Source organism: Plodia interpunctella, chromosome 25 (assembly GCF_027563975.2).
Source record: "Plodia interpunctella isolate USDA-ARS_2022_Savannah chromosome 25, ilPloInte3.2, whole genome shotgun sequence".
NCBI classification, from domain to species: Eukaryota; Metazoa; Arthropoda; class Insecta; order Lepidoptera; family Pyralidae; genus Plodia; species Plodia interpunctella.
The window spans coordinates 1,289,238-1,542,319 of record NC_071318.1 but is presented as its reverse complement, the minus strand read 5'-3'; the positions used below and the strand labels follow the sequence as shown (position 1 = coordinate 1,542,319).

Sequence of the window (253,082 nt, the reverse complement as noted above, 5' to 3'; positions counted from 1 at the left end):
AGGATAGAGTGGAAAATTCTATTAGGTGTCGAAGGTTAAAATCCTCTTCAGGTCACTGAGCGTAATTAAATAAAAAATGAAATTATATATAGGCTTAAAATCATTATCATCCTTTTCAGCCTATATCACAGACCTCCTTTCATATACGTCAATTCCTACTAAAAACTGAAATTCTTGTTCTACGCCCAGAAAATAGTTATTTAACTATTTAAGCCGAAGTAAACAAAAGAACCTGAATCTGAACCGAAGTAACATAACAACCTAACATTATGTGTAATCTACATAATATTTTTATTTTATAACAGTGAAAGGAAAATCGTGTGTGTATGTGTAAAATGTAATGTGTATGTCTGTCCGTGGCATTGTAGCAGCCATACGGCTGAACCGATTTCGGTCTAGTTTTTTTTTTTTTATTCGAAAGGTACTTAATTTAGTCAAGAGTGTTCTTAGCTACCATTAGAAAATGTGCGTTCAGCAGAATGCCAGCAACTTTTGAGTTGGCGGTTTCTTAAATTTTTAATTTAGTTTTAATAAATTAACTGATGATAGATTATCTACTGTAACACTATATCAATAGATCTCTTACTAATTTTATCTACCAGTTAACCGTAAGACAAACAGAGATAGTAGTATTGTAATGCGATAAAGCGCATCTAATATTTAATATAAAACATACCTACCTAATATAAATTTATACCAACTCATATATTCCAATCCCTATACCTATATTATAAATGCGAAAGTAAGTTTGTTTGTTACCTATTCACGCGTTATCTGCTTTAAATTTTGCATACGTGTATACGGAGTAGGACAGAGGTACCTTACATACCGGAAAAATAAATGTGCACATGCGAAACTCACGCGGGCGAAGCCGTCGGCAAGAGTTAGTATTTTAATAAATTTTCTTTCATTACAATTTCCCGCTGTGAATTTCCAATGCCCTAATTAATTAGGCCGCCATCTTGGCGAGACATTGTTGTGATGTTTCCGTCAATTTGCACTAATATTCATTGACCCTATCGCCCTAAGGTCGCCATGCTTTGTTCCAAAACTTAGCTAAATTCCTCTTCCATTATATATAAATTACTAGCTGAAGCCCGCCACTTCGCACGCGGAAATAAAATATCATGTGTCAATCTCCAACCTTACAACTAAACGATAAATAATTCATTCTCGTGAGAATCTTTCAATAAAACATCATCCCTACAATTGTCTACTATAAAACACCTCTACGATAAAATATACATACAGTATAAAAAACCTTAGATCGCTCAAATGAGACACTTTATCAGAAAACTGAAGACAATCAAATATACTTTTAACCGGTTATTAAATACACCTTACGGCGCTATAAATAAGAGTCAATACTGAATAATAGACCGTTCGTTCCTCTTGAATTGATTCTAAAAGGAAATATTTGATGAAGAAATGTAAGCCTTCATAAAAAGGAATATTCATAGGAACAAAGACCTCCCACGCGTTCGATTGTCGTTCGAATTTGAAAATTCAAATTTTTGAATTTGGAATGACTACCGGAAGCGGCGCGGGCGCACGGTAGCCACGGGCTGATACGTCAATTAGCGGGTAAATGTCAAAATTCGATGTGAACCACACTATCGTATACATGCTGGTTACATCACTTACATATTCTCAAAAATAAAGAGACATTTGAACAAAAATAGTTTTCTTTTATTTCTGGCACCAGGCGTTTAATTCAATGAGTCTACTACAAAAAAGTGGTTCTCCATTTCTCTAAAAGTAAAAAAGAGTCCTCAGATTTCATAAAAAATAAATGTTATGCATTTTTGTTACAGTCGTTAAGTGAAAAAAAAATCCACATCAATATGATATGTAACTGTTAATCGCTTACCGTCATCTCGGACACAAAATATTCGGACACATTCTCCGAAATGTCATATTTTAAATTCAATCCGACAATTCGGACGCCGTGAAAACGAAACTGTTTTGTACAGTCAGCAACTAAATATTAATAACTAGCAAAAATGTCGTCCAAAATTAATTTGATCTGAAAAAATCCCAGAAAGTAGATAAATACGAGTACAGCTAAACTGTATTGTATTAATAAGCACTCAAATACATGTGAAAAGTATACTGTTATACAAAATACAAATAAACACGCGAGACTTGAATATATACCAATGTAACTCATATTTCTTTTAAAAAGCTACAAACTACTAGCTAATAAATAAGAACACCCTGTAGAGATGTAAATGAAGCGCGCACGCTCGCCGTATGTTTTCACACGTCGCGGGAAGTTCCTTCTCCCCCCACCTTCCCACTAAAACAACAATGTCTATTATAAAAATATATCGATTTATCCGCTTACGAGGCCTTGAATACTTGGCCAAGTCATTGGTGTCTCCCTCTTATCTGTTTCTTCCTCAGCCTCGGCCAAAACGGTCAAATTTTCTGCTTTATCTTCTCAGTTTAATGTCTTCCTTGGCCAGTAATCGATAGTGTTTTTGCATTCATTATTAATGACTTATTTTTTCATTTGACGACAACCACGGCCCAGTTCGCCAAACTTGACAGATTCGCCATTCCATTACTGGTTTTTCATTACGGTAAATAAAATCACTCATACAAACTACGCAATATTCATAATATTCATACATTCGCTTCGGCATCTGTCATAAATGGGCGATAGCGTGGCATAAAATCTTCAAGTGATTCAGACGAACTTACAGAATAAATTCGAAGATACTAGAGTAATGAAAAAAAAAAACATCATTCATTTTATTTGGAGGTACTGAATGTTTTTTTTTCATGATGATGATAGTCTGGAGAACATTCAGTCCAATCCAGTTATTTCCGGTAATATCCCCAATCTCGCTGGCTGCTGATGAAATTAAACAAATAATGGAAATACGTTTATTGGCTTAACACAAACTGCGATTTAATAGGTATAATGTAGATGAGGTGGATTAACCATTTTACCTATAAATAACAAATGTATTCTATACATATATGAATGTCGCAGCGGTTGCCAATAGGGCAGGGCCTTGCTCAGAAGAAAGCCAGCGTTTCCCAATTAAATTTCCACTCTCATCATTAACATGTGTCCCGAATATGGTGCAAACCTATGACCTTTCGATTATAGACGTCTTAAATACAGGACTATCAATTCCAATTTTCATCGTTGTTGTTCCAATTTTCATTATTTCGTTATCAAATCATACAATTTGATAGTAACAGGCTAATTCAAATTTTGCACAGTAATATTTATAAAAGTACGTAGCATACAATACATAATTCACCGGTTAAGCTCAGTTTAGCTCAACACTCGCACCCCCCGTATAAATCAAAGACGTGATTTAATATTAATGACGTTTTAACCTTAGTGATTTATTTCGTATGGTGCAAGTTGAGAGCGCCGAGCGTCGAGTGATCTAATTTCTTTTTGTGTCGTTAGGTGATTTGATACGGTGCCCAAGTAACTATTAACTAAAGGACTATGTATATAATATTTGGAATTGGTCAATTTGATATTTTAGGTATTTTTTTATGGTTATGATATGAATCTGAAATTGTATTCTTTCACTGATTTTCCAATTATTTTCTAAATTTTTCCTTCTCTTATATATAGAAACGCATTCCTAGAGTATTGTTTGAGTATTCAGATCAACTTAAAATTAATTTCAATGATGTAGGTATGATTAGATATAAGAACTATTATAGTTAGATAGTATTAGATATAGAAACCAATGAAATTAGATATAAGAACTAATTTTGTACCATATTCAAGGAATAAATGATTCTGAATAAATAATGGTCGTCCGAAGCATACAAGAATAATTTTCCCTAAAATAAGATATGAAGAAAAATGTTTGTCAAATTTAAATTCACAGAAAAGTTATCAAGTTCGGTGTCATAGCCTGTGATTTTATTCTCTGCTTTCTTTTCTGCAAAATCTGTTAGTATCCTCTGCTCGTTGCCGCTTATGATTCCACTCCTCGCTGTGTCATGTCGACCTGTTTTTATTTCTTTATAATCTTTTCTTACCCGCTACTCGCTCCTGCTTTGTTCCGCCGCATGCAAGACCGCTCCGTGTCGCCCTGTTTTTGTTTATTGCTAATAGGCTGTCGCACTCCCGCCGAAGGTCTGCGGGGAGATATCTTCCCGCTTCACACCTTTTGCTCTTTTGACATTTTTTTGCCGCTCAGTTATATTATATACTTTAAAAAAATTATCTGAAGTACACACAAATGAATAAATTATATTTCACACTAGATTTTGCCCGCGGCTTCGCCCGCGTGGATTTCATAGCAAAATCTCAGTAATTTTTTATCGCGTATTTACCGGGATGAAATGTATCTAATTTTCCTACAGGACTCCGGGATGAAAGGTCTATAAGATGTTAACCCGGGATTCTGAGGCATTTTTTATTCAATTCATTTTTAATTAGTTTTTCAATTATCCTACGGGAACCTAACCATTTACCGGGATGAAATGTATCTAAGATGTTACATACCAAATTTCAAGTAAAACGGTCCAGTAGATTTCGAGTGATGCGCGTTCAGACAGACAGACACACAAAAATTTCCAAAACTATATTTTCGTCATCTATATCAGTAACTAAGTATATTCCATGAAGAATTTAAAAAAATATCCAATGTACAAATTTGACCTTTCTTCAATTTTATTATATGTATTGAATTTGAGGTTTCAAATTGAGCCGTTGTTACTTATCATTAAAAATTTATACATTCTTTATAATATAATACCTAATTACTTACCTTTGTATTTGAGAATTGATAAGGTTTTTTCATAAAACCTTCCTTTTTTTTTATTATGTTAACTGCATTCATGTTATTTTAAATAAATAAACAAATAGTATTTTCTGGCACAAACTTTTATAGCCGACAGAAAGATATTCTTGCTTGCATTCAACCATCAAAAAAATTATGTTCCTGCACTAAACCGTTGAGAAGTTCCCTCGTCAAGATCCCATCCTAGGTACACCATCAGATCATGCACATCATAATAATGCATTATCATCTAAAAGCGTATACAATACGAAATATTGTATGTGTGTAATCGGTTAAAGATATATTTTTATAAATTGAGGATTTCGAAAACTCATTCTCAGGGACAAGAAAATTTATGGCAGCTTCTGACGCAGTCGTTTGTGGTGGCTCAGTTCTGACAAGAAAGTATGTATACAGAATGTAGTATCTTCGGGTTTGCCATCGCCACGCAAAATTAAAGACGAACAATTAAATAAGAAAAAATGCTCGTGGACTCCCGCGCTCTATCTCTTAGGAAGCCACAATAACTTATCATATCCCACTTCTTCATCGGGGGTTAAAAACGGGATCTACGAATAGAATCAAAGATGGCGTCGGGTCGTGGTTGCATCGTTTCGCGGCTTTTAGCGGCCGAGGTGCGAACCCAGCGGGCAAACAGACACTTCTGTTTGCTCGTCTGGCCGTACTCTGATTTCCAATTTCGAAATCGAGTGCAACGGTTATGGTTAAAATTTTTTTTTTCGAATTTGAATGATTTTTTCGGTTTCTTCAGGGTATATACACATAGTGTACATGTTATTTACTTATTTATAACTAGCCTAACCCGCGGCTTCACCCGCGTTTATTATGTGCGTCCGTTCATAAATTATTTTTATCAATATCTCGGGTTCCTATACCAAATTTTAAATTAGACTATCTTCTATACATCTGCGAGAATCGCATCAAATTCCATCTAGTGCTTTTTGCGTGATGCCCAAACAACCATACATTCAAACAGACAAAATAAATTGTTTTGGCTTCTATTAGTCCCATAAAAACCCTCCAAATTTTTTTTCTTTGTTATCTCTTAAATACAGACATAGCCCATTTACAGTTTTATTATACATATGTAAACATTGCAAATTTGTAACTTACCTCTATAAATAAATTTGGGAGATTCAACAACGACACGCCTTTTATAAATAAAATACTACATTAATTGTCTGTTAAATCATTTTAAAAATTAAGTAAGTATATAATCCATGGATCAACAAAAAAACACCCGAATACAATCAGTTTCAAAAGCTTATAAACTCAAATTATTAATTCGCATAAAATGTAAGTAGGTATGTGAGACAAGATTAACATTTTACTTTAGAAGATTTTCTTTTAAAGCTTCAAAAATCCGGAAATGGTAAAACCAGATAGGTGTCCCACATAAACCACACTTACGCCGAACTTAGATACATGTAACATTACGTAGTTAGTATGAGTGCTATTATTTACCGCAATAAAAAACCAGCAATGTATAAACCGAATCCGCCAAAGTTTGTGCGAACTGTTCGACGACATTGTGGAGCCGGCATAAGGGGTAACTACAATTATTTGTACGACACGAACACCAACAAAATTTGCTTAAACAATTACCATTTTTAATGCCTAACCTTTTGTAGTAGATATCTATGTCTCACCTTAAAGGCATGGTCAACATTCCGTCGAGTCCAAATTGTCACAGAACAAATAAAGTAAAAAGCGTCAAGAGTGAGTAACAATAGTTCGATAATTGATATATTTCGTCGCTGTTTGTCGTCAGAATTCCGAAGGAATCTTGTCCTCGGCCGTTTCTGATAGTAGGAAACCACTTTGTACACTGCACGCTAGCGCCACTATCACAGATTTTATGAATTTATTATTCTTATTTGCGAAAACTAAAAATAATTTATCTATAAAAGTTTTGCTACACCAGATACATTTTATTTGGAATCTAAACCTATGATAACATTATAACCCGCTCCTTAGCGTCTCCGGTGCAAAGGTGCCTAAAACACTAGCCGCGTTACCGCGCTGTATTGCTTTGGCTATTCTTTGCACCAGAAATGAGCCAGAGCGGGCGTCACCGGATTTCTCCACATGGTCCGATCTCCCTAATAAGGCGTTTGGCGTCAGAGCCCCAGCTGCCCATTGTCTCCACGGCAATGGGCACAAAACAATATTGTTGCTCCATTGTGGCGTACTTCAGCCGCTTCTTCTCCGCCGCTTCCTCAGCAGCCGCCCCTGCTGTACAGGCAGTCCGACTCAAGTGGCTGGGTGCAACTGTACTGACGCAGATAGCATCCCAGAGCACGCATTTGCCTCGTTTCCATGGCACCAGCCGCGGGAACCTACACGAGCAACGAATTGATTAAAAGTATAGTTTACCATTTAAAATGAATTACAAAAATTCGTTTAGTAAATTGTGACTACCTAAGTCACAATTTACTAAGCGGATTTTGGTAGTCATTGCAATGCTTAGCCTCTGATCAAAAAGCTTGCAGCCGTTTGGTTACAAAATACGTCGACCAGTCTTTTTGAAATATAATTAAAAAGCTGAATTTAAGCTTCAATGTAAACCAATCTGCTAGAATTTTTGCATATCAATAAGAATATGAAGAAATACGTAGGCTAAGATTAAGCCATGGGCAAAAGATAGTAAACAAACACAAGAGCATATATATCTGTCTGTATAACGCCCTCCTCCCCTGAGACGGGCCATTTCATTTGTCTGAGCTCACCGTCTGGACTACACGGAAAATTCATTATCTGACCCCGGCGCGGTGCAGCGAGCTTTATGCAATCTGTCATGTAGACTGCACACTATCGCCGACCTCGGACACATGCCGCCGACGCGAATGCATGTACACTGCGTAGTTTATACGAGTGCTTTTTTTTACCGCAATAAAAAACCAGCAATGTAAACCGAAAAAAGGTAAAAAAAAAACATTCTTGTAATATTAATAAGTAATTATTTTTCTAAATTTCACATCTCAATGTTTTTCAATGTCCTCGGGATTTTCCTCGATGTCTACTCGTATCGTCGACTATATCTGTTGGTATAGTTCAATGAGTTCATCAGTAGCTCATGCATCCGGCAACTTAACCGCGAAACTTGTTTGGTTGTTTGTTTTAACAACCCAATACACAAAAACAACCTTACCTCTTTTAGGTAAATTGTTAGATCCTTTAACTGCCTTCTAAGGACATTGAGATGAGAACTTACAATATTCACATATTATTCCATTATGAGCCATGCCCCTTATCAGTAAGGTAAGTAACCTAACCTAACCAGTAAACTTTGACGTCAACTTTAACCTGTGCAGAAAAACTCAAAGGACTTACATTTTATCTAAACTACGGAGCGCGGTTTCGGTGCAACCCAACGTACTCGTAAGTATTTACTATTTCAATACAAGTCCCATATATACTAGCGGCCCGTGCCGGATTCGCTCGAGTAACACCATAATAAATTATACACATAAACGATCGACAAGAACCACACTATCCATTGAAACCTGTACAAATATCGTTCGGTAGTTTTTGAGTTTATCGCGTACAGACCATCAACAAAAAGAAAATAAAATGGCACAGACAGACAGACGCGACCGGCGGGACTAAATTTTATAATATAAAAGGATTATACATATTTGACTTTCGAATAGTATTGGTGTCATGGAACATGAACTTCTGGAAGTATTATATAATCTGTGGCAATACTAGGTATACCACGTGGCTCAGTGATATTTCCCGCCAAATTTTGTCATAGCACAGATTATACAATACTTCCAGTAGTCACAGAAACGTCATGTGTCATAGCGTCTCCATCAAAATCGGTGACGTGTTAATGGTGGAATCATGTAGCCCCTGGAGATCTCCCGAGAGGGCTCCTGCCCACAGCTCCTGCCCATACAGGGAGAGAAGTGTTCATACATTTATTGAAAAGTTTCAAAAATAGTAGTTAATGTAGATAGTTTGTTTATAATAAAAACATTGACTTGAAATTAAGTTTCAATAGTATCTACAACTACGTATCAAGTATATTCGAAATTTGTTCCTTTATTTCCATAGATCAACGAGAAAGAAAAACAAATCAGACCGCATTTATTTTATTGTTTTTACTTTATGTATAACACTTAAGTATATCTATTATTTACTTTATTTATATATTTGATTTCAGAATAAATATATTTTATTTACTCTGGAATAAATACATTAATACTATTTTAATTTATTTAATAAATAAAATGTGTATATGGAAATATGGTGGTTCCATCTCTTGTCGTTATTTCACAACAAGTTTATGTAGTAGTTCGCTAGGTGGCAGGAGAACTCATAGGAAATAGTACAAAAAACATCCAATAGATGGCAATGCGGCCTTTACTATATAGTTGAAATATCAATACATAGATGTCTTTATTTACCTACAACATGAGATGTCAACTATGTTTCTCCAACATACCAGTAGAGGGCTCTACTGGAAAATAATAAATTTAACCAAATAAAAAAAAAATTGAAGATTCGTCTGAGATTTTACAATCTGCCGCCTGCCTGCCGCCGGCTTAGATCTTTTAAACTGCGCAACGTATTTTGCGAGTTTTTTTTTATTAGACAGCGTAATTCCAGATAAAGGCTTAATGAATATGCGTACCTAATATTGAACCCGTGCGAAGCCGGCTCGGGTCGCTAGTGTAATACAAAAAAATACTGTCATCAACAACAAAATATTCTGTAACACATACGGAAGAAACGCGGTATGCATATCACTCGTGTAACAAGTATCAATTTCACGTTACTGCGTGAATATCACGTTTTATCACTCTTGGTTACGTCGCCTGGTCATTCATGTACCTTAGTAGGCATTTCCTACTGTACTGTATGCAGAGGCATTATAGATTGGCAGTATTTTGTCTACACGCTCAGTCCATGATTCTAAACAACTTTTAGTATAGGGGTAACTCCGAAATCGCGAAATCAGCTTATCCATACATTTTCTACAAGTTAGGTATTTAATTTTGTAAAGAACAGCTGACTTTTTTTCGTCGACGGACCGACGGACGAGGGAGCGCAACGAAGCAACGAGGCCGGGCTCTCACAGGGGTTATTTCGAAATTTTTATCTCTCTAATTACCTAACCGTAGTCACGCCTATGTTTCACACAATTTGAAGGTTTATAGTGAAGAACGAGTTGCATGTAAACCACCCATGTTGTCATAAAAGTTTAATACATATAACGTATTCAGTCCACGCTCACGCTTGACCAAGTAAGTGTGAGGCAACTAGGTAAGTACTTGTACGTGATTTTCACACAGAATTGTAAGAATAATAATTATCTAACGTTAGCATGGATTTTAATCTAATTAATCTGGAATCTAGCTCGAAACTTGAAAATCTAATTTAGTAATGCGAAAGTAAGTTTGTTCGTTTGTTTGTTACCTTTTTCTTGATGCCCAATCTTCTTGATGTTGTATGACATGTAATTTGAAGTATGGAAAGGGACATAGGGTACCTTTCATGCCCAAAAATAACTGTTGACGAGGAAAATTTACGCGAACGAAGCCACGGTCAAGAGCTAGTTTTTATTATAAATGCGCATAATACGTCACATGCGACTGTCCTCTCAGTGTCCAAGAAATTTTGTAGCCGACTATAACTTTTTAATATCTGATGGAGTAAAATGAATTGTTTATCCAAGCCGCGCCAGCATTGCAAAATGCATAGTCGTTGCAACATTTTGCAGCATGATAACTGCAGTCAAGGTCCGGCCAAAAATGATATCTAGGTCCGTCCGTTCATTAGTACATGAGATATTTCGACACTAACAAACACAACTAACACTAACATGTGCAAGTTTTGTTTAGCTCTATGCCGTCTATACTATCGACAAACAGTTCGCCAATCTGTGGCGGATTCGGCATACATTGCTGGCAATTGCGGCATCTGTCTGATCTCGGCGATAGTGTGTAGCCAGCATTAGACATGGCTATGTCCCAGTAATATTCGATTTTGTTCTATAAATTATCATCAGTCCCCACTAATATTATACATACATGCGAAATTAAGTTTGTTAACTCTTCACGCTCTATCTACTGTCTACGCGCATGCGCTGTGACGTCGAGCTCGCGCCTGCGCGATGTTTCTTTTCTTTAAAAAACAAATGCTGTCATGGACGATTCTTGGCTGTTGGTATTTTAAATATATTGCTCGTAATTTACCAGCCCTAAATAAATAATCTTTGTCAAATACCGAGTATAATTCTTTATAAATATATACTCAGACAAGATCCTACATCTACTCAACCAATCTTCTTGAAAATTTGCATACATGGAGTTTTGTAGTATAAACCTTTCATCCCAGAAAAATAACTGTTCCCTTGGGAAATTAACGCAGGCGAAGCCGCGGGCAAAAGCTAGTAATAATTTATATGCGAAAGTTAGTGAAGATGTATGTGTGTATGTTTTTGACTCTTTCACGCAAAATCTACTGGACTGCGACATTAAATTTAGTATACGGGTAGAACATCACTTGGAATAAAACATAGGGTATTTTTATCCCAAAATTCTCACTCTGCGAAGCCCCGGGGCGCAGTAATAATAAATTGTAAAATTATTATACCTAACTGTCAACTCCCAAGTGCAAATTACAACTACCTACTTAATGAATACTCAATAGAAATTAATCACAGTCACATTTAATAATTGCTTTATTCTATCTCAATTAATCATATAAAATATGCTAATGCAGTTATTATCACATACTTTTCATGCCTTAGATTAGTCATTAGTCCAATTACGCCGCGTAACTAACGGATTACGAGTGTTATATAACTAATTGAAATGTACTGATAATAGTAATACTGGTACATCGGATACAACCTCATTCATGCGTATTGGAGGTACAGTCAGACTCAATTTACGAAATCTTTTCAAAATAAATAAAAAATATATAGTCATAACAAACCGCGTAAAACATATTGAAGCGGTGTAATGGTTATGACGCCCGCCTTTGAATCGAAAGGTCCGAGGTTCGAATCCTACTCGTACCACACCACATGAGTTTGTATACCAATATGACTCATGTATAGTAGTTTTTATAGGCCACCGCTTGCTTCCGGTGAAGGAAAACATCGTGAGGAAACTTGCACACTGGTTGATTATTAACTTGTGTGTGAAATGGAGATGGTAATGGCAAACCACTTCATTAATAATGCCAAAAAAGTTGTTGTGTGTGTTTCATTCCACATGACCACAACCCTCAACCATGAAGAATACGTCTATGAAGAAGACAGCCAGAGATTATGTAATAAATGGAAGGTTTTCAAGTTCCCAATGTTTAGTCGGGACATATTTCCAAATTTAAATCTGAATGAAAAATGAATGAATGAATGAATGAAAAATGGAAAAATAGATGTTCGCGTGTAATTAAAAAAGATATATATTATAGTTATAGTGAAAACCCCATGAAAAACCTAAACATGCAGATTAGATCTTATATACTTTATGATCCACACTAGATGGAGACCTAGGTGTCAGAAGAATCTGTCTTACAAGAGTTCCTACTAGCAAAAAAAACGGAACCGACTGTACAGCGAACAGGTGTTGAGTGTTGAGCTTTCGCAGCCCGCGGCTGTTTTCGAAAGTAAAACTTTTGAAACGTCCGTTCGCGTAATTAGGGTGGGTAGATGTGACGTCATTGTGTCTGCCAAGTTTTCCTGATGTATTTTATAATAAAACTAGGGGTCCGTTCCGGCTTCGCTCGGGTAAAAACATAATAAATGATACATCTAAACCTTCTTCAAGAACCACACCGCGTATTGGTGAATACTGCATGAAAATCCGTGCAGTAGTTTTAGTAGAGTTTATCGCGAACAGACAGAGAACTTTGTTTTATAATGTAAGGATAAATATTTTGTGAAAAACAAAGGAATAATTTGAGAGAGACAACGAAAAAAAACTTAATGGCAGACATAGAAAGCTATAGTTAGATCCCGTCATATCTTGCATTTCGTTCATAGATACTAGAAAGAGATGTGCGTATTAGAAATACATGAGAAGAAACAAGACAGAGCGTTGACATCTTTGCCATTTTTTATGAGATTCTCTGTATGAAAGATTAGATTAGAAGACTAGCCTGACTGGGGCAGGATGTTTATATTTTTAATATATATTTTTTATTCAATAATTTCTCTGGTTACACTCGTAAATATAGTTTTATTTGTATTTGAATCTAATGTGTGTAATGTTCTACTACATAAGAAGTGATGAGATAAATCGATGGTAAAATCGATTTTCTGTTTAACACTTCCTATTCTCTTCATATTCGCGAACTCCCGGTTTACGGCTATAACGTCAAAAGCACGGAAACATAAAAATAAACGTTCGAAATTTTCGCTCTGATTTTATGATCGCCTGTATGGCGACAGCCCTCTTATAATGAATCTGTTGATGTCTATGAGCTGTTATGATATCAGTCGTACGATTAATTATTGTAATTTGTCAGTATACCTAATTTGTATTGTAACCGCTTTCATTGACAGGGTTCTGGCTCAGATGTCTTACGACATTAGTGCCGTCTAAACCCGCAGCTCTTTCACATAACCATAATATTATACATATTCGAATAAATATTTTCAGTATACCTTTCGACCATGTACTTTATTGTGTACTTACATTGTTATATTACTGATAAACCATTATACATAAATTTTATATTAAAAAAATGGTAAGCCCTTCTGGCATAATAGGGGCCAACACTGTTTGAATGAGTTTCTTTCGGCATTTCTTCTCAGCAGTGGTCGTTCCGAAATGCTAGTAGTTTGTAGCTTTGGTAAACATCATTTAATTTAGAATATGACGTGAAAAAGTGCCTGTGAAGGCCAAATTTCTGAATAAATGATTTGATTTTGATTTTGAATATAGATAATATTATGGTTCTGGTTTCATATCTGAATGAATATTTATATAGTCAAAACATGGTTTTCAATTAAGATTTCTACTCATTAGGCAACAGATCTTCTCACATCTGGCTCGTGGCCCACACTGAATTCTAAATAGGTAGGTTTCACTCATCAGTTTATCAGTCGCAAATATTTATAGATGCTCGTATATTGTAAAGACACATCTTCTTCATAGTCGTATTCCTCATGGCTGAGAGTCCTGGTCATTACGTGGAATGAAACACACACAACAACTTTCTTTTCATTATTAATGGAGTGGTTTGGCATTGCCTTCTCCATTTCACACACAAGTTAATAATAAACAACCAGTGTGCAGGTTTCCTCACAATGTTTTCCTTCATCGGAAGCGAGTGGTGGTCGCTGAAAACTACTTTACATGAGTCTGATTGGTATACAAACTTATGTGGCACGAGTAGGATTCGAACCTGGGACCTTTTGATCCACAGTCTTAACCATTACACCACTACGCTTCTTAAAGATACATACTTCTTAAAACATTATTGTATGATGCAATACTCACAACCAGTGCTTAGTTCGAGTGTATGTGCGAATTTTAACCCATCGATCCTGTAGATAAATAATAACAAATAAACATCAATAGGATAGCGTCATATCTACTTTCAGGATGTGTATACTTAACTTGCACTTAACACTCGCACTTAACAATATTCAAAAGGCGAACCGGGCTTCATGTTTTAAGGATTGCATCAACGTATTTTTTTAATTTTACACTCAAATAAATAATACCTTCTATTATTGGAAGAAATTGCATTCGCGATAAGTCCGCCTTTGGGCTCAATTGTGTTTCAATGGAACCTTGTTATAAATTACGACTCCTTTGTAGATGGTACAATAAAGAGTTCATCTTTCTACCTATTTATTAGTTACTTTAAAAATATTTTTTCTGGGGACATGTTTTGACGACCTCAGTGGCGCAGAGATAAAGTGCTTGCCTCTGAACCTGGTCTCGGGTTCGATACCCGGTCGGGTCATGATAGAAAATTATCTTTTTCTGATTGGCCCGGGTCTTGGATGTTTATCTATATTATGTATATGTTATAAAATATAGTATCGTTGAGTTAGTATCCCATAACACAAGTCTAGAACTTACTTTGGGGCTGTGTGATTGATCCTAATTGTCTTCTAGTATCCACTTTCTTATCATAATGTGTCTGCATTTTAAGTAGCACCCAAGTTACATAGTATTCCGTACGCCATTCCGCCTACTTAATTGAAAATGACCATTAGGGAAAAGCAGCCATTGTTGGTCAGCTCGACCCAAGTTACGCAATGTGCAGGCGTGGAAGAAAGTGCCTATTTACTTATGTGGCCCTGGTACAGCCGCGCACAAAACACAACTCATAAATGTACTTAATTTTATATAGATATGCTGTGGATGAAAACTCATTATATTATAAATACAAACCCCAGGTTTACTTATATAATATTTGTAAAAAAAAGTAATATTGTTGTACTTTTGTTAACTGCAGACATTTAATCATCTTTTACGGACCGATTCAAATGCAGTTTATAACACGACACCATTTAATTCAACTCATCCAGAGTTGAATTAAATGGCGAAGTATGAATAAAAATGTTTAATTTTATATATTGACACAGAACATCAACACGTTAGTACAAAGGAAATACTAGATTTTCACAAATTTAGACGGACCGCGAAGAGAGCGTGTCGCTGGCCGTTGTCAACTGAACTCTATTCCACGCGGGGTGCGCACGGCGAGAGGGGAAGCGCGGTCACGCCTCAGTGATTGTATCTACCTACTTATAGCGTTATTAAAATTTTGAGTGCGCGTTACAAGTTGAATTTAGGAACTGAAATAAAACACCATTTATTAAAATTTACTTGATGATACTTTACTTGGTGGTTTAATTTGCAGATGCAGATCAGTTTAGTTTCTAATCTTGACGTTTACATATTTTTTTCACGATTTTATATCCAAAGTACACTACAGAAATGTTACACAACACACATAATGTAATTAGATATTATATTATAAGCACTATCATTTTGCGACCATACAACCGTCAAACTCTAGAGCACTAATTGGCAGTTCCTATTTGTGTTTGTATGTCACTTGCATCATCATGTAATATAATAAAGGTGATTTGTGAATATTGTAAAAAATAGGTTTGAATTTGTTTCATTTTATTTTTGTGTAAAAAGTACTTCCTTTTTCAACGTTTCTCAAATAAAATATGTTAATAATTAATATAAGTTGGAGAAAATGCATTTGATGTATCAATAAATGCAAAATAAAGTATGTATTAGTTCATACTATCATAATCTAAAGTTTTATTTTTTTTTTAATTTCAATAAATGTTTTATTTCGAAAATTTGTGTTAGGTATAATCTGAAAATCAACTGACAATAACGCCTTACATAATTTTTTTTTTAAATATCATATTCAAAAAAGTGGGAAACTTCCGCACGCGCCAGTCCCCTCGAGAAACTTGTGTCAACATTTCACTGAGACGAAAACGGCCATAATTGACGCGCCGCATTCCTCCACTCGAGACGATGTAATAGTTATACCCATATGAGAAAAAAGGCGTGTTACGATTCACGATACTTTACAAAAAAGTGCGGAAATATTTCATGCGAAAAAATGCGATAATTTTTTTTTATTATGACAAAAATGAAGCTAATTAGACAAATAAACAGTATCAGGGTTTTTATTTTCGAAGAATATTTATTTGAGTGCTAACATACATTTTTCATCTTTTCTTCTTCTTCTTTTCGACTCGGTGAATGTGATTCCTGTATTCCCTCTTTTACTTCAAATAATTTCATGTAATCAAGTTACTCAAACTAATTTTAAAAATATTGTGTCATTAGCCACCTGTAATTTTAAAGCAATATCATTTATCCAATTTCTGTACAATCATAACATAGCATACCTACGTACAATTTAAAAATATTTTGCATATAGCCGTATGCTCAATATTCCACACAGGCGGAAGCCGCTCAATGAAATCAAAATATTTTTACAAATCATTTCTATTCATTCTGAATAATAACTATTCAGTAATAAATTGTCTATAACAATTGTTTAATTATATATTTCTATTATATATGTAATGACTAATACAAAGCGGGTCAACCTGGATATGATTGTTATCATCAATGTATATAATATATAAAATTCTCTTCCGTGGCTGACTGACAACGTACAGCCGAAAACACTGAATTAATTAAAGACGGAGATTAAAGATTTCTCATTGCCACGATCCCAACAAATCTCACTGCGTTTCCTAAAGAAAAAAAATACTTTTATTTAGTACAAAAGACGTACAGTCAACAACACATCAACCTACCCAAATTCATTGCAAACAAAAATTCAAATTCAAAATTCTTTATTCAATTTAGGATGATATACATCACTTATTGGCGTCTACTCGCCGCTATTACCGCGCCATATAGGTTAATGCAGGGTAACTTGATGTCCCCCCGACGGGTTCCCATCTTGTCGCGATGGTGGGGCTTAGTAACCGGGGGGGCTGGTCTGACACAACCAGCCACCCCGGTGAACCAAGAGGAACCCAAGGCCCAGAGACTTTGGTGGGTGCTCTGGGCCTGGTGGACGGTCCCCTCAGTAGTACTGCCATTGGCTGGTGACCCGCCACCAGCCTTTGGATGTGGAAACTAGAGGGGACCAGAGGTGGGGTCGCGGGGGTTTGTCCTCCGCAACCACAGCGCGGCCGTGGCGCTGAACACGGTGCGGTGGGGCCGCAGGGGAAGAGGAGAGTCGGTATGTCTCTCGACGATCCCCCTGTCCTCTGCGGCCGAAGGGTGGCTGCCTCTGTATCGGGTGCAATGTGTGGGTGTCACTTGCCTATCACCTCTTGCGCCCGTACAGAGGCAGACTTGGGTGCCCTGTGGCACCCAAGATTTTGTGTGTGTGTTGTGATCGCTGGTCCCTTCAGGACCAGCGGTCGGTGATGCCCGCTCCCCCCGTCAGCTTTCTGACTGGTGTGCGGAGTGGGCTTGATGGTCCGCGCCACGCTCACGTGGCGTAAGGGGCGGGTGGTTAGCACTTGTGCTTGCTGCCCGCCCAGGTCGGGGCCGAAAGGCCGGCCGGGGCGTCGCGGTCGAATGCCTAGCGACCCCGTGACGTCCCCCATAACGGCAGCGTGAAAACGCCCCAGGGGTTTAGTGGGTAGGCTGGGCCGACTAGCGGCCCAGGAGTCCCACACTACAAACAAAAACACACAACAAAAAAAAAAAAAAAGGGTAACTTGATGTGCTGTTGAACTGAACTTGATGTGTTGCATACTGTACATCTCTCTTCATGCACGCTCTGCAGAAATGATTTTCCCTATATGAAGAATCCTAATTTTAGGCGCTTTTTCCGTGGAACTCGTAAGCAAAACTAAAGAAATAAAATGATATATATTTTTCGTATATGTATGTATATATATATGGGTCGTGGATATTTCCCAGGTCGAATTGTATATTATGAAATATAGTATTATTGAGCTTACTATATTGTAAACAAGGAATATTTCTTCATGGCTAGCGCTCAACCCGTGTGAATTTACAGATAATTCTCAGAATTCAAACGGGTAATAGGTATAAATATAAACCATTTCTGAATTGTTATTGTAGTAGCCAACTAAAAATAAACAGAATTTTTTCTTGCGAAATCTTCATCAAATAGAACTTGTTTTGTTAGTATGTGGTAGAACATATCTATTACTCTGTTGACAGCTCGTAATGTTAAAATATCACACTCATAAAAGATCAAATCGCCACATAAAAGTGTTGAAATACACGCTTTATTACTGCGGTTATTTTCCAAATTTTGGTCAGTTATTTCAACGTCTACACTACAGCTTATATAGCAATAGGATGTATTGGCCATGCGTTTGAATGACTACAAATACAGCCGCCACTTACGGAGTTCCAAAGCAGCAATCCAGTATTTTCATAATAGTTACCCTAGTTACCTTTGTCTATTTCCACATATTACTTCTGATATTTCCTATAATTTGAGAGATTGTTCTTTAAATATCCTTATAAAACCTACTCGTATCACACGAGTTCCAATCTCGTGACTCTCCTGAAACCTACCTGGCTGACCAGTTATTTTAACAGGCTGCCAGTAGCTTCCGGTGAAGAGAAAAATCATGAAGCACTGCCAGGTTGAAATTTTAGTGTGTTAGTCACTAGATGGCGGTAGGAAGTCGTAAAAGTTATGTCAGAATCAGAAGCCTTTAGGAATCTTGAAAAAAATCCGATCCCAACTCCAAACTGTTGCCGAACTCGGACACACGCCGACGCGAATGCGTGAACATTGCGTAGTTAGTATGAGTGTTTTTATTTACCGCAATGAAAAACCAGCAATGTATACCGAATCCGCCAATGTTTGGCAAACTGTTCGACGTCAGTGTGGAGCCGGCATGACACTTCTATAAGCAATTCACATTCGATAAGAAAGAATACAATACTCATTTCATAGCGCACATCTACATACTAACTGTAAATTCGTCCTCCTAATTTTTAATATATGTATAAGACCTATATTTGTTAATTGACGTCCTTGGAGAAAAGGCTGCGGTGAAGTTTGTTGCGCCGCTTCTTCTTCACCTGCGCTTTGGAAGCCGGCAGTAGACTTAGTTAAAGTAATTTTTGACGTCAATAAGTGATGTATATCATCCTAAATTGAATAAAGAATTTTGAATTTGAATTACATTAACATTTACTTTTGTGTTTCCTAATGCAGTAACCAATGTACATTTTGTTAATCAAATTTTTTTCATCATAGTAATAAAATGTACATTACCATAGCTCCCCACAGCCCTAAAGGTAATCTAATCTACATCAATCTGTCAGGCGGTTGGTCTCAAAAGGAAACGGAAAAAAGGTTAATTTTGTGGGATATATGTATAAATATGGTTAAAAAAAACTATCGGATCGACGCTCGATGCAGAGACGGACTCCGAAACACAAAAAATATATGGACGTTTTTTTTATTTATGTTGAGCACAACATTATAATATGGTTCTTTACTTCAATTTTTTTGCACAAACTGTTGGACCAATCAGAAAATTACATACATAAATTACTACGAAAAGGTGTCGTTAGGACACGATACCTCGAAAAAAGTTTGTGTCTACTGGTATTCAGGATAAAACTAAAAAAGGCTACATTCGCATCGGCAAAAATACAAAGCTCAATCTTTGACGTGAAAGAAAGACAAACATACATTTATATAATTGTTAGCATAATACGAATAGTCATACACTGTCATTAGATAGTTATTGCTATTAGCATCGCAATTTCCCGAATTAAAACATCAACACCTGTTAATTCCATCAACAATTACCGCTGAATGTTACAAAGTATATGATTATCGCAACTCCACCTAATAGCATTCCAGTATAATAATTAGTTCAGTGAAACATCCTCTTAACGTCCGATGTATTTTGCAATGCATCCTATTTTCAACACATCTCGTTACACATTCATAGCTAACTATTAATAATCCCTTGCCCTGTTTTAATTCGATGTTTGATAGTGTAACTTAGATATAATCCTATAATAAACGTTTGAAATGAAATAAATAAGTAAAAAATGAGTGGAGATATACATATATAGCTATAAATGCATTCGAATAAAAGTTAATATTTTAATAAATTTTTAAAATATAATAAAATTCAATTAATATTGTCAAATGTAGCAAAGCTGATACGCTAAGAATATTTTTAGCATGTAAGTATTTGAAGCCGAAATCGAATTGCATACGCAAATATTATTCAATAAATAGGTCAATAGCCACAAGAACTTTGAAAAAACCTGAACTTAATCGATTCCCGATTAATTATGATTCATAATTTAATTACCATATTAGCCTTAGTGCGGCCCTGTCGCGGCTTCGCTGTCTTGAGTTTCTTTCTCCGGAGCCAAGTCAGTCGAAACACGAAAGTCGCCGGGTTAGCACGCACTTGGCCTCCTGTTCACCTGTCTGTTTGTGATGATGAACCATTTTTGTTCGATGGAAAATGTGATTCAGTCAGTTTTTGGTTATTAATTTTTTGTTTGGTTTTAATATTTGGATTTTTGGTGATTGAACGATCTGGTGGTACATTTTATTGGAATTTACTGCGGCTTTTTAAAGGTATTTTTTTTTATTAATTATTTTTTTTGTTGAACTCTGTGGTTTATCACGTTAAGTATATGATATTTTGTACGTTTTTACTTTATTTAGCATTTCAACATATGGCTCAATAATTTCAAAATACCTATTCATTACGAAGATAATGCCTTGTAAATATTAACTTATATTATAATCAAAACTTGATTTCATATCACATATCTCGTAAACCCTGGCTAATCAGAAATAGCTGATGCATATCCAATTAAAGCTCCATTCTTCTTGTTTATTGCATTTATAACGTATATTTTAGCTATCTATACCAATAGAGAAATAATTATATAGATAGCTAATATATAGAATATCTATATATTAACTATCTATATCTGATATAGAATATCTATGTCAAATAGCTATTAAATCTTACACTCATGATAGATGATGTCGATACAGCGAAAGTAGGCAGCCATGTCTAGCTCGCTTTCGGGTTTCTCATAGGAGGGAAACACATAGGACAAAGGATAAAAGTACAGCCAACTTCAGCATAAAGGTTATTACTTTAAAATAAGAGAATTAATTAATCAAAAATTTTCGCTAACACATTTTAAATGTACAGAATATTTAGAGCGGCGAATTAAATAAATAGTTGCATACATTTTTAATTTTTCATCGGAAACAACAACATTTCTTCGGAAATAATAGCTATTTCGAAAGTTTGATTTCCAAAATCCCTTGATAAAAAAGTTATTATTGATGTCTTTACATATCGACACATACACTTTATTTTTATCAATTACGGCTTCCTGCATGAAAGATATTTTTTTAACTACGTTTAAATCCACCAACAAGAACTTTGGTGAAGATTCCGCTACGGTATCAACGGTTTTTAAATGTAATGGTAGCTCTCAGCTGCGTGTAAATAAGAACTACAATTGAAAAACCATAGAAAAACGATTCTGACTTAACGATAGCAGAATCGACCAGTAATGTACAGTTTCACAAGCTGCAACTAACATAAAAAGCGGTCGGTCTTGACCAAATGTGCAAATTTGCGTGTTAGAGAAGTTATATATTACATTCTTACTTAAATATCGATGTTACAATTAAGTTGAAATCGAGACGAAACACATGAACATAACCTGACCGGTTCCACATAATCAGATGAAAGAAGAAATGAAGTAAGAGCTCGGCCGCTCCTTATCAGGTCATCTGTGTGTCGCCTCGCTTTTTCTCGGAAACCTGCCCTTGAATCGGTGAAAGTGAACGCTGTAGTGGCAATGATACGGTTTCAGGAAATACTTGGAATTTTCACTTTTTATTTTTTGGCAATATCAACACGATTTTTTTACATCCTACTAATATTACAAATGCGAATATTTATAACGATGTATGTTTGTTACTCTTTCATACAAAATCTACTGGACGGATTGTTATAAAATTTGGTACACGGGTAGAGTATATTCTGGAATAACACATAGGGTACCTTTTATTCCGAAATTCCCACGGGAGCAAAGCTCGGGGCGAAGTTAGTTATTATATAAATCTACTGCCGACATCTAAAATTACAACACCAACCACAGGCTGTATTGAAGGAAAATATCGTGAACAAGGCAATGGCAAATCACTTCATTAATAATGCCAAGCAAGTTGTTGTGTTTCATTCCACGTAATGACCACGATCCTCAGCCAAAAGGAAATTATACGACTGTGAAGAAGAAGAAGTTAAATAATTAACAGACGCTTTTATATTATAATAATGATCTCCAAGATACCAAAACGATAGTATATAACCACCTTTTGCCAAAAGCGTAACTTTCTACGGCACAATAACTATTATCACTCATGTATAACGCCATTTATATTATACAAAGCTATAATAAAAGTCGTAAAGTTTCCATCGAACTTTCTAAAAGCACCATATTAAGCTCTCAATACTAATAACTAATGAAAATCACCTTATAGGAGCCGACATTGATGTGATTCTTGTTCTGTTGTTGTATAACTTTTCCAGTTATCCCAATGTTAACATAGTGTTTAACTTACTAAAAGACAGTGCGGGACATCAACTACTACCCAAAATCATTGCAAATTTACCTCTATTACCATTGCATAGAAACCCTCACATTGTAACTTGACATGCGGCCGATTGTACAAGGTTTTGATGCAAAAGCGTCCTTAGACGTAGTTGAATTGTATCAATATCGAATGCAATAAATATTTGTTCACGTCAAAATTATTCACTTTAAGTCTACTGCTGTCTTCCCAAGAGCAGTGAAGATGAAGCGGCACAGTGCTGCACCAACCTTTATTTTCTGTAAATCATGGAAGTTCTATTTATACATAGAGTGTTTTTTACAATTGCCAAAAAATATATTGAAATAAGAAAATAAAATTTCGTCTCTCCTACGTTGAGCTGATTGTTTTTTGTGACCAAAAAATGTAGGTACATATTTTGCTATATTTTTTTTTGATCCCTACCGTTTATTCAAACCTTAGTTACGTGTCTAAAAATGACATATGTAAAAACACCGCCACAAAGACCAGGTGACTCTTCATGTCACCGACACACCTTTCGCTAGAAAGCTGCTAATGTGATTATAGAATATTCAGATATCAGTGAAAAGGTAGTCGAGTCCAAAATGGAAATTCAGACATGTGACTTTACATTTATCAGTTGCTATACGCCGCCGCTTATAGATACTTGAAAAAAACCTTGATTTAGCGTCAATAAGTAATTTTTTTAAACAAACAAATAATTTCATAAAAACCGGCATAAGTTATCTCATGAAAGCCTAACAAAAGGACAGGACTACAAATAACAATATCAAAACATTTTGAATTTTCTGAAAATGTTCTTATAGGACAAAAATTAATAGGACGAATCGCCTAACGGGTCGTTTATAAAACAGAGATACAATATCACGTTTATATCGCCTACGGGGTAGACAGAGCCAAATGTTGCAAAACTCGATGGTGGCTTTCGAGTTTCGCAACTTTTGGTTATATTGTGCTGCTATATTTCTAATATTGGTAATAAAGTATTGACCCTTCAATACCCGCGCGCCCCGATCGGACTGCGATTCTATTGTTGTTCAATTGTCTTTATTTTCTATTAATAAAAAAGTTATAGCATACTCTAAGCTAAAAATGTTTCGTCACTATCTCACTTTACAATAGACATTGACAAAACATAAAGACCGTAACTTTTTAATTAATAAGAGGGGTTCCAATTTCAAACTTTAGGCGTGCAAAAGTCACATTACAACTGACAACAGCGTTATACAAGTATTTCCCAACCGAATTCCATAACAGGTCCGTCTACAAGTTATAAACAATATGTTAATATCGCGTGCGATACACTCGCTAGCGATTTAGATCACTGGGGTAACAGTGTCCACTGACATACGTCACGTTCTTGCTGGTCGATACGTAATGCCGGCTCCGCGCTATCGTCGAACGTCGACGCGAATGCGTGAACATTGCTCAGTTTCTATGAATGTTTTTATTTACCGCAATGTAATGCAAAAATCAGCAATATATGCCGAGTCCGTCAAAGTTTGGCGAACTATTCCGCGATAGTTTGTAGCCGGCATAATATTTGCAAGTAATTTGTAACACTCTCCGCTCGCGGTTTTCTTAGTAGGTAGGTTTCTTATATGAAAATAGAAGAAAAACGCTAATTTAAAATATAGACCCTCCGTTCCAAACAACACATTATCAGAATTACACAAGTCAATTTTGATGTAAACTTTAACCTGCGCACAATAACGCAAAGTTCACTGGTGCAACGGAGGCTCAGTTTTAATATGATTTATTGACACATGTATTTACATTATTCGTATTCAGTCACAAATCATTATTTCATTATCTCAGCATATAAATGCCTCATTTTTCTTTATCTTCATTTGTCATCATCTCACCTATTCCAACTAATTAATGTAAATTTACGTTACGACAATAAATTGTACTTTTTATGAAGATTAGAACTAAAATAGATTTTTTCCTGGCTTTTCGTGTCTCAAATTAAATAAATTACGATGTCTAAATACTCTTAATACGCTTATAAATCATCAAGAAATTGAAAATAATACACGCGACTATTTCCTCTCAATAACAGTGACGACTGACGCTTCAATCACAAATCTTTCTTTTCTGAGATTGTTGTTTACCATAACAGTGGTATTTCATTAAAATAGCCTAAAGACATCTGATATGACTTTTATGTCTACTGCAATTGAGCAGCTAGTGTGCAGGTTTCCCTGTAATTTTTTCCTCCGCTCGAAATATTTAGTGGCAGATGGCAAAGTAATGATCACAAACGACGTGTGCGAATGGAAACGCGCGCATTCCTCTTGAGTACATCGACCAGCGGCTTTCCGCGGGACGCCGCATCTAGAGCATAGCCGTTTTCACTGCGCCCGCGCCGCCATGCAATTCGGTGCAACAACGGATCATTTTCGATCAATTTATATTAATTTCTTCGAATGTAAGACTACATCTTTAGCTGACTATAACACTATGTTGACTGTTAGATAATGCTTCCAGAATTAATTCCTCTGCATTTTTACCAATTATATTTTATCATCCTAAATTAAATAAACAATTTTCAAATTTGAATTTGAACGCGTGGATTAAAGAGGGGTCTGATAATTAAGATGTAATGAGACATTACAACCAGAAAGGCACTTCATACTGATTGAGATTTTACGATTAATATTATCGTGAAACGTGCATTCTCACACATAAAATAATTCTTTACGTCTGAGAATATATGCAAATTGTTATATAATTATCGATCAATTGAATTGTTTGTACGCTATCACTGTGAAATTCACTCATTATAAAGAAATATTTTTTATTTTATTTTATATACTGTTCACGAATGTAATTTTGATTCTACATAAATCCGAAATTTATGCGTGTTCCAAATTTTACGGCAATACCGAAAATTATTGTCATACATGTCAAACATATATTAAATATATGAAAAATTAATGAAAAAAAACGTCTACCTGACGTCAACCCTCCTTGCAATTTCTACCTCTCAGCTGTCAAGACTGTACAACAACAACGGAAAGATGTGGAGTGATCCGTTCCAGGTCAGGAACCAACTATGCCATGTTAATTGATACGAATTTATAGTGAGTTTGTCTTATGTGTCGTCAACTGTATCAATTAAAGTATGACGACCTCGGTGGCGCAGTGGTAAAGTGCTTGCCTCTGAACCGAGAGATACCGGGTTCGATTCCCGGTCGGGTCATGATTGAAAATGATCTTTTTCTGATTAGCCCGGGTCTTGAATGTTTATCTATATATGTATTTGTTATAAAATATGGTATCGTTGAGTTAGTATCCCGTAACACAAGTCTCGCACTTACTTTGGGGCTAGCTCAATCTGTGTGATTTGTGATATATTTATTTATTATTTATATTTATGTGATTAGTTTCTCCAATATGTATTTTCTTCGAATGTATGTTTGTGTCAATAAATTTACGTAGTCGGTATTTCTCATAAATGAGGGTCGTGCTCATTATGTGGAATGAAACATTAACTTTCTTTGCAATTAGTTTAGTAATTTAAAGTTACATATGCTGTCCAAAGAGAGAATTGATTTAGATAGTGGAAAGTTGTAGGGGTAGATCATTAACCAGAAGATGGATAACCTTGCTTAAAATATTGGTTAGGGTTGTGGTGACCACTTCACGTCCCATCAGGTGGGTCGCATACCTATTTGCTTGTTCAGTAATAACTTTATACCTAAGTGTTCCTGAGAAAAAGGATCCTAATAGACGGACAACGGAGTGGGTTAAAGTTTCTACCTTTTTAGGTGAGGAACCCTAAAAATGTATGTTTCGAATTCATATAGACCAACAAAGCAAAACATTTTCATGTCCCAAATAAAGATAGGAATGTGCGGAAGAACTCGGAGAAGGGTTTTGCCCAGCAGTGGGATTTCAACAGCTAGAAAAACAAGGTTTAATATCACCAAAAACTCATTCGCGGTAGGTCCTATGAAAATCAGCATTGAAGTTACTCATGTGACAGGGTCAGCGTAAAAGATCCTTAAAATTTTGAAGATCCGATTAGAATTTTTCAACCGTCCGCCTGGCGTCAACCCTTAACGGGAACACTATTATTGCCTGTCAGCTGCCTAGACTGTGTCCCTCAGTCTTAGACATCCACGGGAAGATGTACTGGTCCTATTCTAGGGCGGAACCACACGCCGCACCAAAACAATCTCATCTATTCATACGTAATTTGTCACATTTCATAACAGTACATTAAACTTTGCGTTGTATCACTTTCAAAGCCAACAATTTTAATTAAATCAACTTAATTAACTTAATTATCAACTTTATTAACGAATAACTATCGCAAAATGTTGCGTTACAAAATGCCGGTTGTATACAATAGGTACTTCGTGTTTTGACCACATAATACTTGTGTTATTGCACTAATTCCCATTGAGTTATATATATTGCAGTCAATGGTGAGAAAAAACTATTAGATAAAATGCTCGAATTTTCGGATTGCGTCATTGACTGAATAAAAGTAGGGTACGGATGAACAACTCGGAAGCAGAGTGTCTGGTTCTATACGACCTCTGTCAAGATGGAAAGTGAACTTTTCAGATTGACTTGAATCTTGGAAGGTTGTGGTCATTACGTGGAATGAAACACACACATCAACTTTCTTGGCACTATTAATGGAGTGGTTTGCCATTGCCATTCTGACTATGTTTGAAATACCATTCGTAATTAATTTTCCTTCGATAAAAACATGCATATTTTCGCGTTTTTCCATTACGATTCTACTAACACAATAGTTTACGCGTTTGCGTAATCCAATAAACAATATGACTATCAAAAACAAAAGATAACGTAAACCGGCGCGTCAACACGTAACGAGGAAAGTGGTCCGACTGGTCTTCGGCGAAAGTCAAACAAAAAAAAAACAAAAAAAGAAAAATTATAACCTGTAACGGTGTCGTAACGTCGGTTTTGGTTAAGCTTACTCAACTGTTACCACTATAGTTATTAAGGAGGTGTGAAGAACTTTCCAGTATTTTTAGTTCCGTTTAAATAATGATGCCTCGTATCGTGACTATGCTTCACACTACCGTAGATCAATTTGGTGGTTCAGTGCACATTGCAAAATCAAAATCAAATCATTTATTCAGAAATTAGGCCTTCACAGGCACTTTTTCATGTCATATTCTAAATTAAATTATATTTACCAAAGCTACAAACTACTAGCATTTCGGAACGACTACTGCTGAGAAGAAATGCCGAAAGAAACTCATCCAAACAGTATTGGTTCCTATTATGCCAGAAGGGCTTACCATTTTTCAAATATAAATTTATGTATAATTTTTAATGAGTAATATAACAATGTAAGTACACAATAAAAGTACATGGTCAAAAGGTATACTGACACATATTATGATTGTAATCAAGTGCTGAACTCATGAACGGGTGCTGCCGGAGGGAACAGGTCAGCTGGAGATATATATATATATATATATAGGCGAGCTAATCTGTTCCCTCCGGCAGCACCCGTTCACGAGTTGACACGTGAATCAGCCATCACGAAGCTCAACCAACCACAATAGAGGGAACCTCCTGACCCGATCCACGACGCTGCCACCGGTTTTTCATCGCTGTTTATTTTAATTTATTTATTAAAGACACCAATAGTGTTTACAAAAGGATACAATACAAATTATTATTCAATAATAAGGTCAATAGAAGGTTTCTCTCAAATTCAAATTCAAATTCAAATTCAAATCATTTATTCAGAAATTAGACCTTCACAGGCACTTTTTCTCGTCAATCTTTATATTTATAGTTATTTCTCACAAGCTACAAACTACTGGCTATTACAATAATGTATCTCACTATTACAATAATGTAGTCGATTGATACATGTGAAGAAATGAGTGTGACTATGTAATGACATGAGTAAATAAAGTAGTGATTTATTTACCGCACCTGTTTACCTATTATATAGCTGTCCTCATATACCAACGTACTACTAATCTAGTTGTTAATCTCTCAAACCGATTCGATTTCAAAAGACATACAATTTAGACCATCTTTACAACTGTAGTATTCACAAACGAAACCACGATCCTAGTTAGGAAATGTAATGGTAACTCCGTAAATAGGGACAGACGGACAGACATCCGTGGTGCAATCTAATTGGATACCGAGATGTTGAGAAACAGATTTAAGAGCTGCTAAATTCCTTTATGTCCTTGTTATATACATGAAGAAAATTATTTCCGAAAACGCCTCACGAAATTGTTATGAAATTTGGTACACGAGTAGAATATATCCTGGAATAACATCATCATTTGCCTTACCTTTTCCCATCATCTGGGGTCGGCGCAAAATGTCTGTTCCCTCCACAATTCTCTATCTTTTGCTAAATCTGGATCCACCCCCAGCAACCTCACATCCTCCCTGACACAATCCATCCATCTCTTCCTAGGCCTTCCTCGTCCGCTATATCCATGTACCTTCCTACTTAAAGCTTTCCTCAGTAAATGATTATCTTCTCTCCTCATCACGTGTCCAAACCAACCGAGTCTTTTACCTCTAATTTTATCATTTATAGGCGCAACGTTCAAACTTGCTCAGATATAAATATTCCTTACCCTGTCCATTCTTGTAGCCCGCACATCCAGCATAACATCCGTATTTCGGTAAAGTGAAAGTCTCTTTTCGTCCTGCACTTTGGTAGCCCAACAATATCCTGGAATAACATATAGGGTACTTTTTATCCCGAAATTCCCACGGGAGCGAAACCCCGGGGCGCGGCTAGTATACTTATATATAAGGCCAAATAGACTTAATGTCTACATTAATTCAATCAGTATTAAACTGGATCCTTTAACTTTTTTAAAACCATAATAGTGTTTATTATGTAATAGAATATATATCAGGTTTACAGCCTATCAACCCACCTAAATTTTTGAAAATTTTCCACTCAGCACGGTGGTCCTTTTAAGGCAACTTGTCAGACCAAAAACATTGTACTTAATTGGTACAATGTTTTGGCTACGATCATCATTGTTGCCAAAATAATACTCTTGAATAGGAGTAGAGTATGTACAGATCGCAAAACAAGTAATCCTACACTGACTTTTATGTAACGGTGATAAAGACGAAATTGCCATGTATTTGTTGAGCGCCATGTGGTGTGCATGGTACATATTGCAACGCAAGCTATCCTTCAAGCGTTTTGATCTACATACAATGATACAATGACGACCTCGGTGGCGCAGTGGTAAAGTTCTTGCCACTGAACCAAGAGGTCCCGGGTTCGATCCCCGGTCGGGTCATGATGGAAAATGATCATTTTCTGATTGATACGGGTCTTGGATGTTTATCTATATATGTATTTATTATAAAATATAGTATCGTTGAGTTAGTATCCCATAACACAAGTCTCGAACTTACTTTGGGGCTAGCTCAATCTGTGTGATTTGTCCTAATATATTTATTTATTTATTTATACAATGGAAGCTTTTTGATGGGGTGTACAACCTTGATGTTTATCTGCACTAGCATTATGTCAAACGTGTTTGTATGTTTGTCTTTACAAAATTGAATTAAAATTGTGTTGTGCTCAATCAATCGTGGATGTCGTACGAGGCGACTAAGGGACACACAAACTATTATGTACTTAATGTTATATTACTGATAAAAAATTATACATACATTTATATATAAAAAATGGTAAGCCCTTCTGGCATAATAGGGACCAACACTGTTTGAATGAGTTTCTTTCGGCATTTCTTCTCAGCAGTGGTCGTTCCGAAATGCTAGTAGTTTGTAGCTTTGGTAAATATCATTTAATTTAGATTATGACGTGAAAAAGTGCCTGTGAAGGCCTAATTTCTGAATAAATGATTTGATTTGATTTGATTTGATTTGGCCGCTGAAAGGCAACAATAGCATTCCCAATTTTACGTCAGGCGGGCGGCGGTTGTAAAATCACAGCCGAATCGTCAAAATTATAACGTTTTTTACGCTGGCCCCTTATCTATTTATCTATCAAAATATGGAATACCGGTGCATTCAATCTAATAATCGTGATGCAACCTGAACTTGTTGAATAATAAATTAATAGAACAATAATTATATAATCATTATCTCAGGTCACGCTTCCGCACTTTCCGTAGTTTAAGTGGACCATATATAATTGCGGAAATTATTATAATAATTAATTTATATAATTATATTATAATCGTTATATTTCCTGTAAATAATGCATTGATTACTTGGAAATGCCAATCCGTTTCCAATTTGAAGTTGAAAATTACATCGATAGTTGGTATTTATTTTTATGAACACATAAACAAAATATTTTATTATTTTTTGCATTGCATTATTACATTAAAATTATTATTATTATAAATCTGATTTGTTGATGTGTACAGAAATTTAAAATATAGATAAGTATTAGGTCCAGAAAATGGCAATGTTATACAATTAATTTTAATACAGATTTCTAAATAACTCACAAATATTTTTCTTTTACGAAAAAAAAAATTAACCGTCTTCCACGAATCTCAAAATCATGAAAAGAAAAAGTAAAGCATGTACTACCTGTCACTGTCGAGGACGATTACGATTTGATTAGTTGGGCATAAAGATTTGACTTGGCACCCGGGCCATAATCGTCATCAATCATTCAGTCGTAATCATTATCAAAGAGTAATCATGAAAGAAGTTGGTTAAAAATTCTTTACGAAAAAAAATTCTTTACATTCTTTTCAAACTGTGCTATAGAGTCTCGTATAGAAGCGGTGGTGGTGTAATTAATGGTTGAGACGCCCGCCTGTGGATTGAAAGGTCCCAGGTTCGAATCCTACTCGTGCCACATGAGTTTGTATACCAATCTGTCTCGTGTATAGTTTTCAACGTCCACTACTTGCTTCCGGTGAAGGAAAACATCGTGAGGAAACCTGCACACTGGCTGATTATTAACTTGTGTGTGAAATGGAGATGGCAATGGCAAACGACTCCATTAATAATGCCAAGAAAGTTGTTGTGTGTGTTTCATTCCACGTAATGACCACGCCCCTCAGCCATGAGGTATACGACTATGAATAATGAAGTCTCGTTGATGTCTTTTACAAGAAACACATACATTTTGTTTTCTCATACAGCTGCGACGATACAGTATGTGACGGGTATGAACGTGTTCTTTTATAATAAATACATTGTTTTAATTTTTGATTGTATCGTTTTCGAGTAGCAGATTACAGATATATGCGTTACTCTAAATCTACCATAAAGTACTTTTACTATACTATAGAAGTACGTGCGTGTGGTCTGAGGGCCCTCTTGTTGAAATTCTATGAAATTATACTTGGGATTTAGTGAACATTCCAAAAGAATTGTGAATGTTGGAATAGATAAATATTCGTCAAGTTAGACGACCAACACACTATGGTAGAATTTATTAATGTAATTAGTTGTATTTATTTCTCAGAACGGTTCAAAAGATGGTGCATCAAAATATACAAACATTCAGTTTACAAGCAGACGTGCAAAATTACAGCTCTCTCTTTCTCATCTGAGCATTTTTCGCGGTTTCTCCCGCCATAGAGTGTTGGAGCCCAGGGCCGTCTTTCCTACTTCGCATGGATTTCGCATTTGAACAAAAAATATTGTAATCAATTTTAGATATATTATCTAGATGGGTCGACGATGTAAAGGAAATTGCTGGCAACTGGATAAGGATGGCCCAGGCGGAGACGGAAGGAGGCCTATACCCAGCAGTGGGTCACGGAGGGCTGCAGATGATGATGATAATTTTAAATATATTTTAAAATTGATTACAATTATTTTTTGTTCTGATTTTTGTCTACGAAACAAATATTAAAAGGAAACAAATAAAATAAAATCATAAGTTGAACTTAAAACTTCACGAGTTAGCTGTAAGGTTTTGCCCGCGACTTCACCCACGTGATTAAATCATTAGTCTTATGCAACACTGCCGTTTGCCTCTGCGAAATTCCACTCTATAGTTTTCGAGTTCAATCAGACAAACAAAAGATAGTAGATAATATACAAATAATTACAATCCCACGTACCGCCCACTATTTATATCAACAAGGCTGTTCTAAAGCGCCCACGTGCAAGCTTTGAAAGCACCTGCAAGAGCTTAATTAAAAATAATTTAATTCACAATGATGAGTTGCTAATTATGCTGATAAATTTTGAACAAGATTATTTGTTAGACAAATTATATAGAGAACTTGTGAATTTTCCACGGAGGACATTTTTTTTCCGAGATGAAAGGTACCCTATGACCTTCTTCATACATCAAACTAAATGTATGCTGTAAAGTGCTTGCCTCTGAACCGAGAGGTCCCGGGTTCGATCCCCGGTCGGTTCATGATGGAAAATGATCTTTTTCTGATTGGCCCGGGTCTTGGATGTTTATCTATATATGTATTTGTTATAAAATATCCCATAACACAATTCTCGAACTTACTTTGGGGCTATATATATATATTTATTTATCTTGGACTGAGACAAAAGGTAGACAAACCTTGAACAAAAAAAAAAAGTTTATTTCATTGTTAATTTTGTTCTTATTTTCGATTAAAGTTACATTTTCGAGATCGATTTATTTGCTTGCACACTGAGTGACTTCACACGAGTAAGCTTGTATATAATATGTTACAGGACGTAATATTTAAGCTGCACTGTCACAATAGTTTGTAACTGTAATGGTAGTAGAAAGATGATGAAATAAATAAATAAATAAATTTTTAGATTTTGTTTTATAGAGTAATGTCGCTTAGTTAATTCTTTTGGCTTATTTCTCGTCTTTTTTTTTGTTTTGTTTACTTTTTGTATCAATCCATGTTTAATAGAGTATAGGTACTTAAATTTATAATATTAGTTGAGATGTAAACACATAAATTACATTACGAAACATTACATTGTGCTTATGATGTAAATCTTGCCATTGAAAGCCAGCTTGAATTAGAATAATAACATTTGCTATTCTACACACAGACAAACGAACACTATGCAATCTGTGGCTTTGAATATGTTACAAGGACACGTTTTCACCCACATTCGTTATCATTGATTCGTTATTTTGTCACTAGCTGTGCCCCAGGGCTTCGCTCCAGTGGGAATTTCGGGATAAAAAGGTTCCAGATTACTAACAGGTAATTTCATAACAATCGGTCTAGTAAATAATGCGTTAAGATATAACAAACAAACTTACTTTCGTATTTGCAATATTAGTTGGGATTTGAATATTTGGGATAGCATTCTTATGTCTTATCGAATATGTCACGGCTAAAGTCGCCTAAAGCCATCTGACATGACTTTTACTACTTCCGACATCATAGTGGTAACTAGTTATGGTATTGTTTTATTTCACATTATAGTTCAATCAAATTTAATTAAAATAAACTTCAAATTAAATAAAAATTAATCAAAAATCCCACCTCGAATACCAAAACTAAACTAACTATAAGTCACTTATAAGTTCAATATACTAGCTTTTAAAAAATGCTTTCAGTCAACTACATTATATAAGGCAATAAATGATAATTTTCTTTTCACAGGTATGTGAGGTTTCTCCATAGCGATATCTATCGTAAGTACTCGTACATCCCATCCTACAAATATTATAAATGCGACAGTTTGTGAGAGTGTATTTGTGTATGTTTGTTACTCTTTCACGCAAAATCTACTGGACGGATTGTTATCAAATTTGGTACACAGATAGAATATAACCTGAAATAACACATAGGGTAATTTCTATCCCAAAATTTCCACGGGGGCGAAGCAACAGAGCGCAGCTAGTCATCTTGATATTTTGCACACGTTTTTCACACGTGTTTGAAATATGGAGAACGATGGAAAAATAAAGGTTCCCGTGGAAAATTCACTCAGACGAAGCCGCGGATAAAAGCTAGTCATAACTAGCTTTGATATATAAGCTGGCTTAATGGTAAATACTGTAGCTCCAGTTGATTTTCACGCAGTGGGCGCAAGGCAAACTGCTTGGAATATTAAACTAGCTTATACATTATTTACCTGCACCATATTTACTCGGTATGTACTGAAGCGGTGGTGGTGTAATGGTTAAGACGCCTGTCTGTGGATCAAAGGGTCCCAGGTTCGAATCCTACTCGTGCCACATGAGTTTGTATACCAATCTGACTCATGTATAGTAGATTTCGTCGACCACCACTTGCTTCCGGTGAAGGAAAACATAGTAAGGAAACCTGCACACTGGTTATTTAGGAATGGTAACGACAATAGTGCCAAGAAAGTTGTTCTGTGTTTCATTCCACGTAATGACCAGGAACCTCAGCCATGAGGAAATACGACTATGAAGAGATATTTACTCTCGTAGTCGATGTTTTTACATTTTAAGATATTTACAAAAAGATAAAAGAATAGAATATAATGGCGATTCTAAAAATCTTTATAAGAAGAAAGCTTGGCAACACACGCACAGGAAGACTTTTTTTTATACTAAACTAGATATTGCCCGGGGCTTCACTCCCCTGGGAATTTTGAGATAAAATATAGCCCATAGCAATCCTGGTTAATGTACCTTTCTAATGGTGAAATAATTTTTGAAATCGGTTTTGTATTTTCGGAGATTACCCGCCGCAAACATATAAACTCACAAACGCTTACCTTTTTGTAATAATAGTATAGAGTATAGATAACCTTACCTGCAATAAAATTATTTAATTTGAAACAACGTCAAAATTAATAGTGACTAAAATTCGATTTTTTAAAATAAGCCCGTAACAGTATTTCTCATCATAGCGCTTGCTAATTAACTTGCACAGTGGCTGCAGCTTTCGACCAATCAGCAAGAATAATAAGGAAGCTCGCCGAAGCTCTCTGCAATAAATCACACTTTCAAACATTCAGTTGGATTCTCGAATGCAATTTCTCGGCTCTAGGAAATAAGAAATTAGTACTTTCTATTTTTAATAGTAATCTCTGATATTAAAACAAATAGTTATGTCTGTGTCCGAGTTACGATATCGTGATCATAAAATAGGATTCTTTCACATGGATATAAAGTGGATATACCTTACCTTACCTCAATTATTATTGTCCATATCTCGGGTTCTAAGTAACATATCGCGAAGTAACCTATACCAGATTTTAAACTAGATTATCTGCTATACAAATGTGAAAACCGCATCCAATTCCATCCAGTAGAATTTGCATGATACGTAAAAAAACAAACATACGGACAAAAATTCTAATAAAATATTGTTTTGGCTTCTATTAGTCTAAAAATCCCCGATAATTATTTTTCATTAATATCTCCTATGTACAGACAAACTATTATACTTTTCATACTTGTAGTTTTATTATATGTATATATAGATATATAATATGCACGAAATAAACCTAGTATAGAATAAGTTTCAGAACAGACCTCGAAATAATTTCCCCGTTTAGAAATCTAGGATAATCGACACTTACAGTCTCGTTCAAGTCGAATCGCCACACATGGACCGTATGTAGCGGTAGTAAAGCCGGGTTTGCAATAAACTTGACGTACTCCGTGTACATTTTCACTACACAGACTGACCATTATGTTACATGGTCGTTCGAGACCTAGATCCGTGATTTTCTTGCGCCAAAAGCGATATCTTTAGTGTGCCATGATTAATGTTCAAAGAAAGTGGGAAAAATGTTTGAACAATATGTTTAGCTTTGAGTAGACGCAAGCTGGACCACTAAGATAAATGTAAAAATGTTTTGTATAATGACATGTAATAACAGTATGTAAGTACTTTTAGTGGGTGAAAATTTTGGATAATTTTCTATTCTTTCATTAGAAACCTGGGTTTATACTGTCTTCAAAATAATCTAAATAACAGGATATATAGTTTAAGTTGAAATATTCACACTTTGAATATTATTTTGGTATAACATATGTTATACCGGCGCCTTAGAGACGGACTCAACCGAGGCTGTGTTGTACGAAGCGAATTTTCAGGTTCAAGCAACCAATAGAAATTCGCCTTTTGTTTCTATGTTTACCACTTGCAATTTGTGATATTAACTACTGCAATTTGTGACAAACTAATTACTTTTGAAAATAATAATGAGATGAAAATTTTCTGGAATCACGCGGAAGTTTCCCACGCTCCTTTCTATTCGGGCCAGTGTAAAAAATACTGTGATAATGATAATTGTTTCAAAGATATGACAAAAATAAAATTAAACATTTTTGGACTCGTCCAAACGCTCCATACTAAATGACCCGTGCGACGACACAACGTGCGAAAATGTTCGCGAAGAAAGATATGTTTGTTCGACAGCTACATTAAATATTACGTTTATGGTGATCATTTCTTAATAAAAGTTGTTACAATTTTTTTGTTATTTATGATGGTTAAATTTGTTTTTATAATTTCATACTTTTTGAAAATGGATTTTCCAACCAACTTTAAATCTTCGTATTTAGATCCAGCTGCATTGTTAAAGTCTATGAATTATCATAATGATTCTAAATATATCTATTTTATCTAGATTATACATATTTTTTACAATTCTCTGGCCTTGGCAATAGCCTATTATTAGACGTTCGTACCTTAGCATCAGTTAGCATAGCATAGCGCAGCATTGGTCAAGTTCCAGGCTGAAAGGTCAGATCAGCGAGTGTTTCCCAACAGCTAAATGACCATTATCAGTGTCACGATCACGGCCGGTGAAAGTGGCCGCACCAGTTTAAATTGATTATGCTTGGAAGGTCATGGGAAACCGCGTTGTGTCATTGTCTGAGCTAATGTTTCGGCTAATTAAGTTGGACACTCGTTGTGATCATCATATTTAATTATAATGGAATGGTGATTTTCCAAACTAGGTTTTTATTTGGTCTATCTATAATTTTATGTCGCTTTCAGGTATGTGTGTGTGTGTGTATGCTTGATACTTAAAGTGTAATCATTAATAAAGTTGGCATGATATTTTCGACATTTCTTCACCGCGCTACATAGTAATTATATCATGGTAATATTTCTAAGAGCTACAAACTACTAGAATTTTGTGTACCTGGACTTATCGTTATTGCCTTGTATATGTATATTTTCAAAAAACAAACAAGGTACATGGTCTAAAATGATGGTGATCGAATGCTAACATGAACAAGTATTTTACAAAGATATAATTTTTACCACAAGCTATCATTATCTATATCTAAGGCTTATTGTCATCTGAGAGGTATTGGGACATTTAACGCGTGACAAAAAACCCATGTCCGTGCTGTAAATCGTCGAGGAGTTCCCTCGATGGGAGCTGATCATGAGTGCATTATCAGTTCACGCTTGTCATGTCATTATAATGCATTGTCACAGAAATTGAAGCGACGTGGGAAATTTTAACTCTGTAGGACAATTGGAAGTAAGAGAAATCCAACTTGCAAGATTTGATTACAGACAGACAACGCGACAGGTGAAACTAAATAAAAGCTTGTAAACGTTATTAAATATGATTGACCGAATAAACTATTTATATAATAAGCGAGTTGACCAATTCCCACCAGTAGCACATAGCAGAATGAACCTCACGATAGAATTGAATAAGTGTAATACCGACCTTAGACACGTTCGTTGCCCACCACTGACCATGGGCTAAATCCACAACAAGCTAACAAACTAATCGCATACAAAACACCATCGATTTCACCAACTAAATCATTATTCACCCAACACTCCGCCCACAATGGGTGTTAATGTACATCGTGATGCAAGTGTTACGAAACCATTGTTTCTCTGGAAACCAACAGTCAAGGTTAAATGGGTTCAATAACCGGGATTACGTAAGTAGTAATCATGAGGTAACTGTACGTAACCAGTAGATTAGTACTGAGTGACCAGTGAACTAATAAGCACGTTGGAGCAATGAACCATAATCTATACTTCGTTCTAGATTCACAATCCAATCAATACGTACATTCAAAACTCACTACTTTATTTGCTCATTAAAATACTTGCAGACTCTTTCTATCTCATCTCCGCATGTTATCGATTGCATTCCAGGCTATGACGCCTGAAAAACAGAATCCGCAATGATTTTTAAACTGGCCCGTCTGACGTCAACCCTCTTTAGGAATGCTGTTGTACAATCCCAGATTATAAAGACTATTAGATGTACATTGATACCTTTTTTCAAGAATCATAACCAGAGTAAACTACAATGAAGATAAAAGAACGATTTTGAATAATTCTTGGTTGGCAGCAAATTGCCAACGATATGGTTAGCGTGGTGCTGCAAAATCGCCATGCCATCATATGGAAAAGTGTAGTAACGTAGGAAAGTGACCACCAATAAGGCACTTAAACAGACAATGTATAAAAAATATTCATCACACACGCGGGGAAAATCATCTGTCAATGTCAAAAAATATTTGAACATCGAACACCCATCTCTAACTTACTTCTTCTAATTTATACTAATACATTGTTGATGGCCAGTACAATAAATTTAGTCGAAAATAATAACAAAACCAATAGAAAGTTAAAGGAAAAATAGTAGAAAGTTGACGTTGACATGCCGATTATTTGGGCTCATAAAGGTACTATTTAACCCACACAGTGTTAAACACCATAGAAAGTAACCAACCGTAGTGGTGTTATTGGGTCGAAACCGTACGAAACTGACATAGTTTCGAAAGCCAACGAGCGTAAAGTAAATGAGTTCCATACTATATATTTCATCAAAAGATTTCAATCTTGCATATATTTTTTTTTACATGTAATTTTTGTTCTATACAAAGGTATAATGTTATATGCACTCGCTTTCACGTAATGTTGAAGATTTTATCTTTTTTGGCTTATTTTTGGATGATTCTTCATCATATTTATTTAAAGATTATGTAATAGGTGTTGTGATGTATGTATGTAGCATTTCTTTTTGTGACCTGCCAAATGATATAAAATTTATTTGCATGTGTTTGCATATTTTCCTCACGATGTCTAGGTAATATCACCCTACTTTACACTTCTTATAAGAACTTACTTTAAACTTCTTACAGAGTGAAAAATATACATAATTGTATCAGATTTATACAATTCTTATAAATTTGAAAGGATATACAACTTTTCGGTTGTCTGTTGCCTGTCAGTCATATAAGGGAGAATCCAAACTGTCCATACTAATATTAAAAATGCCAAAGTTTATTCCGCTTTCACGGCTAGACCGCTGGACCAATTTTGATGAAATTTCGTACGCATGTAGTTAAAGAACGTAGAAAAGAAGAATTTTCAAAAATCGACCCCCAAATGATTATAATGGGGGGGGTGAAAGTTTGTATGAAAATCGTGTCTGTCCCGCTTCTGCAGAGAAATTCACGCGGGCGAAGCCGCGGGCAAAATATAGTTTTATATATATATAAGTATTTATGATCTCTTTCCCTCATCTGAACGTTCTCCCGGCTTTTTCCGCACCCGTTGAGCATCGGAGCCCAGAGTCAGCTTTTGTCAGATCATTTCCATGTCAGATTCGAGTTTTTGTCAATCGAAATGTATCGAAAATCGAAAGTGTAAACGAAAAATCAAGAATAGCGATGTCGCTCAACCTCATGAATATTCGACTAGAGGTCAAAGAATGCGCGCACGCGCAGGTGTGGAGGCTGCGTCGTTGGAACCATCGAAGTCGAAAGTGATGAAAGTGGTCAATGACCCCGCATTCCGATCTGCGATTGGTTGGCCATTGTTATCTATTATTAATTGAGAGCTTATATTAACTGTGGGATAATTTTGACTAAGTATCGACATTGTGTAATGGAAAACTATTTACTTTCTACAAAACTTTAATTTAATTTTATTTATATGTTGTTATGTATATACCTATGGGTTATTGACCTGAAATAAATACCTTATTATTATTATTAAAACATATTTACCAATACCATATTTAACATAACATATTTACCATGTAGCATGATCTGTTATTTTTCGCTAAGAAATGCAAGAAATTGATAAAAATATGAGGTTACGCTAGTGTGCGGGTATAAAGCGCCTTAACAATCTATATATATATATATGTATATAAAACTCGTGCGTTACTGTCTGACTGACTGACAGACAACGTACAGCCGAAACTACTGGGCGTAGAAAGCTGAAATTTGATGTGTAGGTTCCCCGGGGAGTTTAAGGGATTTCCTGAAATTTTACGCACATACGAAGTTGTGGGTAAAAGCTTGTAAGTATCAAATTAACAAGTTACATTATAACATACTCACGTCAGTTTATTAAAATGAAAACTATGAAAAACGAATACTTTGCAGTGATTTCATATCAAATATTTTGATTCTATATTATCACTAGTAAAGAATTCAATTGTATAGTACTGACTCATGTATAGTAGCTTTCATAGACACCACTTGCTTCCGGTGAAGGAAAATATCGTTAGGAAACCTGCACACACTAGAGAATTTATCATCTAGTGTGTGAAATGGAGTGGGCAATGGCAACACTACTCTATTAATTTAATATTGCAAAGAAAGTCTTTGTGTGTTTCATTCCAATTAATGACCACGATCCTCAATCATGAGGAATACGACTGTAAAAAGAAAATTGTTTTAATTTAATTTGCACTCTAGCTTTTTCGGTGTTTTAATGTTCTACAAAAGTGGATAACATATAATAATATAGTGAGATAATATATAATCGGATTGTGGATAATACATTACCCAGGTCCCAAAAATTAGAACTCCCTAGGTAGGTGCTGGTGTCTAGGGTGTTCTAGTTTTTGGGACTTGGGACTCTAGGTGGATGATACAGTCTCGAATAAACCCAGAATGAAACTGCGTAAAGGCGAGGAATTGATTTTACAGTCCATTAATAGTGAAAACGACTTCATAGCGCGATTCAGGAAATCGTAAAATGTACACCGCCGTCTATGTTATAAAAACTTAAACCAAATTATACTAAAATGCTATCTCAAAAATTGTGTTAAAATTATTTAACGCAGACCATGATAGGCACCGTTCACCATAAAACAGATCATTTTCTCGAAGGCCGCCGTAAAGGTCAGACATTGGCGATTATCCACACCCTTCCATTTTGTCCATGATTCTAAATCACGACATTGTATTTATAGTTCTTTATGTAAACTACTATAATGGTCCTTCGGAACCGGATGGTAATCAGGATGTTACATTTTTTCTGTTCCAATCTTCCAGTCTTTTTGTTCCAATTATATATCAGACTAGATTCGGACTTCGCTCCCGTGGGATTTTTGACATAATATATAGACTATAGCAATCTTGGATAATGCACCTTTCCAATGGTGAAAGAATTTTCGAAATCGGTTCGGTAGTTTCGGAGATTACCCGCCTCAAACATACAAACTCACAAACTCACAAACACTACCTCTTTATAATAATAGTAGGTATAGATTAAATATTACAGTACTCAATGACCCATACTAAACACGGGTTCGTTTAACCCAAACACAGAACGGGCACACTGCACCAAGAACAGCAGAGAAATATTTTTGATCACAAGAACAAATATTTGCCCCCACTGGGACACGAACCCAGGACCTTCAGTCGACAGACGCAATGGCTACTACGTCACTGAGGTCGTAATCTTCGTCGTATTCCGAAGGTTTGACAGACAGAAGTTGCCCTGATTGTGGGCTGTGTATCTACAAAAATTTAAGCCATAATGTAACATAGCACACTGTATTATGGCATAATGATTTTAAGATAACATTACATGTTAACTAACCTAGCCTACATGTTCTTTATGGCACATTTACACGTATGCCAAAAATCAATTATGCCTTAGACCTATTATGCCAAAACCGGTATCATCATCATCATCTGCAGGGTATAGTCCTCCCTCCGTCTCCGCCAACAATCTCTCTCCAGAGCCATCCCTATCCAGTTGTTGCCAGCAATTTCCTTTACATCGTCGACCCATCTAGCTGCCGGATGTCCTACGCTCCGTTTTCCAGTTCTGGGGTAAAACCGGTATGTCAAAGAACAATAGGACAAAATAAATAATGCGAAAAAAAAGGACCACGGCTTTGAGTCCATATAGTCTCTTTGGTTTTTTTTTTATTTATAAGGCAACACAACAGACACTAAGTAATAGTATTACAAGTATTTGGTTACAGTAAAGTATAAATAAACAAAACATTTACCACGTGAAAACAACCATGTTTTCGCGTAATAATCCCATCATTTTGTAACACCTACCGACCACCTAGCACGCCCTTACGTCATCCCAGCATTTACAAAACGTCCAATAAAAAACTGGTTGCCATCCCATCCATCATGGGAGAAAGCAGACATTGTAACACATTATTTCACCATACCTACTTTGCGAGATGTTTCCTTTCAATAAACTCCCTCGATTTCCTTGCTTGCTGATGAAAATATAAGACCAATATTTTGTTAATTGACGTCTTTGAAGAAAAGGCTGTGAAGTTTGTTGCTTCTTCTTCGCCTACGTGGGATAAATCAGTCAACTATGACGTTGAATTTAACGCGAAACGCAAACTATACCATTTTATCTAAACATTCTTTGGCCTGCCGTCTCATTAGCACGTTGATATATACACTCAATTCGAATGAGAAAACAGAATTCTCAAAGTTCGCGAAATTTTTTCGCATATAACAGTTTTTCACCTGAGGAATGGTCATACGCACTGCGGTCTTCTGTTTGACCCTTATTGATCACATATGAAATACTACTCAGACGGTTCCTAACCGTATTACAGCCATGCCCCATTGCTTCGTTGCGCTCCGTCACGTTGTCGTCCGTCGACAGATCAACAAAAAAATTCAGTTTTGACATACCTACGTCAACTCACGTCAGTATCAAAACGTAAAGATATCAACGGAGCACAATGACGCTGAGCACAATGGACTCTTCACGAAATCCCTCGGGCTGTGTGAACAGGAAAGTCACATCAATCAAATAAATTTTCCCGCGCTTCCTTTACTCATCGTTTACACCTGTGTCCGATATATCATGATGTAGACACAGCTGGCTGTTTTCACTTTCGCCGAACTTGTTCTCGACTTGTTATTACATTTATATCTGTCTGTCCACATCATGTTAACAGACATACATATTAGAGCGATCACAGTAGGTGGTAATGCGTATTTCTCTTATTATCTTGCGGACAAGCAAGGTATTTTGGGAGCTTTAAGAAAAAAAAATGTTCATATTTTCTTTATTGCCACTACCATTAACAGTTCCATAATTGAACTACAAGACAAAGAAAAAATCAAATATTAAAAAAATGCTGTAGAATGTTTTTAAATCTAGATTTTAATTTAAATTTAATTAATTATTATTAAATATTTTCTCGTAAATAAGGTTTGGGACCGAACACGGAAGGACACGACAAGTTCGAAATGGGAGACGTGGCGAAACACTAGACGCTACACTAGATATGAGAAGAGAAACACATACATTATACACAAGCTAATTGCTTAGTGTGAAGTGTTGAACATTAATTTTTTTTCAATAATTATTTTTAAGCCAATTTTATACATACTTTTTACTACTAATTTCCTAGGCAAAATTCACATGGGAAAAACACGGGGGATAAGCTATATATTTTTTGATAATTTACACCTGTCCGCTCCGATATTAAACGACAGAGTAAACGCACTAAGAAAAAACTATTGAACGTCCTTACCAGAATATCCTGAGCGTTTACACCATCCGGGAGATTTAATTTGATCATATAAATAATGGGCGCAGATTACCATAAAGGCACGAGTCGGATGTAAAAGTGGTTTGTCTATGTCCATGCAGGTCCAGCAGAGCATGCCATCCTGCGCTTTCTAAGGAAGTCGTGCTTGTACTAGTAGGTAGGTATATATTGTGTAAATGCCGATGTTTATTTTATTATATTTATTTAAACGAGCGAGCATTATTATATAAGCGGCAAGTGCCTCTAATATCATGATAATAACCAACGTGAACAAAAGTAGTTTAGAATAACAGAGGTACAAAATTATGAATATGCCCATGATTAAGGATGAAGTACAGACTCATGGTGCCAGCTGTATCAAAAGACTACAGAAACACCCGAACCAGCTGGCGCCAAATCTCTACATATATCGGAAACCTTGCGCCGGATTAAAAAAACGCTGGGATATCTGGATCCAAAAAGTATTTACATTAAATGAGAAAGGGTCACTGGTCCACTGGGAGCAGCACCTCGCATGCCTGGATACTCACAACCCATTTGCTTATAGTCAGGAAATACTGATTTCATATATTCCTGAAAAACAAACAAAAAAAAATATTTATTTAAATACTCGTACCAATTAAACATACATACAAAAAACGATAGCATTCCCAAGGAGAATTGACGTCAGGCAGACGGCCGACTTGTAAAATAATAGCCGAATCTTTAAAAAAAAAAGCGGAGTCATCGAACATACCACTGCAATTATTCCTGTCAAAGTCTGTCTGTACAAGGATTAAAGATCCATTAAAGATGGAAGTAAAGGGAGAAATAAAGGAAGACCTAAGAAGAAATGGATGGAGTGTGTCAAGGATAGTATGAATAGGAAAGGAGTATCAATGGGTATGGCAAAGGACAGAACGAAATGGAAGGAACTTACATACTGTGCCGACCCCATATGAGTGGGGTAAGGTCAAGAAGAAGAAGAAATAATTCTGTTACAAAAACTGTATGACGATTGAACTGTTATGAAGACTGCAGATAATGAAATAAAAATGTTAATAGTTTTAAAAAGGGTCACAGATAAAACAGAAGTGTTTTCGAATTTGATGATCGTGAATCAACCGCTTTCCAAATCTGCATATTAATTTACGAGTTTCGCAACCATATCGCACGGGTGCGATTTCTTGTTTAGATTCTGTATAAATATTTATAAATGATATAATTAGTTTTCGATAAAAGAAAGTGGAATACACGTATAAAAAAAGATCTTTTTTTTATACGTCCATGGTGTAATGAATATTTGGATTTTACTATGATTTTACTAACATAATTGGCCAATGACGTCATTTAAATATGGCAAACCAGTAGGTTCTTTTATAAAGATTGACAATTATATTAGTCATAATATTTATTACCAGCAGATTAGTTAGCGTTGTCTAACCGGTAACAACAATATTTGACCAACAAAGTATTATCGAGTAAGAACCGCTTAATACTAGTTCACCGGTCGGTCCAATTCGAACCGGTTCGATCCAGTTGCATCTGGACTGGTCACTCTTCCTGTCATTTCACTTGTTTTTTATCAAAACGAGACTAGAACGCGCGTAACCATGTAAGTTTATGTGAATTTGAAGTCCTTATTATAAATGCAATAGAGTTTAAAATTAATTAGTGTGTATTCGATTGCTTCCTATAATATTAAACATACTCTCGAGTTACTTTTCTCTGACATGATATATTTTAAAGGTTTTACGTGCTTAATTAACAGTATATGTACAGATTATATGTGCGTATTAATTGACATGATTTATAATGACCCAAATGATAAATATCATTATTGTCTGAATTATGTGGAGACAAAACGGCAAATTCTCTTCAATATTTTTTGACAATTTAGACATGGCAATTAATATATGATTTTATTTTTAATAAAACACGAAACGGATTATCTAGACAACTTATCTAGTTACACGGAACACAGTACAAACGTGACATTTTACAGAGAGAAAAAAAATATTTTGGAAATATTTGGAGCGGCGATGCAAGTTTCGTGATTATAAAAAATTACTAGCTTCGCCCCGGGGTTTCGCTCCCTTAGGAATTTCGCGATAAAAAGTGCCCTATGTGTAATTCCTGGTTATATTCTACCCGTGTACCGTATACCAAAGCAGTTAGATGTAATAATCATCATTAATTTGATTGAAAACTCAATTATAACAGATGTTCAAATGCTATACCCATAACTCTGTTTCATAACAAGAGTGTCTACTCTCATTATGATCAACTTAAAATTACATTTCTACGTCAAATAGAACAAAGTTAATAATCAATCACTCTTCCAAATCCTTTCAAAGAAATATAATAGAAAACTTTGAAACAATTGTCAATTTTAAACCATTCACATAGAGTATGATTTAGTTTGCACAGATTGCACTTAAGTACATAAAGTTGCATCGTTAACTCTCAAGATATTTTCAATCTTAAGCCATTCGCGTAGGGTTGGTTTTAATTTGCGTCAATTTGTTCCGTGTTGCAAGATTGCTGTAAATCTATGTATGTGATTATGTTCGATACGCATCGTAAGTTTGAAATCTTTCGAATACGCAACGTATTTCGAACTGGCCGATTTCAAAAATTGTTTGAATTTGGAATAGGTGAAATGGAATGTTTCGAATTATTTTTTAAATATTTTACCTACTCTTGCGTTTCTGAATGAACAATGAATTAGGTTACCATTGAGATAAGTCTGTGGTTACCATCTATCCAGTTTATGATTTACGAAATTAACTAGAGTTAGTACACCGCAATAACTGTAAGATTTATCTGTAAATGTCTGCCTGCCTTACGTCCTGTTTAGGAACGTTGTCGTTACCTATTAGCTGTCTACCAAGGCTCCTTATCCCTTAATCGCCTCATGCGACAATCACGGAACGATGGAGTAGTCCTAAGGCGGGAACCACACGCCTCAACCCATCCTATCATCGACCGCAATCTGCGTTGCTTGACGTGACGGCATCATTACCACACTAATTGAATAATTATTACCGATCCGGTTCAGTGGTTAAATTGCTTGTTTGCCTTAGCGAGTTCGATGCTCGACCTATGGTACTAATTGTTTTTTTTTCTGGTGTTTTCAGGTACTACACAAGTTTTTGCTGTATTAAGAACATCGGTCATAAGAATAGCAGGTATTTATGTAATAGAATTTATTGGTCATACATTGTATGTAGGTACTAGCTGCGCCCCGGGGCTTCGCTCTCGTGGGAACTTCGGAATAAAAAGTACCCTATGTATTATTCCATGTTATAATCTACCCGTGTACCAAATTTCATAACAATCGATCCAGTAGATTTTGCGTGAAACATACATACACACATTCATCCTCATAAACTTTCGCATTATAATATAATGTTAGTAGAATTTACGGAGTATGGGTACATTGTATGTAGGTATTATAGGGTTCAGGGATTAATAAAATAAGTTTTATTACCACGTAATATGTAGGTACACACCATGCAACAGACGCACACTCGGATCCAGTCAATGGCCGAATGACGTGCCTGACGCATGCGCGCGTACACTACAGGTATATGAACTGAATCTATTCTTTTAATAATGATTTGAGTGGGTTTGACCTCAACCTAGCCTCATGAGAAGATGAGCATACGATACACGCAAGCCCAAACAATCCATATTCACTCTTATAAGGATTCCTTAATTGTAGGATTCGGGAATTATCTAGTTAGTTGTATGGTTATCTATCACTAAAGGATCTTTTTCTGATTGGCCCGGGTCTTGGATGTTTATCTATATATGTATTTGTTATAAAATATTGTATCGTTGAGTTAGTATCCCATAACACATGTCTCGAACTTACTTTGGGGCTAGCTCAATCTGTGTGATTTGTCCTAATATATTTAATTATTTATTCTTGAATGGTTTGCATAGGATTTGTCTACGTACAGGATTTAGTCTACGAAAAAATGCTACGAAAAACAAATTGTATTTAAAGAGCTGTGCAAAATTTGAAAACAAGTGAAGTAAACGTATTTGTTGCGGCCAAAGCGGCAACACGGGCGACGACGGACGTCAAGGGAAGGGACGCGCTGCGACGGAAATTTGTTGCTCGCCATCTTATATACCTACTTACTTACATCTTGTACGCACCTTTGACAGAATAATAAATTCTAATCTACAAATTCAGCGCCATATAAATACAGTCAATTTATAACCTATATTCAGCCCTCAGCGCCAACATTATTATAATGCCAATGTCGATGGAAGTTAGATAAGTTATCTCAAAATACTTTATGTAGTAGGAAAATATTGCAAACGTGAGCTAAAATGGAATAAGGAGGTCTATTTAAACCAAACCGGCTGAGTTTCACTTGAACGTTTAGTTTCTGCCTCGTAACTTGCAGATGACCTAGATCCTATGCGTGTACAGTGAACATGCATATCAAGCTATCCAAAATTCGCTCGTATTACCGCGGCATAGAGATCAATGTAACTTGACATGTGGTCGACTGTACTCGTTTGAAAAACTTATAGGTAATAAGCTATTACGTTTGAATGGGTTGTATACTAACAATTTAATTATGCGGTGATGGTTCAGTGGTTAATACGCACGCCTGCGATCGAAAAGTCCCAGGTTCTAATCTACAAATCCAATCTCACTCATGTCATTTTTTCATACTTGCTTCCAGTTAAATAAAACATCGTGAAGAAACCCTCACTAGTAGACTGTTTAGTAGTATTTAGTTGACTAATGTGTGGTGTTATATGCCTTTAGGCGACATGACTAAAACACTAGTGTTACTAACACTCAGACTTCACTTGAAAAGAAAAAATAAATATTAACTTATCACTGTAGCCAGATTTTATTACAAGCTTTTATAACTTGCTATGTATGTCGCTTTGTCCCTGTCCTGAATCTTGCAACTCACTTTTAAAGCATATATCTTCAACCGATTGAGCTGAAATTTATTACACACGTTAAGTTTGGATGACAATGCATTATTTGATAAGCATGACCTGATGGTGTACCCAGGAACGGCTCCAAACATGGGAACTCCTCAATGGATTTCAGCACGGACATTCTTATTTTCGTCACACATTGAATATATACATAAGATCACTCCGACACCAATAAAAGCTTGAGTCAAAAATTATTTTTGTGTAAAAAAACTGTAACTGTAACTGTAAAAAAAATTTTTTTTGTAAAGCGGGATTCTACATACCTACCTACACATTCTTAGCTTTTCTTCATAGTAATAAGACTTAGTGTTATTTATAATCATTCGCTAAGAAAAGTCATTCCAATCTTTCTTCTTCTTCTCGAGTCGGAATGGCAATCCATTATGGGATTACGATGGCAAGTCATGCATGCAATCAATTTCTCTACAATTTCACAACAATGTTATCTATCACTCAAATGTCAACAACTGGTATAATTAATGACAAACAAACACACAAAATGTCAGTTGTTTTGTTACAAGGATAGTAAGTAGTCTATGTGATAATTAGCTGATTGTGTTACAAGATTATGGTGTCATTTTCTGTCTGGTCGTTGTTGTTTTAATTTCATATAATACACTAGCGACCCGTCCTGGCGTCGCTCGGATAAAGACATAGAACTAATCCTTAGGAATCACACTATCTATACTATTATTATAAAGAGGTAAGCGTTTGTGAGTATGTATGTTTGAGGCGGGTAATCTCCGAAACTACCGAAGCGATTTCAAAAATTCTTTCACCTACAGTGAGATACATTATCCAAGATTGTTATAGGCTATATTTTATCTCAAAATTCCGACGGGAGCGAAGCCCTGGGCCACATCTAGTTGGTTATAATCGTACAAATATCCAATCGGTAGTTTTTGAGTTCATCGCGTTCATACAGACAGACCCGACCCGGTAGAACTTTGTTTCATAATATACTAGAGGCCCGCCTCGGCTTCGGAAGGGTGCACTATTATGCATGTTATATACATATAAACCTTCCTCTTGAGTCACTCTATTTATTAATAAAACATGAATCAAAATCCGTTGCATAGTTTTAAAGATCCAAGCAGACATAGGAACAGACAGCGGGAAGGGACTTTGTTTTACACTATGTAATTTATAAGGATAACAGGTATTTAATCGATATCTTCCTTACCATTTTCCACCATTGTGCGTCGGCGCTATATGTCTTCTCTCTCTATAAGACACTATTTGTTATACTCAAGTCCACTCCGTGGTCCAACTGCTTTTTAAACCCCTCTCACACAGTCCATCCATCTCTTTCTTGTTCTCCCTCTTCTTCTGTTAACCATCAAAACACATACAAAACATATATTCAAGCCGTGAATCTACGAGCGTGAATTTTTCAACATATAGTAAATGTCATGTTATTTGGTTTAAAACAGTAAGAAACTAGGTTTCTATTGTAAAATTTTCACCCCAGAATTTCAAAATTTCCATGGTGAAATTTTTTCAATGTGGTTTCATTTCTTCATACAAAGCCCCTTTAAGTTCTAACACTGTTACTGCTACTAAGCTTTGTGCGTTTTTGTCTCATTCTGTCAATATCCAATTTTATAAAGTGCGATAATGACAAAACATACTTTTAACTTTTTTTTGAATAACAGAATAATATTTGTTACTGATCCCTATATGTAAAACCTACAAAAAAGCATTAGTTATAAACATTGGAACCGATCTTTTGCCACAAGCATCATCTTACTTTTCTCAGTACTGCTGGCGACCTGACCGCTTCCTGCACAAACATACATACAATGGACAGCATTGTTTGTATTTTTATCTGTATACACACTCTCTGTACTACAAGCATAGAATTTTAAATATTAAGGCTTAATAGAAGTGCCATCTTTGCACTGGTTACCACACAGATCTCTGTGTGGACTTATACGTCCAGTATTTCACAATTTTGTTCCCAAATCAGTCAGTTAGAAGATAATTACGTATCTATGACCGTTGCTCCAAATTTGTACTAAATAGTATTACAACATTACATGATATTCGTCAATAAAATCTACGGGTTACATAAAACGGAACGCACGCACATACGGAGTCCCGTTTCGTTCCACGCAGCCGCTTGCCCGAGAAATCCATCAGCGCATGCCAGTCATGGTAGTTTTTCGCGGCTTTAATTGGTTGCTTAACAATTTTTATGAGCTAACGCGACCCAAAGACCCAATCAGAAGGCACATGATTACAGAAGAAAGTTTTCTTCATGGTGTTTGAAATTGGAACGAACACGTTTAAATTGCCGTTATTACTCAGTTGCTTAGATTTTTTTGTAAAAAATAAAAAACACAGATAAAGCTACATATTCGCAAATTTTGCTATTTACAGAGGAACAGGGAAGTTCCCATTGACCTAGAATGTTGAATGAGAACTTTCATACTATCAGAAAAAAATATGTATGAAACATAGATATAAGAACATTACATTAATGTTCCTATATCTGTGGTAAGAAACAATAATGGCAAGGCCTTCTGGCATGATAGGGACCAGCACTGTTTTAATGAGTTTCTTTCGGTATTTCTTCTTAGTAATCGTCGTTCTGAAATGTCAGTAGTTGTTACGTACGTAGGTCTAATTTCTGAATTGATTGATTTGATTGGATTTGAAATACGACAAATAATAAAAGATAATAAAATCGTCAGGTAGGTAAGTATCGTATTTCCACCATTTACTTATTTTTGGTAAAGCATATGTTTTAAAAGTAGATGATGGTCTTTAAATCCGCACACGAACTTACCGCACTCAAAACGTTTCATCCGTTATGAACTTGAAGATGCACAATACTTTTAGGCATTAAGATACTTAGGTATAAAATGCAAAGTTTGGAGGCAAAGTTATAACTCTATCTACTAGGAACTCATGACTCATAAGTTTGTTACTAAATACAAGAATAGGCCGGCTTCATTGACAACTGAATGGTCATACTTACATACTTACACACAACATCCACTCTTGCGCCACTCCTGCGCCATTCAATACGAACAATACCCAATTAGCTTCAGACCAGTGTACAGACAGACGGACATGAGCCCTGTTTCTGTAATTGCATACAGTGAAAGTTTGCACACATTTACTTAGAGAGTTAAAATTTGTATAATTATTTGTATATACGTTTTACTTAGGATAGAACTATAAACGCATATATCTTAAGCTTTTTCTTACGTACACGTATTTATTGATATACGTCAACGACATTCAAATAATAATTTAAATAATTGGTTAAGATATATAAAAACTCACGCAGCGTAGTCCTTACAGACTTCGTGGCATCACAACTCCGAATGTACTAGAGAACACGCAAGAATGAGTGAGATGTTTAAAAACACAAATCCACAACCCTCAAACAGACTAAGGGAACCATTTGCAGCGTGTGACTTCCGTCCTAGAATAAGACAACTCCACATCTTCCATGGACAACGGATGATGATAGAGATAAGCCAGCTAATAATAGGCTACAATAACATTCCGAAAGCGGATTGACGTCAAGCAAGTACCCGCTCCTAAAATCTCGGATAAATCTCTAAAATTGATAGATTTATCTTTAAAGCGGTTTTAGAGTTCGGGGCATCACAGCCGCAGTGAGAGAGAAACAGAGGCCAGCCCAGCAGACCTTTATTAGGGATTGGGGTACCTTTTGATCAGTTTTCTAATGTCAAGTTCAAAAGAAATGCACAGTTTACACTCGCTTATTGCGAAAATAGCCGCAAATTAAACTTAATTATGGCTAATTATATTCTTAACTATACGTTAAAATGTAATTAAGAGCCATTATTTAAGTCTCACATCACTTTTTCCCACAGATTAACTAAATGCCAGAATGACATTTTAACCTATGCGTCATGTGAATTAGTTAATGCGCATCGCATTTCTAAGATTAGCAATAATAAAAAGTACATTATCAAGAAAAGTACATTATCCAAGATTGCTAAAGGGTGTATTTTATCTCAAAATTCTCACGGTAGCGAAGCCCCGGGCAATATCTAGTATATAGATAAACATCCAAAACCTGGGCCAATCAGAAAAAGATCATTTTCCATCATGACCCGATCGGGGATCGAACCCGGGACCTCTCGGTTCAGAGGCAAGCACCACCACCACCACTGCGCACCGATGTCGAATTAAATGTGTAACATAAAATGTGCCGCTCACTTCCCTGAAATCTGTGCGAGAATATTCTATATTATAAGATATTTACAAAAATGTAATTTTTGACACTCGCTTTATTGTTGTCAGAGATAATAAGATCTGTCATTCAATGTTTGACAAAACCTACACATATATAAACATACTTCCATATCCTAAACTAATCCATACAAATATTATAAAGAGATACTATTTGTATTTTTGTTTGTAATCAGTAAACACAAAAATAATTGGACCAATTTTCATGGACAAAACGTTCAGGAGTAACATAGGCTAATTTTTTATGGTTTTACCCAAGCAAAGCCAGGTAGAGCTGCTAGATTTGTGTTAAATCAACTATTGTTAACTTCAAAACTACCTGGAGACAACTATGACAACAGTCTTCATATTGATTTATCCGAGTGAAAGTAGCCATTACCGCAGCTCACCGCAGAAGGAAAAGTTACTTTGCGGAACTTATTAATGTAGAAATTATTTATCTTATACTTGCATCATTCAACTTCTAAAATTTACAGTATGACGTCTTATCCTTCACGGGGCAGACAGGAGCTTATTGGTGAATGGGATTCTGCCGAAATTACTGTAGTTATTTGTAACTAGCTTTAGCCCGCGGCTTCGCCCGCCTAATTTTCCACCGGAACAGTTATTTTGCGGGATAAATGTACTTACCCTATGTCCTTCCCCATAATTCAAAACTATGTGTATGCAAAATTTCAATTACAAACAAACTTACTTTCGCATTTATAATATTAGTTAGGATTAGGGTACTAAGACAATATATAACAGTGGCGCCTCACCTATGAGAGGAATCTCCAGTTCATAGCCCATTCCCTTGATTGACTTTTGCTCCCAGACCAGCATGGAATCAAATTTTTATTTTTATTTTATTTTGGCGACATCTTACGAATGCGTTTTTAATTCTTTCCGTTGTTATAATCCAAGACATATATACAAACGTTATGAATCTAGGTATTTTAAATCAATAGGTAATGTGACTGTTGATTATATTCAACTTTAATGTTTGGTATTGACATTTTACGGTTTCTGAACATGAACGTTGATTTTAAATTTCTATACCTATTGTAAATAAAAGCTTGTAAAATACACACGAATCACGACAATAATTCAGTTTTCACCATCTTTCAAGGCGTAAAAGTCATGTCAGATACCTTTAGGCGACTTGAATACAATCTGACACCAGTGTTAGCAATAACACACTCGATATGATGATGATGATCTTTAAATGCTTGCCAAATAAGGCTCGAGTAAGTACTTAAATGCTGTGTTTTCACTCGATGTATCAAAGAACATTACGTAACACTTTCACATCATACAATACATATCCAATTAGTTTATGAGATATGAAAGCATGGCCCAGTACGTTCAATTAAGTACATAAGAAATGGGTAATGGTTCAAAAAAAGGGATTAAGTGGGTTTTTTCTTTGAATTTCGTCCACCTATCAACACTATAGTAACAGATTTTATTCAAGTAACCTCAATTTTATTTTGGTGGTTAATAAAGAAAACAGCTTAAAAATTTACTTTTCGGATGGAAAATTGTCGTTGTATCTTAATTTAAATCTTACTTAGTGTTACCCAAAGAAAAGCTAAAATTTATCTTTTACTATCTTCTTGTTCTTCTTCTTAGCGTTTCTTCTTCTTTTCTATCTTAGAAAATAAGTTTGAATAAATAAATAAACAACGGACAAGAATTGGAGGAGTTACGCAAGGGACTGGGATTGCCAATTGTCTTTGCCAACCAGCTATTTTAATTTATATTACGAATTATGCTCGTATAAATAAATTTAAATAGATATGTGCCATTTGATCGCTCCCGTTTATAACTTGGTACGTGTTCTAACATTTCGTCTACTCATTGCGAAGATAAAAGTCATTAAAAGTAATCTATTTTTTTTATTATACTGTATTGTTTATGATTAAGAAACCGAAAAATTGGTTTTATTAACCAATCTTTCGTTTCGATGTATAACTGCGCGCGGGTTTACGTTCGCATGGGAATTTCGAGATAAAAAGTATCCATGTGCTATTCTAGGTTGCTTTCTACCCGTATACCAAATTTCATCGAAATTCGTCCAGTAGAATTATCTCGTGATTGAGTGACTAACATCCTGACACCCATCCAAAGCTTCGGCTTTATCGTTATTTATTAAAATCCCATGCGTAGGTATACAAAAACAATAACAACGGAACAAATTTATATCTATGCCTCTTGCAAAATTTACCTATTTGGGTTTTTTATAATCCCTCCATTTTTTACTTAGTTCGATTATTTTAACATCTTCAATTATTTTAATTCTGTATTTAGTCAGAGCGAATCCATTTACATTTTGCAAAAAATTAAGAAACTACAAACACATCGAGCCTACGCTAATTGTTTGACTATATGCATTGCGTTCTGACGATCTTGACACACAAACATCCTTACCACATCCAATCTGACTGATGTGTTGTCAGTTTTTATAAATCACCGAGTTTCATCACAGACAGTTTCATGATGGAATTCTTCATCAACATGTTCGTCGTCCTTTGATCATCAACATCGTACCATTGATAGTCCATGATGGAACAACTGATGATTTTTTTCATGTCAAATGCTCCCTAATCACAAGAAACATTTATTATTCTTTGCATTATAACTCCACATATAAATCGCCTGAATACGTAGTCTGCTGAACATCTTCCAGGTAACCTAAAGCAGGTCATACCAGGTGGCAGCTCCTCTCACACTATTATCATAGTAATCAGCGACAGCCCCTATTATAATTACAACATTGGCGATAGAATTTGTAATGCACGTAATGTATGTGAATCTTCACACGTGCACCATTGTGTCAACGGACCTGATGACCCTAGGACATGGGATTTTGAACACGTGAAGAGGTTATACTCGTATTTGTGCGTCTAATGATCATAACGAGCCTAGCACAGATTGTAAAATAAGTTTTATATTCTTTGAAACTTCAATATTATAAACGATAAGGGAGTATGGCGTCGAGTTTCCACATGAGTTTGAACCTGCACACTGACAGTTTCACCACACCACTATGTAATAGCTCCACTTATTACATAAAATTCCTTATACTTACACACTTGAAAGCGTTAGGATAACATGCTCATTTGTAATACCCATAAACCATGGACAAGTTATGTAAATTCTGATTACACCCCGCAATACAATAATGGCATAACATGATGCAAGTTTTTTCTCATGTGTAAAATTCATAATAAGTAGATACTTATATCTTTTGTTTTAGATTCACGAGGAAAAGTTTTGAAATACACATGAATGAAGTTATTATGAGATCAAATGTGAGTCAAATCTTTTCTGGACAACAAATCGTGTAAATATGAATTGTCTTCTAGAATATGTTTTTATGTTTCATCTTGTCACAAGATCACAGGTAAATAATGAAAAAAAGAGAAACATATTTCTTATTTACACAATACAACTCACTATTGATGGTCGTACCCTCTTTTCCTGTGAGACAATCAGAATCGAGGATAAATAAAGAAGTAGGAATCTATTATAACATTATGTTGTTCATTACAGATGGCCCGCCGCACGCATACACTGGTCTGCCTGGTGGTGCTCCTCGCTGTGACGTCATCAGAGAAACTACAGTCAAGATGGTCCCGACAGATCAGCTCCTACACCGCAGACATCAGCGACTGGGTGCCCCTGCCAGGCCCTGTGCAAAGAGAACCACCAAAGCCCAAAATCAACACACCAATCAAGAGACAAGCCATAGCGGAGCCCAGAATACTCACGGAACCCTTCCCAGGCTTTGCCAGACCGACTGGCTTCGGTCAAGACACGTTCCCATCAAGAACTTACTTCAACTCCCCAGCTAACAAACAGTTGTATTTACAATCTGTTCCATCAGCCCCACAAAACTTCCTAAATGATCAAGGCTTCGGACAAAGCATCAGGTTTGGCCTGAGTCAGCCGAACTATCCACTGAATCAAGGTTTTGCTGCTCCACAATACACTTTCGAGAGTCCAGGAGTGAAAGCGAGGCCTATACAACCATCGAATCCTATCAAATTCGATACCTACCCGAAACAAAGTATTGCCCCTATTTCTCAAACAAAACCTTTTGTCAATCCAGTCGGAAAAATAAGGCCTGAGGAACCAAAATTCATAGACGATAGTAATTCTAAAAAGAAAGCGCAATCACTTCAGAAACTCAAATTTGAAGAAAAATATCCAAAAGCAGAACCGATTCCACCAAAACCTAAAGCCCAAAAAGAAGAAGTCCAATTACTGTATGTACCATTAGAGTCACTAAACAGAGGTCAGTTTAACTTCCGAGGCCCAATTGCAGCCCCTCAAATCGTCGGTACAGATCTATATTCTCAAGGACTTCCTAAAATAGAACCGTTAAAACAGCCGTTTACCTCTGACTTCCAAAGACCTCTGCCAAAACCAGTCGAGAACTTTGGATCTGGACAGGACTACTTCGGTTCCTTCATGGACTCCCTAAAGGACTACGACCAAGTTCCAAAATTCTCTACGGTAACTTCGCCATTCGCTACAGCACCCCCAACGACACCAAGACCAAAAAAATTGAAACCGCATCAACCACCGCTAGCCATCTTCCAAGAAGCGAAGAATAATGGCCAAGCCAAAGTAGGAGATGTCTTATTTACTTTGAAAAATGCTAATACTATCGCTGTTCTAGATACAGTAAATCCTTTGAATTCACCTAAAGTATTTATTGGACCGTCTTCTCTAACACCACCTGAGGGTTTTGTTAAGTTTGAATTACCATATTTGTCAAACATCGAGAACAGTGACAAAAAGCTGAGACAGTTACCTTTCTTTGTTGCACCACTAAGTTACAATACGCCTAATGGTTTTGCGAAGATCCCATTCCCGTCTCCACATGTTGGCTCTGTAGTTATAAACGGTTTAATAAGAGAAAATCCAAGTCAACCGTCATATCCAACCCCACCAGCATTTATGCCACCATCAGCAAATATCGCATACAAAGAGACAACACAAACCCAGAAACCTGTGACACCGAAACCTGTGACACCAAAACCAAGTTTCAACTATTATAGCACCTCATCACCAAAAACAAATGCTCCATTAAATCAACAATCTACTTATTATTCCTTTGAACCTCAAACGGTTACATCATTGAGCCCGCAAACTGGACGAGCACCCCTGAGTCCAAGTCCACAAAAAGGAAACTACTTCATATCTAACGTTAATGGTGATGTCTATAATCCTTCGCAATACGCTAACTTCAATCCACAGGAAGACTATAAAGACAAAGAACAGGTCAACCCATACACTGTTCCCAAACCAGAAACAACGACAACTTTAAGGACTACGACCACAACTACCACCCCTAAACCTTCTACATACTCAAGTCAACTGTTAGAAACTCATAACCCATATTCTATAAACCAAGCATTCCACTTCAGTACTCCATTGGATTATCATAATTACTTCGACGAATTCAAAGAAACCTATGCTCCACCGGGAGTGAACCTTGAAGTACCAAAGCCAACCTCAACAGTTCCTAAACCTACTCCTACACCTACGAAACAACAAGAAATAGAAACAGAGAGACCAAGACAACAAACATCGCCTAACTACGCACAAAATTACTCACCGGAAATCCAGTATCACACTGAAGTCACAGGAGCGCAATATCCTGTGTATAACACTAATGATTACCCAAGCAAAACTGAAACAAACTCGGTACCGAGCCAGTACCAACAGACAACTAAATCATTAAGTACAGAAAATTATAATGATAACATTCAACCACAAGCAAACTATGACAATCTTACAGAAACGATTATTAATAAAATAACAGGACCTTCTTCCGATATAGACAACTCAAACCTTTACGAACAATATGACACGAACTACTCTTCTAATGAACGCACTAGTTCTACAACAGCGACTAGTACTACCACCACAACCACGACCAGGAGAAGTCCGATTAGAAGTCGAGGTAGACCTAGATATACAACAGCTAAGCCTGACTCCAACGAATCGACAACCAAAACTACATATACTCGCAAGCCATTGAGAGACCGTCGTCCACTACCTTCAAGATCTAGATACGAACCGAATAAAATATCTACTGATAAAACAACTAAAAAATCCGTTGATTCCAATGAAAGTACCACTAAGACTTCTAGAACTAGGACGAGAGGACGAGTCCAGTACAAGCCTTCGGATAATGATGAATATTACGATAAAAGAAACAAAGGCAATAGCAAGGAAGAGGATCTAGCTTATCAACGTGATATTCTACACCAGAATTATCCAGTAACTCTAATGGAAAGGACAAGTACGGTTGATATAGAAGCAATTACTGAACCTTCGCCAAGAATATCTTCCACAAAAACTTTGGAAACTGCAATTTCTTATGACACCTTTGATACTGAAAACGCATATGCTCATGAATCTGCAGCAATAAGCCATTTAGGTAATTCAAATCTTAAAGACGATATACCTACTTACACATCAAGGGTAGAAACACAATATGAAGACATAGCTATTCCAAAATATTCTACTAGAAATGAAGAATATTATTCATCAAAAAATAGTGCTGTACCAACACAATCTTTAGCGACTCATGAAGAATCAATGGAGAAACAGGAAGATTTCCCAAGGCACACAACACCTGTTCAGAGAATTGAAAAACCTAGTGTTTCTTCATATGCAACTGAATCATTTAGTATCAATACTGAACAGCCTAACTATTCAATAAACAATGAACAAAATTCTAAGAAAGATGTTACTACTAGTCAAGACACAGATGTCCCTAAAGTAGAAAGTCATGAAAGTACCATTGATGAACAGCCCGAAGAAAATGTTGTTCAAACTACACCATCTTATAATCGTGTTCGGGTTCGGCCTGGCGTCATCAGACAATACCATCAAGCTTCATCTACAGACAGTTCAAGAACCAAAACTGATAGAAGGCGACCAGTTCAAGCTATAACTTACAGGCCAGCATTTGACAAGCGCCGAACTACTATGAGGATCGATGAAATAGAGGCAGACTTAAAGACTAAACAAGTGCATTCTCGACCTGAAGTTCAGGATTACAGGCATCCAGTATACAAACCAGAACCTAGCATTGAAGGTTCTACTGCATCGACACTAATAGAAACAACAAAACGTGGTCAATTTAGACGCCGTAGACCTACATATACAACCACATCAACAGAAGCTGTAAGCACTAAGAAAATTTATGAAGTTAAAAATCGATTCAGAGGACGCCGTCCTACCACTGAGAAGCCTAGTAACGAAAAATTAGATGTCCAGGGTGAATCAACATCAACGACCGTAAGAAATACACCTTACAGCAGATATAACCACAGACCTAGACTATCAGAAAGATATAATAAAAAACCTGAGCCAGAGGGTCAAGATTCAGAAGACCAAGAATCAAACTATTCTATAAATAGGCCAAAGTATGTAGCTCCAGAAAGTGATCAATGGTCCCCGAAAATTACTTCTGAATCTTTCAAACCTTTTAATCCCAACGATATTTTAGATGATAGTAAATCAGCAACAACCGAGCGAAGATCTGATAAAATAGAAGACAGAGGAGAATTAGATATCATCACAGCAAGAAATGATTACGATGATATTCTTATTTCAGTTACACCAGCAACAAACAATAGGGGCGTGAAAAAGATGCCCGATATCCCTCCTACTTTAGAAGCTTTAGTAGAACAAAGCAAAACCACAAACAGCGATTCCACTGACAATATGTCTACTTTTGAAACCATGTTAGAAGAAGTAATGAAGAGTTTAGAGGAACAAGATAAAGACGAATACACGTCCAATGTCATGAAACACAAAGGAGGAGAAATCGGTGAAATACCTCCTGAGAAAATAATTACATCTGGTGACGACTATGCAGCGAAATCCACGACACCATTGCAACTAGAGGCGACTACAATTGAACCTACCGCAGAAGTTGCAGATGACTCTAAAATAATTGAGGTAATAAAGAATTTCTTACCATAAACTTAGTGCCTATTGACATATACTTGTAAATTATAATCCATATATTTATTTCAACTTCACTTTAAGTAGTTTTGATTTCAACTTAATCAGTAATCGGAGATCGATAAAATATGAATAAAAACGTAACTGTTTTTTATTTCATTTTCAGGAACAACAACAGCAGAAAGGTCACACAAACCGTCGCCGCGGCTTTTGGAAGAAAGTCAAAGTTCGCCCGGTGAACACGGAGTCAATAGAAGTTGCTGAATCTCAGTATTACTCAAATACTGTCAATCGACTCGGAGAATCTGTTAAAAACGTAATACATGACAAATCTGAAAAACAGGACAAACCTAGGGTAACCACATATAAACCAAACTTCCAATTTATCCAAAATAACTATGATTCTGAGGATTTAACTTCACCAGATACTGACGAAATTCTTGACATGGATATTACTAAATTGCCAAAGAACCCGCATTCAGAAACGACTCCAAATGAAGAACAACAAAAGAAAACCACACCGATAATTGACGAAGTTACAACAGTAAAACTAGCGAGCTTAGGCGAGGAAGATCTCGGAACTGGCTCACCTGATCCTACTTCGATTGACAACATGTACTACAGCTCACCGACTGAACCAACAGCAAGTGAAGGAGTGTTCGGAATGTTACAAAAAGCAGATAGTTTCAGTTTAATGGACTATCTCTTTGGTACGACATCGAGTGAAGGTATCAGTCAAACAGATAGTAAAAATAAAACGGTCAGCAATGAATCGAAAAAGACAACAGTTATTGACAATATTGACGTTACAACAGAACAGCCAAAACCCAAGATTGTCACTACTGAATCTTCATATATTCCAGAAGAAATTACTACCGTACCTTTAGAAGAGAACAACACTGATGGTGCTATTGAATTTGAAGATATTAAAAAAATATTTGAAGAAAAACCTAAAGAAATAGTAACAGAAACACCAGCTGCCAAAGTCACTTCAGAATCAAGTTTTATGAACCCATCTAATGTTGTCAGCACGTCTATGTCTACAGAAGTATCACACGAAACCGAAATATGCTTTAGAGGAAAGTGCATCAAAACTAGCAAAGATATTTTATAAAATAAAAATGGTGCTATTTAAAGACTTGTGTTCAAAGTGAAAGACATTAGAATAATGTGGAAAATACGACTTTCAAATATTGTAAAACTTCAATATTTGAGTCATTGTAATGTGTAGGTTGTTTATTTTAATTATTGGTGAAATTTTGTAAATAGCAAAATATTACGCTCTTTACTTGATTCCACCTATCATTACTAACTTTAATTAATAATTAATCTCTTCAATACCAGCTTTTAGTAATGTGGCCACAACTAGAAGTTACACAATGTATTATAAAATAATGTAGGCTTAAGAATCACGTTAGTTTTTTGTACTTTTTGTAATATAGATATTTCGACTGAACAAATATTTTTTGATATCCTAGTTAGATTTCTACTTAACTTCTTATTTATTTATTTCTGTTTACTTAATTATTTTACAATTTATATTTTTATACAAATATGCACCTTAGGGCATTTTCTTGAGTAGCTAACGATTATGATCTTATTAAACTTTAAATTAATACACTGTTATACTCGTATGTATCGTTCAATGATATACACTATTCCCCACCCAAAGTAAATGTAATTTATGTTGAAAAAAATACACAAATAACTGCCTTTTATGGAAATTACTTTATGGTTGTACATTAGTTTAGCATCCGAGTGTATTTTTTATCATACAGAATAAAAATATTAAAATTAAGCCCTTATTTTCTTTACCCGACTTTATATACTCCTTATTCACTAATAAAGAGTATTTATTCTTTATTATACAATACCGGGCACACGGTGAGGGACAAAATATATAACTACTCTGTCCTGTTTTTCTCGTATATTTCTAATACACATTTCTCTTTCATATATTAGCGAAATGAAAGATATAACGAAGCCCTTGTCCTTCTTTAATGTAATGTTTTTATAATTCAGTGTTGTCCTTAATGATGGAACTCGGAGCTCCTATATATTCACTACAATGCCATGGTCTTTTGCTTGTATGTGTCATGAAATGTCAATGTCAACAACATACGTGATGAAATCACGTATGTCTGTCAACGTCGCCGGGTGGCACCGTTTTGCCGTGAGAAAAAAAGAAACTAAAGAGGTTATATTTAGAGCTCCTCCGGTCAGCGTTTTTTTATAATCAATAAATATTCTAATAAAGCCTACATTACTTAAAATGGATGTGGAAATCAAGATAAAGGAAGATATGAAATCGCTTGGCTGCGAATCTGACATGAAGATTTCGCTCGCTTACCAACTTTACATCCATCTGGTTGACGAAAAATTAATGTACGACACTGAATATTGTTATAACAAGGATGTGGACACATTATACGTCGTTGCGAGACCGAGGAAGAATGAAAAACTCAACATTTACGTACCTATTCGTACTTACGATGATATAAGTTTGGATTTCATCAATACAATGCAAGAAAATTTGTGTACAGTTGAGTCAGGACCGTCAATCAATTTGGCTTTTATTGAAGGTGATTCCACCATAGTAATCTATTCTTTTACTAAAGGACTTGTTGAAAGGCCATCAGCAGAGAAGATTAGTGAGAATCGTAAAAAGGAAGAACGGAGAAGTTTTATCAACAGTGAGTTGGTGAGGCATAGGAGTGAGATATTGCATGATGCATTGAATGGAGGAGTAATAGATGATGACGACTGCCTTGTCCTGGATTGAAGGGGTTTCAGAAAATTCGTGTGATTTTTTAATGCATCAGCCATAAATTAAGATGGTTATATTATGTGTCTTATGGAAACTAAAGATGGCAACATTAAAAGTATATAAATAAAGTATTGATAACTGGCACATAAAACCACAATGTAAAAGTAAAAGAAATATGTAAGTTTGGATCGTAATACAATAAGGCATAGAAGATAAATAAGATGTTATGGGAAATGGCTTATAAAAAAAAATCTTTAAAAAATATTTTTAAAAGTGCTTAGCAGTCCCATGTGTGCCAAAGAATATGGCTTCAAAATATGACTAGAGCAGGTGAACTGATTGAATCCAACATGATAATAAACCTAGATATAGAAATGACATATTCTTTTAATAATAAACAGTAGATTAATTATTAACAGTAATAGCACAGGGCAGTAGTGTCCTCAAATTTACAAAATGATTAAAAGACAGAATGCAGACTTGAATATTTGATATCCACAATGTAATATAAATAAATGTATAAATGGTACCATACCTGTGATGGGGAAGAAATCATATTGACAAAGTCTTTTCTACTTGGTGGCGTTAGAGGCAAGCCTACATAGCACTGGCTTGATGTTGTCAAGGATGTTATGGATACCTACCATAAGTTTGATAACTAAAACTGCCCAAGACTATGAAATGTGGAGAAGTACTTCAACTCTATGGCTAATGAGAGGTGGAGATGTTAGAAAGCCAAACAAAGAAGACTGTGCAAAGTGTAGTACAGCGGAGAAGAAACAGTATACAAGCACATCCTGAGCTTTGTAGCTGAGAAACTCAGAAAGTGTTTACGAATGGAGGAATGATATTAAAAAGTGAATAGTGATGACTGTATGTTCTTAAGTTTAATTAGAACAAGCAGTGAATTGTTTCACTTTGTACTACTCCCTCATCTTATCAGTTTGATTAATCACCACTGTTTGACAAAAATGTACTAATTTTCTTTCACTTGTGTAATTAAAGACATATTTTCTTATGAGATAGTAATGTTAAATAGTCACTCACTTGGCTTGCTCTAATATACCTAAAAATGTATGTTCTTATTATTTGCCAATGTTAAAAACTAAAGGGCTGGAAATTTTGTAAAATATTTGGAATAAACATTTAATTAATATACCTTACTGCTTTTTAGTTTTACAGACTCCTCATAATTCTACTATATGTACATATAAAACTAAACAATTGAATCCAATTGAATCGTACAAAGCAACAACTGCAAGTGATATCAGTTAGTATTTTAATTATTAGTGGTGATTATGATGATGTACAGACAGGCTTAGTTTTTTGGGTTAGTGATCTAAACTAAGTAGGTAGGTACTTCCTTTCCTAATGTCTAGGCTAAATGGTCTGTGGTCTAGTTAGTTTATTAGATTTCAACTCTTAAGGAATTCACACTACGTTATTTTCGAGAGAAAACTTTATATCTACATAAGAGTTTGAATAAATAGATAGAAATACATATGTAAATAATAAATAACTTCTTTTTTCTATCGTTCTTTTTTTTATACCTACAATCGTACAGACCTAAACATACATCCACAGAATTTATAACATTACCAAATTTCACTAAGAAATAGTTTCACAAAGATATACCTACCTAGATCACTACGTTCGTCCGGGCGGGACTGGATTTGATTTCATTAGAAATAGATTTGTAAAAATACAAAAAACTAGTGTAGTGACAAAGATAAACCCATACATTCATAAAAAAGTTAAAACCGTGGAATTAGTAGTTACCTACTCCGTACTTACTAAATCCAAGGTTTAAACATACTCAACAAAGCTAATATGTTTTGTCTATTTCTGTTAATTTCTAATATTATGAATTTCGATAGTGACAAAACATATGTTAGCATAGAGTATGTATTTTAGCAATTAGTATACTGTAATATGTTTTAACTTTTTTTAAGGAAAGTTAATGATTTGAAGTGGACAATCGTTAAATGTGTAAAATGAGTTAAATGATTTGGTTGCTTATTATTCTCTTACCAAAAATTTTATTTCCATTCCATAACATAAATTCATTCATACATATAATGCACTAAGGTACAAGCATATTTTTTTCTTTTATCTATTGTTAGGTATCAGATTTTAATTTCGCATGCACAGTAGCTTACCGAGCTTAAAATCGTAGGTACGTATTTTTAATAGGTACCTATTATTTAACAATTAATGCCGCGGGGTGCAACTAGTAAAATATAAAATACGAAACCAAAGTTTTTCCGTAAATGGTAAAGGTCCTAAAATTTTAAATTTTATAATACTTCGTATCGATCAAGAATCGATATCCTCACAAAGGTGAAGCCTCAGGTACTACCTATTAGCTAGTACCTATTAGTTTTAATTATTATGTACCTACAAAGAAAAAGATCGTAAGTATACAAGTTTTTGCTAATCAATTTTTCATAATAATTCGTGTCGATTACTATGATCGATTTTAATAATCTACATGGACAACACTAACGTATTGAAAGAACTTTTGGAAGTTTCGTTCGTTGAGTGAGTGAGACGAAACAAAATTACGAAAAAAACGAACTGCAAGTACATAGAGCTTTGATTTGAAACAAATGTTTGTTTTCTTTACATTTTATTATATTTGTTTTAAAAAGTGTTTATTTATTGTTTGTGAAAAAGTTTTCTAATGACTTTTGGTTTTGTTGGTGAAAATCTCATTTTGTGCTACCAAGGTGCTAAGTACCTATTTGTTGCAAAAACCTAAAAAGCTTTACGTCATGATTTTGTTGATTTTTAAAATCGTACTTATTGTAGGTATAAAAGGGTAAGTGGTGACTATTTGCATTAATGATTCTTATTTATTATTTTATACTGACTTGTTGTTTTGTGGCCGAAAGAATGATATAATTGAAAAATAATGTTGTTATGTAGGTTGATAAGTACCTATTCACCAAGTAAAGAATGAAAGAAAGAAATCATTTATTCGGCAAACACATAAAATTCAAACATTAACATTTAAAGTACAAAAGAGCATCTAATATAGATCGAATACAATATGTCAACCGAAATGGCGACCAGCTCAGCATGGTGCCATGGTATCGAGCCAAGGCGATTATTTTCAGCTGGAACCAAGTACAAAAGTAGGTAGGTAAGGTGGCAAAATAAACAAGTTAATATGTACGGAAACAGAAACAAACAACAGCAAACATTAGGACTAGATAGGAGACTAACGTACAAGTGTATTGAAATAATGTTAATATGATGGGAGGTACATAAATAGGATAATATTTGAGGAATTAAACATATATTTACTGAGGAAAATATGTAATAAAAGGATAATAAATATAAATTACTTGGAAGCTATGGAAAAAAAAAAAATTCAATGTATTGCCCTTAACTTGCCGCAATAATGTAAACTCTTTGATGCGTTTACGGAATATTGTAACAGATGATACGTAGTAGTAGTAACTGTATATTACACCAAATTTCTGCTTTAATTATTACATATTTGAACGATAGTCATGCATAGGTAGGTACCTACCTGAATATATTGTAGAAATCTTCGTACGAGCCCTATGCCTGCCATCTATTGAAATTTTTATGAAACTTGGAACTACGTGAAAAACTTACGAAATGTTTTAGTATTTTCATTATTTCAATTTGTAGAGAACTTGAAAATTTCAATATCAATAAATATATGTATGGCAAACCAATATAATTAATATCTATATCCATAACCAATATAATTAATATATATATAATAGTCACTAATCTTATAACACTCGAAAGAGCTCAAAGAGCAGTCCTCAAAGTAAGTGCATTTAAACCTTTTCGATACCCAACATCTGACCTATATAATGAATGGCAGGTACTTACCGTGAGACAACTTTTTATTTTAGGCACTGTTTTGAAGTTTCACTCAACATTAACTTATCATCCTGATATTTTGGGCCGTAACAACAGACTTAAACTCTCTTTTCCAAAATATAATACTATGTTTTCCAATCGATTCTTTGGCTTTATAGGGCATTTTCTATACAAAAATCTCAATGCTAAACTTTCTATTGTCGCACTGACCAAATTTTCATGCAAAAAAATTGTTACGAACTGGCTTCTACATTGTTCTTATGAAGAAACAGAGAATATGCTTCACCCTTTAGTTTGACTACTCCTTACTTTCGACGATTTCTCTTGGAATCTAAGTGTTAAAGAATTTTTATTATTCAAATATAGTTATAAGTATGTACATAGCATAGCCTTGTGTATAATGTCTGGCTTCTGCATTCAGTAGTAATACCGATCTTACTGATGCCAAGACCTAACGTCGTAGGGCTGAATGCAGGGGTTATCACGCAAAACTTGTTTTTAATTATTGTACCATTTCGTAGATTTAATACCTATGTGCCATATTCCGTGGGGGGGACCTGGTGACCTGCTATACAGGTGTTTTTGACGCCTAGTGTTGGCACCAGATCTCCACATCTAAATTGATTATTTTATATGGTATTATTACTCGTATTATCTTAAAACCCTAGAACTTATCTCCTTCAATGTTTACTTAAACTTAACTAGTATTAAGATTTTGATTTCTATTTGTATCCACGTCAATTTTGATGTGGAGTGAATAAAGATATTTTTATTTTTATTTTTTTTTTTATATTGTGGTCATAATCATAATTACGAGATGTATCGCATAGATGGTGCTCTGGAGAATCGCTTTAAAAACTTATTAAATGTTTATTTTATTAAATGTTAGATTGAAAATCCTACGTAATTATATTTTACTACTAACTATATTAAGTTTTTTATTTATTTGCATCTAAAAATAAACCAATATTAAATCATTTTTAACAATACTTGTAGGACTGTAGCATGAAACTTGTAATTTCGCCATATCTAGCAGATGTCAGGATGGCCGAGCGGTCTAAGGCGCCAGACTCAAGGTTACCTTGCCTGCTAAACGCGGGTATGAGTGGTTCTGGTCCTCTCTGAGGGCGTGGGTTCGAATCCCACTTCTGACAAATATTTTTATTTTTTTTCTTCAACATTAGCATATCTACTCAATATTATGTGTATTTGTTATTCGTTATTTTGTGGTTTCTGTCAGCTATTTGAAAATAGTCATCTCCGTGAAAGGAGGAGGCTTTTATTGTTTTTCTGTTCTAGTCGAGGAATTTTTTTATCACATCATTTACATATATAATATCAAAATTTAAAAAAAAGTGCAAAAATGTTTTCCCGTACCGGGAATCGAACCCGAGCCTCCTGGGTGAAAGCCAGGTATCCTAGCCACTAGACCATACGGGAGTTGCAAGACTTATTGAAATACGTGTATAAAACTGCTTGATTCGTTAGTTACGAAAAATGACAATAGATGTCACTGTACTGTTTACATCTTTTCTGAAACAGGCTATAGAGATTTTTTCGCGGAGAATGACCCTCCGAACCAAAGGCAGTCAAAGCATACTTACCTGGCGTAGGGGATACCGTGATCAAGAAGGCGGTTCCCCCAGGGCGAGGCCTTCCCATTGCACTGCGGTTGGGTTGACCCCTGCGATTATCCCTAATGTGGATAACTCGGACGCGTAATTTTTGGTAGTGGGGACTGCGTACGCGCTGTCCCCCTCGTATATAAAAAAATCATATAATTTACATACTTATCTTACCGGTGCACCATTTGCCATAAAATAGGATAAATGTAGGCAACATTTAGCCTATTTTATGTGGGATCAATACAATACAGACAGATGTGCATTAAGTACATTATTGAATTGAATTTATACAATTTCTACGTTGCCTACCGACGGACGTCAGAACAACGGTACACGAGTGAGCAATGTGGCAAACACGCCAAAGCGTATTTAATCTACATAATTTAGATTTTTATCATTTAGTTCACCTTATGCAATGCACACATAAAAGTGATTATGTAGGTACTCTTTGACATAAAATTAGTAAATGACATTAGGAATCAGAAAATTTCAACACAGACGTACAATTCTTTGATCAAAATACATCTAGAGTAGCATTAACTAATGATCTCCGAAATATTATATTAAAAACGCACGATTGAGAGCAAAAAAATCAAATAAATAACATCAACAAAGAAATAAAACAAAAAAATTGATGGACAACGAGATACGAGTACATTCTAAATATAGACTATTTTTAATTCTAGAATCTAAGTTATGATTTATGTGATTTAATTTAATCTAATATAAAATCCTAATGGTATTCTCAAAAATATGCCGAGGCTTGCTCCCCTGGGAATTTTGGAATAAAAAGTACCCTATGTGTTATTCCACGTTATATTCTGTGTACCAAATTTCTTAACTATAACAATCTGTCACAATGTTTAGTGACAAACATAACAAATTAGTACAATACTCACCCAGATTTTAAAATTCATCTCGTCCTTATTATTGATTGAGAAACAATCATCAGGAAGTAAACCTTTCATGCCAAGTTATCGCTAGCGACTGATTTGTGAACGTCACACGTTTTTAAAAAGCTACCCTGCAAACAGCGCAAAAAGTTATGAAATTACCTATGTTGAATTATTAGTACCTGTAATGAGTAATGACTTCTAGTAAATTTATTTTTTTATATGTTGATAAAGATCTTACATCTTAAAAGATATGCTCTTTTTATATTGGAGTGGTCTCCAATATAAAAAAGAGCATAACTTTTACATTTAAAAAAAATTACCGATAATTATGAAGGGGATGCAAAAAGCCAACATCACGTGGTGTTCCCAGGCGGTCACCCATCCAAGTACTGACCACGCCCGACGTTGCTTAACTTCGGTGATCGGACGAGAACCGGTGTTTTCAACGTGGTATGGACGTTGGCAACAGACAATTTAAAACAGTCAATCACAATATTCTTTCCACCGTTACTACAGTTAAGGTCCTACCACAAAAAATTGAATAAAAATAAATCAAACAGGAATAGTATTTAAAAACGTGTCTTGTCGAATTAAAATCTTACCGTAATTCTCGTGAGTGAACTATGTAAAGAAGGATTAAAGGCCATCTGTATTTTAATGTCTAACTACTTGATTGCGCTATTCGACAATAGGTGGCAGGAATAACTGTAGTTAGTACTTTTTATCCACCGACAGGTGGACAACACATGTTAAAGTTCGGAATACATTGATTTTTCATTGCTGTATCGTCATCTATTCAAGTCCTATAAAAATGTACTTCGTGCTGTGATCCAAGTTTAGCCATATTTTTTTTTAATTCATTACATTTTAAAAAATATCAAAAAGGAGGAATATAATATTATTAGTATTATTTTGCTGACTATATTGTATACATGAGTCATTAATATATATTTTCAAGATTTCTGATACAGGCTACTACCTATTTACGATACCTTTAATTATTATATATGTCAACATAATAATATTATAAGCAGGTTACACCAGGTGAAGCCACCTGAGACCACAACCGAGACACCTAACCGAACCGCAAATTGGCAAAAATGTAATCTCGTCTCAGGCAAATGGCTCATCATCCGGATGTAGTGTAGGCTTTTAATCCTATTGCTAGATGGCGCTGTTAAGAAATATGCATTTCATAATCACGCTATAGAGATTTTTTCGCTGAGAACGACCTCACTTCAGACGGCCGTCACAGTTATCGCTTCTCGGCCTTTTGGCTAAGATCAAAGTGTAGTATCTGTTCTTTTCAGCTTAATATCTGAAAGTTCCCCCACCGGGGGACCAGTATATTAAACTGATTTTTGTGATCCGACGGGATGTTCGGGGCTCGCTCCACTTCCGTCACGGGTCGGCCCGGCATTGCAGTGCCGCCGGGATCGGCCTACTTAAAACCTTAAAAATACATAGATAGCTTATAAAGAGATAAGTTAGTACACTAATCTCTGATCGTTAAAAAATATCTTGTAGGTAGGAGTCATTAGGACAATGACTGTTTCGTAAAATTACTACTCAACACAAACTACTCTACCCTTAGAATGCCATGGTTGTTAAATACCTTGGTCGCAAAATGACTACATTGCAAAAATACTTTTTACTTGCAGGTAGTTAAAAAGTCTTGGTCGCATAATGACTACATTGCAAAAATACTTTTTACTTACAGGTAGTTAAAAAGTCTTGGTCGCATGATGACTACATCGAGAAAATTCCCACTTTTCTAAATAATTGCTTTTTCATGGCTATATAGTTCTTTCTCCTTGATGGCTGTCCTGAGCACTTATAATATGAATTGATGATTAGATAAAATTATGACGATGACGTGCTGTCTTCTTGTTTTTTCTGTCATTTCCATTAAAACTTCAAATGAACTGGAAAAAAGCTAAATTGGGCTTGGTCAGTACGACGAAAGGAAAAAAGATTGTGAGGCTAGTTTGTATATTACCACTACTACCATCATCCCATATTATTCATGGGTCGATTATGCGGGAACTTGTGCCGGTGTAACTGCTTTTATACATTATTTCGAGAAACAGTGGATGAAGAATATCTCACTCATATCGTGTTGTTATGAGAGGCACCGAACTTATGTCTTAGAAGCCTGGCGTCGTCGAATTAGGGTGCGTATAAACCGACACCAATTTTCTGTACAGGCTCAAAAAAGAGTCTAGATTCCAGGACATGAAACTAAGTGGTTTGTTATTTAAAGAGGAAAACCGAAAAAAGAAAGACACACTTTTTGACAGAAAATACCGCAGAGAATTGAAAAATCTGCAGAACAAAACCATAACAACGCTTGACTTTATCATTAGTATTGATCAGTTGAAACTAAGATTGAATTTTAAGTAGATGCCTAACACCTACCTACTACTTATTTTTTATTTTCAAGGTATTAGATTATTTACTTCTTTTGCTATTGACAACTAAGAAGATTACCTGAAAAACCTAGAAGACAAGGACGAGTTTTTTTTTTAATAAGGGAAAATATTATTTAAATTTAGAAATACATTACTTATAAATTACCCAGGTATTTTAATATACCTACCTCTGTATCAGTCTTTAAGTTCAATGAGTACTTGGCGCACGTAAGCGACCAAGAGTAAGAGGAAATCCCAGCTTAGTCAATAGTAGTCATTTTGCGATAAGGTGTTGAGTTGCAGGCAATGAGCGATCAAGGAGTTATACAACTTTAGTCATTTTGCTGGTGTAGACGTTTTGCGATTTAGGCCATATGCGGTCAAGACTACAAGCGATATGAAAATTTTGCGATGACGTCGTTCCGAATGAACGAGCGTAGTGCGTTGAAATCGTAATCCTAGTGACTCATAGGTAGTATATTTATTTATTAGGTATTACACAAAAATCCACTATTTCTACTCATTCCAGCGATAAGGTGAATTTATGGACTTAAGTTATGATGATACTAACCCTACTTACCATCCACCCATATATCCATCTACTTTCATAGTAAATGCCTTCTTCAATAAATTTTCTTCTTCTCATTATGTGTCCTTTGGTCTGTGGTTCAAACCAACTCAGAATATTATGAATAAACTGTGACAAAACATCACATGTTATTTTGGTTGTTTCAGAATATGTCAATTCTGAATCGTAATAACTTATCACGTGTATCAATTATGATTATTTTACTAGGATTTAAAAATTGAATATATTTTTTTAGTTTATATTAAAAAAAAACTCGCAGCCGGTAGGATTCGAACCTACGCTCCCAGAGGGAATCTGATTTCGAGTCAGACGCCTTAACCACTCGGCCACGACTGCTTGACGGTTAGAGGCTGAATTATCACGTCGGTTGGCATAATGGAATCGAAAGAATAAAAAAAATTACGTCATTCCTTTTTTAGCCAGAGAAGAAATGGATGAAGTACTTTTAACAGTAAAGTAACATGTCAGTTAGGTTTAGTTGGACATTCTGTACAAAGGCGATGAGTTATGGGTAGGTGGATAATGAGTAACTGGTATTCAAGTTAACTACGTCTCATCTGTTTTCTTCACTCATCCGAAATCTGTATTCCGTCCGTACTGATAAGACTGTATTAAATTAATATATTCTTCTGAAATGGATTCCTTATTCGTCAGAAGCAAATAATAAAAAAAACAGAATCCTAATCCTTATATACAACACCTCCAAAATGCAGTTTTTTTTTCAAGATAAAATAAAAAAAATATTTTACTTAAAAAAAGAAAAAAAGTCTCTCAGGGGACACCCGGGTTTGAACCGGGGACCTCTCGATCTGCAGTCGAATGCTCTACCACTGAGCTATATCCCCGATGGCGATGTGGCTAAAAGTATCGTATATGTGCTATTGACACAAGTCATAACAATTCACACTTGTTTTCACAGCTGGCTCTTCTACTTGATGTTTAAAAAATAAACAAACATGGTCTTTTTGCGACAATATTATCATGCAATGCTTGTTTTCTTTTCATTTAATATTTTTTGCCAAAAGATAACATAACCGACGGAACCATAATTTTGTCAAGTTTTATTTTGAGAAATTACTCTCGTACAGACAACGTGGCCCTAAGTTTGTAGGACAGAAAATAAATAAAATTATTTTCATGTGTGATCAAGCAATTAAAATTTTAAGCAAATTAAAGTTTTAAATTGCTTAAAATTGTATTAAATTAAAATTTTAAGTAATTTATTAAGCAAGAAATTAAAATCAAAACGGTGCGGTTAGTTCATTGAAGAAATGTGTTTTCGTTATTACATGGATTTTGTTTGGTTTATTCATCTTCATCCACTCTGTGTAATGAGTGACTGCTCATAAACTGGTCACGGGCAAAATATAAGCATTCAATATAAACTAGGTATATGCTTTATTTCTTTCTTATCGAGTGTGTTAGTGCTAACACTAATATCCAATTCTATTCATATGTATAGTCATATGTATAGTCTTAAATAACTTAGATAGGGCGCTGTGCGTACGATGAGTTGAGGAATGGAGTGTGAACTAAGGTCAAAATAAAGATAAATGGTATGCGTTCGGTAGGATAAGACTGAAAAAAAGTCACAGGGAAACGTGAAGGATACTAACAGTGGGTCGTGGAACTAAATGAGAACAAAGAAAAGGAATTTAGAAAGCATAGGGAAAAAAACAAAAAATATATCTGTACAAAAAATACTACACAAAAAATGCCCGCCCCCGGGTGGGCTCGAACCACCAACCTTTCGGTTAACAGCCGAACGCGCTAGCCGATTGCGCCACGGAGGCGATGTTGAAACTGGCGAAATTTCCGCTCAGATTACGCATACTAAAATGCGCCATACTTGTAAACTTGTGACTAGTCAATTTTCCTACACAATTGGAAGTTTTTACACTGGATTTTCAAATACATTTCCAATCCTCCCATTTCTTCCCAAAAATCGATTTAATCGTTTTATAGCTATAATAACCACTGCAGCACAGATTACCAGATACATAATAACTGCAGGTATGAATCAATACCTATGTCGGACAATACTTTTTATATAGCTTTAGTACCTACTGGAAGCATACTGGAAGTATTATAATCTGTGGCTGTAGTAGGTATACTTTATAAATTAAGATGTTTTATTTCCTACAGAGACAGAGGAAGGATTTAATATCAAACCATACCAAATCCTAAACGTGTACCTAAATCCAAAATAGGTATTTCCTAGTGCTCTTCTCCTGGGATTGAATTTTTTTTCTAGGTATAAGAAAAGTGGTTTATTGGTTACTAATATAAGAAAACATGAAGAATATTTTTCAAAATTTACCTCCAGGGATAAGTTCGGAAAACCTTAGAAATTGTTTTTTGGTAAAAATCTATTTATTTGACGTTGCTATCGCCGACGTCCATACCACGTTGAAAACACCGGTTCTCGTCCGATCACCGAAGTTAAGCAAGCAACGTCGAGCGTGGTCAGAATACTTGGATGGGTGACCGCCTGGGAACACCACTTTTTGCTTACACCAGTCGTCTAGAATATTTTCTTGCCCTTTTGGTGATAGTTAAGAATCAGAACCATTTTATCATTGTTATTTTTTGTAAAGAGGGAGGGAAAAAAGTCAAATAGAAAATTTAAAGAAAAGAAATTTGAGTAACTAGCAAATAACATCAGATTTGTATATCTGTAAATTTGACTGGGTAAAGAATAAAATGCTTAAATATATCTAATTAATTAATTAAACACCACTTTAATTCATTACCTACTTGTATTCATTATTATGTTTACTAGTCTAGTATTTACTGTTTATTTTATTCCAAAATTATAATACCAACGACGCGCGACATCGATATATTATATGGTTTGACAAGTAAAAAGCTTATTAATTATAGGACTAACTAAAGCTACAACAGATATCCTAAGTGCGTTTGACCACCGCCGCCGTCACCGGGAACGAGATGACGGCGCCGAAGTAGCGGTACATACATTTACTTAGCCGCGTGTCCACCGTATATCCGTCACTCGAGCGCCGTCATCCCGGCCGCCCAAATTGTGAGTAGATCGTCGTGACCGCTAGAACATGGCCCGAGATTTTGCCGGGCCGATGTGCCGGCAATACATAACACGTATGAACTTGTCCACACACTGCCGTCGCCGTCGCGACTACCACGCACAAACTAAACCAGCGAAATCAATCGCGGTGGACAAACGATCGCCGTTACGTCGTATTAAAGTCTGCCCGAAATAATCTCGTTCTCGGTAACGGCGGCGGTGAAACAAACTCCCTAAGTTTTGTCTGTAATAATACGGATGCTTTACCTTTGATTTTTAATATTTTATTGCTTATGGGGGGACGGCGCGTACGCAGTCCCCACTACCAAAAATTACGCGTCCGAGTTATCCACATTAGGGATAATCGCAGGGGTCAACCCAACCGCAGTGCAATGGGAAGGCCTCGCCCTGGGGGAACCGCCTTCTTGATCACGGTATCCCCTACGCCAGGTAAGTATGCTTTGACTGCCTTTGGTCCGGAGGGTCATTCCCGGCGAAATAATCTCTATAGCCTGTTTCAGAAAACATATAAACAAAACATTGACATCTATCGGTTTTCTGCAGCAACACATTAACAGCTTCGTAAATTTCTAGGATAAATGGGAGCGTTCCACCCAAATAATACACTGACTTTCTACTAGATGGCAGAAAATTTATTTTCACATTCAAAATGGTGTCGTTACATAAATATAGAATCTACTCCATTCATTGATGTAGAATATAAGATCACTTCTTCAAACTTAGAGAATTATAACGTACATACCTACTTAACAAAATGGACGGGTGTGGAATGTAGTCGCATGTTTTTAATTTATATTCGCCAACGTCCATACCACGTTGAAAACACCGGTTCTCGTCCGATCACCGAAGTTAAGCAACGTCGGGCGTGGTCAGTACTTGGATGGGTGACCGCCTGGGAACACCACGTGATGTTGGCTTTTTGTGAAAACTAAAGAATACAACCCTGTTTTTTATAATAAGATGGTATATTATGTAGAATGCATAATCTATCATCCACCACTGAAAAAAGCATTCCATCTACTGCTGATTCCTCTTCTGTCCATATAGTATATACTAAATAGCATTTTAATAAATCCATATCCATACTAATATTGTAGCGTAAGATAAACTTAGATATGTCCTTATTAAAAACAATATATCTTAACATTTTCTTAGTTTTTACAGATTAAGTGAAGAAAAGCTTCTGCTATGCGGTACGACGTACTGACACGTAGATGATAAATTATTTTTCTATACAATACAAACCCAAGAATCATTACTTAATCCCGATTTGGAAGTACTTTGAAGAAAACATCCTTGCTATTTATATACAATGACCTCATATCAATAATAATAATTATTTCTGATAACGTTACTAAAAAATCTTTGCTTGCTTTTAGCTTCATTTATGTTTAGATGTTTTGTTATGTTTCGCTGCTTGCTTCTGCTTCATGTAATAGGATGCATAAGAATGAAAAGTAGTAGGTACGGACATCCTCATCTATTATATCTATTTGTGCAATCACTATAATAATATTGGAACATTTTAGCTTGTAGCTGCATGAGGCCTACACTTTTAGATTAGAGGAAAATTACACTACAGATTAATGGTGTGAGGATGAAGTACTTAAAAAGCTGTAACCGAGTGGTCGATCCCAGTAATGAAAAACGCAGCATAAGACAGTGGTGTGCATAGGAACACTGGATACTGGATATAGATCCAGCGCAGTCACGTAAACTCGTTGCCGAAGGACTTTTTTCATGGATTTATGTGGGCCGATCCCGGCGGCACTGCAATGCCGGGCCGACCCGTGACGGAAGTGGAGCGAGCCCCGAACATCCCGTCGGATCACAAAAATCAGTTTAATATACTGGTCCCCCGGTGGGGGAACTTTCAGATATTAAGCTGAAAAGAACAGATACTACACTTTGATCTTAGCCAAAAGGCCGAGAAGCGATAACTGTGACGGCCGTCTGAAGTGAGGTCGTTCTCAGCGAAAAAATCTCCATAGCGCGTTGCAGGAATATTTTATATGTGGTAGCGCCATCTAGCGATCGGTATGATAAAGGCTATAAAAACTTTTGGTACGTAGATCGTGAGTTGTACAACTAGAATAGCCTGTCTACTGGTGTTCCAGAGTGGTATGGTATCCTTTCGTCCCATTCTGTTTTCTTCTTTTATGAATATTCTGCTTTGTTTCATTGTTTGCTCTTGCCATTTCTTTTCTACATTCATGACCTAAAAATCTACTCACAGCTCCCATTTACTGGAAATATTGTCTAATTTGTATCCCAGTCTTCAATAGGACCCACATTTCATAAAAATATTTGAACACATAGGTAGTTATTACGTATTTCGGTAGTTAGTGTTATTTCGTATATCGTCCAGTTACAGGCATCGGATAATCTCCAACCACTGCTCCCACAATTTTTACATTTGAAAATTATGAACATTGTTTTATGCTCTATCCAACCTTATCGACTTAAATAAATTTAGTAACTACCTATTTCCAATTATTTCCAATTTTGTGTACCAAACTAGCAGCAGTTTTGAAAATAATCTCTAGCAACTGGTTACAATGTACGAACAGAAAGAAAGTTAGACATAGGTCTTTATCTAAATCTAATTCAGAACTTCTCTCGCCAACGTCCATACCACGTTGAAAACACCGGTTCTCGTCCGATCACCGAAGTTAAGCAACGTCGGGCGTGGTCAGTACTTGGATGGGTGACCGCCTGGGAACACCACGTGATGTTGGCTTTTTGTGAAAAAGATGAGCCATTTGCCTGAGACGAGAGGACATTTTTGCCATTTTGCGGTTCAGTTAGGTGTCTCGGTTGTGGTCTCAGGTGGCTTCACCTGGTGTAACCTGCTTATAATATTATTATGTTTACAATAATAATTAAAGGTATCGTAATTAGGTAGTAGCCTGTGTCAGAAATCTTGAAAATATATACTAATGACTCATGTATACAATATAGTCAGCAAAATAATACTAATAATATTATATTCCTCTTTTTAGATTTTTTAATGTAATGAATAAAAAAAAATATGGCTAAACTTGGATCACAGCACGAAGTACATTTTTATAGGACTTGAATAGATGACGATACAGCAATGAAAAACCATTGTATTCCGAACTTTAACTGATGCATGTGTTGTCCACCTGTCGGTGGATAAAAAGTACTAACTACATTTATTCCTGCCACCTATTGTCGAATAGCGCAATCAAGTGGGCCATCTGTATTTTAATGTTGTTAGACATTAAAATACAGATGGCCTTTAATCCTTCTTTACATACTTCACTCACGAGAATTACGGTAAGATTTTTATTCGACAAGACACGTTTTTAAATACTATTCCTGTTTGATTATGTATGTATCCTGTAGTGGAAAGAATATTGTGATTGACTGTTTTAAATTGTCTGTTGCCAACGTCCATACCACGTTGAAAACACCGGTTCTCGTCCGATCACCGAAGTTAAGCGACGTCGGGCGTGGTCAGTACTTGGATGGGTGACCGCCTGGGAACACCACGTGATGTTGGCTTTTTGCATCCCCTTCATAATTATCGGTAATTTTTTTTATGTAAAAGTTAAGCTCTTTTTTATATTGGAGACCACTCCAATATAAAAAGAGCATATCTTTTAAGATGTAAAATCTTTATCAATATATAAAAAAAAAAAAACTGGAAGTCATTAGTTATTACAGGTACTAATAATTCAACATAGGTAATTTCCTAACTTTGTGCGCTGTTTGCAGGGTAGCTTTTTAAAAACGTGTGACGTTCACAAATCAGGCGCTAGCGATGACTTGGCATTATTGGAATTTTTTATTCAGGTTTATTAATTTTTACCTTTTTCCGAACTTCCTCTACTACTGCTTACATACTAGAATAAAATAACTGCTTTGTGCTTAGTGTCCAATTTTTTTATTGTATTTATTTATCTATATACAAATATATGTATAACAACTAATATTTTCGCTGTTATGTTGTGTACCTGCATAAATTAATAAATGCATAGCATTAAATAAAAGTGCAGCAACAATAAGTATAGTACCTATGTACTGTACTCAGATTGACATGTGTCCATGGTATCAATCCCAAGTTTTTTAGGGTATCTTATAGGGTAAATGAATTGATACAAATATTTACAATAAAAAATATTTATTATAATAAATTTTACTATTTCTCTATCTTTACATTTTAAAAACGGTAAAAAATCTTAGTCAAATCTCCCGCGCTTCTCCATAATTATACAAATCAATCGATCAAGAGGTTTTTACAAGTCTTACAGAGGTTAAAACGTCTACTGAGCAAAATCTATACATTATCTACACCTTGAAATTTAAGTTTGAACGAGGACTGTTTTACAAATTGTATATAATTTGTATCTACTTCGAAATTACAGATCAGAATCGTAAAAACAGCTTCTCATTTTGGCCGTCTGACAAAGTAGATTTATAGACTAAGTACAAGTATCAACAATTTATCAAAATTCGTTAAGAATACCGTTGTATTTCACAACAAACAACTTTCATAGTAACATTATAAAAACCTCTACATAAAAACACAATTTCACAACATGTCCATAATAGCCCTCGAGGGCTTAATATAATGAACACTAGATGGCGTTGTACGCCAAAGCCGTTCCGAAAATCGGTGCTTCTAGCACTGCGAAATGCAATGGCAAAATTTAAACGCTCAATAATTATTGTTCATATAATTTTTCACTTTTCTGGCAACTTGACGACTGGTGGTTGAGGGTAATGCCAGTTTAGTTCGCAGTGTTCAATCAAATCTCTTTCAGCTTCTGATAGAATTGATAAGTCGATTTCTTGGCTATCCAAAAATGGGTCAGTATATGGATAATGTACCAGGACACAACTGTAATCGGACGATGAGCAACGATCTCCGATCAAACTCTTCATTTTGTTTTGCGAGTCGACCTGTGGGCAAAAGAAAGTAAACATTAGTTAAGATTTGTCTTTGTGCCTACGATTTGAAAGATTTAATAGAATATAATCTCATTGTAATTAATCTGAAACAGATAACTGAGTAAAAGAAAATTTATTTGGAGTTAAAAAATGTTGTTAAGTAAAAAAAAACTTGTATGTCTTGATGTGATATTGTTATAAGATTATTTTTCTTCCTTTTATAAATACTGCAATAGGATACACATGTATCGTTGTATCTAAATTACAAATAAATAAATTCAAAAATAATTGTGGAACAAAATACACAACCAACATCCAAGTTATTTATGGAAGAGCATATAAAAAAATACATACCTTAATGACATAAATGTTGTTTTCAGTGCAGAATGCCTGCAAGAGGACTTCTTGCATGTGTGTTGCACTGTCGCCAGGTGGCGCCTCTGCTGTCACACAAAAAAGGGCTCCATCACTATTCTTCGATAGATACTGGATGGCTGGAAGAAGGCCGATAGTCAGCCTCTTTTCAACGCATGCTCGACGCAGCACAGTTTTTAGGCAATGGCCTACGGGGCTGTAAAGAAAAAAAAATGGAATTATAAAATTTGAAAAAGAAAAAATCTCCCCGGCGGGGAATCGAACCCCGGTCTCCCGCGTGACAGGCGGGGATACTGACCACTATACTACCGAGGACGACGGCAAGGGTGGCGAATTATGATGTCAAAAAAGACATTGACCTTAAAGTTTATCAATCTGAAGTGAAGTTAGCTCAATTCGGTGAGTGCCTCCAGGAAATTAGCACGTGTCTGCATCATATTAGTAATTATTTTGTTGCGAATTAAAAAACTTAAAAAATGTAAGTACAATTTAAATGTCTATTTTAGTAAGAATATTTGCGAATAAATCCTTCACAGGGGGAATTACATAAAATATTTACCATTTAGCCACCACTCCACTGAACGTCTCCATTTTCACAGGCACTACAGAATCCTTGTACATCTTGTTTGATATGTTGATGCTCTTCAGGTTATAATTGTCACTATTTTTTTTAGACACTTTCCACGATTTGTGTGTAATTGTCACTTTTTCATCCAACACTTCACAATATATTATGCAATCCAAGTCGCGTGCCGGCGGGATCAACAGTCGTAACTATGTCACAATAATTTCACAACTTCGCGAGCTCAAGTAACGTGGTATCACTTCGAAAGTCCAGCGAGAAGTGTTTGAAGTGTGACGCATGTGCGCGTTTTATGCTATTGCACACATAGAAAATATTTTTTTAATGTGTGCGTGGCGCCTAGACTACCGACAGGTGGATTCTTCGAAAATTCGCGTACACATTGACAGAAAGATAAAGTTTTATATGTGTGCGTTGGGCATTTTTATGTTCGTACAGGTTTCAACGTGCTTGCGTGACCGCCATTTTTGTGAGATCTACCCAATCCCCCGCGCTGAGTGGAATAAAGGCGAATGAGGGTGATTTCACTAGCAAATTGATAGTTCGGCTTTAAGTTGTTTACAGTCCATGTTACGGTTTTCCCGCTACTTGGGGTTTTTAGTATGTAGAGGAAACGGTTGCAGGAATTTTCGAATTGGGTCGAATTTTGCGGATGTTCCTAAATAAAATGATTTTAGAGTTTCAGCGGATTTGTATTTAAAGTCTAATTTCCATTCTTATCAAAATTACTCTAACCTTCAAAAAATCTGTTTAATTTTTGTGAATAAACTATTTAGACTGGACTATATAATGTTTTCTGAATCATATAGATTCCCTGGCTAATAGCGCTATCAGATATTGTAATAGGCTAATCAGTAAGTAGGTACCTATGTTGTACAGATACAACGAACGATAACAGTTCCAATAAACTAGTACATACCTATCTATCGATTATAATATTAATAGTTATACTTATTTAAAATACTAACCAACTTTCTTTCTCGGTTTCTTCCGCAGCCACAAAGCGTCGGAGCCCAGTTTACGCATTTCTACATTTTCCTCCCCACTTGGCACAGCCTTTACCAACCTTAATCGTCAGACGATTGGCACGTATTCCTATATATCTATATAACCATTGTAGCTATCAGTGAAATATTTATTTACAAAGATAAACACAAAAACGTGCTAGAATCACGCATGGAGGCATGGCATCTATGGAAGTCACATTTACGATTGATTATCATTGTACAATCACCGCATTAATGAGTGAATATCTAATAATCTGATAGCGACTTGACTTGGAATGTTGACCCTACTCGTAGATAGAGCAATGACTTTTGGAGACTTGCTTATTCATAAGTTGGATATTTTTATTTTTTAAGACCAGGCTAAACAGATAAAATAAGAAAAATCTAATAAACATTTTAAAACAAAAATCCTTGAATAATCTTTTAAGAAAAATTACTCGCCTAAATCAAAATTTAAAAAAAAAATGGAAATTTTGTTTTTTTTAATTTTTTTTTAAATTTTGAATTTTAAAAATTTGGAAAATTTGAAAATTTGAAAAATTCCGTCATGAGTAGACCTTCATACACTCTCTATCTTGTAGTCTTGTTCCAATGTTACTAACTAATTTCGAACAAACTAATTTCATACATAAAATAATTTAAGCTGCGATTCTCAAATGAAAAAGTACTTATAAATCCATTTATTTTGTTGTTAAAATTTTTGAAAGATTGTCTTCTCGTCTAATATCTTCACAATAATGTATTATTGGTCTTAAAAAATATTTTTCCATTGACCTTTCCTGCTTCAATGGAAATCATTAAAATAACCCTTTGTTTAAACTTAGGTATTTAGTATGCTTTGTTGCAATTAGAATTTATTACTATATCTTCATACAAATCAATCTATAGTACGTATTTATATCAACTTGCGTTGATAAGTTGCGCATTAAGAAAATCTTTGAATTCTTCCACGATTAAAACGTCATTAAACTATATTACAATGAAAATTCTTACAGAAATATCGCTTATACAATAACTATTTCTTCCTTAGTCTCCGTATATAGAAAAATATCGTCATTCATTGCCTTTTCTTATCATGTAGGTAAGTGTTGGTAACAACAAGATTCTTGATTTATTCGTTCATTCATTCATTCATTCATTCATTCATTCATAGTTGTATGTAAAATAATTTGTTAATGATAAAATATTGCTTAGATAACAAATTTTTGTGCAATTCGAAAGTTATATTCTTGTCCAATATTCAACTTTATAACATATACGATCTAAGCAAGAAATCAGAATACTTTTATCATTTATAGTAGCGGCCCTTCTTCCCCATCGTCGTTTGGATAAATCATAATAAATGCACCTAAACCTTCCTCACACTATATATTAAGAAAACCTGCATCAAAATCGATTGTGTAGATTGTAAGACGACCTCGGTGGCGCAGTGGTAAAATTCTTGCCTCTGAACCGAAAGGTCCCGGGTTCGATACCCGGTCGGGTCATGATGGAAAATCATATTTTTCTGATTGACCCGGGTCTTGGATGTTTATCTATATATGTTTTTGTTATAAAATATAGTGTCGTTGAGTTAGTATCCCATAACACAAGTCTCGAACACTTTTGGGCTAGCACAATCTGTGTGATTTGTTCTAATATTACTTAACTATTTATTAAAGATACAGACAGTGGGAAGCGACATTGTTTTATAGTATGTAGTGATATGACAACTTTACATTGTTTACCGACTATTATTTCAGTTTGTAAAATGTTTTTGTATTGAAATTCAAAAACATTTTACAAACAATAAAACATAGGTACTTTAGTAGATATGTTAAAAAAAACAACAGATAATATTATGGGGAAAACCGATCTTATTTTCATTAACTTAGATGAATAGAGGTTAGACGGCGTTAACATAAAAAGAAACAAGAATGAAGTAGCTATTTTATTATTTGCTACCAAGAAAAAAAAACAATGCCGTTGATGCTTAGTTAACGTTAATGTCAAAGTTGACAGGTGCAACCCATTCATAAAATAATTGACAAAAGAAAATAAAATGTAACGTAGACATGATCCTAGCTAGGAGAGTCAGTGATAGTTGTTACGGAAATCAACCTATCAACCAACCAACCAATCAATCAATCAATCACTCTAAATGAAGAGGGAGAAGATATTTAGAACTCAAAATAAAGTCTTAAGTATTCAAAATAAGTTAATTTAGTACTAACTAGCTTTTTCCCGCAGCTTCGCCCGCGTTTATTTCGTGCGTCCGCTCATAACTCATTATTATCGATGTCTCGGGTTCTAAGCAATGAGTTGGTATCACGATGAAACCTATACCAGATTTTTATCGCTGTACATCTGTGAAAACCTCATCAAATTCCAAAGTTTTCGTGTGATGCACAAACAAACACATAGAGACAGAAAAAAATTGTTTTGGCTTCCCATAAAGGTCCGCACTAATTTATATCCTATGTACAGACATAGCCTACTGACAGTTTTATTACGTGTATAGATTCTTCGTAAAGAGAGAAATTTAACTTTGCGACCTCATGAGTCACATGCATTCGTCATATTTGAACTACTATTATGTGAGTAAAATAATTATAAATTTATTGATTGATAACATATAGTCAGTGTCAAGGTTAGTGACATAATTTTCATCGGTATTTCTTTAACATTTGTGTTTTCTTCTGTTTACATTTAGAAAGAATGTACACAGAAGATAACAAGCTGACGAATTGACGTATATGTCAGCCATCGCGAAGCTCAACCATGATAGATGGAAACCTCACGACGCGACCCACGACGGCACCACCAGTTTGACCATTTGAGTGACAATGGCATACACGATTCCCATGACTTGATAATACCAGATCTTGTTCATATAACATTTTCAGAGCGAGAGGGTCTGTTATAATATTGTGTGTGATCAAAAAATATAAAATTAGTAGTTATTTAAAAGCGTATTTTTCCGAGAGGACATGTGATTTACATAAACAATTTTTGACGTAAAATCCCATTTGGACATTTCCCGTAACAGATAATATACGGTAAACGAGCAAAACAAGAATAAATTATAATTAATCAGTTCCATACATTAATGGTTTAGGTCTGGTCAAATACGTTTATTAGTGTCAATTTCTCTGAGATAATAAACACAGCTTTGCAGCTAGGGTTGCCAGATGGCTGAGAAATCCGGGATTGTTGCGAAATATGACTGTCCCGTGTCTGAGCGCATGCGCTGTGATGACAAGCACGCGCCATTTTTTCTAAAAAATAAATTCTGTCACCACCATTTTTGCTGTCATTACCTTAAAAATATTAATATATTATCGTAATTTACCAGCCCTAAATAAACAATCTTTGTCGAATACCTAGTATTTATAACGGGTGTAATATTTTGTCTATGTATATATACTTAAGAATAGATATTACACCCGAATTTACAGTACTAGCTTTTGTGAAACTATATATATATACTATATTTAACATTTAGCCAATGAAAGTCAAATATGCTTGGCGCTAATAAGTTAATTACATATGCGTTGAACTGTTTAAGAAACTAAAAAATACTTAATAATAATTTACATATTAGCCAACGGTTTTGTTCGTGACACATGACCAATGTCCAGGAAATTATAAGCTTGGATCTGTCAACTCTATTCGCAGCAGTCCCTTAGTCGCCTCGTACGACATTCATGGAGAACGTGGCGACGTCCTATTCGTTGCTACCGCCAGTCCAGTAGTGGACATTTTCTTCTTGACTTTCTTTCTTCTTTTTTCTCTTTGATATCTCCGACTTCACTTGGGAATAAGAGTTCCCAAGTGAAGTCGGCACTGTATTTAGTCATACAATCTGTTGACAAGTATTTTATAACAAAAATACCTCTGTTTACCTGAAGAAGTTTGCCTTTCACAATGTCACAGGACAGCTTAAAATTGGAATTCTCTCTCGCATGTACTTATTCCATTACTACGGTGTGTTTCGTTGTGCTCCAAATAAATCTGCTTATATCGAACTCCAGTTCTTTCTTTTTATGCCCAAAATCCCACAAGCTCCTTCTATTTCGTTCTGTCATTTGTTATTTTTTCATTTACATATTATCCTTGACGATATTTGTCTTTTGTCTCATCTCTTCTTTGATACGTTCCGTTCCATTTAAGTACATTTCATTTGTATTACATCAAAATTATACGCTTTATAATAGAATAAAAACCGCTCATGCGCATTAAAATATGATACAAACTGTGTCAAAAATATAATATTTATAAAAGTACCACATAATATGTATAATATAATCTCAGGACATTAATGTAATTTTGGAGCTAGGTCAATCTGTATTATCGCTACGTGTATACGTGATGTGAAGTGAGTGGTCCGCACACAATTTGTCATATCTTGATGACATATTGATTGAGTCGCACATAAAAATCGGAGCACATTGACCGTATAGCCTTTGTGCCTTCAAGGCTTTGTATTAGAAATATGATGCATCTCATAATAAGCATGTTTTGTTTTCGATTTAAGTACATTAATCTTTCTTTTCAAGCGGGCGAAGTCGCAGTCCCAAACTAGTTCATTAAATAAATAAAGAATGAGGGCGATTTTTTAATTGATCGTGAGCTGCCACCAGCCAAGGTCGTATGATCCCAATCGAATTCATAAAACTAAATCGCTTCACGGCAATCATTCAATTCCGTGGAAATTTACACATTCAATTAATTATTACTTTGCGTTTGTTTTTAACGTGATTCTAGATATTTCAAAATCGATATATTTGAATGTGTATTTGTCTGTGCTTCTTTCACGTCAAAACAGAGCATTGGGTTGGGGGTGATTTTTGATGTGTAGATATTTTAAAAACAGGCTATTTTTCTGCGGGCGGAGCCTCGGTAGCAGTAAGTTAGTGCTCTGTTGATCGAATCCGTGTCATATTTCTTTTTGTAATCCAATGAAAAAACATCTTTCAGACTATTCTCTGAAGGAGTAACTCCAGATACCAACGTGATACCAACATAATGCTAACCAAATATAATAACGTGCAATGCAATATATTAGTTTAGGTAAAAATATACACATAGTTCACTCTCACATTTGAAAAAAAGAAGGAAAGCAGACTTGGTCTCCGGCGCTTTATAGAAGTACAGGAAAAATGATGAGTGAGAAAGTTAAAGTTCACAATCATATATACGTATTGAAGGTCTAAAGTCAACAAAACATAACATACTTTGGCTCCAAATATCACAGTTTTTTTGCCAAATTATTTCATGAAAAGAAATTTATTATTATATTACTTCCATAGGCCTACCATCAACTTTTACAGAACGATTCCAATGCAACTCAGTTGAATTTAAGAACCTAAATTTTTTTATATATTTTAAAAAAAAGACAATGAAGTAACATTGTATATCTAGTTAAATATTACTATGGACTCAACACAGATGGTCACAATTTAAGTAAATAGTTATTACAAGTTGTGGAGGACAAGAATCCAGGCACACGTATAAGACGAAAGTTAAGATAAGTTAAGTTAAGAAATTATAAATCAAATAATTATAAATAATTTATGAACAAATCACACAGATTGAGCTAATTTGAGCCCCAAAGTAAGTACGAGACTTGTGTTATGGGATACTGACTCAACGATACTATATTTTATAACAAATACATATATAGATAAACATCCAAGACCCGGGCCAATAAGAAAAAGATCATTTTCCATCATGACCCGACCGGGGATCGAACCCGGGACCTCTCGGTTCAGAGGCAAGCACTTTACCACTGCGCCATCGCATTGATACAAAAAATTAAGTCGATGGTACGAATTTGCGATGCAGTTCAGTTTAGATCGTAAAGTGGATCGCGTTAAGAGATGATGATAAGCCCCCTCTCTCAAGATCTTCATGAAAGGTTTGACCTATGTATTGAATTAGTCACATCTTAGAAGGTTATCGAATTTTCTTCGGGCATTTTCAGACTACGTTTTTAGACAATTTTTCTTAGAAATCCATCGAGTTTAGATAAATCGTTTCTCAGATACTGCCAGTGGAAAAGGTCGTGACCTTAACTCACTGTATGACTACTAGTTCATGGAATAGATTAATAACGCCCTTTAGAGAAAGTTTCATTATATTGGCTGGCACTTCAGGCTTTCATTCTCTCACTCTCTCTCGTCTGATCGTTTTCCCTGTTTCTTCCGCAGCCGTTGAGCGTCCAAGTCCAGCGTCCGCTTTCCTACTTTTTTACATGGCTATATTATTTTCAACTAATCGAAGTACATTGATTTTTTACAACAGGCATCAATACATAACACACATCAAAACTACGCAATGTATTTGTAAATAAACATGTAACAAATGCGATTAAACATTGACTCTCTGAAGCTATGTGGGCTGAGGCCGAAGGTCGCAGGTCAGACCTTGACATTACTCATACCGAGAATCAGATCGATATCCGAGGTTAAGCACCCTTCTGCTTTGTTTACTTTTCCCCTTTTCCCCATCTTTGTACCAAAAAGGAGCGTTATTTATTTGGCGATGTACAGGATCTACATTCGATATAATCTATCAACACACAAAAACTAGATAATTATTTTTGGAAAATTAATAAACCATAGGTACTAGTAATATTATAAATTGTACATACAGTGTATTTATTTGTATTTCTTTCACGTCAAGACGTCAAAATTGAGATGGATTTGTGTTGTGGAGCGAGCTGGCTGCCCTGTCGTCGAACAGTTTGCCAAACTTTCGCTAATTCGATACATACATTGCTGGTTTTTCATTACTGTAAATAAAAGCTCTCAAACAAATTACGGTGTGTTCACACATTCGTGTAGGCATGTGTCTGAGTTTGGCGAGAGTCTGGATAAAGGACAAACTCGTCATACTAATTTGCACTAGACAGATCGCAAATATGACGAGACGACCCATTTATCTATGTCGCAAAAAAATCTCGTGTTCTTATCTTATTAGTATAGTTTTTATCTCTATTTAATCTATACGTGCCTACCAGTGATATACCCGGTTATCAGCTTGATAGTGTATTTGGGGGCTCTTTTAACTGTAATAGGGTCTGATATGGTGCAATTTCAGACGCCCAGGGTTTAATAGATTATTAGTTTTAGCTCGTTTGAAATAATCGTGTTTTTCATACAAACTTGCACCCCCTTTGGATTGGCACTTTAGGGGTTGATTTTTGATGTTCTTCTCTGATTTTACTGTTTATCAAAAATTATCTATGTTTGACCTCGGATATTTATCAAATGATATCTATACTAAACTAGCAGTCCCTCCTGGCTTTAAACTATAATAAATTATATACATAACCGTCCTCATGAACCACACTATCTATTGGCGAAAACCGTACAAAAATGCGTGCGGTATTTTTTGAGTTTATCTTATTTATACAAAAGGACGCGATTAGGGAGGGACTTCCTTCTTCTTTGCATAATAAACAAGGAAACATGAGGAATAATCTATACCAAATTTCATCGCTATCCGTTCAGCTTTTGCGTTTAAATGTCTACAAAAGAATATTGTCTGTACAAATTGTTTATTATCTAGGAATTGTTTACTTCCATAGTGTTGGACAATGAAACATTTAGAAGCAAGATTCAGATGTATGTTTACGGATATCCCTCCCAATGACGTCCTTATAAGCAAGATGGAACGAATTATTTACACAAAACAAGGTACTTGGAGATGTTAATATTATGTTAAGTACATTATCGTGTCCCTCCATTAGGACAGCACGTGGCGAGCCACGAAACTGAACAGTTCTAGATTGTTAATGATTTATTTGTCAGTTCAAAATTTTATACAATTCATCGTTTTTCTATTAATACTAAATGTTAATATTTTGTCTGTAAGTGTATATTATTGTAATTTTATTATTGGAAGCTTTGATTTCTTTTCTTCTTTGATTCACATATAGTGTTACACACATTTTGTGGGAATATGTCAAACAGTTAATTGTAAACTGAACTGTTTTTCATATGTACTACCTACAGTGTAGCAACTAGAGCGGCCCCCATTTTACTGTGCCTTGCAAGGCATCACTTGCACCGTCAACAGCAAGTCACCATGAAGCTCTATGGCGCGCTAATAACGACGAGTTTGCAACGAATTTGGGTAGGTTTATGTCTGTCGACTGTACCTTTATTTCACAATGTAACAACATCAAACTTGTGACTTGCAAGAAATAAATCTGAATTTGAATGTATCACATTTTGCGGCCATGAAGATTCCCGCATCGTTTGCCAACATGTGGACTTTGACGCCATCATTATTGACGCACATAATAGTTTGTTTGTCATAAAAAAATTAATATCACTCAATGTTCATTAATGACTTTTGCGTTTTAGTCGTAAAATTTCATGTGCTACGTACATACGAATATTTTTTATTATCGATAAATACTATTAAAAATTTGTTACTTAATCTTTGTTCATGGGCTTTTTTCCGATAAATAAGTTTTCGTAAAATACCTATACTAACTACTTAAACGATAAAAATATATATATTTTTAGTATTTGATTAACTAAATTGTATCGATGACACAATGAGTTTGCTACTAGGGACGAACTAATTTTGAAAAAGTAATAAAACAAATTATGTTATTTTATATTAAACATTGGAGTTGCGGGAGACCTTTGCCCAGCAATGGGACAGAATAGGTTAAAATTATATTTATAGTTTTATTTATATATTATAAATATATTTTTAACCTAATCTGGTATAGGTTAATAATAAATCATGTTTATACTAATTAAGCGGTGAATAAACTAAAGTAACAAATTGAAAGTCCTACTTTTCATTTTTGAGTACATGATAATAGAAGTATTATATAATCTGTGCCCATAGCAACAAATTTCGCCCCGTTCACCCCAACAACTATTACTTCATCCTGGCACGGTCAAGGTCCAAACGCGCTTATCTGATGAACCTTTAAGGTCAACCTATGGGGTTAAGTTACTCATTCTGCGGCGTTATGTGCACCTTGGCAGACTCTATGTAGGGCACAAGATATTGTGTTGGCTGTGGCAAAATTAAACTAAGTTTGGATTATAAATAAATAAAAAATTATATCCTCAAAAAAAAAATTAAATTCACAATATGTTGCAATTATAACGGTTGACTCGAAGGAAAAACATTTCAAATAAGTAGTACTGTTAGAATCCTGAAGCTCTTCTTCTTAGCATATCGACGTGGTTAATTTTATGAGGACCAACACGACATCATAGGTACAGCATTACCTGTGGGGTCATACAGGTCTTTCAGTGTGCAGGTGGTAGTTTTATTTTCATTATATTATTTATTATATTTATTAGAAACTGATTCACACAATCTTTTATCATACCAATGTATCAACAAAAAGTCCCTGTTGACCGACACATTTCGAGTTCGAATCCTATGTTGCTATCTTTTGGGTTTCCCAGTCCATGGTACCAGTTGGTACACAAGCAAATCCTGTTTGATCTGGCCAAATGCGCTTCATTTGTTGAACATTGAATCCTTGAATTGAAATTATCATTTTGATATTGTTACATGTAGATGATGCAACATTAGAACTTAATTTTAAGATTTTTCTTTATTGTTTTGTGCTTTTCGGGTATGTCTGTCATTTATAATTAGTACCACACGAAGTCTTGCGCAGACGGGAAAATTACTTAGGGAACAAATGTCAGTCTATGCAGTTCCAGTCTATGCAGAAGAAGTGGCTGGCTGGCTTGATGTCGTCAAGGATGACATGCGTGCGAATGGTTTGACAACTAGTGATGTCGACGACCGTGCGAAGTGGAGACGAAAATGTGAGAAAGCGGATCCTGGGCTCCGACGTTCAACAACTAAGGAGCAACTGCGTATGTAGGAAAATTAAGTAAATAATTGTGTTTAACAATTTATTGATAATTAAAATACCTGTAGTTGCCCCTACATTCATTTTATTTTACCTTTTGACATTAAATCCATAAATTAAATAAATACAACGGAAAATGCTAACATATTAATAGATTTATACAATTTCTAAGCAGTCAACAACGTAATGGATTAACAAAAACTACGTCAATCACTTACTTTAACTTGGAACCATTGTCCGCTGTCTCAATCAAGCAAGCTGGAGACAAGACAATTCGCGGATAACCCAAGTTTTTGTCGCTAGATGACAAGATAAATCTTTCGAAATCAGTTTGGCGACAGGATATTTTAAAGGTGGTGGAAATACCATTTCTCGCTTTGTTTACAATTAACATTTAACGGCATACGTCATGTTCATGTCATTTTCTATCAATCTTAGTGTAGTAAAATTATGATAATTTCGTAACACAACTTTCTTTTGCTTTCAGTTTAATCTTTGACTGAAATAAATCTCTTACTGTGATAAGTCCTCCTCTATATATCACTATTTTGAAAATTGATTTTCTTGTATGTTATTTCCTTTGCGCAACAAACAACTACATCTAAAGGGCATAATTTAAACTTAAGATATAGCTCATTGAACGTATCGTGATCATCAGATTAATCATGATCAAGATTGTTAATTTGCTTCGTTGTCAATATAAGTTAGTCAAGTAAGTAGCTGTAGGAAAAGGCGCTTGCGAAGCTGTATTGTGCCTGGTGACTTGATACAGTTTAAGTACAGGAGTGAATACACGATACCTAATTGGTAAATATCCATTCATAGCAGCCTCTTCCATATCCACTCCTAATGGTCATCGAACAGCAATCTACATCCAAAACACGTCCTGCATGAATTCGGACAATGTTGGTTTTCCGTCATATATAGGTCTTAGTACTAGGGCATCTTATGGTGCGACACGCGGTTTAAAATAAAGTCTTAAATAAATAAATATATTAGGACAAATCACACAGATTGAGCCTAGCCCCAAAGTAAGTTCGAGACTTGTGTTATGGGATACTAACTCAACGATACTATATTTTATAATAAATACATATATAGATAAACATCCAAGACCCGGGCCAATCAGAAAAAGATCATTTTCCATCATGACCCGACCGGGGATCGAACCCGGGACCTCTCGGTTCAGTGGCAAGAATCTTACCACTGCGCCACCGAGGTCGTCAAAAATATAAAGTTATTTAGAAGGTTTAGTTTTCTGAAGAACATAAACAGCGAATTTTCCAGTTTTACTTACTTAAACTTGGTTTACTTACTTAAACGTCTGTCTGTTTCCTCATCATATCAAAAAATCTGTCAATCTGAAGATAGATGGCAAAGATAGTAGCATGTATTTTACCTTTTCCTGCAAGCAAGCTGCAGGCTTGATAATTGATTAATGACAATAATGTATCGATATAATATATCGATATAAAACAGAAAATATAAAACATACAAACAAAAGTAATAAATCAAAGTGTTACTTTTATTTATTAGTTTTGTTTTTGGTTGTTATTAGTTTTGTATTTAAATTAACTAACGATTCCAATGCAACTCAGTTCAATTACCTAAGGCACCTAAAATGAATCGCATTCATACTAAAAATTAAGTCGATGGTACGAATTTGTGGATGCAGTTCGATTTCGGTCGTAATGAGATGATGGTAAGCCCCCTAGGAACCATTGAATCGCATTAGTAATATAAATTACCAAACTAGGTAGATGGTACGCATTTCCGATGCAAATCAATGTAGGTCCTAAAACAAATCACAATAAGAGTCCTTAACTTCGCATAACTTGAAAACTTCGCCCTTATTTCGACTCCCCCCCCCCCTTTTTACAAGCTTAGATAATAATATTGTATCATTCCCTCCCAATGAGTCTTCTCGTGTTGTTTTTCTAATAGCATTTTCTAGTCGGATTTGTTACTTTCTAGTAGACTACAAAATAATATTCAACTGTTACCTACATTTCAAGTCTAATTTGGGGATGTGCCATAAATAAAAAAAACTAAAATTTGACAATGTAACAATGCGATTGGACACGAACTAAGTTGACAATCAAGCATTCAATGCAAAATGAGACGTGTCTGTTGCAAATTTGAACTTTGAACAGGAATGTGTGTGAGCTCAAAGTCCAATGGCATTTGACATTAAATACTCAGAATTGCAAGAAACTGCTATATCATCGTAACATTTTACAAAATACCTGGTTCATAACGCAGTTTCTCTTTATCCTTTGTTTGCAAAATTAATTATAAATGTTCTGTTAACTATAAATTTTAATTATTGCTAATGATTTTAATGTGTATTTTATGTATTTTTAGTTATATTTCATCAAATTCCTTTCTCTAATACTATTCCCAAGGACTCATTACTGACCTTTTGTTCTATACCACCATGCTTACTGCTTTTGTTATTACTGTTAATATTATACATATTACTTCTAATCAAAATTATTTTAACCGAAGAAAGTCCACTGCTATTCTTTACATTTCCTATTTTTTAGTCCAAGACACTTATAGTGGTTTGAAGATACTTAACAGTGTCTTTCTTCTTCATAGTCGTATTCCTCATGGCTGTGGGTCGTGGTCATTACGTGGAATGAAACATACACAACAACTTTTTTGGCATTGTTAATGGAGTGGTTTGCCATTACCTTCTCCATTTCACACACAAGTTAATAAGAATCAATCAGTGTGCAGGTTTCCTCACGATGTTTTTCTTCACCGGAAGCAAGTGGTGGACGATGAAAACTACTATACATGAGTCGGATTGGTATACAAACTCATGTGACACGAGTAGGATTCGAACCTGGGACTTTTCGATCCACAGGCGGGCGTCTTAACCATTACACCATCACCGCTTCAGTGTCTTTAGTCCACCTTACATTGCTCATTTATCTTCATCCATTCAATAAAATATAAAAGTTCTACGACCGTTATCAAACAAATGCTAGGTACTCGTTTCCTCAAACGCCATCTTATCTCGCTAATCCTTCTCACACTTGGCACAGAAATAACTTGTGATTCACATTGTTTGTGGTCGGCGCGTGCGCAATGATTCACAATGTTGCGAAATCGTTTTCATTATTATCACTATGTAAATTCAGTACGGCGAATCTTGTCGATGTTACCGTAATTATTACAGTGTAAACATGTGATGATTTGCCGTATGAACAAATTGACATAGGAGATTTTTATGTATTCGACTGGCGAGGAAACTTCACTCTGTTGGAAAAACCTTCAAGTTTTTTGGTTTCCTAAGCGAATTATACGAGTATCATCAGATAGTTTCAGAAAATATATTTTCCTCGCGTAAATTATGCAGCGTACATGTTTCCTTTTCAATGTTTATTATTTTTTAATTATTTATGTCTGCCCAGTAGGTCCCACTATTGAACAAAGCCCTTCCCCTTTTTCTGCCACCAGTCTACCTGTCTTTGTCTAACTCTATCCACTCTGATAAGAATTTGTGCTACTGTATCAGTTAGCTGTCTCATAATTTACATCATAATATTCTTACCTTTCTTCTTTCTTGTCGAGTATTATTACAAACACACTAATGTCATTTCAATCCCTTTCTTCTTCATAGTCGTATTCCTCATGGCTGAGGGTCGTGGTCATTACGTGGAATTAAATACACATAACAACTTTCTTGGCATTAGTAACGGACTGGTTTGCCATTGCCTTCTCCATTTCACATACAAATTAATAATCAACCAGTGTGCAGGTTTCCTCACAATGTTTTCCTTCACCGGAAGCGAGTGGTGGTCGCTGAAAACTACTATACATGAGTCTGATTGGTATACAAACTTATGTGGCACGAGTAGGATTCGAACCTGGGACCTTTCGATCTACAGGCGGGCGTCTTAACCATTACACCACCACTTCTGATTTTAATCCCTTATATTAAGTAAACTCATGGCCATTGTAATATAGCATAGTGTATGATACAGTCACAACCTTGCTTCATTGTCTCGTCTCCTGTCTATTCACGAGGCAATGACCAGCCACGCAGATTCTGTACACGTGGCCAAATTGCCATGTGTGTGTGTGTGTGTACTAAGCATCTGCTGTCTGATGAAAGATGTAGGTAATAAAGATATATACAATTTATATTATGTTTACAAACACCGATAGTTGAAAATACTCATCTAATAATTTTTCGACAATATTTTTTTTACATATTTGAAATCAGCAAAGAAAGGCAATACCTAATATGTGTTTTATACAATTTCGAGGGAAAATGTCCCATGTGTCTTTTCACCTATTGAGGGTAGGTAGAAAATAAATATTTTATTACTAATAAGCAGACGTAGTTTTGTATATATATATTTTTTAATCTTCTATTATTTTTCGTGTGCATATTATTTTTTTTTTGTCTGCTTTTAAAATTCGTAAACGTTTGTCGTTTTATTTAATCATTTTATACTAACTTCCTTCACCTTCAAGTGTTATGTTACTGTTCAAGCTCAATTAAATGCTTTTAATTTGCAACAAAATTTTCCACGTCTCTTGCAATTGCAATAAAAATAGAACTACCGTATACAATTCTATGATAATTGTCTATGTACATTTTGTAGGTATGTCCATAGTAAATTTGAGATATACCTATCAGCCACATCATGTCAGCCAACGCGATAATGTAGACGTGGCTGATAAAGTTGGTAAAGAGTAAGATTAAATTGGCATGTGGCAGGAAACTGAACTAATGTCGAAACTGTAAAAAAATATATTTTTCAACATAAGCGGCGCCCTCACTGCTCGACTTGAAAACGTATTGTCACGTCACGACTTGTTACTAAATGATGCAAACACCTTATTTGTGAATGAAAGATTTCATTTCGACGACATTGTGTTGTATGAGACAGACTGAGGAAGACCCAGGGCGGCTACAGTGGAACATAAAATATTAATATAATAACATAGCACATAAGCTATTTTTTAATAATGGCTTTTCTAGTATGATAGGGATCAATAATGATACGAGTTTCTTTCACAGCCCTAGCAGCAGTCGTTTTGAAGTCAAATTCATACTTACTTCAATTTAGGATGATATACATCACTTATTGACGTCAAAAATTACTTAAACTAAGTCTACTGCCGGCTTCCAAAGCGCAGGTGAAGAAGAAGCGGCGCAACAAACTTCACCGCAGCCTTTTCTCCAAGGACGTCAATTAACAAATATAGGTCTTTAGCTACCACATACACTACTTTGCTATTTCATTTACCTATTTAAATAATAATAAATAAATATATTAGGACAAATCACACAGATTGAGCCAGCCCCAAAGTAAGTTCTAGACTTGTGTTATGGGATACTAACTCAACGATACTATATTTTATAACAAATACATATATATTGATAAACATCTAAGACCCGGGCCAATCAGAAAAAGATCATTTTCGATCATGACCCGACCGGGGTTCGAATCCGGGACCCCTCGGTCAGTGTTAAGAACTTTACCACTGCGCCACGGAGGTTTTCATTTCTTTTTTATTTAATAATTTAAAAAAATACATAAATAAATGCAATTTTCATCATTATGCGTGTAACGGAATTATGTTTTTGGTAAAAATAAATTATTGAATAAACGCTACGACTGTGTCCACGTGATCACGGATATATCTAAAAAGCAAGACCTGTGATGTCGTGTCGTTTTTAAAAAGATTATCATGTTGTGAATGAAATGTTGTGATTTAACACGGTTTTGGGAGCCTAAAAAACAATCTGCCGTTTCGTGATTTCAATATGTAAATAAATACTTGTTTGGTATTATTTTCAAACACACATACATTTTTGAACGTCTCTTGATATTTAAAAAATATATATATTTATAAATAATGTATTTAATATAATATTATATGTTTGCGGTTCTGGGTGTGTTGTGCCCGTTGTGTCCGTCCATCGGACCCGGATACAAGTTCAGTGCTTGGTGTCGTATATTTTTATTAAAATTTTAATAATATTAGTAGCATTCGGCTCAAGATAGCAATCTCAACTATCACTTAAGTTAATTACTTATATAATAATTGGATACACCGTCTAATAAACTTAAATATTGACAAACAAAATTAATGAGTTTATTTTCCAAATTACAATGATAATAAATCCCACATCTGTCAAAGCAGATGGAAACAAAAACAAACAGTTCCTAGTAGAAATGATAAGTTTTATCATGTTGTGCCTAGTACGGACATCTCTTGCACTACTCACTATGGCCGAACTCGGACAAATACCGACGCGGATGCGTGAACATTGCGTAGTTAGTATGAGTGCTTTTATTTACCGCAATTAAAAACCAGCGTATATGCCAAATCCGGCAGGTTCGGCGAACTGGTCCGCGATAGTATGGAGCCGGCATTACGCCCCTCGCTGATCATTTATGAAATTTTCAGAAAATAAATAGGTATAAAAATCGCATCAAAAAGTGTTACTGTCACGGATTAATTAAAATTATACACTTGCCGATTTCTAATTAAATTATGTAAAATGTTTGTATTTTACTTAAAAGTATTTTTTATGCAGTGTAAATATTTCGTTACGTTGGATAGAGTCAGAGAATTGTAAAAAATATGTATAATTTAAATAAAATAGACATATTTAGGATCATTATGATAATTTATATACTTTAACAATGCAGCTGGTTACAAGACGAATATTTGAAGAAAACAAATTCAACCATCAGAAAAAACTAAAATTTTGTAACAACTTTTATTAAGAAATTATTACCATAAACGTAATATTTAATGTAGCTGTCGAATAAACATATCTTTTGGTGCGAACATTATACCACGTTGTGGCATCACTTCCACGTGTCTTTTAGTACCTATGGAGCGTTTGGACGAATAAAAAAATGTGTGATAGTCATATCATTGAAAGCATTGTCATTACCACAGTATTTTTTTCACTGAAGTTTCTATTAATAATAATATTGATTAATCATAACGAAAAATTGTCAACTAGCCTATTCTGATACTCTTAGCACCAACATTTATATTTATACCTCCGTTCCCCAATGTTTTTGGTGCAATCAAATGCAATCAAATGTTTTTACTCACTTACTGTCAACAGTACATCATACTATAGAAATTAATTGGTAATTATTTATTAAACAATGCAATCCAATCCAAAGTGCGCCGGCGCTGACAGATCCTAGCACCGATGTCGCCAGCATGTGGCCGGCTATCGAACATATGCAATAATCTATCCAATGCGCATACTACTAGTAAGTCCGTTCACCCATCCATATTAAGTTATGTACAATTGTACACTAGCTTTCGACCGCGGCTTCGCCCGCGTGATTCTTCTGATTTTTATATTAACTTTCACCTTTAAATTTATAGTGATTTGGGAGTAGATTTTTGAAAAAAAGAGGCCTTTGAACCGGTGTGTTTAACTACACGCATATGAAATTTAATCAAAATCGCTCCAGCGGTTTAGCCGTGAAGGCTGAACAGACAGACAAACTAACGCATTTATAATATTAGTATGGAAATCAATCAAAAAACACTTAGCCGTGTAGTTTTTGTGTGTTGCCAGTATGAAATATGAAATATTTTCAATTCTCTCTCGACCTCGACCGTGGTATTACGTCTTAAATCTGGTATCGCAGGCCTCTGCTCACGGGGCCAAAGACTATCATTGGGTCAAAAAACAGGGCCAATGGCACGCGCCACACACGTTCTTTCTGTATTTTCCATGATATAAGTATAACCACATTTCTGAGGAAAATAATCTGCATAAATCAATGCGACAGATTCTTGTTAATATGTGGTTTTTCCTTGTTTTGCTTGGTTTACACTTCGTTATTATTTTACATTTTCGTGGACATGCATCTTCCATTTTAAGTCTTGTTCCGTTGTTTTCAGTATTTTTTTGATATTGACGTACGTTGATGTGAGTCCAGTAGACAGCACACAAAGTGACCCTGCTTGAACCTCTATGGCGCGGTAATAGCGGCGTGTTTGCAATGAATATTTGCAAACTCGCCGCTATTATGGTCGGTGTGCTGTTGACTGTACCATTGAAACTCCAAACAATTTCTACGTTTTGTTATTCCGTCAACGGACGTCAACGTGACGTAGGACGGCCGAGCGCAACGTGGCATTAAGGCATGGCTCTCTAATTTAATGTTTATGTTAAAATTTTGACACACAACAAACGTTAATGAGTATGTAATACTAATTATAATTAGATAATAGGACGTAATATTATAACCAGGCTAATTTAATCCAATGGTTTTCGTGAAATAACTGTTGCTTTATAGAGTTACTTCAAAACCCTGAAGACAATGGATTCAGACCACAGCGTTACACAAATATGCAAAAAAGACGATTTGTCATAAAAATCAATTCTAACCCAGTTTTTACGGTTATTGCTTTATTGCTTGTTCATAAAACGTAAGCAATAACGTAGATACTAAACCGATTATTGTGACTAGAAAAACCTAGACCTGCGCGTGTGCGTCATACGGTTAGGCGGTTAGGAAACCTAGAGTCACTAACCTTGCTTTTGTTACATTGTGGTGTATCTAGATTCACCTTATGTCTCTCTCATCTGAGCGTCAACTCGTGAACGGGTGCTGCCAGAGGGAACTGGTCATCTCGTTTCTCATATATTTTCATGTAAGTTAATTGTGTTTCACATCTATATATATATATATATATTATAATCAGCACTCGGATCACAATCATAACCTGTTTTGATATACCTTTTGACTATGTACATTATGTACTTTTATATATTATTAGAAAAGAAAACATTGTAAGAAACAATAATGTTAAGCCGATGTGGCATGATAAGGACCAACACTGTTCAAATGAGTTTCTTTCGGCATTTCTTCTCAGCAGTGGTCGGTCCGAAATGCCAGTAGTTTGTAGCTTGTGAGAAATAACTATAAATATAAAAATTGACGAGAAAAAGTGCCTGTGAAGGTCTAATTTCTGAATAAATTATTTGAATTTGAATTTGAGCGTTCTCCCGGCTAGAAAAAGGGAAAGATTCTTTCATCAAAGAAAGAAAGAGGGAAAAAAAGTCTTTGTTCGAAACCAGTTGCAACCACTTTAGACCAAAAAAATATTCTATACTATTATATATATAAAGAGGTAAGCGTTTGCGAGTTTGTATGTTTGAGGCGGGTAATCTCCGAAACTACTCAATCGATCAGCTACCTCAATGCCAAATTTCATTAAAAAATCGCCCAGTTTGAACGTGTAGAAGTAACAAACATACTCACAAACTTACGCCTTTATCATATTAGTGGAATTGGGAGAGATCACAAGTTCAGATAGTGTGACAAGTGACATCTTTTAAAGGACTCTGCATACCGCACTCCTGCGCAGCACTTTTGCTTCACGATTATACAATGAAATTTTAACGCATGCGTGTATACTCGCGTTTTTACGACATTTTTAATAATGATGTAAATTCGTCCTCCAAATTTTTAATATATATATAAGACCTATATTTGTTAATTGACGTCCTTGGAGAAAAGGCTGCGGTGAAGTTTGTTGCGCCGCTTCTTCTTCACTTGCGCTTTGGAAGCCGGCAGTAGACTTAGTTTAAGTAATTTTTTTGACGTCAATAAGTGATGTATATCATCCTAAATGGAATAAAGAATTTTGAATATGAATTTGTACAATTTCGTTGTGTACGTGCTGGATATGCGTCAGACGTAATTTCTCTTTTTGCTTGTCCAGTTCTAAAACAATTAAGGAAGAACATAAACTTCGACGAAGTCCCATCAACTAATCAGCCCATTTGTATGGGTGAATAAAGAAAATGTTGTCATTTTTTTTTTACATCTCATCATCATCTCCAAGTCTATTCATAAATTGATTGAAGTAAAAAAAAACCTAGTATGTTACGTATCACTTACCTACTTCCATAATCGGTTACTCCATATAATATCGATCTTCATACACATACATCACGCTCTCGTACAACTTCATACAAGCGTTCATTATATAACATTAGGGGCTTGCCGTTACGTTGTCAGTATATTTGAGAGGCTATATTTAGCACATTGGTTCATGTGATTGAATATACGTCATTACTCCCCTACCATGCATCTTTCAGTTTCGCAACTCTTGGCTCTGTCTACCCCGTGAGAAATAAAGACGTGATACGTCTGCACTTTCACTAGACAGTTATATGTTGAGGAAAATACAAATGTAGCAAATTTATTTATATCGCAAGAAACCTGATTATGTATAAAATACACATTCTGTGAATGGTCAACGTTTATTCTGCCCACACACACGCACACAAACGAACATATCTCCCACTCTTTCACTTCTTATAGAAAAGAGCAGGACGAATTTAACTTGCATATGTGTAACATTGACGTCAGAACCAACACAGCAAGTTGTAGGGAAATCTTAAACGTCACTAATCTTTGTTTTAGACGTTTTAACAGGAAAATATTTTATAGTCCCACTTCTGTGTTTATTGTTGAATTGTAAACAGTTATCCTCAAAGTGTCATATGCGCAGGAGTCTATTTGGTTTGCGGGCAATAGAAGCCATATTGCCGGACAACACAAATATGTCATATTTTTATGTGTCTTCTTCTTGTTACTTACTAAATTAAATTTTAAATGAGGTCGACGCAGGACGTCTTTTCCTTTCGCAACTGACTGTATTTTTGTATCTGTATTACGTAAAAATTTGTACAAATGTGATCAAAGATCACGAAGGATAGAGATTTTTTCATGAGATGTGTCGTTTTCAATTTTTGTATGACCTATATTTGTCTTTGGAGAAAAGGCTGCGGTGAAGTTTGTTGCGCCGCTTCATCTTCGTCTGCGCTTTGGAAGTCCACAGTAAACTTAAGTGATTTTGACTTCAGTAAGTGATTTATATCATCCTAAGTCGAATAAAGAGTTTAGAATTTGAATTCTTGCTCTCCATTTTCTTCTCCACTTCGCACGATCAAAGTCACAGCAGTCATTCAAATATTAGGCACTTTTTCTCGTCATATATCTTCTCACCTTCGTCATTGTCGGTCTTCGACATCCTTCGTACTTCTGAAAACATTCGTTCCATTTGAATTCGTTCCATCCAAGGATAATATGCGTGCCAACGTTCCATTTCAGGATCAATTTTTCATTTAAATTAATTTAATCGGTAAGTATTTATAATTTTTTAATCGGTAAGTATTTATAATTTAGTTTTCGTTCCAATTAGTTTTTATATTTTTTCAAAAAAGGAAATTAATTATTACCTATTATTTTATATTTCTTCTATAAATAATTATAAAGATCCTTGACGACATCAAAGTCAAATTTAAATCATTTATTCAGAAATTAGACCTTCACAGGCACTTTTTCTCGTCAATCTTTATATTTATAGTTATTTCTCACAAGCTACAAACTACTGGCATTTCGGAACGACCACTGCTGAAAAGAAATGCCGAAAGAAACTCATTTGAACAGTGTTGGTCCCTATCAATCCCTATCAAGCCAGCAGCTACCTATTTCCAGTTGGCACCTTCTGCCAGGACGAATTTTCAACGTTTGACGAAATAAAAAGAAAAATACGCAATACCAACAGAATTTTAAAATAACAAAAGACTTCAAAGACGCATTATATTTATGAAGAATAACAACAAAATTCAAACAGACAGACGCAAAATTCACAACATCTTGGAATGCAGACAAAACACATATTTTTGGAGACATTGCACTCATGAAGCACTGAATTAATAATGAGGTTAAGATAGACCGTTTTTTCAAGATTCTGAACATGTAAACAATCTACACAGTTCTTATTGTTGAATTTTGTTGAAAATTAAACATGTAGGTATATTATAAAGTAAAACATTTATTAACCACGAAAGTATTACAAAACTTTATTTTAATTTAAATCGTTGTAAAATCATAAAAAGATATGGTAAGATTGTTTACATAATAACAGTTCTAATGAAAACAATAAATCTCTTTGTTTTCATACTTATTATACTTAATACTTATGTATATATTACATATACATACAATTTGTACTACTACTAATAATATTGCAATGGAATATCTCAGCTTCCCAATAATGTTTTTTTGAAGATTCTGCTTTTCAGACATCTACCACCCTATATACCTAACTCACGGAGATTTTGTGCGAGAGTTAATATGAAACGAAGGTCAAGAAACACTAACAAAACCATAATAAGGATTTAAGAAAAACGTAAAGTTAAGTAAGTACTTAGAGTTATACCAAAAACACAAGTGATTTTGATAATAAAATTCAATAGAATATAATTATCTATCAGCGTGCATTTTAGGATTGTGCCATGGATTTAGTAAGTACATCGTCGGAGTACCTACTAATTCCATGGATCGTGCTAATCTTAAAACCAATTGTCATGAGTTGACAAGATAACTGTCACCAACCATGCGAACGCACTTATTCACATTGATGTAGTGAACAAATTGAAAAATATAACAGGCTGTTGTGTAATTCTTGGTACATTTCATCATATGACGACCTCGGTGGCGCAGTGGTAAAGTGTTTGCCTCTGAACCGAGAGGTCCCGTGTTCGATCCCCGGTCGGGTCATGATGGAAAATGATCATTTTCTGATTGGCCCGGGTCTTGGATATTTATCTATATATGTATTTGTTATAAAATATAATATCGTTGAGTTAGTATCCCATAACACAAGTCTCGAACTCACTTTGGGGCTAGCTCAATCTATGTGATTTGTCCTAATATATTTATTTATATGTATCATTAGATGATAATAACCTGAAAAAAATGTCTTATTCTTTATCCAATGGAACTAGTGATTAAAAAATCTTCAGTAGTTCCAAACTATTGTTGGTACTAGTGAAAATGAAAGGTCCTAGTTTTTTTTTTGTCTACTCGGATATCTCACTCCATAGGTGTTCTCCGAATTGTCTGCAGTATAATAATGTCTTTCTAAACTTCGTTTTAAAAATGTTCAACCTTTTTTTCTATAAAGTAGGTAATAACGATTTTTTGTAATGAACTAATTGTTTTACCTTTTTCTGAAATAGATAACGACGTATATTCAGTTGAACGAACTTACGTAGTTACTGAAAATAGCAGACTTCAGGCGAAATCACGCGTGTGCTAAAATAATTATCGTCTCAACAAACATGAATGGCACCTGTGTCTGGAACTATAGTCTCGCGAACTTTTCATGGAAGTAAATGAGGTAACAGGGTTATTTGATAGGTTTTAGCCGGAGATCAATGATTTCAAAGACGAGATTTTTTTTTGACCTTTCGAATTATCGTCTTCATAATTTTACAGGATTTGTCTATGAATTATCACCATCCAAATAAATAGTTTAATACTTTGAAATAGGTATAATTAAAACAGTCAAGAAAGTTCACCATCCAGATAAAAAGTTCAATAGTTTGAAATATAATTGAAACAGTCAAGAATGTATTAAACTGTTTTTGTGAGAATAGAAGATGGCGGAACAGTCGTTGAATTCAAATCAACTTTAAAAAAAAGTTCTTTGGACCGTGATACAGATTAATAAAATTAATAATACTTCTTTACTTCGGTGTATAAGTACAGTAAACAGCACATCACGTTACCCTGCATGCACTTTTATGACGCGGTAATAGAGGGCAGTTTGCAATGAATTTGGGTAGGTCGGTGTGCTATTGACTGTACATGGCTGGCCACTAACACCCAAATATGAATGGAAAACAAAATACATTCGAATTTGTCTGTCGATGTTGGACACTTGATTATATAATACGAAAGATCGTTGAATTTGTAATCTGTAAATTTACTTCAACTGGCCACTTACAAAGTAGAAACATGAATCTGGCAATGATTGCCGCGCTGTAAAAAATTGTGTCGGCCATTTTTAATCCGGAAAATAACGTTTATCCTCGTTGCAACAATGATATTAAATTGTTTGTGAAGCGATTCACGTCTGGGCTGTAAACCCACTGTCCTGAGGATTTCCCCTGAGCACCAATTTAGTTATCAACTTTGTCCAAAACAATTTGAGGTGTTTAAAATTTGGAGTCTAAATCAAATTGTTTACATGAAGAAACTGTATTTTTTTTAAGTCTAAAGAGGCAAAATGCATTTTTTCTCGTGTTCTCCATTAATTCCAGTAAAATATATGTGTTCACCTAAGACCTGGGATATCAGTTAAGAACGAATTATTTTAATTTAATTTAAAAATTAAACATTTATTTCATGAAAAAAACTGAAACCGATGCAATTTAAAACAGCCTTAGATTATGAATCGTTCGAGGAAAGGTCTTTTTCAAAAAAAGCCATACTTAAAAGAATCTTAAACATGGCCTTAGCAATTATATAATGAAACCAGTGACGTCTAAATTAAAAAATAAATTGGTGTTGACGCAAGCAGCGATGACAATGATGAGTGGAGATTGAGGTACAAAATGTGAAAGAATGTAAACAATTTCGTATCGCAATAACTGACTGCAAATATTTGTTTTTTTTTTTTTATTACCAAAGGAAAATTCCGAAGTAGTATTCATATTCAAATTATTCGCCAACCGAGTTTACAATGATCTTGAAGTAATTACAATTGTGTTTATAACTTAGTCACGTTTTAAAGGTATTGCAAATTTGCGATGCCTACTGTATTATGACAATAATATACATTTATATTTTTATAATATATTTATACTCTATATTATGATATGTCAACAAACAAACTCATATTTTGTTAGCGATTTTTAATAGACGAAACCTAACGCATTTATTCGGAAATTCAACCCTCACATGCACTTTTCACGTTAAATTTTAAATTTTGCATCACTCAAAAAGCTTTTCGGAGCGACTACAGCTGGGAGAAGAAATTACGAGAGAAACTCGTCAAACAGTCTTGTCTCTATCATGCCAGACGAGCACTGTGAAAAGAAAGATTGCTTGACAACAACGAGGCATTTGTTGGGATTGTCCCTTCAGCCTGGACTAGGGGGAAACGGCATAGATTTATACGCAATTGATGGGTATCTTTCATTATATTTAATATAGTCAATAATCGTTGTTTTTTGCCTTGTAAACACGGTGACACCAATTACACCGTTAGGTCGTCCTCCATTTCACCGAAGCGTAGGTAAACTGCGCAATTCCGCCTCGTTCCGTCTGTTATCACTTATCAATCATGGTAGGATCATATTGTTTGTATTGTGATGTGGCGCAGTGGCCTCGCGATTCGGTGGGCGTGTCTGGTAACGTTTATTTAACCTTTACATAATTTGGCGTTACAGTGGGGGCGCCACTTGCTTTTAAAAAAATAAAATTAGCTTTAAGATATTTGTTAGTTCGGGCGAGCGCTGTGTTGCACACGAAATTTGCAGGTTCATGTAGATTACATTTATTAACTTTCAAGCAAAACTACGTTTTGCAGAAAGTTGAGGCTCTTCGGACCCTGCGCACCGACGCTTTACGACTGCTCAAAAATCCGGAAAAATTGATGTTAGGTAGAGACTTTTTACGATATAATTTATTTATTCACCTCTACAATGGTACACAATATGTATCGTATTAAATTATAAAACTGATCTTAATTTTCTTAATTGAGCACTCATTATTTTTGTCAACAACAAGCTATCCCGTTAGGCAGCGAGAAATCACCAAAAAGAAAATATATATCTAATAAATTATATATTTTTTTAGCTAGTTAAAATATCCTTACGCCTAGAATCCTTCACCACGTCATTAACATAAATAACGAATATTATTATTTAATATTTATTGAACATAATATTTAACACAATAATATGTTTTGTTGAGTTTTCCCAAAAAAAATAATTTTACGGAATTTTGCCTTATATATATGACTTGCAAGGTCAATTGGGACTACAAATTCTTAATTTCGGTTGGAATTAATCTGATTTAATAAATTCGGAAAATCACGCCTTGGATTTGTCATAATAATAGATTTAAATTAATTAAAAGATTGTGAGAATTGATACGATGTTTGTAGTCACTTTCATATTGATGTAGATTTTCGCGAAGCACTATAAAACTTTCTCATTATTATATGTTTATTTTTTGTTTTTGACTTTTTTCCGTTTGGTGAAACTTTGGTGGTCTTTTTGAGAGGAAAAGAGGTGTCGTAAGCGGTCACAGTCATAGACAATATTGTGGGGGGTGACCAACCATTTTACGAAGATCAAGAAATTTACATGTCACTTAAAATTAGTTGACTACTTTTGTCCGCGGCTTCGCCAGCGTGAATTTCTCTGCCAAAAAGGAACAGACACGATTTTCATATAAGCTTTCACCCCCAATTATAGTAATTTGGGGATTGATTTTTGAAAAAAAAAATAGCCGATCTTTGAACGAGGGTGTTTAACTACATGTATACCAAATTTAAACAAAATCGTTTCAGCGGTTTGGCCGTGAAAGCGGAACAGATAGACAGACTTTCGCATAATATAAAGGGAGTATGGATTACACGCATAAATTCTTCTTCTTATTGTCGCTTTCAGACGATGTTAAAGGACGTCGCCTCCCTCATCATGAGACACACGGTCCCCAGCCGTCGCCACCTGACGCCAGAACTGGTCCTGCGTCTTATAACGGCGGACACTCCTCTGTGGAGGGCTGCAGAGGACCAGGTGCCTTTTAAGGATCCCTTCTGGGCTTTCTACTGGCCGGGAGGTCAAGCCACCGCCCGGTGAGTCAGTCATCATCATTGAGCTCTATGATCAATTTGTATTTTCGGCAGCACACATATATATTGCATGATATGTGATTATTTTTTTGCAATAGTGTGTCTGTCTGTTCTAATATTATGTATAATGTTCTTAATATCACCAGCTGCGCTTAGGGGCTTCGCTCTCGTGGGAATTTCAGGATAAAAAGTAGGTACCCTATGTGTTATACCAGGTTACTTTTCTACGCGTGTACCAAATTTCAGTACAATCGGTCCCGGGGCGCAGCTAGTAATTCATATTTTTTCCTTTTTTTAGTTTTAATATCGTTTCTATAAAAACGTTAACTCTATGTTCGATTCCGCTATAACGCTATCTCGTATTGCTTGGCAATTACATAGAGTTAAGATGTGTAGAATCGCAAATTAGATTGTATTTTTTTATATGAAAAAAAAACTTCGAATCACGAAAAGTCGTAGAATAAAAGTTGCTTATTTTGATACCCAGGTAGTCTTTAGGAAGTCTATTGCAGAATGCACAATTATAGTGGTTTTGTTTACCCATAAATATTTCTACCTACAATTTACCTTGCCAGTTGCCACCCGGTGTGCACGTGCTCATTGTTATTATTAAATTTTATTTTATTTTTTTTTTATTTTATTAAAATAACATGACAAGTAATGTATCCTACTAATCACTGTTTTCCTACAATTAAAATACGACAACCAATACATTGAACAGACAGGAAAATCTTCTGAAATAAAAAATATGTTCATATATAGAGAATATCAGGATTTATTTTTAAATATTTTAGCTTTAACAATAAGTAGTTGTAAGATACTGGCCATTAATTTCAAGGTACGGCCTCATTTAAAAATGGAACTCTTTCCAGGCATCGTGTATTTCTATTATTTTTTGCGGTGATTTCTTCCAATCGATTCGGCCTTGCGCGGTCGCGCCGAACAAGGCCGAATCGCAAGAATGTTATTTAGCGCATCATTGACGCATCTCGTGTACCGCTACGCAACTTGCCAACAAGGAGGGTATTGTTTTGCATTTTACGGTAAGCTGGGCGCCTACCTTGCCGCTTTTATTGCCATTTGTTGTTAGTAAATGTTTATTTCCTTACAAAAATTTCACATATTTTTTCCCATGGTCAGAGAAAACATATTGTGGAAAGTTTTTAGCAGATTGTCCTCAGTTTTTTATGTTTATTAGGTACCTATTTCTTTGTAAATTGTGTGTGACTCGGGAATAAAAGATGTGAAAGTGAGTGCGTTTATAGTGGGTCCCACAGAATTGAAAATAATAAATCTAAAAATATAATTTGGGATCAACAAACTTAAACAACCGCATTTTTACATAGGTTAGTTCTTATTTCTATAGGTATAAGGCGATCTTTGATGTGGTGTTATTTGGAGAGCTGGAAGAATGACATAGGTGTATAAAACTATGAGTACGTCTCGAAAGATAGTGTAGATAACACAAAATCGATTCTCAATTTGACACACTTTTTACGCAAACACACTGCCGAAAAACGTGTGCATTTGAAAATTTTTTTCAATGATCGAACGAAACAAACTCGTTGCAAATTGTTATTAATCCTTACGCAATTATTATCTACTAGACTACTTAGATGTTGCCCGCGGCTTCGCTCCCGTGGCAGTTTTGAGATAAAATATAGCATATAGCAATCAGGGATAATGTAAATGGTTTTTGAATACGTTTCTGTAGTATCAGAGATTACCCGCCTCAAACATACAAACTCACAAACGCTTACCTCTTTATAATAATAGTATAGATTTTGAGTAATTAGGTTCCCAGTGAAAGTACATCCTGTAGCAGACCGGACCTAAATGCAATGTAACGTTTTTCCCCAACAAACCTAAAAACCCAACTTGCATCGCTTCAGTGATTTACCTTCAATGTAACAAGTCCGGTTTTATCAATGAAAGTACGAGACGGGCTTGCGTAAAAATCAATCACACAAATATCTACTTTATGTCTTTGGGTTTAGAATCATATTTAATTTTATGATAATATTGCACTTGCTACATTTTTACGCTGCTATGTATTCTATTCTCGACCTTCTGATTGAAGTGATAAGGTTGAAAGATATTATGTTTGTGTGTGTACGAAATTTAAACGGGGGTTTTCTCGGAATTATTCATAGTCCGATAACGCGCGTGCCGAACACATTTAATTTAAAGTAATACGTTCCGTTCTGACAAAGTTATCTGAATAAACATTACGTACACACTTAATTGTATTTGTTTTAAACACGAATAAAACTATAACATGTGTTAGATAGAAAAAAATATGCAGTTTGAGATACTTTTAATTTTGTTGTTTAAATTAATTACTTTTCACGCTTCGTGTTTCCAAAATTCGTTTTCGGTAAATTGTGTTTGTCATTTCTCCGAAAATTTTTTTTTTGCAAACAGGTCTATGAATACGACTTTTGCACACAAGGAACAAGGAATGTGATCTTCAATACTTCAGAGCAGGACAGAGCACTACGGCAAGCGAAAGACAGAGATAACAATAGAATTTCTTCGAGTAGAAAGAGACGGGAGAACGTGAATCATCCTGAAGGCATTTCAGGATTTTTTTACGATGAGTCATACTGAAACAAGGCTACATTATTAATTTGAAAACACTGTCAAACTGGTAGGAACTTTTTTGTCAAAAAATAGGTACCTCAGTCTTTTTCTCACACGACGTAGTCTACTACGGGGTTGACAGAAACAATTGATTTGAAAATAATACTGAGTTAAATATTATTCCCTTGATCGAGTGTTACAATTTGTAAGGGAGGAGATGCAGACTGTTAAACAATCAATAGATACATAAAAGAAATCAAACTGATTGACTCATGTTTTATGTAAATTATCGACTTATATTAGTCGCTATTCGCATTGCAAATTCCAATTTTGTAAATGCAGTTTTTAATTTCAAAAATAGAATAGGTATGTATATTTTATCGACTTCTTTTCAGCCAGGTTTCTTCATTTTAATTTTTTAAGAATAATTTTAGAGGCTTTTTGAATATTCAATCAAAATATTTTTTTAAACTTCAATTAAAAGTCAACAACCTTTGGTATCATTTTGTATACAAACATCAGTTATTGCGTGTTGCATTGCAATTTATGTTACACATAACTTCACTATCAACTCCAATGACTATCACATCATTGACGACACACGTATGTTACGCAAGAGAATAATCACCCATACAAAGGTTTATGAACTCTGTGGGTAAACGTGACGTGACGTCATGTATATGAAAGTTTCTCTCTCTCTCTCTCTTTCAATCAGGAACGCCTAGGTCTCAAAAAAAATTACTATAATTTTACAACACTCCTTGGGAATGCACTTGTAAGAAATTACGAAATTAAGAAATAGTATAATGTGCCACCAACACACTAAGTAATTTATTTTATTTCTTAGTGACGTCTTAATTTTAACAATCTTAATTAAATTAATTAGTCCTAATTAATGCGACTAGATATCGTGCCACAATCGCCTTTGCGACTAAGCAATCACGGGAAGTTATGGAGTGGTTCTATTCTAGGGCGGGAACCACACGCCACGCAAAACAAACGAGTATTTCCACGAATCTCGCTTGAATGAGGATGAGTCACCAATATCCTGTAAATGAAAAGTGAATTACTGAAATACTGCCTCTTGTGAGTCATACGGGGTAAAGCCTACTTGCTGAAGATAGGGTACTGAACTGATATGCGAAACATTACCAATGTCTGAAATAGAAGGTTGGTTTGCCGTTAACTTAATTATAAATTTAATTAATACAATTTTTTTATTATTCCACTTTTTATTTTCTTATATATTCTGTTTCGTGTATATAAATACATAAATAAACATAATAAAAAAATGTTTTAAAAATTAAATTTAATTGTGCTCCAGACGGAACCACAATCGCCGAAAACACCACCGTGGACACCGTCGACAAACCATAGCGCGTTTCAATTTTGAACAGTGCCATCTATCGAGCGAAAAGTTATTCTTAATCTAATTTATTTTATCTATGGTTTGTACGTAGATCTTTAATTTTTTTTCAACATAAATGCACTGTTGATGTTTAGGTACGTTAATTCATCGATTGTTCGGTTGAGTTTCCCTATAATATTTACAAATAAGCAACCTTTGACCGATATGAGTCACTGCTTTGCCGCGAATCGGGATAACTTACTAAATCTTCACGCGTATGCGTAGAACCGTAGACAGTATGACTCACCCACGGGCCCTGACCCTCACCCCCCTCCACTTTCCCTGGCAGAAAGTTCCTGTTGTTTTTGTATTCAGGATAACGTCTATACAGACTCAAGGTCGATGTGGAATGCGTAACATTCCATTTATCACGACTTTCGGTAATTAAAATAATAATGAAAATTCGTGCAGTAGTTTTTGAGATTATACGAACAGATAGACACAGCAGAGTTTAGTTTTCGAATATAATGTCATGCTACCTTAGAATGATACACATTATCACTGATATGATGCTTAATGAGTACCTATACCTACTCATTAAGCTATGATGGCAGGTATATAATTTTAATGACTTTTTTTTTAATTTAATTGGTTTAATTCATTTTAAATAATAATTTATACCTAAGTACCAATATCATGGAGCTCAAACAGCTGTAATAAATGATTTTTGTTTTATTTATTACAAGGTAGGATTATCATCATTCCTATATTTATATTGATTTTTTTTTGTTGAGAAATATTTTAAGATTTCACTAGATGAAAACGGTATAAAATCAAAAACCTGTGATTACCAAGTCTTGCTGCAAAAATCACCAACTCCAGATGTAGGGAATAGTCCATTAATTATTACCAGTTGGTAATAAATTAATGGAGTATACTCTGAATTTCCCCCCAGCCTCCACGACGCGGCATATCTCTTTTCCAAGAAATCTTGCCGCTTCACCCCATCCCTCGCCCCGTCTCAGTATTTCCAGGAACACGCCCGCTTCTCTGAAACTATTCGCCATTTGTTAATTTGTTTAGCTCAATGTTGAGACCCGTTTTATGTTTATCGGTGAGTTTATCCCCGAAAGTTAATGTAAGCATTAACTTTCGGGGAATTAATAGCTGGACAGACCAGCAAGTTTGACTGGACATTTGAATAAAAGGACCATTTTCTTCCTCTTTCTTTTTTTTAACCCCGGACGACAGATGGTTATAAATATTTATTAACTTTTTATTAGAACAAATAATATCTATGCATGAAATAAATTTGTGTGCAAAAATATTGTTTATGCCACAATGCTTCCATCTAGTGCTACACAAATAAATTAGTCATAAGCTTTTTGTAGGAGAAAAGATTTAAAAATGTCGAATATATTGTCTAGATGGCGTCACATGAATATTTTTTAAATAGTTTTGTACAGGCATGGACTGGATATGGTCAATAAATGTATGTGTACATTTCTTCTGAAATTTAATGTCACACTCTTCTACTTTACAGGTACATATTAGATAATGGAGACATCATTAAGAATAAAACAGTTCTGGATGTTGGCTGTGGATGTGGCGCGGGTTCCATTGCGGCTGCAAAGATGCAAGCTAAGCGTGTTGTTGGAAATGATATCGATCCTTGTAAGTAAAATATACTTGTTGAAAGCCAAAAATCAAAATAATAAAAGCAACAATATGTATGAAAAATTTGGAGATGCCGGGGATCGAACCCGGGGCCTTTCACATGCAAAGCGAACGCTCTACCACTGAGCTACATCCCCTGTTGACTATACTGTCAAAAATAGTTTTTCCTTTCAGATGCAGTTGTGGCTACGAAAATTAATTCAGAAATCAACAATGTTTCAATTGAAACGAGTACGGATAATTTTATTGGCGCGAAATGCGCTGAATTTGATACAATATTGATCGGAGACATGTTTTACGACGAAGAATTTGCAAACATGTTGTTTAAATGGTTAAAAATTTTAGTATCGAATGGCAAAACTGTAAGTATATTTAGATCGCAATAACAACTATTGTAAAGTTACATTTACTTTTTTATCTCATAGCAACATCATCTTTGTTATTGAAGTACTTAGCTGCAAATCGATACTAAAACTCTACTTCTACTAGGTACTAGACACAAATGAAGTTCTAAATAAATTACTTTTTTCTGTTAATGGTGCGTTCATGAAATATTTCCTCGTACCTTGAAATGTTTGAAAAGATACAGGAACTTTGATAGTATTGGACAAATGGACAACACCAAGGAACTTTTACTCAACAACACTCAATTAAAAAGCCATAAAAGTGAACATTGTACTGTTTTCACCAATTAGCGCCTATTATATTTACGTAGCAATATGACAAATTATTTCTTACATTTTGATTTTAAATTCCCTGTAAATTTGCGGCATCCGAATAGAGTTTTATGAACGTTGTTTTTCATGTCTGTTTTTAAAGACATATAGAAATAAACAGTAACATTTTCAATCTGTTTTCAAATAGGAAAATATGTTTATAAATGTACTTATGTGTAGTACGCTTATTATAGTGATTTTGAGTCCCTGGTTTTACCTGACTATTAGCCAGATTAACCAATGAACGCTGAATGAAGGTACTTTATTATACAACTGTACTGTGAGAAAGTGATGCATTCACTGGTTAACGCCTAGTTTATTTAATTAGCAATAACGTTCAAGCGGCACAATGGTTTTCCTAAATAAACAATACGTCTCTTACACTTTGATACGTCATTGATAACTTTCAGGTGCTAATAGGCGACCCAGGTCGCCACGGACTGACAGATAAGAGACGTGAACATATCAGTCTACTAGCGAGGTATGATCTGCCTGAATACTGCTGCATGGAGAACCATGGATTTAGAGAGACTACTTTGTGGAAACTTAATAAATAGTTCTTAAGATTTGTCTGTATTTTGGCTCTAATGATGCCGTCACATTTATCACGAAATTGAACGCTATAACTACACGTTGCTTACTGTCGCATATGGCTTTCGTTTTCATAGAAGGCGAGAGAATCAATACTTCTTCATGACGTGAAGCTACAGTTATTTAAAAGCACAGATGCACATAACTCCAACTGCCTATTATATATTATAAATATATCTTTTGTTTACTTAACTATCCGGCTGGTTGTGGTCTGATTTTTTCATGCCAAAACTGGGCCAGTTCAGTGGCTTCAGCAGAAGCTGCTAACAAGTCAAACGTTACGGCTACATGAATTCGAATGAATTTTTCATATATCCATGTTACTAGCTGTGCGGTACATTGTGCCTAGTAGGATATAATTACGATTTTTAAGGCCTTAGCAATGGACTTAGAAGTGATGTTTAAAAATATATTTGCCTTCCTAAAGTTGGTAGGGGCAAGGCGGACGAGTGGGTGAAGAGTAAAGAAAACGAAAAATTAAAATTATATAATTTTAATAATTATTACAATACAAACAACAGTACGAAATAATTTTTCATTTTAGTTCGTTGTACTAAATCGTAGTTTCCTTACAAAACATTATCTTACATTATCTTTATTTTCGAGACATTACATTCTAAACAAATTCTATAAAAATACAAATATTTACATAACTGTAGAGTTACTGTAACATCTTATATCAAATTAATTCAGGTAAAATTAACTTAGAATGGAATAAGTATCAAATTTCATGAGTTCTCATAAAAAATGCCATACAGCTCCATCTATCAGCAAGTAGCGGAACGATTAAAAACACAGCAGAAATGACGTGTGCTTTCTAATTCTTTGAATTATGTTTTTTTCTTCAATTAAAGCTGATAATTGTGCATAGTGTTGGCATAAATACCGTGTTTTGACCGTGCAGTCCTTCCTGAGTAATGAGAGTAGGTATCCATGTCCATGGGAGCATGCGGATGCATGATGAGTACGGGCTGCAGCGCCAGTGATTTGCGGGAACCGGACACAGATGTCGCGTCAGTCACGTATGCGTTGTTTACCTCACCTGGAAAAATAGCCGTTTTTTTGCAATAAAACCACTGGAATAAAAATTATAACATAAATCTTCGTCATTAAATGTACTATACAACCGTGAGAACCGTATTAAATCCGTAACGCCGTTATAGCTAAAGAGATATCTTTAGCTAAATATATAGAGAATCATTGTGAGGCAGAGTTTCTAATTTTGTAGTGGTAAAATACAACTGATGAATTTGCAAAAAATACCTATACAATCTACCTATGTTCTTGTTCTGTGTAAACAACACCTAATCACCCGGCAAGTCTGTAAGTATGTCAGCCGTTAGCATATTCATGATTCTACTAAACTCGCAGAAACGAAACACAGCACGTAGGGATGTCACTATCCGGTTATTATAGTTTGTTGTGCCGGCTAATGAATGATATGCTTAGTTTATATGAGAAATTTTATTTATTGCAAGGAAAAACTAGCAATGTATGTCTTGAAAACAAAGAATAAGAATATACACAAGGATACTAGACCCGGTGAGCGAAGTTAGAAAAAATTTCAAAAGCCATATTGTCAATCTGGGCGCCATAGACTAAACAATCTAATATAATCATCGTCAATTGTATAACTAAAATAATTTATAAACAAAACCCCAAAAGACTAAAAAAACTATGTTATAGTACGATCTTTCGCTATTTATTTTAATCGATGAAAACAATTTCAACATTGAGATACTGATCTCCCTGACATCTCTTTCAACCAAACAATTATATACAATTAACTTTCCATGTTTAAAGCAGTCATTCGCTTTCAGTCTGTCTGTATGTAGGTCGTTCCGTCGAAACCCAGCGCGCTGGAACCGTGGCACACATTTTGTTAAGTAATGTTACGTATTGTTGTGTTAGCATAATTAATATGATTAGACAAGATTAAAATTGATAACACTCATGTGACTTTTTTGAACCTAGCTATATCGAAGCTTAAAAGTATACATATAACGCCCAGCAGATGATTAAATGTATAATGTCTTTACCTAAACTTTAACTAAACGTTTTTTGTGTTAGTTACACAAGCATTGTGTAATGGTCTACTCGGTAGACCATAAGACTATCACGTAGACCATGTTTACCTATGGTCAGCTATGTCATTGCTAGAAGCCTGCATAACTATGGTCTACTCAGTAGACCGTTGGTCTTTTGAGTAGACCGTTGGTCTTTTGAGTAGACCGTTGGTCTTTTAAATAGACCATGTCATAGCTACCTTTGTAAAGCGAAGGCGGCGGGTATCCGCTGTCTGGCTGCAGCCGCACGTGTCTGGTCGCGAGGATGAAGGCTAGAGCAGCTAGCACGATGCCGTCCAGGCACCCGATCACGGCCAGAAGGTAAGCCCAGCGGATATGACAGCGTCCTGGAATTTACAATTGTCATATTTTAGAATATTGTTTAAAAGTGAGAGAAAATGGTTTACGAAAACTTTAGTTTCTAATAATTAAATTTCCCGCTTGAAGTTTTATATTTTTTTTACTAGCCAAGCAGGGTAATCTCTGGTACAGTCAACAGCACATCAAGTTACCCTGTATGAAAGTCAATGGCGCGAAAATAGCAGCGAGTTTGCAATGAATTTGGGTATATTCATATGATGCTGTTGACTGTACATACACGGCACAAGATCGCTATTTGTGACCCCCCTTCAGGAAAATAATCATTATATCTTTCCTTCTTTCAAGAAAACTCGGCGACCATAATAAAATTGTCCCATTTGAACCTTATAAAACAGAACGTCTTTTCCTTACTAGGTACAGTATGCCACAGAGAAATCTGACCCGCTAAGAGACGGCGTTCAAATCGCGGGGGGGTCAGACTTCTCTGTGGCAGACTGTACACACACACGGTACACATTTTTTCCAATTTACTTTCGCCGATCAACTGGTACTGGAAGAAATTTCTATAGAAAAAAGCGCTTGTATGTAGTTTCATTGGATCGATTCCTATTTGTAAGTATTTACACTGTTATGTTGTGTAACTCAACATAATATAAAAAGGTAGTTCTGTCGCGTCTGTCCGTCTGTATGAACGCGATAAACTCAAAAACTACCGGACGGATTTTTTTTTTTAGGTTTTCACCAATAGATGTGTTTTTCCTGCGGTAGGTTTAGGTACATAATTTACTATGGTTTTACCCGAACGAAGTTATATATAAAACATAAACATTACCAATATTGTACTGGTCGGCAGTGGGACCGCATGTCTCCTGCACGGATGTTTCATTCCACGCAGCTGGGTACACCGCCACGCCCGCCACCATGCACACGGCTGAAACAACAAGAGATTTTATATATTAGTCATAATATACTAATACTTTTTTGCTTATACAGATTCTGATTTTCTATTATTCTTTATTTGCATGAGGTCTTATTGCATTCAATGTGTGACCAAAATATCAAGTCCGTGCAATAAACCGTTTGGGAGTTCACACGTCTGGAGACGATCCTGGGTGTACCTACAGGTCAAGCTTAACATAATAACTAATGAAGAAGTTGTTTAAATCCACATCCATTGTCAAACACGTAGCTCGTTGCGGTGTCTTGTGTCCACACGTGCTCTGTTGATGTCTCTTTTTAACATATCGTGTTATATTAACATAACGTAACGAACTACGTATTTATTATGTTTCGTGGTAGACCTTCTGCTAATGTAGCTAGTAAACAAAATAAAAGCATCGAACCAGATATGAATAGACACCGGAACACAAAATTGATCTTAATTTCATATTTGAAATCTTGGTCCATTACATAAATGCGATTCGTCACGTCACGCTCGACTTCTGTTATAAGAAAGCCTCCATAATTCTAATTTCACCGCCTCAATCAATGGAAACCTCGGTGAAATCTGTAGTTTTATTGATAATTAGTTTGTTATAATGACGATAATGTATGCTGAACCAGAGCGTAATCTGTAGAGAAACGCTGAGCCATGGTGGAACCGCTCACCCCACTCGTCTGCGGATTGGCGGGTTTTACCGACTGCAAATACAACCGAGACGTGCCTTCCGACGCACGGAAGAGCTCAAGATAATAGATTTTTGGTCACACATCCAATGACAAACCATTGTGAGTGTTTTAACCGCCACTGCCATAGACCGCAAAAAAACACTGCGCCATTGACCTCCTCCTACCTATTTTTAACCCTCGGCGCAAAAGAGGGGTGTTATAAGTTTTACGTGTCTGTCTGTGTCATCGTAGCACCCAAACGGATGAACCGATTTTCGTTTAGTTTTTTGTTACGTCATACTTAGACAATTTTATCCCGAGTGTTCTTAGCCATGTTTAATGAAAATCGGTTCAGCCGTTAAATAGTTGTGGCGAAATGAATATTGAAAGTCGGGGGGTTTTTAAAATTGTCTTAACAAATAAACTTGTTTAGTTCATTAGTCAATTTCATTTGTTGATGTGACGTAAAGCGCAGGAAATGTCCGTCAACCAGTGAAATGCACAAATCGACCGGCAAATGTTGCGAGTCTTGTAACAATCGACATACTGTTCTTTTATTAAGGTACCTTTGGATGCATCGCGACTGGGTATTTCAATCGCAGATATCTGAATTTTGCGACCATGTTGTATAATAACATCCACTCGAAGTAACACAACAAATGTTGAGTATTTTTAATTATTATAATAAGATTGTATAATAAGATTGAGTTTTTATTATTATAATAAGATTGATTTTGTGTATTTAATTTTGTGAAATGAATGTTGAGTAAAAATGCCAACATTCTTAATATCAATATTATAATAGCCTTTATTCAGACTTAAATTACAGTTTGGTTATTTACCATTATTATTTTCACAGCACTAACTCCCTCTGTATGTCACTTAATACTGTCAATATAATTTTTAAGTTCGTGGGGGCAACAAAATTGGTTAAGTCGTTTTTGAAATATTCGCTATTTTGTAAAAACTCATCAAAAATTTATTGTGTTCGCGAGGTCTACTAAGTTCACGGCGAACAACTAGTATTGTTAACCCATCGTCTGACTGGTTTACCGCGTAAGAATTTTAACAAAATTATAGGTTAAGAGTAATGATACTTAACCTATAATTTTGTTGAAATTCTTTACTTTTCAAAATCTAAAAATCTATAGCCGCGCCGCCGTTCATCGACTTTAGTCAATCTGCGCTGGAGGATAAGCCCCTGTCACTTTTTATTTTTTTTTCTATTCTTAGAGCATCTTCTGCTACAAATTTTTGTAAAATATTTTTCTTTTGTTTTTATATTTTGTTACTCGCATCAGTAACCACAAAGCACTTCCAAGAACACTCTCAAGATCCTTGGTTCTCATACAATGCACCTGTTTGCAGTGCAATATCATTGTAAACCCTGACACTATCTGATATAAGGATTATTTTTGCATAACACCATGTAATTACCTGTCTAACATAACAATAATGTATTCCCACGTATTGTTTTTAAGTTTCAGACTAACTGTTCCCGTTTTTGTAGGTACCATCAGTCGTAATTTTTAATACAATACAAAATATAGTTTGTAATTATATAATTTGCTCGTATATAGTAAGCGTAATATGGAACGCGCATTTCTACGTCTGAATGCGATCAGACATCAAAATTATATAGGTATAGGTTCAGTAAATTTTGCGTGATATATATATATATATATATATATATCACGCAAAATTTACTGAACGGATTGTTATCAAATTTTGTACACGAGTAAAACGAGTTAACCTACTAAGTATAGCAAGTTTGGTACCCGGAGACAAAGCTTCATACAACCCTTCTATTTCCCACGCGAGCAGAGTACAGGGGCGTAGTTAGTAATTTATAAATCCAAACCCCACACAAACTATTTTTTTGGTTGAGTCAAAAATGGCGGGAAGATATAAAAATCTGATGCCGGCTCCACACAGTCGTCGAACAGTTTGCCAAACTTTGGCGGATTCGGTATACATTGCTGGTTTTCATTGCGGTAAATAAAAGTACTCATAGTAACTACGAAATGTTCATGCATTCGCGTCGGCGTGTGTCAGAGTTCGGTGACAGTATGGAGCATAACACATAATGTAACCAAGAGCTAAGTAAAAGTCTCCCATCGACAATGATATCACGAGAGTACTAATGTGATGATAATTACTTGTTGGGAAATAGTTGTAATTACGCATAATTACGCAGTTGCGTCACGGTCCGTCGCAAATGTGGGAAGTAGCACGGTGGGCCGGATATACTCGCCCACAGGCGAGACAAGACGTCCTGAGATCTAAAAGTCCCAGGTTCAGTCCTACTCGCGCGTACGAATTTGTATACCAGGCTGAGTCGAGTGTGTTAATTTTTATTACATCACTACTTGCTTCTTGTGAAGGTACCTTTGTTGGAAATATCCCTATTTTTACAAGCTTTTATTTAACTGGCAAAGTATCTTGGCTTATTCAAACATTGCAAAATACTGCCAGTGCATTCTCAAATGACATGTAACTTTCTAAAAGATCAATTTTTTAATAACACAGTTTGTCACAAAGTAAATCACCCTATATATACTCGAGCTGTTGCCAGAGAGAAACTGTGCACGTCTATAGCCAACAATACGTACGGGCAGAGGACAGCGCGATATCTCCTTCCGAGATTAGTTAACGCACTACCCACCTCTGTAAAAAATGACTTAACTCCTAAAAATATGAAAAATAAACTTAAGTCCTACTTTATCGAACAATTGTGTTAGATTGCAAATTACTACTAGGTACTTGTTTTGTTTAAAATGGTCTACGTACGTGGTTCCTATATTACTGTTAAGTGATTAATTGAAACAAAATATTTTATACTACTGCTGACGTTGATGCTCACTGTGGACAAACCTCTGTGGTTTTTGTCAGTGTTCTTATATTATGTACTATATATATTTGTTCTTTATATGTGAAATAAATATAAAAAAAAATCTATATGTATTAATATTGTATAAAATGATGTTTGTTCCAGTGGAATGTAGCAACTCAATTTTGCATGACCAGATGGTGTATACAGGATCGGCTCACGACGAGGATAACTCTGCAACGGTTTACGAGACGAACTTGATTTTTTTTTGCCGCTCGACGACAATAAAAGCTTGTGTCAAAAAGTAAAAAAAAATTGTTAAAAACTATCTAACTATCATTATCATACTAATTTATGTAGAATTAATCACGCGTTAGATGATACAATTAATATAATAGATGCAGGCAAGCGTCGCACGTACAAAACGTACCGGACAGCGTGTAGTCAAATAGTAGTGTACATTGCACAGCATAGTACAATTACGTGATACTATGTCGGATGCAGTCACGTTTTCAATATATAGTTCTCGTATCAGATAACACTGATGTCAGATTTGTTTTAATTTCAAATTTTACATGGCATTAATTTTTACTGCGAAATGCAACCACTGTGCAAGATTCCTTTTTATGAATGTGCATTTTTACAATGAGTTTGTGAATGTACGTGTGGATCCGCCCTAGAATAAGACAACTCTATATCTTCCCGTGGATGTCGTACGAGGCGACTAAGGGACAACAATAGCATTTCCAAGGAACGTTTCGTTATACCTAACGAAACGTTCCTTGGAAATGCAACCGGTACAACCTACCGGTTGTACCGGTTGTTTACCGGTTGTAAAAACACAGTCAAATAGTTTTAAAAAAATATGTTAAGATGAATAACGAAGATGAGAGAGAGAGACGATCGATGAAAATAAAAAGTTTCCAAAAATTCAATGGGAGCGGTGACATATCAAAAGATCGCTCTAATCACTACCATAGTATAAAACAAAGTCGCTTTCCGCTGTCTGTCCCTATGTATGCTTAGATCTTTAAAACTACAGAACGGATTTTGATGCGGGTTTTTTAAATAAATAGTGTGATTCCTGAGGAAGGTTTAGGTGTATAATTTACTAGCTGCGCCCCGAGGCTTCGCTCCCTTGGGAATTTCGGGATAAAAAGTACCCTATGTGTTATTCCAGGTTATTTTCTACGCGTGTACCAAATTTCATAACAATCCGTCCAGTAGATAATGCGGGAAGAGATAACAAACTTATTTTCGCATTTATAATATTAGTTGGGATTAAGATTTTACCCGAGCGAAGTCGGCAAGAGCCGCTAGATATAGACCAAACTACAGCGATTTTACACAAGTAAAGCCATCAACGCTAAGAAAGAACTAAAAGTTTTTAGTACGATAGGAATTACATAATACAAAAGTAGGTCAAGAATTCGACATGGTATGGAATTATCTTAATACGTACAAACAATAGAGAACTAGATAAACCCAGAAGCTATGATGTGAAAAGTGACAGCTTGAAACCCAAGATGAATGATTTGCGTAACATGAAATATCTGGAGGGCTACCATGAAACATAAAACACGTAGCACGTGAGTACGTCCACACATTCTTGCTTTACACGATAAGTACACGATATGGAAAAAGAGGCAGAATGTGGACATTAGTAACTATGCTATCTGTTATATAATATTTTATGGTAGGCCAACCATTTTTTCTTTCTAGTATTTACAATTAAAAATGCAAAAAATAATTATCTCTTTATTTATATCATCTGAATCGTAAATATCACAATCAAAATGGATATAAAACAGAACATAGTAAAGGTCAACCATAATTTAGGCAGCAGCGAATTCTTCGGGGGTCGGCATGTGAGCCCGAACTCTAGCCAGTCGATCCTGATCAATGTTCAGACTCTTCCTCTTGCAAGCTATCTCCTTCTCCAACTCCCCTCTATACTTCATCAACTCTGATCTGATAGCCTCAGATTCTCTCACTTTATCGTTATAAGCGTCAATAGATTCTTTCAACAACTTCGCTTCTGACATTAGTGCATATTGCGCTTCATCTCTGCAATTTTCAGCATTAGGTCTGTCGAAGTTCCGACTGTGAAGACGGGTCATATTCAACTTTGTCCTCTCACCTAATTTCCTCAGCTCATCTTTGAGATGTTCAAGCAATTTTTCTACATTTGCAATAGTCTGGAGATTATCTTTCAAAGTCTCTTCCAGTTTTTCACATAACTCTTCTGTAGCGGCGACGGTTTCTGCCAGTGCCATGTTCGTTCTATCAGCTTGTATTTTCATATCTTGACTACCTTTGACTATTGCAGTCATCAAATCTCCGCGTAAATTCTCAGATTTTTGCCTAACTTCGTCACAATTTTTTATACTTTCGCTGCACCAATGTAACCAATATTCCAAGTTACTTGCATTCTCTGGCCACCGTGCAACGCCCGGGTGATACAAAAGCAAAGGAGATTCAGGAGTCATACTCAAATTTTGTTTATCTATTTTCAAACATAACATTTTATCATTCCAGTCTTGTTCAATTGCAGCTTTTGCTGCCCTATTATTAGCCATCTGCTCTTCGACTTTGGCTAAAGTATTATTAAACACCCTTCTAATCTCGCCAACAATCGCGACTTCTTTAATTAATTCTTGCTCAGCGTCATCTCTAACTAAATCTGGTTCATATCTGTTAGTGCGTAACTCCAAACATTCTTTAGATATGGCTTCAGGTAAATTTAAAATCCTACAAGCGCTTTTCAGCTTTCTTCTATTCTCATCTAAGGCCTCTATCTCATCATCCATGGCCTGTAAGGTCTTTTCTACTTGTTTTTTCCAATAACTTAAATCTTTGACTCTTTTTCCTAAATTTTTATTGGTTTCATCCTGTTTCCTATCTAAATTTTCATTAGTTGCTTTAATTTCTCTCCTAAAAGATATTTCAGCATTTTTAGCTTTATCTGTGGCTCTGGGAGTTAACATGAATTGATTGTGTTGTCTCCATTCTCCGGTGGAATATCTGGTAATGGAATACTTATCTACTACTGGTCGTACTCCAGTTGTTCCGGCATGTGGAGTCCAATCGAGATGGCCTGCAGCCCACGGACCAATAGGGCCCATTCCAAGGATATCGCCACTGGTGCTGTCAGTCGGTTGTGGAAGGTACCTGGGCGGGGCATCTGGTGGATATACCTTCGGTTCTGGCGGCTTGATCATGCCTGGAACGTACGGGGAAGCATGAGGGTTCTCTGGGCCCCGAGATTGACCCGCTTTTAGATATTCTTTTGGCTGTTGAGGCACGGCATTAGCTGGGCATATTTCTGGACATGTTTTGGGCTCCATTTTGACCGAAATTTAGCTTATAACTATTAAAATAAAAATAATATAAAAACCATGACCCCAAGACGAGGTTCAAAATGACATTGTCATGTTGTGTCGCTTTTGTATATTTCTAAATGGCCATTCATTTTGAGATAAAAACAAAATAGTTTCGAAACATATTATATTTTGCGCATAGATATAGAAAAAAATACCATTACCATTTCCTGTCTCTAGAATTTAAAAAGTTCGACGTTATCTTTATTTCGACAACACCGTTTAGCCTTCGGCTATTCAAAAGTGCCTAGTGCATAAACCTAACAATTACTTCACACAAAAGGTCACAGTATTCTCTCACCGTGAGAGCAGTTATTGAAGTCAAATAACTGGTGTTACAGATTTGTGGGAGATTCGACTCCTATTGTTTATTGCGACCGTTAGTGCATGACTGCGTGATAATAGTATGTTATGTTACTAGTGAAGTGATAGGTGTTTATTTTCTGTGGTATTGTGGGCCATAGCTGATTATATTTTCATTAGCTCCAACTCGAAGATTTACCCGGGTATCGCGTACCTATATTAAAAAATACTTACCAAATACAGTAACTATCAAAAACTATTTTGATATTATATGTACACAAATGTATGTTACGGTTAAACCTTGGAAGTGCGGCAGCACCTAGGTTTGGCCGGCTAGACATATTTATAGCCTTTTTATGTACACCTAGATGTAGTCAACTGAGCCCGGATACATGTAGATCTAGCCGGGACTTAACCCTGGTACTTTTTATCCCAAAATTCCAAATATTCCAAAATATTCATTGCATAACAAGGAAGATGAGACAAAGCAAGTGAAAGGCAGAACAAATGAACTATTTTATCGAGGTTTCTTGCTCACAATGTAATTCTCTGGTAATCATTAGCAGAGCTACTAGTGCGATGGTATCTTTGTTAAGTGTTTGTTTTTTTTCTGGCATATCTTTACTGTATTTTCTGCTTCATTAGTAGTTTTTTTTTAACAATTTTAATAACAATCAAGCTAATTTGGCTCCGCTTCAAGAATTTCGGTAAAATTACTAAATGTGCTACTTCAGTTTGTTTTGTAAATGTAATCTTGATAAGTTTTTGGTGAAGGAATGACAAATATAATAATAGTACTTTACTTATTAGTATAGTTCCAGTCGCTTCAAGTTTTAAATTTCAGACAGAACTTTAATTAAGTAGTGCATTCATACAGCACTGGTGTTTGTGTTAGAAATATGACAATAAGGAATAATATTACGTCTATAAATGTTAATGTAGGCGATATGCATCTTGCAAGTTAGAAGACAAGCAAGATAAAGCCATACATGCTATATATAATACATACAGAGATATTTTTGAGTAGGACTTCGAGTAGATTAATAAAAAAGCCAGTTTAGTTACCGTTACAGAGTTCAAAATGATTTTAATCAAGATTCTTAGTAAATTTCACAATTTATTACAATGAAATTTGTAAACACAAGTAACAAATCATCCAAATGAAATCAATACATTCAGTGACCAGCCAATTCCGAAGCAGAGGGGTAATGGGATCTGATCATACCGCATCTGTCCCGATCAGTGTTCAAAGTCTTTCTCTTTGATGCTATGTCCCTTTCCAAAACTATTCTCTTCTTCAGCAAATCGTTCCTCACTCTTTCCGCATTGTGCAACTGCCCAAGAAGTGAGGTCACCGTCTCATGAATCTTCTTCACCTCTTCTATAAGCCCCAAATGAGGTTGATCTCTCACACTTTCTCCATGAGGCCTCCAATTATTCCTATTATCAAGCCTCGTCTGCGCCAATTTCATTGCAGCATCCATCTTTCTTATGGAATGGTGTAAATTATCAATCAACTCTTCCATATCTGCAATTTTTTGTAATGTGCTTCGTAGGGTCTCTTCTAATTTGGTGCATAATTCTTGAGTGATCGCAACAGTCTCTGCTAAAGCCATGTCGGTCTTATCAGCTTGGTTCCTCAGTTTTCTACCGCCTTGGACTAAAATAGCATTGAGACTGCCACGAAGATCTTGTGAATTTTGTCGCGCAGCCTCACAACTCTGGACGTTTTCTCTACAAAAGAACTCCCAATATTCTAACGGAGCTGAATATTCGCCGAATCTTGTTGATCCAGGACGGAACATTATGGTATTCGATTTGGTATTGAGACCAATGTTTGTGACTTCGGTGTTATAGGCTAGCGTTTTATCGCACCAGTCGTATTCGATCTTGTGTTTTGCAGCTTTATTGATAGCCATCTGTTCTTCGATTTTCTGTAAAGTACTTTTCAATGTAGCTCTCACCTCGTTCACTAATTTCATTTCTTTGATAAGTTCTTGTTCTGCTAGATCAGCAACCAGGTCGGGTTCAAAGCGGTTTGAGCGAAGATCAAGACATTCTTTGGAAATAGATTCAGGCAACATAAGTGTTCTGGAAGCTCCTTTTAAGCGCATTCTTTCAATTTCAAGCAGTTCTACTTCTTCAGTTATTTCTTTACAAGCCTTTTCGACTTCAGTTTTCCATCTGAAAATATCTTTCGCTTTCTGTTTCAACCTTTTATTGTTTTCGCTTTGTTGTTTGTCAATATTGCCGAAAGCTTGCATGATTGCTGTCTTAGCATTATAATCTATGATATTAGACTCGGTTATTGATTCAGGGTCTAAGATTTCTTCGTTGTGCCGTCTCCATTCGCTCAGAGAGTATCTGCTTATGGAGTATTTGTTGACTGCTGGTCGTGTGCCTGTCATGTCTCCTAAAGGAGTCCAGTCTACTTTACCATCTGGTCCGGGACGAAGATTAGGTAGATATTCTTCTCCAGATGGTGGAGGTCTTAAGGATTCTTCAGGTTCCTCGGCTGGGACAGCTGGAGGGGAATCACTTACGGGAGGGGCAGCAAGAGCAGTCCTCGCTTCTTCAGCTTCCTTAATTTCCTCCTTAGCCTGTTCAGGACTTTTGTCAGCCTTTTTAAACGCCCCAATGTCATTGCAAACTTTAGGACACTTGTCATCTTCAGGGAATGAGGTCAAAACTGTAGCCATTTTTGTAATTTATTGATTATAAAAAATATTCTAAGTAAATATTCTAAGTAAATAATAAGCAATCAAGACATTTGATTTGTCTGTTGTCAATTTAAAGTTGGAAAATGTCATAATTCTTTTTAATATTTTGAGGTTCTTACGAAGTATTTAATGTACTAACGAAAGATTAATAATGCACAGACATATAAACATAAAATATGTCTGTGGACCATGAAATTACCTACAAAGTACACAATAAATCCATGCTGTGGATACATTAGTAAATTATTAAAAGAAGTAATTTATTTTATGATAAAGAGGACAACAGCATAAAAATGAATGTCTATTCATTTAGTTATGTATCTTATACAACAATTATAAATATACATATAAAATGAATTTTTGAACACAAATCAAATCATGAATTCAGAAATTCATGATTTGAGACCTTCACAGACACTTTTTGACGTCATATTCTAAATTAAATAATATTTGCCAAAGCTGCAAATTACTAATATTATAAACGCAAAAGTCTGTCTGTTCCGCTTTCACGGCTAAACCGCGGGATCCGCGATTTTTATGAAATGTGATATGCAATCGCATACTTTTTAAATCAACACCCATATAATGCGGGCTAAGCCGCGGGAAAAAATCTAGTTTCCAATAAATTGATCAAGTCTAGCGACAATCTAGTGGTCACACAGTTTACTTTCTAATCAAGTAGTAGCCTTAACATGTCTGATCTCATTTCACGTCTCACAGTTGCCAGTTTTCTTGTCGTTTTCTGAGTTTTATCAATACTAATCAAATTACTTAAATGATAGAGAACTTCTAATCTAATGCCGGCAGTACACAACAATCTGTATACTTTAATTAGCCATACGCTATAGATTATCGCCGAATATAATAAACAATGACACACTCGATAAAAACAAGAAATAATTGTCTTTTTTGAAGCACACTAACGCCACCATCAAATTTATTTCAATTTCTCTTATATTTTAGCGAAAAATTAAAAATGTATTATAACAAATGTAATTACTTTGGTGGCGCTAGTGTGCTACTATATTGCCTCAAAAAGTGATTGCAATGATTATTATAAGTTATAAATATGCGAAGCTGTTATGTGATGTCATAAAAATTACGTTGTTCTCAATGACTATTGTATTCTTGTTTTCAACAGCCTCTAAAATCGTTACAATCGAGTACAACAAAAAATCTCCGAATGAATAGTGTCGTAATATAATCGTTTTTCCAGAACTCAAATGGCCCTTTTGAGTGGATTAGAAACCGGAAAAAACTAGTTTGAAGTGGTTACGGCTTCGCGAAATTAAAATTAATTGTTTCCGCCGCGTCATTCTTATTTTATTGCATCAATTATATTCAAAGCAAAGCAAAATAGAAGAATATTATTATTATTAAATCAAATTACCAATGTAGGTACCTGTTGCCATTAAAAGTAAAAATTAAAAACTACTTTTTTCTTTTAATTTTAGGGAATACAATGTCATTTTAGTCGATGGTGGGTGATACGAAACGAAATATGATAGCTGCGCCCCGGGGCTTCGCTCTTATGGGAATTTCGGGATAAAAATTATCCTATGTGTCATTCCAGGTTATTTTCTACCCGTGTACCAAATTTCATAACAATCTGTCCAGTAGATAATGCGTGAAGTGGTAACAAACTTACTTTCGCTTTTTTAATATTAGTTGGGATTCGTGTACCAAATTAGATGAAAAATATTTAATCATTATAATTTATCATAGTTTTAGTCCCGAAAATTCCGGAATTGGAAAATAGTAATCACGGGATTCCGAGACTAAAAAAAGGACAGCACCATGGTTTTTGGGATTGATAGTGTTCCCTAGTCATGTACTATCTATTGCCATAAGTTGTCACGATATAAAACTAAAAAATGACGGACCAAAAAACGATCTTTTGTTGTTTTGATTATATTATGAAACCATATCAAATTACTTTCTAAGGCTCGTAATTATTTGAAAGTTTAACTTGGTCATCATGTCTCAAACAATAAACATGAAGGTTTGCGGTAATTAAAATATTAGTATCGTGTGAATAAGTGTAATATAATAGACCAAATGACACGTTACGTTATAACGTTGAAGGGTGATATCTCTCATTATGTCACAACGCTTTTACTTTTTAATTTTATTGCGTTTTTCTGCGAATTATTAATTTAATGTTACTTGCGATTTATTTATAGAGATACGAGAAACGGTATCGACGATTTTGATTAGTGATAAGTGCGAGTGCTAAGTTACTACTAATGGCACAGTCTGGACAAGCATTGATTAGTGATAAGTATGCACAAAACTAATATTTGGCCGCCATTTGTTTAATATGGCATTTAAATATTGTATTGTGTGTACATGCTATAACCTAAACATATTTTTTTCATAATTTTACTGACTACTTCATAACTACTTGCCCTGCTCTCTCTAATTAACACAGACAACATAAAATCAACACACGCAAACATAACACAGTCTTTATTAGTGTTTTTCCGGTCACATAGCGGTTCGTGAACTCTGATGAGGTCACAACTTGTAAACAGCCTTCCGTAGTAATTCAGCTGTGGACTATGTACCTAGTAAGGGTTAGGTATAACTAATCCACTATCTAACAACTTAAATATTTTGACACGTGGTTCTAGCAACCACATGTCACAATCCCGACAAATCCCGAACTAGAAGTTCGTGACATTGTCTCCAGTAGTCAGTCCAGACCACATTAACAATATAATTATAATTATAATAATAATAATAATAATAATGTTTATTTTCTCTTCACAAAAGTTAGTTACAATGAAGTGCTTATTGCTAAAGATATAACACTATATAACACTATACTTGTAAACGTTGTGAAGAGACTAGTTCCTGAAATAGGACTCCTAAGAGTCCTGTGCTACAGGTAACTAGGCCCCTCCCTTGGAATACTTATTTTGTGTTTCCATAGATAGCGTAGGCAACAGTTTAGGTAAGGATATTCTTATTCTATACAAAATTGTTTAGTTTATAGCAATTAACTTAACTAACCTAGCTTATTAGTCTAAAATTAGGCTGGAGATTTGGAAAGTTTGTGTGGGTGTGTGTGTGTATGTGTGGTATGTGTGCGTGTGTTTTTGTGAATGTGTGTAAGTTGTGTATGAGCGTGTGGTGGGTAAACAAGTCTGACGATGGGGGTGATTGAGAGATGTTAAAATGGTGATTGGGATTAGATGATAGATTCAAGTATTTCTTCCGTGGCCGTGTAATCTAATGTTTTTAAATATTTTGTGATAGTTTTTTTACAACTATATTTGGGAAGGGGGTAAAAGTTTAGATGCTTATTTAGCTTATTGTACAGGTATGGTCCGAGGTAGAAGAAAAAGCAAGTAGCGGTAGCTGTGTTGTGTGGAGGAATTAGACAAACCGTTCTTTTCCGTCGCCTATCTTTAAACTTGTCTGGGTCATACGGTGTAAGAGAGTGCTGGGTTAGAGTAGCATGTAATATAAATGTTTGTCTTACTGTAAGAACATTCCAGATCTTATATAGCTCATCAGTAGGGTGGCGAAATGGGAGTCCGGCAGCTACCTTTAGGATGGATCTTTGGGCTTTTTCCACTTCGAGGAGGTTTGTTTTGGCAATCCCACCCCAAGTGGTGATACAATAATTTATTAGGGACTGGCAAAGGGCATTGTAAACCATGAGGACGACTTTACGGTCTGATATGTATCTGATTGTTTTGAAAATGTATATCAACTTTCGTAGTCTTGTAGTAAGAGACTCAACATGGGGTTTAAAGGAGAGGGTTTGGTCTATAATTACACCCAGGTATTTTAGGTTCTCAACTCTTTCGATTTGGGGACAAACACAATTATGTTTAGTAGGGTTACAGACATGGGCGGTTAGGGTTAAAGTAGATGATGGTTGAAAGTTTGTTTTTAGAGAAAAAGTTATCAATTTAGTTTTGGTAATGTTGAGGGTTAGTCCGTTGCTACTAAGCCAGTTATTTGCTAATTGCAGTCCTTTTTGGGCATTAAGGAAAGTGTCCTCCCAGTTGTCACCTTTAAAGAATAGTGCAGTGTCGTCTGCGAAAGTGAAAATTCTACCACCTTCCAGTCGGATACGGCATAAACTGTCAATATAAACTAAGAAGAGAGAAGGAGAGACAGAGCTGCCCTGCGGGAGACCACATGACAGCTCAGTCTCTTCACTGGTCCAGTTTCCTATCCTAGTACACTGTTTCCTATTACTTAAAAAGTCTCGGAACAGTGAAAGGGCTAATCCTCGGACTCCTATTCTCTCCAGTTTGTCCAATAGACGAGGATTATGGACTGTATCGAAAGCTTTCTTTATGTCGAGGGATATGAGCAGACATTTTTCCTGTTTATCTAAAGAAGAGATTATGGCTGAAGTCAATTCCTGGACAGCATTTGTAGTTGACTTGCCAGCACGAAATCCATACTGACATGTAGATAACAGTTTGTGAGTTTCTAAAAATTGGATAAGGCGGGTGTTCATTATCTTTTCCAGGATTTTAGACAATGATGAAAGTATGGAGATGGGTCTGTAATTGTCTACTCTGTTTTTTTCGTTGCTTTTGTGAATAGGTTTAATGAGAGCCGTTTTAAAAGCTGAGGGGAAGACGCCGTGCATAATGGATTGATTGCAAATGTGTGTTATCGGAATAGCCAGACAAGCAGCGTAACGCTTAATTATCCAACCTGGAATGTGGTCTAGACCAACGGCGCTTTTTTCTTTTAGTCCTTTAATTATTTGAAGGACTTCTTCCACCAATACAGGAGCCATCATTAAACTATGGGCTGAGAATGGAGCAGGACGTCTTGTTTCGTGGGAATGGTCTTGTTGAGGATTGGATATAGAGTTGTGATCCAATAGTTGTTTCCCGATTGTCGCAAAATATGAGTTTACATAATTGACGCTCTCCCTAGGGCAGCTTTCATCCAGTAGGTTTTGTGAGTGATCTTGAGTACGGTTGATCCCGTTAATTTCTTTTATTGCTTGCCAGAGTTTTCTAGGATTTTTTCTTGCACTTTCTATTTGGGATTTGTCGTACATTCTTTTGACTTTTTTAAGAATCAGCGTACAGAAGTTTCTGTAGCGTTTATAGGTTTGTGCTAGTATGTCGTTTCCGGGATCTTTTTTATGTTTTTTGTGCAGGTTATCCCTGTTCCTAATACAACGGAGTAGACCTTTGGTTATCCAAGGTTTTTTTATTGTCTTCCTTTTGTTGGTCTTAATAATTTTGGTGCTGTTTTTAATAGCAGATGATATTGACTCTACGAATAAATTGGTGGCTATATTTGGGTCGGGACAGTTCATAACAGTGTCAAAATTGAGTTGTTCAATTGTTGTGTCCAGGATATTTAGGTCAATGGTTTCTTTAATTTGGTTGCTAGCCGGGAGGTATTGTTTTAGTTTTAAGCTGAGTGCGACAGTGAAATGATCAGTTAATGTGGAATCAGCAATTATACATGTGGCATCTTGTTTTGTTTTAATGATCATGTGGTCGTAGCATGTGAGTCCATGAGTAGGCAAAGAATGGCAAGAGAGCATTTCATGGGTGGACAACATATTAAGGTATTCATTTTGCCATTTTTTGGGGTTATTAGGTACTAGATCGATGTTTATGTCCCCGCACAGTACAATATTTTTAAAACTTTTTAATTTTGAAAGGGTTTGGTCTAATGAAGTTAAGAATGGAGTTATATCTTTTTGGGCTGGGGGTCTATATATACCTAGGACACAAGTGGAGTGACTGAGCTTCAGTATTAGGCAGTTGGCATCTACTATATTAGGTTCCTCTACTGTAGCATTAAGATTTTTGCTGTAGTATATCACCACACCTTCGTTCTGTGTGTAATTGCGTGTAGTCGAAGCATAAGCATAATAATTACCTTCAGTATGCACGGTATCTCAAATAAGTGCCTAGATTTTAAGACTAGCTATTAACAATTCATTATGTTTATGGGATACACCTATGTAGGTGTCACCAGTAAGGGGCAATCACTTGGTTGATATTGGTAAATGATACCAGAGAGCTCCTGTAGAATAATCTATATTTTATTTGTGAAGTGACATCTTATATAGCGAAGCAATCTGTGGCGTTATTTTGGAACAGCACGAACGTGATTGCGCTGAGCGAACAAAATAGTTTTCAGATTATAATTTATATTTCCATATCCAATCACGTTCGAATGTTCGTCATAAGGTCTCCACATGTTTTTGGAAGAATATTTTCTGTCATTACAAAATCTTTTATTGAAAATTCGTAATCTTCAATCATGAATCAAATAGGGATCAGTCAGATAGAGAAACAAATGATTGCACATTGTATGAGCACCGTTTCATGTTCAGGTTTACCTGGAATCCTAAAATCTAGTTTCTCCGCGCCGAGCTGGTAATTATAATTATACGGTACGTACGACAAGAATGGCGTCAGCCAGTAAGAATGCAACGTAAGTGATTTTAAATGGAGTGCTAAACGCTGAATCAGCAGTCTTGATGGAATATTTCATTTTCTCTGAAGTCACAGCGTTGCACAAATATAATGCAGTGTACTTCATTGCGTGTTTTTAATCGAATTGTGTCGACATCAATCATATATTCATCCAGTATATGATATATACCAACTGCGGCCCGGAACTTATCCACCGTGGGAATTTTGGAATAAAGAGTACTCATTATTCCAGCTATATCGTATTTATCACAAACTTACGCATTTATAATATTTGTAGGATTTCAACCATCCTACGTAAATCAACAAAAACAACTAAGCAATTCAAGCGTAAACCAATTATAACAACTTTCGCTTCAGTTTTTATTTATTGCGTAAATATTGTAAATTGTAAACTAATAATAAAATACGATCGCTTCTTTGATTGGGTAACTATACAAATATATAAGGTTATTACATATAAGGTTAGTATAAATTCGATTTGTTTTACATTTTATGCCATCATCGTGTAATCCTAGTGACTGGATAACGAATACGTAAGGTGTTCTTTTTACGAAGTGCAATAATGTAGCATCGTATTTTGTAAAAAGGAAGTAGGTATGTGTGCGTTACTCCAGCTAGAAAGAAAGTACCTATGTCCTACAGAAATATGACGGGCTATGTGCTCGGCATAAAACATTTGTACCTGTCGTTGTTTTTTTTTTAATAAAAAAAAATAATTCTGCTGGAGTAACGTTGTTCTAGCAAGAAACTAAACTTTGAGATTTTAAACTAATAATCGGAGAGAGAAATATTGTTCATGGTCCGGTAGCTCATGTGTGTGGAAGTATGTGCCGCGAAAATATAATTTGTGCGTGTTTAGGTATGAATTGTTTCCGTATGCTGACCTCCAAACTTCAATTCGAAGATGGCACCCCATGATGATGATGATGATTCCAGAGGAAGATTTAGGTGTATATTTATTACGGTTTAACCCGAGCGAAGCCAAGACGGACGGATAGTAAGAAAATAAAATTGTTACGGTATTGTAATGAAAGTTCTATTTATTATCCATCGAGTTTCTTCAAAGCAATCGACATCCCAGCTTGTAACTTTCGTTAGAAAATCGACGTTGACTGGTTGATTTTCACTGGACTCAGATTATAGTGTTCAGTACATTCAGGTCGATAACCTATCTTACAGGATAAACTCATGTTTACGATAGAATTACGTATACATTTATAAATTTTCCGTAATAGGATAAATGCCTACTTATGAATCTGATTAAGACGTCGCTGCTGTTGAATTGTCGCAAAAAAAATATTTGAATTTATCTTTAGATATTTATAATTTACAAGTATTTTTAAGATACATATTTTTTAGTTCAAATTAATATAATATTGTGTGCATTTAAAGTAATTCGTATTTTAAATTGTAATACACTAAATAAAAAATATATCGTATTAAGAAAAAAATTGAATTTGGAAAAGAGTGGCATAAAGAACATAGTAAAAAAAAAAGAATTTTATAATGTGCCAGTAATAAACAGTAACTATAGAATATTTTTATACTAAAGATAGGTATCAAGTTTGACGAAAAAACATAAGATTTATGGATACAAATAGGGTTGGTGCTTTTGCGTACTGTTATACGGTGTTGAGGAAATAGGTTTTTAAAAAAAAGAATTAATTGATTTGAGGCAACCGTCTAGCATGGAAAGGAGCTCGATTTCGACTGGCTGAAAGGAATGGACTAGCGACTAACGTCGCAACCGAATCTGCTGATGCAGCAGTCTGTGAGTGATGTAAGCACTAAAGGGTGCATATGTATAGTATAACACCTCCTTGGGGTAGACTAAACATAGGGTTGAAACTATGTTTAGGAAGAATTGTAAAGAGGAAAACCACTTAGGGTTAAACATTAATTCTTATACTGGGAGATGGTATATTTTCCTTAACGGAACAAGGTTTACTGAATTTAGCGGGAGTAATATTCTCTGCAATTGGAATCTGATCAGTTGGAGAAACTGCAGGGATTGGAGGAATAGTATCGGGAAGGCGACGGGATAGACAGTTGCGCGATTTAATATACATAATAAGTTTGGTTATACAAAAGATTAAGATTACACAAATTATAACTATAGTAATAATTGAGTAATGAGTCTCGTATTTAATAATTTGATGTTCATTTAGAATTTTATCTGTTTCTTTAGCAATGGAATTTAGTTTAGATTTTGTTTCTAATGTGAATGAATCTAGATTTATATTATGCAACTTAAGGGGAGGCTCATTACTTATTATTTTATTAAACTTATCTAAAGTGCAACAAGAATCATAAATTAAGTTGAAGTTAGAGTGAACAATATCAACATTTATTTTTACATTATCAAATTTAGGTATCAATTTTGTACTTTTACAGTGGGCCATACAGTTATTAGGGATAGTTAAAATTCCTGTTCCGATAATGTTAATATCAACAAGTTTTTCTTTAGGACATTCAATGTAAAGTTTACTGCTTTTAGATTGTACATATAGCCAATTATTATTATCGAGTGGTTGCCATAAATCTACGTATCCATAAAAGAAGTCTGTTTTACATTGCACGGGGAGAACACTTATTGTATTGGACAATAACTCACTTTCACAACAGGGGTTAACACTGGACGGGAACACTGTCATAACGTCACAGATGTACTCGCGCGGGCTTATCGTTATGCATTCCTTTAACGAATCAAGGTTACAATATTCGGATTTGTCTATGGTCATTGCTATATATTTACTACTAGGTCTTATGAAACTAAAAGTATTAGGTTTATCTTTAATATGAGGAGTTGGCAATGCTATGTTATGATACAAACTATAATCTTTAGGGGACACTAGAGGTATTTTCAGAACAAAAATAATCTTGTTGCCTATACTATAACACACTACACTGGATACATTTGTAATAATATGTATGTTACTTAATGTTAAGCTTACAGGTAACTTAAGGTCTACAGGTAAGTATCTGTAATTATTGACAATTTCTTGGTATAAGTGCGTGGGCGGTAATACGGCCGGGTGCAGGATGTTTTGACTACTAAAAATAATAGCGTTTGTTATGTCTTCGAGGTGGAATGATAAGGTGAGTATAGATGCTTCTAAACTATTGAGTATAAAATCTATATTCGTCTTTACAACTAATTCGTTTGAAATTAAAGTAATATTTTTTAATGTTGAAGAGAAATTATCGATAACTAGATTAAGGCTGACCTCATTAAGTTGTATACTTTGTAATGTTTTATTAAAATTTGTCAAAACTTCAGATGTTATTAGGATATTATCTTTTATTAATGAGCTCAGTCTTTTTTCGTTATCTTGAACATTTCGAATGGCATTGTCATATTTTATGGCGTCATTTTCATCAAGGGTCCCAAACACGATTTTGGAGAGAGAACCAACGGCACCTATCCAGGCTCCTCTTCTAGATCTTTTATTTACTAAGTGCGAAATAGTGGAATATTCAGAGACAATGTCATGATATCTTATTGTTAAGGGTTCTAACAGGTTATTACATTGTAAATTATATGATTTTTCTAATCTAATTTGGTTACATATGTAGCGTGTTGTACCTAATACTGAGTTTATATTTTGCAAGTGGGGTTCAATGTGCGAGATATCGAGTGGGGTGACCACGTCTAAATGACTCATACGGATTTTAAGTTCACCGATAGGGTCAAAGTAAATTCCGGAGCTCACGTTGATTTGATGAATAAATTCCGGATGACCTTGGGCCAGTATGCTGTAAGGAAAGAGACTTTACTTAGTTTTACCTGTATGACCTAGTGCCTATCTATATTAGTAACTAAAATATAAACGTATACCTAAACCTAATTTAAACTTCGTGAGTTTCCACAGGTTTCACCTCATCAAAGTGATGTTTTACATGCCTTTTATTTATTAACAATGATAAAGTGTGGTTACCATGGACTTTGACGATTTTATATGGGCCTTTCCAGAGAGGTGATAAGGCTTTACGTAATCTAAGATGATTTTTAAGTAATACATAGTCGCCAACCTTGTATTCTATTGGGCGAGTACGATTGTCATAATAAGTCTTAGAACTAATTTTAGATTTTTGTATGAGCGCTAAGGCTTTATTTCGAGAATGCCTTAGGCGATGTTGCAACATTTTTACGTATTCGGGGTAAGTAACACTAGAGGCGTCACCATAAACGGAGTCTGGAATGCGAGGTTTGTGCCCGAATAATAGTTCGTAAGGTGAATAGTGTGTGGTAGAGTGTACGGCGGTATTATATGCTAACATGGCTGTGTAGACATAACGGGGCCAGTTGTCTTGATTTTCATTGGCATATGACTTTAAATACTCTTTGAGAGTAGAATGTGACCTTTCCAAGGCGCCTTGTGTTTGGGGATGATAAGGGCTGGACCACAACTGTTTTATTTTTAGAAATTCGCAGGTTTTCTTGAATAAGTCTGCGGTGAAGTTGGTGCCTTGGTCAGTGAGTATATGTTTAGGAATTCCGAATAATGAAATAAAATGGAGCAGGCATTCGCAGGATTCTTCTGCAGTAGTACTACGAAGAGGATATGCTAGCGAGAATTTCGTAAGATCGTCTTGCATAGTTAGAATGAATTTAAGTTTGGCTGTTCCGGATTCAGGTAAAGGACCTACAATATCAATGGACAATCTTTCGAATGGTGACGTAGAAGTGGAAGTTATTATCATGGGAGCTCTGTTTGTTTTGCGTAAGGCTTTGTTTATTTGACAGGATGTACAGTTTTTTACGTAGTTCTCTATGTCACTTCGCATGTTTTTCCAATAATATCTATCATTTATACGGTTTAGCATTCTAGAAGATCCTAAGTGTCCGGCGATAGGGATGTCATGGTTCTCTTTTAAAATTTTAGGAATTTCATTTAAAGAAGGATATATGATATCATTATGATATATATGGATTTTAATATTGGTTCCGTCAAAAAGATAGCTGAGAATATTATAGATTTTTACGAAGGAGTGTCTATCGAAGGGATTCCTAAAATCTGCTATGCTAACTTCGTTTATAGTAGGGTATGTCATTATAATCTCGTCCCGCACATATTTTATGGATTTAAATATATCCGGGTAGGACAAGTCGTCAAAATGGTGAACTTTTGTGAATGAGAAAAGGTAAGTCTTATTTCTAATAGTGAGAGGTAGAGAGGTAAATAATGACCTTTCATGTTTTAAGAAATTACTCCGATCGGGTTCTGAACAACTATTAATGATTTCCTGAATGTAAGGCATAGACTCATCCAAGTCTATGGAGGTAGGTATAATAATAAGGTTTTGTGTGGTTTTAAGTAGATTTTCATTATGTTCTATAATAAGAGTGTCGTGTACATTTTTGGATGCTTTTAGGAAAGTATTATAGGTTTCATCTGATCCGAACTGTATAGATGAAGTTTCAGGTGTAGTCTGGTTAGAAGAAGGTGAATCTTCGGGTATTAAAGGTGGAGTTTCAGGTGCAGTTCGATCAGAAAGTAAGTTTTCAGGTACTAGAGGAGGACTTTCAGGTGCAGACTGGACAGAAGAAGGTAAGATTTCGGGGTTTTCTTGATTTGATGAAAGTTGTGGTTCTGGTTGTTTTCCAGGAGATTCATTGTCTAATATATCATTCAAATAATCTAGTAATTCGTTATTTATTTCAGGATCAGCTAGATCGGCTTCTAGGCTGGAAGGAGATATTAGAAGGTTTTGTAGGTCATCGTCAGGAATTTCATCATTATTAGGGTTCAGGTTGGTATGATTTTTTGGATAGATAGGATTGACAGGATATCGAGAGAGGGCATCAGCAGCTGAATTTAGTTTACCTTTGCGATATATTATGTCGTAGTCATATTCCTCTAATTTTAATCTCCATCTTTGGAGTTTACTACTTGGATCTTTATGATTAAATAGCCATTTCAAGGGTCTGTGGTCTGTGACGATGATAAATTTATACCCATATATATAAGGGCGGAATGTCTTACATCCATATATTATGGCTAACAGCTCTTTTTCGGTTGTGCTGTAGTTGGATTCACTCTTATTGAGTGTGCGTGAGGCAAAAGCTATAGGTTGGTCCTTTCCCACAGGTCCTTGAGAGAGTACAGCGCCGACGGCATGATTAGATGCGTCACAGGTAAGAATAAAAGGTTTGGTAAAATCTGGGTATATCAGGAGAGGTGCAGAGGTAAGTTCTTCCTTGAGTGTGTCAAAAGCAAGTTGTTGCTGATTTTCCCACTTAAAGGGTACATCCTTCTTTAAAAGATTAGTAAGAGCTTTTGCCTTTTTAGAGAAATCGGGGATGAAACGACGATAGTAGGAAACTAGGCCAAGAAAAGATTTCACGTCCTTGGGATTATTTGGAATTGGAAAAGAAGTTACGGCTTTGACCTTTTCAGGGTTAGGTTTTACACCTTGCTCTGTGATTACGTGTCCTAAATAACAAACTTCTCGTCTGAGGAATTCGCACTTGTCCGGCTGAAGTTTGAGGTTAAAGTTACGGATTCTTTGGAAGATTTCTGTCAGATTTTGGATGCTGGATTTAAGGTCATACCCATAGCAGACTATATCATCAAGGTAGACAAAACAGCGGGTACCTTGGAGGCCCGACAGTACAGAATTCATGAGTCTTTGGAATGTTGAAGGGGCATTTTTGAGCCCAAATGGCATTCTTGTGAATTGGAAGTGTCCTTCAGGAATTGTGAAGGCAGTTTTTGATTTATCTGCTTCATTTAATTGGATTTGGTGAAAACCGGATGACAGATCTAAAGTAGAGAAGTATTTACTATTGCCAAGTTGATCTAAAATTTCAGTGATTTGAGGTATAGGGTAAGTATCACCTATAGTGATATCATTAAGTTTACGGTAGTCGATTACAACTCTCCATTTTTGTACATTAGAGGCATCTAGTTTCTTTGGAACAACCCATATGGGTGATGACCAGGGGGAATCAGAGGGTTCTATGATATTTTGTTCTAACATTTTATTTATCTGATTGTGGACTTCGGCTTTATGGACTTCGGGGAATCTGTAGGATTTTGTGTGTATGGGATTGTCGGTAGTTGTTTTGATTTCATGCTTGAGAGCGTTGGTATGAGTTAGGATCTCTCCTGGGAGATGAAATATATCAGAAAAGTCGGAACATAATTGTAGAAGATTGTCCTTTTCTTCTTTATTAAGATGAAAAGTGCGGACTTGTTTTAACACTTCTTGTGTTCTTTTGAAACTATTAGTAGTAAGATTTATATGATTTATGCATTCATTTGAATGTTCTGACAGGACTTTGGGATTAAAGGGATCGAGTTTTAAGTTTAGGTTGGATTTGACAGTTACGGGTTCTTCGGATGTATTAGCAATGGATATATTTATTCTATTATTTTCTTTTACATGGACTATACAATTAGCTACTAGTAAAGTTTCAGAAAGTTTCTGATCGAGGACTAATCCTTCTTTTACCTCAGGATTTGATACAGAGCATTCGATAATAGTTTCCGTTCTAGGAGGTATTATATAGGCAGGCTCATGAAAGTGTAGTCTAATGGATGTGTTTCTAATGTAAAGGATATTGTTATTATAATTTATGTTACAATTGTGTGCATTAAGGAAATCTGAGCCCATTATTCCATCGTAGGGTAAGTCAGGTATATCAGTTACATGGAATTTATGGGATATGTCGAATTTAGGAAGTTGCAGTTTTAGCAAAAAGTGACCTTGAGTGCAGACAGGGTTATCAGTTGGGTCTATACCCTTTAACTGAATTATGTCTTTTGTGAGTTTGGGATGTTTCATAATGCAAGAATGTTTCAATAGACTTACAGATGATCCTGAGTCTACTAGCAGAGATAATGGGATATCAGAGACAGAGGACTTTATTAGAACATGAGGTAATAAGGTTTTAGATGGAATATTTGAAATATTATAAACTTTGGGTTTTGAAGGATCTAGAGAACTAGTAGTTTTAAGTTGTACGGATGCAGCGGATTCAGAGGATTTAGTAGATTTGGATAAGTCAACTTTGGATTGTTGCATGGATGCGGTGGATACAGAGGATCTAGTAGGCTTGGGTAAATTAACCTTGGGTTGTTGCATGGATACAGTGGATACAGAGGATCTAGTAGATTTAGGCAGATCAACCTTGGGTTGTTGCATGGATACAGCGGATACAGAGGATCTAGTAGGCTTGGGCAAATCAACCTTGAGTTGTTGCATGGATACAGTGGATACAGAGGATCTAGTAGATTTAGGCAGATCAACCTTGGGTTGTTGCATGGATACAGTGGATACAGAGGATCTAGTAGGCTTGGTCAAATCAACCTTGAGTTGTTGCATGGATACAGTGGATACAGAGGATCTAGTAGATTTAGGCAGATCAACCTTGGGTTGCTGCATAGATACAGTGGATACAGAGGATTTAGTAGATTTGGGCAGATCAACCTTGGGCTGCTGCATAGATACAGTGGATACAGAGGATTTAGTAGATTTGGGCAGATCAACCTTGGGTTGCTGCATAGATACAGTGGATACAGAGGATTTAGTAGATTTGGGCAGATCAACCTTGGGCTACTGCATAGATACAGTGGATACAGAGGATTTAGTAGATTTGGGCAGATCAACCTTGGGTTGCTGCATAGATACAGTGGATACAGAGGATTTAGTAGATGAATTATAATTGATAGTGCCGGTTTTAAAATTATATAATCCCGCACGACACTGGGACGAGATGTTTACTCGTTTTTTTGATTAGAGTCTACGGTGTCATAACCGCCCTCAGGATTGGTAAGAAAATCATCGTTAGTTTCCGAAGTTTCATCGGAGATGAAATGAACACGGGGTTGCCTTGTATAGTTTTGATCAGGATTTTTGAAGCGATTATTATTAAATTCCCTTTTTCGGCATTTTTCTATAGTATGACCTGGATTTTTGCAATATCGGCAGACAAGGATGGAATTATTATTATTAGGGCGAGGAGTAATAGGATTGTTTTTGAATGAAGATGGATTTTGGTTACGACGTATAAACTGACGAGATTGTTGATTGCTAGACGGGGCTGAGTGTTTAGATAAAGATTGTTGGATTCTTTCTTCAGAAATTGCGATATTAATTGCTTCGTTTAAAGTTTTAACGGATTTACTCCTAACAAAATTAGATATTCGAGGCGTTAGCCCCATTTGGAAATGATGGAGGGCTAATTCCTCCATCGCGGCACTACGTCCAATCATTTCTCTACTTTTATGGCCGTGTGAGATGGAAATTTCGGTAAGTAAATGAGATAAGCAAGTCTCTATTCTTAAAGCATACTGACTGACAGTTTCAGTGACTTGTTGTTTGCATTCCTGTAATTCGGTGAGGAGATGAGCGTAATGTTTCCTCTCGCTGAACTGCGTTTTGAGGAACTCTTTAAGCTGATGCCAATTAGTAAATTCTTTAATGGAACAGGCGGTCTCTGCTTTGCCTTGTAACTGACAGAGTATGTATTTAAAGAGAATATCTTTTTGTGTGTCCGAGGCTATTTCATAAGCATTATTACAATTTACTAAAAATGAATTTAACTTTTCTCTACAACCATCAAATGGCTTTATAAATTTAAGCAAAGTGGATAATTCAATTTCGGATTTGGGAATTACAGCCGCTTTCTTTTTACTAGATCTAGTGGAGGGGCCTGGATGTAATTGGCCCTGGGTATCTTCCTCTGTGTCTGTGACAGAGATTTCGGGTTTCGGGCTGGTTGAACGACCTTCGGCCATTTTAAATGAGTAACAAAATGTGAATATAAAAGAATAATAATAATAATAAAATTATACAATTATGACAAGAATTCGTTTGTTAAAAAAAAACACGAGTACAGAGTAGCAATGACCAATAGAATAAGTATGAATAAAAAGTCACTCACAGGAATGCAGGAAACGTGATAAGGGCGAGCATGTCGCTGGTCGCGTAGACACAACAAAATACAGGCACGGCGTGACGTCGTCGATACGGTGAAATCTCGATGTCGATAGGAGGTGCGCTTAGATCTGGATACAGTGATGAGGATACCGTGTATGTGATAATGAATCACTAGTTGTCGCTTCAATGGTATACCGGTCACAGCGTCAATATCGCGTGACAGTGGGTAACCTGGCAGGTGGTTTGAGGCCGGTTGGAGCACGTTGAATATCGGCGATGCCCAACAATGGGCCCCAGGTGGACTGCTTTCTTGAAGACGACGACTATGAGGGCCGAAGCAGAACTCGAAGTTGAACACAAACACATACACGCGTGAATTTATATACTTGAATTTTACGTGAAAGAGGCGAACCGGGGATTTTATTTTTCTAAATCCCTTTACCGCTGCCACCAAATGTTATACGGTGTTGAGGAAATAGGTTTTTAAAAAAAAGAATTAATTGATTTGAGGCAACCGTCTAGCATGGAAAGGAGCTCGATTTCGACTGGCTGAAAGGAATGGACTAGCGACTAACGTCGCAACCGAATCTGCTGATGCAGCAGTCTGTGAGTGATGTAAGCACTAAAGGGTGCATATGTATAGTATAACAGTACGTGTAGGGTAATTTATAGGCCAGCTTAAAAAATTATAGACAAGCCAATTTTTTATCGTTTTCTTCCAATATTTATTGGGGTTATTTTACTTAGTTTATTTTCCTAAATTAGTGTGTCCGTCTGTAATCACAGCTTTACAAAGACGCACATCCTGTTAGTGTTATGTACCTTTATTAAGTCTGTGTTCGCGCTTGACCCTACAGGTTCCGTACTTAGAAAAGCGGTGTGAAAAGGAAAAGTGAGAGAAAGCTACCATTATTTCCGTTAACGTTTTGTTGTCAATTTTACTAAATTTACATGTTTTGCGTAAGCACTTATACATAGTCATTATATCTAGTAATTCATTATTGTGTACTAGCTTTTTCCCACAACTTCGTATGCGAGTAAAAATCCGTTTCCCGTGGGAATATCAGGAAATCTCTTCTTAGTGCGCCCCTACAATGTCCTAGGATAGATTCCTAGGACAGTGTACAAGGCGCACCAAATTTCAGCTTTCTACGCCCAGTACCTAGTTTTGGCTGTGCGTTGTCTGTCAGTCAGTCAGTAACGCAAGAGTTTTGTATATACACGGTGATTTTTCCGTGTATATATCCAGCGTTATCTAGTGACTTTTCTGTAATCTTTTTAAACTATTATTATAAAGAGGTAAGCGTTTGTGAGTTTGTATGTTTGAGGCGGGTAGGTATATAATCTCCGAAACTACTGAACCGATTTCAAAAATTCTTTCACCATTAGAAAGATATATTATCCAAGATTACTATAGGCTATATTTTATCTCAAATCTCCCACGGGAGCGAAGCCCCGGGCAACATTTACTATTGAATAAAAGGTGCCCCTGGTGAAGACACCAGGGTGATAAAACAAATTATCCATACTAATATTATAAATAAAAAATGATTTGGTTTTTTATTTGTGACTAGCGGCCCGTCCCGGCTTCGCACGTGTAAAACCATAATAAATTATACACCGAAACCTTCCTCAGGAATCACACTATCTATTGGTGAAAACCGCATGAAAATCCATGCATCAGTTTTTGAATTTATCGCGAACAGACACACAGACAGACGCGGCAGTGGAATTTGTTTTATAATAGGTAGGTATGTAAATGTAAGGATGAATAAACTCAAAAATTACAGGATCAAATTTAATGAAATTTGGTACTTACAAAGACAGACGAAATCTGCAGGAGTAACATTTTTTATTATGGTTTTATATTTCTTTTAACTAATAGTTTTACCCTAGCCACAAATACCTATAAAAACATAAATCTAGCTAAGCTAAGAATAGCTAAGTTGCCGCTAGTCATCAAGTATGTACATATTTTAGCTCATAAAAATCTATCATAGAGAGAACTAATCTATACATAGTTACCTACCTAATCTATCATAGAGAGAACTAATCTATACATAGTTACCTACCTAATCTATCATAGAGAGAACTAATCTATACATAGTTACCTACCTAATCTATCACAGAGAGAACTAATCTATACATAGTTACCTACCTAATCTATCATAGAGAGAACTAATCTATACATAGTTACCTACCTATCATAGAGAGAACTAATCTATACATAGTTACCTACCTATCATAGAGAGAACTAATCTATACCTAGTTACCTACCTAATCTATCATAGAGAGAACTAATCTATACATAGTTACCTACCTAATCTATCATAGAGAGAACTAATCTATACATAGTTACCTACCTAATCTATCATAGAGAGAACTAATCTATACATAGTTACCTACCTATCATAGAGAGAACTAATCTATACATAGTTACCTACCTAATCTATCATAGAGAGAACTAATCTATACATAGTTACCTACCTAATCTATCATAGAGAGAACTAATCTATACATAGTTATCTACCTAATCTATCATAGAACTAATCTATACATTAGTTGTATTTTTTATTTTTCATTAGTTACCTACCTAACCGGAATCGAAATCGGATATCCGAAATAGAAATAGATCTGTAACAAAATTAGAATACACAAAATGTTTACGGATGAGGGCGTAATTATTATGTGATAGCTTTTTGTTTTTGCTCAGCCAACCTAACATAGGTACATACTTACTATATGTATCTATACATACATACTTTGTTATCTACATGAACCATTCAAACAGCATTTGCACCGTTTGTTTCGTAACAATCTGAAGAGTGTACCTATCAAAGGAATAGGGTAGTTGCCTAGTGTTGCCTGTATGGAAAATAATTTAATGCTAATGTATAAATGCATCAATAATGAAACACGATACTAAAATTACACTTTATTTGATCAATTTTATTTATTATATTTAATTTTATTTATAGTTATAACATGTAGTATTTTTTGTTCTCCTAATTAACCTTTGTGGCGTCACTTGTGTATGCCCACTGTCGTACCAATATATAAATTACCTATATAAATTTTTGTTTTTGGCACATGGAAAAAGATGTGATTCAACTCGACGGTAACTGTACCATTTACATCTACTGCTTGGAACGGGATAAGCCGAATTTATTTTGAATTTATATAAATTCTAAATAACTTCGGATTATCCCGCAATTATTTGCGTTGTTAATGAAAAGAAACAGCAAACTTGTAGCAGCCATAATAGGTACCTACATAGTATATCTATCCATCCTATAGGTATTATCCTAAATGTCATCCCAGTTGCACATTGTACGGAATTGCACCTGCTTGCATATTACACCCATAATAATATATTTTATCTCTCTCTCTCTCTCTCATCTCTGCATGTTCCCGGTGGCGATCGCGGTTGTGAAGCGGATCAGCGTAAAAAAAAACAAAAAAAAAAATTATAACCCTAAATTGTATCTGACGTCAACTCTTCTTGGGAATGCTATTGTTGCCTAGCCGGCGTGTCACTTAGTGGCCTCGTACCGCATCCACAGGAGGATAAGGAGTGGTATTATTCTAGGGCGGAACCACACGCCACCCGTAACATTATTATAGTAAGCTATTATCATTGTTATTCTAAAGCTTTGGAGTTAACAAGGCCGATATTTTAACTTTCGCTTCGGTTGGCCTTTGTAAGGTCCTTTGTGCTCTCGAAATCAAATCGAAATGTTTACATTTAAACTTATCTGTTGCAAAGTACCTACTTAGGTACCTATGGAATGGTAGTTTAAAATTATTGATTGAAATATTTATGTACCTACCTACTAGACTCTAGCCGAACTATGATGACAGGTGCCGATGCGAATGCGTGAGTAGTTTGTATTGAGTGCTTTTATTTACCGCAATGAAAAATAAGCAATGTATACCGAATCCGCCTTTATTATTAGAACTTTCGATTGCTTTTCATTAGCACTAGGGATGGGGAGTAGGCCTGATCACGACGGTGACGAGTCGATTCAGGATTTTCCAGATATCCGTTGTTTTCCAGAATCTGCTTCCGAATCACATAGGAATCGGAAGTTCCGATGTGATTCGGTGAGGTGTGAGGAGTAAAAATAAGTAAAAATGGATTTTTAAATTAGTAGGAGCATGATCTTACGCCTTCTCGGAAACTTATAAGTTTTCTAGTAGGTATTACATATCTATATTTTATTTACAAAATTCTTAGCTACGTTAGGATCATAAAAAATCTGGACTAAAAATATTGTTTACTTCCGTCTTACGAAACAAGCAAGCATTTATAAATATCAGAGAATAACTTGTGCTAAAATAGGTATGGATTGAAACCAGCTTACTCACCAGACAAAAGCTGCAGCCAGCCGCAGATGTGGAACACGGTCGTCGATTGACAAAAGAAAAACAACAGCATCGCACATATTGTAAACAGAGCCAGGGCAACCGCTACACCTACTAACACAGTCGCAATTTTGAACACCAGCCCATTTATCGACATAAAGTCATCCAGTCTCCCTTTACAGTCCTCCAATGCATCCTCAGCACGACACACTTGCCACAAGCCAAATTTCCTCGGATATTCAGTCTCCAAATCGCCAATCCATTCTGGAGTCACGAACGCAACAACGGCGATAATCGCATAGCAAATTGTGAATATCGCCCAAAGAACTCCAATAGCTTTCGAATTTCGAACGTAATTCGTCGCGTATAAATGTGACGAATCCACGTATTCGATTTTTGAACCCATCTTGTTGATATCCGGTTGATTTTGTACTTTTTCGATCACTTCGCACTGCACTAGTTATCAACGACACATTTTTTTTAAAACTTGTAATATGTTCGCTATAAACCACGACGAGATAAAATTCTATTCATGTCTTGAGGGACAAGTATTGTGGCAAATATCCGAGGACACTAGAAACACGACACAAACGACTCAACACAACCTCTCACGGCGCGCCATTCGGTTGAGTGCGGGGCGGAGGGGATAAGTAATGAAGCCACAAGTTGACCTATTGCCTACGCTACGTCTTTCCGAGAAAGAATTTCCCCGTTGTAATGTCTTAAAGAACAGCAACAAATCAAGAAGAAAACTTCATGATAATGTTCAACAAGTTAACATATTTTCAGAAAAATAAGCCCAGTAAATAACGAAAATAAACATCACGGAAAACTAAGTCACAGGACTAAGTTAACTTTTCAATAACTTAATATACATACAACTAGTGACATCTAGCAAAAGGAATGTTGCACTTTGCTTTGGATTAAATTTTTGTGACAAGTATTGCCATCTATTGATGAAACAATGCAATACATTAAATAAGTCATGACTTAATTTTTTTTAGTATAGTATTTATTGATGTAATAAATTTATATACATAACTATTTACAAGTATTTTATTTATTTAAAAAATATATACACAAATTAATTTTATTTGTAAAAAATGCTGCGTAAAAAGTGTGGAAATTTAACATTACAATCCGAACTTTTTATGAAGTATATTGTTCCCATACAAGATGTATGCCATTAGTAGCTTTACAAAATAGTGGCATTACTTTGTGTTGACGATGAGGAGAGAAACGTCAACAAACTATAAAAAGTTGTGAAGTGAATGTTTTAGTGGTGGTGTGGTGAATATCCATATTTCCGCGAATTATATATAATTGAAAAGCATTATGATACGTTTCTCCGAAATATTTTCTTCATCTGGTTTAGTATTTATGAGTTATAGAGTTTTGTAAAATAGTAGATATGTCTGCAAGGGATAAGTGGGTTCGCCGGTTCTCTGTAGATGAAACATCGAGACACCAAAATGGTTTTACCATTTACAAGATAACTTCTGTTGTAAGTAGTTTCAAAATCTTCGATAAACAGCATTGGAATTAGGTTTTCTGTGCCCTGGAAACTAATTAGATGGAACTAATAGCTATAAGATGATATAAAAGTACCTATCTGCTTTCACATACCTACCTAATATTTTAATTAATTAGGCTGAATTTAATTCAATTTTACAGCTTAATTAGCATTTAAATTAAATTTCTACGTATTTCTCTTTACACAACTTCTTGTGAAATAATTGGTTCTTATTAGATATGCCTTGAGATTTTTATGACTAATGTAAATATATCTTTTCTCCTTGTATTTACGCTAATGATTTACTTTTAATCTAAATATTTCCATATATAATGTTTTTAACGACCATTACAATATTTTACATTCTGCAAAATATGCCATAAGACTATGACTCACACTGTTGCACAATCAGATTTAATTTTCCAAATCAATCAATTTTAGGAGATTTTATGTAATCTTTTCTTAAAACTGTTGACCAAAGGTGCAGTGACAATTTTCTCTGAGTTTGTTCCAGTACTACTTAAATATAAATGTTTCTTCAGTTTTGATCTTTTTATCAAAATTACTTTTGGAGAGTTTAAACAGATATTTTAGATTAGGTGTTATTAGGCATTTTTGTATTCATATTTTAATTTTATTTATATTTTTTATCAAGATTGCACTATGCTACACTAGAGACTAAAGTGATATAACATACAGGTCCATACCTCCAGATTCTAATCTAAACAGCTACCAACCACTGGAAAGCAACCTTATTGCTAAACTCAAATCTCACAACAGATTTGCTAAAAGTGTTTGACTGATCTCAGATTAAAAATACAAAAAAAAGCAAAAAATACTTTGGAACCTACAAACATTGTTACAGATATTCCCAATAGAGTCTCCAGAAGCAGTGACGGTGGTGTCAGTCTGGAAGCGGTTCAGCGATGTGCAGCAGCTACACAAGAGCATGAAAGTGCTCCACGCCGGGCTGCACTTGAGAGGAACAGTTCCTGAGCTACCTACAAGCAACTACTTCAAGCGATTTCAACAACAGGTTAATGTTTATAAATTTATTTATTTGTATGCACCTCTACTACCCCGTCAAATGACGTTCATCAAAAGTGAGCTTTAAAGTGTCCTCTGAAGGCATATGTTACATTGACAACATAAAATTTGCAACCAGTTCGCAAATTTGTTGTCAATGTAAAGTATGTCACAGAGGACACTTCAAAAGCTAATTTACAATGAAGGTCATCTTGCCTCAAGTGTGCTATGACCTTAATACATTAACTAGCTTTTGCACGCGACTGCGTATGCTTTTTTCCCTGTTTCTCCCTAAAACATGGGAAGTAGAGAGGGGTAACAAGACAATAAACAAACTCACTTTCGCTTTATAATTGAGTACTTTTTAATTTACATCCGCTTTTTTTTGACGACCTCGGTGGCGCAGTGGTAAGGTTCTAGCCACTGAACCGAGAGGTCCCGGGTTCGATCCCCGGTCAGGTCATGATGGAAAATGATCTTTTTCTGATTGGTCCGGGTCTTGGATGTTTATTTATATATGTATTTGTTATAAAATATAGTATCGTTGAGTTAGTATCCCATAACACAAGTCTCGAACTTACTTTGGGGCTAGCTCATTCTGTGTGATTTGTCCTAATATATTTATTTATTATTTATTTATTTATTGTCCATCAGGTGATAGAAGAAAGAGCCAAGTCAATCAAGGTGTTGCTAGAATTCATAGCTGAACATCAACTTTTGTTCACGAGTACAGACTGCATCAACTTTCTAGAGGTATAACTTTACCATTTTATTTGGAAGCAGTTATAGATATGATACTGTATCTGTATATCTTGTGACAGTGACAGCAAAAAGTAATTTGTTTAACGATTAAGGATTGCCACTACATCTTGTATGTATGTTGTCTTGTGTTCGTAAAGGATTACAGGTTACACAAAATTGAAAATAAGTCGGTAACGCCTAATTTTATTTTGTGACAATCCTGACTGCATCGTCAACGCTAGCGACTATTTCGCCTTTAGCAAGCCGGTTGAACAACTGTATAAATCTCATTAAACAGTGGTACAGTCTGCCACAGAGAAATCTGACCTCCCTCTGAACACCATCTCTTATTGGGTCAGATTACTCTGTGGCAGACTGTACTATGCTAGCTACACGCTATTACCGAACATATGCCGACGCGCATGAATAAACAACGCGTAGGTTGGATGAGAGCTTTTATTTACCGCGGTGGAAAACCAGAAATATATGCCGAATCCGTCAAATGTTTCGCGATAATATATAGCAGGCATTATATTTCTAGACGGGTTATCCGGAGCCGTCAGCGCCGGGCAGCGTGATCGCCACGATCAGGTCGTCGCTGCACCTGCCATTAGAGGAGACGCCGCATTTGGAGTACCCCACAGATGAGGACGACTCCAGGAGCCCTACTCACACAGGTATATATCAAAAGATGGCGCTACCGTCGACTCGCGGTAGAAACTAACAAGTCTAGAACGCGCAGTTGAAGCGTTTATTAGATGACACTGTTCGCCTGGGAAGGCCTATTATACTACCTAACAGGCATGCGGCCCACTTAATGGTAAGTGGTCACCGCAACCTATGCACGCCTGCAACACCAGGAGTAGTTATCACATGCACGTTGCGTTTGTGTTCATGTAAGTTAATTGTGTTTCACATCTATCTATGTATTATAATCAGCACTCGGATCACAATCATAACCTGTTTTGATATACCTTTTGACTATGTACATTATGTACTTTTATATATTATTAGAAAAAAAAAACATTGTAAGAAACAATAATGGTGAGCCGATCTGGCATGATAGGGACCAACACTGTTCAAATGAGTTTCTTTCGGCATTTCTTCTCAGCAGTGGTCGTTCCGAAATGCCAGTAGTGCCTGTGAAGGTCTAATTTCTGAATAAATGATTTGAATTTGAATTTGTGTCCTAGAATATTTTGCTACTACTTATTGCTTCTTATACTGTAGTCAATTTGATTGTTGGCAATGTTGAGCTTGCTGAGCCAACACGCACACTAGCGCCACCATAACATTTTTATCAATTCTATTTTAAAAATCTGTACACAGGTTTAGATTTTGTGAACTGACTAGATTGTATAATAGAAAACTAAAGTCCTTCAAAATTAATTAAATTAGTTAATTTATTCCATAAAAATACAAATTGCAAGTTGTCTACTATATAAGATATATAAGATTTTTTTGTTTGTTTGTAAACTCTTTATTGCACAACGATAATACAAAGGCATTAAAAAAAAGAGACGTGTACAAAAGTGGACTTATCTCAGAAAGGGATTTCTTCCAGTCGACCAAGTGACTTAATATGTTATCAATTTTCTTATATGTGTATTTTTACATATACCACTTTTATTATTATTATTTAATTAATTACACTCGTATCGTCATTTCCATCAAAAACATTACCGTTGAAAACAAATTGCACATAACATTGACCACAATCATATGCTTTCAGCACAATCACAACCCAGCAACCTTCTAGATGACAGTCCTCAGACCACAGATGAAATAGACAGCATATCCCGAATACCAATATACGAAGCAGCCGACGTTGAAATAAAGACAACACCAAAAATATCCAAATCAAACAGTTTTGCATCGATAAACTCACTCGATAGCATTGACAGCGATTTATTCGACGAACTAAACAAACTGGCCGTCGAGAAAAGTAAGCCGCTTGTGAAAAATAAATCTGTGTTGCCAGATTTAATTAATTTTGACGCTCCTTCGACTTCGAAATTCGAAGATTACCACACCATGCCCGCGAAAGTTCCAGATTCGGACACGAATTCGTTAAGTTCTGCCTGTGAAAGTGATTCAAGGCGAAGTAGTTCGCGAGTGTCTTTGTATAGTAAGAGAAGTGTGTTGTCTCTCTCCAACTTTGAGAGTAAGACAAAGACAGAAGATAGTTATGTGTTTGAGGCCGGTTACATGTTGAATTTAGCGGCAAGATGTGAAGATCTGGGTGATTATCAAAGAGCTTTTGAGTGTTACAAGTCTGGCATTGAGAAGATGCTTATTGGAGTACAAAGTAAGATTTTTTTATTTATTTTATACTTAAACTTTTAGGAAATAGAACAATTTACATATTTGGCAGGGAGGAAGTTTGAAATTAAAATTTCAATAGATATATGTGGAATAAGGGTATAAAATGCTAGATTACAGAAAATTTGTCATACAAAAAAAAATATTATTACAAGGAATTAACACAGTTTCATAAGATTCATATAGATGTTCGACGTCGTTGCAAAAGTCGAAACAGCCGCCAGCGGCAACATTAAAGTCAGGGTTGTCACAAAATATAAAAGACTGTAGACTGTAGTGTATATGTATTATTATTTTTTAATTTATAGTGGCATTCGAAATTTGACTGTAGGTCGGTTGTGGAATTATGAAGACTTCTTTGCTCAAATTATGATTTACTTAATATTTCAAACAGTAATCAATAATATGTACATATAATTCCATGTCCAATCACAGATTGATATCAATTTTAATTTTCTCTTATCTGTCTGCATGTCAGTCGAATGATTTCATGACACAATTGGGAATTTGTTGAACGGACATGTAGTAGAATTTGTATGTACAGGATGTTCAAAATACCTATATAGGTACATATGAAGTGGTAGTAAGTTACGGTGTCTTAGGTAGATTTTTAATGTGAATTTCTTATTAATATTAAGTTTATTTTAGTTTATAATATTAGCGCTTCTTAACAGTAGTAGTCAGTCGTGTCCGCTGTAATGGACACGACAACCAGAAGGCCCCCAATGTACAAGCAATAACGTCAACATGCTGTCTCTTTTTCACATATCGTGTACGCATTGTGTAAAAGAAAGAGAAAACGTGTAGACGCAATGACGTGCTACATGTTTTATGTTTCATGGCAGCCCCCCTACTTATGAGCACCCATTTAATAAATGTCAGTATTAACTAGAAACTTCGCGTAAAGGATTTACCAAGGTACCATATCCACCCAATTCATTGTAAAAAACTTGTTAAAAAAATTACAGCACATAAAATAAACACCTGTATTAATTTCATGCGATTTGTTTGACAAGATAACGACTGATAGTGATAACATATCGATTTATTTTATTCAATGCGCAAGCGGTCACTTTTTTAGCCAACTGTTTTCAATGTACAGAAATATTAGTATAGAGGATAACTTTTGTTTGTTGTCAAACGAAGCAATTATGGTATTTATTCAGTAAATTAAATTAGAATAGTTAACACAGTTCGAGGAACTTTCGAGAATGGCTTTCTTGTACTTGTGTGACTATATCCACAACAATGATATTGAAAATGTGAAGTGCAAATGTGAGAAAATTTATCTGTTTTCCGTTTTATTTATATGTTATCGAAATTTTAAGAACTTTAGTTAAAATACCTATTGTATATTTATCTGTCTTTCTAATATTTTTCTGGTCGAGATGAAATGCTTTTTCACTTAATACATTTTATTACGTACCTTCTCGTAATTAATCGTACGTTTATAGAGTATTAGCTGCGCCCTGGGGTTTCGCTCCCGTGGGAAATTCGGGAGAAAATATACCCTGTGTTATTTTAGGTTATATTCTACCCGTGTACCGAATTTCATAAAAATCAGTCCAGTAGATTTGATTAGGACACTAGCGCCATCACCACATTTTTTTAAAATTTGATGAGAATATGCTAGGCGTGGAGCACGCGTGGCCTTAAATTTTTGAATAAAAAGTGTTTATACAGACTTTTTAGATTTCAGAATTTTTTCATCTCATTGTTATCCACACTACGGTCCTAGATAAATTATTAACCCTCAATAATAGGTGTAAAAATGTTATATTATAATACAAGGCAAAATATCTTTAATATTTAATAAAATGGATACGTATAGACCAATGGCGGGCTTATTCCTAAGCAATCTCCTCCAGCCAACTTAATAATATGTTTTCTTATTCTAGACGACACAGATCCTCAGAGGAGGGCGCTTATAAAAAAGAAAACAAACAAATACATATCGTACGCCGAAGAGATTTACAAAAACCACTTGTGCGATACGGAACAACGTGTAAGTTTACAATATTCCAGTCAGCAGCACATCAATCTACTCATATTCATTGAATACTCGCCTCTACTACCTGGGCATAAGATCCATTTAGGGTATCTTGACAGTACGTTATGGTACTAGTTTTGAGTCGAAATAGCAGACAAATTATATTATTATGGTAATAATGTGCAATGCAAATGGTTGTGTCACATCACGTTTCTCAACACACTTGGTGTGGACCCGTGAACAAAACAAAATAAAAAAATCTAACAAAACACTATTGCCGTAAAATTTCGATCTAATGTTTTGAAAATTACTTTTAAACAAACTTTATAATATTTTACACATTTAAATTTAAACATTGTTTTACCTCCTTTCAGATATTACCAGAGCGAGACGAAAACCCTCGCCTGCATTGCTCCATTCCAATATCTATGCTCAAACGCAAATACGAAGATCTGGCGTTGTACCAAGTGTTAGCTATACTGGGGTCGAGTATAATGCTTGTGTTGCATAAGGCTGATCAGAGTTGTTATGCTATGAAGGTAGGCATAGTCTCTCTCTTTCTATAATATACTAAAAGTGTGAGAAAGAGAAATTATTATGCTGTACCAGTTTGGTCCTGGTTGAAGGGGCAAACCCAGGAAATGCTGGCTTGATGTCGTCAAGGATGATATGCGTGCCAATGGTGTGACAACTAGGAATAACGACGACCGTGCGAAGTGAAGGCGAAAATATAGGAAAACTGATTCTAGGCTCCGAAGCTCAACGGCTGAGAACGAAAGATAAATTTTAATTCCATTGTCATCCCTCAATCAATCAGCATTTTATTTAATATTATTCAACATTTCGTCAATAACTCTAAGAAAAAATTATTTTAGATAGATTTTATAGTACCTAATACAAATTGCTGTAAAAATTGCTTAGTTTTACCGACTATGGGTATGCAAAAATCTGTCATGTTATCTACTAATAATAAGTCAAATCTTGTTATATTATGTAAAAAGTGAAAATTTGTTATTTTGTATATAGATTATATATTTGTCTATTTCACTTTTCAGGTGATCCAAAAAGTACCAAACAATTTGACAGAATTCGACGAGTACTTTCACCAACGGCCAAATGAAACGCGGCAACCTATCCTTACCACGGTCATACCATACATGGTGCCCCTACATGCATACATTGAAACAGATAACTTAATATTCTTAATATTGTCTTATGCACCGGGCGAAAAATTACTCGATTATATAAAAAAATATGCTAAATCTATTCCGAACACACCAAAAAGGGTGTTAAATTTAGAAAATGTGTTTCCCAAAGAGAAAACAGTTATAGAAAGTGATAGTGATAATAATAATGATAGTGTCGAAGTGAACATTGATTCGTTGGACAATGTAGATGTTTCCGTGAACGATTTGGTGGTGAATTCGAAGAAGTTGTTGAAGAATGTGGACAGAGTGTTGAGCGAGCTTAAAGTATTGGAGAAGAATGAGCTGGATAATAACAGGGTTGAGACTGCGACTATTAATAGGGTAAGAATTTATCTAAAGTTAAATACTGTATGGGGTGGTCCCGTTCACTTGCGCCACTTTATATAAATTTTAAAAAATTAAGGATTTAAAATGTACCACAGGAGATTATGCTACACTTGATAAACGATTTTATTAGATATTAGAAGACTAGCGATTAGGCTTTTCGTGAATAAATTGTCTTTATATCAGTGAAATTGTATCAAAATGTACTTGCGCTGGCGTCTCTCTCTCTCATCTTCATATGTATTTTGTAAAAAGTTAATAAAAACGAATAACAAATCTCTTTTTTTTCAGTTGTCCCCCCACCCTGTGGACGTGTTGCCACCGTCGGCAGTATGCAAGTGGGGGGCGGAAATTTTGACAGCTTTGGAGAGTTTACACAACTCGGGGGTCATTTGCAGGTAAAAAAAGTTCGATTTGCGTATGCAGAATTGATTTGAATATTTCGTCATCTCAATCGCCAACGTCCATACCACGTTGAAAACACCGGTTCTCGTCCGATCACCGAAGTTAAGCAACGTCGGGCGTGGTCAGTACTTGGATGGGTGACCGCCTGGGAACACCACGTGATGTTGGCTTTTTTGCATTTTTTAGTCTTTAATTTATTTTTTATTCACAAATCCTAGACATGATTTTTTTTTATTCGTATGATAGCTTTGTCAAATGAAATGTTTTTAATGATGTAACTATCGTCAAATAACAATAGAACTTGACATTAAGCTTTAACTCAAGTAGTTTGATTGTCACAATGAAGAACAAAAAAAAAAAGTTTAGCGCATTTCCCAATGTTTTCATTATTTTTTTTTCTATTTCAGAGATTTAAATCCCTCAAACATCCTACTGGGCGACAGAGGTCAGATCCTGCTAACTTACTTCATATCTTACCCGGGCTTAGAGATGACATTGCCCAAACTATGTAATGTCAATATGTACATAGCGCCAGAACTATATGTCAATAGTATAGTGGATGGTGGAAATGAATTTGATAAAGTGTGCGATTTTTGGAGCTTCGGCGCTATAATGTATGAGTTGCTGTGTGGAGTGGTAAGTTCGATTTTTATTAAAACTCATGTCACATTATCGCGGTCCTTTTGCAGTTCGGCATACATTGCTGGTTTTCTATTGTTGTAAATAAAAGCACTCGTAGAATTATGCAGAGTTCGGTGATAGTTTCTTTCTTTTATTACCGTAACTAAAAATCTTGTAAAGGATTTTTTTTAAAGAAAATATTATAGTTTACCATTATACAATGTTGTACCAATTTGCTGTATACGAATTAATTAATGGCCATTTTAGTTTCTCCAGATAAAAAATATTGATAAACTGGCGATTGTAACGTAAACGCAGTGCCGAGTGTAAATCCTAACTAATATTATAAATACGAAAGTAAGTTTATTTGTTACCTCTTCAAGCTCAATCAACTCGACCAATCTTCTTGAAATTTTACATACATACATGTAGTTCATAGTATGAAGGAGGACATGGGGTACTTTTCACTCTGGAAAAAAAAACTGTTCCCGTGGAAAATTAACGCGGGCGAAGCCGCGGGAAACAGCTCGTAACCCATATTGTTGTTTCAGCCGCTGTCCCACTACCACAACAGTATATTCACGAGTCACACTATACTGCAGTTGCCAGATGGTTTGTCTGTTGAAGTGGAGTCTTTACTTACGCAGGTATTTATTTATCCATACTCATATTATAAAGAGAAAAGATTTGTGTTTTTGTTTGCAATGAGGTAACTCGAAAACTACTGGACCGATTTTGTTGAAATTCGGCACAAAGATAGACGAAACCTTCAGGAGTGACATAGGCTACTTTTTTATTACGGTTTTACCCGAGCGTAGCCGGGGCGGGCCGCTAGTTCTTTATTTTTTTTTCTAGAGTGTTTTTGCAAATACTAGTTTCAATTTGTTCCAAGTCGCCTAAAGGCATCTGACATGACTTGCGACTACCTACTGCATCTAACAGCAAGTATTTATTTATATTTATGTAAGTTATGACATACACAACACACTTAGAACAAGTATGAGCATAAATGTATTTAAGAAAAAACTTAGACTACACATCAGACCATATAATTAATTTGTGATTTGTAAATATTTTTTAATGTACCCTACTCATCTCATTTTAAGTGGAATGTAATTTCTTTATGAGAATAAAGTTCTTTAAACCTAACCTAACCTAGTGAACTTATACTGTTAACCAGTTTGCAGGTTTCCTCATGATTTTTCCTTCGGGAAGCAAGTGATGGTCATTTAAAACTACTATTACTGATATCTAACGCATAACCTTCCAAAGGCGCATAAGGTACATAGAGACTAACATCTCTTGTTCTACGACTTTTCTCTAAACGTAATAAATATCATTTTTTTTAGTTTTAATGTCGTCTCTATAAAGCGTTAACTCTATGTTCGATTCCGCTACATAACGCCCCTGTACTGTCTCGTGTTGCTTGGCTATTACATAGAGTTAAGATGTGTAGAATCGCAAATTAGATTGTATTTTTTTATATGAAAAAAAAAACTACGAATCAAGAAAAGTCGTAGAATAAAAGTTGCTTGTTTTGATGTACCTAAGTAGTCTTTAGGTGGTTTTGCCTTTGATACCAGTAACCCTGTATAACTTATTAATTATAAATATGTAGGTACAGTCAACAGCACAACAGATGTAATGTATAGTAACACAACGATACTATATTTAATAACAAATACGTAGTTAGATTAACATCCAAGACCCGGGTCAATCAGAAAAAGATCATTGTCCATCATGACCCGACCGGGGATCGAACCCGGGACCTCTCGGTTCAGTGGCAAGCACTTTACCACTGCGCCACCGAGGTCGTCGAGGTTAATGAACTGTTGACGGTACATTCATTGTAATGTATATTTAATATATTTTGTCAACAGCTTCTAACGTATGAACCATCTGAACGTCTCGGCGCAGGAAAAGACGGCATAGAGGAGATTAAGAAACACCCATACTTTAAGCATATTGATTGGCAAGAAGTGTATGACAGTTGGATTGTGCCAGGTTGATCTTTATATGTATTGGGGTAAGGTTGAAAATTGACTGCACCATTTCCTTCTATTCAATCCCAATTATATTAAAATACAGATAGTTGAATTGTGCCGAGTTGATCTTTATATATATTGGGGTAAGATTGAAAATTGACTGCACCATTTCCATCTATTCAATAAGAGTTAAAATACAGACTGTTAAATTGTGCCGGGTTGATCATTATATTTATTGGGGTAAGGTTGACAATAGATTGCACCGTTTCATTCTATTCAGTAGGAGTTAAAATACATAGATCTCTAATGTAATGAGAAAGGTCTAAAATGGACTGCACAATTACTTTATAAAAAATCCGGCCAATCTATAAGAGAATCTCATAAAATATGCATTTTTCAAATAATTGATTTCTTGCCAATAAACGATTTAACCACAAGTCAAATCAGTAATTTTTTTCTGAATGTCAAACAATGTCAACGACTTGATAAGCTGTTCCATACAAAATCAAAAATAATATTGAATTGAAATCATGTCTACGGCTAAGGAGAATATCCTATATCGGTAATAGTAAATAGAGAATTGTAAACTATACAAACTGAGGCACAAATAAGAACTAAATAATTATATACCTAGGTGCCTTTAGAGCCGTGCCCCATTACTCAGTCGCGCTCCGTCACTTGACGTCCGTCGAATGACAACGCGGAAATTGTATGAAGTTTCGATGTACGTCAACACACGTCAATGTCAAGAAACAATAGAAAACATCGAAGCACATCGTAGCTACAACGTGGTGCGTTGTTGCAGCGCAGCTAGACTGCGCAATGGGACATGGCCCTTATTTATGATGATAAACTGATTGGACTAAACCTTATTTTAAATTTTATATGTGTTTGACAATGGGTGCCGTGTAACCCGAAATTAATATTATATTCTTGTGGATAGAGGGCCGTCATTAATCACGTTATGTTTACAATTATGACAATATTGTCTTTTGCACGTCAGAAATGACTAAAGGTGTGAAACACTACTGATTTTTCCACCGTTGTATGTACCACAATTATGCAATAAAAACCATTCATTAATTCAAAGACCCACTACTTTAGTGATACGTACGATGCATTCATTCATTCATTCATTCACGTGGTGAGATTTAAGACTATCCGATAATTCACGTGTTTTTTTCACGTGTGTATTTTAAGACTAAAAATTTACGTTTATTTTACTATACTCTAACATATAAATGATAACAATAGTTCTAAAAATTTTAAGATTTATTGTAGTTAAAAATAATCTTAAAATTTTTAGAATATTACTTATAAATACGGGAATAAAAATAATATCACACCTACACACCGCTTTCGGTTTACAAATCGTGGGTTTGACGAAAACATCAATGCATGGGATATATTAACACATCCCTTGTATTATGTCGTGTATTTCGGAAACCGCCACTTTTGGAGCCCCACGTGATTAATGGACGACCGTATCGTTTTTATTAACCGCTTTTCGTATGAAATGTGACTTATACTTATCGCTTTTAAATTAAGTATTATTTTTTTTATTTAGTACATGGTAGAAACATATATTTAAAATTATTTTAAATTGTGTTGTATTGGTTTTTATTTTATTATTAAAGTTAACGTATATTTTGATGTTTATCTAGTCGACAATTAATTAAGGCTAGTTATTTTTTTTAGTAATAATAAGTATAGTACAAAAATTGTTTCAAGTTCAAAAATTTGTCGTGAAATTTGTTTATCATATGGACATTTTTTTATTTTTATAGATGTGTTAAAAATTTTAAACGAAGGAAGCTATAAAATTGCTGTTTGTATATTCTGTTTCATAAATAGGAATAGAGCATAAAGTCTTGTCTTGAAAATATATGACGTTTGACAGATATGTTTTCCAAACGATAAAAACAAAATGTGTATGCATTGGTAACCACAGATAACGTATCTCTAGTAGTACAGCATATATAACAGTGAGAAGCAACCTTATTAAGCCAAACTTTGGCGGATTCGGTATACATTGCCGGTTTTTTGTTGCGGTAAATAAAAGCTCTCATACAAATTACGCAATGTTCACGCATTGGCATGTGTCTGAGTTTGGCGACAGTGTGGAACTGACATAAACCTTCCATGGGAATCACGCAATGTGTATGTACATTGGTGAAAACCACATGAAAATCCGTGCAATAGTTTTTGACTTTATCGCGTACAGACACACAGACGCGACAGAGGACTTTGTTTTATAATAATGTAATGATATGGGATAAATAATATAAAATATTGTTTTGCTAAAAATAAACAGATTTATAAAAATATTTGTAATTTCATAAACGGATCTCATGTAATTATTCGGCTATATTATATTCCAAATATTGTTAATTTACATGTTCCTTAGTATTGTTTTAAATTGTTATTTTGTTCATGTGGGCTTAGTATTATTACTATAAATAAATGCAATTTTGAAACAAATATCTTTTGATTTATAGATCACATTTACTGCACGCATCACAAATAAAAGGAATAAGTAAATAAAATTGACAAAATATAAGTGGTTCTTTGGAGACAATAATAACCCCAGAAGACCCACTAGTAGGTCTTCGGAGACCCACAGTTGAGGTACAGACCCAAGGCCACATAAATCTTGCGACATTTAAATTTAAATGTAATAAAATATTTTTTGTCTGCATGATCGTTCTGAAATGAGAAATACTATTTAAAACGCAGACAAATATTTGTGATTACGCGTGCATATGAATATTTGCCCGCGCTGGGAATCGAACGCAGGACCTCCAGATATTTAGCTGGCGGACTACGCCACTGAGGTTACGAAACAACATAGATAAAATAGAAATAAAATGATAAAACACACCAGTCGTGGTGTCCATTAACAATGAGTAGCGACGGGATATCACGTCCGACTGTTGACGGAACTGCAATACGTGAGTGACAGTAGGTTTCTACGCGACACAACATGGAGAGCTCAGAGCGAAGACAACATGTTTATTACTAGCGGTCCGTCCCGTCTTCTCTCGAGTAATACCATAATAAATTATACACCTAAATCTTCCTCCGTTATCACACTATTAATTAAAATCCGCATCAAAATCCGTTGCGTAGTTTTAAAAATCTAAGCATACATAGGGACCGACAGCGGGAAGCGACTTGTTTTATACTGCGCAGTGATTTTATAGGTTTCTTCATAGTCGTATTTCCTCATGGCTGAGGGTCGTGGTCATTACGTGGAATGAAACACAACTTTCTTGATACTATTAACGGAGTGGTTCGCCATTGCCTTCTCCATTTCACACACAAGTTAATAATCAACCAGTGTACAGTTCACACACGTTCAGTCACGTTGTTTTCCTTCACCGGAAGAAAGTGGTGGTCGATGAAAACTACTGTACATGAATCAGAGTGGTATACAAACACATGTAGCACGAGTAGGATTCGAACCTGGGAATTTTCGATCACAGGCGGACGGTCTTAACCACTGGGACACCAAATAAATAAGTCGGTCGGCTGTAACAAGCCTAGAACTTCATTATAATAAAAATGAATTTATCTAAACTTGATCTAAACTTATACCTATGTACCTTCGTTATTTTTCGGCGATTTCTTTGATTTTTATTATCACAGTTTTGTCGTAGAACGCTTGATTGTCTTCTGATGCGATCGCTATCGTTCAATTTGCATACATATAAAAAAAGAAATAGGTATGTCTGTCTGTATTTCGATTACATGTATTACAAAAGAAAACCCAGCCTTCTCCGCATATAACTAGTAATCGTGGTATTCGGCTACCCTTTTATCCCAGATCTGACACGAATAAATCCTTTAATATACTACACTAGCTTTTGCCCGCGGCTTCGCCCGCGTTTTCGTGTGTTAATAACTTATCATCATCGATATCTCGAGATCTAAGCAACGTAATCGCGATGAAACCTATATCGTATTTTAAGTTGGGCTTTTCGCTATACTGTAGAAAGCGCATCAAATTCCGACCAGTAGTTTTAATGGTCTGTGTTTTTGCGTCATATGCGAACAAACATACAGTCAGACAAAAAGTTGTCTTGGCTTCTATTAGTCCCATAAATAGCCCAATAATTATTTTTCTTTAATATCTCCTATTTACAGACAGCCCACTTGCAGTTTTATTATACACTAGATGTTGCCCGCGGCTTCGCTCCCGTGGGAATTTTGGGTTACAATGCCTATAACAATACTGGATAATGTAAGTAAAGTACCGAACCGATTTCAAAAATTCTTTCACCAATGTACTAAGGTTTCGAAGATTACCCGTCTCAAACATACGTATTCACAGACGTTTACATCTTTATAATAATAACATGTATACATATAAATGAGAATATTTAAAATTTTTCACAATATTTCATACTGGTAAGTAAACGTGTTAACGCTTTCACAGAAATGAGATTTCACTTTTAGCGTTTACCATACACATACAACTTCGTGCCCTAACACAGTGAAGCCTGGCCCGAATTCATATGTATGTGTTCATTTGTTCCACTCTATATCCCAAATGAGCTGTATATTACTAAAATTATTAAACAAACTAAAATTATTTGCCTTACCTTGTCTCATCTCACTAGTGAACACACAATCTGCCCGTGCGCAGGTTTCCTCACGATGCTTTCCTTTATCGGGAACATGGATCAATATATAAAACTCTTTCCTTCTTCTCTTACTGAGTGACTGACTGACAGAAAACACACTGGCGAGACTACTGGGCGTAGAAAGCTGAAATTCAGTGTGTAGGTTCCTAGGACAGTGTAGGGGAGCACTAAGAAGGGATTTCCTGAACGGAAACGGATTTTTACTCGCATACGAAGTTGTGGGCAAAAGCATAAACATATAAATCTTAGCAAAAACATATAAATCTTAATTTTGTCTCTTTCTGTCAATGTCAAATAGTATACTATTTGTTAGTGACAAACATGTTTTAGCTTATATCCTTATATTATAAATACGAAAGTACGTTTGTTTGTTACCTCTTCACACTCTATCTACTCAACCAATCTTCTTGAAATTTTGCACACATGTATATTGAAGTATGGAGAAGGACATAGGGTAGCTTTCTTCCCGGAATAATAACTGTCTCGAAAATTTACGCGGACGAAGCCGCGGGCAACATCTAGTTTTTAATATTAGTATGGATTTCAATAAAGACCTAGACCTCGATGTAAATGGTAGTGGCCGTGGAAAATGAAGTAGATTGTTTTCCTCGTTTTTTTTTTCAATTTACCAAATTAATAAGTACAACTTCACGCGCGTTGAAAATGTTGTTTAACCGACTACAAAAGTAGGTTCACAATTCGTGGCGATAAACTAAAAGGCATTTGTTGATATGAAAATTAAATATTTTCAATTAATATTATTCTACTCTCTAGAAGACCGGCTGCGTGTTGGCTTCACTCCTGCCAGAGATTAGCACATTAAAAAAAATCTATTGTGGACATTTTCCGATTAACAGCTGACTGGCATACAAAAGATTTCAACGCGTTCGTTATTAGAAAAAAATACTGGCTGGTTGTATTAACTTGTGACTTCTAAAATTAGAATAAATTCGAAATTTTAAATTTAACCAAACCGGCTTCTATTTTACAAACTCTTCATCTTGCCCTGTATGTATGCATGTATGTTCGATTGTCTTTCTGATTCTGATTGAGCTCAAATTTTGCATACACGATTGGTTTACGTGACAATGTATCATTTATTTTAAAAAGTATTTACAGTTTTAAAAGAAAAATCATTGTTTTAAAAGAATATGGACAAGAAGTATAGCGTAAATGTGCAATGCATTTAACCTTCTACATATAAAATTGAGTCACGCTATAAACTTAATTAATACATTTTTTTAAAATTAAAAATATTTACTCTCTCTAGGCATATATGGCATTAGCCTTCTTAACTCTCAGCAAAAAAAAAAGAAAATCGCAAACACTTGCTAAAGAGATTACGCGGGATCTTACATCACAAAATAAATACCTGATCAAGATTCTGGGCGAGCTTTCAATGAGACTCCGATGCATGCCACATACCTGCGGAGGCCATAGCATGTCTTCTAAGGTGAACAACTCCTTAATTGACCAATCAAAGCAATTTCAACTTTAAACCTTTCGTTATAAAGTGCAATATCCGTTTTGATTTCATCTACATTCATTTCAATATTTGCTGTAAACAAATCCTTCTTAATGATAAAGAAATAGAGTCTATTATCCGTGACAAGATTTTAAACAGCCTTCGAAAGGCCATTTTAATTCTTGAAAATAAATTTTAAACCGCTATCGATAAAGTCTAAAATCGATTTGTCGATAAATTGATATGATTATAATCCGATTTTAGAAAGAGTGACAATAGTTCAACGCTTGCGGAATAAGATGTTGTTTTAAATTTGGCAGTGTTATAATACAATCTTGGGAGAATGCTAGCCGCCTATTGGCTCATTTCAAGACAGTCGTTTCATTGCCTCGATGAAAGAAGGCACGGTTGTTCACTCTCCGAGAACTTTAGCAAATATTTCGAATTAATATTCGAAAAAAGAACATATCGAGGGTGTGTTTTTGTGTGAATACTTATAGGAAAACTATTTTTATCGTTAAACAAAATTGGGTAATTTAATGTGGACTGTTATTTTGTGTTAGAACGTAAGGAATTTCTTAACACGTAAACTGGTTTCAAGCAAGACGTTGTTTATTATGGATTTTGTAACTGGCATATTATTATAATCTATTGGATTTTACATATGAGAGTGATTTGACTGTATAAAATACCTTATTGGATTCTTGTTGGCAAGGTAAGTGGTTTTAGACCTGTTATGTTGGCTTGTCGAGATATAGGTACAAGGTGACAATGTAGCATATTGACACTTTAAAATATTTAATTTCGTATCTATTGTTTTGTTAGGATCTTTATATGGTAGTAAAGATCCTAACTAATATTAAAAATAAGAAAATGAGTTTGTTTTTTATTTATCTATAAATAAATAAATATATTAGGACAAATCACACAGATTGAGCTAGCCCCAAAGTAAGTTCGAGACTTGTGTTATGGGATACTAACTCAACGATACTATATTTTATATCAAATACATATATAGATAAACATCCAAGACCCGGAACAATCAAAAAAAGATCATTTTCCATCATGACCCGACCGGGGATCGAACCCGGGACCTCTCGGTTCAGTGGCAAGAACTTTACCACAGCGCCACCGAGGTCGTCAAATCTATTCAACGAATTTGGAATTTCTCATATACCTATAGATAGTTATGTAGAAATGTGTATTGCCCGTGGGAAATTCACGCGAACGAAGCCGCGGGTAAAGTTGTAGACTAAGTACTGAAGTATACCTATTATATAATCTGTGACTATACTATCAAGTTTGTCCTTACTTACCTGTGTACTTACTTGTTTTAAAACTCGGAATACAGAAAATTACTCTAAGTTTTGAACATCATCCAAACAAAAAGGTTAAGTAGCACCTGGGGTATTATTTAATCTGTGGTAGTACATACTTAATAACATAACTACAATAGCAAGCGAATAAAACGAAAATGAATTTCCAAACTTAATTTATACAATGCGAGGTGCATTGGAAGGTCATTTTTTCTATTTTTGGTTCAATTTAAGTAGAACGTAATTTACTGTGAACGAAATAGATACACCTATTTTGCTTTTATTATATTTTTTTATATCGCCAAAAAAAACTGACCAATTTGCTAGGGTGACAAAAAAATTATGAGAAAAAAAACCGAAAATTTTCTTTACTATTTACACATGTTTAGATCCGCCAAAAAAAAAATACGACCAATTTGCTAGGGTGACAAAAAAATATGAGAAAAATTCCGAAATTTTTCTTTAATATTTACTTATGTTTAGATGCGCCAAAAAAAACAGACCAATTTGCTAGGCTGACAAAAAAAATATGAGAAAAATCCGAAAATTTTCTTTACTATTTACTTATGTTTAGATCAAGTGTTTTTTTTTAATTAAATAACCTATGTTGTTTCTTGTGTACATAAATAAGAAATAAATACAACAATCACAGCGATCTGGCTATGCGTACGTCTCGTTGATATAATTTGTATGAAGGCGTGGCGTACTTAAAATTGGTATGTGGCATTTGTGAATTTATCTTTTAAATTACCTATACAGGAATTACGCAACGTTTGTTACATATTGTATTTCAGTTTTGGTTAACATCATAGTTGAAAAGAACGGCGTAGTTTTAAAATAATTTTGGTTTTTCCCTTTGTTCACAGTAGTTCTTTTAAATTTTATTTTAAAATGATATAGTTTTAATATTTGGTCTATTGTTTTACCAGGGTAAAATGTGACGGAAACAATGGTATTACCAACAACTTTTGTAAATGCCTACTTTAAATGAATAAAGAAATTAAAATTTTTCTTCAAAGGATATTTCTTTTATGTGAGTCTAGCATTTGTTTAACAGACAAAATTGTAATATTTTTGTAGCTTTAATGATAACATAGCTTAACTACACAAAAACATTTAAGAACGCCATTACAATAATAGTGATCGAAATAGCAAACAGCTAATGCATATTATGGCGTATCTAATTGAGCGATTACGTCATAGTTACGCCTGGAGAATTTGCAATGATTCGCACTGTAATACTCATTTTTTCGTCATGTTCAGCCCTTTACATGCAGGCCTATAATCGACATTTACGATATCAACATTCCCAAAAAATTGACGTCACGTGTGGTCGGTTATAAACTCCCAGCAAGAACAAAACTGGGCGAGAACAAAACCGGGAATAGATTTTAAATTACCCGTGAACCAAAGATTAGGCATCTACATTTTTCCAATTAGCTATGACTTTAGTATATACTAACATTTAAGCAAGTTCTAGCTAAAACAATGAATCAATTATGAAATACATCCGTGTAATTCTATGACAACATACATATTTGTTAAATAATCACACGTCTATATAAATAAACTATATGTATCCAACATAAACAGTAACAATACTTGCATTGACACATACCTGGGTTAATATTGAGGTCAAATGTACAGGTGCAGAAAAATAAGTTATCCTTGACATTGAAAATGCACGTGAATCATAGTTGTATGTACTAACAGATGTGTTTTATTTATTCTCGTTTTAATGTCACTTAGAGGTGAAGCTATGACTAACTTAATGAATAAAATAATATATTTATATATAGTATAATTATTACTTTACTTTGTTTTACGAACAAAGAATAAAGAAATTGTTAAAGTATTGATTTTTGTTGAAATACTACACCAATGATGCGATCGTTGCCTGACTTAATTTCTAAAAAACTGAATTTATCTAAGCTTATTATAATCACGTTTTTATCCTTTATGTGAGAAAGAGAGAGAGAAACAACTCGAAGGCCAGTTTAGCTGTACGGTGGGCTGTAATTGGTGGGTTGTAGAATTGAGATTCTCCAGTTTCCTTCTTCTTGATTGACTTTTAAAATCCGCGCTACAAATAAGAACGAATATTCCGGAAATGTAAAAAAATATATTTAGCAAAAAAAAAAAAATGTTTTGGAAATATAAGAAATTAAAATACAAATTTCGAGGTAAAATTTACAAATATGTTTCAGCTAACATACAGTACAGTTGTACCAACAACCGATAAAGAGCACATTCAATTGATTAAACTCATAACAAATTCGCCTCAAAACAAAGCAGCTGATGCAGGGTGTCTTCCCATGCAGGTCAGTGTACGTGAACCAAAGTACCATTTATGTGACATATTCATATGACACGAGTTCTAGACATAGTAAAACCAGTTGTACGACATCTCAGTTACATAACTCACTCGTTTGCTGCTAAGTGTACACTTACAAGCAAACACAAGTAAATGGCAATTAACTTAACAGTTAGATAGATGTAATGACAGCCACTGCGATGTTGTGACGAAGGATTGTGGTTTTCTATTACTATGTCCTATATATTTTCTCAAATCATGGACACTCTCGTTGTAAACATTGATTTCTTGTTGCTAAAAGGATTTAATTATGATTCTATTCTATTATTCAAGTTAATATTAATATTAGACTGTTTTAAAACACGCAAAAATTAGATTAATTGAAATTACGCGCGTAATACGATTTCAAAAATCAATTGTAATTATTGTACCTACTAATTATTTTAATTATTACCACTCGTGATTTAAAATAATTTATTACATTTTTTTGACAGTTTTTTCGTGTAAATTTCACAGGCGTGACTCTCACGTTAACTTATGTGTTTCGGCAAAGTTAAACAGCTTTCCATTGCATAACCCGCTTTTTATGTAAATTGTTGATTCCCCCGATAAAGGTCTACATCCACTGGTGTTCAGTAATGTTGAAAATTTGATTGTTTAGTTTCATGTACGTACATTTTTTGATATAAATCGGTGATGTTTGTTTGTAATAACTTTATTGTAGGTACGATAATAATACCCTTACATCTATAACTGAATTCAAAAAGCAGTCATGTTAAACACGTGTCGCCTGGTCAGAAAGTTTCTACAGACAGACGCTACTCATACACCTTCATTTCCATCACCATCATCTCATACAAACCATTTTCTCTCTGAACTATCAAACTCTTAATAAAATTTCACGGTTTTTACTTGGCTTCGGCCCGTGTATATCGTTAAAATTACCGTGTTAAAACCCGAGATTTAAATGGAATAAAAATAATAATAATAATAATGTATATAAATCGGCAGTAGGTTGATGTGAAGTAATCAATTTAATATTTTTAATTATAATAATTTTTTTTCTTAGCACGTTAGTGGCATATTTTTATAGCTACTAAACTCTATCCGCCATTTAAGAAATCTAGTTCGATTGCAACTGAATTGGACTTGTTTTTGTAATATTTTATTGTTCAAGTTTTTGCGCTTTCGTATCGTAAACATCATTCACTATCCGCATAATGTCGAAATGTCCTATCCTGTGACCGTCCGAGGCACATACAATTTGATGAAAACATATTTCTTTTATAATTTACAATGATTTATCGTTAAATTCATTGAAGCTTACATTGTTCAGTCAAGCGAAATCGTAAATTAAAGTAACTAAATTTATAAATAAGCTAAACTAATTTACCATATTAGTTATAAAGGGAGCATACCTTTAAAAATATTAATTGATACCTTCAAAAGTATTAATTTCCTGCGACAACATCCCCAAACAGCTGCGGGATATTTTTTTCCTTTCGCATTTTAAATATTAGTTATCATTTTCAGCCTGTATCAAACGCACACACATCCTCACAAAGTTTCGTCATAATATTAGTAGAATTAGTAACTGGGGTGTCTGTAAAATGTACCAACGCCGGAACCTTGATATATTGTTTACAATAATATTATTACTGTTCAATTCCGGAAGCAAGCCGAGAGAAACCCGACACGTGGGAACTATTGGTATTTAAACAATCATATTTACTGTTACAATCATTACAATTGCGAGAAACGATTTGTATACATTCATGTATGGTAATACAATTTAATTACATAATCTCATCTTTTGTTTGTTATTCGTTCCAATAAACGTAAGGATTCTTTGTTCTTTGCAAGTATTATCATTGTTAATGACGCTGGATGCCGTATCTGTCGTATTTTAATATACCTAGCAGCTCGTTCCGGCTTGTCGGATTTTTAATATACCTAGCAGCTCGTCCCGGCTTCTCGGATTATTAATATACCTAGCAGCCCGTCCGGGCTTCGCTCGAGTAAAACTATAATAAAAAAGTTGCCTATGTTACTCCTGAACGTTTCGTCTATCACCGTGCCAAATTTTATTAAAATCGATCTAGTAGTTTTTCAGTTCATTACCAAACAAAAATACAAATTTCTTTTCTCTTTATAATATAATATTAGTATAGATGTGGAAGCACTTCATATTCTTCCTTCGTGAATATGGAGTGCTCCTATCTAAACTTTAAACTTCACACCTTGTTCCTTACCCATAAGGATAATGGACCGTATAACACCTCGATCTCCGTGCGTCTGTCACCAGTGTCACTTCGCTGAATCTCATGATCTGTGCGTCATAGTTGAAATTGTTACAAATTAAGTATTTCTGTTATTTAAAGGAACTTCCATGATTTTTCCAAATTGAAAGACAGAAAGACATGATTTTTCCCTCGTTATTATAGATAATGGTACGAACACTTCGTGCGCGAACCCGACTCGCACTTGGGCGGGTTTTTACTATATACTCTTTATACATCTTGCGTAAATACTCATAACATTACTGTTAATTAACTTTCTAATCACCCTATTAGTTTAAAAATTAAATAAGCGTTGTAGGAATGGAATCTTAATGGACAATATTGGCAGGTTAATGCCGCATTTTGCGTGTAGTTTAATTAAGCGAGATTCACTTGATGCCTGTAATTTATAAATTTAATGTTGTTTTTCGTTTCTGTATTTATATTTATAAATCTATTAGCAACCGCTCCCGGCTTCACTCGGGTAAAAACGTAATAAACCTTCCTCAGAATTCACACTATCTATTGGTATCTTGCTGATTTTTAAACGGTTTTCGTTTAAAAATCAGCAAGTTTTTCAGTTTGTCGCGTTCATACAGACAGACGCGGCACCGGGACTTCTTTTTATAATATATAAGCATGAAATGTATGTATAAGGAGTAAAAATATTTCCAAAAAAAAAATATTTAAAAAAAAGTCCCTAATTTTCGTAATGTTTAGTCACAATGATGACCACCGTATCTTTCGCGCGGTAATTTAAATTAAAATCGAATCGGTAGCGTCCAGCGGCAAGATATAGGTACGTTGATTTTCAAAGTTTATAAGCTAATTGATGACTAGAGCGTCGTAATGTTTAGTAAACTCTTAACGAAGTTTAATAAAATTAACTTGCCCTGTTTGTTTTGTTATTATCATCAATATTTATTCGTTTTTCAATTTTTTTTATTTTAAGTACATTTTTTGCACAAAAAATATTTATAGAATTTCAAAATTATGATTTGTGATCTTAAAATAATCACTTAAATCAATATCCCGCCAAAAAGTAACTATAAACTCCGCCAACTCGAATATCGTTGCCCAATCAATTACAAGTTTAGTAAAGATTTTATCTCGAAAAGTCGAAAGTGTGTCTCGAAATTGCTGGGTGTATTTAAGGTTAACTATAGCTGAACAATTCGACAAACATTGCCCGATTCAGCATTCATTGCCGGTTTTTCATGGCGGTAAATTATGACACAAATTAATTACAATTGTTGTAAGGATACTGCATCGGTTTTGGGATAAGCCATTTCCATTCCAATACATTCTTTGTTTGCCAAGTTGTATCTGAGTTTTTAAAAATGTTAACCTTTATCTATGGATAAATATTTTTTTTATCACATGCAAAATAAGTACATGATTGTCTGCGCTGCGCTGAGCATCGAGCCAAGTCGAACAAAATTAACCTATTTTTAAATCGTATTTTATGTTATACTTAGGAATAACTTTGACATTAAAATATTTTGACATTATTTGTAAGAAAGAAAATTTAATTAAAATCGATTCAGCCGTAAATGTTTGTTGGATGATAGTTAGTAGGGAAATGCATGACTTGAAAGGGCAAGGCGTCCGTTAGCACGTAATTGTCACTAAAGAAAAACCCGGAATGTAATGTCTCCCATCTGTAACCACAACACTACAGTCGAGTGCAAGTAAAGTTACTTTGCATTGACCTCTATGAAGTTGTAATAGCATCGAATTTGCATTAACTTTGTAAAGCTGGATAAGTAGATGGCTGTACAACCTGAGAAATTTCGCGGTCTCACGCTTGTTATCTTTCTTATCTATGATTTGCTAACTGTTACAGTAACAGACTCTATTGTGGTCGTTATAAATTGCAAAGCGTGTAAATTTATAGAGGGAATTGTGTGTTATTGTTTTGCGTGCGTTTACGCATTACGAACTAAAACTTTTAAGACATATACTTCTCATATAATACATAAAGAACAACTCACTTACGTGACAAAATCTAAATTGACTATAAAATTTAAACTCGAATTACAACAGAAATAAGTTTAATTTTATGACAAAGGTCTTAAAATTATAAATTTCTAAATTGATTAGGTATTTAGGTATAAGTATATTAGCTTATATTTAATGTAGTAATTATAAGTTTCCACAAACAATGAATATATTACTTAAAATCTAACCTAAAAAAATAAATTTTATGACCTAAGCGGGGTTTATAAAATCTATAAAGAATCATTCGATTGGTTTCGTTTAACCAAACACTCTCAAGGATGTTCAGTTTAGTCCGGCAGTTAACGTCATCCCAATCGCCAAACCGGTTTGCATATTTCTGTTAAGGTTAACAGTAATTCATTATTTTTGGAACGAAGTAATGGTGTCTAGCTAGGCTGACAGGCGGAAATTGTACCATCGCTAATCATACAAAGGAAAACCTTTAGCAAATTAATTAAAGGAGGTCGTCGCTGCTGTTGAACAAAAACAAGAAAATTACTTTTCACTCTTGTCATTTAATGGCATGCCATGGAGTAGTGAATGACACATAAATTATTTTACTCAACAGATATAACACAACATGTTAGGCTATGATAAACTTTAGTAAAAGAACTAAATGAATGTATTAATTTGGACTTGGTGCTTTAAGTCAGCACTCACAACATCGTACTCACAAATTGTGCGCCTGTAGCAGACGTGGATAGTACGGAAGATCGTTATCCCGTGATTTTCAATGGCAACTATACCAAGTTGGCAAGGCATATCGTTACACACAACTGCAGGCGTACCATCAACTTTTACAGAACGATTCCAATGCAACTCAGTTCAATTTAGGCACCTAAAATGAATCGCATTCATACTAAAAATTAAGTCGATGGTACGAATTTGCGATGCAGTTCAGTTTAGGTCGTAAAGTGGATCGCGTTAAGAGATGATGGTAAGCCCCCTGGTGTTCCAGGTACCCATTGGCTACGAACACTAGATGGGCTGCATGCCTGTTTTCTTGCTCAGTAGCATCAGTAGTTCATCATTATTTTTTACTAGCTTTTGCCCGCGGCTCCGCCCGCGTGAGCACCTTTGTACCTTTTCCATACTTCAAAAATTCATGAAGATTGGATTAGCAGATAAAGCATGAATAAGTAACAAACAAATTTACTTTCGTTTTTGTAATATCCTTTAGGACTAGGGATAAAATAATGGTGAATTTGCAATGTATGATGTTAGCTTGATGCGCTTGACTTGGCGTTCATAACCTAACTAAAAACAATGCGTTCGGCTCCGTCCGGCGAAGTTCGGATGTTATCGTGAAACATTAAACACTCGCCGCCGTGTTTACACCTGTGTTCTATGGTTAATGTATACTTCCTCTAAGTAATTGAAGAATTGATTTGGGAAAGTTATTTGTATAGGGATTCTAACCAATAATAGTAAACAATATAGCTATAAATAAATAATATATAAATATATTAGGACAAATCACACTGATTGAGCTAGCTCCAAAGTAAGTTCGAGACTTGTGTTATGGGATACTAACTCAACGACACTATATTTTATAACAAATACTAGATAAACATCCAAGACCCGGGCCAATCAGAAAAAGGTCATCTTTCATCTTGACTCGACTGGGGATCGAACCCGGGACCTCTCAGTGGTGGCCAGAACTTTACCACTGCGCCACCGAGATCGTCAAGGCTATGATATTAATGATCTTTATAAAATCATCAAAATATCTCGATGAAAAAAATATTCTTTAAAGCGCACCTTTGACTTAGTTTGGGGATAAAATTAATAGGGAAGACCAACATTGAACTTGAATAATGTTGATTTAGAAGGGTAATGGTCACAAGGGAAGAGGGAGACCAAGAAAATGATTGAAGACAAGAGATGATTGGACTACGTGTTATGAAGGAAAAGAAAAAGAACTTATGGTAGGGGTAAGAAAAACTTATGGTAAGACATTGTGGTGACCCCAAATTATGAGAAAGGGTAAGGAAAATGATGATATATAAGAAAAAAAGATGTTACTTTCACGGCGACATTTCTTTACCGTGTATTGAGGTTGTTATTAATATTATCATAAACTTCCTTAGTTAATTATTTCTCGGTGTTCATATTAATAAACACACGAGTTTCTATCCTGTATGCGTACATATGATGGGCATAAACACTACATAGAATTTTAATAGTAAGACTTAACATTTTAAAAATCCTTAACATTAATTCTGGTCCTTCGTAATCTTCAACCGGATGCCGTGGCATTTTTAAAATAACGTCTTCTTTTTCCATTTAAGTAATGCAAAGGCTGGAATGCGAGTATGCTTGAGAAGATTACAAAAGAAATCAGGTTTCCTTAATATTTACCAGTTGAAGTTGATGGAGAAAGACACGACTTGTCGTTTAATAATAATAGTGATCTAAAATATAACGGCTATGATTTAAACGTGGTTATTATGTTGTTTGATATTGCTACGACTCAATTTCTAAGAGAAACTTTTGTTATTTTCTTTCTGTGAAAACTGTTTTAATTACACCCGTAATTATAATAAAAATATGTGCTTTATTTTATTAGACAAAGATAGAGAGGATCTGAGTAGGAGGAGAGCAATACTGAAATCTAATTCTGTATAAAACTTCATAAGCAAATTGACAATCGAAAAATTTCGATCGATTGACGGGTTTGATTATGTTAGGATTGCACTATTAATATTGCAATTCTTTGTAAATGCAAAAACTATGTTACAAGTTTTAGAAGAGAAAAAAAGGGAGAACTTCGATTACCGCAAATAAAATAATTACTATCTAAACAATGATTCTTTTAATTCTCATTATGACCTAAGAATTGCTTACGGGTAATCGGATATGAGGATGTTCCGGATATAAAGAATTGTGGAATGAAATGACATATTGAAGATTATGGCGTGTTTATGCATATGGTAAACAGATCTTACGAACATTGCTTGTTATCCAAGGCTTCTTCATAACCCTATAGAACAAAACAATCGATGAAATATAGGGATCCCATTGTGCAATCCAGTATTGTGATGGTTTCGGTCACTTCGCACCGCCACAATGCTTTTTGTTTGAACTTGATTGGAGATCAGAGATTGTTATGGTTGCTCGGATCAGCGATCCGCCAAGACAGGACGCTTTCGTCTATACGCAGAATGTCATATTCGCAAAATGACAAGTTCGTGTAATGTCCGTTCGGAAAATGTTAAATTTGAAGTATGTCTCGTCTCGTTCAATAATATATCGATCGGTAACCTTATAGAAAATACCGGAGAAAATAGTATGAACTGATGAAGAGAAAAATCTATATTCTAGTTTGATTTATTTAACTATAACTTTGACCATACATAAACTTACTCAGTTAAACATAAATCATTTAAAACCCTCGTTTAAAAGTTAGATTTTGCGAAATGTTTATTCGCGTAAGTACTATGACTAGCTAGAGAGTATTTACTTTCTATTTTCACCAAACCACAAAGCAAGGTTAGAATTGTAAATGTTTGTATGACTGTATGTATTCTCCTATGTCTATTACACAAATAATGAGTTCTAGATTTTGCCCGGGGCTTCGCTCCCGTGGGAATTTTGAGATAAAATATAGCTTATAGCAATCTTGGATAATGCACCTTTGTAATGGTGAAAGAATTTTTGACATTGGTTCGGTAGTTTCGGAGATTACCCGCCTCAAACATATAAACTCTTAAGTCACAAAACGCTTACCTCTTTATAACTATAAATAGTATAGATATATCAAAAATCACATGAATAATATTACCATAGTATCCATACCAATATTTTAAATGTGAAAATGTGTTTATTTGTCTATCTTTCACGCCAAAATGGAGCATTGGATTAAGGTGTTTTTTTGTTTGTAGATAGTTGAAGAGCTGGATGGTAACATAGGCTACTTTCAGAGCCACAAGTATCGGCTAGTAAACACTGTCAATCAATTTTCGAAAATGTAAAAAAAATATTAAATGCAATATACAAAGTATGTAAGTTTTTATATCGTGAGTTATATTGCTCTTTAAAACATATGTTTATAGATGCTTAAATCTTTAAAGTAATTTATCGTAAATTTAATAAAACAATCTAGTATTTCCAAATAATTGGCCAATAAACACACGACAAATTCCTGCAGAGTTGCAACATATCATTTGCTAGAGTGCGCCGCGCTGAATACTCGCAGTTTTTTCTCCGCGGCAAGCGTATGACGCAAGCCTGCGGAATGTAGGGCTGGCGATTTCACAAGTGGAAGTGGGACCTGTGAATTGTACGCGAGTTATCAATAGGAATTCCAGCGTCTGGTTTGACTGGATGTTTCTGTGACAACTGTTTTGTAGGTTTATGTGTGTATGCTGTGTTCACAGCTAGGCACACTCTTTGATACTTTGGTAAAGCCAATATGATAATACTACAACAATAACAGAAGTTAAATGTTACTGTTTTAATATTGACAGCCAGTCAGACAGTTATTGACTTCCTTACCGCATTTATTTTCATCACAATCGGAATAGTATCTTATTAAATCAATTTTAATGTAATAGTTTGGACCTTTGACTCTCTCTCTCTCTCTCTCTTATCTAAGTACAGCACAGGCTTTCTTACTTTTTTGTTTCCACTTAGCAAAATCTTCGGCATCTTTAGTTGTCAAACCAATGAAACGCTTATCAACCTTGACGACCGTTATAGCATTCTCACATATAAACTGCTTAATTAATTATTTTCTAATTTGATTTGATGTCCTGTTCCATGATCTTATATCGCCGAATAGTCGAGAGTTGAAAATAAAAATGACCGCAAAACATAACAAATTCTTTTGTATTTGATAATGTATTTTTGGCAACCCTATTGTGTGCTTGGAACAGGTTTTTTGTCCGCGTGTCACTGATAGTATCCGGGCACTGCCCCATGCGTGGTCACTCTACTATACACTCTAGTATACTGTAATTATTGTCATTACTTACAACACATACATAACACTGATTTTATGCATTTTAGTAGAAACTAATGATCGACAGTTATAAGGACCGACAATGAAATTAGTTACCAAGCCAAGTTCAACTAAAAATAAATTGTTAAATGTCAAATAACAAAACTAGCGTTCACGAAATAAATTGTTGTAAAATAGTTATATTAATCTATGTTCAATATAAAATATTTATATTGAATATCACCTAATATGAAGCAATATTGCCTGTGGTGGCCTTATGGAGGAAATATATACGCGTTTAATTGCCTATTACTTATTTTAATTAAAATAGCCTTAATTAGTAAATTGACCATTCAGTTTTTAGGCGCTTTTAGGCACATTTCAATTACAACATGAAACGTTAGTCATTACAAGCAAATATGTTTCAATTTACGCAATATATCACTTAAGAATTTGAATTACGCCAGTACTACTAAGGTGGAATGTAATGGAACTAAAGTAATGGCAAGTTTACAAGGATTTAGTCTATGTGTAGCTATTAAGCTAAGGATATTTTGAACGGATTTTTTTTCTGTTTAGACCAGAAGTTCAGGATCGTACATATTTTTAAGCTTCCCGGGCTTAAAAGTGTTTTTTTGTGTGACTAAACAGACTTGGGTAATAGCCTGAAGTAGATAAACATTTTTGTAAAACCATCATTAACCGAATAAAAAATACTTTTAATAAAAGATCGAGCTGACCAACACCCGTTCACGAGTTGACGCGTGAGTGAACCTTCCGACCCGAACCACGACGCCGCCACCGGTTTGACCATTTGAGTGTGCATGACATACTCGATCTCCATAATCTAACATAATAGATACCTATGTTACTTTCAGACACTTGAAGATCACAAATCACGTATATATGTTTTACAATCAATGGCGGACTTATCCCATGTAGTGCCTTATAGTCAACCGAGAGAGGACATAGACAGGAGCAGGCTAGTTACAATTAGAAGTAGTTTAATAATAATGCAAGCCATGTAAGCTAAAGCTCACTAAACACTACCACTAAGGCCATGTGAACTACAAACAAAATAATTTCATTTCGCAATGTCTGTATACACGAGTTAATTGATTTTCTTTGCTGTACAGTACTGCTTTACAGAACGCATGGTGTGGAAAAAATGGTTGTAAATTGTGTCACTTTAATTAGCCCAGTTTTTGTGCAGGTTTCGTACGAACTTGTCAAGTTAACTTTCCTTCTTGTGATTCATAACTGTTGTGTACCTACTATTTGGTGTTGGTATGTACTATGTACCTAAATGTGAAATAGTATTTGCTGATTCATTTGATAACTGACAGTATTGTTACTTATAAGGCTTGTTAGATTGTATAATGTATACAATCTTACTAAAGTGATTCAATTATTTTTTAAAATATTATTTATTTGCCAAAATATTATCCTAAAGCGTGTAATCAGTAAAGCCTAAAAACGAATTATACAAGAACTGAAATTAAATATATGATACTGATAACCTTATGAATTAATTAAAAATCACCCCCAAGAACCTAAAGCACAGTAGAATAAAGTAAATAATTAACAAATTTAAGAATTATACCATTTTTAACGTATAAATAAAACTATTTACATTCCTTTCGGAATGAACGATTGTACTTCGTGTCGAATTCTGTTATTTTTCGTATCAAAATCGTGCATGTTCTTTATAATAGCGTTATAATAGTCAACAATTAGACACGATACGGATATAAAGTGGAATATTTTAATATAAAACACCATAAGAGACCATCCCCGTTCGTGACTTGAAGGTCCGTCAGCTCTTTGATTGCCAGCGGCATCGATATTATTACTTACAAGATTTATAATCGCGGAAACTGAAAAATAAAATAAATAGTTAAACAAATAAAAGCAATGGTGGTCTAGAGGTAAGGTAGCCCATATACCGAAAAAAATAAGACTCGAATCCTACTCGTGGCATATGTAGTTTGTAAATCAATCTGACTGAATATGGTAGTTATCGTCGACCACCATCCACTAGATTCCAGTGAAGGAAAAATCGAAACAAATTGCAACTCGAAAATTCAATTCTTTGGAGCCATTTGCAAAGCCTGTGCCTGTGGTGTGATAATATAGGTATAAACTCGAATTAACTGATCGAATGAAATATTTGTGCCCATTACATACCTATATATGATAGCTTTGAACCTTATAAGGGCTAGCCATTAAAACCAACCTTGTATCACATACTATGTTAATATACTTGTGTGCCCTAAGAAGATCAACTTGACCATCATTAAAATACAAATTCAAGTATTTATTTTTGCATTATTACTAATTTGAGTTGTAAAATTTCCCATCGAATTTTATGAAAAATGATTAAGAGTATTTTTAATTTAGCTGTCTGACGATTCTGACAGGATAAAATATTGGCAACATTGAAATAATGACTACCAAGTGCGAAGAAATGCACATTTTTCAAACTGCTTTAAATTATATAAAAATAAAAAAAAACTGAACGCCCATCATCATTTAAGTGTACGGTCTGCAAAATGTACTAAGAATGTGACATAAAATACACAATATGATAGATAGGCTGATCTAGGGAGTGAAAAAGTAAAACTTGGCTGTATACACTACACCGTTGTCTGACACAATGAAGAGTTATTTTTTATAAGACTTAATTTCAGTAAATGTAGTCTGCAAATTCAAGCCGCCTTGGCTATCGTAACATACTGCTATTTACTCATTCGGGGTAATGGATCACGAACTTACGATTTTTTAAGTCTTGTTGACGCTTAATGGACAAGTCAGGTAATCTTTGGGATGTTTGCATTATTAATTTTTGTTTTAGGTTTATGTCTTTAACGATCTTTAAATTTAATGCTGGTTTGCTAATTAAATGGCTGGTGGTGTCAACGTCTAAAAATTTTACAATTACGTTCAACCAAAATTCGACCGTAGTATTGTTATTAAATATAAAACTTGGCTCCCTTTCAGTAACTTATGCGTATCAGGTGTATTTCATTTTACATTTTAATACCGATATGTGGAGAGTGTCTGGGTCCTTTTAACATCGTTTATAACGAATTTAACTTCAAGCATTCCAATAGTTCAATTCACCGACGCACCCGCAAGTGTAGCGCTAGTGTGCTCGAGTGAGTTTTACAGAATACACATTAGCCATATCCGCGTGGAATCCGACGTGAGTTTTTTGACGTCTCTTACAGAATCGAAACACAACTGCCACATTATACCCAACAATCACGGTAGACGACCTTGCATGATCTAACCGATGATGTGATGGCTCCTCGCAAAAACTGGACAGGGTACAATACCTATCATTAGCTGAATATCAGTGGAGCGTACACTTTAGATTTCAAGCTGCTAGTCCAATACTCTATGTGCTTGAGCACAAATAAATTGGGAGAAAAGGTGGAATAGGAAGAAGTTACTACCTGTATGAAATGTTTTTGAGAACAAGATGTTTTGATGCATATCAGACAGATGTAAATAGACCAAACTTCCTAAAAAGAAATAGGTAGACAATTACAGAAAATTTTCTTTGCAATAGTCCCTATGATATTATGAGTAATTGTTGTTTTATGAGCACTTAAAATTTTATTATTATTAAATTATAAAGTTGAATTTCTTTTAACAGTACTAGAATAGGTAGCATGCATATTACAAGTTGACTAGTTAAAAGAAAATGTGTTTAAATTAATTAAATTCTGTGACCTTTCGATGAAGCAAGTGTGTAAAAAATTATAAAAAAAAAAAGAAAATTGGAAAACGAAACAACGCGAGTGAGCGCTCGCGTCGTTAATTTCTGCACTCAAATTCTTCGGCATTAACAATTTTTTGCGACGCAAATATAATAGATGGTATAATTCATGGAAAATAAACAACAAAAAACAGAAAACCATCAATCCCTGTCCGAATGGCATCGACGAAGTTCCTCGATGTATTGTATCATTTCATGCACGCACAACACTGATACTGAATAATAGCTATAGTGAGAATGTCTTCATAAATGATAGCTTACTAATACAAACATTCGTGTTGTAAACTTGTTACTCATTTTTATTGCGTGCCCCGTCATCGGGTTCTCACAAATCTTTTGACTTGGCGTTGTTCTCGACATTACTTTTTTTTTTCTTATACATATATAAAAAAACTTTAAAAAAAAGATAGAAAATTTCTTCTATATTATTAATAAAATTCCACAAATATAATGTTCTTATATCTATGTTAAATTCATTGTTAAAGGAGAATAGGTAGTTTAGAAATTCAGATTCTAGAGTTTATTTGTGAAGTCTATCGTTTTAATAAAACATTTTTTTCTTTATTACTGACCAGGAATCATTCCTATGTATTTAGTAGTACGTAGGGTTATAATGTCGCCGCTTTGGCAACTTTTTGCATAAACTATCAAATAACGTAGGGAACCTCCACCTGATGACTCCAAGAACTAAGGATGCCGAAGCTGTTCAAAGCGGAGAAGAAAAAGTAAGAAAGCGGACACTGGGCCCCGACGCTCTATGGCGGCGGAAAAAACCGGGAAAACGTTAAAACGAGAGTACTACTAAGCCTTTCCAACACTGTACCTTTAAATTTCTTTATACAAGTGAATGTTTGTGTGTGTGATCATAATAATAGAGACTACTAAGCCCTTACAAAACTAAATAAATGAACACAAAACCTCTTTTCTTCATGAAGGGCTAACGTCATACTTTCTCCGGTTGTTCCGCAACAATTATTATACTAGGTTACACATTTACGATATTATGAGGCATTACGTCATTACACGCAATGGTGTAGGCGTCAGAACGCTTTATAATCATGCTTAATTGTACAAAAAATAACATCGTTTGCCAAAGTATAGAAAATTATACACTGCCTCTCTGTTTTCTTATTTTTTATGCAGAATACCTCGGTGTTTGAACCCAAAACCGTAGTTGTTTGGCCACTTTTTGCAAAAAAAATAATACATTTATGCATTCGATATTCAAAATTTCAAACTCCGTCGTAGACGCCGTTGGTTGGTGAACTTGAGCATATTTTTTTCATTTTATAATCGTCTTGGCGAACACAAGTAGAATTCATAATAAGAAATATATTTTTTTAAGTCAAACGTGATTTACATTACACTTTTAAAGCGATGCAAAACCGTTGCTCCGTTTTCGTCTCGCACTTATATTTTTAATTAAGTAGACTTGATTATACCTACTATTAGTAGGGAAATCGTGCGATTTTCCAATTTTTTATATATATTTTTTGCGTACTTCTGGGGTTATGTCATCTGTGTCCCTCATATCATTAAATTTTACTTATGTTTAATATTGGATAAATGTATATTGGATAGGAACCACAGATTACAATTTTAGAAAGGTTCTGATTATATGGAACCCGTTAAATTGCTATAAAAATTGCCAGAGGCTTGTGCACTGTACATTCTAGAACGATGACTAAAATTGCTAAATCTAAATACCGTTTGATACCAAAATAGCGTTGTCCAAAAATGGCGGGAATCTAAAATGGAAGTCCGCTGTCGGTGTCGGTGATTCAATTTATACATTTTAGATCTATGTATAAATAAATTGGCCTATCTATGGAATAACATGAATAGATTTATACATTTTCAGATTTCAAAACAGATTTCGACGAATTTGCTAATTGTAATAACAATGAAGATTGAAGCTAAAAACTTGTTTGCTTATTTTTTATTAATTTTCTTTTCGATTCGGTAGGCTATTTTTCTTGCAATCGAAGGTTATCTATACTATAAGCAAACGTACTGAACCAGTCAAACTATAGGTGTGGACTGTGAAGCGTTTAACACGACATAATTAAGTGAAAGTTGAGTTACGTGAGATATAGAGACGCGAGAATAGGAATGGACATGTCAGTTCGTCTGTTTCTTGTTCGGTATATGTTTAGCATATATGAGTAGCATATTAAAGTATCTGATGACCTATTTCGACACGAATTGTACAGGCCTCGGTAGCGCAGTAGGCAGCGCGTAAGTCTCATAATCTTAAGGTCGTGAGTTCGATCCTCACCCGGGGCAAATTATTTTTGCCAATTTTTTTCCCAATTTTATTCAATTCCTGTAATCCTCAAATAGATTTCAAGGTTTTGACTTGTATGGTACCTGTTGAATACGCCATAGGCGATTATTACGAAATTAAGCGTATGCAAATCTCGTCTCTAAACAATGAAATCTACTTGATATACCAGTCAGCCCACATTTCGCAGTGGAATCTACGATTGTCTTCGATCGTAAATAGTAAAGAGACCGCTAAATACCACCTTGAGAGATTTCGACTGCATGTGTCGTGAGAGATTGCGTAATTTTATGTAAATTGCTTCTAACGCCATCTATTGGCCAATAGTTGCTGCCCTAGAAAAGTTAAAGAACTAATTTCAATGTCATAAAGTAGGATACAGTACGGAGGTATTTTTTAAGTAAATATTTTACACATATTAATTTAAAATTATGTAGATGGAATGTAAGAGAAGGGGGACATCTAAAATACTAATTATGTTTTTTTCTGTTTCAGATCATTTCATGGAATAAGAAAATAAGTAAGTACCTATCTGTATATTTATTTCTTTCTGTCTTAAACATTCCACAATTTTTTTTTGTATATTTTTTCGTAATTATAATTAGGTAAGTACTATTTAGGTTATCAACACTTAATAATACTTCCAAATAATTACTATTATTTACAAATACACAAATTTAAGGAAATCTCATACAAACTTATTACAATACGAAATAGGTTCCATTTTCGCTTATTTGTTTTGTTTGCAAATATGCCTAGTCGCGGGCAGGCCATGAATGTTATATAAATGGTGGTAAGGTCATATTGTGAGTAATATTTACATAGTAATTAGTAGTAGAAAAATATTACAGACATTCTATTAAATATTTTATTGCGCCCTGTTACCTAAACCTTAGATGATAATATAATGTCATGGGCTGAAAAAATCTTATTATCTCAGGTGCAAAGTCACTGTGAAATTGAAGTACGTGTCTTACTAGATCCTAATTATCATTTTAACGCCACATTATCGCCACGTAATATAAATGTAATAGTTTTTGTCACGCCATCATTGAAGTAGATAAGTTAATCAAAATGCCCAATCTGCTCATTATAGTACGTGATCTATCTGTAGACTAGTGGCGCTGTGGGTGGCGGATAGCGGAACTTTTTTAAATTAGACGATTTGTTATCTTTTTACACTGGAATTAAAAACGATATTTCTGAAGTGTAACATACATTTTCTCCTGTTTTTTAAATTTTTTTCATGCTTTTGAATTGTTGCCGTGTATTGAGGAAAAGTCGAGAAAAGGATTTGATTTTACCAATGTTTGCGCTTTATGATATTATGTGATATCAGATATGTATATTACAAGGATTTTACTGAAAATACTTCACTCGGCAAGGAAAATTAAAAATATTTTATTCCCTTTTCAAATTTAATCAACAGCAGAGACCCCCTCATAAAATACACAACACAACATGTTCTTTCTTTTTTTTACACGATGCGTAGGTACATATGGGAAACAGAGACAGCATATGGACGTTAGTAACGTGCTACGTGTTTGTATGTTTCGTTCGTGGTGAGCTTATGATCATTGTTTTTTTATATGATCGTCTTATATGTGGTTTGACCGAAGTCCTTAACTTATTTACAGCAAGACATTACAATAACTTGCGAAATGGGTGTCCTACAAGCCTACAAGTCATTTGTCAATATGTAACCGACCTTGAAGATCATAGGTAATGTGTGTCACCTGTAGGCCGTGATCGCCTACTTGAGAGATGAAAGCGTAACATAATTAGTTTTAAAGAAAGTCGGCTAAAAATCATAATTTTGCTTTATAGACCGCAAATATGCTTCGTGAAATTTTTTTTGTTTGTAATTGAGAAAGAACGATTTTTAATGTATACATTAAAAGTCGTATTATGTTAGTGACTTCAAGTTAATTAATTATTTATTAAATTAAGTCTTTGAATAAGAAAATCAAATAACTAAAAATACTGGATAAACTGAACAATTTTATTCTGATTTTTCTGAGTGCTGAAAACATACGTTGCGTGTTTTCGTTATTAGGAAAATTATGCGACATGAATTGGCAGCAGTCAACGTAGAATAAAAATTAAATTTGCTATAATTGTTATCCCGCATCTACGTTTTTATTCATAAACGCAAGCAAAAAAAGTGACAGCTGTGAGTTTGGATAATTTAATTTATTTAAAAAAAAGCATATTTTTTCCAGTTAAGTTTCTGTTTTGAACAGAAAGTATTTTATTTATTTATTTACTTATTTATTTTATTGTTTTAATTCAATTAATAATACGTAAATATAATTATTATTTATTTCATTCGTTTGTCAAATTCAAAAGCATGAATCGCATGAATGGAGTCAAGGCAGTGTTGCCACACGAAGCCACGTGGGATTAATCCACGATGATTTGATGACTATGCTATTTGACGTGAACTATGCACTCAAATTGGAATTAGCGATTGTATATGCAACATTGAATCATAGTATGATATATCATCAACACTTCGGTAGAAGTGTTGGTAAAGTTTTTCTTCATAGTCGTATTCCTCACGGCTGAGGGTCGTGGTCATTACATGGACGTGAACACACGTACACAACTTTCTTGGCATTATTAATGGAGTGGTTCGCCATTGCCTTCTCCATTTCACACACAAGTTAATAATCAACAAGTGTGCAAGTTTCCTCACGATGTTTTTCCTTCACCGGAAGCAAGTGGTAGTCGATGAAAACTTACTATACATGAGTCGGATTGGTATACAAACTCATGTGGCACGAGTAGGATTCGAAAACCTGGTCTTAACGATTACACCACCACCGCTTCTTGGTTGGGTCTTAATTTTAGGCATTCATTAAAATATAATGCCAATATGAACCGTCGTGTCGTGATGTTATATTCAAATTAGAAATTAGTTTAATTAAATATACAAACCTATTGTATATATTTTTTGTTTTAATTGGTTATAATAACGATGCATACATTATCATTATAACTTATTAATAATTACAGGATTAATTGTTAATACCACAGATTATTAACAAATTATGACTATCTTACTAATATTAAAAATGCGAAAGTTTGCGAGGATGTATGTGTGTACCTATGCTTGTTAATCTTTTCCGCAAAATCTACTGGACCTATTGGTATGAAATTTGGTACACGGATAGAATATAACCTTAAACACATCGTTATTCCAGGTTATAATCGCTATAACGCTAGTACTTATATATTGTATAGTCCTTTCTTATGATATATATATATATATGTATATATATATATATATATATATATAAATATATATAGACAATGGTAGTTATAAGAGTTAGGACAAGAGGAGATTATTTTCGGAAATTGATGTGCCTAAATATTTCTCTAATTACATTAGTATATTACCAATTCATTAACAATTCGATTGGGCATTTTAGCACGAATTAGCAAGTAAAACAAATCGCACATCCTCCTCACATTTCTACGCGTAGTATTGCGTCAATTGGAAAGTTTTGTTTTCGTACGTCCGTTTCTAACAATCCATACACATAAAGTACCTGCCTAGACTCTCATAGAAAATTATGTTTATAGTCAAAGAAACAAACTAAGACGTTTGTAGACATTTACAGGTAATAAATACGACCCACTTTTATTTTATACCAGGATTTATCCCAAATACCACATACATCAAGACAAGCACGATTTAATTTCCTTTCGGATCATAAGTACCACATAATATAAGTACTTATTATTTTTATGCAGAATAGATACTTAACACAGGAGAGTAAAAACAAAATGTCTCTTTATATTTCGTGGTAATTAAGTAGATATATTTATCTACTATCTGTAGATATATTTATGTACTATCAATTCATACGTGTAATATACGTTTCATTATATCAAGATCTAATAAAGCTACACCGAAGTGAAGCCATCAAAAATAATTAAGACTCATTTGAGTGTTCCCCTCCACGGAAATCTTTAGTAAAAGGCGAAAGATTTATGCGTGTTGAAGGGAAACCAGAGATAACGTTGAAGTAACTCACATTCGACCCCACTAAATCGCAAAAAATCTTGACTGCGCGTTTCAATTTTGTTTAACGCCATCTAGTGGGTGTCAGCAGATACTCCTTATTGCAACAACATTGGCCAAGTTTTTCATAACGTGAGTAAAATCTTCATTGTTTATTTTCAAAGATGTTATGCAATGAATGCTAGTAACGTAATTATTAATTAGTGTTTCAAGGACGTTGAGTCATCGTGAATAATTAATGATCGAATGTCAAGGAATGAAACACTTGTTGATGTTAATTTTGAGGTTAAGTCACTATGAACGGCTCTCAACTCCGCAATAACTACTACAATATACAGTTGCAGAAAGTAAGGTCACTCATTCATTTACGCTTAGTCATATACAAAGTTTTCAAACTATCCATTCCAGACATTTAATGTAGATTATAATTTATATTATTATCTCAGCTAGATGTTTTAGAAACTTAATTCCCGGACAAAACTCATGAAGTTAGAAAAAAAATATTGTTTCCTTCTACCATTATAGATATAGGTATGTGATAACTATGTTCTTTATATACTATTTTAGATAATATTCTTCATAAAGACCTTTACTCAAAATTTCAAAATTACGATTGAAAATTGTTGGGGCCTAACTTTTTATGTTATAAGCCTATTTATTTTAGTACCTAGTATTATTTCGTAACTACGTATTTGTATTTTAAATCCAACTGCATGCAAAATTGGTCATGCAATAATATCAATTTGTCTACCACTATGCAACCGTGAAACAGCGAAAACAGTGTAGAATCTTGTCAATGGCTTGAAACGATCATGGAGAACCGATTCGAGCCAGCTCTTCGTCGTCATTTGCAAGTCTCATTTTGCATTCACCATAACCTTTATGACAATGGGTTACATCTCAAAATTGAAAACACAAAGAAGTACTTCAATAGGAACTATAGGTTGCAATTCAATTTCAATCTTGATTGTAGAGTAAATAAAGTATAATTTCATTTATATCTGCATAAACCGCAAAAAGGTAAGGGTATAGCTTCCGTCATTGTAGCCTACCTGTATTGCGTAAGTCATAAGGTCGAATATTGAACATAAATAACAATGACCTATGAGAAGAAGTGCCTGGGAAAGAGCTAATGGTATATTTGTTCGCATCGACCTTCAGACCTTTTCTTGTGTTGTTTTGTTGATCATTGTCTCTTAAGTACTCTATCGCAAGTATTAATTAGACAACATTAAATTAAACTCTGATAAAATGAAACTGGCACAATGGTCTATTACTGGATTTTGCAAGACGAAATGTGAAAATAGCTCACAATATGGAACTAAATTCATTTTGTGTCAATAGATGGCGTTGTTACATATTTCTTGCGTCACAACATCAAGGACTTGAAGTCAGTCACATCGTTGGATGTATTAGAACATAATGACTAGGAATACTAACCCCAAATATACTGAGATGAAAGCAACTCAGAGGCACAAGAGATAATGTTGTAACTTTATTAATTTACAGCACATAACGCTATTAAAACGTTCTGCATTTTAACAGAAACACGTAGTACCTAATTTCACAATTCTGTAATGTTCTAATAATAGTGGAAATCATCTTCTGTCCAATATCTATCTCTGATTTCACAAAGAGTGTAAATTCACCAACGATACGCCGTTATCGTGTCTCAACAGTAGCTCTTATTGTGTGTCGATAAGAGTTACCTTTGAAGATTAAGCGGTTTTGGCTTAAAGTCAAGATAATAGACACCAGGTCATCTGACCGCCTATTTCACCCACTTGGTGGTCAGATTTCTGCAATGGTGTACGTGGTGAGGAAAAGCGTGAAGCAACAAAAACCACTCAAGATCACCACCGCAGTTGCGACAACTTTTTTGGCCCTTTGCGATCGACCTGAGAGAACAATAGTTCCTACCGTGACCGAATTAGATAATTCTTTCGATTTTGTAACCATCTTGTCCACAGTTATCTCAATCGAGTAATAGAAACTTTTTCTTGTCCCGCAAATTTGGCTAGTTAATTTTTTATATTGATAACTGCGTGGCGAGAAAGTAGACTGTTTTTGTTAGTATTTCTGGAACGTAATAAGAAAGCATTTTAGTTTTAGGCTATCGATAACAAACAAATGATATGACATCATATTCACATTCTTCTCAGTCTTAAGTTGAAAAATGTAGTATTAAATACATTCTTATTATTATAAGAACAATAGGAATCTAAGTTAACAACATCGATGGTTAGTATATGTATCGCAAGCGCAGTAGATATATCGTGCTGTTTAAAAAAGTAATATTAAAAAAAAATGTTTAAAAAACAATATGAAATACGATTACATTCTAATAAAAAATATTTAAAGTGGATCAGGACTCACTTTAGTACACTTATAGAATTCATATTTGACTTATTACTTTTATTTTAGTAGAAAATAATTTATGTATTATTTAGCACATTTGTCGTCAAAGTCAAAAACATTTATTGCAAAATCTGTGTACATGTACATACATACAAGAATGGTAAATATAAGTAAGAGTTTCAACAGATTGCCCTTTCCAGGCATGCAATATTTTCCAATAAGAAAGTTATCAATTTATTATATTTTTATAGTATTATCTTAAGTTTAATAAAATTACATTTAGATATAACCATAGAAATCTTAGTTTTTTATTGTTCTTTTAGTATCATAATTAAAATACTCATTTATATCATAGAATACTTGTTGTAAAAAGCCATTTTTTTAGTTTCTGTTTAAATTGTTGGCAATTAGAAATAGATTTAATATCTATTGGTAGATGGTTAAAAACTTTGATTCCATTAATAAATGCACTTTTTTGTATGTTTCATTATTTACACTAGGCAAATGTAAATCATATTTATAAAAATCTCTTTGACTACTTCTAAATTCTATTTTCTTCTTATAGTATATCATATTGTTCTTTACAAATGAACACAATTCGAGGATATATATATGTATTAGTTAAGGTAAGATATCCCTTCTCTTTAAATACATTTCTTAATCGTGCAGACCATTCCGGCCCCAGCAATGACAGCGATGAAAAACGCATCCAGTACTGAAAAAAATCCTTTACTGAATCAAAATTTATATAATAAGTGCTGAAAATATTACGAATGTTATAACAATAATCGAGAAAAATTGAATGAAACCGAACGAGAGAACTTTCTATTTCGACGTAAAAGTTAGAAAATGCCTTCAAATTGTCATCTTTACTCTGTGCAGTTGATAGCATCTGATTTTATCTAGATTTTATTACATTACAATACAATAGCAACGCATTCGATCTTTGATAAATATTAATAGTACGGTATAAAAGAACGTTACCACGGTTATAAAATTTTATTGTTTATTTCCGTAGAGTCAAAAACAATGATCTATTACGTAAGGGAAAATCGTAAAGGAGAATCGAGAAACTGTAGTCGATCGTTGATTTGATCGATTTATGTTGTATACACGTAATACAGTTGCCCAATGTAGTTTTAATTAACAATTTTAAAGCAATACAGTTTGATTGTGTGACCGACCATCACACATATAAATAAAGATTACACAATTAAAAATTTCATGTGCCAGTTACCGTGAGAAATTATGTAGAAGCATTTAATTTGTCTATGGTAATCGGAATGGAAGCCATTTTGTATTCTTGCTTGACTGCTTTTTTGGTACCTAAATTCTGGGTATTTATTATGTATATTTATTTATAAGTATTAATAATTAATCATACATGATGGCAAACATTGTACAGACAACCGAACTTCAACAAGTGCATTGCAAATTCGCCCCTACTACGGGCTATGGTATGTAATTTGACCTAATTTTTATTCATATAAGTAACTTTTTACTGACATTTGTCTTTGACATTTAAAAAAAAAACGGTAATGAAAATACTGTGACGCATTAAATGTTTATGATCGATTTAGTAATAAATCGATGCGCTGTGTAAGATCGATTACGCACGATAGTGTCATCTGACATAACAGTTTACCTGTTTCCGCTCGGCCGATGTAGATAATTACTACTTCAGACTAGTAGTTCGTCTCATGTGTCTTCAAATGTTGAAGTTGAAATTTCATTTCTACGTCACTAGATGGCAGTGTCCTAAAACCTATATTGTTGCATCGCGCTATCAGAATGTTTCTAAAAATGATGGGGTCACCGCTCTTTTCAGTTTATGTATCATCTCTGGTTTCCCTTCAACACGCATAAATCTTTCGCCTTTTACTAAAGATTTCCGTGGAGGGGAACACTCAAATGAGTCTTTTTAATTTTTGATGGCAACGCTTTGGCGATGCCTTATTAAAAACTAGCAGGACTACGTGTCTATCATATTTGGATACTATACATATTGGATACTATATATTGGATACGATATATCTTTGTAGCTTAGCTCCATAGCTTATCCCGGCTACACTCGGTCAAAGTCGACGCGAATGAACGACCAGTGCGTAGTTTGTTAGTGCTTTTATTTATCGAACTATAAACCAAATACTTCGTCCATGAAAAGATTCTGTATATGGCTACAGAATGACAGAATGTAACTTTCCCAAAAACTTTGGTAACTTTCTCAAAATGTATTTGAATCCAAATACAATTAAAAAGTTCTAAATTCCAAATCTCTGGTGGATGAACTCGAACATTTTAATAGAAACTTTCTCAGCTGTTGCAGTATGATTTAACGTGGCTCATAAATTAGTATCCCATTTAAGAAATCGTACATAGAGTCATTCTCATAATTTATGCGGAATCATAAATTATGAGAATGACTCTATGTACGCGGATAAAAATTGCGATTATTCTGCAATTAATTACTGCCACTCGCCGATAGATGGCGTTGCATATATAATTAATGAAGATAAATTTCATTTTTTATAGGATGTTGTAGGTCAATTATCATTGAAATTTGTAAATTTGTTAGGAACGTCGAGATCAGGAAAACAAATATAGATGTTTTGGTAATTTTCATCCATCTCGCTCAGGGTTTCAGTATATTCATAAAATATTGTGTGTAATTTTAGATTTAAATAATTCATACATAACAGAAATTTGAGAAAAAAAAATAAAAAAAAGGACTTCCGATACCGGGAATCGAACCCGAGCCTCCTGGGTGAGAGCCAGGTATCCTAGCCACTAGACCATATCGGATTCTGTGAGAGGTATTGAAATTATCGTTCAAGATATAGGTATTAAAAATTATATCGACATCGTTCAATCAATAGTGTTTTTCCTTTAGCATACTAAAGAAGATGGATGACATTCTAACCATAGAGCTTAGCAGCAATTAGATTTGGTAACAATCGAGTTCATCATAAACACTATGGGCATGGGAAAACGGGAATGAAACAAGGTCTCAAAAAGCATGAGAAAAGATTTGTCAATCGGCACATTATTGCTGTTTTTCGTTGTCACGACTACGACACTGTTAATAGTCTTAACTGGGTTTTTCAAAGTTTTTCCATGGTCTCTGGAAGTACAAATTTGAAAACCTATATTTTTAATTTTTTATTCGGACTTTAAACTACTTATTCTCTTAACAACAATATACTATACATAGCAAAATAAAAAAAATGGATCAGCGGTTTTGCTGTGAAAGTTATAAAATAAAAATAATATCGAGAATGAGCGAAGACAATGTAGGTACAATTTATTTTAATTTACAAAAAAGCCAACATCACGTGGTGTTCCCAGGCGGTCACCCATCCAAGTACTGACCACGCCCGACGTTGCTTAACTTCGGTGATCGGACGAGAACCGGTGTTTTCAACGTGGTATGGACGTTGGCGATTGTGCTTTCGAATATAAGAATCATACTTCAGTAAGTTACATATTGTATGCATAATTTATAAGTTAATCGCTTACATTTCTTTTCACAAGACTCAAATGTTTTTGTAAAAGAATTTACTATACATAGTATACAGGGCCTCGGGCGTTCCTCAACTTCCAGCACCAATCAACAAGGCCATAAGTGTCTTGACATGATAAACGGCCAGCAATTTGAAGAATTATCTTCAGATTGGTTCGTCACGTCTCTTTCTAACCGGTCGGGCAACATCACAACACAACGCCTTCAAACTGTGAACTGCTAATGCAGATGCCTTCTTGCGTAATGTTTGAGCATGATCTTATGGATAATTATTTTCTTTACAGCAATTTGATTTGTGCTAAGTATAGATTCTAGAAGAAAAACTGAGTATATCTGTCATGAGCAAAATGTCAAAATGAGAATTTTAATTGTGGCATTGTTTTTACTTATATGTCCCGAGGTGGAAAAAAAACTGAAAAGCAACGCGCTACGTCGACGCAACGGGTTCGACGGAGCAATGGGTCTGGGCCCTCATCATTATCACCATATCGAGTGTATTATTGCTAACACTGGTGTCAGATTTTATTCAAGTCGCCTAAAGTAAAGGCATCAGACATGACTATTAATTACAACTAAGTACTAGACTAGAATCATACAGAAATATCTTTATGATGACTGAATTAAAAATTAATAACAAGATAACAACATACAGAATCACCCACACTTATTTGCTTTGAAATCTCGTTTACATAACAATGGTATTTGGACAACGTCGTTCGTTGTAACAGGCTGTTGTATTTCAATGTTACTCTAATTGTTTATGCAAACTGAACGAACATCTAATAAGATTTGTATGTGAAGAGAGGACACGAGAAGCGACACAAATTTATAACAATACATACATAATAGAGAAGCGACACAAATTTGTAACAATAAATACTACATTATACAGATAGGGGAGGTCGGGAGACAGGCGGCCGGTCGTCAAATCGTTTTTTAATGATTTTATAAAAAAATTACTCACAAAGCTCCACGGAAGCTGTTCTAAGCTAAGTTTTGAACAACCAAAAAAATTCCTTTTGTATGAAATAGGTACTTTATTATTATAAAGAGTTAAGCGTGTGAGTTTGTATGTTTGAGGCGGGTACTCTCCGAAACTACCGAACCGATTTCAAAAATTCTTTCACCATTAGAAAGGTACATTATCCAAGATTGCTATAGGCTATATTTTATCTCAAAATTTCCACGGGAGCGAAGCCCCGGGCAACATCTAGTTACTTATATTTTTGACAAACGATATTCTAATGTTCGAAACTTAGCTTCATTTAGCAGAGCACAGCACAGAGCTTCTGTGAAGACCAGATAATATGTGTTAAGTAATGTATTTTTTCATAAGGTAAGTAAGGGTATTATCAGTATAGCAAACAGCACATCATGTTACCCTCCACGAACTTTCTATACAGCGCGGTAATAGAGGCGAGTTTGCAATGAATTTGGGTAGGTTTATGTGCTGTTGAAAGTACCTCATAAAATCGAATGAAGTAACCGCTGTTGATAGTGACCACGCTGCAGGTGGCAACTTTCTCTTTCTGCCACACTATCGCCGAACTCGGACAGATGTCGACGCGGTTGCATGAACATTGCGTAGTTAGTATGAGTGCTTTTATTTTCCGCAATAAAAAACCAGCAATGTATAAGGAATCCACCAAAATTTGGCGAACTGGTCTGCGATATTATGGAGCCCGCTTGACGCCTCCCTGTAATAATATTTGCTGTGAATAAGGTGACAGAACGAAATTTGATTTTCGTTGTTTACCTTGTTACTGTACGTAGGTAATTAAATGTATAATATGTTGATGGTAGCCGGAAAGTTAGTTTGGTTATCGAAGTTTTTACTCGAATAAGGCTTCATTCGAACGACCAGTATTATTACACGTCAAGAGCCATACCCACGGTGACGTCCGTTGGCGGAGCCACGCAGAACAACGTAGAAATTGGACGGAGTTTCGACTTACCTACGTCAACGTCAAAACCTTTAGGAATGCCCACCACGCTGAGTTGCTCCGTCGTCGCAACGGAGCGCAACTTGGTAATGTTGCGTGGCCCTTAGTAAACGACGCGACAAGGTTAACTGACGCGACTTTTCGAGTGTATTGTCCACCCATTCATTAACATTTAGTCCGACTGCCTGGTTATAAATATACAATATATAATATATTTATTAGGACATCTATGGTAGGACTATTAGGTAGGTACCTATATACTGTTTATTTTTTTTTTATATTAGGTATTATGGGATGCTAACTCAACGATACTATATTTTATAACAAATACATATATAGATAAACATCCAAGACCCGGGCCAATCAGAAAAAGATCATTTTCCATCATGACCCGACCGGGGATCGAACCCGGGACCTCTCGGTTCATTGGCAAGAACCTTGCCACTGCGCCACCGAGGTCGTCTTTATGTATTTATCTTTTATAAATACATAAAGTGAAACGAAATATGAGGATTTTAATATAATCAATCCAATTCAATAATTTAATGGATTTATTTATCGGTTTTCTTATTGATATTTGTCGATGAAACTGCATTTACGACGTCAAGCTGCATTGGCTCTCAATAATAGGCTGCACTCAATATTACTTTTATTAGATTTAAGTACTTATAGGTAAAAAAAATACACTGCGTTTTTCCACTTACGAGTCGTGTCGTAACATGAAAACAATTTAGACTGTACGCATTATTGATATGAAAATATCAAACTTTTTTTTTTTAAATATCAAACTAGCGGTTGGTACAACGGTGTGTCGTCGCAACGGAGCGCGTCTGAGCAATGGGGCATGGCTCTGCAGCGGAAAACCGACCGTCATTTTCTCTCACTTTTCAACAAACAAGTGATAATAACACTGGATTGATTGTGTTTTCAGATAATCTAATAGAGTAATTCACAAAATGGCGTAACTAACTTCAAACAATAAATTACAGTTGCATAAGAAAACTAGAACAAAATCTGATCAAACATTGATTTATAGTTTAGGATACGATCAATATCTATAGAAACATGGATTGGATATCTTCTGTGACCTTTGGTAAATGTCGACATATTTTTTTTTGTTTTTGATTGATTAATTCGGATACGAAAACCTGTTGATAACATTAGCTCTTTCTTTTTCTTTTCTGTTAGCCTAATGTCTTTCTGTCACCCTATTAGGCTGCCAAGGATAATGTCCCTTAGTCACCTCGTACGACCACCAAGAGAGGATTCCATGGCGAATAAAAGAGAGATACAGAATAATTAACCGTTGTCTTATATCCGCATGTTCCCGGTTGTGTTCGGGGTTGTGATGCCGCGAAGCCCGGACAGCGTATAACCTTGAAATGTTGAGATTTGTCTGTGGTTTAATAACCGACCGCTTGCGTGACGGCACCCACCTTGGGAATGCTACTTTTGTGGCCTATAGTGTAATTAATTTAATTTCATACGACATCCACGCCACGTGAGGATAAGATATGGTCCTACTTTAGGGCGGAACCACACGCCTCGGATTAATCAGCCGCTACCACAAATTACTAATTAGTCTGCCGCTACTTATTTCGAAAAGCGAAGTGAAAACAAAAGTTAATATAAAATAACAAGAGACGCTCATTGTCGGAGTGAAAGTTACGTCCGTAGAGTGTGACGGATACACAGACAACCTATTATTGTGATAGCCAACACACTAATATTTCTTCACATCATTGCTAATATAATTTCATCTCTAACAGTGTTGAAATTAGGTGTAAAACGGCACGCACCTTTGCGATATGTTAAGGTCAAGTCATTTTTTTAAAATTGACAATTGCACGCCTTTTGTTTTTATTATCGTTAATAGTGTTAGCTCTAATTGTATACTTAGTTTTTAATATATCATTATTAGTTTTAGTGTACAATAAACATCTTGTAAGTAGTTAGTAGACAGGTATTTGAAAGTGAATGCTTAATATATAAGGTCTATTGTGAAATTTATTCAAACCCGATGATTATACTCCAAGTATGATTGACAGAAATTATACACTAATTTTGCGAAAGATACATATAGGTAATGTTTATACATATTTCTAAATGAATAATGTAATATTTAAAAAAATATATGGACACTAATGGACAGGCACTCAATTTGTCTAAAGAGTTAATAGTGATTTACGACTGAAATCTTAAATTTTAATTAAAGCTAATTTAGTAAATAAATGCTTCGAATTGATAAATAAACGGTTTTCTAATTCTTATTAAATTTGTTATTTAAAGGAATTCAGATAATTGTGTTATTTAAAAATGAATTTAAGTTACATTTAGAGTTCAATTTAAAACTGTCTTATAAAAAGAAAATCTTCTAGATTAGAGGTTATTTCTAAAGTGAAAACTTTTAGCTTTTATCCTTTTTGAAAGTATTTTTATATTTTTCATGCACATAGTCAGTAATTTTTGTGTTTATTGTAGGCTCATTGTAGGTAATTGGCATCCAATTCCTCAGTTGATCTCGTTGACGTACAACAACGTATCATTATGATAGAAAATTGGATCAATTTCGTCGCCGCTATCGCTTCGCCAAGTGTTTGTTGTACCTACTTTCTTAGAAAGTCGTGTTTATGTAAGATGGAATGACAATTTTGATACAACGCGGCGATAGATTTGATTACAACGATACACGTAATGGCCTTGTATATTATATCTGTTTTATATTATTGAGAAATTGTTTAAGTAGTTCTCTGCTCACTCGGCCAATGTCTAATCTTTATGTAATAATGATACTATCTTTATTTTTCTTCCGTTTTCTTCTACGCTCATGTATGTTTAGATTGATTACATAGAATATTTAGTTAGATTTAGTTATAACTTATGATTATCCTGTAAATAGTTCAATAAAGAGTCTATTTATCTTGTTCTTCTTTTATTTTTATTTATTTTATTAAATTGAAATAGTTCAATTAGCAAAGTCGAAAAGAAGAACAAGATACTGGACAAAACTGTACAAAGATACTGGACAAGCGTTACAAAATATGACATTTATTTACCTTATAAATAAAAAAAACATGAGTACAAAAATGTCAATTTCTTGTCTTTTGTTACAGATCAGCAAAACACAAAGAGACCAACCGAAAAAATGTCAAGATAATATTGTCGAAGAAGTCATAAAAACCTCGAAAGGCAATGAGGACGTAACCAACTCTGAAATGAGGAACAGCTAGTGGCACTAGTTTCGAGTGAGCGAAGTGGTGAAGTGACAGAAAGTGACGATGGCTCTTCCAAAAGTGACACTAATTTGTGCCGTGCTAAGTGTTGTGCTGGTATCCGTGTATGGACATGTGGCGTTGACATACCCACCTGCAAGAAGATTCGATTTGGATTTCCTGGACAACTCCAGAACGAAGGCACCATGTGGAATGCCCAAAGGTAATTTATACATTACAAAACTACATGTAAAAGGAGTCTCTTTATGTATTGTATACGTAAAAATGGCTTTAAAATTTATAAAATCAAGATTCTGGACACTTTGAAAATTATAAAAAAAATCTTGTCCGTCCTTCTTGTCAGATAATGTAGAATATAAAAATATCGATTTTTGCGCAATTCAACACCACTTCTTTAGCAAGTCGTTATTGCAAAAATGTTAAATCAACCTTTCACGTTTACATAATCATAGCATAGTTTAATTAATAAGTATTACAAAGGTAAGGGAATTTGCAAATATAGATGATAAATCACCACGAAAAGCTGGTAGCCATTTAAAATTATGTTTTGCGTCAAAACACAATATATACTTAATGTCTTTGTTGGAAAAGATTTGGCGAAATAAGAAATCGTAAATTAGCCGAAAAGTAGTAGTTAGCAGTAAATAACGATACTGGTATGTTAAATATTCGTAGAGTGTACAAAACAAATTTAGGAAGGTACCCAAATATGAAAAATTGCCGCTATTATGGCCAGCATAGAAGTCCAAGTTAATTTAATATGCAATGTGACTGTACAAGTGAACACTGATGTGAATTCCGCATAATTTATGTAAAATTTTAATCATCCAAATGTATTTTAGAATTGAATAAATAGGAAATAACAACTAGTTATGTATCCACATTCTCAGAAAATGAATACGAATAAAGGAATTATTAACACATATTTTATTGGCAATATTTTTGCAGTTTAATTATCACAACTCGTCATAGACATGCGCCTGAGGAACCTTGTTGAATACTTATAGAACAAAAGCGGCAGTCCACGACACAAAATACAGTAGTAACATAAAATGTCATTATTTAACTCCACAACAACTAAGACGGTGGCTAAACCTAAAGAATAAAGTATTATGGTCATTAATAAGTCTAGGCAATCTAAAATCCAGGTCATCAACAAGCCGAAACACTATCTACCTGACCTACCTCAAACCATCGCTGCAGGTGACTCAGAGGTCAATGATCTAGAGGCCGTGAAGTCTAGAATGTAAACAGATGCAATAGTTTGTCCTATCACTTGTTTCAATTCTTAGTGCAGCTCAATAAATACGGAAAATGTTAGCGAGAAGGTGATACCAATAGACGTTTTTATGCCGATGAGTGTAGAAACTTTTATTTTACGTAGGTATTTTAGTAAAAAAGTTCGTTAAGTTCCTATGCGTGCAAAAATGACACTATGATTGTCATTATGATTGCAGAAGAAAAAAACATTTTAAAACTATGCGTTGTTCTCTCGCGATCTCACTGTTTGAGATGAACTCAAAAAGTACTGCACGGATTTTCACGCGGTTTTCACCAATACTAGTAATTCCTGAGAAAGGTTTAGTTGTATAATTTATTATGTTTTCATCAGAGCGACGCCGGGACGAGCTGCTAGTAATCTATAATTGAATCCATCAAATATAGTCGAAATGACAGTGCCAATTTCTTCAAAAACGACTGGGTTTATAAAAAGTTGAACCCATCTGTCTACATTGTTGTTTTTGCCAGTATTATTATTAAGTTAGTTCCGAGCAAATCGATTTTTCATATTTAACAGCGCGAGACATGATTCTATCAGTGAGAGTGAAATCTCTCGACTCTTTGCATAATTCTGCAACTTGAACACAAACGAACCGTAAATCACTTAATTGCATACTGCAGCTACTAATGGAGTAACGATTGCAACTATAGCTGTAATGGACATCGTCAGGTCAGTCAAATTTAGGTACGATGGTAGCTTAAGTCGTTGCAGTTAGTATGCCGTGGTGGACCATGTACCTCTAGAAGCGCCTCTTCTGCTCGTTTCGGGAAGAACTGTACGTTGAAAGGCTGCCTGCCGTCCTGCCATTATTAGATGAATACGCCTTCATACAAATAAACTCTAATTCAGTTTGAACCTCATTGTTTCGCTACAGTATCTGGTCTCTATTACATAGATGCGTAAGTAGCACATACGAGTAGTGCGCGCTTCAAATTTTTGGTCAAAATTCACCTCACGAGAAGTCAAGATGTAATTTCAAATTAGATTATATGCTTTCATCCGTGTATGAGGATTTTTTAAGTTTCAGTTAGCCCTCGGCGTTAGCTAATTATACATATAGGATATTAGCAGCGCCCCGGGGCTTCGCTCCCGTGGGAATTTCAGGATATAGAAAATAACCTGGAATAATAGGGAAGTACCACGTGTACCAAATTTCGTAACAATCGGTCCAGGAGATAATGTGTGAAGAGGTAATAAATAAATAAACAAATTTAGGTACTTTCGCATTTATAATATTAGTTAGGTTTGGATATGATAACCACGTGATATTTTCTTGTTACCTCCTTACTTAATATCGAAAACTCTGATAGAAGGCAAAATAGAAGGGACAAGAGGAAAAAGAAAACCAAAAACGGCCTTTAATGGCCTATGTATAAAAGAACCTGACTTAAATTTTAAATTAAAACCTTCTGAGCCACTGCTTGTTCTATGCCTGTAATTGCTTAACCCAACGACACATTAAATTATCTTATTTGGAGTCAACAGATTGCCAACTGAATAATGTGATTGTCTGTGAGCCGTGAGCCAATCGCTTTGTCATCAAATTACATGCAATTTGAGATAAATTAACATCTTGCAATAAAATCCTATTGATATTGAGAAGTGCTAAGTGACATTTGAGCGTGTCCAAGAGTAGAAGAAATAAAATCATTTTGAGAATCTTAATGAAATCGTATGCTTGACAAAAATTAGGACTGACAACTAGAGATGCCAACGACCGTGTGAAGTGGAGACCATGAAATTAGTAGGTACTCCGTACAACCGGAGTACTTACTAATTCCACGGTGGAGATGAAAAAGGGTCGTTCGCGCTGTCATTGCAATCCGTCAATTTTCTTGTGGAAAGGATCGTTTTAAAAATCAAATATGAACAATACTTGATTAAAGGTAATTATTTTATGGAGTCTGGTAATAAATTTGATTTTGTCTTCATAAAAATTTGAAAAATGTAATGACAACGCGGCCTCGTTGTTCAAATCGCTCGTAAGAACAATTCAAAATAGTGGATCCTGAGCTCCGACGCACAATGGCAAGTAAGACGGAAGCAACCGGGAAAACGCTCAGATGAAAGAGAGCGATATGACTAAAATGTGTTTTGATCACGAGTGTGTGTGTGAGCATAGGTAATTTAAAACAGCAACCTTGACATGACCTTGATGAATGTAAAATATTTGATTTGTCGATATCTTTGACAGAGCGCACTACCTTAAAGACATTTCCACATGATATGATATGGAAATAGGTGTATGTGGCACAGTCATTTCAAAACCTGTTAAGTTTATAGCTAGTTAGTTAAAATAGCCATGTGCCATGTGCCATAGCCACTACACAACGGTCATTTATTGCAGCCCAATCACGTTTTGCTTTAAGTAGTTGTAACAGATTTTATATTATAATAACATTTTGTCAATCAATAAATACCAAAAACCGTAACCGTACCGTAAGTCAATTGGAATAATTTGAAAAGTATTCCCCTTAAATAGTCATAAATAAATCCTTGCGAAATTTCGACCCTCCGCTCCAAGCAGTCGTGGCCGAGTGGTTAAGGCGTCTGACTCGAAATCAGATTCCCTCTGGGAGCGTAGGTTCGAATCCTACCGGCTGCGGAGTTTTTGGCCTCGAAAATCTATCCCTTCAGCATAAAGAAGGGTATTCCTTTGACTTATACTTTTTAAATCATATTTTTTTTATTATTAGCCATAACTAGTTGTTCGCCGCGAACTTAGACCTCGCGAACACAATATTTTTATTGTGTTCGCACACAATATTTTTATTGTGTTTGTTAATCTTCTATTGCGAAGACAAGATCATCCAGGACTTACTTCTTGTGGCCCTTTTTGAGTTTTGGTCTTCTCCACAATATTCTTTTATTTTGGCAAGTTGTTTTCTTGTCTAGCTTCTTCAGTTGAAGAACATCTATTGAAGACAATCTTTCTATATATCTCTCTCTCTTATCCGAGCGATTTCCCGATTGCTTCTTCAACCGTTGAGCGTCGGAGTCCAGGACCGCTTTCCTACTTTTCCGTCTCCACTTCGCATGGTCGTCGGCATCCTTAGTTGTCAGACCATTGGCACGCATATCATCCTTGACGACATCCAACCAGCATTTTTGGATTTGCCCCTTCTGCCAGGAGCAGGCGGGAGCCGCATAGCCAGATATCGAGTGGTCCAATTATTGATAATTTTGACAGTTCTGCTGGCATCAATTCTTGGTTCCCTATTTTTATGCATACAATTTTATCATAATTTAACATGGCATACTTTTACTTATTATAATAATAGTTAAGCACAATATTAATTTGGCATAATGTTTCAGGCACAATTTTGTTACGAATACCTTCCATATAAATTTTTAAGCATAATTTTCTAAAGCATATTGGCGGCTTATGGGTGGCCCGACGGCCACTCCGCCGCACCCTAACCTACTGCTACACTATAGATAATAAATAAAAATTATGGTAAAATACATTAGCCTAAACTATAATTATGCTTATTGAAAAGGTGTGCCAAAAACAAATATATGTCACAATATTATTATGTCAAAAAAATATATGCCTAACTCGTTATGCTAAATTAAATTTAAAAAAATATGCTAAAAAAAGGGATCCCTTCATTCTTTCCAAGTGTCCGGTCTATTGCAGTCTCTGTGACTTGCAAAACCTGACAATAGTACCTATCTGGGTCAGTTTCCACAAGTTTGTGGTTCATTCTGATACTTATAAGACCGATATTTGTTAATTGACGTATATGAAGAATTGGCTGCTTTGCTGTGGAATGTGCCGTCATGACATCATCTTGCCGGACATGTCCATAAATATAGGATTCTGTCTGTTTATTGTGTATTTGTAAATAATAGTACAAACAGACAGACTGTGAGACAGCTTACTGGACTGTTCGTTCGAACAGTTTCAGCTACCCAATCGCGCTTGTCTGCGCTTGCGCTGGATCGCAATTGAAGCTCGTCCGTTTCCGTTACAAGTTTTGTTTTGACGACGACAACGTGATCTAGGGATCGATTTTACTCCAAAAATCTTTTATTCGATACCGAAACGGTTAAAAAATTACTGGAATAATCGAGGTTCGCGATTGGATGACAGGTCTCGTCTTGCAGGCCTAGGTCACTATTGGCCTGATGATGGCCCAATAGACTGTGAGCTCGAACTCCATATTTAAAATCTTACTGGCAAGCAATATCCAGGTAATGCAGGTTAGCTCTTATCTTGTTTTTTTTTTTTGTTTAACTTTTTAACTTGCAGAAAGAGCTCTGTTAGAATACCCCAAGAGATCAAAGGGGTGTAGTTAGTAGGGGTGCCTTTCAAAATTTGTTTGTTGGTAGGTTGGTAGATAGGTCTGTATGTTTGATTACAGAGAGTATAATCAATTCTGGATTTAGGAGAAGAACACACGATTTTGGTTGGACACTATGATTTTGGTTCCGTGTTTAAATAAAATTAATATCTAGGTAGTTAAAATAACTTTTTTACAAAAATATAATTTTTGACATTTCAGCGTTTATTGTTGTCTTGTCAGAGAGATCTTATTGCATTCAATGTGTGACAACTGACAAACAAGTCATGTTTGCAGTGCATCGTGCAGTAAACCGTTGAGGAGTTCCCACGTCTGCAGCCGTTCCCTGTTGCACCATCATGCATGCCGGTCATGCTGTATCATAATAATGCATTGTCATCCAAACTGAATGTGTGTACAAAATTTCAGTTTATTCCGTTTCAACTTGAGATATCTGCTTCAAACTAGAGTTGCAAGATTCCATCCGAGACATAGGAGCCATATATATAAGATCATTATGTAATATTCTTATAACTGTGCACATGTTTATTTAACAAAATATATTACACAGGAAGTTTTAAATAAACAGCGTGCAATGATCCATTGATTTAAATGTACTTAATAAATAAATAAAACTAGAATACCTACCTACATTTCAATATAGACACACCTTCACCATGTACCTAAGTAGGTAGGTACTATGTGAATAACGTTGATAGTACCTACACTGTCATAGATAGATAGCTAGGAAAAACATCCTTGAGAAATTTCATGAAATATATGAAATATTGGTTGAGCAGTTAAAATGTGAAGAAGTAACAAACAAACACACTTTCATTATTTTACAATTATTATAGAATACTTATGCTGAATACTAAGAATACTACACATATTAAGACGCGCTATAAAGACCGCCAATTTTGGCGGTTTCGTACATTGCTGGTTTTTCATTACGGTAAATAAAAGCTGTTATAGAAAATACGCAATGTTCATGAATCGTTCATTTGTCTGAGTTTGGCGATAGTGCGTAGCCGACATTACATAGCTGCGTGCTTTGGGGTACAAAATATTCTTTCATAGTACGCGTTCGTATTCCATATACGAGTAGTATAGTACAAAACCTCTGCAGCAACTCATAAGTATTATCAGCAAACACGTCATCAGACCGTGTGGCCTAATGGATAAGGCGTCGGACTTCGGATCCGAAGATTGCAGGTTCGAGTCCTGTCACGGTCGTGTAAAAAGTACTTTTTTGATGTTTTTATTCCCGTCCCGTTTTTAATTCGGAAAATGAAATTGTTACAATTGGTATTGGTAATAGATGAGAATATATTGTTTTTTTTTTTATAAAGAACAGGCTAAAATATTTTTAATTTAAATAATTCGTAAGAACAACTTTCCCTCCTTTAAATAACCTTCTAAAAATTGTATACACATTACAAATTGTCGTAACGCAAATGTTAAATGTCAAAAAATCAATAAAAATACCGAAAAATGCATCATATAAAATCGCACATACGAGCTAAAAATAAATCTGAAAGTAGGTACGATACATTCCAACATACTACAAAGTAAAAAGTTATCTAATACGGTTTCGAAAACGAGGGAAATAGGTAATTATGCATGAGAATTGTGCTTTATTATGTAAAAAAGTATTTGTTTGCGGTTAAAGAAATGCCGAAAAAGGTTCTCACGTATTCAATGAAGTTGCACCTAGTTGTGACATCTCTCGTGGCATTACGTAACTAACGTCAACTGGATGCGGCAGGTCAAAGTTCAGCTACTCCACGCCAGATGGCGTAATTAATATTTTAGTTTACGTATTATGTTATGCACAGATTTTACTACTCTACATACTCCCCTACTCTTGTGTACATACTGTCGGCGAACTCAGACATGTGCGTGTCGGCGAACTTCGAATGTGAACTTTGTGTCAATAGGAAATACCTGCAATGTAGATATGCGGGATTCGCCACTATTAGGCGAATTCTGTGGCAATAGTGTATGTATAATATATAATATAGTATATCTGGCATTAAAATTTATTTTTCTTGTTTCAGGAACGTTGAAAACGACGTTTTTGGCGGGCTCGGCATTCACAGTGCATTGGCATTTAGCGTACGCGCATCGGGTAAGAAAAAACTCGAAATATAGTACCTACAAGAATAAAGTACCTACACATATAGACAAATACTTACTCCAGGAGGGATTCCTAGCGGGAACCTATTCGATCGAACATCACTCTGGAGTTGTTTTTTTAACGTAAATTTGATAATAGAAGAGTACCAGACGTGACTGCGCAAAATTATAAGCTCTCTTTATTTCTTCACAACAATCCTCGACGTAAAAAGAGGGATGTTATAAGTTTGACCGTTAAGTGTGTCTGTCTGTCTGTGTACGTGGCACCTTAGCATGGGTGAACCGATTTGGATACGGTATTTTTTATTTGATAGCAAATTTTTATGCGGTGGTTCTTAGATAAGTTCGATCAAAATCGGTTCAGCCGTTGAAAAGTTGTAGCGAAACGAAAGTCGGGGGTGTTTAATTTGTCTAATTAATAAAGTTGTCAATGTTTAGCTGGGTTAGATCAAACCAGTCTTGTATTTTCAGGGTGGCTTCAGTCTGAGGATACTTGATGAGTTGGAGCGTCCAGTTCTGGACCTCACGCCGAGGGCTGGAGGATCAGAGTTCGTCAGGGACGATGTCACGTAAGAACAATTTTTGTAGTCACAGGGTTTAGAGCGGGATTGCATTACACTTCTCACCATCGAATCGATTCGAAGTGAGACGCAGCGAACCAATCACAGTGAGCCATCGTGATGTAACGTCAACCACAACGCAATGATGGGTACGCTGCGTCTCGCTTCGAATCTATTCGATAGTGAGAAGTGAAATGTAACCCCTATGTAAAATATTCAGCTGGATCGCAATTGAATTTCGATCGTTCTGTCTCTTTTTACAAGATTTTATTTCACTTGTAATTTATTTACTCGCAAGTGCAAGGAAATCTATGTAATGTTGCAACTTTATACTGAAACTGATATCATCAATCGATTGAGCTGATATTTTGTGTACACGTTTGGATGACAATGCTTTATTTTGATAAGCATGACATTAAGGTGCACACAGCATCGGCTCCCCACTAGGGAATTCCTCAACGGTTTGATGCATGGACATGAGTCATCTTTTTGTCAAAGTAAAAAAAAAATATTTTTTTGTCAAATGTATACATGTACCCAGTTTGCAGTACGGAGACTTAACTTTCATCTCAGAAAAACAATTGCTCCCGTAGGAAATACACGCGGAAACTAATATAAATAATAAAATCTAACACTTAATTTTTTACGATGATGATGACCTTCTCGTTTCCAGTGCCCAGAAGTACGAAGTCCGGCTGCCATCAGACTTCACCTGCGAGAACTGCACCCTGCAACTGCAGAGGGAGGCGGGGGAGTGGGGGGCGGGCTACAGGTTCTGGTCCTGCGCAGATATAGACATTCTACCGCGTAAGTAATTTAAAAAGTTTATTTGTATCAACTGAGACATATAAAAAAAAAGTCCGGAATGTGCTAGTTAGAGATCTATTCTAATCATATGCCAGTTTCATACGAAGAAAAAACTGTTCCCGAGTCTGTCATTTCTGCGGACAAAGCCGCGGGAAACAGCTAGTCCTAACTAATGTTATAAATGCGAAAGTAATTTAATTTGTTTGTTACCTCTTGATATTTTGCACACATGTAGTTTGAATTGTGATGATTCATCCCGGGAAAATAAATGTTGCCGTGGGAAATTCACACGGGCGGAGCCGCGGGCAAATGCTAGCAAATAATAGGAGAAAAGCATTGTTTCCGTGACGTGATTACGGATGTTGAGGTAGTTTTCACTGTTATTTAGACAAATTTATTCCCGATACTTTATACATTCATAAACGTACCCGGGCCAGGTTGATACTTAGTTGGTTATAAGTTAATTTATGTTTGAAAGGAGCTTCCGCCAACCTATTTACATACAAATGTTTGTCTGTCTGTCAAGGTAGAATTAAACCTAACATATTCAAGGTTCACAAGACAATTACCTATGCATGCATTACTTTCACAATACAATTTACTAAGACAAAGTATGGGGAAATTATACAGTGATCATTATTTATGCAGGATTATAAAGAGATCAATGTTGACCATGGTCAAAAACAGCTTGATAGCCATCGTCCTTTTCAATCAATTATTCACCAATTAAAATTCCATAGTAACCCTGTCATTCATAGAAAAATTTAAGCATACTTGAAGTGAGAAGTTACGTGCCAGGACATTAGAAACATATAAGAAGTCTAACCGCCATTTTGTTATATTTCCCAGGCAAAGACTACCACGAGACGTGCTCCGGTCATGGCTTCCACATTCTGGGCCGCTGTAAATGCAACAAGATGTACTCCGGACCCCGCTGTCAATTCTCAGACGAGTGTATCGAAGACACTGACTGTGGTTTGAGGGGAAAGTGTGTTGATGTCAACGCAACTGAGTCTCCAAGCAAGATGTGTTATTGTCCCCATGGGTTTTATGGGAAAGGATGTAATAAAAGTGAGTTTTCAATTAGTCCTACGTCTATATATGGTCTCTTATCGTATGTTTGTTATTGTGTTCGGGGGTGTGAAGTCTTAGGTCTTTATTGCCATGGTTCGAATACAAAACAACGGCAATGAAGGAGTGCCGGGCGTCCTTTAAGATCCCTGTCAAAAATCGAAATCAAAATCAAATCATTTACTCAGATATTAGGCCTTCACAGGCACTTTTTCACGTCATAATCTAAATTAAATGATGTTTACCAAAGCTACAAACTACTAGCATTTCGGAACGACCACTGCTGAGAAGAAATGCCGAAAGAAACTCATTCAAACAGTGTTGGTCCCTATTATGCCAGAAGGGCTTACCATGTGGGCTGTTGATTTGGACAACCACAATCCTAATCCCAACCAATGTTATAAATGCGAAAGTGAAACTTGTTTGTTACCTCTTCACGTTCAAACAATCTTCTTGAAATTTTGCATACATGTACCTAGTTTGAAGTATGGACACGGGACATAGGCTACTTTTCATCCCGCAAAAATAACTGTTCCCGTAGGCCCGTTAACGCGGGCTAGGCAGAGGGCAAAAGCTAGTTATTTAATACACTAGATGTTGCTCGTGGGAATTTAGAGATAATATATCTATTTCTATATCTAGCCTATAGCTATTTTTAATGGTTGGAATTTTTGAAATCGGTTCGGTACTTTTGGAGATTACCCGCCTCAAACATAAAAACTCGCAAACGTTTACCTCTTTAAAAAAAATCATACATCTACGTTATACGTGGATCGTTGGCGCTAACTCGACCAACCAGTTGGGCACTTGTGATCTTAGAAACTCACAAGTAATATTCCTTTGTTCCCAGAGGCCCCCTGGAAGGACAAGACCATAAACCTAGGTCTGTACAGCAAGAAGGAGCTGTCCAAACAGTTCAGACTGTACTGGCGTATACTTAAGGAAGAAGCTGAAGTCGAAGTAGTTATGGTCGTCAATGGAACCACTTATGCTGGTAAGTAATTACCATATTAAAAAAAATGTAAATTGGCTTTAATAATTTCTCCAGAAGTTCCATAACTTTTGGAGGTTTTCTGTCAAGGTTTAATAGATGATAAATATTTTGTGTGGAGTGTTGATTATTTTCTCAAATGTCCTATTTTTGGGTTTAGATTAGCACAGGATAGGGAAGGGAAAACATCGTGAGGAAACTAGCACCTTCGTTTACAGTTTAAGTTCACACTAGTGTGTATGCGATTACTTGTCTCTAGATGCGATAAGTTGTCGTAAAGGTCATGTCTGCCTTTAGGAGATTTAAATAAAATATGACACCGTGTTAGTATAAAGAAAAGAATAAGAGAAGATTAATGTAAAACCCTATGCTCAGCAATTAAAATAAAAGGGCTAATACTATAATGAGTTTTTATATCTTTGTATCCGTGATAGGCTACAGTGACCACGCACCATAAGGTGGGCCGTATGCCGGTTTGTCTACTTGGTAGTATAAAAAATATATTTTTCAGCCGTGGGCTGGAGACCCAGCGGGCTCACAAAGGAATGCAAGAATTTCCCTGTTTTGGGACCTTCAACGGAACACAAACGTGAGTTTCTTTTTTTTTTCTGGAAATTGAGGCGACGCGACTTGGAAGATTTGATAGGAAAATACTAAATTAACGTTTATTTTTTATTTTGTGACATTGTATACGTTTACAGCGAGTACAACGAAACCAGAACCTTTGCCAGAACCAGAACCGAAAGCGGAACCGGTACCAGAACCGGAACCGAAACCAGAACCGGAACCGGAACCGAATGCGGAACCAGAACCGACAGCTGAGCCTAAAGCTGAGCCAGAACCAACAGCGGAACCAGAACCGAGTTCCGAACCCGAACCTACGGCAGAGCCTAAGGTTAGTAAATATGATACTTATAAAATATAACTAAACTTACTAAAAAATAAAAAATAATAAGTATGTTCACAAGTTATAAAGCCCATTAAACTGTACACTTTTTTTCCTTATTGGTTATCTAAATAGCTATCTAATCTATTGCTACAGTATAAAAAATATGGTGTCCAAAAACTGCTTTTACGCAAGTATAACTAGCAAAAACAGGAAATAATTCTTTAGATTCGATTTTATTCGGATTGCTGCTGGGTAAGACAAATATTTTACTTTACAACCTAGAGCATAAATTTTAATTTAACGATCACCACTTCCAAGCGCAAAGACGAACTTTAAGAACAAATTTAAAATTTTCATGATTGAATAATTATACGCTTTTGACAGGCTGAGCCAGAACCGACGGCGGAACCGAAACCTGAGCCGACACAAGAAAGTGACAGCAGGAACAAGCGAGTGGCCATGCATTCTCTTGATGGGATCGACTTCAAGAACCTTGGAGACGATGTGACGGTCAAAACCAGCATTTCTTACAAGGTGTCCAGTTCTAAAGGTGAGTTACAAACATTGGACGGAGTAACGTAGCCACATGACATAGAACTATCCAATACGCTTACTTGACCAAGAAGATGGGTTTGTGGCTGTTTGCGCAGAAAATGGGCAAATACTGTGCGTAAACCCATCTATGAGGACAGATATTGGCGCTCTGTACTTTTATTTCAGGCAATATTAGCGCAGTTAAAAACTGATATTTATAGGTCCATATCTACCATTAAATAGCATATTTTATGAAAAATGATGTGTATGTATTTGCTACTGAATATTAATACCAGAAATTAAATAATACCAAATACCGTAGGTATATTTAGAGGTTGACCGAAATCATTTTATTTTATAGGCCGAAGAAAACGAGCTACCGACGAAACTGAGAGTGAGTATAACAAATATAGCAACACGCTTTTAACAAACAACATTCTAAACCCACAACCACAAGCACACGCAAACAGCACACAACACGAAAAACAGTAAAAAGCTAATGAAATTTTTGTTGTAATATACACCTTTACCCTTATTGAGGAGTTATGTTATTAAAAGTTTATGAACAAATTGTATAAAATATTATATCTTATTTTGTATCTTGTTAAAATTATATTATTGTAAAACTATACTATACAACTTAGCACTTAGATATGTAAAATTGAAACTACATCTGACAATTCTACAGCACCTTACAATAGTAGTAATGTAGATGTAAATAAATAATATATATTTTTTGCCCGAATGTAAAGAATGTATAAATATATTTTTTAAACACAAAATGAATTAAGATTTAGCTAAATAAAAAGAACAAGATGATAACTAACTCCTCGACTAGGGTTGAATGTATATATTTCTGCATGACTGCATTATTTTTCCAGATGTGGAAACCTCAACCACAGTCGTTGTCCATGAACATAACGTTAGCTCCACTCCTCCCCTCGAACCTAGCATTGAAACTACCTTAGAACCAAAGCCTAGACCAATTTCGTCAACCACGCTTAAACCTAGACCAAAATTCTCCCCCAAACCAAAGTTTACACCAAAGTTTAAACAGTTACGTTTTAATTCCACGACAACTAAGACACTGCCAGAAACTACTCCAGTTTCTATTGTACCAGAACCAAAGTCGGAGCCAGAACCAAGCCCAGAACCAAAACCAGAACCTACTTCTGAGCCTGAGCCTGAGCCAGAACCAAAATCTGAACCCGAACCCACCGCGGACCCTAAATCTGAGCTAGAACAAAGTCCTGAACCCAAATCGGCACCAGTACCATCTCCCGAGCCTAAATCAGAACCAGAACCATCTCCCGAGCCTAAATCAGAACCAGAACCATCTCCCGAGCCTAAATCAGAACCAGAACCATCTCCCGAGCCTAAATCAGAACCAAAACCATCTCCCGAGCCTAAATCAGAACCAGAACCATCTCCAGAACCTGAGTCGGAACCGGAACCGAGTCCAGAGCCTAAATCGGAACCAGAACCAAATCCTGAACCTAAGTCGGAACCGGAACCGAGTCCAGAGCCTAAATCGGAACCAGAACCAAATCCTGAACCTAAGTCAGAGCCAGATCCCAGGCCCGAACCTAAATCATTGCCAGAACCATCTCCTAAATCTAATTCCGAACCAGAACCATCTCCCGAACCTAAATCTGTACCAGAACCAAGTCCCGAGCCTAAAACAGAACCAGAACCCACATCCGAACCTTCCCCAAAACCCGTTGCTGAAACGGAACACGAGAATTTGCTAGTGAAGGGACTTACTGAAGATGCAGGTAACGCACTATGCTTCGCACTGTATACATTTAATGTTTTAAATATTTCCATTGGAATAATTAACTATATAGACTAAACACTATCTTAACTTCGAAATTCTATGTTATATCATGTATATCTAAAGCGAATGAATACAATACGAGATTTTGTTATTCCAGTGAGAATATTAATTTTTGTAAAGCAATATTGGCACTTTTACTAGTTTGGTTGTGGTATTAGAGCAAGTACCTAGATATATTTCACATATACATATATTAATATATTAATTCAAATGCATTATTTTTTATTTAGTGGTTTGGTTTATCGTACTTCTTATGTATAATTTGTTATGTGGAGTGATTCATGCTAAAAGTGATAATGCATTCTTGGTAACCTTTAGTTATTTTTTCATTATTGATATGTATTTTTTCGATTTTTAAAGTAATAATGACGTTTTATGGTTAATTATATATAATTTTTAATACAGCTTTGATCATTCCATTTTGTAATTTGTTCAATAATTTAATTGAATAAATATTTGGTATCTTGCATGCATATACATTTTTGAGTAACATTTTATGCTTTTTGTATTTATTTAATTGCCTGCTTCTAATGCAACTTGCACTTTAAAATTCCTTTTCATTTCTTCCTTTTTCCTAACTTCTCCTTTCCCTTTTGATGCCCTTGATTTTCTTCTCTTTCTTTTAATTGTTTCCTTTAATCCAACTGTCTTTTTGTTTTCTGTTTTTTTTTTCACACTTGATCCTTCTAATTTCTTCCAGGTGTGGTTCTTACTGTGCATACATTAATATTTTTTTCGTATGTAAAATGAAGTTTTATACGTTTGACATATTTTTAATGATATCATATTCAATTTTTATATGTAGGCAGAACGCTGACGTTCCTGGTGGAAAAGTACCTTATAGAAAGCAGTCGCTTACGACGTACCTATCGTATTTACCCGTGAAATGTTATGCCAACTCATGGATTTCGCAAGTACTTCGTACAACTACTAAATTCATGTGCCAACTTGCCTAAAAAAGTTATACTGAACTGACGTTCACGTAGGCATGTGTCTCAGTTCGGCGCATGGAATTAGTAGGTACTGGGGGCTTACTATCATCTCTTAACGCGATCCACTTTACGACCTAAACTGAACTGCAACGCAAATTCGTACCATGGATTTAATTTTTAGGTGCTTAAATTGAACTGAGTTGATTTGGAATCGTTCTGTAAAAGTTGATGGTTAGCCTGCTGTTATACTTCGTACGAAGTACTTGCTACATCCATGGTTTGGCGACAGTGTGAAGCTGGTATAATATGTATATGTCCAATAGCGAGAAAACCGACCTTGATTATGTCACAAATTAATCACAAATGTCACAAATGTTAAGATCAAGGCAGCAATAATAATGTTTTTTTATTAGCTTTTCCATGTTCTAACATTAAATGTTTTCCAGGATATTTCCCAGCGCACGAATACGTCCCCAAATTCGACTTCAACCCTATGGATTGTACCGATATCGTGATCGGAACCGCCAGAGGGAACTATCATAGGGTCCTGGACTACTATACCAGGGACAGGTAATTGTGATTATCGATCTTATTTACACAGTTGCAAATTGAGCTGGTATAAATGCGTTTGTGAGAATGTATGTGTATATATAGGTTTTGTTACTATTTGACGCAAAATGTACTGGATAGATTGTTATGAACTTTGGTACACGGGTAATATAACCTGGAATAACACGTAGCGTACTTTTTATCCCGAAATTCCCACGGGAACTTCGGGCCGCAGATCACTACCTGACATCATTGACATCAACTTTGACGGATATGTATATAATAATGGAAGCAAACCTGTACTAGAGCTCTCATTATCTTTTTATAAACTTTAATCTATGTGAAGTAGGAAACTATTATACTTGCAAATAAAATCCTTATCTTGTGTAGCATGATTTATAGCACCATTTTTTTTAATTTTGGCTAATAAATAAAAGACATTGATAAAATCGTAATGGCCACCATCGCGATTGAAGTGGTAGTGTACGGGTTTGCGGAACCTTAACAAAATAATTTTTTTTTTTTTTATATTGTCGCTGTGTACGTGTGTGTTATTAGTGTAAAATTTGTATTCACAAGTATTGAAAGATTCACACAAATAAAAAAAGTAAGAAGGAATAAATAGAAAAAAATAAATAAATTAAACGTTCATGTGACAATTTATTGAATTGTGTGAGAAAAGTGCGCGGGAAATTTAATTTAATTTTTCAATTTTTATTTAGAGCTTTTTATCTTAGAAACGGAAAAAATGAAAATGAGGCATTTATGTATTTAGTTCTTTTTCTTCTCGTTGTCCATAGGTCTACCCCCCGAGTGGACACCTTCTGGGGCGGCCACGACGACATCACGGCTGCTTCAGGTTATGAAGAAAATGGCGTCACCACCATAATGTTTAGGAAGAAGATTAAGGTAAGAACCTAAGAACTTGCGAACGGCTGACTGTGATAACCGGTCTCGATTCTAATGTTTCTTCAAATAAATTGTCAAAAAAATTCAAATAATTTGACGACCTCGGTGGCACAGTGGTAAAGTTCTTGCCACTGAACCGAGAGGTCCCGGGTTCAATCCCCGATCGGGTCATGATGGAAAATGATCTTTTTCTGATTGGCCCGGGTCTTGAATGTTTATCTATATAATATGTATTCGTTATAAAAATATATCGTTGAGTTAGTATCCATAACACAAGTCTCGAACTTACTTTGGGGCTATCTCAAATTATGTGATTTGTCCCATTATATTTATTATTATTAAATTATATTTATTATTATTAAATAATAAATATATATTATAAATTTCATTTCAGCAAGTTTCATAATCTTTAATACATATGTATATCAACGGGGTTTAGCGAACATTTTTTATTTGACGTTGCAGTCGAGGTATTTGCGGTGTGAAGTGGCGGTGCTGGATGAAGTTTCTCGCGCAATCACACTACCGGCACTTGTTTCAATCAAGTCACATTAGGGTCAGTGCACACTAATCATCATTATAGCAGCCATCTGTGACCACTGCTGGGTATAGGCCTCCTTCCGTCTACGCCTGGGCCATCCTTATCCAGTTGTTGCCAGCAATTTCCTTTACATCGTCGACCCATCTAGCTGCTGGACGTTCTACGCTCCGTTTTCCGTTTCTGTGGTACCACTTAGTTACAGCTTTACTCCACCTTCCATCGTTCCTTCTAGCTAGATGCCACGTGAAATTCCATTGTATTGTCGCGACTCTGGAGACCACGTCTGGAACTTTTGTTCACACACTACACTCACGCAGTATCCGACTTTTCTCTTCCCCAGGCCAAAGAACCAACAGACCACTCGCTCGTAGACGACCTCATGCACGTAATATGGGCGCGCGGGCAGGAGCCAGGGAAATACGTTCACAACCCGCCTTCCGGACTCGAGAAGGGATCAGCTGCTGTAGCCGACTTTTATAGACAAGACGAGCTGAAATACCACGGACATGGGGGGCAGAGAGGCGTCACCAGGATTAACTTCTTTGGTAAGTAATAATCCCATTAATAATTATAAAGCCGAAAGTTTGCGAGCATTTTGTAGCAAGTAACAACCAATTGTTATGAAATTTGGCATTGAGGTAGCTGATGCTTTGGATGAACACATAGGCTGACCTTTTATCCCGAAAGTCTGATCAGCAATATAAACACTAAAATCTGCTTACAGAAGAAGAAAAATCCTCTGCTTCGGGCGGCATCTTGCCTCTGGAAGACAAATGCGGTGGTCACTGGAAGTACCCCTCAGATTGCAACGTGGGTAACAATAGCTGTGAGTACTACGCCTCGTGGGAGTACCTGGGACAGAAGAGGGGGAAAGATTCCGTCAGATTTACGATCAAGACCAAACAGAGCAAGTACTGGACCGGGATTGGGTTTAGCAAGGATAAGAAAATGGTGAGTGCTATCAAAATCAATAGGTTCTTCCTTAAATGTTATAAAAAGAAATCCCCCAGTCGCATCTGTATGTTGAACGTGATAAACTCAATAAATGTCATCCAAAAATATATAGCACTTTTAAACTGAGACTGGGCCAACGACCACCATCACGTTTTTATCAATTACTTTTTGATAAACAGTGAAAACTAAGAATACTTCAAGCGAATATGCTGCATTAAAAACTGATTTTATTGGAGTAGGTACCTAGATGTGGCCGTTGCCCGGGGCTTCGCTCCCGTGGGAATTTTGAAATAAAATTAGCCTATACCAATCTTGGATAATGTACCTTACTAATGGTGAAATAATTTTTGAAATCGGCTCGGTAGTTTCAGAGATTACCCGCCTCACACATGCAAAGTCACAAACTCGCAAACGCTTATCTCTTTATAATAATAATATAGATTATAGTTTTCAATTGCACACAGATGGTACAATTTGCTCGAAAGAAAACGGTGAAACTAATACTATCTAATAAATCCAGTGTAGCATAATCTCCTGTGGTATAAATGTTATTATTTAAAAGAAAATGAAAAAACATTATGGTGGCGCTAGCGAGCCGAGAGCCCTCTCTTGTGAGAACAAATAAATTCACTTGATATTCTTTCTACAGTCTCAAACTGACGCGATAATCGGCTGGGTAGACGCCCGCTCCGGCCGACCTTTCATCATGGACTCCTGGGTCAGCGGGTACTCCGCCCCCAGAGTTGACCAGAGACAAGACATTACCAAAGAGAGCGGCAGCACTGTCGATGGCGTGACTACCCTCAGCTTTGTTAGGAAGAGGAACACTGGAGATCAGAAGGTGAGAATCTGTGTCCAATCAACGACAAAGTCAGCTCATTTCTCATATATTTTGGTTTATCGTGTTTTGTATCCATATTTTTTAAACAGCATTTGATCACATTCATGACTTGAATTTTGTATACCTTACAACTGAGTACATAGTTATACTATAGAAAATAAAAATGAAAAAAAACTATAATGCAAGTGATAGGGATCAACGCTGTTTAAATGAATTTCTCTCGGTATTTCTTCTCATTCTCACCAGTGCTCGTTCCGAAATGCCAGTAGCTTGTAGCTTTTTATGAAACACCATATAATTTCACGTGAAAAAATATCTGTAACGGCCTAATTTTTTACATTTGAATACCAATGATGCCGAGCGCGGCCGTGCGATTAGGAGACAAATATCGCGCTGGTGTAATGCTTGAGTATAAGTTGGTATGTTGTAATTTTCCCAGGATCTATCATTCACGGACACAGACTGTCTATACATGATGTTCATCACACACGGCGGTAACTTCGACCCCGTTAACAAGAGGACCAGCAAACATCTCCAAGTGCCGGTGGTCACTGAAGAGAAAGTCTGCATCAAGCCTTGCGGCCCAGGTCTGTTATCACTTTTAGAGTTATGCTCGTGTCTTTAAGTAATGAAATACTTCTATGTATCAAATAATTGCGGTGATATATATGCTAAAATAAATATATACATATATTAGGACAAGTCACACAGATTGAGCTAACCCCAAAGTAAGTTCGGGACTTGTGTTATGGGATACTAACTGAACGATACTATATTCTATAACAAATACATATATAGATAAACATCCAAGACCCGGGATCAGAAAAAGATCATTTTCCATCATGACCCGACCGGGGATCGAACCCGGGACCTCTCGGTTCAGGGGCAAGCACTTTACCACTGCGCCACCGAGGTCGTCATCAAAATATGGCGAGGTGAGGACAAATCGTAGACAGAGTTAGCTACGAGTATTACTACATACCTTTCACTTCGCTCGTACAAGAAAGATAAATGCGTATTAGAAGTACAGGAGAAGAAACAGGAGAGAGGACTGATATCATTTGTTCCTCAACGTGTGCCTAATTTAACGATGCTTGTCTTGCTGCTTCATATGAACAATACAACTCCCCCGTATGGAAATCTTCTATCCCATTTGGCTACGCTAGCTAAGCTAGTAATGGTAAATCAAATATCTTATTAAATGAAATATTTCATTTACCATTTAGCTCAATCTGTGTCATTTGTCCTAATATATTTATTTTATTTATGTATTCAACATCGAATGATCATAACTTATTGTCATAAAAAATATACTTAAAACTATAGTCTACTACAGACTTTCAAAGCGCAAGTGAAGAAAAACCGGCGCAAAGAATTTCACCACATTCCTTTTCTTAGTTTTCTTCAAACACGTAAGTCAACGGAGAGCCTTACATACATCATCACATTATAATACTAGCGGCCCGTCCCGGCTTCGCACGTGTGGGAACATAATAAATTATACACCTGAACCTTCCTCTGGAATCACGCTATTTATTGGTGAAAACCACGTGAAAATCCATGCAACAGTTTTTGAGTTTATTCAAAATTTAAAATTCTTTATTCAATTTAGGATCATATGTATCACTTATTGACGTAAAAAAATTACTTAAACTAAGTCTACTGCCGGCTTCCAAAGCGCAAGTGAAGAAGAAGCGGCGCAACAAACTTCACCGAAGCCGTTTCTACAAAGACGTCATTTAACAAATATAGGTCTTATAGACATCGCGGACAGACAGACAGACGGGACAGTGGACTTTGTTTTGTTTTATAATATGTAAGGATAAGGATATATATCCATCTTTATTTCTGAATCTTTATTCCATAGAACCTCCAGAAGAAGAGGTGACAACCGAGAAGATACTTCCAGGGGAGACCGCCTATACCATACTGATCAGAATCACCGGTCTTGCTGAAAGCTTCAAACCACCGTCCCCTGGCAGCAAGGAGTATGAGGAGCTGAGCCAGCAGGTTATGGACAATTTGGCCAGGGAATTGAAGAGGAGTAAGGGATACCACGGATTGGTCGTCAATGGATTTATGCAGTGAGTATCCTTGTGATATTTTTTATCTCTTTTTGTACTCGAGTCATTGTTGTGTTATTGTTTATATAAATGCAATGATTTGTGGACCTAGGAATTGGATTAAATATCCATTCTATGCCAACTATAATTCTATCTCTTGTCATTATCTATCTGAAACTCCACCTAAATTAGTTTCCTAATTAAGTGAAAAATACTTAGATAATACTAGAAAAGCTTGTGAATTGTCATTTAGTTTCACTTGTCTCGATGATTATCTTTGGGGGTGTTTCTCCGAGCGTTTCGACCGCTGCGTCTGTGCGGTCATTACAATTTCTTAAATTTTAACAAAAGACAACAATTAGGTAAAGATCGGACATTTTAAAATCGTTAATATGATAATGTCAATTTCATGAATTATTGATTTTGGTAAATGATTCCTTCCTTAAGAAAATTAACAGATGGTAATGACTGCGTGGTGGGAGCGGTCGAAACGCTCGGAGAAACACCCTTGGGCGAAGTGCGGGTTTGCGAACCAATCATATTGCAGTGTGGTTGTTGTTGCGTCACAACGACGCAATGTGATTGGCTCACTGCGTCTCATTTCGCATCGATTCGATGGTGAGAAATGAATTGCAAACTCGCACTAACTCCTTTGTAAATTATTACAGAGGGTAGTTCAAACCCGCACGTTAGTGCGGGTTTGAACCTAACAAGTTAAAGCTACACCTTCCGCTTGTCCATGTTCCATAAATATAATTTTTGATACAAAACTTTATTTAATATAACAACTTCTTTTCAGAAACGAAACTAGCGCCATCATCGCGGAACTAACACTAAAATCGATCGACTCCAATCTGATCGAGGGTTCGAGTGCGCGCTCGCTCGACGCTGCCGTCTCATCTAACACTAATGAGACGAAAGGAGATAGCGATATGGAGAAGTGGCAGAGGGTTGTGAGGGATACCCTGGCACAGGGGAAAGTGGGAAATCTCAATGTAGACCCGGAGTTCTTGGTGTTTGAGCCGCAGAGCTGTGAGTATTTTATTGTTGCATTTTGTATATTATAGTTTTATTATGTAGTTGAGTTTTACTTTCATTAAGTTAAAGGTAAAAGTATTTGCAAGCATTGTGTTACAAACGGGAAAACGTTAAAAATTAATAAATAGTAATTCTGAAAAAAAAACAGCAGTTTTCGTTTTTACATATGAGGCGGAATGTAATTAATACACGCGTGTTTTATGATATTTTTCCAATACACTTGTGGTTGTAAAAGGCGCAAAATGTAGTGGATCCCAAGAAAAATTTAAAACTATATAAAAATTAAGTTCAGATGAGAACGAGTTCGTTCACACAAACATTAAATTTACTAGTTAAAATAAATTTGTTTAGGATTTAGCACACACTTCTACCGCGCCGTTCGCCCCACAAGATGACGTTCATTGAAAAATTAGCTTTAAAACGTCCTCCGTAGACATAATTTACATTGACAACAAATAAGCTAACAGCTTACTGGCAGCTCTCGTCTCATGAATGTAAAGTATGTCTATAACGGACGCATTAAAGCTCATTTTTCAATGAACGTCATTTTGTCGGGAGGTAGCGGTGCGGTAGAAATATGTGCTATGGCGCTATGACATTAATCGCTCGAGTGCGACAATAAAGGACGATCTTCAAGAACCTTTATGTGGCACACACCTCTTTGAGTACTTGCCCTGCTTTGAGTACATTACAATTAATATCCTATTTCTCTTTCAGTAATATCAAACCGTCCTTCAGAAGATGAGGAAGGCAATGCGCGTATGTTCTTCGGTTTAGCTGAGACCAAGTTGTATGTGGTTGTGGGGTGTGTGGCGGCTCTTATACTGGTCGCTGTCCTTCAGGCTGGCTGTACTCTGTACAGGAGCAGGTCCAGTGGGAGTAAGACTAAGGTGAGGAAGAGAAAGAAGTCTATATTCTGTCAAAATTACATGTATATTATCTATTATGTTTTATGAAATAGACTGCTGAGAAAACAGAGGCTCATCAAACATAACTAGACAAAATAAAAGACCCGTCCCTTAAGGCTTCTGACCCTATTTCACTAATTAGACGCTCACCGTCTATGGTCCAACATCCAAGGGTCTCAACGGCTATTGCTTTATAATAGACCTCGTTTTCCAGGACCAGCTAATTCCCAACGCAGCCTGGAAAGACTACTCCTCATCGAACACGAACTACGCATTCGAGCCGTTCGAAAACGACGAGAAATACGGAGGAACCGCTTCCACGGCGGCGCTGAGGTCGCGCCCGCCCTCGCGCCCGCCCGGCCCGCCGCCGCCGAGGCCCAACAGCGCTCACAGAGGAACCCCTAAGGTATTTGACGTTATTAACCCATGATTTTCAGTGCCAGTTTTGTACCGTGTTTGTAATCAACCAATATGACGACCGCAGTGGTAAAGTGCTTGCCTCTGAACCGAGAGGTCCCGGGTTCGAACCCCGTTCGGGTCATGATAGAAAATGATATTTTTCTGATTGGATATATGTTATAAAATATAGTATCGTTGGGTTAGTATCCCATAACAGAAGTCTAGAACTTACTTTGGGGCTAGCTCAATCTGTGTAATTTTGTCCTTATATATTTATCTAATGGTCTGACAATAAAATCTGACAATAAAAAAATCCAGGTAGCTTTATGTCAATTTAGTATTTAAAAATTGAAGTAGTGAAGAAACTGTTGGAAATCGGACCCTGGGCTTCCACGCTCAACGGCTGAGAACAAAACCGGAGAAACGTGAGGAAACTTGCACACTGGTAGACTGTTAAATTCACGAGAATTCTAGTTAATGACATTAGTACCGACCGTCATACACCTAACCTTGTCCCACTTTATGTGGGCTCGGTACTTGACCATTGCTTCACTTCTCCCTGTCTGATGTTTACCGATCTATTCAATTCCTTGTAACCATATCCTGCCGAACGCACTCCATCCATCTCTTAATAGAGATTAGATATTAATCAAGATATTAATCTTGTACCCTACCGCTTGATAGGAAAGTATCAATAGCGTTTCAATAGTTTGAGAAAAAACAATCCTATCGATAAACCTATCTATAATATGGTATTTTCCGATTGCAACTATCGATAGTTTGCAACAGTACTTCTTCCTATATTCGCATCAATCGTAACCTGAAAATATATATCATCTGTTTTGTTTTACAGCCTCAAACAAACGGTCACAAGATGGCCGCCAATGGAAACAAGATGGCGTCGAATGGCACCAACGGCCGCAGCACGCCCAAGCACAGCCACCCCCCGCACTACCACGAGACCCGCTCGCTGCAGCGGCCGAGGGGGCAGGGAGGGGCCGGCGCGCTATACGGGTAAATATCATTTTATAACTGTTCAATGCGGATAAATATCATTTTACAAGTATCCAATATCGTTTTACAACTGTTTAATACAGGTAGGTAAGTATAATTTTATATTGTCCGACCAAAACAGTGGAGTCGTGATTTTAGTATAATCCCTATGGTAATAATTTCTATAACATAAAATAAAATAATATTTTTTGTTTTCAACAGAGATGTAAAAAGAAAACTAGTTACGCAGTTAAAGTAGAATTATTGACCAAAACCGAAACTATGAACGCCCCTCCGTACACTTTGGTAACCAAATTACGAGAATTCGATGTTTGTTGGTAATTAAGAAGTTCTTTGTGAGAAAACAACTAGACTGAAGTCTAATTTATATAATTTATTTTTTCATTAAAATGTTTTGTATGAAATTTAATAGAAAAAATATTATATCATATATATATTTCTGAAAAAAAAAACAAAACAAATAATTTGTCTCCAATTCTAAGGATGTCGATTTTTCTACCTATTATTATTATTTACTTGTAAAATACACAATAAAAATTTAGATATTTAAAATTACTCCTTTTTTTTAATAACTTTCTAATTTCTTGTCAACCCTCTTCAATGACATAATAATGAGTGGGGTGAATATTATAAGGGTTGAAAGGCTCTATTGAAAGCGACGCAAAATTTCGTCTGTCTGAGCATATGACCGTGTGGCCTAATGGATAAGGCGTCGGACTTCGGATCCGAAGATTGCAGGTTCGAGTCCTGTCACGGTCGAATGATATTTTTAGTTTTTTTTTTGAACGTTTTTTTATTGGTTTGTTTTGTATTTCCAATTTTTGATATGTTAATATAATTTGTTTAAACAAAATATTTCATTTCTTTTTCTGTTATATTGAATTTCATGTTAAATCTTTTTCTGATATATTGATGTGTATAAAAAAACTGTAACTATACTTAGTGGACACTTAACGTGTGTAAGTGATATGATCTTCCGAATTGAATAAATAATTTTGAATTCGTATGGCAATAAATTAAATTAATTTTGTAACTTATATAATGACAAAATATAGAGGCGTCGTTTTTTTTTGTGTATTCACTTGTGCACAGCTTACAATTCTTATACCTAAGTATACTAATAAGATCTTTGAAGAAAAAGCTGCGGTGAAGTTTCTTGCGCCGCTTCTTCACCTACGCCTTGAATGTCGGCGGTAAATTTTTGACGTCAATAAGTCATTTTAAATCATTGCACCGGCAAATTTGACGTTGGTGCGCGATGCTGACGTTTAGATAAAATGGCGTAATTTGCATTTTTCTGCGCACATTAAATGTAACGTACATAATAGGGCATATTACGCAAAGCTCAGCGCAGATGGCGCTACTGGTACAACTAAGGTACACAAACATTACCAATGGAGGCAAAAAGCGCCAATTTTCAATATTGTGGCAGATTTACGAACAAAACTACCTTCTACGCAATCGTGGTGCGTGTTTAAAGGAAAACGGAAGGATTTAGTGGATTATCCTGAATAACACTATTTTAGGTTATGTTCTGCACTATTTAGTCAACTGTGGTCATAAACTGATATAAACTTGATTTTGTCTGAAGATCTTACCTGTATGAAGTCCATATTTTAATAAGACTTCACGTGTGAAGTGTTCCGAGCTTGTTTTCGACCGTTTACTGGCTCGAAAATTTTACAGCGTGAGGTGTATTCCATGGTTTTCGAAGTTTTTTGTTCTTATGAAAAACGATTTTTCCCAATATTTCGGCACCCGAATATGCTACATTGTTGTATATTTTCACAAACGAATGCTTACTTATTGAAATGATTAATAAAGTACTCTAAAATAAAGGTTTTAATCGACATAGCAAAAGGCGGCAGAACTTCGTGTACCTAACATACAGTGCTGTACTCTGGCGGTATAAATGTGCAGTAACACTCCCTATGTACGGTGTAACCCATTCTAAGTTTGATAAAGAATTTGAATTTGGAAAAATAATGGTAAAATGCAAACATATATTTGTCTTTTTTTTCAGTTACGGCCAACGTCCGGAGCGGGCGACGTATTCACTTCCACGAGGGACCAGGGACAGGGACGCCGCGTTGTCCCCCCATCCAGACTTCTATTTCATGCCTTCTCAGAGGAAATACGAAGGTGAAGTGGTTAGGGTGTATGTCAACTATAAGGACAGGGAATGAGTAGCTATATATATTGACGTTAAGTGAAGCTAAATACTTAGGCTAAAGGACAAAATGTTTGTTTGTTACCTCTGAAGAATCACAATTCTAGAATATTTAGTGAAATCCGATCCTGTTGGCGCTGTGTTTGAGTGACACGCGAGGAGAGATTTTCTATTAAACTTTGTCGTTTATTTACGTGTTATAAAAGGGTTAAACAAAATGATATTTATTCAGTCAGTCCACAACATTTTTCTTTAGATTTTTTTCAAGAATATCATTTATCAGCTTAGTCAGATACCATTGATCAGTTTAATCGAATTGAGTACATGTGGCATTCAATATTAAATAGATTATTATTAATTTTCTGAATCTGTGGACCAAATTTTATTTACAATATAAGGTTGATAGGGTACTTACTTCCCTCGTGGACTATTTTCCGCAGTTAGGCAGTTAGGTTGATATGGTAAAAAATAGGAAATTTAGGTAATTTAGTTTTTTTGCTTCTAAATCGTATGGGTCTAAAAGGGATTTTCTAACTAAGTATCTTACATTTAGAGATTCAACGCTTTAATATAATTGTGCAATAATCTGCTCACTTTTCGAAGTGTGTATTACAGTCTGTCTAGAAAAAATGAAAAATATAATATAATAAAAATAAAAATGAGCGTGCCGAATTCTTAACTGGCAACACCTGGTGTTTATCAACCAATCTTGACCATTTAAAAGCTGTTTTTAATGAACTACATTAAATATAGACAGACTGTAATTTGGTATATAATAAACAACTGTAAATACAAATTAACTAACATAACTAGTAGGTATAGTTATTGAATTTAGCTTTTAAATATTTTTGGGTGCAAAGTATTACAATTTGTTATTTAATTTAATATTGGGTATTTTACCCTCTACACGGATTGTATATGGAAACTAAAATACACATTTTTTGGTTCCGTGAATTTGGTTAAATAAATTACAGAATAGGTAACATTTAAATTTGTAAGTAAACATGTGTAAAATCGAAACTAGTGATACCTATTATACCAGTAAGTAGGTAATATAAATATTTCTATTAATTTGACTGCGCAATTTGACTTCCATACACAATCCTGAATATTGATTTGTTATTGTATAGCAGTGTTTAAGTAACAAAGAACTATTACAGCCATTTGTTTATCGTATGCAACTTTTTCTTAACGTAACTTTTGTTATTATTATTTCATATTTTTGTAATAATGCAAAGAATATTTCAAACGTAAGTTGAAGTCAAACTTGGTTGAACAATCTGAAAAAAAAATCTGATCAGAATTTATGTTATAGTAGTCATACCCCATTGCTCCGTTGCGTTCCGTCACTATGACGTCCGTCGACGGATCAACGCAGAACAGCGTAGGAATTGGATGAATTTTGTTTTCTATAGGGTTTGATACTGATGTGTCAGTATGAAAACCTATAGAAAACAAATGTGCAGAACAAAGTCACAATTATCATTTCATCAACTCACCGCAACGGAGCACGACTTAGCAATGAGACATGGCTCTTACATGAATTAATGACGCATCTTAACGCATCGTATGCAGGAACACAGACACAATAGATCCGATAATTTCGTGCGCAGACCCGCGCGTCAGCACTCTGTATGGATATTTCCATATTTTTTTTCTATTAATAATTTCCATAAATAATTAAAAAAAAAAAACTTTTAAGTTTGCCTACATCTTATTCATTCGCCAACCAAGTGTTACAATGATCATTGTTGACGTTGAACACTTGGTTGACCAATAAAGTAATTACAATCCGAGCGCACACTAGCGCCACTATCAAATTTTTATTAATTTCTTTTAAACATAAGCAAATTTTATATCTGGCTTGGATTAATTATGCTTCACTAGATAAAGGACGAGGAAGGAAGCGGTGGTGGTGTAATGGTTAAGACGCCCGCCTGTGGATCGAAAGGTCCCAGGTTCGAATCCTACTCGTGCCACATGAGTTCACTCATGTATAGTAGTTTTCATCGACCACCACTTGCTTCCGGTGAAGGAAAACATCGTGAGAAAACCTGCACACTGGTTGATTCTTATTAACTTGTGTGTGAAATGGAGAAGGCAATGGCAAACCACTCCATTAATAATGCCAAGAAAGTAGTTGTGTGTGTTTTATTCCACGTAATGACCACAACCCTCAGCCATGAGGAATACGACTGTGAAGAAGAGTTAGTTCAATATTGGACACAGTTACCAAGATCTACTAAACGGAAAACGGTGGCCACTAAAGTCCGTTTAGCAAATTGTGACTACAATACAATAGAAAACTATATTACCTTTTAATTAAGTCCTTTATATAGTGTAGCATAATTTGTCGCATGCTAGATTTTCAAAATTTACTTTTATTTGAAAGATATTGATAAAAATATGATGGGATAAGTCCGCCGTTGTATACATGTATCTTTCTTGTATTAATTTTGATTAATGTACTTATTTTCGTGCAATAAAGTTATTACAAACAAACAAACAATATGATGGTGGGGCTAGTGTGCGCTCGGTGCACTCTTAATTACATATACATAAATTACACTAAGCATGGCAGCTTTATAACGCTTGCTTCTCACAGCTCTTAACGTACACGCTTAATACGTAGTTAGATTTGGTTTGGACAAGCTTGTAATAGTTAAATTTCTAATATTTTATTACATTTGGTTCAACATTCGAATTATTTGATTATATATCTACAATAATTCGGAATTGAATTAGAAAAAGACGAAGATAATATTGCTATTTGTTCACGTTTAGACTAGATAATTTTAGATTACTATAACTTATAATTAATTTCGCATTGTAAATGCCCTTGCACTGAATGTGCAAGCGCATAGATGTATGGAAATTTGTTTGTTTCGAAGGCTCTTATATTATTAGAAACACCATTAAAAATATTACAGTGATAACGACAATATTTTCAAAGATGTGACAACAATAAAATCACACATTTTTTGACTCGTCCTAAACGCTCCATACTAAATGACACGAGCTAGTGACGTCACAACGTGCTGAAATGTTCGCGAAGAAAGATATCGTTTGACAGCTAACATTAAATATTACGTTTATGGTGATGACTTCCTAATAAGGGTTGTTACAAAATTTTAGTTTTTTATGATGGTCGAGTTTGTTTTTATAACTTCATACTTAAGTACTTTTTGAAAATGGACTTTCCAACTAAGTTTAAATCTTCGTACCTATAATGATCCAGCTGCATTGTTACAGTCTATGAATTATCATAATGATCCTAAATATATATATATATATTACCTAGATTATATATATACGAGGGCTGCTATTTATGTATCCGGAATAACAAAATTAAACAAACATATATTATTACATATGGTTTTATTGTTTCTCGAAGTATTCTCCGCGATGATCTATGCACTTCTGCATACGATGAAACCAATTTTCAAAGCACTTTTTCCATTCTGATTGAGGTATGTCCAAAACGTGTGTTTTGAACGCATCAACGGCCTCTTCGCGGCTCGAAAAACGTTGACCACGTAATTTATTTTTAATGTTTGGAAATAAATAAAAATCATTGGGTGCCAGGTCGGGGCTGTACGGCGGATGACCCGTCAATTCAATGTTTTGACCCTCCAAAAAATTATTTGTTTCAGCCGACTTGTGGCAGCTAGCATTGTCGTGATGAAGTATGATTCTGCGTTGTGGGTTGTTCTTTCGTATTTTTTCAAAGACTTCTGGCAAACAAATGGTGGTGTACCATTCAGAATTAACCGTCCTACTATTCTCTAGTGGCACTGTAGCTACATGTCCGTTGATACCAAAAAAACAAGCGACCATTTGCTTTAAAGTGCTTCTCGCACGAACAACTTTTGTTGGATTCGGTTCATCTTGAAAGACCCACACCGTTGACTGCTGTTTAGTTTCAGGGTCATAAGCATAGATCCAGGTTTAGTCACCTGTGTAGATATTATAAACAGCTTTTGACGTGCCACGGTTGTATTTTTTTATCATTTTCTTACACCAGTCGACACGAGCCTGTTTTTGATCTACGCTCAAGTTGTGCGGAATCCAACGCGAACAAATTTTTTTAACAATTAAATGTTCGTGCAATATCGCGTGTATACTCGTCATACTAATGCCCAGAGACGCCTCTATCTCGCGGTATGTAACATGACGATCTTGCATTACTAATTGTCGCACAGCATCAATATTTTGTTGTACCACTACCGATTTAGGACGACCCTCCTTAATTTCATCCGTGAGCATAGACCGTCCACGTTGAAATTCCTTAAACCAATAATACACAGTGGTTTTCGATGGTGCTTCATCTCCAAAAGTTAAAATCAGTTGTTCGATGCACTGTTTTTGAGTTAATCCACGCCGAAAATCATAATAAATCATCGCGCGAAAATGTTCACGAGTTAAATCCATGGCAATGAAGACAAGCTATTTTCAAAATTGGCGCCAATTGAAAAAAACAAATGACAGGGACATGAAAAATATTTATTCTCTAGCCGAAGAGTTCTATTTTCAAATGTTGTAATTACTTTTTAAATATTCTAGAATTATTGGCCAGTTCCGGATACATAAATAGCAGCCCTCGTATTTTACAATTATCTGACCTTGTCAACTACCTTATTCTATACAATTAGTGCTGACGACCTAAAATTTGTGTTGATTGACGACCTCGGTGGCGCAGTGGCAAATTGCTTGCCACTGAACCGAGAGGTCCCGGGTTCGATCCCCGGTCGGGTCATGATGGAAAATGATCTTTTTCTGATTGGCCCGGGTCTTGGATGTTTATCTATATATGTATTTATTATAAAATATAGTATCGTTGAGTCAGTATCCCATAACACAAGTCTCGAACTTACTTTGGGGCTAGCTCAATCTATCTTAATATATTTAGTTCTTTATTTGTTGTATACGCATTCAGTGTTTTTACAAACAATATTTTTACATCTTGTCAATTCATTGTAAAAAATAATGATAATTAACAGAAAAATAATGCTGAATTCTTATTTCAAATTTATAATATAGTATTCATTAAATTGGCAGACATATATATAAAATAATGAAAAGAATCATAAAAAATTATTTTTATCTTGAAATTTCTTTTTTTTTTACAGATTTTTGACGGAGACACCGAAGAGTTTAATTGCATTAATTTAGTTACCAGATCCGATATTTCTTAACACCGAACAAATGTACCTTAAGATATATAGTTCACAATATGTATTTATTATTTCTTTAATTCTCCAAACCAGATCTAGTCTCGTGTCACAGTTTTAAAATAAGTTATTTTCACGTATTTTAATGTAAAATTTACATTTTATTTCTGTTATTTTAATAATGTAAATATTATATTTAGATGTATACGTTGCTGTATATTGCACAAAATAACATATTAAGCATATTGATATTTAAAATGAAATTATGATAGTGTATGGCATATTTACTGCGGCATTAGTAATTAAAAATGTATATAATTTGATATGAATTGTGATGCAAGTAGCGCCATCTATTCCAGTCTTGCGTCACTACATGATATATGAAGAAAACAGAACAAATCTTGTAATAGTGAAAGAAAAATAATGAGTTTAATTTAGATTAAGAAATTTTATTAGACACCTTTAATAATCTTTATGATATGTAGGATACTTCCAATTTGTAAAATTAAAATTTACCTCGTCAGTCTATAACAATTTTAGAATTTTGGAAAATACGGTGCCCAAGCCGCTATCTGTCGGAAAAGAACATCATTTTAAATTCTGGCATTTTTTTAGCTAAATAGGTTCATATGTTGTTAAAGACAAAGAATGTGTTATCATATTAGTGTTTATATTTAAAACATTTATTATATCTTTATTAATATAATAGTTATTATAGATTTCTCAATATCTGCAACTAGCCAGGATTCATTTTGTGTATAAAATTTTTAAATAAATTTTACCACCAACCTTCATTTTCCATACAAATCTAATATACATAATATTCAAAGCGTATATATTTCAACATAGATGTTGCCCTGGCTTCGCTCCTGTGGGAATTTTGAGATAAAATATAGCTTATAGCAATCTTGGACAATGTACCTTTTTTATTGGTGAAAGAATTTTTGAAATCGGTTCGGTAGTTTCTGAGATTACTCGCAACAAATATACAAACTCTCAAACGCTAACCTCTTTATAATAATATAGATATAACCTGTTATTTGTTTCAGACAGTACCTTTTAGAAACTTTGTGACATTTCGTTCGTGTTATTGTAAACTTCATATGTTTTCCAATTATATTAAAACACCTTTTCCAAAAATTTCACAAATTATTAATGTGTGATAGAAAGAAACATATTATTTCATATACCACCACTTGCTTCCGGTGAAGGAAACCATCGTGAGGAAACCTGCACACTGGTGGACTGTTTAGTTCAATAGTATCCGACTACTTGCCACTAGATGGCGGAGTAGGCAGTCGTAAAAGTCATGTCAGATGCCTTTAGGTGACTTGAATAAAATCTGACACCAGTGCTAGCAATAACACACTCGATATGAAGATGATTGTCTTAATCTAAATAACATGATATACTGGGTTACATATAATATTACCAAAAATCACGCAGCTCTAGAAAATTGACTCTAGGAGTTTTGATATACGACAAAATTACATTATATTTTCTGTGACATTACAAATTTTTTAAAAGTAATGATTATCATCTCCTTACATTCATATTTATCTCCCATGTTTCTATTAGCGTCGTCGCGTCGCCGTCCCACCTCACCCACGATCCACATTGAGAGCTTAGCATTGGAACGGATAATTAAACAAATTTATTTTTGTATTGAAGTAAAATATATAACGAATTATCAAAACTCGTCGAATTAACGTCGTTGTTAAAGATATTGGGAAAATGCTGGTTAGCATTTAAATTCTAACCATCGAATCGATTCGAAACGATCGAAATCGATTGAGACAGACAACGAACCAATCACATTGCCATTGTGACGCAACGACAACCACACTGCAATGTCATTGGTTCGCTGCGTCACACTTCGAATAGATTTGATGGTGAGAAGTGAAAATACTTCGCCCCGTGGTCCTGTGAGGTTGTTGGCGTTTCAAAAACAATCACGTATATGAATTATTTACGCTTTAAATATAACAAGTAGTATTAGGTACGTTTATTGGGAAAATACCATGATAGGCAGTATAGCATTATGATCCTTAATGTAAATTGTAATTGTCACACTGAAATACCTACCTAGACTCCGCGCTGCAGTCGGCGACAGCAACAACGTGGCCGACATGTTATTCATAGTTCCATATATTGCTGTTGGAACTTTTCTCGTGGCGCGGACTGTACTTTATAATTTAGCAAATTCTGAATATCATTATGTAGATATTACTATGTAAATTGGTTTAAAAGATAAACGAATCACTTCATTTTGATAACTATAATAAGTAATTATCGAACCTAAGACTATGACAAAATAAAAATATTTTTTAATAATGACACGCTGTTTTATTTATTGATTTCGAATCCTAATAAATGCGAAAGTAATTTGTGCGTGGGCAATTTGTAGGAAAAATCGACAATGTGACGATGTATATACATCGAAAACGTCTAAATTCGGCGAGCAGTCGGTCGATATAATAGTTGGCATTCGATATAGGTCTCTGGCGACAATGAGAAGGAACTCCAGTTTTATCCCTTTCGCTTGATTGACTTTTACGATCTGAGTGGGGAGATAAGTATTCGTGTCATCACAAATGAAACTACAATTTCAACATGAAATAAAATTTATTTTATTTTCAAAACAATATTGTTAAAATAAAAATATAATGATTATAAAAATATATTAATATTTTGAGAAATATATTGCAACTACCCTAAACCACAGTTCAAAAATTTAATTTAAATTAATTAATTTTGTCTTATAATATATATTTTTTTTATTTATTTCACTAACTTAAGCTATCATTACAGAAAAAAACCCAAAAAACAGATTTTTCAGGTTTGGTTTCAATTATTTCCGTAAAAATGTCTAATTAATATCTAGGATCTGAATGAGATGACAATATGAAAAAAATACATTTCGGTATTTGTAAAAGTCATGTTAAATGCCTTTAGGCGATTTGTAAGTTGGTCAGCAATCCGTTTTCTACTCTATATAGGCATAATTGTATGTTCTTAACGTATTATAATACGTTATATTGATAAGACCCCTCTGACAAAGATAAAAGATTGAGTCGAAAAAGTCAGTGTGTCTTATAATGGTCTAAAAATTTTTCGCATCTAAAATTATAATTATAAATTGGAACGAACGCCTTTCACCTGCTTGCTCCTATACTCCCATGCTTCCTGGAAATATTATTTTATATATTAATACGATATAGAATTGAGAGGAGTAAGTAATTATCGAACCTAAGACTATATATATATATATATATATATATATATATATATATATATATATATATATATATATATATATATATATATATATATATATATATATATGTATGTATATATATATAGTATAATAATAATATAGTATAATTTTCACAACTAAATAAAGCAAAAAAGCTTTTTAGCGTTTGGACAACTTTTCTACTGTAACAACCTAAATAAAAGTTTGCGGCTGTGGCGCCCGAAGCCCAACAAAACTTTAGAATTTTGAAGATCTAGCTCTAATTTTATGACCAGCCGCTTGGCTTAAGTCTACACTCTTTGGGAATGCGGTTGATCATCAAGTGCCAAGACCTGCTCATTAGTCGTCTACTTCGAAGGGTTCATTCATTGGTTGGCTGGCAAAAAACAATCTTTATTCATTGGATATACTGCACTGATATGCGCACTGCCATATATAGGCACTGAAATTACTTCTCCTGTACAATAGACTAAACAATTTGACTTTTATCCCTTCACTCTTAGTGTGTCTAAGAAAATTCTCCAAAAAGCCCTCCAGAATATGTCGTATAAAGATACAGAATTATTAACAGTTATATCTTAAGTATTTTTCGTATTTTTCTATTATTTAAATCAGTATGTTATTAAAGTTTTTATTTTTATTAAATATATAAACAAAATAAATTTATTAGGACACAGATTGACCCCAGCTAGCCCCCAAAGTAAGTTCGAGACTTGTGTTATAGGTTACTAACTCAACGATACTATATTTTATAACAAATACATATATAGATAAACATCCAAGACCCGGGCCAATCAGAAAAAGATCATTTTCCATCATGACCCGACCGGGGCTCGAACCCGGGACCTCTCGGTTCAGAGGCAAGCACTTTACCACTGCGCCACCGAGGTCGTAATTTCATAATTGTTTATTAAACATTTTTTAGCTTTTAAACTCCTGAAACACAGGGTGATTTTTAACGTAGCTCAGGCAACATTTATTTTTGTACTTTTTTATACATGTACTGTAATATAGCTTGATTAAGATTTCTTCATTTATTGGATGGCTGGAAACAAACAAGCAAACAATAATAGCAGTTCCTGACCTGGAAGCTGACGTCGAATCCCCTCCGCTTGGCTTCCCGCTCGATCTCCCTGGCGAGGTGCTCCTGCACCGTGCCCTGCGCGGACACGTAGTGGCACGAGCTGCTTGCGAAGTGGCACGTCATCGATTTACGATAGTTCTAAAATAAATATATAGATAGTTTTTAAAAAAATTGATCAAATCGTTTATTTGTGAGAGTATACAGATAGTATAATAAATATTAAATTAAAAATTAGGGTAAATTATTGAATTAGGGTAAATTATTAAATTAGGGTAAATTATTAAATTAGGGTAAATTATTAAATTAGGGTAAATTATTAAATAAAAAAAAAATTGCAAAATCTAGACCTTGTTTTGAGCATTTAAAACAACCCCCTAAAATACGTACCTTTGAAACATTTGGGCCGGAGCCGTGTATCAACAGGGGATGGAAGAAGACAGTGTCCCCTGGGGACATCTCGAGGTGAACCCGCTTTGATTCGGGAGCTAGCGCCTCCTCGTTCAAAATGCCGTGGTACATTTTCTTCGTTATCTGTTTTATATAATGTGTTCGTCAAACTATATGCAACAAGAAATTCCTAGACGGAGATTGTGCTTTATGCTCTAGAGCTTAGAATTTAATTTTAATTGGCTTACATCCAGTCATAATATCTAACTGTACGAGCATGAGAACTTTTCTAAAATATAATTTTAAATATCATAAACAAACTTTAAAAATTGATAAAATTTATGAGCCACGATTGCGCAAGAGTCAAGACCCCAGCAAACCCCGAATCCCGTAGGAAATTCACGCGGGCGTAGTCGCGGACATCAGGACGACAAAACTCACCCCAACATCCCCGTGCTCATAAATCCTGTTGTCCTTGTGCGAGCCAGGGATGACGTAGAGGCAGCCATTGTCAATGTCCACGTGGTCGACCGCCGTCCACGCAGCGATGATTTTATCCGCTGGTCTCATTGGGAAATAGAAAAGATCCTGGTAACAAAACATACTATGAATGCCATAAGAGCCACGCCCCATTGCTCGGTCGTGCTCCGTTGACGACGCAGCTAAGATTTCCATAGGGTTTGACACTGACGTACGTCGAAACTTTGGACAGTATTTTTAGTTTTAGTTTTGTATTTGTGTGAAACAGTAACAAACATTTTTTTTTTTCAGATAGACCTTCACTTAGAAAATCTAATAATAAATGCGTAGACTTTTAGGGCGCAAATCTAACATGTGTTGGCTTTATATCGTCAATGATATGCGTGCCAATGGTCTGACAACTAGGGATGCCGACGACCATGCGAAGTTCAGGAGAAAAAATAGGATAGAGTACCCTGGGCTGCGACGCTCAATGGCTGAGGAAGTAACCAGAAAAATGCTCAAATGAAATAGTGCCTTATCGCCACAGTTTATCGATACACGAACGATAACCAGTATGTTTGGAGTGGAATTTCCGCCCAGAAAGTCATTTTCATTTTATGAACGAATATTGTTATCGCTACACTTTGTAAAAACTTAACGGCTAAAAAATGAGACTCAAAACTTTAGATTTATGCCCAGTCTTAGTCAGAATAAGAAATAATAATACAAGTTTATGGTTTACTAGCTGCGCCCCGGGGCTTCGCTCTTGTGAGAATTCCTGGATAAATAGTACCCTATGTGTTATTCCAGGTTATATTCTACCCGTGTACTAAATCACAATTGGTCTAGAAGATTTTGCGTGAAAGAGTAACAAACATACATACATCCTTACAAACTTTCGCATTTATAATATTGGTAGGATGTACACTGAGCCTTTCTTATCCCTTAATGACAAAGTTTAAGGCAACTTATCAGATGGAATTCATCCCTTAATTCCAGGGGGAAGGGAAGAGAGGAGGAATCCTGTAATCTGTAACCTCCTAGGCCCTCCGTACTGTGTTTACGTTGGGCTTACGTTGGGGATTGGGACAATCGAGGGGTTAATTACGTGCGGCGCATGTTATCAGCGCCGGGCGCTTTGATCACGTCCAGCAATCTGCGGTTATGTACTTACGGTATATTATATCCTACAATATTATAAATTGGAATTTGAATTGGAATTTGATGCGTGTATGTTTGTTAGAATCTACTGGACCGGTTGTTTTCAAATTTGGTACACAGGTAGAATATAACTTGGAATAGCACATAGGGTACTTTTTATACTGAATTTCCCTCGGGAGCGAAGCCCCGGGGTGCAGCTAATATTGACATATATTGGTCCTTTAATGTCAGATTCATCCCCTAATTTCAAAGAAGAATTATCATAAAATGCCTGAGGTGGTACATACATGGGATTAAACCCACAATACCAGAGGTGGTATATACATGGGATTAAACCCACAATACCAGAGGTGATCAATTAATGCCAGACAGGATCAATCTTTCAACGCCAGAGGGGATCAATCCCTCAATGCCAGAGGGGATCAATGCCAGAAGGGATCAATCCCATAATACCAAAGGAGATCAATCTCTCAGTACCAGAGGGGATCAATCCCTCCGCACGCAAAGAGAACAAGAGGCCTACCTGCGGAAAATAGTCTTCGAGGGAAGTAAGAAGTAAAAGAGGATCAATCCCCCAACGCCAGAGGGGATCAATCCCTCAACGCCATAGCGGATCAATCCCTCAACGCCAGAGGCAGGGCATTACCTGATGCGGCGGATGTCTGTCAGTGCCGGGCGGTTTGTTGATCACCATCGCGTTAACAGCGGTGATGTGGTCGCCGATGAACTGTGACAACACGTCCAGCAGTCTGGGGTGCTCCACGTAAGTGGCGAAGACCTCGTCGTAAAACACGTCGTTCAACTGCAACGAACGTGGACGTGTATTGTTCCCGTGTGATTTGTGAATGTGAAAAACCCGTATTCTATTATAAGTGGCGCTAAATGCTAATGAAAGAAACTTTGCAATAAAACACTAGATGGCGCTGAGTGTAATTTCAACTATCCCAATCCCATTTTAATACAAAGAAAAAACTGTTTCCGAGAGTTATGTAACAGAGAGCCGCGGCGAAACAGTTAGTTTACCCGTTATATTTGAAGATTCAGCTATGATAAAGTTATTAGTGCCTTACCTTCATCACAGAGTACGTATAGAGACCTTTATACAGAGTGATTTCTTATACATTGGCATTATTTTATATATAGAAGCAACCTTCGAAAAAAAAAATGTATAGAATATATATACTTTATTTTCGCGATTTCGAAGTTACTCCCATACTAAAAGTTATTCAGAATCATGGACAAAATATTGCCAATGTATAAAAAGTCACCCTGTATACACACACACACACACATGTATTGATCCACAAAATGTCGACCAAAAATGTTGGGGAATGATAAGGAAGATGATGATTATGAATACCTTATTGATATACTCTTCCGGTTTCCTCTTCTTATCCACCAGCGACGGCTCCTTAACAATATACATGCCTCCCATTTCGACAAGACCATTGCACACTTGTACAAACCGCTTTCTAAAATAAATAAATAAATTTAAGGTAAGTAATAAATATAATTATAAGTACTTTTGAAACATATCACGAAGAAAAAATCAAAGAGAGGCCTCCTTTTTGATATTCTATAATAAAAATTGGTTGACGATTCGCGAGGCTGAGGCAGACGAGTGGGATAGCTAGAATATGTGTATACAATAAACACAATTCAATACAATTATTGGTCGTAAATAAATGAATGAATGAACAAAATATGGCCCGGTGAGAGGGTTGTGATAAAAAATTAATCGATGGTGGTGTAATGGTTAAGACGCCTGGTGGATCGAAAGGTCCCAGATTAGAATCCTACTCGTGCCACATGACTATGATAATATGACTAACGAGTAGTAGTTTTCATTCACCACCATTTTTTTATGGTGAAAGAATACATCGTGAGGAAACCTGCACACGGGCTGGTTATTAACTCGCGTGTGAAATGGAGAAGGCAATGGCAAACCAATCCATTAATAGTGCCACGAAAGTTGGTGTGTGTGTGTGTGTGTTTCATTCCACGTAATGACCACGACCCTCGGCCATGAGGAAATACGAGTATGAAGAAGTATAAATAAAGAAAACTAAATTATTATTATTCTCTTAATCTTTGAAAAAAATAATCACAATGCCAGTTCCACGTGTGTCGGCTTTTTTCGCTTTTATCACTTCACGTTTCCATTGTGCACTAATCTTTTTTTTTTCTTCAGTATTTTCAGCATTATACTTTTAGGGTTCCAGCGCCAATATGGAAAACCTTAATGTCAATTTCAAGAACATTGAGCAAATAAAGCGTGAAGAGGTAACAAAAAAACTTACTTTCACATTTATATTATTAGTAGTTTGGGTAGGATTAACCTAACTTATATTATAAATGCGAAAGTAAGTTTGTTTGTTACCTCTTCACGAAATTAAAATTTTGCATGATTTTAGTTCAAAGTACCTACGGAGAAGGACATAGGACACATATGATCCCGGAATAACAACTCTTCCCGTGGGAAATTCACGCGGGCGAGGCCGCGGGCAAAAGTATACACGTACTTGTAGTTGTACAGGGACTCGAAGTCTATCAAGTCCTTGATGAGAAGAAACCCCTTGTCGTGGTAGAATTGGCGCTGTTCCGCCGACACCTCGTACGTTTGGGACAAATCGGTGTGTACACTGAAAAAGAAACAAAACTGTAATAATCGTGGATCGGGTCGGGAGGTTCCCTCTATTGTGGTTGAGCTTCGCGATGGCTGACTCACGCGTCAACTCGTGAACGGGTGCTGCCGGGAGAACTGGTCAGGTCGATCTTTTATTAAAAGTTTTTTCTTTGGTTAATTATACATATATATATATATATATATATATATATATATATATATATATATATATATATATATATATATATATATATATATATATATATATAAGTATATATATTTTCCTATATATTTATATATAGTTTATATATATATATATATATATATATATATATATATATATAAGTATATATATTTTCCTTTCATCAGCACTTGATCACAATCATAATATGTTTCAGTATACCTTTTGACCATGTACTTTATTGTGTACTTACATGTTATATTACTGATAAAAAATTATACATAAATTTATATTTAAAAAATGGTAAGCCCTTCTGGCATAATAGGGACCAACACTGTTTGAATGAGTTTCTTTCGGCATTTCTTCTCAGCAGTGGTCGTTCCGAAATGCTAGTAGTTTTTTTAGCTTTGGTAAACATCATTTAATTTAGAATATGACATGAAAAAGTGCCTGTGAAGGCCTAATTTCTGAATAAATGATTTGATTTTGATTTAAACGTGAATATTCATCCCGTGTATTAAATTAAGAGACTCAGATTATCCCAACGAATCCTAACTATACTAATTAATATTATAAATGCGAAAGTAAGTTTGTTAATTTGTTACTCGTATCTCTACTCTGGTTTGAAGTATGGATAAGGACACTAGAGTACCTTTCATCACGAAAAAATAATTGTTCAGTATAATATGCATATGGATAGAAAAATATTATGGGCACGTATTTGTTAGAGGAGGTTGTACGTTTGTCCATACCAACATATAGTACCTATTATTAGTATCAACTTATTAAGTAAGAATGAATAATTTTGAAACTAATTTATGTATACGTGATCCTACCTACGTGATCTATACATTCATATAATAAAACTAAGAGGGTTATGTCTGTACATAGGAGATATTAATGAAAAATAATTATTTGGGATCTGTATACATGGGACTAATAGAATTCAAATTTAGTCAAAGAAAAATTAAGTATATCTTTTGCTTAGTGTGATAAAGTAAGTAAATAGTGATAAAGTAAATCGTCTCCTTGTAAGCAATAATGCTTGATATTTTATAATGGTATCTTGCATTATTATTTTTAATCAGATTATTATCATTATATTTTATTGATTACATTTACAACAAATAGAAATATGTAAGCAAAATACTTAATTATCATCATAAGGATAAGATAGTGACTTCCCTGGTGGTAAACATGTCTGATTGGGTTTCATTGTCAGCAAATACAATTTCATTTTCTTTACAAAAATAATTAGTAGCCAGTATATTATATACAGCCATTATAAATTATAATTAAGTGTTTCTTAACATTGGTTTTCATCTTAATACATTCAAATAACATAATTTTTATGTATCTTTTAATAAAGTAGTTTGTAAGGAACAAATCATTATGGATTATTAAGAAAAATGTTTAATCCAAATGATGTGAAAGCATTATATATTTTTTATTTGTTTATGAAAGTGAATTATTTTATGTGCTTATGTAAAAATATGTGAGATTGTTTATTATTTCTTTTACCATAAATATATATCGTATCTTATCCCATAAGAGTAGATGGTTCACTAATGTATAAATTAAAAACTATTTTAGTAAAATCTCATTTTACAAAAAAAGTTTGTTGAAGAATTTAAAAAAAATGTTAGCAGAATGTGGAGTCATTTAACAGGTGTCCTATGACAGTAGCGTGGTAAAGGGGCTGAATGGTTTCAATAATTATATATGTATTGCAATAACTGATAACAGTGAGACAACTTGATGTAACTACTCATTTGTTAAATATTCTTACTTATTTTGTGAAATTATTACTTTGCTAACTCAGTCTATTGTGATAATTTTCTTTGCCATGATGACTTGACGTAAAAAATCAAATTCAAGTCATTCAGAAATAAGACTTTAAGGGCATTTTTTCACATCAAATTTAATATCATAAGTATCACTATACTTATGATACTAAAGTAAAGTCTTATTTTGATAAATGAATAAAGTCGAAAGACAGCCGAGAAGAATCTATTGAGTATTATTAATTTATTAAAATTAAACAAATTTAAAATATTATATTCTTGCGGCCGTTTGTTTTTCATGTTGCTGTCATTAGGCTTATTATTCTGACACATATGTGAGTAAATATACATAATTGTGTAAAATAATGACTTAATTGCAGTGCATAGTTCAACTGGTTGAAAAGTTACTTTTGTTTATTAAGAAGATGTATTAAGAGGTAAAACAACTAGGGATAGAAAGGGAAACATGTAAGTAATTTCACCTATAAGAGCCAAGCTCAGAAATGTTTTGATCCTATATTTTCTAATTATAAATAAGTAAGTATATTTCGTAAGTATTTTCAATAGTTAAGCACTCACTTTTTAGGTATTACTTTTGAAGATCCAGTGAAATTATTCCTGTAGAAATTCATCTTGGAAATAAAAACTTGATTTAATAAATAGGCAAACGAGTGATGTGTTTACGAGTAATAATCACAATAATAACATATCTTATGACGTTTATACTAAGACAAACAAGATAAAAACTATCTTTGTACTTTAGAATAATTATTATGAATATTTTTGAAACGACTGTAAACTTTGGAACTACACTATGCACTGATGTTTTAGCATCGAACTGTACACTTTTGTTTGTCTTGTCTACCAAAATTAAAAATGGAAAGAAAAGGAGAAAAGTTCTGACAATTTAATTTCGAACTTTGTTCTTATTTAAACGTCACGACTTAACTTGACATCTAGAGATAGACGTCAAACGTCATAAGGATTGGCAAAGACATCGAAATAGCAAAATCCTTATGGTTAGTGCACCTATATAAAAAACTAGCAGCGGCTTGGATAAAACCATAAAAAGCCTATGTTACTCCTAAAGATTTCGTCTGTCTCGGTGCCAAATTTTATCAAAATCGGTACAGTAGTTTTTGAGTTTATTCATTACAAACAAACAAAAATATAAATCTTTTCTCTTTTTTAATCTGATTAAACTCAATAATCTCACTCAATATTATTATGCTCATAAAATTCGATATATAGGTTTCCAATAGAAGAGATCAAGCAAGCATTCATAACAGTTGGTATAAAAAATAACACTGTGCATAAAAACTTTATTAGGTCAACATTGTTATTAATAAGACAGAATCCCTTAATTTAGTATGATCCTCACTCTAGGACACAACTTAATATGGAGCAGGCTTTGAGAATGCACCTACAAATAAGGGCAGTTCTTTCTCTGAATTGACAATCATGAAGAAGAAAGGCCTATTAGCTATAAAAGATTCGTCAAGCGATCTCCAACCCAATCCAGCTTCAGTCACGCTTGCCGCTTCCGTCCCTTCTTCTGTCACTTCTATCTTCGTTTTCTGTACAAAATTATTCACATACACGTCAACCCCAACATCAAACTTAGCGTTAACATCAAATATACTTCTTATCCCCATATCGGTCAACAATTCTTTCAAGTTATCCAGCTCGGAAGAAATTTCAAACCTGGGTATTTGCACGTCTATCGTGCGAGGACCATCCATTTCGAATTTTCGAAACACTGTCGCCAAACTTATATCTTTGATTTTGTACAACATGGCTGACAGAAGAACACCGTCATATGGCAAGAAAATTAGCATAGAATATTCCTTATTCTCACCGTAAGGTAACTGCAAAACGGTTGCCTTAATTTGATCTATATTTGAGTAATTGAATTCGCTGTTTGTGAACATCAAAGGCACCATACCAATATTGTTTCCATATTCATCATGGAAATCTGCAAAGTCTGTATTAGCTGAAGAGAAAGCCTGATTCCAAAATCCCTTGAAGTATAACGAGTCAAGGAGGATTAAATTTGTGTCAAACAAATCTGTCGGTGATATAATCAAATCTTGAATACCATTTGTTGATTGTACAACAAAATCGTTGATAACCCTAGCTGTTTTGTCTCCATCGTCGAAGTTTTGAGTGATTACTTTGCACATATTAGTATCATTTAAGTTTTTGAGGAATGATGTAGGTATAAATGGAGAAAACGATTGATCTATCACCACTAGAGGAGTTCGTTGGACTATCACGTCATTACTGTCATTACTATTCATAGAATCGTTGACGACTTCCCAATATTTCCTATTGAAACATTTATGAGGATGTAGTTCTAAGACTTTCTTCAATTCGACTAAAGTTTCTTCTAGTGCACCAGTTGACAACGCTGAGAGTAGAATCCATTGAGAAATTGGGGATGCAACGAAATGGTTTTCTTTATCTTGGGCCAGTCTTGTAGCTAAATTCATAGTGAAATGAAACACAGGTCTTTTAACTAACACAGCAGCTTTTGGTATTGTGCATTGTCCGCTAATTAATGGTAAAATCACAGTGATCACTATAAGAATGGGAAAACGCGCCATATTAACACTAGTGCAATGAATTCTCTTGTAAGAATGGTATATTAAATGCGATGAACTAAAAAAAAAATACTTGCCTTATCGAGTGACCTAACAACGATAAACGTTGACTTTGGCATAAATTCTTATGATATAGGCACTGTAGTATTCGTCTATATTTAAATGTATGATCCGTAATTTGCTATTTGGATGATGTAACTGTTTCTGGATGCAATTAAAAAGTTAAATACCTATTATAATTACATTTTGCAGTTTAATTGCTCGTAATTTTAAGCCAGGCGTTCTAATATATTTTTTATTTTTCGTTTTTAGACTTTAACTTGTCGTTTGTCCAAAGTATAATTAGATACCTAAATACGCAATATAATTATATACCTTAGTAAAATAATCTTATTTTACTAAGGTAATCTTATTTTAATAATCTTATTTTAATAAGGTAATTAAGTATCTACTTAAGCTCTTCTTTCGTAAGATGAGAGAGCAATAAGATCTTTGTTAAATAATCTAGATAAGTGTGAAAATTGAAATTTCTAAACCTAATTAGCAGGTCTAGTATCTATTCCTTGATGAGTTGATTACAGACAAGCAGACAACACGTATAAAGCATCCAATCTTTTAGTGGTTACTCGATTGAGTATAAAATAAGATGTAGCACCTACCAAAAAAAAGTACAATAATTTTATGTCACATGAATTTACATTTTTCCGGTCTTATTAAAGTACCGTACTGCCGTACATTAATCACTTGTATTTTATAGGTACAATAATTAAAAAATTATCTTTAAATATATGTATATACATATATACCTATAAGGAGAAGTTCCCACTGACTGAGGTGTAGACGCACGCATAGCCGTTACTGCTGATGGTAGAAAGGTGAATTTTTCTTTGAAAAATTTTTACCCTGAAGGGGTCAAATAAGGGTTGAAAGATTGTATGGGCGTAATATGAGTTAGGTACTTGTAAATAATATACGTCGCTTATCGGTTTACAAATCAAGCGTTTTACGAAAAAAAATCGTGTTATCTTACTACGAACTTGGTAATGTTTCGTGACTTTTGCCGAAGCTCAACCTTTCAAGCCCCAATTAAGCACGATTTGTTCTCCTTATAACGGTTATCTAATGATATCGCTGAACTGCAATTTTGGTTCATTTTAACATGGACATATCCTGAATAGTAAATTGACAATGCTCAACTATTAACCCACAAGGCCTTTTTAGACTTATATCGCGGGTTCGATTGACATTAAGTTTCAACCTCCTTTTCAGTTCAAAGGCCGTCTTACCTACGGACCAAATATAGAGAAGGACAACACAGATACAATACAGAAGTCACGTGACACCTTACCCCGCTCGTCTGCATCAGCCCCGCGTATCGTCACACAAATTTTGTGGGCATCTCTTTTTGGTTTAGCTTCGTGGTCTTATCTACAAGGCCGGAGATAGTCTTTCTCTCGTCTGAGCGTTTTCCTGGTTTCTTTCTCAGCCATAGAGTGTTGGAGCCAATTGAAGTAATTCATCATTTCTATGCGTCGGTAATAAGAGTCTAATAGAGTCTTTGAACGTTTCATTTGCCAACTTGCCATTTGCATAGCCTTTCAATTAAATGGCTATGCAAATGGCATATTAGATGGCTGCGACATGGATCTTAGCGTAGTAGACATGAGAATTCATAAACAATGAGGACTGATATTATAAAACGCTACTTAGTAAATTGTAGCTAGGTCCATATTAACATCGTGTGGTTCGTTGACTTCCTAGCGGCACTATGGCCGATCTCAAAATGATCAGCGTACATATTATTATACTAGATCGTCCTGTTAGTTACCTCCATGTAGTTATAGACTATAGTGTGTGTAGTGCGACTATGCTTTTTACATCTCTCCATCGAGACGCGGGGCTGAGGCAGACGAGTGGGGAATTTCCACCAGCTTCTGAACGGGAAACGATATAAACCCGCTTCTTTGCGTGAAGTCTGTGCTTCTTTCATTGTAGCTATGCACAACTTGATGCACCGGGTGTTCTTTATATTTGGTCATTGTTTTTTTTTATGGAATTATTTGGACTAAAACTTATATGAAGTATAAAACAGGAAAATGGTATACAAAAATTTACTAAATAGTAAATAATTATATAATACTAAATAATAATTAGTATAAGTAATATTTAAATTTAGCTAAGCACCCGGAAAATGTTTTTCTTTATAAAGATAAAATAAAAGTCAAGGTTTTTAATACTAACTGTTCACATTGTTACCTAGTTTTAGTAAAATTTGTATTTTGAAATGATCATTGAAACATAAATAGATGTTTCATTGGCACATCATACAGACTAGACTATTTTTGATAACACAAGGCAATAAAAAAAGGCTTCTAACATATGTCTTTTACGACTAAGTACCTACTGACGTCAAGTCGCAAGTAATCAACCTTAGTAGGGTTCGAACCTGGGTCTTTTCGATCACAGGCGAACGGTCTTAATCGCTGCACCACTACCGCTTCAACACCACGCCTGTAATCTTAAATAGAATCAATCCACTTTCGTTAAAACTTATCCAGATTCCTATAGCACAAATCAATCACTTTCCACTAGGTAACCTGTTTTACAGAGCAAAGACCTCTTGATAAATGTAAGGTTATCTGCATTGATTCAATAAGGATCTAGATTTGGCATACGCTTGACCATGCATAAAATAGGACCATCTTTGGTCGTCATCCTTAGTTGTCAGTATCTATTGACACGCAAACCCTCAAGTTTGTTCATCAAACTAGCACTTTTTGAATTTGACTTTTTAGTGATCATCAAGCGGTGGTGGCGTAATGGTTAAGACGCCCGCATGTGGATCAAAAGGTCTCAGGTTCGTATCCTACGCGTGGCATATGAGTTTGTATACCAATCTGATTCTTATATACCTATATGAGTATATATAATAGTTATAGTAGTTTTCATAGACCACCACTTGCTTCCGGTTGCACCTGCACACTGGTTGACAGTTCCCTAGTGTGTATGCGACTACCTGCCACTACATGGAGGTAAGTAGTCGTAATAGTCATGTCAGATGCCTTTAGGCGGCTTGAATAAAATCTGACACCAGTGTTAGCGATAACACACTCGATATGATGATAATGAGTGATTCAGTGATTATCTATCTCTAAGCATTTTCCCGGTTGCTCCGCAGCCGTTGAGCGTCGGAGCCCAGGGTCCGCTTTTTCTACATTTTCGTCTCCACTTCGCACGGTCATCGGCATCCCTAGTTGTGATTGAACATTGGCAGATATATCGAAGGAATGAATGAATGAATGAATGATTTTTATTGAATAAAATGTGCTATATAAAATGGTGGAAAAAATCTGTAGTGTTTCACACATTTAGTCATTTCTGACGTGCAATAGACAATGTCATAATTATTAAAAATTACATTGAAATTAAATTAATTGGTACGTCACGATTTTTCTAGTGAAATATATCGGTGGTTATTTATTGGTAATAACTGGAAACGTCTTTTCATCAGTTGCTGTTTACTTAAAAGTCTAGGAAGCACATGTGTTCGCATATTCTAGGCGTTTTTCTAGACTTATTATATGGCACACCTGGAGGAAATAGCCAATAGTTAATTACGTATAAAAATTGACGTGAAAAAGTGCCTGTGAAGGTCTAATTTCTGAATATGAATGATTTGATTTTAAAAATGATATCAGTTCAAAACTTTAACGGTGATTTTTTATACGTTTTTGGGTCGAATAGTCTATACTTTAAATTTTTTACTTTTCAATTTATCGTAAACTAGCTTTTTCCCGCGGCCTCAAGCGCGGCGATTTCCGTCGGCAAACGTACTTTTTCCCAGAATGAAAAGTAGCATATGTCCTTCCCCGTACTCTTAAATATACGTGTGAGAAATTAAAAATTGATTGTATGGAAGCGTGAAGAGGTAATGAATATACAAACTAACTTACTTTCGCATTTATTATATTAATTCAGAAGTTTGGATTGAGTTACCAACTATGTCCGCTTCAAATAATAGGTTTATTTTTATGTTGAGACTCTGAAACTAAAGAATAAAAGTAAAGTATATTAACATGTCCTGCAAACTAGATCCTTAAAATCAGGTTATAGCTAATCACAATTTATTAACCATTTTCGAGATCTTATAGAAGATAATACCAATTAAAATCCTTCACCTTGTACCCGAATAAAATATATAAATTGTGG

General features: G+C 35.2%; 13 protein-coding genes and 24 non-coding genes across 42 annotated transcripts; 17 read left to right on the top strand and 20 right to left on the bottom strand.

The window, feature by feature from the left end:
- Positions 1-20,660: 20,660 nt before the first annotated feature.
- Positions 20,661-65,652, top strand: LOC128680735 (uncharacterized protein). Of its 2 annotated transcripts, XM_053764090.2 has the most exons (4): positions 20,661-20,873; positions 47,678-47,728; positions 57,288-61,721; positions 61,894-65,652. In XM_053764090.2, the coding sequence occupies exons 3-4, from the start codon at positions 57,288-57,290 to the stop codon at positions 62,839-62,841; spliced, it is 5,382 nt and encodes a 1,793-aa protein (XP_053620065.1). In that variant the 5' UTR covers positions 20,661-20,873; positions 47,678-47,728; the 3' UTR covers positions 62,842-65,652. The 2 variants fall into 2 exon arrangements, with proteins under 2 accessions (XP_053620065.1, XP_053620063.1); XM_053764088.2 differs by lacking the exon at positions 47,678-47,728.
- On the top strand, positions 64,000-65,652 carry LOC128680736 (uncharacterized). Its single transcript, XM_053764091.2, has one exon. It carries the CDS (start codon positions 64,000-64,002, stop codon positions 64,507-64,509), a length of 510 nt encoding a protein of 169 aa, XP_053620066.1. The 3' UTR covers positions 64,510-65,652.
- A 3,744-nt stretch (positions 65,653-69,396) lies between these two features.
- TRNAL-CAA (transfer RNA leucine (anticodon CAA)) lies at positions 69,397-69,512 on the top strand. Its single transcript has 2 exons — positions 69,397-69,434; positions 69,468-69,512. It is a non-coding gene; the product is annotated as a tRNA-Leu (tRNA).
- Positions 69,513-69,726: 214 nt separating this feature from the next.
- Positions 69,727-69,798, bottom strand: TRNAE-UUC (transfer RNA glutamic acid (anticodon UUC)). Its single transcript has one exon. It is a non-coding gene; the product is annotated as a tRNA-Glu (tRNA).
- A 156-nt stretch (positions 69,799-69,954) lies between these two features.
- LOC128680987 (U1 spliceosomal RNA) lies at positions 69,955-70,116 on the top strand. Its single transcript, XR_008405924.1, has one exon. It is a non-coding gene; the product is annotated as a U1 spliceosomal RNA (small nuclear RNA).
- Positions 70,117-71,224: 1,108 nt separating this feature from the next.
- Positions 71,225-71,343, bottom strand: LOC128680997 (5S ribosomal RNA). The gene has a single exon (XR_008405933.1). It is a non-coding gene; the product is annotated as a 5S ribosomal RNA (ribosomal RNA).
- Positions 71,344-72,136: 793 nt separating this feature from the next.
- LOC128680990 (U2 spliceosomal RNA) lies at positions 72,137-72,329 on the top strand. The gene has a single exon (XR_008405927.1). It is a non-coding gene; the product is annotated as a U2 spliceosomal RNA (small nuclear RNA).
- A 1,804-nt stretch (positions 72,330-74,133) lies between these two features.
- Positions 74,134-74,215, bottom strand: TRNAS-CGA (transfer RNA serine (anticodon CGA)). Its single transcript has one exon. It is a non-coding gene; the product is annotated as a tRNA-Ser (tRNA).
- A 437-nt stretch (positions 74,216-74,652) lies between these two features.
- Positions 74,653-74,724, bottom strand: TRNAC-GCA (transfer RNA cysteine (anticodon GCA)). Its single transcript has one exon. It is a non-coding gene; the product is annotated as a tRNA-Cys (tRNA).
- Positions 74,725-75,598: 874 nt separating this feature from the next.
- Positions 75,599-75,672, bottom strand: TRNAN-GUU (transfer RNA asparagine (anticodon GUU)). Its single transcript has one exon. It is a non-coding gene; the product is annotated as a tRNA-Asn (tRNA).
- A 1,546-nt stretch (positions 75,673-77,218) lies between these two features.
- LOC128680988 (U1 spliceosomal RNA) lies at positions 77,219-77,380 on the bottom strand. Its single transcript, XR_008405925.1, has one exon. It is a non-coding gene; the product is annotated as a U1 spliceosomal RNA (small nuclear RNA).
- Positions 77,381-77,741: 361 nt separating this feature from the next.
- LOC128680996 (5S ribosomal RNA) lies at positions 77,742-77,860 on the top strand. The gene has a single exon (XR_008405932.1). It is a non-coding gene; the product is annotated as a 5S ribosomal RNA (ribosomal RNA).
- Positions 77,861-78,688: 828 nt separating this feature from the next.
- LOC128680989 (U2 spliceosomal RNA) lies at positions 78,689-78,881 on the bottom strand. The gene has a single exon (XR_008405926.1). It is a non-coding gene; the product is annotated as a U2 spliceosomal RNA (small nuclear RNA).
- A 683-nt stretch (positions 78,882-79,564) lies between these two features.
- LOC128680995 (5S ribosomal RNA) lies at positions 79,565-79,683 on the top strand. The gene has a single exon (XR_008405931.1). It is a non-coding gene; the product is annotated as a 5S ribosomal RNA (ribosomal RNA).
- Positions 79,684-80,352: 669 nt separating this feature from the next.
- Positions 80,353-80,471, top strand: LOC128680985 (5S ribosomal RNA). The gene has a single exon (XR_008405922.1). It is a non-coding gene; the product is annotated as a 5S ribosomal RNA (ribosomal RNA).
- Positions 80,472-81,073: 602 nt separating this feature from the next.
- Gadd45 (Growth arrest and DNA damage-inducible 45) lies at positions 81,074-83,069 on the bottom strand. The gene is made up of 3 exons (XM_053764315.2): positions 82,795-83,069; positions 82,215-82,431; positions 81,074-81,872 (listed from the first exon to the last, which is right to left on the bottom strand). Exons 1-3 carry the CDS (start codon positions 82,854-82,856, stop codon positions 81,654-81,656), a joined length of 498 nt encoding a protein of 165 aa, XP_053620290.1. The 5' UTR covers positions 82,857-83,069; the 3' UTR covers positions 81,074-81,653.
- Positions 82,479-82,550, bottom strand: TRNAD-GUC (transfer RNA aspartic acid (anticodon GUC)). The gene has a single exon. It is a non-coding gene; the product is annotated as a tRNA-Asp (tRNA).
- LOC128680853 (electron transfer flavoprotein beta subunit lysine methyltransferase-like) lies at positions 82,542-117,361 on the top strand. 3 transcript variants are annotated; one of them, XM_053764313.2, is made up of 5 exons: positions 82,542-82,713; positions 110,171-110,358; positions 115,830-115,960; positions 116,138-116,325; positions 117,090-117,352. In XM_053764313.2, the coding sequence occupies exons 2-5, from the start codon at positions 110,174-110,176 to the stop codon at positions 117,234-117,236; spliced, it is 651 nt and encodes a 216-aa protein (XP_053620288.1). In that variant the 5' UTR covers positions 82,542-82,713; positions 110,171-110,173; the 3' UTR covers positions 117,237-117,352. The 3 variants fall into 3 exon arrangements, with proteins under 3 accessions (XP_053620288.1, XP_053620287.1, XP_053620289.1); XM_053764312.1 differs by lacking the exon at positions 82,542-82,713 and adding an exon at positions 102,205-102,339 and having other exon boundaries at positions 117,090-117,361; XM_053764314.2 differs by lacking the exon at positions 82,542-82,713 and adding an exon at positions 105,807-105,904 and having other exon boundaries at positions 117,090-117,356.
- Positions 116,029-116,100, bottom strand: TRNAA-UGC (transfer RNA alanine (anticodon UGC)). The gene has a single exon. It is a non-coding gene; the product is annotated as a tRNA-Ala (tRNA).
- A 610-nt stretch (positions 117,362-117,971) lies between the features above and the next one.
- Tmhs (Tetraspan membrane protein in hair cell stereocilia) lies at positions 117,972-151,809 on the bottom strand. Its single transcript, XM_053763967.2, has 4 exons — positions 151,198-151,809; positions 120,490-120,588; positions 119,537-119,683; positions 117,972-118,312 (listed from the first exon to the last, which is right to left on the bottom strand). Exons 1-4 carry the CDS (start codon positions 151,598-151,600, stop codon positions 118,119-118,121), a joined length of 843 nt encoding a protein of 280 aa, XP_053619942.1. The 5' UTR covers positions 151,601-151,809; the 3' UTR covers positions 117,972-118,118.
- LOC128680672 (tektin-4-like) lies at positions 125,839-127,543 on the bottom strand. The gene has a single exon (XM_053763965.1). The coding sequence runs from the start codon at positions 127,440-127,442 to the stop codon at positions 125,931-125,933; it is 1,512 nt and encodes a 503-aa protein (XP_053619940.1). The 5' UTR covers positions 127,443-127,543; the 3' UTR covers positions 125,839-125,930.
- Positions 128,835-130,575, bottom strand: LOC128680671 (tektin-4-like). The gene has a single exon (XM_053763964.2). The coding sequence runs from the start codon at positions 130,475-130,477 to the stop codon at positions 128,954-128,956; it is 1,524 nt and encodes a 507-aa protein (XP_053619939.1). The 5' UTR covers positions 130,478-130,575; the 3' UTR covers positions 128,835-128,953.
- LOC128680670 (uncharacterized) lies at positions 138,631-147,456 on the bottom strand. Its single transcript, XM_053763963.2, has 2 exons — positions 146,834-147,456; positions 138,631-140,697 (listed from the first exon to the last, which is right to left on the bottom strand). Exons 1-2 carry the CDS (start codon positions 146,863-146,865, stop codon positions 138,831-138,833), a joined length of 1,899 nt encoding a protein of 632 aa, XP_053619938.1. The 5' UTR covers positions 146,866-147,456; the 3' UTR covers positions 138,631-138,830.
- On the bottom strand, positions 145,668-146,687 carry LOC128680673 (uncharacterized). The gene has a single exon (XM_053763966.1). The coding sequence runs from the start codon at positions 146,685-146,687 to the stop codon at positions 145,668-145,670; it is 1,020 nt and encodes a 339-aa protein (XP_053619941.1).
- A 602-nt stretch (positions 151,810-152,411) lies between the features above and the next one.
- LOC128680831 (uncharacterized protein) lies at positions 152,412-165,827 on the top strand. The gene is made up of 12 exons (XM_053764272.2): positions 152,412-152,698; positions 153,573-153,743; positions 154,388-154,486; positions 155,016-155,151; positions 156,207-156,782; positions 158,695-158,801; positions 159,161-159,325; positions 159,842-160,315; positions 160,610-160,716; positions 161,131-161,359; positions 161,896-161,991; positions 163,225-165,827. Exons 1-12 carry the CDS (start codon positions 152,606-152,608, stop codon positions 163,351-163,353), a joined length of 2,382 nt encoding a protein of 793 aa, XP_053620247.1. The 5' UTR covers positions 152,412-152,605; the 3' UTR covers positions 163,354-165,827.
- LOC128680994 (5S ribosomal RNA) lies at positions 160,775-160,893 on the top strand. The gene has a single exon (XR_008405930.1). It is a non-coding gene; the product is annotated as a 5S ribosomal RNA (ribosomal RNA).
- A 3,979-nt stretch (positions 165,828-169,806) lies between the features above and the next one.
- Positions 169,807-237,666, top strand: LOC128680882 (uncharacterized). Of its 3 annotated transcripts, none has more exons than XM_053764353.1 (26): positions 169,807-170,155; positions 188,856-188,880; positions 203,325-203,646; positions 211,073-211,143; positions 211,623-211,720; positions 212,385-212,518; positions 213,368-213,589; positions 214,440-214,583; positions 215,092-215,169; positions 215,282-215,475; positions 215,854-216,019; positions 216,365-216,397; positions 216,885-217,778; positions 219,219-219,342; positions 220,122-220,230; positions 221,112-221,316; positions 221,496-221,722; positions 222,375-222,566; positions 223,006-223,153; positions 224,434-224,650; positions 225,429-225,661; positions 226,385-226,557; positions 226,790-226,981; positions 227,828-227,988; positions 230,012-230,130; positions 235,288-237,666. In XM_053764353.1, the coding sequence occupies exons 3-26, from the start codon at positions 203,490-203,492 to the stop codon at positions 235,293-235,295; spliced, it is 4,299 nt and encodes a 1,432-aa protein (XP_053620328.1). In that variant the 5' UTR covers positions 169,807-170,155; positions 188,856-188,880; positions 203,325-203,489; the 3' UTR covers positions 235,296-237,666. The 3 variants fall into 3 exon arrangements, with proteins under 3 accessions (XP_053620328.1, XP_053620329.1, XP_053620330.1); XM_053764354.1 differs by having other exon boundaries at positions 188,856-188,884; XM_053764355.1 differs by lacking the exon at positions 216,885-217,778.
- On the top strand, positions 188,290-188,362 carry TRNAM-CAU (transfer RNA methionine (anticodon CAU)). Its single transcript has one exon. It is a non-coding gene; the product is annotated as a tRNA-Met (tRNA).
- Positions 192,271-192,386, bottom strand: LOC128680991 (U5 spliceosomal RNA). The gene has a single exon (XR_008405928.1). It is a non-coding gene; the product is annotated as a U5 spliceosomal RNA (small nuclear RNA).
- Positions 196,586-196,701, top strand: LOC128680993 (U5 spliceosomal RNA). Its single transcript, XR_008405929.1, has one exon. It is a non-coding gene; the product is annotated as a U5 spliceosomal RNA (small nuclear RNA).
- On the bottom strand, positions 197,479-197,550 carry TRNAE-CUC (transfer RNA glutamic acid (anticodon CUC)). Its single transcript has one exon. It is a non-coding gene; the product is annotated as a tRNA-Glu (tRNA).
- Positions 198,069-198,187, bottom strand: LOC128680984 (5S ribosomal RNA). Its single transcript, XR_008405921.1, has one exon. It is a non-coding gene; the product is annotated as a 5S ribosomal RNA (ribosomal RNA).
- TRNAS-CGA (transfer RNA serine (anticodon CGA)) lies at positions 207,250-207,331 on the top strand. The gene has a single exon. It is a non-coding gene; the product is annotated as a tRNA-Ser (tRNA).
- Positions 210,176-210,248, top strand: TRNAR-UCG (transfer RNA arginine (anticodon UCG)). The gene has a single exon. It is a non-coding gene; the product is annotated as a tRNA-Arg (tRNA).
- On the top strand, positions 228,675-228,747 carry TRNAR-UCG (transfer RNA arginine (anticodon UCG)). The gene has a single exon. It is a non-coding gene; the product is annotated as a tRNA-Arg (tRNA).
- Positions 237,667-238,014: 348 nt separating the features above from the next.
- On the bottom strand, positions 238,015-247,204 carry LOC128680885 (phytanoyl-CoA dioxygenase, peroxisomal-like). The gene is made up of 8 exons (XM_053764359.2): positions 246,850-247,204; positions 244,202-244,321; positions 243,040-243,151; positions 242,326-242,481; positions 240,498-240,644; positions 240,057-240,200; positions 239,670-239,807; positions 238,015-238,515 (listed from the first exon to the last, which is right to left on the bottom strand). The coding sequence occupies exons 1-8, from the start codon at positions 246,900-246,902 to the stop codon at positions 238,462-238,464; spliced, it is 924 nt and encodes a 307-aa protein (XP_053620334.1). The 5' UTR covers positions 246,903-247,204; the 3' UTR covers positions 238,015-238,461.
- A 374-nt stretch (positions 247,205-247,578) lies between these two features.
- Positions 247,579-248,959, bottom strand: LOC128680883 (serine protease inhibitor 77Ba-like). The gene has a single exon (XM_053764357.2). The coding sequence runs from the start codon at positions 248,874-248,876 to the stop codon at positions 247,665-247,667; it is 1,212 nt and encodes a 403-aa protein (XP_053620332.1). The 5' UTR covers positions 248,877-248,959; the 3' UTR covers positions 247,579-247,664.
- Positions 248,960-253,082: the final 4,123 nt, after the last annotated feature.

Excerpts from the sequence above, each read along its gene's own strand:
- LOC128680735 (XM_053764088.2), top strand. The coding sequence starts at position 57,288 with ATGGCCCGCCGCACGCATACACTGGTCTGCCTGGTGGTGCTCCTCGCT. Across the intron at positions 61,722-61,893 it reads ATGACTCTAAAATAATTGAG|GAACAACAACAGCAGAAAGG; the intron begins GTAATAAAGAAT and ends TTTCATTTTCAG.
- LOC128680736 (XM_053764091.2), top strand. The coding sequence starts at position 64,000 with ATGGATGTGGAAATCAAGATAAAGGAAGATATGAAATCGCTTGGCTGC.
- Gadd45 (XM_053764315.2), bottom strand. The coding sequence starts at position 82,856 with ATGTACAAGGATTCTGTAGTGCCTGTGAAAATGGAGACGTTCAGTGGA. Across the intron at positions 82,432-82,794 it reads AGTGGAGTGGTGGCTAAATG|CCCCGTAGGCCATTGCCTAA; the intron begins GTAAATATTTTA and ends TTTTCTTTACAG. Across the intron at positions 81,873-82,214 it reads ACAACATTTATGTCATTAAG|GTCGACTCGCAAAACAAAAT; the intron begins GTATGTATTTTT and ends TTTTGCCCACAG.
- LOC128680853 (XM_053764312.1), top strand. The coding sequence starts at position 102,259 with ATGTCTCTCTCATCTGAGCGTCAACTCGTGAACGGGTGCTGCCAGAGG. Across the intron at positions 102,340-110,170 it reads CGTTTCTCATATATTTTCAT|ACGATGTTAAAGGACGTCGC; the intron begins GTAAGTTAATTG and ends TGTCGCTTTCAG. Across the intron at positions 115,961-116,137 it reads TGGAAATGATATCGATCCTT|ATGCAGTTGTGGCTACGAAA; the intron begins GTAAGTAAAATA and ends TTTTCCTTTCAG.
- LOC128680672 (XM_053763965.1), bottom strand. The coding sequence starts at position 127,442 with ATGGAGCCCAAAACATGTCCAGAAATATGCCCAGCTAATGCCGTGCCT.
- LOC128680671 (XM_053763964.2), bottom strand. The coding sequence starts at position 130,477 with ATGGCTACAGTTTTGACCTCATTCCCTGAAGATGACAAGTGTCCTAAA.
- LOC128680673 (XM_053763966.1), bottom strand. The coding sequence starts at position 146,687 with ATGGCCGAAGGTCGTTCAACCAGCCCGAAACCCGAAATCTCTGTCACA.
- LOC128680670 (XM_053763963.2), bottom strand. The coding sequence starts at position 146,865 with ATGCTCGCCCTTATCACGTTTCCTGCATTCCT. Across the intron at positions 140,698-146,833 it reads ATCACGTTTCCTGCATTCCT|CATACTGGCCCAAGGTCATC; the intron begins GTGAGTGACTTT and ends CTTTCCTTACAG.
- Tmhs (XM_053763967.2), bottom strand. The coding sequence starts at position 151,600 with ATGGGTTCAAAAATCGAATACGTGGATTCGTCACATTTATACGCGACG. Across the intron at positions 120,589-151,197 it reads CTGGCTGCAGCTTTTGTCTG|CCGTGTGCATGGTGGCGGGC; the intron begins GTGAGTAAGCTG and ends TTGTTGTTTCAG. Across the intron at positions 119,684-120,489 it reads TGCCGACCAGTACAATATTG|GACGCTGTCATATCCGCTGG; the intron begins GTAATGTTTATG and ends TGTAAATTCCAG.
- LOC128680831 (XM_053764272.2), top strand. The coding sequence starts at position 152,606 with ATGTCTGCAAGGGATAAGTGGGTTCGCCGGTTCTCTGTAGATGAAACA. Across the intron at positions 155,152-156,206 it reads CAGGAGCCCTACTCACACAG|CACAATCACAACCCAGCAAC; the intron begins GTATATATCAAA and ends ATATGCTTTCAG. Across the intron at positions 161,360-161,895 it reads ATGAGTTGCTGTGTGGAGTG|CCGCTGTCCCACTACCACAA; the intron begins GTAAGTTCGATT and ends TTGTTGTTTCAG.
- LOC128680882 (XM_053764353.1), top strand. The coding sequence starts at position 203,490 with ATGGCTCTTCCAAAAGTGACACTAATTTGTGCCGTGCTAAGTGTTGTG. Across the intron at positions 220,231-221,111 it reads TGTTTAGGAAGAAGATTAAG|GCCAAAGAACCAACAGACCA; the intron begins GTAAGAACCTAA and ends TCTCTTCCCCAG. Across the intron at positions 225,662-226,384 it reads GGTGTTTGAGCCGCAGAGCT|TAATATCAAACCGTCCTTCA; the intron begins GTGAGTATTTTA and ends TTTCTCTTTCAG.
- LOC128680885 (XM_053764359.2), bottom strand. The coding sequence starts at position 246,902 with ATGAATTTCTACAGGAATAATTTCACTGGATCTTCAAAAGTAATACCT. Across the intron at positions 240,645-242,325 it reads ACAGACATCCGCCGCATCAG|GATCTTTTCTATTTCCCAAT; the intron begins GTAATGCCCTGC and ends TTTTGTTACCAG. Across the intron at positions 240,201-240,497 it reads ATGAGCACGGGGATGTTGGG|ATAACGAAGAAAATGTACCA; the intron begins GTGAGTTTTGTC and ends TATATAAAACAG.
- LOC128680883 (XM_053764357.2), bottom strand. The coding sequence starts at position 248,876 with ATGGCGCGTTTTCCCATTCTTATAGTGATCACTGTGATTTTACCATTA.